We start from the raw sequence: 288358 nt of genomic DNA, 5'->3' as shown, positions 1-288358 counted from the left end.
ACACTAAGAATCTAATTTTATTATCAGGTGAATATATATGTAAGAAAACTAGCCAGGCACCAGTGGCTCATGCCTGTAATCCTAGCTACTCAGGAGGCTGAGATCTGAGGACTTCAGTTCAAAGTCAACCCAGGCAGAAAAGTCCCCTTGAGACTCTTATCTCCAATTAATTGCTCAAAAACTGATAGTGAAACTGTGGCTCAAAGCACTAACTAGCCTTGAGCAAAAGTGTGCAGGGACAGTACCCAGGCCCTGAGTTCAAGCTCCACAACCAACAAAAAGAAAAAGTAAATTAGTTAAATTCTCTTTGTTACTTGTAATATTGAATTAGCCAAAAAATTCACACTTAGGGGCAGATGTGTACATTTTATTCCAGATATGCAGTAGGACTCAGCAGCATCTCTGTGTTCCAAAACAGTTCTCTTTTGGTTTAAGCTCTAGAGGAACCAATGGAGCTACATCAGGAATTCGAGCCTGAGCTGCAGATAACAAGAGCTCAAGTTTATTGAGCACTTACCATTTCCCAGGCACTAACCTTAATGTTCTACACATATTCACTAGGACTTCATAACAACCTGACAGCATAGGTACTCTCTTTATCATGTCACAAAGGAGGAAAGGCAGGTCCAGGATAATTAATAACTTGCATAAGGTCTCCTAGCTGGTGAGTGGTCAGTTCAACCACAGCTCTAAACACATCTTGGAAAAGTCTCCCCTCTCTCAGAGCTTATCTACCAAGCCCCCACTCACCCTCCTCCTCATGTACTTTCACACTGTGGGGATTGTTAAACTGAAGCCCTGGCTGTCTTCAGTCTCCTTTGTTTCCTGAGGCCTGGATGGCCTGGCCTCTGGCTAGAGTCACAGGGCAGGCTCAACATCTGACAATGCATTGGTTACACTGCCTTCCAAAGGGGACTAATTTCATGCTGAGCTTAGTGATGCATGCAAGAGTATCTTCTCTGCCTACAAGCAGTTGTCCAAATGGTGTAAGTGACTGGTTAAACACAGGAAATTGAGGCACTCTAACAAAGCAGAAGCAACTTACTTCATTAGCTGCTTCCATTTAAAATGCGACAAAGGATAAGCCTTATTTCGACTCCTGGTTCAGCCTGATAGCTCATTTGTCATACTGTGCCTTCTCTTGGGAATTTTCTCTCCCAGAGGGTCTCCTGGGGAGCTGTGCTCACTCTGTATCCAAACCAAAGCAGACTGGCAGAGTGCTGCCAGAACACATTTCTGTTAGGAGCAGGTGGTACTCCTCCTTCCTCCTTCCCCTAAATCTGAGACAATTAGAAGTTCAGATGAATGGACCCTGACTCATCTGTCCAGCCTTGAGAATCCTGCACAATTAGTTATTCGTTCACAAAGCCTGCAGATTGACAAAGAGCCTGTCCACGAATAGCAAATCCACTGCCCTTCTTCCCACTCCAGCAAACACTTGTGTCAAGAGCAACAGGAGGTAGCAATTGTTCTGTTTAACATTTGTCCCCTTGATACCATATTGGGTCTGCTCTAGCTGTGCCAGAATCCAAATCTATGTAACAGTCCTACAACAGACTTATATTTGTCACATCCACCTTGCATAATAATAATCAAGGTTATCATCCAAAACTTAAGCTCAATCATAAAGATCCTTGTATGACCCAACTGTGGCAAAAATAATTTCCCCTCCCTCCACAATCAGCATGGACATATAGTTCCTGCCCTTAGGCTTCTGAAGCAAAAGACAAAGACTCCTGTCCTCATGAGACTCTATAATGCCTTATTCTGGTGTCCAAGAATCTCAGAACATTCAGTGGGAATTATTTTAATTTAAGAAATACCCATGACAGCTGGTTTGGGGGCAACTTTTCTAAACATGCTGCAACAAAATTGGCAATGTTAACTAAAATCACACCCTGTTCCTCAGACACGTGACTCAAATTTTTCTTTACTACAGTAAATCTGTATCCGGAACATGGAAGCTTGTAAGATTAGCAATGCCAGCCCAACCTTAAAGACAGCTTTCCAGGATGGATTACATTTTCTAAAAGAACAATATTTATATTCAAGAGGAACAGTAACAACAAACTTCAGTTGTCAACCTGAATATTTGAATAGTGTTCTTCCTTCTTTCCTTCCTTCCTTCCTATGTCCCCCTCCCCACCCCCAGCCCTCTCTCCCCATCTCTGTTTTTGGCACAAGTTTTTGCTATGTAGCTCAGCATGGTCTCAAACTTGAGAGCCTCCAGAGCACTGGGGTTATACCATCATGCTCAGTAAAGTAAAATTTTATTTTATATTTTATTTTTCAGCTGCTTAGGATCAAACCCAGGGTCTTGCACATGCTGGGAAAGCATTATATCTTAATGATGTGTTCTAACAAAAGCTAATAAAACAAATCAATTCCAAAAATACCAAAATAGATTCCAAAAAAAGCACCAAAATAAGAAGAGAAAAAAAAAGAATCCACAAGTTAACACATTAGGTATCCTATGCTTGATACTTCACATTATTCAACATATACCTATTCCATATTTACTATGTCCTAGGCAATGTCCTAAATGCTTAGCCAAAGCTAACCTTTACATTTACAATCTTCTTCGGGAAATTTTCAAACTTTTTTCTCTTTTCGTGTGTGTGTGTGTGTGTGTGTGTGTGTGTGTGTGTGTGTGTACAAGTACTAGGGCTTAAATTAAAGGCTTTGTGCTCTCACTCAACTCAACTTTTTTGCTTATGGCTAGTACTCTACAACTTGAGCCATACCTATAGTTTCTGATTTTTGCTGGTTAATTAGAGATCAAATTAGAGATCAGATCAGTCTCTCAGATTTTTTATTTTTGCCTGTGCTAGCCACCAATTGTGATTCTCAGATACTCAGCCTCCTGAGAAGCTACAAATACAGGTATAAACTACAGGAGGCCAACATACACTTTTTTTTTTTTTTTTTGAGGCAAGGACTGGTCCACATAGGCCTTCAGTGTAATACAAGCCTTGATATATAACCCAGGCTGGCCTTAAACTTGTGTGTGATCCTCCTCTCTCTGCCTTCTGTATACTGGTATTGATGATGTGTACCACCAAGGTCAGATTAAATTTTACACAGCTCTGATGGTATTATTTTTGTAGGGGACTTATAGGAGTTATACCTTTGGGAATACTTTCCTGCTACATCACTAAAATTAGTGTTACAAAATGTTTCTGTATAGCTTTTATCCCCTGAACATACTGATTTCCTATCTGGTCACTAGTCTTTTTTTTTGGCCAGCCCTGGGCCTTGGACTCAGGGCCTGAGCGCTGTCCCTGGCTTCTTCTTGCTCAAGGCTAGCACTCTGCCACTTGAGCCACTTCTGGCCATTTTCTGTATATGTGGTGCTGGGGATTCGAACCCAGGGCCTCATGTATACGAGGCAAGCACTCTTGCCACTAGGCCATATCCCCAGCCCCTGGTCACTAGTCTTATGTGGTTTAAAATTAGAATGAGTGTGTCTTTAAATGTTTGTCCTACTCTTAACTTGCCTACTTTGAGCATCTTATTATTCAGCTGTGTATTTCCCAGGTTCTGTTACATATGATTACAGTCACAATATGAGATTCGAAGAAAAGATGTTTGCCTTAAAGTTTTAAGAGTTTGCTTTTCTGGCAGCTGGGAATATGGCCTAGTGGCAAGAGTGCTTGTCTTGCATACATGAAGCCCTGGGTTCAATTCCTCAGCACCACATATATAAAAAACAGAAGTGGCACTATGGCTCAAGTGGTAGAGTGCTAGCCTCAAGCAAAAAGAAGCCAGGGACAGTGCTCAGGCCCTGAGTTCAAGGCCCAGGACTGGCCAAAAAAAAAAAAAAAGTTTGCTTTTCTGTCCGAAGTTTCACAGAAATTCAAATAAAGCAAAGCAGCCCAGGAGTGACAAAGACATTTCCTGTGAAGTCAGACAGTACCAGGATCAAATCTTCAAATCCTACCTGCTTCTTACTAGCTGTGTGGTCTTGAGTGGATTAATTAAAGTAACACAGTGAGAATTAATTTTTAAAAATCCTGTGATTTGAATATTTTTCATCCTTATCAAAATTCATGTTGAAGCTTGGTCCCCAATGGAACAGTGGTGAGGGTTGGTGGGGCCTCTGCAAAGCATTTGCAGACATGAGGGATTTGCCCTTTTGAATGGATTTTCCCCCTCAGAAATACTGAGGGTTCAACTCTCTTGTCCTCTCTTCCACACATAGCTACTGGACATTCTGCTTTTTTTTCCTCACCGTGCATGAGGTCATCCTTAGAAGCAGAGGGATACTGGTATGATGCATTTGGACTTTGTAACTATGACCCATAGTACTTCCAGGAAGGACTGAGAACAAATTGAACTCAGTACAAGCAATAAAGTTCAGAGGATCTGGGAGACCTTGAATTGTAGAGCCACATCTTTTCACTTCCATCCCTCATGGAGGTCTTATTACACGTGCCTAGGGTGAGACCAAAGGCCTTCAGTGCTAGCTTGACCAAAGAGTTCTCAGTGGCTCCATGAAGCACCATTTCCAGAATGTTCTTTAGGTATGCTACATAACGACTTCTGTTATTAAATGCAACATAATTCTGATATAGATATGTGTGTCACTTGATTCAAATACTCTCAGAATGATCAGGAGAAGAAGATAGGAGAGAAGAGAGTAGAGTTCGGGCACCCGGCAGAGTACTATCCCTTAGCTTTTTCACTCAAATTGGCTCTCTACCACTTGAGTCACACTTCTACTTTTGGCTTTTTCCTGGTTACTTGGAGAGAAGTCTCTCATGGTTTTTCCTGACTTGGCTGGCTTCAAACCATGATTCTTAGATCTCAGTTTCTAGAGTATCTAGGATTACAGGTATGAGCCACCAGCACTCAGCTTCTCTACTCCTTTGAAGAGGACAAAATGTATCCCTTAGTAATTCTGTCTGGCTATTTTGTGAGATTCAGGATGTTTTGAAGAGGAAATGCCACCCTGACTCCAAACTCAAGTTAAAGCTACAGCTAGTAAAATCAGAGAGTGTCACAGGCCACTTTAATTCTGAGCTGTCATATTTTAGTGGCTTCTCATTTGAGAGTACCTAATTACCTTCAAATTATCTTGTATCATTTCACAGTTAAATCTGATTATGAGCTAGAACTTCCAGGGAGATTGTAGTTGCACATGCAAACTATATTTGAATTCTTATTTATTTTCTTTGGATGATTTGTTTCCTAAACCCTCAGATCAGCTATTTCCCAGATAACTATCCTAGGGTACTAGGAAAATTTAAATGGAAAAGAATAGTGCTGTTTCACATTAAGAGACATAATTCACCTACATAGAAACCCAGCTAGTATTCTGTAGGGATGTGTCTTTCCAAGAACATCTGAAAATAGTTCTTTAAGAAAATGTAATTCATCTGACCTCTGACTGCTTAATTCTACCCCAATGTATGTGTGTTCATGTACATGTGGGTATGTGTGCTTTCTATACCTATTTTAATAGCAGAGAAAGAGGTTCTTAAGGGGCCTCTGTCTTGGATACTCTGAGTGAAAATGACTTGGAAACTCCCTGGATATATTGTGATCAACAGTTCTATTTTCAGTTTTGACAGCTTTAATGCTTCTAAACCAGCAAGCTCCCAACATTCTTCTTTCTAAAGAGGAGCAGTGATTTTGTTTACATGTGTAGTCAGTGTGATAACTATCTAAATTTGTTTCTACCAGATCTTTGATCTCTGTAGCATAAACTGATCAAATGCATCCCTTTCATAGAGTCAAATGCCTTGCAGATCCAGGTCAGGGGTCATTTCCTTGGAAGAAATCAGAAGACTTAAGGAGGTCGTAACGCCTGGTTTTCTTCACATACAGCAGCCATAGGGGATAATCTCACAACCTTCAGTCTCCCAATTCCCACTAGCTGCGTGATTACTTCCTTGATGTCCTTATAGTCCATATGCCTTTATTAAAGGTCTATTAAAGTAGGGCCTCGAGCATAGTTTCTCACCATCATTACACTAGTAAGTGGGGAAAACAGTCACTAACAAGGACATATGGATATAACAAACAAATATAATGCTTACATACATACTGACAGACAGATATACAGACATACATAGCTATGTGTATGTGTGGCTATTTAATCTTAACCATAAGACAAATTAAAAATTCAGTCCCTCAAGCCTAGAGCATTACAGTGAATATGCCATAGACAGACATGGGAAAAATATAATGTACCCTGAAAGTCATTATTAGTGTATGAGGAATGGGATTTGTATTAATTATTTAATTACATCAATCCATGATTTCATGATTTCATACAGTCTGAACTTTTAATTACACATTAAGCTAGCACAGTGTTTCAAAGGAATAAAATTCAGTTCAGTGAGATCTTTTTGTTTCAACAGCTAAGCTTTATTGATTTATTTGTAGTATTTTTTAAGTTGTAGTGTTCTTTTTTTATGTTTTATTTTTTGCCTGTCCTGGGGCTTGGACTCAGGGCGTGTGCATTGTCCCTGGCTTCTTTTTGCTCAAGGCTAGCACTCTACCACTTGAGTCACAGCGCCACTTTGGGCTTTTGGTTTATGTGATCCTGAGGAATCGAACCCAGGGCTTCATGCATACTAAGCAAACACTCTATCACCAAGCCATATTCCCAGTCCTGTAGTATTTTTTTTTTTGGAAACAAGATCTTCCTATGTAGTTGAAACTGGCCTCAAACTTGGAGTACTCTTGCCTTAGCCTAAATGCTAGGATTACAGGTGTATCCTATTTTTTAAATCAAGAATTTCAGTTCCAATTATTGTATTCTACAAATGACACATTTATTTTTGAGAGCAGTAACTAGTAAGTTTCCAGAGATTAGAAAAATAAAATTATAGCAATTAAATAAATGTGGTAACTTGATTTAAATTCCAAACAAGCAAAAGCTTTTTTGTTTTGTTGTTGTTTGGGGTTTTTGCAGTGTTGCAGGGCAAACCCAGGGTCTTTTACATGCTAAGCATGTGATCTACCACTGAGCTATACCCAGAGCCCTAGCAAAAGCCTCTTTAGTAATGTCTATGTTAGAAAAGGATAAGAGAATCGTGAAGATGATAGAAGAGTATGGCAGGTGTTCAGATTCAGGTACACAAATTCAGGATAAAGTGAGCAAACCAGGAAAAATTTACAAATGCAAATACCTACCAGGCTTCTTTTAGAGAAAGTGAGATCAAAGTACCATGGCTCCTGTTGGCAAACTAGACTTCATAGTCCCATCTATCTCCATATCTCAACAGAAAAAGGAAGATTCTACCCTGCAAAATTATGATTGGCTTTACAACCCATATTTTAAATCAGATATCACACATTTTTTCCAGTCTTTATCATAAAATGCTAAACCCATCTTCTGAATAAGTCATGTCATTACACTTTCTTGGTTACAGTAAGTTAATTAAAGCAATGAATAAAAATATTATTTTATTTCTTTCAGACAAAGTCTTACTGATCTCAGACTTCCTATCCTCCCACCTCAGTCTTCCAAATGAGAAGATTACAGATATGTACCACTACAGCAGGCTCAAGCATTGTTGACAAGTAACATTTTAATCGAAGTATTGTTGACAAGTAACCCTTTTTAAAAATGCCAAAACTAGCTGGGTGCTATTGCCTCATGCTAGTAATCTTAACTACTCAGGAGGCTGAGAACTGAGAAGCCAGATCTTGTGGTTTGAAACCTGTCCCAGGAAGTAAAGTCTATGAGACTCTTATCTCCAATTAACCACCAAAAAGTCAGAAATGGAGCTGAGGTTCAAGTGGTAGAGTGCTAGCCTTGAGCAAAAAAGCTCAAGGACAGTGACCAGGCCCTGAGTTTAAGCCCTAGGACTAGCACCCCCACCCCCCAAAAAAAGCCAAAACAACTTGTCAACCTAGCAAAAGCATTATCATTACTCATATTCTAATGCCTTCAGGCTTTCATACCATACCACATATGCTCCAGACTCCAGAAGATTAGATTGTTAATTCCTTTTTAAATTTTATTTTATTTTATTGTAAAGGTGATTGATGTACAGGAGGGGTTACAGTTACATAAGTAAGGTAATGAATACATTTCTTGTTGGGCAATGTTACCTCCTCCCTCATTTTCTCCCACTTTCCCTCCCCACTACTACCCTCCCCACCAAGTTGTAAAGTCCATTTCCAACAGTGTCTTGTGAGTATCGCTGGTGGATTGTTCACCCTTTGTCCTTTGTCTCATCATTTTGATGTGCCCCTTCCCTTCCCCAAATCAGATAAACATATATACAAGACACTAAAATAAAAAACAGTGACAACAGGGGATAAGCCAAAGGAAAAATAAATGAAAGAAAAAAGAACTTCACACAGTACATTATAAAAAAAACTCTGTTTTCCACATCTTGGAGTTCATTTTGATTAGTATCATTTTAGATGGTCATATGTACATTGCTATTAAGTTGTGATCCCATACGAGGACTATCCTAGACATATGCTAATTGTTACAAATGAGGGAAACCATGGAGTCTATGTTTCTTTGGGTCTGGATGTTTTCCAACTCTCTCCATTTCCAGTGGGGTGATGTCTGTCACTCTTTCTGATGGAAGCATAGAATTCCATTGTGTGTGTATATATGCCATATTTTCTTGATCCATTCATCTACTGAGGAGCATCTGGCTTGGTTCCATATCTTAGCTATGATAAATAATGCTACAATGAACACAGTTGTGCCAATAGTTTTGTCCTGGTAGTATGGCCTTGTATGTGATCATTTGGGTAGAATTGAAGAGCCAGAAATAATCCCACAGACCTATAGCCTCCTAATCTTTGATAAGGAAGCCAAAATCATCACGTGGAAGAAAGGCAGCCTCTTCAACAAACAGTGCTGGCAGAATTGGCTATACATGTGTAGAAAACTGAAGTTAGATCTTTATTTATCACCGTGCACACTGGAATCAACTCCAAATGGATCAGACCTCAAGGCAAGATCAGATAATCTGAAAATATTACAGGAAGGGATAGGGCATACACTAGGGCTCCTTGGTACAGGTTGAAACTTCCTGAATAAAGTTTCTGAAACACAATAAATCAAAGAAAGCTTGGAAAAAATGGGATCACATTAAATTGTGGGGCTTTTGCATGGCAAAGGATATAGCTTGCAAGCTAAATAGAAAGCCCACGGATTGGGAGATCTTCGCTAGTCATATGACAGACAAAGACCTCATATCAAAAATATACCTAGAGCTCAACAAATTAAATCCCCTAAACAACAAATCCTCAAAGAAACAATTGTCTCATTAATAAGTGGGCTAAACAATTAAAAAGAGACTTCTCTGGAGAGAAATTAAGAATAGCCAATGGACACATGAAGAAATGTTCAACATCTCTGGCCATAAAAGAAATGCAAATCAAAACTACGTTGAGATTCTACCTCATCTCAGTTAGAATGGCCATTATCAAGAAATCTAATAATAACAGATACTGGTGAGGATGTGGCCAAAAGGGAACACTACTATATTGTTGATGGGAATGGAATGTAAACCGGTTCAACTACTCTGGAAAACAGTATGGAGGTTCCTCAAAAGACTAAACATAGAGCTCCCCTATGACCCAGCAACCTTACTCCTGGGCATTTATTAATCCTTTTTAAATACAAATTACAGGGATTATACCAGTACCTGCTTAATTGCTCTCAGATTTACTCTTCCAGTAACCAGTCAGCTTTTTTTGTTTCATGATTTTTTTACTTATCAAATGAATGTCAAAATTGACATTGTATGGTTTACCTGCTTGGCTTTTTGAAGGTCTTGCTTCTTAGAGGATAATCTTAGAGGCAAGTTTATCCATAAAGAACTTTGAGGAATGAGATGAGAAGAATAAGAGTCAGATGAGTTAAGAACTGAAAGTTCTAAGCAGCTTTATCAAGGTGGATAATCCATGGATTACAACCATGGATTTTCTACATGGACATCCAGGACCAGCCAAGCCCTTGGCAGCCTGACACACTAATGACCACTGCTTTGTGAGGGTGGGAACTTCTTCTGTCTTCTAGATTGATGTATTTGCAATGATGTAAAGCTGAGAAAGAGATAGTAAATAAAAAAGGATAAATTGTGATAAGCCCAATTGGAAATATTATACATGTAAGCATTTTTTAAATAAGTGTTTCAAAGACTGTACATGTTGGGCTCTCGTGGCTCATGCCTTAATCCTAGCTATACAGGAAGCTGAGACTCAAGGATCATGGTTTGAACCTGGCCCAGGCAGGAAGGCCTTTTAAGACTCTTTTTTTATTGTTATTATAAAGACAATATACAGAGGGGTTACAGTTACATAAGTCAGGTAATGAGTACATTTCTTTCTGTCACCCATTCCCTTGCTCTCTTTCCATTTTTCCCTCTCACAAAAGTTGTATAGTTCATTTGTTCAACCTTAAGAGACTTATCTCCCATTAACCAGAAGAATACCAGAAATGCAGCCAAAGCTCAAGTTGTAGAGCACCAACCTTGAGCAAACAAGCTAAGTGACAGTGCCCAGGTCTTGGGTTCAAGACTAGTACTGGCACATGCGTGCATATGTGCGTGCACACACACATAGAGACACACACACACAACCATACAATTCCAACTGGTTACCATCTTTAAAGTAGCTAGTTGGAACTTCTGCTTCAGAGGACAGCTTGAACTTAGGGTAGTGACAAGGTAGCCATTGGCTAGAATAACCTCAAGAGCATTTTGTTTCAGTAAATGTCATAAGGAATCCATTAAAAAGTGGTTAGGGAGTCCTTTGGAGCACAATTTTTTCATGTTTTGGATTGTAAAATTTATTTCATTTTCAGCTAACTTGCTTGGGTTTTCTTCATCTCCCTTTCCAACTACCTCAGCGTTCTCTTGGCTTGATGAAGGCTACATTCTTGAATGTCCCATATGAAGTTCTTTCTAACTACTGGTACTATCCCAAACCACGGAGAACATTTATAATTTGCTCAAACTTTGGGTGAAACAATAGCCATCAAAAAGGGACTATGCAGTAAATCTTCTGTTGGCTCTGAAGGCACTACATCTCTGCAGATGATTTTCCTACAGGTGGTATTCCCACTCCTAATGGAAACAGTATTTAAATTGATTGGGTTTACATTACTCTAGTGCAAGCTGGTACTGTTTAAGCCCTATGTAATTTGGGCAAGTAAATAATGTCTCCACTAAGTTTCCTTATCTTTTAATGTGAATGGTGATGCTACCTAGTCAATAGGTTGTTAAAAAGCATGTACTGATACATAAAAGAATCAGTGTATGTCAACTAGAAAAGAATATATAACATCTAGTCTGTTACACTTTCCCCAATCATTTACTCCTCATTCTGAACACTGGGGATTCCACAGTCACACCACTGAGAAACTTGCTGATATTGCTAGGATAGATGAGTATAGATGAGGGGAAAAATGGATTGAAACAGAAATGACAATTGATATTTATTAGGTGTTGACCCTGTGGCAGTGTGGTAAGTGCCTGTCTTGTATGTATGAAATTTCATTTACTTCTCATATCATTGATGAACTCCCACGAACTCCATTTTGAAAATGATTCATGTGGTAATTTCTTTTTGAATCTTTCAATCTAGTTGAGCCAGACCTAAGTTCTCCAGAACCCTTTCCCTTGTATGATTCTGGGTCTGATTTGACCCACTGCTTTCAATTTGGAAGGCAGAAGTAAAGCTGCAGCCACTCTGATTAGAAACTCTGGTTAGAAACACTAATAGAGTTGCCAATAGATTCTAACCGATGGTTCCATACCATTCCATGCCCTGCCATTTTGGAGGACCCTTTGGCCCCAATGATCGAACACAGATGATACTTGACCTTAAACTTTCTGAAGCCAGAGCTCCTTTGAGATCCTCCACCAGCTTTCCACTTATAGCCCCATTTCACCAGCTGGACATGCCATTTTCTCAGACAGAATGATAGGTGGACTTCCTGATCTTCCCTTACCCACTTCAGACCTTCCTCTCCCCAGTGCCTCCCACAGTGGCTGCTCCATTTCCCCAATTAAACTTTAATTGGTACACAGTAGTGGCATCTAATAAGATTAAGTGTCTTAAGGTCACCTGGTTAGTAAAACCACACAGCAAGACTGAAATTTTAATCTGCTCTTGATAACGTTATGCAGAGAGGAGAGAGAAAGAGAGAGAAAAAGAGCAAGGGGGAGGGAGGAACAGAGAAAAAATCTAACTTGGAAGATAACGAATAGAGATAGAGGAAGGGCAAATGGAAAGAAAGGAGGAAAAGGTGGAGGGAGGGAACCATAAAAAAAAAAAAAAGTTGAACATTGGAGAGGGAACAAAGGTAAAAAGGAATAGAAGCTAAAGTTTGACAATCCTTCCCTTCCCCTCTCACTTTTTTTGCATACAGGAGGAATTCCAAGCCTGGTTGATATATGGCAGATGACTGAAGAGTTCTAATGCTCAGTCACTGAGAAGCAAATCTACTTTTAGTTTTATTCTTCCATTAGAAATTGAGCTGAAATTTTTATGTAAGTAAATTTGTTGTTGCTTTCGAAAGAGGACCTAATAATTTCTCTAATTACTCACTCTTTAGTCATTGTTAATTTGTTTTTACAGCCTTACATAAGTCAGTGATAAAATGCTCATAAAGCAGCCACCTTTACTATAGATTTTATCTATGAGTTCAGAAATCAAATACTTTATGCAACAAAACAATGACTAATAAAGTAATTACAGTACATCATGTTCAACTGGGGTGATTATCAATTTAAATATATGATATTCCACACATGGGATGTGGCAATATTTGAACATAATTCCAAAATAGAGGTGTGAAATAATCATTGTCCATGTGACAACTGGTTTACTCTTGATATTTACTATGTATTATATTACAGCTGCCAAGAAGTCATGGAAATTAAAAACAAGGTAAATTCTGTTGAGTTTTATTTTCTACTTTGAGACATCAGGATAAAGAAAGTGCTTTTCAAATGTCGTAATGTGCATGGAGGCCGGAGGACATTCTGCCTGTCAGGACAAATCATCTCACATCCAATGTCATCCCATATGACTGCCATGTACAGTTCCTGGCTTGCTCTCAAGCACTGGTCAGCAAACTTTTAGTAAGAGTGTGCCAGGAGAACAGGTTTTACCAGAAGACAGTAATAGAAGAAAGATGTGGTCTTCTTGCCTCAGATCATCCCCTCTCCTAAGACCCTTTCTCCTTGAAGCTTCAGGATGCTGCAGGCCTTGACTAAGTATCAGGTGATAAAGGGCTAAGGAGACACAAACTTGCTTTCATAATTGGTCATCCTTCACCTATCCCAAGATGGGGCTAGGAAGAGCAGGCTCAGCTCAATATATTGTTTTAAATGCAGTTATTTTGAAAAGCTACTTCTTTTCTAGATTTATTTTACCATGTTACAGGTTCAGAATGGTACCAGAAGGCAAAAATTGGATTTATTATGGTTATAAATATAATTTCAAATTATACTATAAATATGATCTTAATTTTATCATAGTACTTATTGTATCGCTATTAAATATTATATTATCTATTGTATAATTGTCATATAGTAACGCTTAATAATAATTAATAATTGGAACAATGATGTTCATTCCCTGAGACTTCTAAGGCTGGGTGTAGAAAATCACCCCCAAGTCCAGCCTTTCAATGTAAATGACTTTTGTCTTATTCCTCTTTGCGTATCTACACACTTCTTTCCCTATCTGTTTCCAGAGTATAGTCTTCTGTATATTTTCCTGTCTGAAGCCTCAGACATAACTTGGGTTACTATCTCCAGAGACCATGTCTTCCCCTACTCATTCTTCTGGGCAGATGTTTTTGATTAGTGAGGGCTAGGAGTTCTCCAGGATCATGAACTGTTTAGGTTCTTGTCTTCTAGACCAAAAAGAATGACAGCTTATGAAGTGTCACATAAATTCTAGAACCTCTAGGGACAGACAGGAGACATGACAGCCACTGTTGCTTCTATAGTACTGACTCCATACCATCAGCTGCCAATGAAGAGGAATTGAAGTTTGGATGGTGGTACAATACTGCTTACCAGAGCAATAGTACTGGTTATTTTAGCTACCTTAGATTGTTGCCTAAGAAAGAGCCTGGTTGAACCAAATTTCCAACCTTCTCATTACCAGCTGATATCTTGGTTCTTGTAAGAAACTGGGTATAAAAAGTATATCTTTAAGACAAGAGGTAGAACTGCCAGATAGTGTTGTACATACCTGTAATCCAAGTGCTTTGGGATGCAGAGATTGGGAGCATTTTGATTGGAGGCCATCTCAGACAAAAAGTCAATGGGACCCCAAGCTTAACAAACGAGATCTTCTATATACCCGTTAAAAGGTATATAGGAGACATGGTCCCACAGTCTGACGGCCAACCCTAAGCAAAAATATAAAACCTAATTTGAAAAATAAGTAAAGCAGTAAAGGACTAGGGACATAGCTCAAATGGTAGAGCAATTGTCTAGCAAGAAAAAGAAAGAGACAGAGACACAGAGCAAAAAAAAAAAAAAAAAAAAAAAAGGAAGAAGAAAAGCAGGAAGGTTTCAGTGACAAATGACCACTACCTACACTTTTTCACATGGATCATCATCAAGCCCCCTCCCTTGCCTCCTTATCAGGTGCCTGGCAGTTTTGTACTTTCCCCACAATGTGATCTTTCCTTTGCTCTGGTAGAGTCAATATTTTAGACACAAAACTAGTACAACCACTTTGGAGAACAGTATGGAGGTTCCTCAAAAAGCTCAACATAGACCTACCCTATGACCCAGCCATACCACTCCTAGGAATCTATCCTAAACAACAGGCCTCAGGATATCAAAAAGACATCTGCACCTCCATGTTTATCGCTGCACAATTCACAATAGCCAAAATATGGAAACAACCCAGATGCCCCTCCACAGATGAATGGATCCAAAAAATATGGTACGTATACACAATGGAATACTACATAGTGATTAGAAATGGGGAAATATTGGTATTCACAGGGAAATGGTGAGAACTTGAACAAATAATGTTGAGCGAGACAAGCCTAGAACACAGAAAACAAAGGGGCATGATCTCCTTGATATGACTGTTAAGGTGGGGGGAGGGGGAGACAGTAGAGACCAGGTCTACGAAACAAAAAACTTCTTGTCAAATGGTATTTCCCACAGGTTTGGGTCAGCGACCCTACATTATGTAACTAAAACCAAACAACTACTCAACATATAAAGGTCAAAAATAGACCTCTCAGAAGATCACAATAGCTTAAAAGCTATGTATATATGCTCATATAAGACAAAGAAAAGCAAACTCTATTGTTGACATTACATTTAAAGTCCTAGGTGAATTACCTTTGGCATAGGCCACGTAGTTACTGTATATGTTTTTGATACAATGTGTATTGTATGTATGTCTACCTGATCTAGGGAAGGGAAAGAAAAACAGGGTGTAAGATATCACAAGAAATGTACACACTGCCCTATTATGTAACTGTACCCCTTTTGCACAACACCTTGTCAAAAAAAATTTTAATTAATAAATAAATTGTAATAAAAGTAAAAAAAAATATTTTAGACACAGACCACAGCAATGGACTTTATCTTCAGCAGAAAATGAATGTATTAGCAGATCTGCAGTAGCTCCTAAAATGAAGGAAAAATCCAAGGAACTGGGTTCAAGAAATTAGCCAGAACCAAGAGAGACCAAGAGATTGGAACAGCCAAGCACGTATCAGTTTATACCAAGTCCTGTCATGTCATTGATACCTTCTTTACCTCACAAGAAGGAAAAGTGATGTCTGGGAAGCCTTGGATCCTAATGTAATTGGATCTCAACTGTGGTTTTTTTAATGTCTTTTCTTTGGTGCTGGGGATCAAACAAAGGACATTGCACATGCCAGGAAAGTGCTTTGCCACAGCTCTAATCTGTACTCATCCTGGTTTACAGAGTTTACTATGCTGTAGTTAGAGTGATAACACTAATAACTTTGTTCCTGTTAATAACTATTTTCCGGGCTGGGGATATAGCCTAGTGGCAAGAGTGCCTGCCTCGGATACACGAGGCCCTAGGTTCGATTCCCCAGCACCACATATACAGAAAACGGCCAGAAGTGGCGCTGTGGCTCAAGTGGCAGAGTGCTAGCCTTGAGCGGGAAGAAGCCAGGGACAGTGCTCAGGCCCTGAGTCCAAGGCCCAGGACTGGCCAAAAAAAAAAAAATAAAATAAAAAAAAAAATAACTATTTTCCTACTTAATATGACCAGGTTAAATTCTGTCCCTAATATATACTTTAGTTATAATAATTTGGTCAAGTATTTTATACAATTATACTAGGACTGACAAACCATTTTTGATTGTGTTCTTGGTGTGAATTACAATAACCTATTTTATAAAAGACTTAATATGTGTAGGCATAGGTAATTTACTATAGTCCTATAAATATTATCACACATTTCTACAAACAGGGAAGCTGAAACTCAATGTGGTTATGTAATTTGCCAACAAAACTAGTATAGCCAAAATTTAAAAATTTTTCCTGATTCCTCAGCCTATATGTTCCCCACTCTGCCACGCCACCTACTAATGTTGCCTCAGTAAGAAAACTGAGAGTTCTGTAGAGAAAGAAATCCATATGCAAAAGCACAAAACAAAAATAAGGAAAGCTAAAATGATTCCTTCCCATTTTGATTGAGATTCTAGATACTTGCTTGTTCCTGTGTGATGGTTTACTTTCTATTTAAGAGAAGATAACAGATGCCGTATGAGAGAAGAAAAGCAAGGTGTATCCTGATGCCAAAGTCAAAATGAACTCCACAAGATGGAAAAGGTAAAGAAGGGAATTCTCTTTATGAGAAAATTAATCTTAAGTCATGTCTACTTTCACAAAGCTTTACAAATTAGGGGAGCTATTGGAAATCTACCTTTTAAGAATTGTTTCTTTAATGAACAAGTTTGCAAGTTTTAAAAGAATTGTTCACTACTGATCTTCTTTCCTCTCTTACATGCCTTCTTCCTCTCTCTAATGACTGTAGTGCATCAATTCTACCATGCCTTTTTTTTTATTTCTTACCCCTAGTGCTTGACCAAACAATAGGGACTGAAAATACAATAATCTAGATAAATTATTAAGGAACCATAACAAGATATCATTAATCAAGTCAACAGTAGTGTCAGCCTGACATGGTGGTACATGCTTGTAATTCCAGTTGCTTAGAAGATGGAGGCAAGAGTATCATGAATTTGAGGCAAGCCTGGGCAAAGTTAGTGAAAGACAATATCTCAAAAACCAACAAAATCAAAAGAGCTGGGGTATAGTTCAAACTTAAGTGATAAAGCACTTGCTTAGAATGGGTAAAGCCCTGGGTTTAATCTCCAGAACCAAAAAGAACAAAAATAACAGCTTAAAGTTGGTGGAAGTTACAAGGCTGAAGCCTTTTCCAAAGAGTTTTTCTAGACCTTGGCCACCCTCTTAATAGGAGGAGAATCCCTCCCTTCAAGTCTACAGGGCGTTATAAGAAAGTAGATTATATTCAGCTCATATCCATTAAGGACATGATAGGTGGCTAGAAGCTTTCTTTCACATACAACATCTTAGTTTAAAAACTCCAACTGCTCAATGGCTATTAATTTCTTCACTTTTCAGAAATAGATACTTAGGATCAAAGAGGTTAAATTCTTTGCCTTAGGTTACCTAGTTAATAAGGGACAGGAATAGAAGTTGTTTTTGTATACTTGGTTCAGTATAACAACATGCTTGAGGCTAGATACTTTATGAAAATAGGTTTGCTTAGCTCCCAGCTTTGAAGATGAAAATCCAAGATTGAGCAACCTCTTCTGTATACCTTTTGGTGAGTGTTCCTTTGGGTGACACTGGCTCACAATCACCACATGGCAGAGAAGTAGGAAAGGAATTGGCCAATTGCAAAATGGCAAGCATATGAGGTGAACTAACTGTACAACAACCCTCTCTAGAAAGAACTAAAGCAATCCCTCCGAGACAGTGTCCTCAAATTCTTTCCCTAGGCCTCACCTCTTAAAACTGGCCAATTCCCAACGCCACCATGTTAGGGACTAAGCTCCAGTAGCCGAAGTCAACCCTGATCTCAATTAAAACTCAGTCCTCGTCCTACTTCCTCATGGCTCCTTCTCCACAATGTACCAACCCATGCACCACATGCTAGTAGAATTTATGGCACACCTTTGTTAGCTTATAACGTCCCTAAAATAAAGATACATTTTATAAATGACAGCTCAAATTACATGAACTATAGAAATCGTTTCTCAAAAAATATTAAATTTACCATCCCTATCCTACATCATCACTTCATACTAGGAACTCATGTTGGAGACTTCCATTCTGTTCGTAGTGATGAAAGGAAGTTGAAATCATATACTGTGATAAGTTAGAAAGACAACATCTCTGTTTTTTCTGTTCTTTTGTTTGGTTTGTGTATGTGTGTATGCTGGTTCTGGGGTTTGAACTCAGGGCATAGATACTGTTCCTGAGCTTCTTTTGCTCAGAGCTAGTGTTCTACCATTTGAGCCATAGCTCTACTTCTGCCTTTATTTGTCGTTTATTGGAGATCAGAGTCTCACAGATGTTCCTGCCCCAGCTGGCTTTGAACATCTATCCTTAGATCTCAGCCTACTCATTACCTAGGATTACAGACATGAGCCACCAAGGCCCCGCTACATCTCTTCTTTAAAAAAAAAAAAAAATCTGCTTTTTTTTTGACAGACAACTGGAAGTAATAGTAATCTGTAACTGAGTTTATTGTAGTTTGATTGGCTTCTTTCCTCTTAATCCCAAACCAAAATCACTTGAGATACAATGTAGGTTTTGATGCACTATTAAATGGAGAGTAATTAGGGATTTGAAGCCCTTTGAGAAAACTGTGGGATACTTTTGGGATACTCTCAGGGAAACGGTAAAAGAAGAAAGGAATGTATTATGGGTGGAGTTAAATGTGAAAATAAGTACTGGGAATTGGTATTTCAGACTTATAATCCTAGCTACTTAGGAAGCTGAGACTTGGAGGATCATGGTTTGAAGCCATTTCAGGCAGAAAAGTCTGCAAGACTCTATCTCCAACTAGCCAGCAAAATGCTAGACTGAGGGGGTAGCTCAAGTGGTAGGTAGAGCACCAGCTGTGAACAAGAACACCTAGCAAGAGCACAGGCCCTGAGTTGAAGCCCTACTTCTAGCATGTACGCGTGTGCACATGCATGTACGTGCACACACACACATCAAATACAATACAGTATATTAAAGTGGAAATAAGCATTTTAAAAGAACAAGTTATACATTAAATATAGACCATACATTATAAAGATTATTGTAAAGAGAATAAGGCCAGTAGGATGATGATGCTAACAGCAAGTGTTTGCTCATATTTCCTGATTATGAGTGTGTTTATCAAGGGCACAAGGTGAAGTGAAGTAGTCTAGAATATGTATTTTAATGTCAAAGCAATTTTAAGTTATTATTTCACTGCCCTAAAATAATAATTACCTCTGTGTGTAATATTATCCAAAGGCATTCTCAGAGTATCAAGTTCATGGTCTACAAGTATCTATCAGGCCAGAAATCTGCTTTTAACTTTGGGTCACTGGGCTCAGTTTTCTTTTCTCATTTAGGAAGACTGTTTGTTGCCAAGTACTAGTGGCTTATGCCTGTAATCCTAGCTTCTCAAGAGGCTGAGATCTGATGATTGTTGTTCAGATTGTTGGACAAAAAACTTCATGAGACTCTTAGCTCCAATTAGCCAGCAAAATATCAGAAGTGGAGGTGTGGTTCAAGTAGTAGAGAACCAGCCTTGCGCAAAAAAGCCAAGTGAGCATGAACGCCTAAGTTTAAGCCCCTTTACTTGCTCAAAAAGGAAAAATATTGTACCTACTCAGAAGCCACTGACCAATTTTTAAGTCAAGACCAAGACATGCATGTTACCCGTTCTGTATTCAGTGGGGCATAGCAACATAACAATACCCACTCTCTTACTAGCCTGGAGAGTCTCTATCTTGGTTCACTAAAGAAAACAGCCCAGTGTTTACCCATATGGGCAGCCCCTATCTCACTGGATTCCAATCTACAGGAGACAGAGGCCTATCTTGTTCTTTGGCGTGAATGGCCATGTTTTTTATTTCAGTGACCCAGCCCTATAGTTGTGGTGAATAGAACTGAGGAGTTGGTATCTTGACCCAAGGGAAGCCTGTGAAGTAGATTGATTCAAGAGCACTTCCTAATAGGACTAATTGGTTTCTATTTCTTTAAAAGGTGAAAAAATACAGTAATGCAAAGAAAAGTACCAGGCAGAACTCAGAACAGAAGTAGAAAGACATAAAATAGCAGACTCAGAGAGAAAAGGTAAGTCACGTTATTGACAGAGCAGTAGAGATTGACCACACACACACACACACACACACACACACACACACACACACACACACAAATAAACCCCCTGTTCTACCTCCTGATACAAGGAGGTAGGGTTCCTGGATTTTTTTTTCTAATTATTCTCAGCTTTCCTGAGCCCCCGGATGTCCATCAGGAAAGGCTAAAATTTAAAGTTATGATAACTAACAGAATCTAACAAAACAAAATTTATTTAATTTGAACAAAATTCATTATTATTATTTTGCAGTCTCTGTTCTGGGTCTGTGAGATGTCTAGGGTTATGTCATTCAATATTTTGGGTTTGCCTTAGCTGATAACTGATCACTGGCTCTTAGATACTTCTTCCTGCTGTGACTCAATACTTCTACTCCTAGCCAGTTTATCAAAGGTTATCACATGATCCACCCACCTGTAAAGAACAGAGCAATGTGATTTTCCAAGTCCTGAGAAGGAGAAAACTAGAAAGTCAGGTAAATCAGGTACCTCAATTTGGGATACCTTGCTTCTGTCTCTTTAACCTTCCATTGCCCTATATTAATCATTTTATCCCCTCCTCCACATCTCTGAAACCCATCATATCATGTTGTGCTGCATTTGTGTCACATACTCACCCTTGATTCACTCTCAGACACACCCAGTCACACCTCTTGCCAGTGGCAATATGATGCCTCACAAATAAATACCAAAATTTGTAGCAAGCCAGAACTTGTGTAGCTGAGTCGCTGCTTGCTGCTTTCCGTTGCCATTTATTTCCCCTCTAAAATAAGAACAGTAACAGAGAATGATGAATTTTGGGCATGTGAGGAGGAAAAAAAAGATAATGGGAGCTAACACGATCACCCAGTAGACCAAACTTACTACAATTTATTTCTTTGAAAGTTATTGTAGGAGGTAGAATTCAATCTAAAAATAAAAAGCTAAAGTTTATTGAGTGTATACTACGTACCATCACCTCACTATACCACAATGCAGTATCCACAGGCTAGGAGATAATAGTTTGCCTTTGCTTAAACTGGTCATGAAGAAGTCATAGAATTTGCCCAAAGTCACACAATTACATAGCCTTCCAAACCCATACCTCCAAATTATGAGAATGTTTTTGAAGATGGCATCTCTGGTGCATTCAGTTTCACTAGTTGGGATAAAAAGCAATTACAGATTAAAAGGCAAGGCTGGAATTCCTTTCCTTAAGTTTCTGGCTGTATTTTGGCACAGATTCATGTGTAAACAGACAATGATGATATAGTAGCTTAAGAGCTGCCATAGGGCCAGGCACAGTGGCTCTTACCTCTAATCCTAGCTGCTAAGGAGGCTGATATCTGAGGATCATGGTTCAAAGCCAGCTGGGGCAGGAATGTCTGTGAGACTCTTATCTCCAATTAACCACAAGAAAACCTTAAGTGTCACTGTGGCTCAAGTGGTAGAGCACTAGACTTGAACTGAAGAGCACAGGGACAGTGCCCAGGCCCACAGTTTAAGCCCCATGGCCAACCGAAAAAAAAAAAAAAAAGCTGCCATAGGAATAAGCAAGTGGTATTATTAAGATCTCTAGCCCAGTGTTGCTATTCTGTTTCTTGGGAAACAGATTCAGAGGGAAATTTGTATGCAGGAGTCTTGCTTTTGGGATCAGCCACTATAGAGAAAAACCCAAGAAGCTGAATAGGCAGAAAGAGAAGTTGGGTTGTGACAGTTGCTACAAAGCCTCAGCCCAGCCACTGGAGAAACATAAAGCTAGGATGGCCTGCAGAGCTGTCCCAGCTGGAGCAAAGGGACCAAGCCTTCATACTTGTGCACCAACTAGTCATCAAATATCTGCTGATTCTGAAAAGAAAAGCAATATCTTAAGCAAGCATGGCCTTAAGCCCTCTTCAGCAAAGAACAATCCTAGAAAGAAATGCAACTGAAGTCTGTCATTTACCAATACTCTCAGCAATTAAAGAATTAGTGCTCTGTCCTAAAGAGATTGAGGAATCCAAGCATTACACCACAGTATCCATTACACCCTCCTCCAAGGAAGATTTCCTGGAGAACTGGAACAGGGTGTCCAGGAGAATGGGATGTGGCCTGTGGAATGTGTATTCAGGGAAGTTGATCATGTCTGTGGAAATGAATACTACATAAGAGAAAGAGCAATAACTGAGGTTGATGTGAGCAGAGGCCAGATCAAGCAGAATATGACATTCTATGCTGAGGATTGTACTTCTTTTTTTAAAGCAATGGAAGACATTCGAAAATTGTGTTCGGAGAGTGACATGACCATGTTTTCTTTGTCAAAAGATCAGTCTGATAACAGATAAAAAAATATTTCAGATGAGGATGAAAACTGAAGAGTAACAAAGTTGTTTAAAGGGCTGTGACAGTGATACCAAAAAAGAGAATAATATTTTAATTGACAAATCGAAGTAGCAGTGAAAATAGAGAATAGAGAACATTCCAGGGCTATTAAGTGGGTGGAATGGAGAAAATTTAAGAAATCAATTAAATGTTTTGGACAAGGAAACTCAATGAATCAGGAATGTCTCCAGAGACAGTTTCCTCCATTTGTTGATAAAAAAAAATCTGGAAGAAAGACGGTTACATTTCATTTTGAACATCTTGCCTTTAGAACATTCATGAGATCTCCAGCTACAGATACTGGCTCTTTCCTGAGCTCAGCAGAGAAAATCTGGGTTGGAGATAAAGAATTAGTGTTAACACATAGGTGGAAGGTCACAGCCACAAGAATGGGCCTGATCAGAGGGGGACTATATACTATGAAGTATACTCAGGAGAACCAAAAGAAAAGCCGTTTTAAGGTGGGGAGGAGCTCACAAGGAGTCTTAGAAATGTAGGGGGAAAACGAAGAGAGAATGATATCTTGGAAGTGAAAAGTGTTAGGAAAATGGAAGAGAACAGAAAAGGAATAGACCAGACTCCATTGTCAACAGGCAGGGAATGTTTATTGCCAGCGAGGGCCACAGACCTTCCCAAGGGTTTGGAGGCTGTGTGAAGGATTTACTTTGGAGGCTGGGTTAATATGGGGCTTCATGGGGAAGCAGAAAATGTTAAAAGCTGGGCTATGGTCTCTTGGGGGGCAGTGACCTCCTCTAGGCCCAGAATGGAATGCTTCACCTCAAGTGAGTAGGCGTTCAGCTAAACCAAGGTCAGAATGGCCTGCCTATAGACAAGCATGTAAGTATGCACCTGTTGTTTTGCTTGACCTGGGGAAATAAGGCAGGAGTTAATCCTTCAAAAAGAGGTTGTATCAATCTGTACCAGGTACAGAGGCTGGAGGTGTAACACTTGCCTAACATGTGCAAGTCTCTGGGTTTAATTCCCAGGTCTCTACATACACACACACACACACACACACACACACACACACACACACACACACACACAATTGTACCAAGTAGAGTAAACTGTCACTGGAAGACCCATTTTTTCCAAGGATTGAAGAAGAGTCGCAGGTAACCTTGGCAAGGATGATGTAGAAGAAGACAGACTCAGAATAAAGAGCATCAAGGAAACTTGCATGAACTTTGAAGACACTATGCGATGTGAAGGAATCCAGTCATAAAAGGAAAAACACTGCACGATTCTACTTGTATGAGGTACCCAGGATGTCCAACTCACAGAGATAGAAAGTAAAATGGTAGTTTTCAAGTCATGGGGGAAAGGGAATAGAGTTGGTGTTTAATGGACACATTTGGAAAGGGAAGATGAAACAGTCCTGGAGATAAATGTTAGTGATGCTTGCACAAATATGTGAATGTACCTAGTGTCACAGAACCATACCCTTAAAAGTGGCTCAGATGTCAAGGTTTGTGTTATAGCTAATTTACTGTAATAAGAAGAGAGAAAGAAAACAAAAGCATGACATGAAAGATGAGAATGGAAGGACTGAATATAGTCTTCTTTCAAAAAGCTTGAAGGGGAAGAGAAGTGGCATGATTAGCAGAAAAGGGAAGGTAAAGGTGGGTGATGTAGGAAGGAAAATAGAGAGGGAGCTACCAACTTTATAGCTAAGAGACACAGTATTGTTAGTTAAGTGCAATAAAATGATGGTAAAACGCGAGCCTTGAGAACTGCTTTTAAATCTCATCCTAGTAAACAGTGAAAGGGAGTGGACCATGTAACAAGTATGAACTGTGACGTAAGGGATGGCCAAAAGTCTTGCTATGCCCAGTTGTTTCACTTTATTTGGGAAAACTTAGAAAACCATTAATGGTTTCTTTAAGTTTAAAAATTGACATCTAGTTCGCTGTGACTGTTTTAAGCAGCTGTAAGCGTGATCCACACAAGTCTCAGATTAAACTGCTCAATCACAAAATAGTCCATCATGTACGAGAAATAGATGTAATGACAATGTCTCAGCATGTAAATTTTTTCAATTAGATTTGAATGATATTTAATAAATGAGACATACTTATGAACTTTTGAATACCACTATTATATTTCAAGAGGCTATATCTAAAAGTTATACTCTTAAATATTTCTCTAATTAAATTTATTATGCTATATGTTCTTTAGTATACCTCAAAAAGTATATTCAGGTCATGGTTGCCTTGAGTCACCATGGAAATAAGAGTAATCTTTTTCTATAGGGTGGAGAAATGAGGGGAGGGTGCTCTTTTTAGAGCAGCATATGTAATTTATGTATTTTAGCTCTGTCTGGTCTTGGCACACTATGGTCATGCACAACAGAAGTAATGCTCAACCCACTGCGTTATTATTTTTTTCTGTCTAGACATAAAAGTTTATGAACTACAGATAGGAATTCTTGATACAGCTATTCATGAGCACACACACACACACACACACAGGTGCTTGAGGAAGGTCTGGTTATTAGCTATGATTGTGTGAATTTGCATCATTTCTTAGTTACATAAAGATACAAGATCAGGAAACAAGATACAAACAAGAATGTTCTCTCATTTCCAGCACTCTGGCATGACCCAACTTTGGAGTTTTCTATGGCAACCTTTAGACCCATTCTGCTCAAATATAGAGACAGTCATAAGGACTCTTCTATTTGGTATGCATTGCAGTAGCCTATCACTAAAGAAAAATAATCTTCAGGGTTACAGTAAAAGGCAAAAATGATTGCATTAATATACACATTTCTATGTAATTGTATACATTAATCTCAGAGAACAGGCAAATTTAAAACCTTGAATTGATATATGAGAACTATATCACAGGAGTCACAAAAGATATATAAATAAGTATGACATGTAAGTAATTATGTCTCAGAAGCCATCTATTTGTATCCAAAGTATATACATTAGGATATTAGAAACATAGCTTATTAAGATAAAATACTACATTATTTTCTGAGGTCTAAAACACACAAGCCTATTAAAAACTGTAAAGAGAAAAAATGAGAGGAAATTAAGTGGGCATTTCTGAGAAGATGTCAAGCAAGTGAAAACAAAGTTCCCTTTCAACATTTGTATGTCTCCTGTCTTTATACTATGATTGCCAAAATGCTTCCTTTCCTTTGACGGGGAAGAAGACAGGACATTATGTTCTTTTAATGAATCTACTGTCTGTCTCAAGGTGTGCAAATTTCTATTCTAGGCCAATTATTGGATTGTTTTGACAAGGCCTGTCCTATCAACTCAATATTGAATCATTCTAAAATTCATTCTAAAATAGAATTTATATATTTAAATATAATTAATATCTAAAATAATTCTAAAATATAATTAATGGGGAGAACAAAGGAAGAATTGACATTGACCAAGAATCATTGCACTCATCATTTAATTTATGGAATTGTAGCCCTTTTGTACAACCATGTAATAATTAATAATAAAATATCATTTAAAGAAGAAAATACAAATTATTTCCTCACATTGTAGAAACGCTATCTTTCTAATAGATAATGGACTTTTCTAACTCAAGTATTAGTCAGTATATGCGGGCTATATGAAGACTTAGGCTAGAAAATTTGCCAGAATATATTTGGCACAATAAAGCCTCTTAACTAGACCTCTTTTTGCTGTATGCCTAAGCCATATTTCATTATATTTCTGAAGCCAATTAGAGGATTTATTCAAAAACAAGTTACTCTTTATTATAAACTATTCTAAGATTCTAATGCATGGGGAAATTATCTTTAGAAATGTTCTGATAATGCTAAAATCATTTGAAATCAACGTATAAGAAATATTTTCCTAAAGATGTCAGGTTATGCCCCTCTACAGTGCCCAAACACTTCAAGACAAAAATCAAAATGAATAGTTTATAGTTTCAAATGGGCTATTAAAACTGGAACTATCTTGGAAAAACTAGAACAACCCATTGTAGCTATACATCCTTTATTTGTCATATAAAATACATTTGAAGGAGATGTTTTTCTTACTATCTTACTTTATTTGTACTCCTTTATGGAGGTTTTTTTTTAACATAATTGTCTCATTAATTAATCTTCCTTGTCTTTATTCTGGGAGCTGAACTTGGGATCTCACACTCAAACACTATACCACTTAAGCTATTCTCAGATCCTTTTCTTTGATTTTAAGTTTCTATTTTATTTTGAGACAGGATTTAAAAACAAATACTGGCCTCGAACTTGGGATCTTCCTACTGCAGCTTCCTCACCTCACCCAGCTTGATTTTCTCCTTTTCAGCAGTAGTAGTACTTGATCTGAGGACCTTATACTTGCACTCCACCGCTTGAGCCATGCCTCTAGTTCTGCCTCTTGCTGATTATATTTTGGAGATGGAGTTGCAAGGATCTCTTCAGTTCAGGCTGGCTTTGAATGATGATTCTCCAAGGATCAGCATACTCAGTAGTTAGGACTACAGGTGTGAGCCACTAGTGCTTAGTTTCAATATTCTTTAAAAACAACAACAACAACAAAAACTTCCATGGCAATTAGTAAAAGATCTTGACCAGAAGAACTAAGCCTCATGCCTTACTTTTGCCAATCACATATGGTACTTTTAAGGGCATGAATCATAGGTCCATTAGAATTAAGTAATTGAGCCTGGCACCAATGGCTCACACCTGCACTCCTAGCTACTCAAGAGGCTGAGATCTGAGGATCATGGTTTGAAGGCAGCCCAGGCAGCAAAGTCCATGAGAGTCTTACCTCTCACTCATTCACCAGAAAACCAAAAGTGGAGATGTGGCTCAAAGAGGTAGAATGCTAGCTTTGAGCAAAAAAAGCTTAGAGACTGGGCCTAGACCCTGAATTCAAGCCCCACAACCAACCAAAAAGAAACATGTGTATACATGTATATACACACATACATACACACATATGTATATTTTTTTCTCCACAAAGTCTTCCTGGAGCCCAAGTGAAATGTTAAAACTATTCAGCAACAAATGGCACTTTAAAATATTATCTGTTTATAATCACTAACAACTTGAAAGATACTATTTTTAAGTTACTAAAATTATTCATTAAAATTCAAACTTCTAAGAGAGTAGGGGATTTTGAAAGAGATGTCAGGTCCGCAAAAAGAAAACCATTATGTGGTTCAGGCAGAAAAGTTGATTGGGAGAGGGCAAACTGCTGGCCTGCATGAGATAGAGGCATGGGGTGAGAAAAGGGAAGGAAAAAGGAGAAAGAGGAGGAGGCTTGTGTTGAGCCGGATTATATAGGGAAAGGTGGACGGTGAGACCACAGTAGATGCGGAAGTGATCTCAGAGTCTGGGGAACCTCTCAGTGTCCAAGGGAGGCAAAACTGGGGCAGTTCGGGAAAATGACCTCAGCAGATGAGGAAGTGACCTCAGAGCCTGGATCCTTTGCTGACTCACAGTCAGGTGATTGACAGGTGACTACTGGTTTCAGGCAGGTGAAGAGGAAGCCACAAGGGGCTGTTCTTCCTGGCAGAACTAACAAAAACATGCAAGCCTATGAAAGTAATATCCAATGGGTAAAAACATATTTCATATAACTAGAAAGATTTTTCAAAATTCCCAGAAAGCATAAAGTTTTCTAATGAAGTACATTCACATAGATAAGCAATAGTTGACTACTTTTTAAAGCTAAAAATCAAATACATCACAGTAAGTTGCACTGGAGTAGTTTATCCTTTTGTCTTTTTATTGTTCAGAGGTCAGATCATGATTATCATCATGAGATCAGTCAGCCCTATAGCAGTAGAGATGGAAAAGGACAGGAAATACATGCCAAATACATTCTACTTTTAAGTGTTTCTTTTGTTAACATATTTCTGAATATTTGAATTTAAGTTCCAAAGCTTTTAAAAGAATACCTGAGATGGGCGCTGGTGGTTCATACTGGTCATCCTAACTACTCTGGAGGTTGAGATCTGAGAAGTGCAGTTTGAAGTGAACCTTGAGCAGGAAAATCTATAGGACTCTTATTTCCAATTAACCATCAAAAAGCCAGAAGTGAAGCTCTGGTTCTAGCTAGAGAGCTAGCCTTGAGCAAAAAGTTAAGGGACAATACACAGACCCTGAGTTCTAGAACATACACGCACAAGAATATCTGTAATCTTTTATTTTTCATAAAATTATAGTGTGGGGGAATATCCAATTCTTTTATCTTTCTCATACTTTGAATTTCTGAAAATTTTTGAATTTTTATAATCTTGAAAAATATTTTTAAAACACTGTATGATTCTATATTGGTAGTAAAGTGTAAGAACTATTTTTATTGGGCCTTGTGACACAAAATAGTTTTAGCCTTTTTTAGTGTATCTATTTGAGTTGGTTTCCAATACAGAAAACTTTATTTTAATATGGTATTATTAGAAAAGTGTTATTCTCTCTGGGAGAATTTTCTAGGTACTTTAAGCTCATTCCTCCAAATCCACAGGTTAGGTTTATTTTAACCCGATCTATTATTTTACTTCTTAATATGCTACATATATCTCTACTTTCTTAAACAGAGAGTGGTCAGCACAATGTAACTGTTTCTTGGTACTGGGGTGGGGCTTAACTACACATTCATTACTGTGTGGTTGTTTTCACTGAACAATCTCCGCATTCACCAAATCCTTCAAATTCTGGTATGCTGTGTTCAGGCCTCTTGCCTTATATATGGAGTGGAATGATTTTAAAGTTTCCTGTTTGTGGTTTCTAATGAGGAATGAGGCACAGGGGGAGAAAAGTCATCTTTAATTCCAGCTCTAGATGCTTAATTTGCTGATTGTGCAATTTAGAAAAAAACAAAACAAAACAAAACTATTGAACTTATTCATTTTTTAGCAGTTTGAGCTCTACAACTTGAACTATATCCACAGCCCCTTTTGCTTTTAGTTATTCTTTAGATAGGATCTCACTTCTCCTCTCATCCCCAGGGGCCAACCCTAGCCAGAAATCTGCCTATCAATGCTTCCCCACATAGCTGAGACCACAAATGTGAACCACCATGCCTGACATCTTAGTTGAGATGGGGTCATATTAACTTTTTTCTTTTGCCCAAACTGGCTGCTAGCCACAATTACCACCCATTGCTCTCCCAATTACCACCTCTCAAGTTACTTGGATAAACAAGCATGAGGCACTGTCCCTGGCCTTGTTCCACTTTTTAAAGCCTGTTTCTTCATCTGAAAATGGATGACACTGATTTACAAAATGGTTGTGAGCTCAATAATTGTCAAGGGTCTGGGTCTCTCTCTAGCCCTTAGTTTCTTTCCCCATGTGTGGCTGTCACCGACAGTACTTGTTCCTACTAGCTTTTGCTTCTCTTACTTTTTCCTCTAGCTTCTAACAGATTATGAAAGCAGGAACCTCCTCTGACCATCACCACTGTATCTACAGCATTCCCTTAAACTATGGGCTCCAGTAAAGCACTATCCAAATCCATACTCTGTCTCTCTCTCCCTCAGTCTCTCTGTGCCAATACCAGGACTTAAAATTAGGGCCTGGTCTTATACTCTGAACTCAGGCAACAACAAATGCTGGAGGGGGTGTGGGGGGAAAAAGGAACCCTTCTCCATTGTTGGTGGGAGTGCAAATTAGTACAACCACTTTGGAGAACAGTATGGAGGTTCCTCAAAAAGCTCAACATAGACCTACCCTATGACCCAGCCATACCACTCCTAGGCATCTATCCTGAACAACAGGTCTCAAGATATCAAAAAGACATCTGCACTTCCATGTTTATCGCTGCACAATTCACAATAGCCAAAATATGGAAACAACCCAGATGCCCCTCTACAGATGAATAGATCCAAAAAATATGGTACCTATACACAATGGAATACTACATAGCAATTAGAAATGGTGAAATATTGGTATTCACAGGGAAATGGTGAGAACTTGAACAAATAATGTTGAGCTAGACAAGCCTAGAACACAGAAAACAAAGGGGCATGATCTCCTTGATATATGACTGTTAAGGTGGGTGGGGAGGGGAAGACAGTAGAGACCAGGTCTACGAAACAAAAACTTCTTGTCAAATGGTATTTCCCACAGGTTTGGGTCAGCGACCCTACATTATGTAACTAAAACCAAACAACTACTCAACATATAAAGGTCAAAAATAGACCTCTCAGTAGATCACAATAGCTCAAAAGCTATGTATGTATGTTCATGTAAGACAAGGAAAAGCAAACTCTATTGCTGACATTACATTTAAAGTCCTAGGTGAATTTCCTTTGGCGTAGGCCACGTGGCTACTGTATATGTTTTTGGTACACTGTGTATTGTATATATGTCTACCTGATCTAGGGAATGGAAAGAAAAACAGGGTGTAAGATATCACAAGAAATGTACACACTGCCCTATTATGTAACTGTACCCCTTTTGCACAACACCTTGTCAAAATTTTTTTAATAAATTAAAAAAAAAAAAGAAATTAGGGCCTGGTGCCCTATCTCAGCTTATTTGCTCATGGCTAGCTTTCTGCTATTTGAGCCATACTTCCATTTCCTGCTTTTTGTAGGTTAACTAGAGAAAAGAGCATCTTGGATTTGTCTGCCCAGGCTGCCTTGAAATCAGGATCTTCAGATTCCAACCTCCTGAGTAGATAGCATTATAGATATGAGCCACCTGCACCCAACCTGACTACCACTTTCTATTGTGCAATTTTAGGCAAATTATTTCATCTCTGTCTGGCTCAGTATACTCAGATGAAAAGGAGGGGAATCATAACTATCTCAAATGTTTATGTCAGCTATTAAGGTAATTATTCCTCACTCAGAGTTAACACACAATGTTAGGTCCTACAAGGACTACAAAAACATTTGTATTACTTCTAGCATCTTCTGTGGCCAGAGGAAGAAAATAATCAAATTTATTTAAATGAATTTAAAATATATTTTTTCTACTAGTAAACTTTGTGAACTTTTGAATTCTTTCTCTTCCTCCTCCTCCTCCTCCTCATCTCCCTCCTCTTCCTTCTCCTCTTCTTCCTCCTCCTTTTCTTCCTTCTTTTCTAACTCTTCCCCCTCTTTTTTATTATAGGCAGTCACAAGTTTTACTTCTGAAGTAGAGGTCCTCTTTGATGGCTGGATAAATGACTGCAAGACAATTAACATTTTAACCAGATATTACAATATTATCTTTCCTTTTCTTCTTTCTTTCCTTAGGTTCTTTGACTCCATTTTCTGTTTCATATATAAAGATAGACATGAAGCTTTCTCCTAAGTCAACCAATTGCTTGTGTTATTATATACAAATATGTGCCTTTTATCCATGTGTAGCCAACCATGTTAACAGCCAAGGCTACCATTTACCATTGTATTAATAAAAATTCAATGTTTATATACATAAATCTTCACACCGAACTCATCTTGTAATTGAATAACATTGTCAAACAGTTGCATTATGTGTTCCGTTTCTTTGTCTTTAATGATCATCTGTTTGTCTTTAACTATTAGCCTGGTCTAATCCTCCAGTTGAATAGTCTGTTGGAATTTGAAAATGGAGAGTTAAGAAGTAAGGCTGCATAGTTATGGTTGAGGAGTAGTGGAAATAAAATATTTAGGATAGTAAAGTAGTCTCATAAATGGCATATATTTGTAACTCTAATCAAACAACTGAATACAGAAATCGAATAAACAAAGGTTTATCTGAACATCAAGTTGCAAAAGAGCTTAGTATCTTATTTCATATCATTGTCATTGTGTATCTGTAGAACAAGGCTCTTACTATGCTTTTATGCTTATTTATCAAGACATACTATGACTATGGATTCTAATATCAGCAGACTTCTAATGACTACTTTTCCTCTATGTTAGGAATCACATATAAAGCTGTAAATAGGTACAGGTACCACCCCTCTCTCATTCTCAAGAGAATTCTGGGCATTTGGCATTACTCAAGCAATCTGAGGGGCTGCTTGAACCACACACTTATTTATTAGCATTGGGTATCCAGGATTTAGGTGTGGCATGGAAGACACTGAAAAGTCAAAGCTTTCCCACAGAGTATATGAGAGCTTGGAGGAAGGAGGTGGGTTTCTGAGCAGAATCAGAACATCCCAGAAGGCATTTGGCATGTGTTCAGTGATTACAACATAGCAGACAATTGTCTAAGGGGGGAAGGTGAGAGGCAACAATGAATGCCAGCTAAAGACCATTCTCAAATCTCAGATCTCAGTCTAAATTAACACTCAGTCACTAATCCAGCTCTTTATTAGTGCTTGATGCTTTGTACAGGCTGTCTTCAGAGTAACTAATTTGATTTTTTTAAGTATTGCCAGATTGTCTATAACCCCTCACAGTCTAATCCTACAGTTGAATAACTTGTTGGAATTTGGAACTGTACACTAAAAGATAAAGGTGGATAACTAAGAGTGAAAGGTGAATAGTAACAAGTTGCTATGATAGCAAATAATCTTTAAAAATCATACATGAACAATGAAATTTAGAAATTGTATAAATAAAAGTTAAAGCCAAATCTATAATTATGGAAGTCTTTTCTTATTTCATATCAATCTTGCTACTTTGTATGAACAGTACAAAGTTTTTACTGAATCCTCTTTTATTCTTATCAGTAAATTTCCTGAGTGATAGCACTTTCTTAAATTTGTTTCCTGAGAGAGAAAAATCACATCTCATAATTCTTACCTGCAGAGCAAAAACAGTAAGTACAAGGAAGATATCCAATAAGAATCCCAGTATTGTCTGAGAGGGAAACTGGTCTCCAGATGGGGAGCCTGGAGTTGTGGTTAAGATTCCCAAGACAGGGCTGGGGTTACACACTCTGTGAACTTTCTTAATTTGGATATACAGGCTTAAGCTTGGATTTTTTTTTTCATTTTGTTTAGATAGAGTCTTACTATGGAACCTAGACTCCTTACGATCCTCCTGTCTCAGCCCCTAAAGGGATAGGATTATAGGTATAGGTGTGTATTACTATGCCTAGCTGAGATTGGGTATCTGATCTAGAGAACAATTTTAAGGGTGTGTGAAGCAAAAGTCTAGTGATACATTTTATCGTGTCATTATCCAAAACAATAGTAGGGCTTAATACATACATATAATAACTGGAAATAGAAATGCTAATTGCTCTGCTTTAATCACTACACATTGTATAATATACCAAATTAATGCACTATGCCTAAAATATGTACAAATATTAAGCATTTTAAAAATTGTATTTTTTAAAACTTAAAAATAGGGCTGGGGATATAGCCTAGTGGCAAGAGTGCCTGCCTCGGATACACGAGGCCCTAGGTTCGATTCCCCAGCACCACATATACAGAAAACGGCCAGAAGTGGCGCTGTGGCTCAAGTGGCAGAGTGCTAGCCTTGAGCGGGAAGAAGCCAGGGACAGTGTTCAGGCCCTGAGTCCAAGGCCCAGGACTGGCCAAAAAAAAAAAAAAAAAAAAAAAAAAAAAAAAACTTAAAAATAAGGACAACAATACGATACTAGGTGAAATGAACTCCATGTTATGGAAACGAGTGTTATATCACTGTTGAAATTATTTTCAACATGCCATGTGAAACAGTAGTTTTTTTTTTTGTTGTTGTTGTTATTGTTGTTGATGATCCTCTTGTATCCCCTTCCTATGGCTGTCCCTACACTATCACTATATCTCATCTGAGTACCCCAGATACTATATATACTTGTATTAGAAGTAGGGAAGGGAGGGCTGGGGATATAGCCTAGTGGCAAGAGTGCCTGCCTCGGATACACGAGGCCCTAGGTTCGATTCCCCAGCACCACATATACAGAAAACGGCCAGAAGCGGCGCTGTGGCTCAAGTGGCAGAGTGCTAGCCTTGAGCGGGAAGAAGCCAGGGACAGTGCTCAGGCCTTGAGTCCAAGGCACAGGACTGGCCAAAAAAAAAAAAAAAAAAAAAGAAGTAGGGAAGGGAAAGGGAATATCAAAAATGAGAGACAAAGGATAAAAAGACAAATGACTCCAAAAGCAATACTTACAAAACTATTTGTTGTAAACCAACTGAACAACTCATGGGGGGAGAGGGAAAGGGGAAGAGGGGAAAGGGAGAGTGGGGGAAATGAGGGAGGAGGTAACAAATTGTACAAGAAATGTACCCACTGCCTTAGGTATGAAACTGTAACTCCTCTGTACATCATTTTGACAATAAATAAACAATTATTCAGGAAAAAAAATTTAAAATAAGGGCAAGCAAACTATAGCCTATGGATCAAATCCATGTAGCTGATGGTTTTTGTTAATAAAGTTTTATAAGAATACAAACACCCAATAGTAGAGTAGTAAAGAGTATTAAAAGTAGAGACAGGTGATTGTTCTGCTGATAAATGAAGAATATGGCCCTTAACTATGTATCCCCTTTATTGTCACTGAAATTTTCCATAATACAAAGATGTGTGTGTGTGTGTGTGTGTGTGTGTGTGTGTGTTAGAAAGAAGGATATAAGAAATACATTAACCAATGGCATATATATTTGGATTTCAATTCAAAACAGTCTGTCTGGATATTTGAGGATATAAGAAAATAATCAGTTTTAATTTCAAATATGATAGTAGTATTGTACTTAATCTTTGAAAAAAGATATCTTCTTTTTAAGAGACCTGTGAATAGACAACCAAAATTACATGGCACCTAGAGTTTGGTTGGAAATAACCCAGTGGGTGTGTTAGAATGACCAGGAGTTAAAACTGTTTGAAGACTAGAGAATGGGATCATGAGATCTTAAGATTATACTCTCATTCTGTTTGTGTTGAAATTTTCTACAATAAAAAGGCCTTTGAATCAAGCCTTAAGAAGAAAAAAGTCTCCTACCAACTGAGAAAAGTCAAGCTAGCTAATTCTAGCAAATGAAACTGCCTCTATGTTAATATGCGATACTGATTTTATCTGAGTAGAGAAGGAGGCTGGGGGGCTGGTAACACTAGGAGGGGGCGTGTGGTGACTCAGGTCGGTGGGGAGCCTGGGAGCTTTGTACAGTGACACAGTGGGGTGGAGTTGTGAAGCAACTGATCTCTAAGAGGTAACTGCGGAGGCAGGAGGCACGGATGATTAAGGCAAGATTTGAAACTGCATGGGGGATCCATCTGAGAAAATATTAAAGCAGTGGAAGCCTGGGAATCCATCCTCAGAGAAGCAGAGCTCTAATAGGAGAATTCAAATGGCAAAATCCAGGATTTCTCTATTAGGTCTATGAGGAGATCACAAACAAATTGAATTTAGGGAACAACTTGCAATTATTTTAATTGTGAAAGTGACAGAGACTAGAAGAAACTAACAAGGAAGTACCTATTTGGCTGTAGGGATGATATAGGGATAATTAAACTGAATGTCACAAATTATATTTTTACCAAATATGTATAGTTGCTACCCCACTCTCTCAGCCTGCCCCACACCTCCCTAGTATTCCCTGAAAATGTGTTAAATTTCCAAATTAGAACTTCATAAATAGTAAAATATTTTGGATAAAGAATAAAATAAGTACTTGTAGCAAAATATCTGAAATAGTTTTCAAAAATGAATGAAAAATATGTTCCTGTGGCTAAATGGTACAATGCTTGCCTAGCATTCATAAATATCTGCGTTAATCCCAGGTCCATTCATCATGTCAACTGAGCAGATAAACTGCAACCAAGTTTCTGACATAAGTATAGAGAAATGCTGTGTAAATATAATAACAAAAATAACAGTGAAATACATAACTGAAGTTGAGAAAGAGAGAGAAAAATGACCAATGTCCTTGACAAGGGAAAACTGTAAATTGAGGAAGACTCTAAGCCAGTGACCTGAGTATAGGTGTCAGGGCTGGAGGCTGAGGCTTCCGTGTTTACATGAGGGGTAGGAGTTGCTGTGAACCTACAAGTAAGGTGCTAGAACTAAGACTTCTGCTAATGCCTGCATTCAGTGAAAAGGAGTTCTAAACGTTCCATTAGACTGAACAAGTAGCAATTTACTATCTACCCTGAACTGCAGGTAGAGAAAAATCTTTTTTCCTGGGGGAAATCTAAATGCCAAATTCCATAATAGTTGAATTCAGGAGAGAGAGAGAGAGAGAGAGAGAGAGAGAGAGAGAGAGAGAGAGAGAGAGAGAGAGAGAGAGAGAGAGAGAGAGGAGTTATTTTTTAAGTAAAACATATAAAGAAAATGAGCAACAGAAAAATGGAGTGGACGTGGTGATACATACCTGTAATCCCAAGTACACAAGAATCATACATTAGAAGGATCTCAGTTCAAGGCCAGCCCTGAACAAAACCTGAGACCCTATTGAAAAAAATAACTGAAGCAAAAAAAAAAGGATTGGGATATGATGGAAGTATCAAAGCACCTGCCTAGTAAGTGTGAGACCCTGAGTTTACACCTAAGTACTACAAAATAAAAAAGGAAAGACTGTTTAGAGACAAGATTTCCAAATGGCCAGTATTTAAGCTTTCTTACTACAGATGCCCTGCTTCCTTAATTAAAAGAGAGATGTCAATGCAAACCATAATGTGATAGTACACACACATTTAAGTAGCTAAGGTGATAGCAACAGAAAATAATAAAGGTTGTTGAGCATGTAGACACACAAATATAAAGGCTGGTTTGGTTTTCCATCATCTCTCATTTGCATTATTGCATATTCTCTTAGCTAGCCACTCTAGTCAAATACAAGTATGATTCTGTATCACACTTCACTTTGTATCACACTTTCAATGGATCCTCCTTGCCAAACTCCTTGGCATGACATGACACAGCATACAATGACTTCAGTGCTCTGCTCTTAGAAACTTCCCCACACTTCAACTTTCAGTATTTATACCACACCCAATGGGCCCACCTATGCACCCTTCGGTGCCTTTTTTTTGACATCACAGGCTGTGAGCAAACATTCCTGTTCACTTAGCTAGCACCTACTTGCTTTTTAGGATTCAGCTCAATTGTCACCACCTTCCTGCATTCTCACACAAAACTGATTATTCTTTTCTCCTGACATTCTTTATCCCAAAATGTATTTCTAAGAAAGAGTCTATAAAACTTTATTGTACTTTATCTATTCACTTGATAATAAGTGAATAATTTCCCTATCTATAGCTAAAATTGTTGGATAGGGTCAATAACTACTTGATGAAAGAATAAAATCTGAGATGCAAAACTATATGCAATTAGTCCATAAGCAAATAAACCAATTTTAAGGATGGAAATATAATCTAAATCTTGTCAGCTTTCTATTTCTCTCCTCTCACAATATATTTTTGATGTTCCAAAATAACTGTTTGCATACATATGTGCTAGGCTATTCTTTGGTGTTCAAGCATATTCCTTTAAAACATTAAAATCTTACTAGCTTGTCTTTGACATTTCCCAAATATAACTAAAATGTCAGAGCCAGCATTTGGGGCCTACAAATCTTTTGAGTGAAAGCCCAGGCCTTCAAATTATGTGCCATTCACAGGTTTAAAATAAGAACATGGTCTATGCTGACTATGAGCTATTTGGAGACCAAGGAGATTAGAAGAGAATAACTGTATTTTCAGAAGAATGTGAAAGGTACAAACTAGGAGAGATTATCTACTGAGACTCTACTGAGAATCTTAATATTAAAATGAACACACACACACACACACACACACACACACTCATCTATCTCAAATCCAAGAATCTCAGCAAGAATTCAATATGTAACCTAGGTTCTTCTGGTCATAAAAAAAGAAATCTGCCTGGAATTTTTAGTTAAACAACCAACTTTCAGTAGACAGAAACTAAAAGGATATAATCTTTTGCCAATATAAACTATGAACATTGTGGACTAAACTAGAACAGATATGTTCATTTGTAGCAGAGGAAACATTTGCCATGGAAGAAGAAAAGTGTTTGTAATAGTTTCTCCAAGTTATTATTATTTTTTTTTTTGCCAGTCCTGGGCCTTGGACTCAGGGCCTGAGCACTGTCCCTGGCTTCTTCCCGCTCAAGGCTTGCACTCTGCCACTTGAGCCACAGCGCCGCTTCTGGCCATTTTCTGTATATGTGGTGCTGGGGAATCGAACCTAGGGCCTCGTGTATCCGAGGCAGGCACTCTTGCCGCTAGGCTATATCCCCAGTCCTCTCCAAGTTATTTTTTAAAAAGTAGATTGGTATGTCCAATTCCCTCTGCATTTACCAGCAAGTTATATTTATTGAATGTTGTTCTAGAGAAAAGCACTGCACCTTCAGTGTTCATCAAAGGTCCATGTGTAAAGGCTTGCTTCCGAAGCAAGCAGAAAGTGGTGGGACGTTTAAGAGGTGAGTCCTAATTTAGGTGATTGAGAGTTAGCCTTTGAAGAGGGCAGTGGGATTCCAGACTTTCCTGTCTTGTTTCTTTGTTCCTGGCCAGGAAGTAAGTGGTTCTGCCTTCCATCTCCATATGTTCTGCTTCATGATGTGCTGCCTCTTCATAGATCCAGAGACAATGAGGATAATTGATCATGGACTGAAACCATTGAAAGCCAATAATAAAGAGAAATACTAACAGCAGCCAGAGGAACAAGATGTATTGTGTAGACAGGAGCAAAATAAGAATTCAGTAGACTTCCAATAAAAAATATCCAAGGCTGAATACAAGAAAAAGTATATTTTTATGGCTGAAAGAAAAAATACTGTCATGTAGAAGCCTATATTTAGACAAAATATTTTTAAAAACTGAAGACTAAAGAAAACAAAAGCTTAGACAATATCTCCAATAGAAATGAACTACAGGAATGTTAAATCAACTTTTCTGCATAATAAAAAAATACCGCTTAAAGGAAATTGAAATTATGCTAAAGGAAAAGACTACCATAAATGATACACATATGAGTAAATATAAAAATACCTTTCTCCCTCATTAAAAAGTTTTTGAAATATAATTTACTTTAAAGAAAAAAATTAACAGTGTACTGTAGGATCACAATGTATGTGAAAGAAAAAATGTTTGACAAATTGCTTAAAGGATGGAAGGAAGAAATGGAATTATATTGTATAAAAAGGTCTTACAGTATACATGAAGTGTTTTGCTACTGTGTGAAAATAAATTGTGATAAATTTAAATTCATATTCTAAACCTTAGAACATCTTTCAAAAATAAAGCAAACAAGGTCTGGGACCATGGCTCAAGTAGGAGAACACCTAAGAAGTATCAGGCTCTGAGTTCAAATGCCAGTACTTCTAGACAACATTAACCACAAAAATAACAGACATAGCTATTAAGGCTGCAGTGAAAATAAAATGACATTCTAAAACAAACAATACCTTGAATGGAAAAACATAAATATATTTAAGAAATTGTGTCCATACCTCCTCATCACAGTTTTGAGGACGCTGCCTCCTTTTTCCTCCAGGAGTAGGGAGATGTCATCATCTGGAGATAATTAGCTCCATTCCATTTTTAGTTTATGTGTAGACATGTGACATGGAATCTATTCACCTTTTTTTTTTGTAGAGTAACCTTTTTTTTTAAAAAAAAAAAAAAAGGTATGTTTCATTTATATTTTTTATCTCTATTTCTAAGGCCCAATAAAGTGCCTGGTACATAGCAAACACTCAATACATGTTTTGTTTTGTTTTTTTTGGCCAGTCCTGGGCCTTGGACTCAGGGCCTGAGCACTGTCCCTGGCTTCTTCCCACTCAAGGCTAGCACTCTGCCACTTGAGCCACAGCGCTGCTTCTGGCTGTTTTCTGTATATGTGGTGCTGGGGAATCGAACCTAGGGCCTCGTGTATCCGAGGCAGGCACTCTTGCCACTAGGCTATATCCCCAGCCCCAATACATGTTTTTTTAAGTAAGCAAATGATTATGTGGTCTGTAGGCATCAGAATTACTGATCCTGAGACTCTTTGGAAACCCTGACTCTCCCTTCTCTAAATGTGTTTCTGATTCCTGGGCATTAACCCTTTTCTTCCAGAGGATTGGCTTCTAGATAAACTGAGAGGGGAAATCAAAGACTTTAGGGACAGGTTATCTCCAACCCTCTGAAGAGTCAATAATGAGTCCTGGCTTTCTCTACCCTTTTCATTACTACCTATGCATACCTGAATGCCCAGAATGGGTGTAGACTTAGCTGACCAGCCCAACAACATATTCTCATACCTTGGTTCAGGTTTTACATTGCCAAATGAAAGTTGACCAATGCATATACTCATTGAGAGACTTTAAACTTTCTAGTCATCTTTTGAACTTTATGAAATTTGTGTCTCTTAAAAATGGTAGGTCTTAAGATGAACAAATCTGGGTCATTTTATACTGATCAAGTAAAATACAGTGATGTAAATCTTGAATGTTACCTTTGCTGGTGTTAGTTGGATGTGAGTAACTGAGCAAAGAAATGATGAGATTCTGTTAATGGTGATGTTCCTAACAGTTCTATAAACTAAATTACTGGAAGCAACAGGATTTCAATGTCTTGAATAAAGAAATCTTAATTAAGAAAGGATTCACTTAAGTCCAAAGAGGATTTGTGATTTAGAACTTAGGGAAGAAAATTAAGCAACAAGAAAGGATGAACTATCTGGAAGAAGTCAAATTTCCCTGAGCAGTTGTGAGAGGTGAAGCTAGTTGTTGGGAGTGGAGCAAAGTAGGAAGGACTGGCAATGGGCCGGATCCTCAACAGCTCTGAGATACAAGAACAGCCTTGTTTAGTCAACAGCAGTACTAACACACTCGCTAGGAGAGCCGGTGACCATAGCAACGGCGCCCCCACCACCACCCATGACATCCCTCCGATCATGCGCAGTGCAGAAAGAACGACCAGATCCTCAACAACAATGTATCCCTTCTCTTCCCACTCCATCGAAAGAACTACAATTCCCAAGAGGCCACGCGGTACGGCGTCGCCGCCTCCCGCTGTCATCCGGCCCAGGTCCCCATCCTCAAGCCCCGCCCTCCTGCTAGTCTCCTCCCCTCCCTCCGAGTGTGTGTCAGTGACCCAGAGGCGGTGTGAGGCGGGGAGACCGTCGGGGGGGGCGCTGCCGCCTCCGCCAACAGCAGCAACAGCTACAGCAGCAGCAACAGCGGCTACAGCAGCAGCAGTACCAGCCTCGCCGCGCGGCCGGATCTGCCGGGAGCCTCCGGGAGCGCACCACAAAGCCGGCCCCTCGCCTTTTCCTCACCAGCGGCTCTTCGGCGCCCGACTCCGCGGCCAACTTCGCCTGGCGGGGCCGGGGCAGCTGGCGGGGAAGGAAGGCGGTGACGGCGGAACGAACGCCGTGGCTGCCCGCTCGCGTGGCCCGCGCACTCACACTCAGCCCCCCGCGCGCCGGATCTCGAGGGTGGCCGCGCTGGCATTCCGGCCACCGGGAATCGTCCGGTGAGTGTGCGGGGCGCCGCGAACTGCGGGGAGGGGTCGCGGCGGGGCCGTGGGGGGGGGGCGGCGGGAGCGCAACTTCCTCGGCGGCTTTCTCCGCGGCCGACCGTTCCGTTCGCTCGGGTTCTTCGGTCTTCCCGCCCCCGCCTCGGCGACGTGGAGCCGGGGAGGCGGCGGGAGCGGAGTTTGCGGCGCCTGCATCCCGCGCCTTCGCCGGAGGAAGCGCCTTTGTCAGCGGCGGCGCGGCGCGGCGCGCCCGCCCTCCCCCGCCGCGGCGGAGCGGCGTCCGGCCCGGAGCCCCGCGCGCCTGGCTGCGGGCGGGGAGCGGGCGCGGGTGGCGGGGAGGCCCAGCCAAGTGAAAGGGAAACAAAGGGGGCCGGGAGTGGGCTTCCCTTTTGTCTGTGCGGATCTGGGAACTTCTTTCTGCATCCTTACATAACGCAGACTTCCAAGTTAGTCATTCTTTTTATTGCTAGGATTATTGTCATCATCCCTGCGCGTCTCTCTTTATTTCCTTTCATCTTTGGATCTCAGAGCATAAAACAACAAAAAAACACTAATTAATTTCACCTCCGGGGCCCTTGCCGAACGAGTGCATACATACATACCCGTTTCTGTAAGTCGGTAAACTGAGGTCCAGAAAGCTGTGTAATTGATGGATATATGCTTGATCTACCGCGCCTGGTCTGAGGCTCCCGAAGGCGTTGGTGAGTAACAACTCGCTCTCCGATGCTCCGTGGAAAAGTTAAAAGATGCTCATTTTACTCACAGGTGAACCAAAGTCTGTAAGAAGTCTGGATAATTGTTAGGTAGTTCAAACAATAGTTCTTTTTCACATAGTGTTGGAATTTGACTCTTAAAAACCTCAAAGGACTTCCTAAAAAAATGTTCTGAGTGGAGAAGATACAGAAAATCATCAACTCAGCTTGTCTTTTTTTTTTTTTAAGTTAATACGTGCTAGTCTTTTAGGAAACAAGAGAGCAGTGGTGGGGTTTAGGGGTAGTAGAGTTTTGGATCCTTTTAAAATGTAATACGTTTTAGTTACTATGCACAACAGAACGTGCATTGGTTTAAGCATTAACCCTTTTCATCCCGTGATTATCACAGTCTACCCAGAAAATATTATTAAACCCTACATAAGAGTCGTTTCTTGAACAAGAACTGAAACTTAAATATAGTAAAAGGTTACCTATTTGTTTTGATTCAAAAACTGTTTACTTTTTTCTTAATCTTCAGAATGTTACTTTGTTTTCATAGCAAGAGATCTTTTGTTTCAGATACAGCATTGTCTTCTATATTGAATATGCAGAAGAGAAATGAGTTTGTTATTTAGCTTACATAGGAGTGTGGATTTGAATCTTGGGGTGGTTCTGTTTCTGCAGTTCTATTTCAGTATATACTACGTTTTCTTCACAGAAAAATATTTTCCCAGAATAATCAGATTTATGTCTCTCAAAACGTCATGATTGTGTAAATACAGCACATGAATCATTTATTTTTTATTCAGAACTTCTAGAGTAAAATCCTGTAAAGGGCAATTTTATTTATTTTGGTACTTTTTATTCTGGGGTACCAAACTGGAAGGTACCAAGAAATTAAATCATGCCTCATCTCGGATAGATTTTTCTTGAGATGAGACTGAGAAGAGCTATAGCAAAAGTGAATACTTTTATTTACAAAATTCCCTTGAATTTAATTTTGTATTGTATAGCTGCCCCCAGATTTTACTTTCTGGTGGTTGCATCACAAAATGAAAGTGAGACATGTAATTGCTTTGTTACTTTTTTCCTCCATCTTATAACCTATGCCTTTTTGTAATTTAAGAAACCCTGGGTTTAACACAAACAATTGGAAAATAGAATGTTAAGTGTGTGGAAGGTTGTGTGTTGTAACGTGGTTGTGATTCCTCATCTTGTAAATTTAAAGGGAACTATCGCCTAGATTTTTATGAGCTTGGTTAGTAATGTTGTATTTATTGATTTGAAAAAAGTAAGCTGGAAATCTCTTGGAGTGGCAAATTTTAGGATTTTGTGCTCTGAAAATTGACATTTAAATCTTACATTTGGGTTATGTTGAACTTTCTTAGTTCTTACCAACTACATGTATCTTGAGGAAACTACTCAATGCCTTTACTCAAACCCTGGAGTCTAAAGGCAAAAGTTATTGTTGACTGTTGAAGCCTGGCTTTGTAGGTTTCCCAGTTTCTTTGGGATGCCTCAAAACAAATGATGAGGCCTAGGGGGCAAGGAAGGAGGGCAGAAAACTGAGGTGAGTACTAAAAAGTGTCCAGGGGGAAACCTAAGAATGTTTCCATTTGACTTTAAAGTTCCTGCTTCTCTGGGGTTGTCAAAGTGTCAATTGTAAGAGTTCTGTCATTTCAGAATATGCTTTATTGTGGTTTTCCAGTACCTCAGATGATACAAGGACTATAATAATACTACTTTGTGAATAACTCATGTTTTCAGATAGAACTTTTATCTGAGAAAGACTTTAGTTAAAGACTTAGAATTGAAAATCATCTTCCTATGTGCACATCCATTTTACTTTTGAATGTTAATATAGACCTATTGAATCCGTTTATAGAAATTAGCATAAATATATTTCAATTGTATATATTAAAATATCCTAATGACCAGTTTATGACAGCACTGAGGTGGTTTTAGGAATTCCTTTGGGAAAATCATATTCCAATTAGTGCTTAACTGAATAAAATAAAAGATATAAGAACCAGTAGAAAGAAGCAAGAAAGTCAACAGTGAAAGAAAATTGATGAAGATACTAATATTAATGATTCCTGGCAGCATTTATAAATAGGTAACAAAATTCTAGCAGTGAATTCCACTTAGCACTTTCTGTTTGCAGAATTTTTTTAGCCACCTTTCCCAGATTTTCTCTAAATATATTACACATGACAAGTAAATAGAAGTCATTCTTTCAAGTGATTTGTGTGTCTGGAGTTTTAGTTTTTACATTTGTGGTAGTGGGCAGTTTATTGGTTAAAGTTTGACTTATTCTAGGGAAAGATTTTCCCCAGATTAATGTTGGGAAACTCCAAACAAGAAATATTGGTCACTCAAAGATATAGATAGGATGTTCTATTAGCCTTTTTTTTTTTTTTTTGGTCTTGTTACTTGGAACTCTGGGCCTGGGCACTGTCCCTGAGCTCTGGGCTAACGCTCTACCACTTGAGCCACAACACCACTTCCCGTTTTCTGGTGGTTAATTGGAGATAACAGACTGTCCTGCCTGGGCTGGCTTTGAGCCGGGATCCTCAGATGTCAGCCTCCTGAGTAGCTAGGATTACAGGCATGAGCCATCGGCGCCCGGCTGCATTAGCTTTTTTTTTTTTAAATGTTATCTTAAGTAGATCACTTTATTTTTGCCTTCAGAGATTAAAAATAATTGCTAGACACATTATACTTCATATGTCCTAAATAATTTTTGCTATTTCTGAATGAGTTTATAATAAAGAGAAAACACAGTTGCTTATGTGAATGTCAGGGAAATTCCTTTTTTTTTTTTTAAATGGGAATAAGAATCAAAACATATGCATTTGATTGGAACTTTTTTTTTTTTTTTAAAGGTAAGCTCTTGCTCTGTAGCCCAGGCCTTCTATGAACTCCATGTCCTTACACCCCTGCCTCTCTAATGCTAGGATTACAGACAGGTATGCACTCCTCATCCCACTCCCCAACAGCATTTCTCTAATTTCAGAAAAAAAGCTTTGATTACTTATTCCTATTAAAAAAGGAAAAGAAATACCAAACAAACACTCTGATATTCACTCAAATCTTGTATTTCCTCTTTATTACAAATTTATTCTGCCATAACAAAAAATCCATCAAGTAAAGACAAGTAACTTGTAAATGATCCTAAGACTTTTTCTTTTTTTCAGAATATTGAACATCAAGTGTTTTAGCTTAGTGGGGTTTTTTTTGTTTTGTTTTGCCACTGAAAGCAGTTTCAGAGAAATAGGGTTCTACATAGTACACTTATATCACCCCATAATGCTTTTATTTCTCAAAATACCATTTACAGAAAATAGAATGTATTGCTGATGCTTACAAATAGGAAAATCCTGGCATTTGTTATCATGCCAATTACTCTTGACCATTTATGTAGTTAAAAAATTAATTCAGTTCACATGTAGTTTACTTCCTTTTCAGAGCATTTGTTGCTGATTTTTATTTTGTAATGAACCTCTTGGGATATTGCTAATTCTAAAAATATGCAGAATCCCCAGTTTCCCACCATCTTTTGCATTCTCTTTTTCTAGATGTCCTTTTTTTGGTCATCATGGGACTTGAATTCAGGTCCTGGGCACTTTGCTCAAGGCTAGTCCTCTACCACTTTGAGTCACAGCTCCACTTCCAGATCTTTGATGGTCAATTGGAGATAAGAATCTCATGGACTTTCCTGCCTGGGTTGGCTTTGAACCGAGATGCTCAGATTTCAACCTCTTGAGCCACCAGCCCCCAACTATTTTTTTTTTTTTGTTTTGTTTTCTATTGCAGTTTTCTTTCCCCCTAAACTAAGTTTCAGCTAAAATTCACCATACAAGGTTCATTCGACTCTGCTTGGCAGAAGTGTATACTTTTGTTCGTTTGTTTTTGTTTTTGTTGCCAGAGCTGGGGCTTGAACTCAGGGCCTGAGCACTGTCCCTGGCTTCTTTTTGCTCAAGGCTAGCACTCTGCCACTTGAGCCATAGCACTACTTCCAGCTTTTTCTATATATATGCGGTGCTGAGGAATCAAACCCAGGGCTTCATGTATACGAAACAAGCACTTTACCACTAGGCCATATTCCCAGCCCAAAAGTGTATACTTTTGAAGGAGGCTTAAGTAGGAATAGCAGGTAGATAACTAACTTCCTTGATTGCTTTATGGTTACTGAGAACTGTGTTTAGACAACTAGAACTTCTGTTTTTTTCACTTAGTAGGAAAGAGTGCTAGAACCAATATTTTTTGCTACTAGACTTGGGGCATAAATGCCAGATATTCATTGAGTATTTATTGGATACTTTTTAAGTGTTAGACCCTGGTTTAGATACTGACACTAAGGCTAATCTCTGTGCCTTCCTGCTGTTTACGAATCTAATCCTAAGACCTGGACAATAAAATAAGTACACTAGGGTTGTAGTTTATGGTAGAGAGCTTGTCTAGCGTATGTGAGGCCCAGCGTTTGATCCTAAGCACTGCAAATGCTTCAAGAAGAAATGACCTAGTTTCTTCAAAAAGTAACGCCAACAGATAAACGGTGAAGGAAAACTATAAGATTTAAGAGGCACTTAAGAGGCATATCCTCCAAATGTAATACCTGGAAGTTAGTTCCTACTTTGAGCAAGCTAACTATAAAAAGACATTTATGAAATTATTTTTAAGTTTGGACATGGATTATTTAATGAAAATGATTTCTCAAATTTTTAGGTGAGAAAATGAATTGCATATATATGTATGTTTTTGAGAAGTCCTTCCTCGAGATATATAGTACAGTGAATTATGAATTAAAATATGATGTGTAAATTTTTGGCTTAAAATACTTTTGAAGGGAGAAAACAGATTAAATGTGATTGGCCTTATGTTGAAAATTGTTGATGTCATTCAAATAGACACATGAGGCTTCTTAGATTTCTTCTACTTCTGTGTTAGAAATTTTCCATTAATAAATGTATATACACAACAGAAATGAAGGAATAAGAGAGGAATCTGTGAGATATGAGAATGAGGGGGGAGGAAGATGCAGTTGTAAAGGGTAGTCAAAGAAGACTTCTTGATAAGATGATGCATATTTGAGTAAAGAGCTGAAGAAGAGGAGAACGAGTCTGGCAGGTAATCTTGGGACAAGAAATTTCAGATAGAGGGACCAGCCAATACAGTGGCCCTTAGGTGAAAGCATATTAAACCACAAGAAATTACTATAAGACTTAGCAGTGCCTAGATCAGAGTAGCAGAAGATCGAAAGTCTGAGTGATAAAGTTTTGGTGGATGGGAAGAAGTGTGCGTTGTGTTAAGGATGGCTAAAAGTAAATAGTAAAGATGGTAAAAGTAAACAGGTATCTAACATAAGTCTCCTTTACTCCCTGAAAGCCTTACACTTACTCAATAAGACTGATTGATTACTCAGAATATTTTTTAGAACGTGAAAATAGCTCCCAATATTTGTACTTGCTCCCAGTACCCTTGTTTTTAAGGAAAAGGAGGTTATTAGCCCACAAGATACTTAATCTTATTTTTCAGATATGACTCAAGATTTTGACAGAAAATAGCAAATAAATTGAGGCTATTTCTAAATAACAGATGTACTCTGAAAAAGCAATTACTGTTTCTAAAAATCAGATCCTCCCATACACTGAGGTGTTTTTAATAGTGTTCTGGACATTTGTAGCATCATTTGGGACTTAGAAAGCTAAACTTTAAAACATACATGTGCATACAAGACCATGTGTATGCTTAAGTAACAGTGACTGCATGAGTTTTATTTGTTAAATATTCATTTTAAAATTAAAACCATGCAACTTAATGAATACTGTGTGGCATAGAGTTGGGGAACTGAAAGTATAACATGTTTTGTGTGAAGAGATGAATCTGGCTTTCAAATCTTGTTTTCATGCTTAATTTCTCAGATAAGTAATTGGTTCAAAATTTTAATCTTGGGGCTGGGGATATAGCCTAGTGGCAAGAGTGCCTGCCTCGGATACACGAGGCCCTAGGTTCGATTCCCCAGCACCACATATACAGAAAACGGCCAGAAGCGGCGCTGTGGCTCAAGTGGCAGAGTGCTAGCCTTGAGCGGGAAGAAGCCAGGGACAGTGCTCAGGCCCTGAGTCCAAGGCCCAGGACTGGCCAAAAAAAAAAAAAAAGGAAAAAAAAATTTTAATCTTGTATTAAATAGAAGTATAGAAAAATTAGACCTCATTCAAATGTTTAAATGCTCAGAAAGTTCTCATGTGCACTTTTAGAAAATGTGTTCGTAGGAGCAATGTGCATGTAGACATTAAGTTTTGAATAATTATTATGCCAGTTCAGTTGTAGGGTTAATATTTCAAACCTAAAAAAACTAATTTCCATGGTTTTTACTCTACTGGTAATAATGAGGAAAGATAGTTCTCCTTTTTCTACTTAATTATGTCTAATGATTGGGAAGAATGATTTTTTTTAATTTGTATAATTTTAACCAATGATATTTAGAATTTGATGGCATTAAGTAGAATTTGAGAACTTTTACTATACATTTAACTACAGGATTACAGGCTCTTGCCTGCCCAGGAGGCTGAGATGCAAGGATTGTAGTTCAAAGCCAGTCTAGGCAGGAAATTCTGTGAGATTCTGTCTCCAGTTAACAACCAAAAACACTGAATTGCTGTGGTTCAAGTCCCACAATGGCCAAAAAAAAAAAAAAGTGTCAGTATATAACTGTTTAATACTTTAACAAAGCTCCCTATTTTAAACTTTTTTCAGTAAGTTGTTAGAAATCTAGCTCTTCAGTATTTGTTTCATATATATGTATAGATAGCCAGACCTATTCACATACTGTGCATACTATACACGTTGAATTGCTAGACTGGATTATTTAATGTATTTTAAACATTAGCCTATTAACATGGAACACATAGCCCATGTTCCTATTAACTCTGAAAGTATTTTTAAAACTATGTTTGAGTCATCTATAAAATTAAAAGTGGCAGTAGTTTTTAATAAGACTTTGAAGTTCTGTGATAACTATATTCAAATGTGGCTTCTTTTAGAAATAGCCTTCAGTCTATTGATTTGGTGGTCAGATTATAAATGTTTTATTACCATTTTTGTAGTATAAAACATTTGTAATGAAAGAGAAGGGAGTAGAGATCAAGAGAGAATTTTTAAAAACCTTAATTCTCACACAGCAGTAAACATGGACATGAACAATTATGTTTATTTGGATCTATTTAAGTCTAATAAGTTAAGATTTAAATGTATAAATTCAGTAGAGAATAGAAATGATACAACTAACAGTGAAAGAAAAGTTAGTGCTTTGCAAAAGGGACATCTTACATGTTGACTTAAAAAGCATGACCATGGTAAAACCTGCACTTAATTTTGGAAATAATAATGATCAGCAATAATTAAGATTTATTTGAAAATTGAGTCTGTTACTCAAATTTTATAAATGTTTGCAGCAGTAGGTTCCAGGTTGTTATTCTGAACTTAGGCCTTGCAAGGTGTTTCTAATTCTGTCAATGTTTTTCTCGTTTCTGTCTCTTTATTACTGTACCTATTGCTGTACCTTATGTATATATGTATGTATGTACACACATAAAACATTACATATAACTTATATAGAGACATGTAAAACACATATAATTTATATATAAAACTTGTCTTTTATGTGTATGGGGAGGTGTTGAACATGGTATATTCTATTAAACACTTAAGAGATAACTATCTGACCTACAAGAAAAATTTGGTAGCAAAATTAACAACCTAGTTGAATTTCAAAGGTTATCTTCAGTTCTCATTGTCTTTCCAAAAATTTAAAATGAGAATTTTATCAGAAAAGAGGAAAAGATAAGTAATGTGGTGGTTTCCAACTTCTTTCCAAAAGAATGAAATACAAAGTGATTCTCCCTGATTTTTTTCTAGTTGTTGATTGTAGAGCTCTACATACCAGTTCATCTACTATTTAGAAGGCACAATTAAGTTCATTTTTATTTTTAACCATCAGTGAAAATATTGGAAGTTCTTGGTTGGTTCTTCAAGACCTAAATGTTGTAGTATTCCTGGTTCTTGACATATAACTGCACAGTCTTTCATGTTCCTCTGGGTTTCTGCCAGATTTAATGAACTGCCTGTACTGACTTCTTGGATTTTACACTATGGTTAACTTAATGGATTTTTCTTTGAATTGCTTCTCACCACCATCCTGTAAATTTAGCATCCAAGGACCAAAACATCCAAATTACAGATCTTTAAGTTTACCATGTATGAGAAAATGTGTAAAAAGATAAGACTTTCATAAGGTAGTGGCTCCTTCTAAATAGAAATGACAGCCGTATTTATAGGCATAAATCATGTATTTGAAAGCACTTCTTTTCTCGCTTTTTTTTTTCTTTTATGCTATACTAGGGTTTAAATGGAAGGGACCGTGCTTATAAGGTAGGTTTTCTACTGATTAGAGCCTTGCCTCCTAGCCTTATTTGTTTTCTTTCTCTGTCTCTGTCTCTGTCTCTCTCTCTCTTTTTGCATATTTGGTGCTGAGTTGGAGATAAGAATCTCCTTGACTTTTCTTTCCTGGGTAGTTTTGAACTATGAGCCTTAGATCTCAGCCTCAGCCAGGATGACAGGTATGAGCCACGACAGGTGCCCGGCTTCCTTAGGTTTTAGTGTCTTGTTTTTACTCAGTCTGGTATGGACCACATCCTACTTATACTTCCCTTATCTTCCCTTATAGCTGTGATGACAGCACAGACCACATTGTTCAACTTCTATTGACTAAGGTGGAATCTCTAAAACATTTTTTTCCAGGCTGGTCTCCAATTGTAATTCTCCCAGTCTTAGCTAGGATTACAGATGTGACCCACCATGCCCTGCTTCAAAAAGCTTTTTAAATGTACATTGCTTTTCTGTAATTTGCACTTAAAATAGTTCAGTCTCTGAAGTGGTCCTATCAGTTCACCAAAGGAGCTATGACAGTTTTTGATGTGGGCTCTTAAAGAATTGTGATTTTAGTTGATAGCAAATAATTTTCTAGTTTATCATTGACCATAACAAAAAAAATCACATTTTGCCAAAGCCTTCTCTTGGTTATTTATGTCTTTTAGAAAAGCATGCTGATTTGTTTGTATGTAGTTCACCTCTTAAAGATCAATCCTTTAAGGCTTTAGCCAGAAATACATCCTAAGCTATCATTTAAATGGCTTCCAGAAAGGATTCGCTATGTTTCATAAATGAGTAGGCTGTTAATGATTCAGTAGGCCCCCTCATTTTCCTCCTACCCTTAAGTTGAAAGCTCCTTCATAACATCTAGGTACTTTGAGTCATCATGGCTCCACTCTAAAGAAGAATTGTCATAAGGAAAAATTTACCAGAAGTAAAATTGTCAGGAAACGATCTGAGTCAGACCATTCATTGATCACAGGCATAGAACATTACAGATTGTGGGCTTCACTTAAATCTTTGAATGTACATAGATGCCCTTATTATAGGATTTTAAGTCCTATAATAACCTACTAAAGCTTTCTAAGGTGTTTGTTCTGAGTTAAGTTTTAATTGGTTTGACTTTTATTATGTTACATAAGATGAATATTTTTAATGAAAGCATGTATTGGAGATGAAAGGCAATTATGTACAGGATAAAAGTCACTCTACCTGAAGTTAGAGAACCTAGACTTAGGGTCCATTTATTTCATGTATTTCGCTTACCCTCTCTGAACCTTAGTTTCCTTATCTTCACAAGATCAGCTACTCCCTAGCACATATGGCCTTTTGGAACAACCTATGACATACAGCTAATGACTGATCCCAAATCAGCCTCAGACGTCTTGATTTTGTTTTGTTTGTGCTAGGGATTAGACTCAGAGCCTTATGAATGTTAGGCAGGCATCCTATCACTGAGCTACATTCCCAGTACTATTCTTTTGGATTTTTGTGAGAGAGCCTTACTATGTAGCCTAGGGCCTCCCTTAAAATCCCTCTTACTCAGCCTCCTGAGTATTGAGGTTGTAGGCATGTCCCACTATACCCAGCCAGACTCCTTTTTGAAACTACATAGTTGGCATTCTAGATTATCTCTGTTATCTCAATCATATAAAGTCTCTGCTAGCTCAGAGATTCCATGACTTTCAATAATTTGCCTACATAAAGTCTCTGTCTTCTTAGTCTCTGTGGTCTCTTTACATTGAAGGTTCACAGTTGAAACTTACTGTGTAAATTTAAGAATTCCTTGTTGAGGGATAGCATTTTTGTTTCTTGTGTAGTGATGTTGAAAAGAAAAATTGAAGAAAATTCACAATGACACCTAAAATTCCAAATACAATGGAAACAAATCAAAACGATTAGTGGTAATATGGTTTAAATTAATTTCAAGTCCTGAATGTTCTTTGGCACAAATGTCAGGGTAGTGAAGTTCAAAGTGATGTGTTTATCTGGAAGGTACACCATGGAGCAAAAAGAACAAACACAGATCCAGCAATAAGCCTGAATTCTAGCTCTACAAACTGGTTTTTTAACTTAGTGTCTTTATCTATTTAGTGATATCACACCAGTAACTTCTCAAGCGTTAACGTATCATATGAGGATCATATTTAAATGCATGTTCTCATTCAGTAGGTCTGGGTAGGACTTGAGGCTGGCTCTTCACTTTTATGTATTTGTCTTTTTTTTTTTTTTTTTTTTTTTTAAAGTTAAGGTCTTCTTGTGTTTCCCAGACTGGCCTTGAACTATGTAGTTCTGACTGACCTCAAACACATCAGGACCCTTCTTCCTCAGCTTTGAGAGTGCTAGGATTATGGTATGCTCCAACATGGCTACTGACCTTTTTTTTTTTTTTTTTAAACAAATCATTTATATATGCTACTACTGAGGACCATGTACTACACTTATAAAAGTAATAGGTAATTTCCAAGGCTCCTTCTACTCATATCCTACCTGTTAAGTCCACTTCTTTCTCTCAAGTTTTTGCATATCACTTAAAAGTTTTATTGAGCTATAACAATGCTTTGAATTTAATGTTAATAGGGTATAGTGATTGCCAACTACAGGTTCTTAACCAAGACTTCTCAGTCCTAGATGTCAGAAGTTATCACCTAATAACATTGTTAGGAATTAAAGAATCAATGTATAAAGCTCTGGAAAAATGCTTGGCACTTAGGATAAGGTATATACATACATATGTTATTATTATTATCTCAGGTTTACAACAGAAGAAATTGAACCTCGGTGATGTTGGTCTACGCTTCACAGCTACTAAATGTTGATGTCAACAGTCAGAAATTGTCGTATCAAGAACTCCCTTAACCACTTTATTTTACTTCTCAAGTAGTAATTCATTTTGTCCTTGTGCATATAGACTCCTTACTAATGGTCTCATTGTAATCAGAAGTGTAATTCATTAGAGCACTCACACTTGATGCTTACATGTAAAACATCTAAATTGTGCCTGTAAAATACTCATTTCAGTATGACTTAAGAAGCACAGAGGGCTGGGGATATGGCCTAGTGGCAAAAGCGCTTGCCTCGTATACTTGAAGCCCTGGGTTCAATTCCCGAGCACCACATATACAGAAAATGGCCAGAAGTGGCGCTGTGACTCAAGTGGCAGAGTGCTAGCAAAAAGAAGCCAGGGACAGTGCTCAGGCCCTGAGTCCAAGGCCCAGGACTGGCAAAAAAAAAAAAAAAAGAAGAAGCACAGAATAAACATCTAAATTCCATATGCATTCTTCACTTTTCTCCCTTTTCTTTTAGCAGTTAAATCACAATCCCTAGAAAGTGAAAGTACTAGTTTTATGTTGTCTTGCCATTAATTTAGTTGTTGTAAATGTCTTTGCATGACTTGAGTGCTCGATAGCATGCCATACCTGTGTGGTGTGCTTAAATTATTACCTCTTGAAATTGGGTAATGATTTGCATGTTTTTATTACATCTAAGGTATTTTAATTTCTAAATGAATTTCTTGTGGATTTTACTTTTTATCAGCTGCTTTTTTAATAGGAAAACTGATTTAGTATTTTGGTGCTTTTATATTCTGTATAGTTGATTTTTTTTAAATAAGCTTTAGTGTCTGACACTCATTAGGCCTCTACTAAAATAAAAAAACAAGTCTGTTTACTATTTTAAAGTTCTGTAGATAATTTGTTCTCCCCTTACCTTATCTACCCATTACTTGTTATTTTCTCTTGTCAGTTTTTTATTCCCTTGTAACAAAAATACTCATTTTTATTAAGACAATATGAGGCAGAAGATGTATTATCTGGAGCCTTTGAACTTAGGGCAGGGGAATCTAGGGGCAGAGGTCCTTGAAATTAAGACTTTGAATCTGAATATGTGAGGAGAGTATTTTGCTTTGTTTTGGAACTGCATTCTGTATATTTATACTTTGGGAAACAAACATACTTGAAATAGTTTTTATATCAATAAAACTGTTGTAAAGGAAAACTCAACTCAAAACAGGATTAAAGGGGGAAAAGGAAATGTATTGGTGTGTGTAAATTAGTCCAGGATAGGTGTGGCTTCAAGAATAGCTCCACCCAGGGTTCAAATAATGTTATCAAGACTCAGTTTCATGTACATTTCTTAGTACTGCTTCCTGAGTGGTGACTTTATAACCTAGCTGTACCAGGAAAAAATAATTACCTCCATCTTCTCATGAGGAGTTGAAAAGAGTGACCATCTTTTTCCTAGAAGTTCCAGCAAAAATTTCATTGCATCTCAGGAATTCTGGCCTACTCTCCTGCGGCCAGAGGGTTGTGAAGCTCTCCATCAGATAGGCATGAACTAGAAGTAAAATAGGTTTTTTTCTCCAGAAAGGAAATTATATCATTTCATCAGAAGGGAGCTTAGTATAGAAAGTTTTTCTTTGTTATTTAGTGCTAATTTGGATGCCATGTATAAAATAGGAGTTTTTAGGACTTGTACCTCTTGGTGCTTTGAGAATTTATTCAAATTTGAAGGTGCCTTAACAGTTATCTCATTACTAATTCTCCTGTTATCTGTAGTAATTAACTTTGTTCATAGCTATGTCTTTAGTGTCTTAAGAAGATTCAGCTTTTGGATCAAGAAATTATAAAACACATGAAAACAATGTGTTCACTCAGATTAGGGCCTTGAGAAGATCTAGAGTAGGAATGAGTGTTTATGAAAGACTAACAAGCAATACATGCTGAATTCTATAATGAATTTTCATATGAAAATGAAAACTTGATTCTTAATGAAAACAATAAGACACTCAAGTATGGTTATTTTCCCTTTTAGCACAAAATAATATAATGACGTGGAAATAATACATTATAATCTATAATATAATCATTTACATAGTTCTCATTTCTTACATTGTTTTAATATGTATAAGAATTAGAACATTAGGCTTTAACATTGTGCAGTCTTTGTTCTTGCCACTGTAGAAATATTTATACTTTATTCACTAAATTAAAGATTCCAAAAGCCAGAAGTGGTGATGCATGCTTTTATCTCAACTACTACTTGGGAAGCAAAAATTGGAAAGATTGTGGTTTGAGGCCAGCCCTGGCAAGTTAGTAGGACCCCACCAACAGGAACCTTACCCAGCAACCAATGTGTGGTGCTTGTTATGCAGAAGATATAGGTAGGAGGATTCATAGTCCAAGACCAGCCCATGGCAAAAACAGGAGACCCTGTTCAAAACATAACTAAAACAAAAAAGGCTAGAGACATAGTACAAGTGGTAGAATGTGTGCCTAGCATAAGTGCAAGGCCTGAGTTCACACACACACACACACACACACACATATACACACAGTCTGGGAGAATCCCTTTGTTAACCAACAAAATGCTGTACAGGAGGTGAGACTTGAGTGGTAGACCACAGGTCCAGAGTTAGACCCTGGTACTGTCACAAAACAAAATAATTGGTGAGCATTTATTATATTCATTTCCATTTTTGTTAAAATGTCAATATATGATGCAGAAAGGGAACAGCTGTGTTGCTTTTATATTTGGAGAATAGTTGGGAAGAATCTGAATTATGATAGATCCAAAATACATTCAATTATTTGTTGTTTTAAAGTTGTACTAGGCTTTGAATTTAAGGCTTCAAATTCACTTGGCTTGCTTGCCCAGCTGGTGCTTTACCACTTGGGTCATGCCTTTGATAGCTATTTTGGAGCCACTGTCTTAGAAACTTTTCTAACCAGGCTGTCTCCAAATTGGGATCCTCCAGATCTCAGCCTCCTGAGTAGCTGGAAACATAATAGGCATGAGCTACCAGCATTTGGTGTACATTTAAAGTTTAAAAATCAAAATTAGTGGAATGTATTGCAGCATATCAAATGAGGAGCTTTCTATTTCATCTACTACACTACTACTTTTAGTATATAATAGGATTGAGTCATTTCTAGCAAAAGTTACATTGTATCTCTTTAGAGATAATCAGCAATTTGCATGGAAACAGTACACATACAGTATTTCCTTAAAGTATGATAGTTTATTTTTTATCATTTTAGAAATTCCTGTGACTATAGACCAGCAATACTAGCAACTGTATGTCTACATTCTGCATCTTCTAGAATTGGCAGAGTATTTATCTGCTTGATGCTTATGAAGGTCTTGTGTCCCATACAATTATAGGATGATTCATATTTGAAATAGGCTTTGAGATACAGTATGACTGTGGTTTTAGAAAAACTTTAACAAATACTAACTGAACATTTTTATACTTGCAAAAAAGGGAACAGTATGTTTACTGAACAGTTAAGAGTTTAAGTCTCCAAATAAAGTCATTAGAAGTTAGTAAGAAAAGCAATTAGACAAAACCTATTTGAATTATTGTTTCAATTGTGGTTTATTGAGTTATATGAACAAAGAGCTCCATGAGCAAATAAGATCTCTAAATTTTGGTATTTGGAATCTGCTGTTTTCATTGAATGCTAGGATATATTAAAGTGACTCCATTTATGATCTTCTACAAAAGATTGTCCTGACTATAAGTCTTAAGTGATTTTTCACAATTTATTGCTGTCTAAAAATTTCCCTTGACTTCACATTTTGTTCTGAATGTCTTGATTTCTTTCCTTTGCTTCACCCACACAATATTGAAGGCAAGGGATGCAAGAGTTGCAAAGTAACACAGTGAATTTGAGAGCCCTGACTTTTTTCCAAAACAAAATAACCTTTATTATAATATTGCCTTTTATTGATAACAAAAAAAAGTGTTGGCAAGTGTTCCATAATTGATATTGCTGGAATGAATAGGAGCTTTGCTATTTGTCCTTGTAGATACTTGGCTCAGTAAACATGGTAATGGTAATATACCAAATACTCTGAAGAAAGGTTATATTTTAAAAAAAAGCCAAATTTCCAAACTTACCAATCCATGTATCAAGCCACTTTATATCCATCCATGTGTTTTTTCTTCAAAAAAAAAGGGTAGTATATTATGATCTTGTTTATATTTCTCGTTATGGCAAACAATCATGTAAACATACATAAAACCTAATGTTAATGTGAAAATATTGAGGGAAGATACTTGATGAGAATTGTAAGCTATATGAAATTCAAAGATATGAATAGAAATTTTAAGTGTACTATCATATACTCAGCAGGAAAACTTAAGTAAAGACAAGAAAGCATAGGACAAATAATTGGAAAACAATGGAAGCAAAGTAAGATTTTTTTAAGCCTCATTTTGCATGTCACATTAGTTCAACTCACTCTGGTTGAGATTCTAAAAGAAAAATGGAGATGGAGGGGAAAAAGAAATGAGAAATGTTAGTGATAACTTTTATATCATTTAAAATAAGGAATCTCAGAAAAATTCTAGAGGAAAAACTTTTTCCCTAATTTTATTAGCTGCTTTTTAGGACAGGAACACTTTACAGCATTTCACTGCTGTAGCCATTCAATAAATGATCTAACCTGAATTTTAGAAATCTCAGGTTAAGGTGGAATCATTTTCCTGGGCTTTAAATGTATCTCTTTTTCAGTCTTGATATCCATCTGTGTATCCCAGTTTTGATTGAAATAGGTTCTCAAATTTGAATGTGAAGAAAAATAGTTGATATTTTTTACCTACCAAATTTGGCCTGAGCTGAAATCACTTGAAAGGAAACTTGATTGTAAAATTTTCCAATATCTAGGTTAAAATATTGAATGAATCATGTAAACAAGATTCATGTAATACATACATGTATTAGAAAATAGATGCATTGGAGAAATGGTTTGAAAAGAAAGGAATGGGTAGATACTCCTATTCAGTGGTCAGTCCTAACAGTGTAGTTAGAGGGCAGTAAAATTCTAGCTTTCATGTGTCAACTGAGGTAAACCTAGATTTTCCAATTTCAAGAATAGTAATAACCCTTAACTATTTTAAGTTTTAATTTTATATATCACATTATTTTACCTGAAACTTTTTGCCATACATATTCTAGTTTTGGTTTCTTGATTATTTATTCATATTGTGTAGAACGTTAGAGTACATGTTAAATTCAGAGCTCTTGCTAAAATTCAGAGCTCTTGAGCATATTATTTAGCCTCATTTCCTCATGTGTTACAGGACAATTGTAAGGATAAATTTAACCTATATCTGCTGTGTGTGTGTGTGTGTGTATGTGTTTTCTTATTTTGTAACCTCACTTAAACTTTAAGGCTTTTATTAGGTGACAAGTTATCTCTATCATGATTCTTCAGGACCCACTCCATCAGGCACAAATTTACCTTGCTAGATGTATATCATGTGGTTTTAAAATAATTTTTCCATGCTTGCTCTGATAGTCACTAAGCTTTATCCAATTGGTCTTTATTGGTTTCTTAACCAAACCCTCACTATTTGGAACCTACTAACTTCTTCTCTAAGTACACAGTTTAGAACCCCCACCCCTAGCCATTTACTTAATTTATTTTATTTTTGATCCAGTCCTAAGGCTTGAATTCGTGGCCTGGGCACTGCCCTTTTTTGTTGCTGTTGTTGTTGCTCAAGGCTAGAGCTCTACAACTTGAGCCAAAGCTCCACTTCTAGCTTTTTGGCTGGCTAGTTTTAGTGACTTTCCTGCCAGGACTGGTTTTGAACGGAGATCCTCAGATCTCAGCTTCCTATATAGCTAGGATTACAGAAATGAGCCCCTAGCCCCTGGCTTATGTTTTTGTTTCTTCCACCTAAAATTCATGTCTCCATTTATCAAAGTCTGACAGATCTAGCTGATATACCTCTCCCACTATGAAGCTTCCCTGGTTCCTCTTTCACCTAGAAATTTATGTAAAATCACATAGTACTTATTAACATTAAGTAACATTCATATTGTACATATTAGGATTGGGCTTATTTGCACTTTTTTCATAATCGTAAAGTCAACAAGTATTCGTGTAGGGAGGCATACTTTTTGCATTATTTTGAATATTCCAGCATCTTCTGAATGTTCAGTAATACTTGTGGGGTTAATAATTACATTATTGGTGAGTCTCAATGCCAAAATTTAAAAGTAGGGAGAATACATCAGTTTGGGAACTGTTCCAACATATAATTTAATTGACCTATAGCCCATGCTATAGGAGAAATCACTAATAAGCATTTACTTGAAAGTACTAACCTGGAATATTAGAAGGAGAGTTTTATACTGAGGATGGAGGGATGTCAACCTCCACCATTGGGATTTCTAGTAACCTAGAAATAGTTTTTAGAGGGGTTTGACTTTAGCTATTTCGAAAAAAAAAAAAAAGACTTCAGTAGATAGACAAGCTAGGTAAATAGTAAACAAGTAATCAGGTGTTTGTATTAAACACCAGGCTTTAGATAAAACACCATTTAGTAATACCATTTTGGTATTCCCAGTTTGGTAATACCATTGTTCTAGTAGGAAATAAGTCACATTATATTTGCTGTGGGTTTATACTGAACTATTTTTTCACTGTTCAAGCTAATTTGATCTTGTTGCTATGGTATAATACAAAAATCTGTTTAGTGTTTGTGCCATGCAAGGATTCTGAATGATAAGAGAGTCTTTTGTTATTCATAATATGAAGCCCTTTCATATCATACTTAAAATTTTGCCTTTGAGGTGACTTAGAATAGGGTTCCTAGATAGCCTCAGGTCACCAAAAGGACCAAGTAACTGTTAGGTTAGAACCTTCAGCTTCACCCACTGGCCTCCAGGAAAATGCAGGGGACTGGAAGTTGAGTTTATGGATTGGTGAACACATCTAGGCACTGGGAAGGTAGCATGCCTGTAGAAGGCATGGAAGCTCCACTATCCACATCCAATTTCCAGATACCTTTTTCTGTATACCTTTTCCATTTAGTTGTTCCTAAATTATATTCTTTTGTTATTGTTTTCAGACATGATCTTGCTTCGTTGTTCAGGCTGGTCTGAAACTCCTCAAGTTATTTATTTACCTCAGCTTACCAGGTAGCTTGCAATTGTGTTCTTGAAATTGTGTTGCTTGGAATAGCTTGGAATTGTGTTCTTTGCAATAAAGAACTAGGAGACTTAAGGGAAATACGTTTTTGTGGTACCTGGATTTCAACTCAGAGCCTGGAACTTGCTAAGCAGATACTGTACCACTTAAGCCACACCTCTGGCCCTTTTTAATTTTAGTTATTTTTCATATTGGGTCTTGTGTTTTAACCAAGGGCTAGCCTTAAACTATGATCCTCTTACCTGTGCTCCTGAATAGCTGAGACTACAGGTGCATACCACCACACCTTGCTTTTTGGTTGAACTTGAGGCTGCTGGTGGGGGGTTGGGGGGCCTTACTAACTTTTTGCCCAGGGTGGCCTTGAGCAATCCTGCTGATCTCAGCCTTCTGAGTAGCTAGGGTTATAGATATTCACCACTACTCCTGTTCCATTTTTTGAGTACTGTACTAATAAGACTATGGAACCCAGGAAGGGGGTAACCTGGAACTTCTAATTGGTGTCTGAAATAGGCAGAGTTGTGGGACTGGGACCTTTACTTTGTAGGACTGACACTACTCTGTGAGTAGATAGTATCAGAATTGAACTAAATTTGTTGGATGCCCAGTTATGGCCAGAGAATTGGAGGATTGGTTGATATCAGAGAAAACACTCCTTAGTTGCTTTCATTGAAGATTACTTAAGATATCTGCAAAAATACCTTAAAAACTAAAACTTGTATCTGCCATGAAATATAGACTGAAACAATAAAATGTTTAAAATTCACAAACCAAATTGAATTTGTAAAAGAACTTGATTTTGACAGGTCCACCTCTACCTTTCTTGAAGAATATTCATATGATTAGCTTCCCTTAGCTTTTCTGACCCAAGAAGTAGGAGTTACAATACCTAGAATTTTAAAAATTTATGTAAGTTCTAAAGTTGCATAGGGTCAGTATTTGAATTCCAGACAAATGTCAACATCCAATGATCTTTGGGACAATAACAGGTATCATAATAGGCTAGTGCTTTATTTGTTGGTTTGCTTGCCTGTTTAACAGCTTTATTTGAGGTACAATTTACATGCCATCCAGTTTACCCAAATTAAACACTTCACCTTGGGGGTTTTAGTATATCACAGAATTATGCAGCCATCACAGTCAATTTTAGAATACTTAATATTTCATCACCTAAAAAATAAAACCTATACCATTTAGCCATACTTTCCCTAATCCCCTAGTCCATTCCCAGTCCCTCACTTTCACACACATACAGGCAACCACACCAATCTACTTTCTAACTCTAGATTTCATCTAAATGGAATCATACAAAAAGTATAATGGAGGGACTAAAAATGTGGCTTAGTGGTAGAGTGCTTGCCTATCATGCATGAAGCCCTGGGTTCGATTCCTCAGCACCACATAAACAGAAAAAGCAGGAAATGGTACTGTGGCTCAAGCGGTAGAGTGCTAGCCTTGAGCAGAAAGAAACCAGGACAGTGCTCGGGCCTAGTCTTAAGCCCCAGAACTGGCCAAAAAAAAGTATAGCAGTGGTTGACTTTCATTTAGTAAAAGTTTCCAGTTTACAAGATTTCATTGTGTTGTAACATGTATCAGTACTTTATTCCTTTTTATTCCAATTAATATTTCATTGTATTGGTGTTTCTCCCATTTGGTTTATCCTTCATCAGTTAATGGATGTTTGGGTTGTTTCTACTTTTTGGATGTTATGAATAATGTTGCTATGAAAATGGATACAGTTTTGTGTGGACATCGATTTTAGTTTTTGTGAATTTATGCCTGGGCATTGTTATATGACAACTTCATATTTAATCTTGAGGAGCTGACAGACTTTTTTCCAAGATGACTGTACCATTTTATTTTCCTATTAGCTGCAATGAAAAATTTCAACTTTTCTATGTCCTTTCATTACCCGCCCCCCCTTTTTTAAATTATAGCTATCCTAGTAAAACAAAGTGACATCTGATTGTGGTTATGTTTGCACTTCTTTGATAGCTAGTTATACTGAATAACTTTTCTTGTACTTATTGATTACATATAGGCTTCAGAAAACTAATTTTTTTTATTTTTTTTGCTTGGCTTATTGTTTATATATTCCAGATGAAAGTTCTTTATTAGGTAATGTAATGTGAAAATTCATTAGACAATTCTATGGGATTCTTTAGACAAATTTGATGTCAATGCTTTTGATACTTGACTTACTTGTTTCAGGAGATCTTGGGAGCAAAGCCTACCAAGTGGGAGTGTGAACAGCCAAGTTAGGGAAGCATGTTCATCTGGTATACAAAAATAAATGTCTTCATGGCATACCTGTCACCAAATTTCTAATTTTTAATTTTCTCCTTATAATACTAAATTATAATAAATAACAATAATGTAATAGGCAAACTTTCCACAATTCCATATAATAATACTAGGTGTGAATCACACTAGCTGACAGTTTTGCTCTTTAGTGTTTGGGATATTGCCTCCAAAAGTAATGAAACAAGCTCTGACTTAGAAGTTGAAAGATGTGTTCACTAGCTTAACCACTTAGCCCCATCAACTTCATCAAATAATTCCTCTCTGGATATAGATTTTTCTCAGCTATAAAATTAGAGAATTAAAAGGAAAAAGTGAACAATATATTCTTTAAGGTTCTTTTTCAGCCTTAAAATGTGATTATATGTGCAATAACAGTGATTTTTCTTATTCTTTCCCTTAACAAGAAAAAATTAAATCTTGTTGGGAAAGCTCATTTTCACAGAATACTGGAGTTAGATGGATTTGACAAACAAAAACTTACTATAGGATAGTAAATGCTATCTAAGAGAATTGCATCATGGGTTAGAGGAACATGACCCTTAGGTCACCAATAAGATGGGACTAAAGGAGGAAACAATTTACACACTTGCTGTGGGTGTGGCTAAAGGTAAAGGCACTGTAAGGAATGAGTCCTTGACTGCATCCTTGGAAGTATTGAGAGATCATTAGAGAAGAAGCAAGTTGTCAGAGGTCAGTTGTGTCCAAAGGTGAAAACAAAACTGGACTACAAAAATAAGAAAATAGGACTATAAGGAACACCTAAAAGGACCTAGAAATTGAGAGGTAAGTATACTTTATTTTGACTAATTTGGGAAGGGGAGTGTTTTGTTTTTTTTTTTGTTCTCTTTTAGGAGACTGAAAGCTTACTATTGTTTTCTTAGCACAATAGAAATAATTGCCACTGATGTATCAGAGTAAGATAAGGAAGCTTAAGAAACCTATAAGTCCATAAGCCAAGCTGATATGTAAGAGAGTTGGGTCAGTTTTGATTCACAACCATTTTCCAAAGCTTTGATAACTTTGATTCCCACAAGCCAAGAAAGCTACTTTAAAGTTACTGTTTTATTTTTTTATTTGATTGACTTCCATAATGACATTAGTCAGACATCATTGTAAATGAAAGCATATGTCAGAAAAGAAAGAAAATTAGAAATTTAGAAACGTAGAGAATTGGTTCTAACTCTTTTTTTTTTCTCAGTGAGTATGGATGGGTCTTTGTCCTGTTATAAAAATAGCTTATCATAATCACTTAGGGAATATGAAGATTTGGGTTTTAATGTCTTCCTAGAACTCTTGAAGAAAAAATATATTTACTGAGATTATTTGATAAAAATTATTTGAATTATTTGATAAAGATTATTTGAAAAAAGGGTGAACAAGAAATATACTTCCAAAGTTGAGATAGTTGGTCCAAAGAGTGGCAGGTCCTCAGGATTTGTTATGGAATCAAGTTTAAGACATAGACAGCCACAACAACATTCTATTTGGTATGAGTATTGAACCTGTCATGTCCGGCTTCTTGAGCAATTCATCAGCCTAGAATTACATAACAAAGGCCAAGGTCACCAAATAGCAAGACCTTAGAATATACTATGATAATCTTCGTAGGTAAGTTTTTTTTAGTGGATATGTTCCTACACTGGAAATAAGCAGGATGTCTGAGCAGATTATTCACACTGTAATCAAAGGGCTTGCTTTCAGCAAAAAGAACAAAAGAAATTTTACACAGATTTACTGAAGAACTGCTTCAGGACATGTGACACTGTTTTGGAATGCAAAGAACAATAGAAATAAACTTGCCAGCTATAAGAGAAGGGGGTTCATTTTAAGCTAAAACATCAATGACAAAATACTGTTATTATCATGATCACTTAAAAAATGATAGCTTGAGTGAATCAGAGCTGTTGTCCTATGGGCATTGTAAGAAGGCTTTACAGATAAACTTAGGGCCACGAAAAATACTCCTCTTGACTCTTAAAAAAAGATAATTTATATATTGATGAGATTTGATTTCACCAAGGATATGTATTGACTTCTGAGTCAGGCATTATTAGCAATAGTAGTATAATTAAGTATATTATAATTGAGAAAGTCTCAAATTGTCTAGTTAAAATCATAGACATCGATTTTAGGGTTCTGGTAGGGTATTTATTTTTACAATAGAATTGAACCACAGGCTACTAAAGAATTTTATAAGAGAATATTGAGTACCTTGACAAAAGCTGAACTTGAATTTAAGAAGTGTAGTATATAGATGATTTGCATGCATAACTTACTTCTATTAATTTTAGCATTCTTAAAAAAAAAAATCTTAGACATAGTGGCGCACTTGTGATCATATGCCCGAACAGAAAGGTTAGAGTTAAAAGCCAACCTAGGCTACATAAAAAGACCCTGTTTCCAAAAAAAAAAAAATCTCAAATGTAATTAAGTACCTTGTGTTTATAGAAGAATAGACGAGTTCAGTATACAACCATTCCTCATAAAGAATTATATTTTCCAAAAAGGACATGGGAAAATGATCTGTAAGTGGGGTAATGTGAGAATAGCAAATGCCACTAAGTAGCACACTTCCAGTGGCTATTTGATGAGGCTTGTCCAATCCCAGTGTACTTCTATGTACTAATTTTTTACTTTTTGCCAACCCTGGGGCTTGAACTCAAGGCTGGAGCACTATTCCTGGCTTCCTTTTTACTCAATGCTTGCACTCTGCCACTTGAGCCACAACGCCACCCACTTCTGGCTTTTTCTGTTTATGTGTTGCTGAGGAATCGAACCCAGGGCTTTATGCATGCAAGGCAAGCACTCTACTGCCAAGCCACATTCCCAGCCCTACTAACTTAATGTTTTGTTACTGCTGTGCTAGACAATCAAACTCAGGATCTCATAATGCTGGGCAAGCACTCTACCTGAGATATATCCCTAGTTTAAATAAATAATTAAAGATAAAGGTAGAAGTATAATTAATTGAAAATGTGATTGAATCTTCATCCGTTTTTATGCCTAGGATATTGCAATATTTTGTGACCTGACCCCCTCCCCCAATCAAGACTTCTTTAATAGTACTAAAAGGTACTCTTTCTTTACATAAAAAAATTGTTGATTTTTTAATGGAGTGCTTTGTAATAGGTATTGTACTAAATCTGTTAAAATAGCCTATAGAACTGTGATGAAACGAGTTGAATTAATTATATTTCTGACATTTATAGAGCACTTTAAGAAATAGAATACTTTTGTTTTGAAGTACTTCATATCATAACTTGATATTGAGCCCATGTCAAAAATTGTTAGGTGCTTCCTCTTCCGTTTTTCCCTTTTGGGTCACAGACTTCATCAGGGAGGAGATGAGGGAGAAGTGAATTCTCATTCAGCTATTGGATTCTAGAATTACAGAGTATTTATCTATTTTGCGTAGTACAGGTACACCTACACACATCATGAAGTACTTAAGTAAAAGAACACTAAGCAGACAGTTAGCTCTTCAGTGTGTGATGCCAGGTGGAACTGACAGATACTTTAATACTATCTGGATTTTATTCTCTGGTGAGAAGGTTGTTTTGCTTTTGACAGTGGACATGGAATAAAAAGGTAAGTGCTCTATGGCTTAAATGTTATTGTTGCTTCCTGTTAAATGTAAGCTTGCAAAAGGAAGGAATTGAAGCATAATTGTGCAAAGTATTTATATTGAATTTTTTCACTTTCATATTTAGAATTGTGTTTATGTGTTAAAATGTCCTTTCATCCTAGGGAAAGGACTGAATCAATGTCAGACTCCACAGTTAAGAGTTCCTAGGGAGGGTTTGCACTATTACTCTCATCTCCCATCAGTCATAAAGGAACCTCAAGAGATGTAAATATAGGGGTGTATTGCCTGTTGATTAGAGGTCAGCAGAAAATAGAAAGTTGTTCATTTTAGTATTTTTTGCAGTCTTAAGATATAGAACTTAGTTTTAAAATATTTTAGCCCTACTGTCATCTGCTGTTTTCTTTTCAGTTATTAAATTTGACTATTGTCTATTCTCTGGAGAAAATTGTTTGGTAGCCAGAATAATGGTATTATCATTGTACTAGTTGTATCCTTGGTTAGCTGGTGACAACTTATTCAGTCTTGCTTTATCAGTCCTAAATCTTCTCCCAGTATACTCTCAAGAGAAAGATCTGACATTATATGATAATTGTAATTTAATATTTAAGCAGGTAATAAGGTGGGGTAAAATTATTTTTAAAAACCGTTTTTCTTTATGAGGATTTCAAGTAATGTTTTGATCTGATGTAGTGGGAAGAGATTTAATAATATTAAGTATGATTATTGGCTAAGGGGACTGCCTACTAAAAACAGAACACAAATAGTCATTATTTTTAGCAGTATTTTTTCTGAAGCATTATTTTTCTTTTCACCAAAGAACAAATATAATGAAATGTTTTTGCCCCTATAGAAAATGTGTGAAAAGTTTTGTATGATTTAAAGTAGTGATATGTGTGACCTTTTTAAAATTCAGTTTTTTAATCTGTGGGGGGGGAAAGTATTTTCTTGTATATTTACAAGATGGGTGGTAAATTAAGGATCAGAAAAGTTGAAAATTAGGAAGAAAATTGATAATAATTTACCATATTGGGGTATTTGTAATGTGATAAAGTAAAAAAAGAAAAAAGTAATAGAAATATCATAGCTATGTGTTTATCATTTTCTAATAAAAAGGGTTAAGTAGGAATACCCTGCTGAGTGACTTAAATGTTCACTGTACTAAAAAAAAAAAAAAAAAAGATGTTCTTAGCCTCCCACACACAGTATCTCTAAATTACTGTTATAAAAATTTATAAGGAACACATTATGATTTGGTCAAAGAAAGATTACTGCTTTGCAGAACTTTTCATGAGCCAAAAAGACAGAACTAGTAAGATGAAACCTCAATTCTTCAGTGAGAATAATAATACCATTTTTTAAAAGTTATTTCTCTATTGATAGTGCATACAAATACATACACACATACTGGGATTTGAACTCTGGGACTTATCTTTGCTAGGAAAGCACTCCACCACTTGAGCTGCACACCTAAGCCCTTTTTTGCACTGATGATTTTTTATTTCTACTGTAGCTGGAATAACAAGTGTATACCACCACCCTCAGCTATAGCTTGAGAAAGGGGCTGTTGAGAGTTTTTCTGCCTGGTTGGGCCTCAAACCTGATCCTCTCAATCCCGGCCTCCAGAATGACGTTAAGATTTCAGGCATGACCCGCTCTTGTCTGAAAGCTGACTTTTGGAAGAAACAATATTAGAGAATTGTGTAATTTTGAATTTTCTTTTCTCATTCCTTCTTAAGCAGCTTATTACAGAAATTTTGAAACAAAATGCTTAACGTTAACTTCTCTGTAAAAGCTAGGAAAACATGTTGTAACTCATTTAATTCAGATGTACTATTTTCCTCTAGTCAAAATCAAATGTTTATGCATCACTTAACCATGAAACTAACATCTTTGATTGTTTTATGACCTATTATATAGTAAGAGTAGTAGATAGCTAGAACTTTCTACATGGTATCAAAATTATCTTGGAAGATTAGATTATAAGCATTCATTTTGGATGCTGACAAATAGGGATACATTTCTGAGAAAATGAAGTGATGGGTCAGCATTAGTTTAATGCCTAATTAAATATAGTAGGTATTTTACATTGCACTATGTTCTTGGAGATATCCAACTCTCATAGTTCAAATATATTTTGAATAGTCCTTAAAACTATAACTTTCAGTCATCAATACTTTTACTGAGGCATAAGTTTGAGTCCTGTTCTATAAGCTGGATTTCTAAGTCCAGTGTGTACAAGTGAGTGAATCAAGTACATGACCCAACAGTCAAATCTCATTACCGCTTTGTTGTTCTGTTTAGTCCTCCTGACAGTTCTGAGGTGCGGGAAGTTTGTCGTCATTTTGCAGTATATGAAAATCATATGTTACTTTGTAAATTTGAGAATTCAACAAGGATCCTGGATATAGACCCTCATTCATATCCGTCAAAGACCCAAGTTCTCCCGGTGGCCTTAGATAGTCTTGGCGTCTTGGCTTTACAAGTGTCTTTTCTAGTTTGAAGGAACTACTATGTCCCATAGCCATGGGACTTTTAGTGCAGTTAATCTTTGTCAATTTGTGCTTGTCATTGTTTGCTTGTATTTAGATTGAGGTTATGAAGTTTTGGATGGAGTATTTCAGTACATCACATCAAAGATAAATGATACCATAAAAAAGATAAATGATATCAAAATGTCTTATTACAAGCAGTGTTAAACTTGATCATTTGTCTTCTGTGTAATTAGTAGCTATTTAGGGGGAAATATTTGAGACTATTGTTGGCTTAAAAAAATAATAAAATGCGTGTAAACTTGTTCAGTTTCTTAGTTAAAGTAAAGATGACAGAATATCCAACTATTCTGTTTCTGGGAGTGATTTAACTGCCCCCAAATAATTAGAGGCTCTCTGGCTAGGCACTAATGGCTCATGCCTGTAATCCTAGCTACTCCGGAAGCTGAGATTTAAGTATTGCAGTTCAAAGCCAGCCCATGCAAGAAAGTCTGTGACACTCTAATCTCCAGTTAACCACCCAAAAGCCAGAAGTGTAGCTGTACCTCAAGGAGTAGAGCACTAGCCTTGAGTGAAAAAGCTAAGGGAGCCAGGTGTGCTGGCTCATGCCTGTGTAAAGAGAATTAGAGTTCAAAGCCAGCCTGGGTAGGAAAGTCTGTGAGACTCTTACCTCCAATAAACTACCAAAAAAACAGAAATGGCACTGTGGTTTAAGTGGTAGAGCACTAGCCCTGAGTGAAAAAGCTCAGGGACAGCACCCAGGTCCAGAGTACAAACATGCAAGCTCCAGGACTGGAATCAGGAAAAAAAAAATGCTCTTGTTAGGACAGTAGCATCAGTTTGGTTTGTTTTTTAATTTAGTTTCCCAGTATCGTTTTCCCCCACAGTCAGTGTACATTGAAACCTGTTTCCGCAATTCTAGAATGGTAGAGTTAGAGTAACATGAGAGTTAAAATGTTTGTAAGGTTGTTCTGAGACTTAAATTAGTCACATAAAATGCTTAGGACAGTATTTGGCACAGAACTAGTCCCATTGTTAGCCATTGTGAAAGGGACTACCAGTGTTGGATGCTGACTTTGGAAAATGATACAATTTCCCATGAACATACTTTTTTGTCTTGTGCTTTTGTTCCAAATAACTGATGAATCCCACCATTTTTTCTTTTTTCTGCAGAATTTTGTTACTTTAATGGTTAATACAAGAGCTAACTTCTAGACTTGCTTTCTGAGAAGTGTATTATCGCTTCAGGAGCTTAGATAATCTTAAATTGCTGAATATAGGTCTGGGAAGAGCAGTAAACATGTTTGAGTTCTAAGTTGTACTTTTACAATATACTTTTCAGTTTGGCCTGTTTGTGATCATTTGGGTAAATGCCCAAACATGGGGTTTATGGGTCAAAGGGGAGCTCTATGTTTAGCATTTTGAGGAACCTCCACACTGCTTTCCAAAGTGGTTGAACAAGTTTACACTCCCACCAACAGTACAGTAGGGTTCCTTTTTGGCCACCTCCGCACCTGCATCTATTGTTACTAGTTGTCTTGATAAGGGCCTTTCTTACTGGGGTGAGGTAGAATCTCAATGTTGTTTTGATTTGCATTTCTTTTATGGCTAGGGATGTGGAACACTCATGTGTTTCTTGGCCATTCTCATTTCCTCTTTAGGGAAGTCTCAAGTCTTTAGCCCATTTATTAATGGGGCTGTTTCTTTGAGGATTTGTTTTGGGGAAACTTAATTTTTTGAGTTCTACATATACTTTAGATATGAGGCCCTTGTCTGTTGTATGGCTAGTGAAGATCTTCTCCCAGTCTGGGCTATTTATCTTGCTCTATGTTTTCCCTCATTGATAATAATTAGTATATGTCAGGATAGTCCTAGCAGAGGATCACAATAGGTCAGCGACTATGTACGTGTGATCATATAAGATGATGCTAAGTGAAATGAACTCCAAAATGTAAGTGGTTTTTCACTGTTGTTGTTATTTTTAATGTACTATGTGAAATTATTCCTTTTTTCTTGTGTTCTCTTCCCTATGGTTTAGCCCTATTTGTCACTGTATTTGCTTTTGGTACCCTGTGTATTGTATATACATTTATCTGAATTAGGGAAGTGAAGGGGAACATCAAAATGGTGAGACAAAGGATAAAAGGTGACAATATGTTGTAAACTGTACAATGGGGGTGGGGGTAGGGGCTGGAGAAGAGGGAAGGTGAGAGAAAAATGAGGGAAGAGGTAACAAATTTGACAAGAAATGTACTCACTACCTTATGTATGTAGTTGTAATCCCTCTACGTCACCTTGACAATAAAATTAAATTTAAATATATATGTGTGTATATATACTTTTCAGGTGTGTAGACACTATAATGGATTGGTTGGTGTGGGGGGAGTATAGTGGTAAGGTCATATTAAGCAAATCTCTCCTCAACCAATCAGTAATAGTGCCCTGAAGTCTTTTTTGGCTTGTCACATTCTAGGAACACATGAAGCATTTTGTCTCTAAGCTGTCTAGATTCATTTCTAATACATCTTTGTCTTCCTGATGGTGCCAGGAATTTGTTTTAAGTATAATACTCTGCTTTTTCCTTTACATCTCCTTCTTCCATCCCTATATTTTAAGTAAGTATGTAATGTCCACTTCATGTACTGAGTTCACCACCAGGAAATGGGTTGACAGATTCAGTGAACTCTGAGGAAGTAACAAAGGGTTCAGATGATCTCACAAAGTACTCACATTGCACAGTTGTTAGTCTACACTGAAGTGTCGCTCGCTTAGGGTTTGTTTTATACATGTATGCTTTTTGGTCTCTTGAGTAAATTATCTCCCAATAGATCTTGTATTATATTAGAATTATCCTGTTCAACCCTGTGTGGGTGCAAATTGACACCTACAGGTATCTTTATTTTTATCTTAGTTCTTTTTTCTAAAATTTGTACTGGTAGTAGACAGTAAGTAAAAAAAAAAGTTGTGTGTACTGTAAATAGTTAAAGGAACATGTTATGTTGAGGGATTTAGATTGATTTCCCATTTTTTGTCTTTAGGTGAAGCTGATAGTTTCATATAATATGGGAAAACATAATACGAAAATAGTACTTCACTTTCCTTCACAGAACAAATGGTTAGTTGTATCAGTTAAATTCGTAAAACCATTCCTATTAAATAGGGAAGCCACATGCTTAATTTTCAGTAATCAAGTCTCAGAGACTCAAAGTAATATTATATCTTGTTTATCCTAGCAAGATTTTTCTCAGCATTTTTTCCAGTCTTAGAATTAATGATAGAATTAATGATAGCAATAGATCACATTGGAATAGAGCTGTATAGGGTCAGATCACCTAACTGAAGACCAAGTGAGGCCAGTAATTGAAGGACTAGGATTTTTTCCAAATTTTTTCCTAAATTGAAATTTCAGTGTCATTAATAAAATATTCCAAGATCAGACTTCCTAAGGGGTTTAGGCAGCGTAAGAATATATGATTGGGGGGCTGGGAATATGGCCTAGTGGCAAGAGTGCTTTCCTGGTATGCATGAAGCCCTGGGTTCGATTCCCCAGCACCACATATATAGAAAATGGCCAGAAGTGGCGCTGTGGCTCAAGTGGCAGAGTGCTAGTCTTGATCAAAAGGAAGCCAGGGACAGTGCTCAGGCGCTGAGTCCAAGCCCCAGGACTGGCAAAAAAAAAATATATGATTGGAAATTCTTGGCTAATTTGGCCAACAGCTCTAAAACATGTAGAATTCAGGGTATTTGCTAGTACTGAATTTTCATTTTAAGCTAAAAATTGTTCCTTTTTGCTATAACAGTAATAGAACTAAACCTATATAATACAGTGCTGTACATCTCTTATAAATTCTTCTGTCAGGACCAGATGGTCACTTACATTTTTTCCAGCTCCAAAATTTGCTTGATTTCTACTTTATTTAGTTTTTTAATTTTTAGAGATGAGGAAACAGATTGCTTTGTTCAAAGAGAGCTAGAACTAGAACAAAGCTAATATTTGCAGTCCGTGTGATAAACTAATGTCAGTTAAATATGGGCATTGGGATAACAGTTCTACATTATAATCATAACCATGGAAATACTATTTAATACTATTTGCATCCTTATTTAAATGAATGAGATTATTTTTTAAAGCAAAACTTTTTGCACCTATCCATAGAAAACCATCACTTAATAGAAGTAACTCTAGGAATCCAAATCTAAACTAAAAAATGTTACTAAACTTTAATTGCAAATTAGTTATTTAATGTTATTGAATTCTTAATTCTTGCTATTTTTGGTCAGAAATGTGTCAACACAATATTTTTAGTAAGTGGAGCATCTGTTTCTTTTTCTAAATAGTGAATTTGACTAGTATACTTCCAGTGTGTTTTGCTTTTTGTTTGTTTATTTTGAGACAGTCTTGTTATGTTACCCTGGCTGGGGTAGAACTCCCTTTGTAGCCTAAGCTGGCCTCAAACTTGTGACCCTCCTGTATCAACCTCCAAGTGTTGGGATTATAGGAATGTCCCATCATGCCTGGATAGTATACTTTATTATTATTTAACATAAAACAGCTTTGTACAACTTTAATGTCTGATAATTCTGGTGATATTGGTTTCTTTTACCTTTTAAACAACTTAATGATTTAAAATCTCAGCAGTAGCAAATTTATCTGGGAGCAGGAAAACTTCTATAAGATTATATGAATGGATGGTATGAAGATGTAACATAGGACCTTGAGCATACATACTATACAAATGTTCTGCTGCTGAGGTACACCCCTATCCCAAAACCAGGATATTAATACATTGGTTAAGGTAACAGATTGACAGCCAAACAAACCTGAATGCACCAAATCTTGTATGATCTTGGAAGCTGGTACTTGGATGGGAGAGAATTCCATCACCACAGAGGCTCATCCTATTACTCTTTTGTAGCCATAACCACTTCCTGGCTACTAATTTTAAGAAAGTTATATAAAAGGAATCATTCATGTAACCTTTGGAGTTAGCCTTTTTAACTCAGCTTGGTTCTCTTGAGATTCATGTTATTGCATTTATTGATAATTTGTTCCTTTTAACAGCTATAGTAGCATTTTATGGTGTGGATGTACTAGTTTAATCATTTGCTTAGTAAAAATGTCTGGCATTCCTTTGGGGACTGTTAGAAATAAAGCTGCTGTAATCACTGTGTTCAGGTATATTTGTCTGGACATACACCTTCATTTATTTGGGATACATGCTCAGGAACGCAATATGATTGCCTTTAAATGTTCCTTTGCCCAGCACTGGTGGCTCATGCCTGTAATTCTAGCTACTCAGGAGGCTGAGATCTAAGGATCACAATTGGAAGCCAGCCAGGGCAAGAATGTCCATGAGACTCTTACCTAGCTACTCAAGAGGCTGAGATCTAAGGATCACAATTGGAAGCCAGCCAGGGCAAGAATGTCCATGAGAGTCTTACCTCCACTAAACTACAAAAAAGCCAGAAGTGGATCTATTGCTCAAGTGGTAGAGCACTAGCCTTGAACACAAAAGCTCAGGGACAGTGCCCATGCTCAGAGTTCAAGCCTTGCGGGGGATGGGGGGTGCGGTGCAGAAGTGGGGCTGTGGCTCAAAGTGATAAGAATGCTAACCTTGAGTAAAAAAGCTCAGGAAAAACACTCAGGCCCTGAATTCAAGCCCCAAGGACTTACACACACAAAATCCTTTGTGTATATATATAAATGTATTAGGATTAGGCAGTATCATACTTGCACTTTGATCAAGAATTTTCTCTAGCCATTCTGTACTTTGTAGAAATAATAGGGAAAAGTACATCTACTCTGTCTGAATCTGATTTACAATTTGATTCAGTTGGGTCAAATATATAAGCATTGGTGGGGGAAATGTCACATAATTTGTATATCATGTGATGATTTGCATAATACTGTGCTCAAAAGGACTGGAAAAAGGTACATTTAAACTGAAATTCATTGTTCACATTACTAATGTAAACTTTTCCCCTACAGGAAATAATGCAAAAGGTGTCCCAAGTCTCTTGACCAGTGAACAAAGATTTGAGAAAGACAGCCAAGCCCATGTTTTCTCCTGATCAAGAAAATCATCCTTCCAAAGCACCAGTAAAATACGGAGAACTCATTGTGTTAGGGTAAGATTTCTATATCTGATGGGGCACTGAGAAATAGGAAGTTTTGTGGTGTTTTTTTTTAGGATTTATGTCTTACCTACTCCCTCCCCCCAATCTAGTTATAGGTTATGTTACCATTTGTGCTATTTTTATGAAGGCTTAATTACAGCATAAAGTTAATGCATAAAGGGCAAAGCTTTCTTTATCCCATCTTTTAGAAAGCTTTCCTCTACCATTCAGCCAACTTTACCAAAAGCCCCCTATCCCTTTTTCTCCTTTGGGTCATTTTATGTCACTGTCTGTGTATATGTTAACATGTTTTGCCTCTCTTAAGTAGTTGTTGATTTGTGCTTAAGGTCTAACTATGCTTTATATCTAGACAAAAGAAGGTTACATGTAAGTGTATAAAAACAGAATGACAGGGAAGTCCAGGACTTAGCTTGCACAGTATTCTCAGTCATTTAACTCCCAGGAAAAGAGTCTGAAGAATAGATGGCTCTGATATCATAAACTTGGGATAGGCATGGTGGTGTACAACTGTCAACCAAGCTACTTAGGAGGCAGAGACTGGGAAGATCACAGTTGGATGCCAGTTCTGGGAGAAAGTTAACGAGATTTGCCTCAACAAATAAACTGGGTGCGATGGCCACATGATCTGGCCTATAGTTGCAGCTAGGCAGGAGATGAGAGCAGAATGAGACAAGTAGGAGTATGGAAGTTAGAAGCTGGTCCCAAAGACCCTAACTAAGAATAGCTAAAGCAAAAGAAAGGCTTAGGAGTATGGTTCAAGTGCAAGGTTCTGAATTCAAACTCTAGTACCACCAAAAAAAATCAGTATATAGTAGCTATAGTATTATACCTTCAGGTCACATAGATTTTAATAGTATTAATGACGAACAGCTCTTTGAACTACCAGAAAAAGACTATTGAGTTAATTCTTTAGCAAAAATTTGAGCTAAGCACTGGTGACTCACTCCTATAATCTTAGCTACTTAAGAGTCTGAGACTTGGAAAATTTTTCAGTTTGAAGCCAGCCCAGGCAGAAAAGCCTACAAGAGTCTCTCTCCAAATAACCTTTAGTAAAAAGCCAGGCTGGAAATGTACTCCCAAGGAATTCAAGAATTATTGAAGAATGGGATTTTAAACTTAGTAGTTAGTTTTAAACTGTCTCTTTTAGCCTAAAAGTTTCCCAGTTAATCATTAATTATAATTAACTATATTTCTAGTATTTAATGACCTAAAATGCAAATAAATCCAAGAGTAAAGCCAGATACTGTTATCTATTTCATGCTCTTGCTTAGAAAAGAGGATTGAACTTAGAAACATAACCTGGGAACTAAAGAGCACAGATCCAGAAAAAGAATGAGTCAGAGAAATTAAGGAGACTGTAACATAGCAAGGGTCTGTAAGGAGTCCACTGCAAGACTGATGGCAACACATAGTCTAGAATAGCAAAATTAAAGCATTAGCGAAGGGCTCTACTTTGCCCTTGGAGAAAGACCAGCAAGATTAATAAGAGCTTTCTCCTAGTACAATGTTTGGTTTTATATAGGGTCAGTTTCAGTTCTATATATGGCAGTCATCAAATAAATTCTTTTCGTCTTTAAAACACGGTTCATTCATGTAAGCTACTATTTGCAGGCCATTTTTCAATTCCTTTTTCCTACATCCTCACATCCATGTCTAATCCCTGCTTCATTCCTGCCCAGATGGAGCAGCTGCATAAGAGAATCAAAGACTTTGTCAGGAACAGGGTGTAGTGAGTAATGATTATTAAATTACTCTTTGTGCCTCAATGAAAAAGTAAAGAATGAAAAAAGAAAACAAAACACTTTGAATTCATTTTCTATCTTTGCCAGTGTCATGTATGTGACATTCAGAAAATAATTCCTCTGAAAATAATTCCTTTTTCCTAACCTGTAAAAATGTGGACAGTGATGCCAGTCTGGCAGTTTTTAAAAGGCAAGATTAAGTGACATGCTGTATTAGAATGCAACTCAGTAGTGCTTGGTATGTATTACTTGTCTGGGTTTGTTTTTAACTTTCCCTAGGTTGTTTCATTCCTTGCTTTTGGGGTGTCTCTGTGTGTGTGTGTGTGTGTGTGTGTGTGTGTGTGTGTGTGTGTGTGTGTGTGTGTGTGTGTGTGTGGTCATGGGGAAATTATCATAAAACATACTTTTGTCCAACCGAAGTATAGTATGTTTTAACCACTTGAAACACCTCGGTTGGAGAGGATCTGCCAACTTGTCAATATCTAAGGTATCTATGGTACCTAGGACTAAACAGTTCTAAAGATTTCTTATTTCAGAAGCTATTAAGTGGTTTACAGTGAAAGAAAATTCTTGTATTGGGGGGAGCAGTCTTGGGGCTTGAAATCAGGGTCTAGGCACTGTCTCAGGTTTTTTTGTTCAAGGCTAGCGCTCTACCACTTGAGCCACAGTTCCACTTTCAGTTGCTGCTTCTTTTTTTGAATTTGGTAGTTAATTGGAGATAAGAGTCTCACAGACTTTCCTCTCCCTGCTGGAGTAAACATGATCCTAGATCTCAACTTCTTACAGGTGTGAGCCACTAGCACCTGGCTAGAGATCATACTTTTAAACAACACATCCACTACATTTAGAGGTTGTATTAACAGCCACAGAAATATTCACCCTTAAAAAAAGTCAGATAGGCCTTAGTCAGTTCTTCAATAAAAGGAGAAACACAAAAGGTACTTCTCCATTATAATAAGAAAGAATCTTAATTTTGTTTCACACTCAATTTGTCTAGAGGGTATCAGTTGCTAATAATTAACATGTGCTAATAGATACTTGAGACTTGATTCTATAAAGTTAAAGTTTATTTTATACTCATGTGATTCTTAAAAGAAATCAGCTAAACTTTTTTTTTTTCTTCTCAGGTATAATGGGTCTCTCCCAAATGGCGATAGAGGAAGGAGGAAAAGTAGGTTTGCTTTGTTTAAAAGACCCAAGGCAAATGGGGTGAAGCCCAGCACTGTGCATATTGCGTGTACTCCTCAGGCCGCAAAGGTAAAAAACAAATTTTTTTTTTAATTTAAGCTAAATAAGTCACAGAAATTGAAAGATTTTTATGTGTTTATATTTACTAGCATTTTCCTCGCATTTCTATTTGAGAAATTTTTTTGTTTGGGTTGCAGAAGAAACTTTGGAAACAGTATTTTTCAGACTGTAGTGTAGCAGGGGAACTGGATTTAAAAAATGACATTAGAATCAGTAGGTGGAAATTAGAAGGAACCATTCCCACTCGCTGTTAAGAAAGGTCGAGATAGGGCCAGGGCTTGCTTAGTTACAGCCATTCACCTACTTTACCACAAGGGCCTCTCCTTGACATGGTGGATTATAACATGTAACATTTCGTTATTAGAAGCAGTTCAGAGGAAGTAATTTCTTAACTAAAGGTTAAGAAGTTTCTGTGGATGTGCATTTTTATTTATTTTGTGTTTTATAACTTTGATAGTTTTTACCACTCACTACACTTAGTATGAAGCAGAGCTCATATTGGATCAAAACAATGGGAACAAATAGCTGTATCCACAGTGTAGCGCCCAAACACACATACATACCATTGGCTTATAATGCTTCTAGCCTCTTTGTTTTTCTTTGCTAAAATTTCCAGAAATTTGTCCATCATTTCAGGATACTTGTGCTTTTTCCTAGAGTGATAGACAAGTAGAGGGAATTTCAGATCTTTACCTTTCCTCTCCATTTTTTTACTTTCAGTTTTATATCTTCAACTAAATATGATACTATGTTGAAGAGATTTTTTCTTTTTACGTTCTTTGACTTCTGGAACTACCTCTATCTTTAGCTGAATAGCCCTGTGCATTAATATTGTAGTACCTAGGGTGGTATGTTCGTTAAATAAATGAGATGGTAAAGCTGGCATATGCTGCCCTGTTTTAAATAATAGCCTAGTCCTCAAAATTAATTGGATTTTCAGTCTTCTTTCATATATAGTTTGGGTTGTGCTGCCTCTGTTATTAATACGGAACCAGTGAGTATCAAAAGACACTTTCTTTGTAAGGTGTTTTTTTTTTTTTTTATCTCCTTTGCAATAAGGGGATATGCTTAGCAGGTAGTAGAAGTAAATAAATAGCTTATTCATCTGAATTCAAGGAGCTTCTTAAAAGTATTTCCCCACAAGAGTGCCCTTGGCATTTTGGGTATTTCAGTCCTTCATTGTGCCAGGCTCTTCCCCATAGTATAATACATTTAATAGTTTCCTCCCACCCACAAAATGCCAAATCATTGAGAGAGAGAAAAAAATACATCACTTTACTTTCAGATGCTCTAAAACACTGAATACTACCTCTGGTTATGAACTACTATCAGGGAGACTATGTAACCCTACTTGTAAAACATTTTTTTTCTTAACTATATATTTAGTTAGTAGGGCCAGTCCTGGGGCTTTGAACTCAGGGTCTGGGGCATTGTCCCTGAAGCTTTTTTACTCTAGCACTCCTCCTACCTGAGCTATAGCTTCACTTCCAGTTTTAGGTGTTTTTGTTTTGTTTTGTGTTTTTGGTAGCTAATTGGAGACCAAAGTCACATGGACTTTCCTACCTGGGCTGGCTTGGAATGGTGATCCTTAGATCTCAGCTTCTTACAGGTGTGAGCCACCAGCACCCAGTTCTAAAATTTCCATTTTATACCCATCTTCCCATTTTTTATACTTTCAGTCCTTCATGGTATCATTATCTCTCCTCTCTTCATCTTTACTAGACAACAAAAACCTTAGGAATCAGAGATGAACAAAAGTCTTTTTTTAAATTTTTGAATGAATATATTAGTGAGATCATGGAAAAATTGCTTGTTCTGCCAGTCACTGGTTAAGGGATTAAACCCTGCCTTATAATCCACTGAGACTCAAATTTATCTTTATATAGTTCTTATTCCCAATCTAAGAGTAAGCTTAATAACTAAGAAGTAAAGATTACAGTCTCAAAGCCCATAAGAAAAAAAGAGTATTTTTAAATTACTTTGTCATCTACCACCAATTAGCTAAAAGTTAAAACTAGACAAAAACTTTCTTAATGCCAAACTTCAAATTAGAAAACTTCTTCAGCTTCTTTGCTGTGTGTAATCACTCTGTCTTGGTGTCTATTTTCCTCTTACACAACCTGTTTCCACTTCCTTTGTACAGTGACTAGGTTTTTCCCCTCAGATATTATCTTCAACTCATTTACCTAGAAAATGCTTGAAAACAAAACTGAAAAATTCTTTTTAGAAATGTTTTTCACTTGGAATAGGTCAAAAGTGCAAATATATAATAAGCATTATATCCATTTCTATGAGTTCCATCTGTAGCCTAGCATATGGCAGGTATTTGTCATCTATATCACATAATGGTTAGAGAAACAACTATATCTTGAGTATTGTTTTAACTTGATAATATTTAGGTAACTTTTAAAATAAGATTTCAATTCTTTAAAAATAAGATTTTTATATTTCCTCCTTATCAGAGAGGGTACTGAGTATTGTTTTCATTTTCTCCATGGCATTTGGGTTTGATGACTTTATAATTAAAAATACTTGTAGGAAAACAAGCTTTTGTGGAGTTTTGGTATTTCTTTTTACATTATGTTCTTACTCTATAACTGCCTCAAAGTATTCTGTATACTCAGCCCTGAGGAAAGACCAGCCTCAACCCTAATGTTCAGGGTGTAAATACATTAATGTGTTGTATATGTGACAAATATTTTTAGGTTCTTTTGTGAAAAGATTTTCTGAAAAACATTGACTGCATACTTATTTTTGCATTCACCTTTTTACTCATAGGCAATAAGCAACAAGGACCAGCATAGTATATCATACACTTTGTCTCGAGCCCAGACAGTTGTGGTTGAATATACTCATGACAGCAACACGGATATGTTCCAGGTATTATAATAGGAATTTTTTTTCTTAAAAAATAAAGTTTATCTGTTTTCAATACTATTCCAACATCATCCTCATACTTACTGCAATTTATCATGTTTTCTTAATCTTTCAAATTTACAAGGGGAAAATTTGAAAGTTTTTCTAGTAAAGGTAGTATTTTTATTCTTTTTATGTTTTACTAAATAGACTTAGCTATGTATTTTTCTTTCAAAATGCATTTTTATCATGGGAAATTTCAAAAAACACCAAAGGAAGAGAATCTAGGATAGTACAATGTACTCTTCAATCAATTATAAGTTGGCTTTAACAATTATCAATCATGGCCGATCTTGTTCTGTTTGTTCTGTGTGTATTGTCAGCTGCTCAACTGTTCCTGACCATGATAGTCCTCATACCATTTGTATTTCACTGTGAATCTCTGAAAGATAGCTCATCTTTAAAAACAGAACAAAATAAAGCACTATAAAACCATTTCAATTAAAAAAATTGTCAGTGACTTTTGCTATGTTCAGATTAGAAATTACTGTATTATAATCTTGTTAAACTGTATTGTTTTCTAAACGTTTTATATATATATATATAAAAGTTACTGTGGCATGTTAAGATAGGGACTCTGGAATCAGAATTCCTAGAAAACATTCCTAGTAGCTACATGCCCCCGTGTCCTGTAAGTGCAGGTAACAGAATCTCCCACGGGACAGTTAGGAAGCTTAAATGAGTTTGTGTGTGTAAAAGTGCTCAGAATTGTGCCAGCTACCTATTAAAAACTCTCAGGAAGGGCTGGGGATATGGCCTAGTGGCAAGAGCGCTTGCCTTGTATACTTGAAGCCCTGGGTTCGATTCCCCAGTACCACATATACAGAAAATGGCCAGAAGTGGCGCTGTGACTCAAGTGGCAGAGTGCTAGCCTTGAGCAAAGAGAAGCCAGGGACAGTGCTCAGGCCCTGAGTCCAAGGCCCAGGACTGGCAAAAAAAAAAAAAAAAAAACTCTCAGGAAATATTAGGTGCTAATATTCAGAAAAAGAAATGAGAACTATTCTGTGTACATTTACAACTTCTTTTTTGGGGGGTGTGGGCATGGAGAACATTACCTCTCACTTTCTTCTATGGGCTACAAAAACTAAAAGCAAATTCTAGAAACTTGTTTTTCAGCACATAATTTGGTCAAAGCTGGTACAAGAAAAGTTTCTCATTTTTTATACTAAGCTAATGCTGATGTTTTTTATAAGATGATAGATTATAAAAGAATTAGGCCCAAAGATTTAAGTAAAATTGATGGTTCTTCTTCTTTAATATTAGGTCACTTAAAGAAACATAAACTAGAATATATGCCTAATAATGTTGCTCTTACAATTACTGTTCTAGCTGATTTACCATTTTCCTCTAGTTTTAATATCAAATAAAGTTGAAAGGCCTTTTTAATTAATAGCAGAATATTTCTTTGGATTTGTTTTTCTCAGCCCTTTAAATGAGAGGTAGAATTATTTTGAACAGTGTCTCCACAGCTAATATAATGAATGTGTGTTTATCTTCTTGCTTTTACCAAATCTAATTAATAATAAAGATGAAGGTTGCATCTCACCAAAAACCTAACTCAAAGAATTCTTGAATGATTTCCTACATTTTACTTTACTAACAAGCAACTAAAATAAATGTATTTAGCTTTTTTTTAAAAAAAAAAAAGCCATCTTTAAACGTCTTTTTAAAAAAATATATTTTTAGTTTCAAAGGCCTGTGGACTTTTTTTTTCCAGACATCATTATTTTTAAAAAGCCAAGTGCTGGTGGCTCCCGCCTGTAATCCTAGCTGCTCAAGAGTCTGAGATCTGAGGATCATGGTTCAAAGCAAGTCTGGGCAGGAAAGACTATGGGACTCCTATGTCCAATTAAACATCAAAGATCCAGAAGGGGAGCTGTAGCTCAAAGTGGTAGAGCACCAGCATTGAGCAAAAACGACCAAGGATGCACCCAGGCCCTGAATTCAAACCCCAGGACCAGCACCAAAAAATTAAAATAAAATAAAAATAAAGAAAAGGGATATCTAATCTTTTATATTCACTAGCCAACCAGTTTTCCCCTAAAATTATTCAGATTAAGTAAAAAGACATTATGGTTGATAATAGGGCCAAAACATTAGAGTTTTATACAAAGATGTATTGATACAAGAAACTTGAGGCTCAGATTTTTTTTATTTTATTTTTTTATTTTTTTCTGGTACAGAGGCTTGAACTCTGGGCCTCATGCTTACTCAGCTTTGCTTGCTTATCTGGCTCTCTACTGCTTGAGACACAGTTCTAGCCCAGTGTTTTACTTTTTAATTTTATTTTGGAGATGACTGACTTTTTTTTGTCCAAGATGGCTTTCTTTGAACCTCAGTCCTCTAATCTTAGCCTCTTGAGTAGGATTACAGATGTGAGCAAACCTCTGGTGCCTGAGTGCAAGCAGTTACTTTTTAAGAGTTATCTTTGGGCAAACATGGTGAATACAAGCCCCTAATCATACCACTTGGGGAGGCTAAGGTGGGAGGAACATGAATTTGAAGTCATTGATTCCCTATTTAGGAAAAAGAAAAGTCATCATCTTTGTAGTCTATATTTTTTCTCAGTACCTACATTCTTCGATGTTAAGATAGTACTTTGTAACAAATACATTAACAGATTGTGATAGTTATGTTTACTTTAAACCTCTGTGACTTTTGTCATCTCCTCCACTGTTTCCCTTTTTCAACTTCCAAAGTGAAAGAAACTTTATTATTGGCTAGTACACCTGAAGGTGTTAATTCTCTGATAACCCATCCAGACCTCTTACTTGAAACCTTTCTTTCAAAAATATGAGCTTAGAAGAAAAAAAGTTCTAAGTATTATAAAGGAAAAAAAAACTACATAAATGTCATCAGATAGCGAAGTATGATTTATGTTAAGAGTTTCTCTAGGGGCTGGGAATATGGCCTAATGGCAAGAGTGCTTGCCTCATGTACATGAAGCCCTGGGTTCGATTTCCCCAGCACCACATATATAGAAAATGGCCAGAAGTGGCGCTGTGGCTCAAGTGGCAGAGTGCTAGCCTTGAGCAAAAAGAAGCCAGAGACAGTGCTCAGGCCCTGAGTCTAAGCCCAGGACTGGCCAAAAAAAAAAAAGAGTTTCTCTAATTGCTACTATTGGCTTTAAATATGCAGATCTTTTCACATCACTCTCAACCAACCCCATGAAAATGACTCCTTAAGAGCCTGTAGAAACATTTTAGTTTATGTCTCTTAATGGTTACAAATGGTCTCAGGAAGACATCTAGGTGTATAAAATAAATGCTACAAAATCCACATATTAAAATTCTTTTTCTATGCTTCCTCAAGAATTCTTAGGCCAACAACCTTCTGAAACTGTTTTTTGAAGTTGATTGTTTAATTTCTCAACTCATACCAGAATTAGAGGCTTGTTACTAGACCCAAAGCAACAAATGGTAGCTGATAGCTTAACAGTAAAGAAATAGAGAAATATGTGCAGTGCACATAAGACTTCAATGCAACCCCTTAAGTTAGGACTTGTGTTTGTGTATACCTTTCACTGCAATTAAAGACATCATTGTATTTCATTCAGCTTTATATAAATGGCATTTCAGAGTATAACATTTACTCGCCATCAGTACTTTCTGTGGAACAATCCAGGTAGAATAACTGGTAGTTATATTTACACCTGAAAGAGTTAGTTTACAGCCATCTAGAAATCTCAACTATCCTGAATTCTTTATTCTCTAAGAGTTTCGTTAATTATGTCAGAATTTCCCAGTTAATTCTATTCACAAAGTGAATAGTACATTAGAAACTCTGATAGATTAGTTTTCAAGGGTATAGATGCCCCTAAAGTTAAGTGTGGTACATTTGAGCTTTAGAAATTTCAGAGGCTTAATTTTCTTATCTCATTATGCCTTTCTTGATTGGATTTTAGGACTGTGTTCTTTGAATAGGTTTATATATATTTCTTTTTCCTTTAGATTGGTCGGTCGACTGAAAGCCCTATTGATTTTGTAGTAACTGACACAGTTCCTGGAAGTCAAAGTAATTCTGACACACAGTCAGTTCAAAGCACTATATCAAGATTTGCCTGTAGAATCATATGTGAACGGAATCCCCCCTATACAGCACGGATTTATGCTGCAGGATTTGATTCATCAAAAAATATCTTTCTTGGGGTAAAAAACTTTTTTCCTAAACAGTATATTCTTTCATCAATTTTTGTTTCCAAATTACACATAAATGGCAGTACATTACTCTCTTGATAGGAGAAGGCTGCCAAGTGGAAAACATCTGATGGGCAGATGGATGGCTTGACCACTAATGGCGTTCTTGTGATGCATCCACGCAATGGGTTCACCGAAGACTCCAAGCCTGGAATATGGAGAGAAATATCAGTGTGTGGAAATGTATTTAGCCTGCGTGAAACCCGATCAGCTCAGCAGAGAGGGAAAATGGTAACTACTGAAGTGTAGCTTTTTTATTTAACTACCATGAACACATGAGATAAATTGGACTAAGTGAATTATCATTATGTGTATGTGTGTGATACATATGTTTTGGGGATGGGGTGGGTAAGGAGGTCTAGGGCTTGAACTCAGAGCCTGGGCACTGTCCCTGAACTTGTTTGCCCAAGGCCAGTGCTTTACCACTGGAGCCACAGCTCCATTTACAGTGCTTTCTCTGGTTAATTGGAGATAGGTCTCATGGACTTCTCTGCCTCCACTGGCTTTGAACTGCATTTCTCAGCCTCCTGAGTAGGTAGGATTACATGCATGAACCACTGGCACCCAGCATATCATTATGTATATTTTTAAAACAAAATAAACCTCTGGGGCTGGAAATATGGCCTAGTGGCAAGAGTGTTTGCCTCATATACATGAAGCACTGGGTTCGATTCCTAAGCACCACGTGTACAGAAAATGGCCAGAAGTGGCACTGTGGCTCAAGTCGCAGGGTGCTATCCAGGGACAGTACTCAGGCCCTGAGTCCAAGCCCCAGGACTGGCCAAAAAAAAAAAAAAAAAAAAACTCTTAAATAAATCACTGACAAAGGCAACTAAGCCTGAGCTTGATTATCAGATACTAAGAAATACTGTACAGAAGACAGCTTTTGTTTCTGTTTTTTTTGAAACTAGATCTAGCTTTGTAGCCCAAACTGGCTTCAGACTTAGGATCTTCCTGTCTGTCTCTCACATCTGTACTTTTTGCCTAGGCTGGCCACAAACAATAATCATCCTAATCTTTACCTCCTTAGTAGCTAGGATTACAAACATGAGCCACTACTCTGATCTCTTAATGTTTCAGTTAGGAAAATCTAATAAACATTTTTCTATCACGAACAATAATCATCCTAATCTTTACCTCCTTAGTAGCTAGGATTACAAACATGAGCCACTACTCTGATCTCTTAATGTTTCAGTTAGGAAAATCTAATAAACATTTTTCTATCACATTATGTTAATATATTATATTTTAAAGCTTAAGCTTTTTTTAACCACATTTTTTCCTTTCTGTTTCTATCTTTGTTTTTGTTCAATTTAAAATTAAAAATTTAGAAAATAGGATTATAATTGGATTAGCTCTATATTTAAGTCACCAGTTGCCTTTAGGCTAAAAGAGACGTGTAATTCATCTTTGATTTTCAAACATATTTTCTTGATGACTATTGGAGTTTATTGACTTCTGAGTAATCCTAGGAAACCTGATTTAAGGAGAAGTTACTCAAGAAACCCCTAAAACCCATGTAAAATCCAAAACATAGTGGTGAATGTGTGTTTTGATTCTCCTCTCTTCCAGGTGGAAATTGAAACCAATCAGTTACAAGATGGCTCACTAATCGACCTCTGTGGCGCAACATTGCTGTGGCGTACTGCAGAAGGCCTTTCTCATACCCCTACTGTGAAGCATTTAGAAGCTTTAAGACAGGAAATCAATGCAGCAAGACCTCAGTGCCCTGTAGGGTTCAACACACTAGCCTTTCCTAGTATGAAGAGGAAAGATGTTGTAGATGAAAAACAACCATGGGTCTATCTAAACTGCGGCCATGTACATGGCTATCATAACTGGGGAAACAAAGAAGAACGTGATGGAAAAGATCGTGAATGTCCTATGTGTAGGTCTGTTGGTCCCTATGTCCCTCTGTGGCTTGGATGTGAAGCTGGATTTTATGTGGACGCCGGCCCTCCAACCCATGCGTTTAGCCCCTGTGGGCATGTGTGTTCAGAAAAGACAACGGCCTATTGGTCCCAGATCCCGCTTCCTCATGGTACGCACACTTTTCACGCAGCCTGTCCCTTTTGTGCACATCAGTTGGCTGGTGAACAAGGCTACATCAGACTTATTTTCCAAGGACCTCTAGACTAACAGACAGTTGTCCTCCAGGACTACATTATAAATTTATAAGCTAAGTGAGTTGGGTTTTTCAACCTGTTGTCCACATCAGTTTCTCTGCTCTGGTCATTTGCATTAAAATGAAGAATTTTTTTAAACATTTATAATAAATAGTAGCAATTTCTGAGCAAAAATCTGGGAAACTCGAGCAAAGGAATTTTTGAAAGTATCAGACTTCTGAATTCTGAGTTTTGAAAATATATTTTGAGGAAAAAAAGACATAGCCTAATTCAATGCCTTCATTTTAGTGTTTTTGAATCACCCATCCTCAGTGCTGAGAAATTGTTTTGTATAACTGAGGGTACCGTTGGTTCAAACTATGTTAGTTTACAGTTTGTTGCAAACATTGTAAAATACAGCAACATGTATATTAACTTTTTTCTATTTATCTTTATGATAGAAAATATATTAGAATGTTCTTGATAGAGTAGCGTGGTAATGATGGTGTCACACTCTGAGTGTGAATTGTAGTGTAGTGAGCACACAGCTCAAGGATTTACAAAAGCTAAGAAGGACAAGAGAGCCTCTCCTCACCCCATTAAATATGGAATTTGGTGAATTAGAATACTTTGTAAAACCAAATTCATATTAATTATCATTGTCTAAGAGGTGTTTGTTTTTAACCATAATGAAGTTAATCAGGAAGATTTTTTTCCTTAATGTTTCTCTCAAGTGTAGTACTATAACAAAAACTTAATGCTAAAAAACATTTTATATACTCCTTTGAATATGCAATCTAATCTAGATTATCTATTTTTCTCCCATGACGACTAATCCGTTTTTAGTATTCGCAACATTTGGCAAGTTTATTTTTTGGATATGAACTATAGTTCTCATCTGTTCACTGTTTCTAGAAAAAAAGATAATTTCTGTGGTAAAAAGCATCAATTAACAAGAAAAGATAATGACTTTATTTGTTTTTAGAAACAGAAATGCTTAGTTAATTCTACATTGAGCTTTCTCCAGGCATTAGAAAATGTACAGCTATGAAGGGTTGGACAATAGTGCCACCCCTCCCCCCACTAAAGCAGACCAGCCTTAACTGTAGGCTTGGATCCTAAGGAGAGTTGCTGTGGTATGACTCAAGTGAGTGCTTGGTTGTCAGATGAGCATCAGTGACAGCAGAGGGAAGGAACAAACTTGCAAGGTCTGTTTTATTCTAGAACCCCAGGACATCCTTTGCTTTTGGAAGCAAGAAAACGTTTCTGTTCCCCTCCAACCATTTTTTAAATGCTCCACAAGAAGAGACAGTTGCACTACATCAAACCCTTTTTGACACTTGTAGAAATCCATACACTTTTAGATTAGACAAATCATTTTTACTTTTAGTCTCTTGTTTTCCTTTAGTTTGAAAAATTGTATCATACTGAATTGACTATAGCAAATTTTTATGGTAGCGTAACTTTATCCTATTGTCATTTTTTTTCTTTCTTTAAAAAAAAACTTGTTGCTTAGGAGCCATGAACTATTTTATTTTAGTGTCAAAATTCCTTCTTTTAAAAAATGATCATTTGGGTTCACTCAGGAAATGCATGTCAGGAAACTTGTATTATAAGTTTATTAGTTGTGATGTATCAGTAACTGCTGTTACCCCTTTTCAAAGAAATATAATTGATTTTGACTTTTTTTTAGATTGTCACATGATTTGTGACTAATGCAAGGAAATCAAGTCCTGTGTTGTGTTTGTTCTAGTCATTTCTATTCAGGCTATATATTGTAGCTTAATTTTTATTTGCAATTAATTTATTCAAACTGAGTAAATACTTTTCAAAATAGATATTTGATTTTGCCTCCGTGAGTTCCTTTTTGCATAACTGAGCATGGGAAACCAGAAGTGAAAACTACAAGTCTACCCTGCACTTTAAAATATCCACTTAAGTTACACAAAAAGTTTGTATTGTATTTAATGTCACACTTTCAGCTCTTTCGGAAATCATCTCATTAATAAAAGAAGTTGTTAGGAGCTAAATAACAGGACCTTTTTTAGAGAGTTGGTTTTTTACAAGTTGCATACAAGGCTGTTTAAGTAGTAGCTCTAAGAGCACTGTCAAGAAAGGTAATTTTATAGCTTAACTTATCAAAGCCATCTTCATATATACAAGTTCCTTAATTTGTATAGGGACCTCTATTTCCCCTCTACAATATTAGTCATAAAGCATAACATAACATTGAGACATAGGAATCTTTTACCAAGTTACCCTCTTGAAGTTGCAATTGCTTACTTCACTCAAAAAAAAAATCCTCTGGTATATGTAAAGCAGGGTAGGAATAACTCATCATAATGCAGATGTATAATCAAACCTAGCATTTGAGTATTCCACCTTATTCCTTAAGATATCTCAAGAACCTTGAGTGATGGAGGATCTGTCTGACAAAAACTGAGAACATCAATGAAAATCTGTCCTCCATTATTCCCTTCTAAGCAATTCTAACATTGTCTCGTCAATCCAATTGGTCATATTTGGCGACATAGAATCCATTCCTTTCTCTTTATGCTGTAAGCATTAACTTTGCAGTAAATCAGATCATAACACTTTTTTAGTACAATCTTAAACCTGTACTTTCAGAATTACTTGTATAAATGCCTCACCCTCAACGTCTACCTACTTATTCTTGTAGCTTGTATTTAAATTCCTGGTGTACACCAATCCTTATTCTAAACATTGGGTAATGTAGCAGTACAGAAACATTCTTCCCTTCATGGGATTTGTATTCTAATAGGGAAGAAACAAGTGAGCAAGACAAAGGAAAGTGATAGAGTGCAAGGCCTTGGGTTCAGTTCCTTGCACCAAAAGTAAAGCAAAAAGACTGCTTAGTCACTCTCAGTAACTGGAAGGGTAGAGCTGCCACTTCTTGAAGTAGACATTATGGGACGAACAGAGAAGGGTGTGCTGGTGAATCATAACTTGGATATTATACCAAGATTCCTATATCAGACAAGATTTTTGCCAAAAGCAGAATGATCTTGCTTTTTTGTTATTGTTGTTTGGGTTTTTTTGGCAATCTCTATATGTAGCCCAGGTTGTCCTTAAGCTTGTGATCCATCTGCTTCTATCTCCCAAGTGCTAGGATTAACAAGTGGGTGCCACCATGCCTGCCTTTTACTTTGTTTTTACTATAACCATCTGATCAGTGTTCTTTACATACCTCATGGGAGCTTAGAAACAAATCAAGAAAAAAGATCCCTCTGAATTAAAAAATGGTAACCTTCATTACATCAAAATATATAGAAGGGCCGGGACTATGGCCTAGTGGCAAGAGTGCTCGCCTTGAAATACATAGAAATAGACAGTTTTCAGGTTTCTCTCTGAGGAGTTCTGTTTTCAACTGCAGTTCACTAACTTTAGCCAAGGTATTCTCATAGTATTTCTTCCTCTGCCCAAGTACACCTTTTAACTTGTCTCCTTTTTTTAATTAATAATCCTCAGTTTTCTTGAATTGTTAATCATTTGCTGCTTCAAATCCTTTTTGATAGCGATAGCTCTGCTAGGTCAAGGTATAACTTTCCTTGACATTTTTAAAATCTTATACTGCTCATGGAAACAGTTCTTGTGCTTGTTTTATAAAACTAGGTTTTGAATAATTTGGTTTTTCTGCAGGAAGTATGCCTCTCTTTGATAATTATTGACAGAAAATAAGATCAAAAGAGTTTTTCTAGTAATGTCGCAAAATATCACATATGGACACATCAGACTTTCTAAGGCACAAGGTAGGTGCTCAGGTGATCAGAGAGAAAACTGAGAAGTCAGACTTTAAGCTACCAAAACCCTGAGTTTTCTAAAGAATGAAGTCAACGTAGCTAGTTGTTTTATTAGAAAATGTGCTTTCCCCTGGCTAAAAAAGGAACAAGAGTTGGGGGGGGCGGGGCGGGAGAAAGACCTATACAGTAGTCCTGACTATAGTTGTTCATCAGGGCAACAAGAGAAAACCCATGGATGGTACCAGAAAAGAACAAAAAGTACTACAGAGAAGAGGAATACCAATTGTAGCCAAAAAATATGACATCCAACCTTTCTAACTGTTGAGAAGTGATTACTGATAAAGGCTCACAAGAAAACCAGTACTGAAAGGGAAAATAAATATTACATGTCTTATTGTATAACTTGATTTTAGAAAAAAAAATTGTTTTAAATAAAGGGATCTTCAGTAGAGGTTAGATGAGCCCACCAAGTCACAAACAAGTGAGTTTACTGATTAATACCTGATTTTCAAACCTCAGTCCCCATTTCTATCCTCATACCCTTGCTTATTATAAATGAGTCACTAAGATTGTTAGTGTTTTGACTATTGAAGCTAAGATAATACACCGCATTTAATAGGTTTTAATTCAATATTGCAAATGTCTGCAGAGATAACTTGTTGCATGTAAACAAAGATTTCTAAGTATAGGGGATGGTCTTAAGTCAAATGTTGACTTAAGTTGGCTAGTTTGGAAGGAAAACAGTAATAGAGAATTGTAAGCTCTACATGGTGTGGTGGTGTGCATCTGTAGTTCCAGTTACTTAAGTCAGGACGTTCACTTGAGCCCAGAAGCTCAAGGGAAGTCTGGGTAGCATGAGACCAGCCTACCTCATCCAAAACAAAAAGAAAACCCAGTAGTTTCATTTGTAGTCCTTTTGTACTTAAATAAATCAGCAAGCATAAGTGCTTTCTCTGTGATAAGAGTCTCTTAACTTTCCTAATTTTGTGAACTTTGGACAGTTGTTTTGCATAATGCACCTCTGTGGAAATACTCTTCAGTTTGATTTATCAGATCCCTTTCAGAAAACTAAGTCAGTTGAAATGGAAATGTAATTAATGATTTAAAGTATCAATACATGGTCACGGGTTTTTTTTTAATATATAATCAGTTCACAATATAATTGTATAATAGTAATTTGAACACCAAGTGCCCATAAAGTTGTCTGAATCACAAGTGGCAAATCCGTACTTGAAGGGGCAGGAATTGAATTGGACCAGGTGTGAAGGGACAGAATAAGAGTTCATGCAGGGTGTCAGGGGTCTACAGCTAGGAGCTTCCTAAGCAAGGATGAGTTCAGCTGGCAGCTGTGGAGAGGCAATGGGAGGAATTTCCCATGGTGGGTGTGGTTAAACGTGTTAGGAACCCTGAAGTAATTACTTCTTCCCAAGATGAGTTTGCACGGAGGGTGGAGAGGGAAGAACAGGTAGTTTCTTAAGAGATTCAAACAATTCCCTATCCCCACCCCACACTCAGACCAGAGCCAGACAGTTGCTTCTAATTGGGAGGAGGGGATAAATATAACTTCTCAAAATGAGCAGTGTGAAGAGGAAAAAAAAGTTCACGTGAGTGTGCAACTCTTAAGTTTTAGGAGTAGCCTTTCTGTAATCATTATGCAATGAATGTTGATGATGTGTTTTATCACTGATTTTATTCAGAATTCAACCATAGCAGCACTCCCAAAATTGAGCATGCTGTGCAAAGTTGGTGTCTTAACTGCAGAACTAACCTGTTCTGTGTTGAGATGGAAGTAGAAGACCCCGTTGGGGTGTGGCCTTTTGCAGAGAAGCATTAAGATGGTTTTAGAGCTACAGTGTTTGTTCTAGGACTTTCCTAGGTTTGAGAGTGTACAATGGACAGTTTGTTTGAAGGAGCTTTTATGGTTTCATTATTGCTACTAACTTCAAATACAGCCATATTTATTTACCAAAGTATTTTCGTTCCTCTTTAAATACAAAAGGGCTATTGAAATGTCTGGGTGGGATTCCTCAGCTAGAAGGAATTCTTCAAACAAGGCACAAGTCCAAGCCTTAATACAGCCTCAGATACCAGTCTTTAGATGTTTCTTCTATCAGAGTAGGTAACAATGGGCAGTTATTCTTTAAAACACACACACACACACACACACACACACACACACACACACGCCTAGAGACTAAGGGAGAGAGGGAGTTAGAAAATGCCTAGATAGCCGCCCTTCAGTGAAGATGCAATCTACCAATTAAGCTAGCATTTCCTATAATCTTGCAAAACACTTATATACTTTGCCTTATCTATGAACATAAATCTCAGTACTGGCCATCCTACAGGGGAAAAAATAATAATCTAACCCTTTGATATTAATTAATGCACATGGATATGGGCTCCAGGAATGAATGCTCCTGATACCTCATCCTTAGTTCTCTGGACCTGATCTTTGTGTGGCATTCAACCCATGCTAGTGGTTGCAGACTAGTAAACTCTCAGTCTATTCATTTGGGGAGCTCTGTAGGCTCTTTGAAATACAAGCCAGTGTAGGCTAAATTTCCACTGTCTTCATTCTAAGGGCTTTTTAAGTTATTCAGTGACTTGTGGAAAGGATAATGGAAATACTTCACAGCTGAACCACTTTTGAGACAGTTTTGGGGAGAAGGCAAAGCAGAGAAGCAGTGAATCTAATACATTCCAAGGACCTGTCCTTATTACTTGTTGGCACTTGTTACATGTTAACCTATGGCTCCAGTTTGAGTCACTTTGATCTGCAAAAATGCTTAGCTATAAATCAGATTTTTAAAAATCCAACCTTTTTATGCATGCCTTCATTGGGATGGAATAAGTCTACTTAGCAATAAAATGTGTTACAAAATAGGACAGTCCTGAGCAAAAGAATTTATGTGGCATGCAAATATGTGCATTTTTTAATTAGAAAATAGCATACCTGTAGCCATAGGAGCTCGATGCATGTTTCCACTCATATGTGGAACCTATAATTAATTTATACAGATAAGTAAACACTTGGTGGTCGTATCCAAGTGTACATAGTGTATTAACCAAAATATGGTAGGTTCAGGGGAGAACCCAAAAGATCTAATTCCTTAGAAGACTAACACACACAGTCCAACACAATAAACATTAGGAAATGGGTATTAAAAGAGGAATGACCCAGGTGTCAGTAGCTCATGCCTGTAATCCTAGCTACTCAGGAGGCTGAAATGGAAGGATCTGGTTTGAAGCCAACCCTGGCTCTGGGCTACTGTGATTCCAGTGGTAGAGCACTGGCCTTGAGAAAAAAAAAAATGGCCAGAGACAGCACCTGGGTTCTGAGTTCAAGCCCAGGGGCAAAAAACAACAACAACAACAACAACAAAAAGGCAGTTGGACAGAAGGGGTAGATGAAAGAAGAGAAGAAGAGAATGCAATCATAAAACTCAATGTATATCCTACAAAATTAGGAAAATTGAGGGAAGGAGTGGGTTTAGGAAGGTTGGGGAGGATGATAAAAGGGGTGACATTGAACATAATGCATTATACTCATAAACTGCTCTGTTGAATGGCAACTCCTTTGTGTGACTACTTAAAGAGAATTTTTGTAAGTACCTAAAGAAGTCCCAAGCTCACACCTCTTAGAGTAAAAGCAGTTCCAAAATCTATTTTGTTAGTTTGTTTCTTTAAAGTTTCTCCTTATTGTCAAAGTGAAGTACAGAGGGATTACAGTTTCGTACACATGGCAGTGAGTACATTTCTTATCAAACTTATTACCTCCTCCTTCATTTGTCTCCCATCTTCCCCACTCCCCTGTCCTCCCACCCCACCCCCTTGAGTTGTATAGTTGGTTTACAGCATATTGTCTTGTAAGTATTGCTGTTTCATTGGTTCGCCTTTTACCCTTTTTCTCTCCATTTTGATGTTCCCCCTTTCCTTCCCTAGTTCCAATTAAATGTATGTACAATACCTAGGGTACCAAAATCAGTAACAGTGACATCAGGGGTAAAACCCTGGGGAATAAAGACAAAAGAAAAAGGCATAATTTCACATGGTACATTGACAATACTAACAACAAAAATAAACCACTTATTTCCATAACTTGGAGTTCATTTCACTTAGCATCATCTTATGTATTTATATGTACATAGCTATTGAGCTATTGTGATCTTCTGCTAGGACTATCCTAGCAGAAGTACTAATGATTACAAATGTACTAATGATTATAAATAAGGGAAACCATACAGTCTATGTTTCTTTGGGCCTGACTTAGTTCGCTTAATATGATTTTTTTCAAGTCTTTCCATTTCCTTCAAATGGGGCAATGTTGTCCTCTGAAGAGGAAATGAGAATGGTCAAAAAGCACAAGAAGAAGTGCTCCACTGGCCATAAAAGAATGCAAATCAAAACAACTTTGAGATTCCACCTCACCCCAGTAAGAATGGCCATTATCAAGAAAACTAATAACAGATGCAGACTGGGATGTGGCCAAAAGGGAACCCTACCACACTGTTGGTGGGAATGTAAACTTGCTCAACCACTCTGGAAAGCAGCGTGGATGTTCCTCAAAAGACCAGAACTCCCCTATTACCCAGCAACCCCACTTTTGGGCATTTGCCCAAAGGATTACAAGCAAGATCACACTAAAGCTACCAGCACAACTATATTCATTGTAGCACAATTGACCATCACTAAAATATGGAACCAACCCAGATGCCCCTCAGTAGATGAATGGATCAAGAAAATGTGGTACATATACACAATGGAACAAAGTTTCTCTCTGTAGAAAGGTGATTGAAGGCTTTACTTAGAGAACCTCTAGGTATAATTGAAGGGAATTTAGGCCTTGTCAATAACCGTCCTTCTGCCTGGAAAGAGCAAATTGACTTCTAATGTCCTCTTTCATGTGCTTCAGCTCATGTGGTTCATTTCCAGCTAACACAGCACTTCCAAAATGCCAGCATTTGTGTTTTGTTTCCTGGTGTTGTCTCTAAGCAAGCTAAACCTACCTTAGTGCCAATAAGATAATACTGCCATTTGTCTGGGATTCCAGAGCATTCATTTTCTTTCAAGTGGAGTTGAAAGTAGTATAATTTGTTTTGTAAACCTAAATTTTCACCCGGTGTAGTGGTACACTGCTGTAATCCCAGCACTTAGGAGGCAAAGGAGGGGATCACAAGTCGCAGGCTGCCTAGCAAGCTGCTGTCTCATCAAAGGCTGGAGAGGCACCTCGAGTAATAAGAGTGCCTGCCCTAACAAGGGCAAAACCCTAAGTTCAAACCCCAGTACTATCAAAGTTAATAAAAAATTTTGATTATCTTTCTCAACCAGTTATTTTCACATGAAAAAAATTTACTCTGTGGGGCTGGGAATATGGCCTAGTGGCGAGAGTGCTTGCCTCCTATACATGAAGCCCTGGGTTCGATTCCTCAGCACCATGTATATAGAAAATGGCCAGAAGTGGCGCTGTGGCTCAAGTGGCAGAGTGCTAGCCTTGAGCTGGAAGAAGCCAGGGACAGTGTTCAGGCCCTGAGTCCAAGGCCCAGGACTGGCCAAAAAAAAAAGAAAAAGGCAGAAGTGATGGTGTGGCTCAAGTGGTAGAGTGCTAGCCTTGAGCAAAAAGAAGCCAGGGACAGTGCTCAGGCCCTGAGTTCATGGCCCAGAACTGCACCCCTCCGCCCCCCTCAAAAAAATTTACTCTGTGACCAATGATCTAAATGTAGCAAGGACTACTAATATTTAAACAATGGAGAGGAGGCATGGGGCAATGGGACACAATGGGCACTTCTAACCGCCGCTCTCCCCCCCCCCCTTTTTTTTTTGTCATACTGAGGTTTAAACCTAGGACCTTGTACTTGCTAGACAAACATCCACACTCTTAGCACTTTTTGTTTTATTTTTCAGGTGGGGTCTCAGGCTTCTGTTCTAGCCAACTTAGGACCATAATTATTCCTACTTACACCCCCATTATTACAGAGATTATAGGCATGAATCACTATACCTGACTTGTTATAAAGGGGTCCCACTTTTTGCCCCTGCCCTCAACAATCTTCTGAGTAGCTGAGACTACAGGTGTGAGCCACCACACTCATTAATCCCACTTTTGAAGGAAGGTGTGTATGAGAGAATAAAACACAGGAGACAAAAGATTTGGCCTTTTTAAAGCCTGAGGGGATTATGGAAAGTAAGGAGATGTGTATCATATAATTCAGTCTGCAATTTAATATTCATTGAACATTTGAACAGAATAGAAACGGACCCTTCATCCTTCATATGTTGAAGAGCAATTTTTAATTTTTAGCAACCTTGAGATAAGAGGACAGAGGAAAAGATCTTCATTTCTGAATAGAGTTGTAAGAATCTTTATTGGCATTTATGACAAAACTTTCTCTGTCCTTGAGGCTCTGGGGAAAATCTGAAAAAAGACCTGTTAGCAACTTAAACTGCAAAGCAGGAGGTGATATTCTCTATATGAACATCACAGTTTATTTGTTAAAATTGGTGATTACAAAAAAAAAAACCAACATTAAGATGCCTAGAGAAGAAATTCTCTTTGCATTCATTCCCACAGTGAGAGTGGTTGTTACACTGAATCTCTCTTAATTGCCTGACTAGTCAGACACATTCATCCCCTAAGAAAGGAAAGTGAATATTGAATGCCAAATACCTACTTTAGATCCATTTACTCAATAAAAATGTATTGAGCTAAGTGAGAGGCACTGGAGATATGGAGATATGAAGATGATTATAATTGCCACAGCATCTGCTCTTACCGTGCTGAAGATCTAGGAAAGGTAAATAAGCCGGGACAGTCTGAACATCAGGTGAGGAGTGCTAGGGAGGAAACTCCCTTGGGTACATAGGAGGGACTAGAGGTCAGGAGAGAGGAGTGGGAAGAAACCAGGCCCTGAAGGAAGAGGAGAGTAGCCAAGGGAGAAGGGACTTGGCAAGCGGACAGAGGAAAGAGGATTCCTACCCCCTTATGCAAAACAGAGGTGCATCTATTAAGGACATAGTGAAAGGAACACAGAGAAGAAGCCAAAGGGGGGGAAGGGAGGCAGGAGCCTCCAGAGACAACACTCTTGTTAGCCATTAGCCGAGTAGAGGCTGAGTTCTAAGGGCCTGGCATGATCTGAGCTCTCACTGGCTGCAGGGAGCAATGGTGTGCGGGATGGCAGGCAGAAAGATGGAAGCTGTGGAAGGGCTCGAGAGCATGGGGAGCTGGGAATAGGGACTGAGGGATGGATCTGAAACATATAGCAGATCTTCATGGCTGATTGTGTAGGAGAGGAGCCATGGCTTTGGTTGGGGCAACCGGTGGGTGGTTTATACAAAAAGCGAGGAGCATCTATGAGGCTGTTCTCTTGTCAGTTGGATGCACAAGTCTGGAATGTCTACTGAAGAAAAAAGTCTGCCTTAGAAATGTGGATGGGAAGATAACCAGCCAAATATACCACAAGCGACATCAGCTAGGAAGCTGGTACCAAGGGTGGCAGGGGACCCAGGGTCCTTGGTAAAGTCTGAACTGCAACCAACCCCTTGCCACTGCTGAAGTTTTAGCTCCTTGAAGCAATAAATCCCTTTAATGGTTTAACCAGTTTGTCTTGAGTTTTCTATTACCTGGAAATGAAAACAATAAAAGTGGGACTGTTGAGTCAAAGGAGTGGTAGGAACCAAGGAGGATGTGAATGAGAGTCAGGGATCCAGCAGATGAATGAAGAGGTTTGTGTCTTAGGTGAGGGAAACCGGGAGAAGAGGTATGCTGAGTTGGCCTGATGGAAGATTTTATAAACGTTAGTCTCTGTTCTCTTAGGCTGGCTGCTGGGGACTGGGGATAATCAGAACAGTCCTAGCTTTGTGCTCAGATAACTCAATGAGGTTTATATTACTCCAAAGTGTAAAGGAAGAAACTTGAAACCTATCCAAGGACCTAAAGCTACTAGCTGTCAGACACAGGCCCTATTGAATTTGACTCCAGGGCCTGTGCCCTCTCTACTGCCTCTCCATTGCTCACCCAAAGGGTATGTTTGGTGTACTGAGCACAGGTGGGTTGTGAACTAGCTGAGGAGGCAAGACAGGCAGCTGACAGAACAGCATCAACACCACAGAAGGGAACAAGCAAACATACCCGAGAAGTGACTCCAATTCTGGTGAGTAAAAACATGTCATGTTCATTGTCAAGCGTGGGATGTCAGATTCTATCCATGTGCATTATTGTCATCCCCCACTAACCTTTTCCCATTTTAATTAATTTCTTCAAGAGTTAATACATGCATAAGGAACAATGCAACGTCTGTAGAAGGTGTACAGCGAAGAATGTACCTTTCTCCCTCCTCTATCTCCCAGTGACCCTTCCCACAGGCCTCATTTTTGCCAGAAACAAGAAGATGGTCTTCTTGACTCCTTCCTCCTCTCTCTCCACTGTAGGCCGAGGCACATCAAGTTGAGTTCTCTTCGTGTGGCAATCATACAGATCTCCCTAATATAGCAGTGCTGGAATTGATCCATTAAAAATCAAATAGAGAGGTAGGGGGGTATGAGGGACAAGGTAACAAACAGTACAAGAAATGTATCCAATGCCTAACATATGAAACTGTAACCTCTCTGTACATCAGTTTGATAATAAAAATTTGAAAAAAAAATCAAATAGAGGGCTGGGAATATGGCCTGTGGCAAGAGTGCTTGCCTCCTACACATGAAGCTCTCTGTTTGATTCCCCAGCACCACAAATATGGAAAACGGCCAGAAGGGGCGCTGTGGCTCAGGTGGCAGAGTGCTAACCTTGAGCGGGAAGAAGCCAGGGAAGGTGCTCAGGCCCTGAGTCCAAGGCCCAGGACTGGCCAAAAACAAAAAAATCAAATAGAAAACTTGAGCATGATCTCACACCTGTAGTCCCAGCAATCAGTGGGGGTGGGGGGCAGATGTAGGAGGATGGAGCATTCATGACTAGCCTGGATTATGAAGGGACATTCTACCTTAGGGGAAAAGAATGGAAAAAAAGATGTAATATAACAATATACCATAGATGATATATAAACATATATATGATATATGTATACAATATGATTATGTATATTAATATAGTATACATTATAATGTAGTAATGTGTGGATTATATCATATAGTTTATATAATGTATGCTATATTAATATAACAATATATAATATGTATAATATATAAAAATGATATAATAGAATATAAATGTATATTATATGGCATATATATGTAGTATATTGTGTATAGATTATATATGGTGTGTGTGTGTGTATGAATGGGCCTGGAGGGACTTGTTCATCCTATCAGACTCTACTGCTCTGCAAAATCTCTTCAGACCACACAGGACTGGTGTTTCTGCAATTCCACTTTTCTATGGTAGCTTTAGTTTCTCATGGCAAGAGTTGCCCGCAGCTCCTGTTCCCCTCTGAGGGACCCCTGTGCTCAGGCTGTGAATCTCTCATCTTCCTGCCTGTTGCCCAAACTTCCATCTTCCCTGCAGCCACTGGAATGGTGCTGCCCTGAGCCCTGCATCAGCTCTTCTGCCTGCAGCTTGGTCAGGCGCTGTCCTCCACCTCTGCCCTGCTGTGGAGACAAATACTTTTCTCTCAATAAAGTCTGGCATTTGCTCATCAAAATAACATGACTTCAAACTACTATCTTCCTTTGGATTTTTTTTTTGTCAGTCTTGGGGCTTGAACTCAGCACCTGAGCACTGTCCCTGGCTTCTTTTTGCACTCTACCACTTGAGCCACAGTGCCACTTCTGGCTTTTTCTATATATGAGGTGCTGAGGAATCAAACCCAGGGCTTCATGTATACGAGGCAAGCACTCTACCACGAGGCCCTAGTTCTAGTCCCTCCTTTGGATTTTTAAAAATCCTATTTTGAAACTAAACAAAGTGATGACTTGATCATTCTTGTCTGGGTTTTTCTCTAGGTGCTGTTGACTACAGAGTTGGAGGAGCCATGGGGACAGGGGTTCCTGAAAAGACAAATACATTGATTTGATAGGTCACAAATATTATCTCCATGACACATCTGTGTAATGTTTGAGGGATTGAAGGAAAGCCAGCATCAGTGTGGAAGACTGCTGAGTTCCCAGGTGCCGGTGTGAGTCCTTCCACCAGGGGGGGAAACCTTCCAGTCCTGGCACATGAGCGGAATAGAGCTCAGATACCTGGTCCACCACTCCCCTCCCAACTCATCACATACTGACTTGAGCCGTGCTGGATTCCTCTCTTTTTCCTCACATTCACGTGTCTCTGCCAGTCAAGATTACAGGCATGCACAACCAAGCCCGGTCCTCAACAGTAACCTTTTTGGAAACCCTAAGCCAAGCCCCTAGCATCTATCTTTTGGACTTCAGCTATATTCTCCTCCCTGGATTCCCTACTTCTTTGTTTGACCTTCTGCAATCCATTCTCTACAAAGTAGCTACAGTTATCTTTTTAAAATATAGATCTTAGGAGAAAAACACAAAGGTGCAATGCCTACATGCTTCTTTATATTTATATAAAATTATATATATAAATAAATGATCTCCAAGATATGGAAACAAGAGATCTCTCTTTGTTTATATGTACACATATAGGTATGTATACATATATACATATACATACAAATAGATCACTTGTTTCTTTTTTTATATTTTACTTTTTATGATTCTTCTTTTTTTTTTTTTTGGCCAGTCCTGGGCCTTGGACTCAGGGCCTGAGCACTGTCCCTGGCTTCTTCCCGCTCAAGGCTAGCACTCTGCCTCTTGAGCCACAGCACCGCTTCTGGCCGTTTTCTGTATATGTGGTGCTGGGGAATCGAACCTAGGGCCTCGTGTATCCGAGGCAGGCACTCTTGCCATTAGGCTATATCCCCAGCCCCTCTTCTTTTCTTTATGGTATATTCACACATACATCTTCAGGGAGGAGGGTATAGAACTCGAGGGAAAAGGATGAAAAAGTGCAGCAGTAGAGCTCACTGGACACTGAGTTATACAACTCATGGGTGGAGATGGAAGAGAGGGACTTGGAGAGTGTGAAGGAAGAGATGACACTGTATGAAAAGAAATGTACTCACTACCTGAGTCATGTAATTGCAATCCCTTTGTATATCACCATTATAATAACAATAAATTAATTTAAAAAATAAAAATGAATGAAAGGTTATTGTTTACTCATGCCTGTAATCCTTGCTACTCAAGAGGCTGAGATCTGAGGATCTGCCAGCCCCAGCAAGAAAGTCCAGGAGACTTTTATCTCCAACTAACCACCAAAAACCTGGACGTGGGGGCTGGGGATATAGCCTAGTGGCGAGAGTGCCTGCCTCGGATACACGAGGCCCTAGGTTCGATTCCCCAGCACCACATATACAGAAAACGGCCAGAAGCGGCGCTGTGGCTCAAGTGGCAGAGTGCTAGCCTTGAGCGGGAAGAAGCCAGGGACAGTGCTCAGGCCCTGAGTCCAAGGCCCAGGACTGGCCAAAAAAAAAAAAAAAAAAAAAAACCTGGACGTGGAACTGTGACTCAGATGGTAGAGTGCTAGCCTTCTACATAAAAGCTCAGGGATGGTGCCTAGGCCCTGTATACACTCTCTAAATCCAGCACACACACAAAAAAAAGGTTACTGTCTACAAAATACAGGAGAACTCTGACCTAGAAAAGATTTTGAGATTTTGCTAGCAAGATATTGCTTTCTTCTTAAGAAGTTAGTTGTACTTATACTACCGTGATGCTGGGAAGGAACAATGTAAAGTTTTAGAGGTAAAAAGTTTAAGTCTGTAAATAGGAGACAAGCTCAAAGAGTTATATCAGGTATAGCATTCAATTTAACTCAATGCATTTAATTATGTGTAAAAGTTTGAAAAGTAATGTTTAAAATTAATATTAAATCTGTAACTGAAAAACACTTAGATTAATCCAACCAAACTTCCACTGACATCATCAGGGATTAGATATTTCAGATGCATTCCTATCAAGATCATAAAAAGAATCAAATAAGGGCTGGGGATATAGCCTAGTGGCAAGAGTGCCTGCCTCGGATACACGAGGCCCTAGGTTCGATTCCCCAGCACCACATACACAGAAAAAGCCAGAAGTTCCACTGTGGCTCAAGTGGCAGAGTGCTAGCCTTGAGCAAAGGAAGCCAGGGACAGTGCTCAGGCCCTGAGTCCAAGGCCCAGGACTGGCCAAAAAAAAAAAAAAAAAAAGAATCAAATAAAATATAGACCAGATCCTATCACCTCCCAGTTTTTCTGCTTCAGAGCCTCAGACAGCTGCCCCTCTCATTCTGGCTCTTGCTCCGTCTGCTTCTTCATCTCATCTACTTGCAAGCCTGCTTCTCTGCTCCAGCTACACTGCTCATCTTTCTGTTCTCAAACATACCAGAGTCATTTCTACCACAGGTAGAGCTCAGGTTGCAACACCATTGCAACACCAGGTGTGAAGTCCTTAACTCGGATGTCACCGCAAACCCCAGGCACCATCCATCATATTGTCCAATTTTCTCTTCTTCGTAGTCCTGGGTAACTGAATTTTTTTGTTTGCATATATGTTTAATAGCTATCTCCTCCTCACTTGGAATGCAATTGCTTTGAACAGGGACTTGGTTTGTCTTCTTCAGCACTGTATTCCTTGCCTAGTACAGAGTAAACACTCAATAAATACTGGTGGGTTAAATTCAACTCATTTCAGCTAGGCGCCAGTGGCTCACACCTGCAATTCTAGCTACTCAGGAGGCTGAGATCTGAGGACTGCAGTTCAAAGCCAGCCTGGCAGTCCATGAGAAAAAGTCCTTGAGACTCTTATCTCTAATAAACTACCAAAAGCCAGAAGTGGAGCTGTGGTTCAAGTGGTAGAGTGCTACCCTTGAGCCAAAAAGCTCAGGGACAGTATCTAGGCCCTGAGTTCAAGCCTCAGGACCAGCACCATTTTTTTTTAAATCAATAAATAGGCATGGGTATGAGGGAATGCCCGTGTGTTTGTGTGTGCATGTATGCTTTGCTAGCAATTGAAGCCAGGTCTTGAGCATGCTACACAACGCTCTACCCTTGAGCTATGTTCCTAATGGGACAATCTTCTTAAACTCCACAAGCACAAGTAGATACCATTTTATTTGTATGTTAAGGCATTTTTAGGCCAGTGTGACTTTTGAGTGAAAAATTTGGTGGTAAGACAGAAATAACATCTATTACTATGTTACAAAAAAGCAGTTGTTGTTTTTAAATAATCATGTCAGATCAAAGCACACTTTGTTAGCTTATTTGCTAGGTACACAATGTGAATGATTTGCATGTGTGTTGGTGTGAGTTTAACCTGCTACAGATTGCCTACTATTTTAGGGTCCCTTGATTACTGAAAGTTGTTTACTTCGTTTCTTTCATTCTAAGTATAGAAAAGGCTGAGCTGATCACAGGCATGAGTAATGGAAGATGCAGTTAGTGAGTCTTCAGGCACATTATAAAACAATCAATGACAATTTTTAGGTATTGCTTGCACTTTTTTTTTTTTTGTCGGTCATGGGGCTTGACTCTGGGCCTAGGTGCTGTCCCTGAGCTTTCTCGCTCAAGGCTAGCACTACCACTTGAGCTACAGCCCCACTTCCAGTTTTCTGGTAGTTAATTGGAGATAAGAATCTCATGGATTTCCTGCCTGGGCTGGCTTCAAACCACAATCCTCAGATCTCAGCCTCCTGAGTAGCTAGGATTACAGGCATGAGCCACCAGCACCGGCTTGCTTTTGAGACTGAAAACTCAGCTATCCTTGCTATGTGCTTTAAAATTCTGACTGGCTGGTAGATACATTGAGAAATCCTGAGCACAAACACTGAAGCAAGGACCGCGCGCGCGCGCGTGTGTGTGTGTGTGTGTGTGTGTGTGTGTGTGTGTTGAGAAAGGTCTGGTATAACCCAGACTGGCTGGCCTTGAATTTGCAATTCTCCTGCCTCAGATTCCTGAGTGCTGGCTAGCATAACAAACATACATTACCATTCCTGATTTGAAGCAAAGACTGCTTGGGGTGCCATGTTTCTGAACAGATGCAGGAAAACAAATCCCCGCTTGTCTCAATCAAGGTAGATGAAGTCAAGCATCCTTCACCAGTCCTGGTGTTGCCATATCCACCGTGTCTACCATCACTGCTTTGGCTTTTAAGTTCTCTTTTAAAATCATACATTCCTGACAAGAGATCCATGTTCCTATGTACGGGAGAAATCACCAGTTCAAGAGCCCTGGAAGAGCAAGCAGTACACTGGGGAGGCTGAGTGCTGAGTTTTCTGAACATAGCATGGCTCCTGCAGTACCGCCCAGGATACACAGTTTGGGAAGTATAGGAAAGAAATGCAGAGACCTGTAGGATTGTTCAAAAACCAGGGAAACTGCAAGACAGGGCAGTAATTGTAGAGCTACTCTACATAATGGCCATATGAGGCAAATGGTTTTATAAGCCAATTTGTGTGTGTGTGTGTGTGTGTGTGTGTGTGTGTGTGTGTGTGTCTGTCTGTCTGTCTGTCTGTCTGTCTATCTGTCTGCCTCTCCTGGGGCTTGAACTCAGGGCCTGGGCACTGTCCCTAAGATTTTTGCTCAAAGCTAGAACTCTACAACCTGAGCCACAGCTTCACTTCCAGCATTTTTTTATAATTAGAGATGAGTCTCAGAAACGTTCCTGCCCAGGCTGGTTTCAATCCCTGATGCTTAGATCCCAGCCTCTGAATAACTACGATTACCAGCGCTCAGCAATGAGTCAACTTGACATGTGAGTTACTAACTCTGTGAAAATGGAGGTTTAAAGTTTCAAGTGTTGTTATGAAATATGAATTTTGATTGATTTTTTCCCCAGTTAGGGTCTCAAAACCAAACAGATGGCAACCTTAATTTAGACTACATTGAGAAAACGTTTATTTTCTTGTTCTTCCTTTTTTTTCTCCTTTTTCTCTTTGGCACTTCTACATGCTAAGTATGTGCTCTGTCACTAATTGGCACCCCAGCATAGGGCTTAATTTCAAGGGGACTCTTTACAAGGGAGTGACTGGCAATAATAGAAGCCCTAGGGCTGGGCTAGGTCCTTAGGGCTCAGGAGCAGCAGAGGGGCTGACAGCCTATGACCTGAAGAATGCCTATCAGAACAGTTCCTGATCAAGGACGGACTGATCATTTGGAGTGAACCATCAAGGGCACAGCCAGTCATAGGCCCCCTCACTAGGAAAAATTCGAAAGAGAGTCACAGGGAAAGAGAGCAAGTGTACATAACCACATTCACTCTGGATGGCAAAGAAGGTGGAACTGAGATGAGAAAGGCTACTACTGCTTTGACAAAAAGACTGAGGAAGAGCCATCCACACCACACGTAGCAAAGTTTCAGAGAAAAGCTGTCCAGAGTGGATAGGATGTAACCTTACAGTCAGATTTGGAGGGTTGTTATGTTTTTATTTCCCCCAGTGGTGAAAATCCATCCCTGGATCTTGGGCATGCTTGGCAGGCATTCTACTACAGAGCTACAATTCACTCCTGGATTTGGAGTTTTGATTCATATCTTCCACTAGACATTCGAATTCCTGCATTGAGACAGGGAGACTGAAAATTGACAGTCTGTTATCTTAAAGTGGCTGAAAAATGTAAGGTCTTGGCAGAATTTCCTTACTGTAGCAGAGAATGACCACACACACACACACACACACACACACACACACACACACACACACTTTTTATGTATGTAAAGAGACCACAGAGACAAAAAGAGTTACATATTTAGAAGTAGAAGTGTGGCTCAAGTGCTAGAATGCCAGCCTTTGAGAAGAAAAAGCCAAGTGAAAGTGCAAGGCCCTGAGTTCAAGCCCCAGCACTGGCCCCAAAATAATAATAGTAGGGGCTGAGAATATGGCCTACTGGTAGAGTGCTTGCCTCGCATGCAAGAAGCCCTGGGTTCAATTTTCCAGCACCACATATACAGAAAACGGCCAGAAGTGGCACAATGGCCCAAGTAGTAGAGTGCTAGCCTGAGCAAAAAGAAGCCAGGGACAGTGCTCAGGCCCTAAGTCCAAGGCCCAGGACTGGCAAAAAAATAAAATAAAATAAATAATAGTATAAGTTACATATTGATTCACTCAGAAAAATGTACTCTTCTGATGTACTAATTACTTAATATTTTCCAATGTTTTCACTGTCAAAAGAAATGGATCTCAGGCTAGGAATATGGCCTAGTGGTAAAGTACTCACCTCATATACATGAAGCCCTGGGTTCAATTCCTCAGCACTACATATATAGAAAAAGCTGGAAGTGGTGCTGTGACTCAAGTGGTAGAGTGATAGCCTTGAGCAAAAAGAAGCCAGGGACAGTGCTCAGGTCCTGAGTTCAAGACCAAGGACTGGCAAAAAAAAAAAAAAAAAGAAACAGATCTCAGAGAACTTGCTTGACATACCTTGCACAGGCAAGCCATGTCACACCTAAATCCAAACCAGAAGTGTGAATTCCATCAGCCTATAGCTTATATCACCTGTAGGCTTACACAAGAAGTTAGCACTGTGGCAGATATCAAAGGAATTTAAAGACATTAATGAGCTATCTTTGTGTTGTCCATTCAACAGTGGCCCTGCAGATATTATTCTTAGGTGGTACAGAATCTGGTGGGTGGGGACATCTTACTGGCCAGTCTTTCTTGTTACAATGACTTATGCCTCCTCAACAAGGTTTAGACCTTAGCTATGTGATTCAGAAATTCAATTTCTTCTGTTCCCAAGAATAATCAGGATATAAATCAAGAACTTATGTCCTTGCTTGCCTCACAACAGATTTACTAGTAAATCAAAACATCTACTGAACTACACTAAAAAAAAATGTTACAGTCAGAGACAGGGCTGGTTATCCCCTGGTCATCACGTGCTCTAGTTGAATGTTTGAAGAGAGAATATAGACAAATCAGACATGTTTTAATTTTCAAGGAAATAACTGAGCTGGTGGTATAGCTCAGTGGTACAGAGTTTGCCTAACATGCTCAAGGACTTGGGCTCAACCCTCAGCACCACAAAGAAAAAGGAAGAGAAAAAGGAGGTGGAGGAGAAGAACGTGTAAATTCCATTGGTAGTGAACTAAAACTGTAAGCATCACATATAAATGACAACATACAATATTTGCTTGACTGATTGAACGTGTGTGGAAAAAACTTAGATTATTCCTCCAAAAGGAATATCCTGTCTTCTTTACATATCCCTGGGTTTATTTACTTGTTTTTAAAAATTTTGTTTTGTTTTGTATTTTTTTTTGGTGTGGGGGGGGGGTGTCAGTCCTGGGACTTGAACTCATTGTGCTGTTCCTGAACTTTTTGCTCAAAGATAGTGCTTTACCACTGGAGACACAGCTCCATTTCCAACTTTTTTGGTAGTTAATTAGAGATAAAAGTCTCAAGAGCTTTACTGCCTGGGCTGAATTTGAGCCATGATCTTCAGATCTCAGCTTCTGAGTTGCTAGGATTACAGATGTGAGCCACAGACACCTGGCTTGTTTTTTTTATTTATTTTTTTTATGTTTTGTCCATCCTGGGGCTTGAACTCTGGGATTGGGTGCTGTTCTTCAGCTCAAAGCTAGCACTCTATTGCCTTAAGACTGGTTTTCTGGTAGTTAATTGGAGATAAGAATCTCATAGACTTTCCTGCCTGGGCTGGCTTTGAACTATGATCCTCAAATCTCAGCCTACTGAGTAGCTAGGATTTCAGGCATGAGCCACCCAGTGCCCAACTTGTTTTTATTTCTAAGGAGTTTTGTTGTCTCTGTTTTGGCAGTATTGGAGATTTGAACTCAGGGCTTCACACTTGCTAAGTAAGTAAACCACCACTTGAGCCACACACCCAGGCCGTCCTGGGTGTTCTGATATGTTGCATACCACAATGTGGCAAAATCTTGGAATCATAAAACTTTTATTAGCCAGTATTGAACCTGAACCCTCAATTTAAAAGAATTTCTTTTGATACTTGTTCCAGATATCAATTTATTTCCTCTCAGGTTCTAATCCACCCTCTCCCACTGTTCTGCTCTGTGATGCCGGAGGTGTAAACACTTTTATTTTGCAGTCTGCATGATGATAAGCCAGTAAAGAGTGCTGAATGGCCATTGTAGGGGGAAATTGCTTTCTTTTTTTTTTTCTTTTTAGTGGAGTAGTATTGGACATTGAATTCAGAGCCTATGTATGCTAGGCAAGAGGTCTACATTGGAGTGCAAAAGAGTTGCCCTTTTATTTGTACTTCTTTTTTGAGAAAGAGTGATCTCCAGGTGCTCCAGATGATCTCAAACTCAATATCATCCTGACTTTGCCTCTAAGTAGCAGGAATTACAGACTTATGCCACCACACCTGGCTATGGAAGTACTTCTCTGAGGTGCTGCTTTTCTTGCTTCTGGGGTCATGGTAGCCAGAGGGGTGCTAGAATCCTGATGTATTCAACTGCCCAAGTCATCTCATTGACACCCCAGAAGGTGTTTTCTTGCTTTCTGGTCTCTACTTGTAAAACCCCAGTAGATTTTACTATCTCAGAGTGACAGTCACAGCTTCTCCAGTGAAATCAGAATCTTAGCCTTATAGAAGAGGGTGTGTGTGTGTGTGTGTGTGTGTGTGTGTGTGTGTGTGTGTGTGTGTGTGGTCTTCCAGATTTCTCCTTCCTTAGATACACAGCCTTAGTCCTAGAGCAAGCATTCTGAGTGGGGCTGGAGACAGGTTGTTGGTAGGAAGCAGGTGTGACATAATCTCTGATTATTTCTCCAAAAGTCACCATACACAAGTAGATATGCAGAAAAAATAATGTCTAAAAAGTCTCTTTATGGGCTGGGGATATGGCCTCGTGGCAAGAGAGCTTGCCTCATATACATGAAGCCCTGGGTTCGATTCCCCAGCACCACATATATAGAAAATGTCCAGAAGTGGTGCTGTGGCTCAAGTGGCAGAGTAGCCTTGAACAAAAGGAAACCAGGGACAGTGCTCAGGCCCTGAGTCCAAGGCCCAGGACTGGCAAAAAAAAAAAAAAAAGTCTCTTTAGGAGACAAAAAGGAAAAGAAAGTGTTGTGGAACACTGGCCTACAATTAGTAACCATATCTCCCACTCATCTTCTTTAGAGTTCTCTTCCCATTACTGGGTAATCCCATTTCTAACTGACATATTCCATATTAAATGTCACCTATTCAAAGCCAAGTGCAGTATCATGCACCTGTTGTCTCAGCTACTCGAGATGCTGAGGTAGGGGACCACCACTGGAGCCCAAGAATCCAAGCCCCAGCCATGGTGAAAGACACTTTCAAAATTAACGAAACCTTGTCCTATTCAGATGGACTTATAGGTTTTTGTTTTCTTGGAATTGAGGATGGAACCCAAGGTTTCAGGCATGCTAGGCAAGCACTTGACCCGTTGTCTTGTGTCCTGACTGGACCTTAACTGATACCATGCACTCAAAAAATATAATCACTAAAATTATGCCAAAATCTGGGCACTGAGTTTTTGAAATTTCAGGCTATTTCATGGTCCTATGGAAATTAGCCTCCAGCTGCCCACATCTTATATACAGTGGCGCTTTATGTTCATAATGCAGATGTTGGGCCTTGGGCAAATGCAGAATGGCCAAAGACAAGTTGTCAGTTGTAAACTGAGTAAATAAAAAGATTCATTAAAAACCAGTGTTAAAACAATACAGGATTTCTAGACAGCCTTTGACTGGTACAATGCAGTATCTACAGATACTAAACACACGTTCTATTTATAAGTTTTATTAAGTGTTCATAAGTGCCAAGCTCTAATGATCATGATCATTCTAATAATAACAATCAACATCTATTGAGTACTTGTTATGCCTGTACTGTTCTAAGTGTGGTCACTCTGGCAACAGGGCTGAGAATGGAAAGACAAAAGCCAAAGAGCTCAGCGAAGAGGCCAGGGAGAAGGCTATCCAGAAGCACAGACATGAGAGGGTGCTCGCTTAGACTAGGTGATAGTAGAAAGAGCATGGCATAGACATACTAATACCATGGCAGAGGGCTCTACCACACTATCTTCCCACAGGGTTCATTCAATTCTCTACCAGAAAAATAGAGCACCAGATGGAAACAGACTTTTTAACTCATCTGTTAAGTTCCTACCGTGTGGCCATTACTATGTAACACAATATAAAATGCACCCAGAAATCACAATCACAAGTTGTTAGTATTTTTACAGCTCTTGTAAAATTAGAAAATAATAGTGTTAGTAGAGAAACTAGGAAAAAATAGTTTGGAGACTTTTTGGGTGAGGAAGAATCTAGTAAACCAAATGCAGAAAACACAGCCATAAGATTAAAAAAAAGATTTTATGTGTGTGTGCTGGTCCTGGGGCTTGAACTCAGGGCCTAAGCACTTTCCCTGAACTTTTGTGCTTAAACTAGTGTTCTAGCACCTTTAGCCACAGCTTCTCATTTCCAGGTGTTTTCTTTGATGTTGTACTTAATTGGAGACAAGAATCTCACTGAGTTAGTTTTCTGCTCAGGCTGGCTTTGAACAACTATCCACAGATCTCAGGCTCCCAAATAGCAAGGATTATGCTGTGAGCCACCAGCACTGGCCATAAGATAAAATTGGACAGATCTGACTACCTCAGATTTATGTTCAGTGTCACAATAGACAAACTTTGACAGAGGAAAGACTGAAAGGAATGGTTATACGATATCACAAATCAATAAGGAATTAAAACCTAATATATATAAGGAACTCCAGGTAAGTCAGATCAGAAATCCTGACCAAAAAATGAAAAGAAAAAAAAAAAGGAATGAATAACCAACTAGTTCTCAGAAGTAGGACACATATGCCTAAGATGAAAAGAAGTTCAATGTTAATGATAAACAGAGAAATGCAAATTTAAGCATTTGAGATATCATTACCTTATATTCAAATAAGTTTGCAAAAATTAGAAAAGTTGTGTAGTATTGGTGGTCTTAGAAAAGATATAAGAAGGGGCTAGGGATATGGCCTAGTGGCAAGAGAGCTTGCCTCTCATACATGAAGCCCTAGGTTCGATTCCCCAGCACCACGTATATGGAAAACGGCCAGAAGGGGCGCTGTGGCTCAGGTGGCAGAGTGCTAGCCTTGAGCGGGAAGAAGCCAGGGACAGTGCTCAATCCCTGAGTCCAAGGCCCAGGAAAGATATAAGAAACAAGAACACTCATGTGCAACTGGTGAGACTAGATATAGCTATTGCTATTCTAGAAAGTTCTTCACAGCATGTCTCTATATATGTGCACACAATCTGTCACTCAGGTATCTGTCTCCATAAAGGATCATGGGGAGATGTTCATAAAGTTGTCTGTCACAGACAGGGTTGTTTGTAGTACAAAAGAGTTGGGGGCCATCACTAGGGAAACAGACATTACTTTTTGCTGTTGTTGGTCATGGGGCTTGAACTCAGGAACTGGGTACTGTTCCTGAGCTCTTCTGCTCAAAGCTAATAATGTTCTGCCACTTCAGCCACAACACCACTTCCGATTTTCTGGTAGTTGATTGGAGATGAGTCTCATGGCTTTTCCTGCCCGAGCTGGCTTTGAGCCTCAATCCTCAGATCTCAGCCTCCTGAGTAGCCAGGATTACAGGTGTGAATCACCAGTGCCAAGCCAAGAAACATTTAAAAGCACCAGACATGTAATATGGAACCTTATCTAGCAGAAGACATGAGCTAGACACACATAAGGAAACATGGACGGTACTTCAAAACAGAACTGCATCGAACACTGTGGAATTTAAACATACTCATTCAAAGAACAATATTATATATGTTTAAATCTCAGAGATACACATATAACCAAGCACATATTTAAGTGCATTAGAGTATCTACCAATGCTAGCAATGAAAGAAGAAAATAATAAGGTAAAATAAGACAGGAAGAGGCCCTGTCTGGAGTATGTACCATGAACTGAGCTGAGAAATTAACTCAAGTCTTTGTACTTAAAGTCCTGGTGGGCAGGGATGCCCACACCCATCTTTCTCTCTAAAACCTTCCTCATGCCACAAATGAGACAGAATGGCTATTTTTGAGCAGCAACTTTAGGCTCGTTCATCTAGCTTGTCCATGTGAACAAAAGACAGAGTAGAGCATAGTCCTGTAAGCTGGATTCTATAAGCTCAAGTCTAAAGCAGCTTTATTTACAAAACAGAAATGCATTGTAGGAGGAGGAGGGGGGGACAGGGGAGGAGGGGGAGGGGGGAGGGAGAGGGGGAGGGGGAGGAGGAGGAGGACGAGGAGGAGGAGGACGAGGAGGACGAGGAGGAGGAGGAGAACGAGGAGGAGGAGGAGGAGGAAGAGGAGGAAGAAGAAGAGGAGGAAGAAGAGGAGGAAGAAGAGGAGGAAGAAGAGGAAGAGGAAGAAGAAGAAGAAGAAGAAGAAGAAGAAGAAGAAGAAGAAGAAGAAGAAGAAGAAGAAGAAGAAGAAGAAGAAGAAGAAGAAGAAGAAGAAGAAGCGGGAAGGAGAAGGAAGAGGAGGAAAACTGTTACAGAGTATGTCAGTGACTCTAGCTTGGTTATTTCCACCAAGCAGAAAGACAAAATATTTGGAATACCATTATGTAACTCTGAGTACAAGAGACACACAGGTAACTCCAAGTCATCTGTGACTCTGAACAAAATCTGAATTTTGTTCCTAGAGATGGATTATTTGGCATCACCAGGTAATATAAAGTGCCCATGTGTGGTGTAATAATAAAAAAAAAGTTTTGTACTGAGGCTTGAACCCAGTGCTTTGTGTTCTACAAAAAAATTTAAGAGGCTGTGTACTGGTGACTCATGCCTGTCACCCTAGCTACTCAGGAGGCTGAGATCTGACTTCACAGTTTGAAGCCAGCCCAGGTAGGAAAGTCTGTGAGACTCTTATCTAATTAACTATCAAAAGGCCAGGCATGATAACCTTGAGGTGTGTGTGGGGGGGGGGTGCTCCTCAGGGATAGTGCCCAGGCTCTGAGTTCAAGCCCCAGGACTGATTTTTACACACACACACACACACACACACACACACACACACACACACACACATTTTTTTTTAAGTGAATTGGCTTCAGGATTTTGTTTCAAATTGCTCTCGACCAAACAGGAAACAAAGGAGTCTGGTTTGCTTCCAAGACTTCCTTTCTAAGGCTGCCAGGTCTGTCCTCTTGCTGGGAGTGAGAGCCAACAAGACTGGCTATTTCTCTGCTTCTGAGAAGGCCTTTCTGCCTAGGTCTCCCAGCTGCAGACGCCACCTGTGCCATGAGTCTGTTGCCCATTCGCAGTTCATTCTTCATCTCAGACTGACTGCCTGGGCAGAAGACTGCTGGGAACTTACATCTCTTTTGTTTTCTCAACTTCAAACTAGAGCTGCCTCACTTCAATGACTCTCTAAGAAGGAACTGGTTTTTAAATAGGAGGGGAATGGAGGCGGGGAGAGTAGATTCTTCTTTGGTTTCATATTATCACTCAAGTTTTCTGCTGAGTTGCCTTTCAAATTTAAAATCCCTTTGCCCACTAACATAAATGATTATTTAACTACTCACTCAAGGAAAAACATTTTCTTGGCTACTGTTTCATCTGGCTATCATTTCATGACGGATTCACCAATAGATTTAGTTAAAAGCTTATCAAAAGATCCTTTAGCAACAGACCAAATTTAATGAAAGAAAACTTTAAAATATATGTAAGCCTCATAGCCTAAGGTATACTAGTAAACAATCACAAAAATCTTAGAATTGTGTAGGACAGAATCTTAGCAATTCCTAACCAGTGTTCTACCCTTTGCTGTTTCCATCCTCTCAGTAACTGCTGTCTACCTAATCAGGGGCTGTATTCGAAAGACTCTCCTTCAAGACTCTCCTTCCTCCAAAACAAGTTTATTAGTTTTTAGAAACCATATGGTGTTAATTGATGATAAAAGTACTACTGTGAGGCACAGATGTTCCTTGTTTTTCATCTACCAGTCTGTACTCACTTTGAAGTTTATGACCTGCTTACAGATTTGGGAGTACAAAGGACCCAAGCCTTTCAATTCATAGAGAAACACTGAGTTGCTGGCCATTGCTAGTGGTCCTTTGCAATTAAATTCCACACTCGCATGAAGAACAGTAGCCTTATAATTATAATTAAACCTTACAATTAAATTCTATGCTTTCCCCCAACTATTGAAGTATTTAGCACTCATCGGAATGTATTTACAGTGGCTGTGAATAGTAAAAAATATTTACTATATAATCAAGCACCAAGTTACAAAAGCCCTTTCACAATTTTTATGATATGTCTGGCTTTGGATTTTTAAACTTTACTATACTTACTTTACTACGTATTCATACAGAATAATGACAAAACACAGATTAATGGGAAAATGATTTTTTGTCATCTTAACTTCCTAGAGAAAAACATTTTTGCATATATACTTTTAGTCTCTATTTTTGTCTTAAGAATAGTTTGCTTTGAAATTTTAACCCAGATAGATTTGCTTTTCCAAAGATGACTTCTAAGAAATCAACTTCCCTTGCCCTGACAACAGATTCTGCTCTAGGGGGGAGGAAGTGGCTTCCATCCTAACAGGGGATTATTGTTACGGCAGAATTGGCATAAAGCCTTCTTCTGCCCAAAAGACAATTGTGTGTCCAGAGTGTAAGAGTGGAGCGGCCTTGGGGCAAACGGCTCCAAAGCAAATTTTAATCAGATACAGTGAGCTAGGCATTTTCCTTACCTCTCCAATTATTATCTCCCAGAAAGATGTAGGTTTGAACCCCAACTCCACCTTACAACCAGGTAACCCTGGTACTAAAGCTCTCTCTGCCACAGTAGCCTCAACTGTAAAATGGGGCAATTACAACCTTCCCATTTCCCTGCAAACTCCCCTACTCTGTTCCCCCCCCCCCCCATCCCTTGGGACGTTGCTAAGACCAGTGAGTTTAAAGCCCTTCTCATAGTAGAAAGGTTCCAACAAATGTGGACCACATTCTTGTGGCTGTGGGTTAGCATGAGGATTATGAGACACTTGATCTGAAATCCCGTGCCACACTTGGGAATTACTAGAACAATAATCAGTATTACAGGGTGGGTTTGGTCTAAGCCACTTACCTTTTTACTTGTCAATCCCCTGGTTTTTAACTCTAGTCCAGTGCTCTTCAGTAGAATTTTCTCATCAATCATCTGTGCTCTCTGATATGGACATGGACAGCTATAATGACAAGTACAATGAAAGAACTGAATTTTCAGTTTCAACTTAATTCTTATTTTACTACCCAGAGACAGTTTTTGGATTTCTGTCTGCTCCTCTCCTTGTCTAATCACTCCTACTTTCTTTAAGCCTAAAGTGGATCTGACTGCAGGGGCTTTCTGAAATGTCTCCTCCTTCACACCATTTCAAATAGCATAGTTTTCTATGTAGCATTTTCTTGATAAGTGATAAGGACAACCCAATCACTAAGAAAGCGCCACACTTTTAGTGTGAAGCTTCTCCAAGTCTGATTTTCCACTAAGAATTTTGCAAATTTGTACAACACTTTATTTTTTTAAATTGGCAGATAACTTTAAAAGGCTACTTTAGACATGAAAATGGATACTTCTGCTACCAAACACCATTGCTCACCATACCCAGCAGGGTAAATCGTATCTGTTCCAGTCTGTCTTTGGGGCAATCCCATAGACTCTTACTCGAGTCCCATTCTGACCTTCTAACAGAGACCTTTGTCCATCACTCCCAATTGCCTGAACGTTACCAGACTCCCTAAGCTCCACTGAGCTCCTTAAAATCAGCAGCTCTGGGTCTGGCCTTGAAGCTTAAGACCACGCCCCTCCCTTCAGGATTCAGGTCTCTGTTCCTCTTCATTCTATGATAAACCGACATCTATTTCAGGTCCTATATAAGTCACCTGACACTTATTTCAGGGAAATGATAAAACAATACAATACAAAAACAAGTCATAAATTTGAATCCCGTTTTGCATTAGCTTTTTCTTCTCTCCCAGGGAAAGGCTGCCACCTGCTGTTAACATTGAGCTTTTTCCAAGATCACTGAACAACCACTTCTTCCATACAAAATTAATGTATGCAAAACCCCACCTGCCTTCACTCCTGTGGGCCATTAGGGGAAACAAGAGGGCAAACCAGGATGCACTGAGAAGAGGAAGCTCTTTTGAATGGTCCCCAGTGGAATTGACTCCACAACTAAATATAACAGCATCCTCTCACCAGCACTCAGCAGGTTTTTCAAAGTAGTTCATAGGAGACTTCAGGAAATCTGTTGACAGGCTTTCTACTTCCCAAGTCTTTCAGTTCTGTGTTTCTGCATTTTCCACCATTTGGGAAGTACAAAGCTTTAGAGAAAACAAAAGTCAATCATCTTCAGGGAAGTATGTTTGAACCCTGATCCTGACTTCCTTCTAGCAAGGACTTCACTTTGTTCCTTGGAGACTGAACCTGTACATACAACTTTTCAGAGTACATTTTGCTCACTATCACCTTACTGAACAGGGTACTCCTCATTCCAGCCTGTTTCCCCTGAACTATATCTTTGTATCTGTTACAGGGTCCATGTCCCCCCAAGAGTCCACCAATCAGAGACAGTCTCAAGCAAAAAGATGGGTTTATTGGAGAAGCAAAAAGCAAACTGTCAGGCCAGGGATGCAGCACAGACTCGGGAGTTGAAACTACGCCCCTGAAAAGCGGGCAGACTGGCCAGGGACACAGTACAGACTCAGAAGCTGCCATCATGGCCCCGAACAGTCATCAAATTGGGGTTTATAAAGGTAAAAGTGTAGCACAGGGCTGGGGATATAGCCTAGTGGCAAGAGTGCCTGCCTCGGATACACGAGGCCCTAGGTTCGATTCCCCAGCACCACATATACAGAAAACGGCCAGAAGCGGCGCTGTGGCTCAAGTGTCAGAGTGCTAGCCTTGAGCGGGAAGAAGCCAGGGACAGTGCTCAGGCCCTGAGTCCAAGGCCCAGGACTGGCAAAAAAAAAAAAAAAAAAAAAAAGTGTAGCACAGATGTAGGGGCTTGACAAAGGAGATAGAGCAAGCAACATTAACAAGCAAGTGTGGCACAGGTGTAGGAGGCTGATGCAGGCGCTACAGCAAGCAACAAAAAAGTTAAGCAAGCCATTTACACAAGCAGAATTTTGGGGTCAAGTTGACCTAATCTACTGCCCCCAACATTTCCTACCATGTTTCCCTAATCAAGATGGAATCAGCTGTACTCCCTACAACAGTATCTGGAAACTCACCAAACTTAAAAGAATTAAACTTATGGAAACTGAGCCCCAATGACTTATGCTTTATAACCCTAGCTACTTGAAAGACTGAGAAAGGGGGAATTAAAATTTTATGCCAGGCCAGCCTAGTCATGAAAGGTTAGAAGATTCCTTCTCAATCTATAACATGCACATGCCTGCCACCCTAGCTATGGTGGAAATTGTAAAATTGGTGGATCACTGTTTAGGTATGTGTCCAGGAAGAAAAACTTATTTCAAAAAAATACACAGGGCAAAGTGGGCACCAGTAGCTCACTCCTATAATCCTAGGTATTTAGGAGGTTGAGCTCTAAGGATTGATGTTCTAAGCTAGCACAGGCAGGGCAATCCATGCCACTCTTAGTAAATTACAAAAAAAAAACCAAACAAAAAAACTAGCAATGGAGCAATGGCTCAAGGACAAGACAACACTCAGGCCCTGAGTTCAAGCCTCGGGACCAGAACAAAAAGAAAAAATAAGCAAGGCAAAAAGGGCAGGAGATAGGCTCACCCTGGCAAGTATGAGACCCTGAGTTAATCACACACACACACACACACACACACACACACACACACACACACACTGATTTCAACGTTGAATAAACTCAATATAAGTTCATATTTACAACTAAATAACCAATTTCACAAAAATGTGTGATGAAAGAATAGGGACAAATAATAAGTTCTAAACAAAACTAGGCAAAGGAAGAGTACCTTGCTACCAGGGGTGGTTGCAATTTGGCAACCTCTGGAGAAAATCTTTAGGAGCTCTAAATTGTCACCTTGATGTCTTCTACTTGTGTTAGCAGAGAAAAGAAAAAGTAAAATGACAGAAAAAGACAAAAAATGTTTTATTGGTATAAAAAGCTTTAAAAGGTTGTATTTTAATAGCCAGTGGAATAAATGAACCATTAAAGGATCTGTTCCTGCAACACTGCTCTGTGTGTGTGTGCATGTGTGCGTGTGTGTATGTTTTCAAATAAGGATTTTTGTTTATTTGATGCTTTGAGATATGAGATAGTCTTGCTATGTAGCCCAGGTTGGCCTTGAATTCAAAACTCAAAAAACCTCCTGCCTCTCTCTGCAGAGGGCTAGGATGTTAGGCATGAGCCACCACCTCCAAGGTTCAAATAAGATTTGTTATAAGGTCAAGTGTGTATTTGAGGGGGAGAAAACAAGAAGCCACAGAACTTGGCTGCTCAATGCATGGTTTCCAATCCAACCATGTCAGCTTCACTTGAAAGCTTATTAGCAATGAGAATCATTTGAAGTTTCAACCCAAATGTGGAAACTGAATCCACATTTTAACCAGAATTTTAGGTGATTCTTATGCATATTGAGTTGGAGAGACAGTGGAAAGTTGCCATTGCCGAGAAACTACTGTGAATTTTAAAACCATGAATCTAAAGATACCAAACAGCCTTGTGTAATTTTAATTTGTCTGGTTCTATCAAAAACATTCTTAGTAGTATAGCCTAGTTTTTTAAGGAGTCAAATGTATTATGAAGAGTTTTATTTCATTTATTTATTTATTTATTTATTTATTGCCAGTCCTGGGCCTTGAACTCAGGGCCTGAGCACTGTCCCTGGCTTCTCTTTGCTCAAGGCTAGCACTCTGCTACTTGAGCCACAGCACCACTTCTGGCCATTTTCTATATGTGTGGTGATGAGGAATAGAACCTAGGGCTTCATGTATACAAGGCAAGCACTCTTGCCACTAGGCCATATTCCCAGCCCCTTATGAAGAGTTTTAAATATCAACTTATTTAGTGGTTTACAATAGCTCAGATGCTCTCTTTTCCAAGTATGGATTTTATTTAAGCTATCTTAGGAGATAATGGACCATCTAATTTGTAAACCCCTCCTGAGATGATTTTAAACAATACTAATTTTTTTCCCATTAAATTGACTTGCTCTTCTATGAGCATTTCTGGAAAACAATTGTAAGGATTTAGAATATTTTTTTGTCAAAGTGGTGCTTGACATAGCAACGCCATTTTAAAGGTAGCCAAAATCTTACAAGAAGATATTTTAGTTAAGCCACATCCTGTTAAAAGAATTGTTATTTTGCCTGGCTTGGGTTCTTCATGCCTGTAATCCTAACTACTCAGGAGGCTGAGATCTGAGGACTATGGTTCAAAGCCAGCATGGTCCTTGATATTCTTATCTCTAATTAATTACTGTTGTAGGGAGTACAGCTGACGGCCATCATGATTAGGGTAACATGGCGGGAAATGTTGGGGGGAGTAGATTAGGTCAATCTGACCCCAAAACTCTGCTGGTGTAAATAAATGGCTTGCTTAACTTGTTTCTTGCTCTACCCCCTGTGTCAACCTCTTACATCTGTGAACTTGTTGCATGCCCTACCCCTTGCTACGCTACATCTGTGCTACGCTTTACCTTTATAAACCCCAAGTTGAGGACTGCTGGGGGTCACAGTGGCAGCTCCTGAGTCTGTGCTGCATCCCTGGCCTGTCAATTCACTTTTTGCTTCCCATCTTTTGGCTTGAGACTCTGAGTGGTGGACTCTTGGAGGGTTGGGGAATCCCCTCCCTGTGGGAACCCCATAACAATTACCACCACCTCTTCCCCCCAAGCCCCAAAACATTGGAAGTGGAACTGTGACTCAAGTGGTAGAATGCTAGCTTTGGGGTGGGGAGGAAGCCCACTCCAGGCCCTGAGTTCAATTTCCCCCCCCACACACACCAGTACCAAGAAAACAGAGGAGAGAGGAAAGAAAGGGAAGGGAGGGGAGGAAAGGAGAAAGTAAGGAAGGGGAAGGGAGGGGAGGGGGAGAGAAACAGGAGTGGAGAGAGAGAGAGGGAGGGGAGAGCGAATTGTTTTTCTGGGGGCTACAGGTGTGGCTCAAATGGTGGAGCATCGGCTGAGTAAGAATTGTTTTCCTGAGTTCCTGCTTTAGACAAGTGTCCTGGTTTTAGTTGATTGCTTAGGTGAACATTTACCCCCTTTCAAACTAGCCAATCATATAAGATTGTGAACTTAGTTCTGCCAAATCAGAACAAAGGGCAGTACTGTGTTAGAGACAAAATATGGGCTGACTAGCCTCTTAGTCTTCCTGCTTACTTGGCAAGTGCTTTCTGGTCAGTAGAATGCCCTTCTACAGAAGTAAATGTTGTCTTGCTGAGTTCTTTTAGACTTGGTGTCCTTCCTATGCAGCGCCTCAATATCCCAAGACATTTCCAATAATTTGGGAACTCATCCAGAATGGAGAATCCCACCTAAGAGAGCATCCTGCCTGTTGTGAACTAAATCTATGCTCCCTTGTAGCTGACACCAGACCTGAAATCTAGTCAACTCAAGGAAAGGGCCTGAGCCGGCACCTGGATAACCATGTAGCCTCATGCATGGACCAAGTTAAGAAAAATAGAGCTGTAAGTGTGCTTACAGCTTGATGGCTGGGAAGTTTCAGGGCCAAATGTGTATCGAACCAGAGAAGAATCCTGATCCATGGTTTATGCTGCTAGGAAAGAACTGGAGACAGAGGAAGCAATCCAATGGGGATGGTAGAATACAAAAGGGGTGCATAAGAAACTTTCGATGGGTGCAGTGGGGGGCGCTGAGAGTACAGGAAAACGTACCCAAACTGGAGAAAAAGAATTCTAGGCCTAGGGAAGCCAAGAAAAGTAGAGTTAAGAATCTTTTACACATTCCTCCAATAGTCTGATAGGGAGAATGGCTCAGGTTTGAGTACTTTTTTTTTTTTTTTTTTGCTAGTCCTGGGACTTGGACTCAGGGCCTGTATACTGTCCCTGGCTTCTTTTTGCTCAAGGCTACTATACCACCACTTCTGGCTTTTTCTATATATGTGGTGCTGAGGAATTGAACCCAGAGCTTCATGTATGCAAGGCAAGAACTCATATTCCCAGCCCAGGTCTGAGTACTCTAAACAGCCAATTTTCCTATTGAAGCTCGCTTTTTATGTGTGCTGTACATGTCCAAATCTTATTGTGCGTGTGTGTGTTTGTGTAAATGGTGCGTTAGGTCTTGAAATTAAAATGTATGGATCTTAACAAGTGTGTTTCATCATTATGGGATAGGAAAAGTTTTAAGATTGCTTCTCTTCCTGGATACATAGTATTTTATATTGATCTAAATGCGAAGGTTTTATAAAAGTTATTTCAAAACTCATATTTTAAAAGGCTAGATGAGTGAGTAGGAAAGATAGGGGAAGATATGAGTATATGATTTTTGTAGTTATCAATCTTGTCAAGATGGTTCCCAACAGACCATGGGGTGGGGGAGGAAGGAACAAGAGAAAGAATGACATAATATCTCAGATAACTTTTGAAACCCAGACAAATTCTTAATAGGTGGTCATTTGCCAAGTCCCATCAAGCATGACTGCCTGAGCCTGATAGAACACCAGAGCAAGGGCAGACCGGACCTACAAGAAAAACAACCCTTTAAAACAGGTAATACACTTTTGTGGATGATTCTTACCAGGGTAATTGAGAGAAAACAATGGGTATTTGGTAATAGATGGGAACCACCTAGCTGGTTAAGTCAAGCCTACTATAAAGTGGAGGGATGGTGATTCCTCAGCCTGCACTGGAGTGGATCTCTTAGCTGAAACCTGCCAACTGAGAAGCAAGGTTTGATCAGCAAAAGGAAAGATATCATCTCTGTGGAGCTTTTTAAGTTCTGGAAAATTGCCTGAATGATGAGGTCTCTCCTCTGCTTTGCTTTCTTTCAGGTTGCGAGGCCTTTTGGCTCAAACCCACCTTGAGTTTCCAGTTCATCCTCACAACCTGAAGACATGTCCTCATGAAAGCCCGGAAAGGAAGATAAACTCCCTCCCATCTGGGAAGGGCATCAAATTCTAGTAGCCAAACAAGAGATTTATCACACCTGAGTTAAAGTCCCTCTGGTTTCCTATCAGAAGTAACAATGGACTGTAGTCACACACCCTAACCTTCAAGCCTTCTGGAGGGATGGATGGCCATGGTTAAACATCACCCAGTCTCATAACACCCAGATGATAGTTGGCCTTGGTCCAAGGCTGGGACAGATTCCCCGGGTGAAAGGGAATTGAAGACTCAACTTGGGAGCCAAGGCCCTGGTAGACTCAAACCTTATGATAAGGCCTTCTACCCGAAGGGGTTTTCCTCTGAAAAAACAAAACAACAACACACATTTTTTTTTGTTAGTCCTTGGGCTTGAACTCAGGGCCTGAGCACTGTCCCTAGCTTCTTTTTGCTCAAGGCTAGCATTCTACCACTTGAGCCACAGCACCACTTCTGGCTGTTTTCTATATATGTGGTGCCGAGGAATCGAACCCAGGGCTTCATGTATACAAGGCGAGCACTTTACCACTAGGCCATATTCCCCACCAACAACACACTCTTTTTTTTAAAAATTTAATTTCAGGTAGAAATATATACAATATACAATGTATCAAGAACATATACAGTAGCCACGTGGCCGCGCCCAAGAAAATTCGCCTAGGGCTTTAAATGCAATGTCGATATTAGACAATATGTCGACAGTAGTCTTATATGAACGTACATACATAGATTTTGAGCTATTGTATTCCACTGAGAGGTCAATTTTTGACCTTTATGTGTTGAGTAATTGTTTGGTTTTAGTTACATACTAACAACACACTCTTAACTGAGGAAAAATGTGAAGGCAAAAGGCAGATACTAGGATTCTCAAATCTTTGTTCATAAATAGGCAATTGGTTGAAATTGTTATGAGATATATGTCTATCTCCTGTGACATGGTATGCTTGGAAGCAGAAGGAACTAATATATTGGTTTCTACCAGGTATTTATGCTTCATATTTGTATTCTGTCTTTCACCAGGGCCATAAACCCTGTTCCAGTAGGTATCATCTGTGTAAGCAAGAAAAATAAGGCTGAGTGGAATGAATAGCCTATTATCAACAGAGCTCAAGGCAAGGCCCCTTATCTCAACCAATAAAAGCTGTGTGTCCTAGTATATTAATAGGATCACAGATCAGGGTTCTCTATGATACATACATATATATGAGACACTCGAAAAAAGTAGAAGTCCTACAATGGCAATGGGGATAAACCAAAACCTACTTTCAGATTAAATTTATATTGTTATAAATGGATTTTAAATACTAAAGTTAGTAATAGTTTACATTGATAGATAAAATAATTTAGGACATTTTACACTAAAAAAACTTTGCTGAAACAATAATCAGTATATTTTCAGTTATATATATGTATATATACATATAGACACTCATATACATCTCATAAACTCATCTTTCGTGACTTTTCTTGGGGGTAGTACTGGGAAGTACTGGGATAGTACTGGGAATTCACACAGAGCCTTCCACAGGGTAGGTGCAATCACTCTACCACCAAACCACATCCCCAGGCCTTGCTTTTTCAGACAAGGCATTGCTATGTGGATTATACACTGGCCCTGGACTTAAGATCTTCCTGCCTCTGTCAGGATAAGGGGCATGTGCTACCATACTGGACTTTTATCCTAAGGGGTATAATAAGTTGGACAACTACAGTGTTTGTAATATGGTAGTTAAGTATTTTCTTCCTATTTGCTTCTTCTGAGGTCAATGGTAGGCTTTTCTATCAGTTTTTTAAATTTTCTGTCATCTTGATTTTAAAAGTGAACAGTAGGGCTGGGAATATGGCCTAGTGGCAAGAGTGCTTGCCTCACATACATGAAGCCCTGGGTTTGATTCCCCAGCACCACATATATAGAAAACGGCCAGAAGTGGCACTGTGGCTCAAGTGGTAGAGTGCTAGCCTTGAGCAAAAAGAAGCCAGGGACAGTGCCCAGGCCCTGAGTCCAAGGCCCAGGACTGGCCAAAAAAAAAAAAAAAAAAGTGAACACTAATATATCTATGTATATTTATAATTTAGTATTTTTTTCAAATATTGAAATGACTCAGTGATAGTAATTAAGCTGATAAGTTTGAAATTTTTTTTTGTGCTAGACCTGGAGCTTGAACTTAGGGCCTGGATGCTGTCCTTGAGCTTTTTTTGCACTCTATCATTTGAGTCACAGCTCCACTTCTGGGGTTTTGGTCCTAATTGGAGATAGTCTCACAGACTTTCCTGCCCTAACTGACTAGCTAGCCTCTGAACTAACACACCTGGGTCAAATTTATCTTTAAATTTTCTCCCACAATTGACACATTTTTGGGTTTTTGTTTTGCAAATCTGCTCCTCAACAGTTACTTTTGTTTAGTTTCCAGATAAACAAATTGTTCTGAGGTGTGGCCCAAGCACTGGGTCCCTAAAAGAACTCAATGTTTATTTTCTTCTGAAGGTGTGTTATCTACAGATGATTAATGAGGAAGCAAACCAGTTGGTACAGTTCTTGGGTCCTCTAAACACCAAGGACTTATTATCAATTAATCCTTGAGGAAAAAATGAATTGACAATAAGCTTATGGGATAAAATGTGACATATACACACATACCCATTACTTCAACGACATATTTGTTCAACATCACTTTTTATCAGTTTTGAAATACACATTGTGCAAAAGACCAGTAAAATGTATTCAATTTGTCTGAGTGAAATTGTATGTGTGGCCATTTTTCCATTCCTGGCACTCCAAACCCCAGACTGTAGTGACTGTTACGGGGTAAGAAATGTTACAGGGTTCTAGGGAGGTGATTTCCCTTTCCCCCAAGAGTCCACCACTCAGAGACAGTCTCAAGCAAAAAGATGGATTTATTGGGGAGGCAAAAGCAACTGACTGGCTAGGGAAGCAGCACAGACTCAGGAGCTGAAACTATGCTAGTGAAAAGCAAGTTGACTGGCCAGGTACACAGTACAGACTCAGGAGCTAACACAGTGACCCTGAGCAATCCTCAACTTGGGGTTTATAAAGGTAAAAGTGTAGCACAGATGTAGGGGCTTGACGCAGGGGTAGAGCAAGCAACAAACAAGTTAAGCAAGCCATTTATTTACACAAGCAGAATTTTGGGGTCAGGTTGACCTAATCTGCCCCCCCCTCCTATCATGTTTCTCTAATCAAGATGGCATCAGCTCTGATCCCTACAACAGTGACCACTATTCTCAGAGGGAATTCTTGTTTTATGTTAGAATTATTTCATACTGGGACTTTTCTCCCCCTCCTTCTTACAAAATTGTTGAGAACTGAATTCAGAAAAATATAATGTAAGAATTTCCTCTTGACTATCTTTGTCATTTCTTTTCTTTTTTATACTAACCCTCAACTTTACCTTTGTGGTGAGTGACCTGTTTCATCAAGTTATGCTTCCTGTTTTCAAAGTGACTTCTTAGAAATGAAACTTGCAGCTACCTTTTTTAAAAAAACCTCTGTGTTACATTTTCACTTTTGATTTAAAACTTGCTGTCTTGGCTGGGTATATGGCTTAGTGGCAAGAGTGCTTGCCTCCTATACGCGAAGCCCTGGGTTTGATTCCCCAGCACTACATATATAGTAAAACGGCCAGAAGTGGCGCTGTGGCTCAAGTGGCAGAGTGCTGACCTTGAGCAAAAAGAAGCCAGGGACAGTGCTCAGGCCCTGAGTCCAAGCCCCAGGACTGGCAAAACAAAAACTTGCTGTCTTGTAAGTGCTTGAAACTTTTTTTTTTTTTTAAGGCAAAGTAGTAAGGAATGGAGTAAGATCTTCCTAAAATAACTTAGTAACTTAATACTAATGACTTTTTTTTTTGTTGTTGTTGTTCTTTTTTTTTTTTTTTTGAGAGAGGGTTTTGCTCCCAGGTGTACTTAAAATGGAGTACTTAAAAAAAAAAACACACAAAAAAACTAAGCCATTCCCTACTTGTGTGGTCTTTAAGATTCCTAAACCTGGGAATGGAGACGTGTTGGCACACTCCTAGGAATCGGAATAGGAGTTATTAATAATAAGCGCACATACTTGAGTTTTCCAACCTTCAAACCCCGGTACCACATGGCGATGGGCGCTGCGGGCTGTGTGCCAGGCATCTGTGCAGAACGGCCTGGAATCAGGGAGGACACGAGAAAGGCCTCACAATTTGCAAAGTTCTCGGTGTGTGTGAGTGTGAGTGTGTGTGTGACCTTTAGCCTGTGAGGGCACTAATTTGGGAAACAGTGTATTTACTCTTGGGCGAGGGTGGAAGTTTGCTTCAGTAGTTGTGGAGGGTGATTTCGGGGTGGGAAGGGTCCAGGGGGACCCCGGGCCCAGCTGAGGGACGGTGTCCAGCCGGGGACAGGCGGAAGGCGGCACCCAGGTGTTCCTGAGAACCCCTCCGGGTCGGGGCGGTCGCGGGGCGAGGACTCCAGTTTCTGCCTGGGCGACTCTTCCAGGAGGCGCAGGGGCGCTGCGCGGGGCAATCCCCGCCCCGGGGGAGCGCGGGCTGCGCCGCGGCGGGAGCTCCGGAGCTCCGGCCTGCGCCCAGGCCCCTCTTCCGGCGTCGGCGGCGTCCGCGGCTCTCCCCGGCCCGGGCCGCGGCCCTCCCGCCCCGGCGGAGCCGCGCGGTGGATTGTGGGCTGGGGTCTGCAGCCGCCTCGCGGCAGCCTCTGGCGTGGTCTCCCCGGACCCAGCCCGGCCGGGCCGGCGGGGTGAGGAGAAGCCGGGGAGCCAGGGATCCCCAAGGGCTAGAGGCAGCGAGCGGTCGCAGCTAAGCAGCAGCAGCGGCGGCAGCGGCTCCCCTGGAGGCCGGGGATGTGGGAGAGGCGGTGGCAGCAGCGGCGGAGGCGGCGCTGCGGACCCGGGGGAAACTGCTGGCTGACAGGACACCCGGGAGAGACGTGAGGGAGCCGCCGCTGCCGCCTCTCACTTCCGAGCGGAGCCGGGCTCGAGAGGGCGGCCCTCGGTTCCCGGGGTCGACCAGCCAGCCAGCCGGCGCGGGACGGAGGCGGGAGGCCGGGCTCGGGCCTGGCCGGGCTCCGGGCGGCGGCGGCCGCGGAGCAGCAGCAGCAGCAGCCTCGGTGCGGCCGGGAGAGCTGGAGGCGGCGGCGATGCACTAGGCCTCGCTCGGGGGCGGCTGCCCAGGACCCGCAGGTAGGTGTCGGGCCGGCCCACCGCGGGTCCGGCCCACCTTCGCTCCGATCTGCGGGCGGGGGACCCAGACCCCCACCCCGCTCCTCCTCGGGCCCGAGTCTCTGAATTTTGGTCACTTGGGGCCGGCGTCGAAGCTGCCCTTCTCCCAGCCACCTCCACGTCGTCCCGGCCGCTCGTCCTCCAGGTTCCCGGCTGCCGGCCGTGCTCCCCAAGCCGGGTCTGCGGTCGCAAATGTCGCACCGGCCCCCCCTCCCCGCCCTTCCGGATCCTGGTCCTGGAACTTCCATCACCCCCGTCTGACGTTGACCACCGCCCCCCCCCCCCCCCCAAACACACAGACACACAGACACACACACACACAGAAAAAACTTTGCCTCTCTTTCCACCTACCGGCTCCGTAAGTCCCGTTGGGAGCTTACCGGAATCATCATGATCACCATCATAATACATTTTATTCGACTAGAGAAAATTAAAGAATAACTCGGTGTCTTGCGGTTTGGCGTTTTCAGTTTGCACGTTTGAGAACGAATTTCCTTTTAGCTGTGCTTTCTTCTGTCTCTGCATGGATAATAGAGGCAGGTCACCCACCCCGGCCTTCCTGTCGTTGTTTGGGAACTTTTTTTTTTTTTTTTTTTGCTTGTTCGGGATGGTATTTTTAGAATTTTGGCCGACCAGAGTTGAAAAAAAAATTAAAAAAATTCCTTTTACTCTTTTTTTTTTTTTTGGTCTTGATAAAAGCTCCTCTTTCAAAGAATTAGTTTGGAGTGTTTTTGTTTCTAATTGGCCTTGTTTCTGATTTGCTAAACCTAAGGTAGTCTTAACAGTGTTTATTGAGCAAATGATGTGAAACATTTGTGGTATGGTAACTTAAGGCGAAGATTTTGATGGAAATGACTTTTTAGAAATAGGAGACACTTCTCTTTGGAAAGGTACTTTGAGAGCCTACGTGATTTGTAAGCAGTAAAGGTATAACAGATGGGATGATAGGATTTGACTCAATTTGTTTTAGCGTGAGTCCTATTTCCTAGAAATTAATATTGATTAATAGTGATCATCATTGCTTATAATAGGTTGGTAGAAATGACTAACATGTGGTTTCAGAGATGTAATGTTTGCAGTTTTATTGTGATTTGGGTGTGCTTACATTCTATAGTGGCTTTAGAATCATTACACTGGTCTTTTACGGTAAAACTGAAGACTGCTCAAGTTGTTGATATTCATAGATTTTGTTCTTGTAGAAGTAATGTTACTGCAGTGTTTGGCTTTTTGAAGTGTTTCCATTGGTTTCAAAATTAGGACTGGTAAAATTATCCAAAGTGTGCATATGTTTGTTTTCTTTAGCATTTAAAGTTTATTTCAGAATAAGATACGCTTTTCTGTCAGAATTAATCAACTCTTATATAACCCATGAAACGGCAGACTGCAGAATTTGTTCTTGATCACTCCTTTTCTTACAAATAAAAATTGATTGAAATTCGTTTTTATGGTGTTTTTTTTTTTTTTTTTTCTTGGCCAGTCCTGGGCCTTGGACTCAGGGCCTGAGCACTGTCCCTGGCTTCCTTTTTGCTCAAGGCTAGCACTCTGCCACTTGAGCCACAGCGCCACTTCTGGCCGTTTTCTGTATATGTGGTGCTGGGGAATCGAACCCAGGGCCTCATGTATACGAGGCAAGCTCTCTTACCACTAGGCCATATCCTCAGCCCTTTATGTTGTGTTTTTTTTTTTTTAAACTTTATTGAGTTACAATTCTTTGGTTTAATCTTTTTTTATTTTTATATTTTTTACCATGCTGCAAATGGAACCAAAGGCCTCAAGCATTCATTGCTAGATCTTCAGACTGGCATTTACTAAGTTGTGTGATCATCATGGAAATCTGATTTTAGAACATTTTCATCACTCCCTCTCCCAGAAAGCTCCCTTGTGCTCTCTAGTACTTGCTCACATTTCTCCCCACCACTCTCATCTCTAGTCAACCACTTTTCTTTCTCAACTTTTACCTCATGTGGGCCTTTTATATAAATGACATGGATTCATCACACTATGAAGTTACTCATTTTTTTTTGCCAGTCCTGGGCCTTGGACTCAGGGCCTGAGCACTGTCCCTGGCTTCTTCCCGCTCAAGGCTAGCACTCTGCCACTTGAGCCACAGCGCCGCTTCTGGCCGTTTTTCTGTATATGTGGTGCTGGGGAATCGAACCTAGGGCCTCGTGTATCCGAGGCAGGCACTCTTGCCACTAGGCCATATCCCCAGCCCCGAAGTTACTCATTTTTATGCCAGTACTCTGGCATGAATTCAGAGCCTTGCACTCTTGTTTGGCTTTTATTTTTTCCTGGTTAATTAGAGTCTCTCAGACTTTTCTGCCTGGGCTGCTTCAAACTGTAATTCTCAGATCTCTGCCTCCTGAGCAGCTTAAAAGTTATTTTTTAAAATTGATTTGTGTGTTTGAAAGTTGGTCAGGCAATAAGCAACTGATTACTGATATTAAAAGAGACCTTGTAAATAACTGATACACTGTTTAGTTGTGTCAACATAAAGTTGTTTTTGTTTGTTTGTTTTTTTGGTTGGTTGGTTGTGAGGCTTGAGTTCAGGCCTGGGTACTGTTCAGGCCTGAGCATTTTTGTTCAAGGCTAGCACTTTTAGCTACAGCTCCACTTCTGGTTTTTGAGTCGTTAGTTGGAGGTAAGAGTCTCATGGAGCCTTTTTTGCTGGTTTTGAACTGTGATCTCAGATCTCAGCCTCCTGAGGAGGATTACAGGTGTGAGCCACTAGTGCCTGGCAGCATAGTTTTAAGAAGAAAAAAGTTGGCATGAATTGCTTCAATGATCTCAAGAGGAACTTTGATCAGCTAGGGGTAAGTAAGAGTTCCAAGTATTTTTGCCTTTGCATACTAGAATGTCAGATTGGAAAAGACCTTTCTTTAAAGGTCTTATTGCCTCACAAATAGTTAGCAGGAGTCATATGAGGAAATCTGAAGGATGGAAACTTGAATCTCCAAATTACTTGGCTCAAAAGCCACAATGTGAACATCTTTGGGTGGAGAATGTTGATCCTGAGGGCCTCATAAGACTTTGGCAATCACTTAGTACATGACAAAACACCTGTACACTTATTATTTGTAGTTGTCTGTTTGTATTGATAATTTCATATGGCCTGTCATAAATATCCAACTGGCCTTTGACAGAAAAAATGTTCTGGATAGATGTCAGAATTGCTTAGACTCTCTTACGTGTGTGGGTATTTGACACTATCAGAGTTGGGAAAGAATTGGGTAGTCATCCAATTTGGGGGATAAATGTCTGACTATGGTGTTTGTGCAGATGAAATCGTCAGAATATCTTGTAAAATGCTCTAAAGATTGTAAATTCGTTCCTTAGATGTTTTCTTGTACAATTAATATATTTTTAAAAAGATAAACTTTAAAATTAAAAAAATTATAATTAAGGTCAGGCGCTGGTGGCTCACACCTGTAATCCTAGTTACTCAGGAGGCTGAGATCTGAGGATCATGGTTCAAAGCCAACCTGGGAAGGAATGTCTGAGACTCCCATCTCCAGTTAACCACCAGAAAACCGGAAGTGGCACTATGGATCAAAGTGGTAGAATAATAGCCTTGAGCAAAAGAGCTCAGGGACAATGCCTAGGCTTTGAGTTCAAGCCTCTTGACTGCCAAAAAAAAAAAAAAAATCAATAGGTCTATTTGGAGGCTTCCTTTTAAAAAATATTAGATCTAAAACCATAATTCTCCAAGGGTGATTTTTGCTTTCCAAGGGACCTTTGACAGTGACTGGAGACTTTTTTTGATTGTCACAACTGAAGATGTATAAAGGAAGGTAGAAGGGATGAGCAATGCTCTTGATATCAGGCAAGTAAAAAATGTTGCTAAATATTGTACAATACATAGGAAACACTCCAACCACACAAGGAAGAAATGTCTAACTCAGATGTCAATATTACTGTTCTGTATAAGTTTGATGGATTCTATTAAGGGCCTGACCTAGTGCTATCCCTGTCTTGTCCTGGGACTTGAACTCAGGGTCCCCTCTTACTCTGCTTTCTAGTTTACAACTGATGTTCTACCACTTGAACCATGCCACCAGTTGAGCCTTTTGCTAGTTAAGTAAAGATAGTCTGATGAACTTTTGTATCAGGGCTTGCTTTGAACCTCAGTCCCCTTAAATCTTAGTCTCGTGAGTAGGTAAAATGAGCCATTGGCACTCAGCTGAGTTACTGTTCTTGACTCACTGGGTAGGAAGATACTCTCCTGTGGGCATTTTGGAGTAGAGATATACTTTAAATCATCTAGGAACTCTTCAGGGGAAGGCAGCTGAGGAAAAAGAACTCTGACCTATTGTAGATTTCTGTAATCTGTTTTAATTGCCTTCAAGTCTGAAGAAAAATGCCCTTTTTTCCCTTAAAATTGTGCAGCCTTATGTTAGTACTAATTTCAGTTAATATTATGTTTTGCATTCTTGGTTATTATTGTGTAAGTCTTTGCAGTTAGAAACAAACATATGATAGTATTTTCTTTAGCCATAAATTTTTTGTGGTGGTTTTTCCTGGCTGCTTCAACAGTTAGTTAGTTAATATATAATGTGTATGTATGCACATATGTATACTCTGTATGCCCAACACAATTCAAACATTATACGCAAATTTCATCTTTGCCCCCCCCCCCCCACTTTGTTTCTTAACTTTGTCTTCTTTTTTTAGTACTGGAGTTTGGATTTAGGGACTCATGCTTGCTAGGCAAAACCCACTCCTGGGGCTTGAACTCGGCCTGAGCCTTGTACCTGGCTTCCTTTTGCTCAAGGCTAGCACTCTGCCACTTGAGCCATAGCACCACTTCTGGCTTTTTCTGTTTATGTGGTGCCAAGGAATTGAACTCAGGGCTTCATGTGTACTAGGCAAGCATTCTAATGCTTTGCATTCCCAGCCCTTCTTACTGTTTTTAATATGTTTGGTGATGAAAGATGATCAGCAATTAAGATCAATTTTACTACTTATAATCTTAGATAAATTATTTAGTCTTTCTGAATCTATTTTCTCCATAAAATAATTACAAGGTTATTGTATTACAAGGTTATTGTAAGGTTAAATGAGTTTTTGTGTATTAAGTTACTGTATCAACTGTAACATATTATAAAAGCATTAGTTGCTTGTTTCAAAAGAATCAAATGAGAAAAGGATATGAAAGTTGCCAAGACAGTAGTATAGAGATATCAAGGTGGAGAACAATGACTGATCATAGCCACTAGCAAGAAGAAAAATACTAACTCTGTCTCTGGCTCTTTCACACGCACAAACTAGAACAAGCTTGTAAAGCACCCTAATCTGAAGATCCTTGATATAAGGCAATCTGACTTCTTTCAGTACCATCTGAAGTTATTATTGCAGCACAGTGTAACTGATTATTATAATGATTAAATTATTAGAAAAGGTTAGTTTTCAAAATACATTTTTTAAAGAAAACATGAAAATATGTAATTTATTTCAGAGTTGTTATTGGTAGGTGATTTACACAAAAAGTTTTAGACTTCATGAGTAAGCTACAGTTATCTGGATGATTCCCTTGGTGAGAATAATTTATTTTGTTCTTCATTTAATATGCATGACTTTCTTTGAAGGGGCTCTCTACCAGTGATAATTACTCTTCCACTGGGAAAATTTAAATGAAGAAAGGGGTGTGTGTGTGTGTGTGTGTGTGTGTGTGTGTGTGTGTGTTTGGCAATCAAACCTAGAGCTTTTCTTCTGCTAGGCAGTTGGTATACCACTGAGCTGCATCCTTAGCCCAAGAAATAAGAGTTTTAAGCCTGTTACGTTTAAAACTCTCAGGTCTTTCTATTTCTTTTTTTTTTTTGCCAGTCCTGGGGCTTGGTTGGACTCAGGGCCTGAGCACTGTCCCTGGCTTCTTTTTGCTCAAGGCTAGCACTCTGCCACTTGAGCCACAGCGCCACTTCTGGCCATTTTCTGTATATGTGGTGCTGGGGAATTGAACCCAGGGCCTCATGTATATGAAGCAAGCACTCTTGCCACTAGGCCATATCCCCAGCCCTCTATTTCTTTTTTTTCCCCAACATCTTTTTATGTAAAAAAGTTGTGGGATAACATTTAGAGTTCAGTTGAATAAAATACATAAACTAAATGGGAGAAAAATGTAATTTCAGTTTACTAACTGACCATCTTTCCTTAAAAACATATAGAAAAAAAGATAAAGGTAAACAGAATTCCAGTTATTCTGATTTTTCAGGAGATTGTTGGAGGGTAGAGTAGTTGGAAACATGAGAGGAAGTAGTGGTATTATATTCTTTTTAAATTTTTAAAGAAATTTTAAAGTTATTATAGAGGTAATGTACAGAGTGGTTACGGTTTCATGTCAAGTAATGATTACATTTCTATTTGGACAATGTCATTCCTTTTCTCCCAGGGTATTATTAGTACACTGGACTTAAAAATTGAATTTTAGAAAGTGGAGGGATATTTTCTTAACAAAAACTGGGGATTTGAAGAATCTTATATTCAAAAATTTGGATTTTTGACTAAGAGGAAGTTGAAGGAGTAGGCATTTGTATATGAATGATACACCATATGTCTTTCTTCTATAGTAGAATAAAATAGAATTTTGAAAATTATAATATGTCAAGAAAGATCCCCTGATTTTTTTTTTTTTTTTTTTTGCCAATACAAGAGCTTGAACTCTCCATTGGCCCTCTTTCATGTTAGCCATGCCTTTTGTTTAGCTGTTGCTGATTAATTTGAGAATGGAGTCTTGTGGATTTTTCTGCCTTGCTGGCTTTGAACTCAGATCCTCTGACTTCAGCTTTCCGAGTAGCTAAGATTACGTATGGATCCACCAGCACCCCGCTCACACTGGCCATTAATTTTAAGCCTTTGCACAATTTTGTTAAATTGATGGGAAGATTGGGATCCGGTTGTGAAGTTTTTAGACTTGATGAGAGTTAATCAGATATAAAAACAGGTTTGAAGTTGAATGAGACCTTTGTGATAGTCTCACTAATTAGTGGTGGTATACTCATGATAGTTGTATTCTTCAAATAAAGTTCATAACTATAACATTGGCAATTGAGAATGAGAAACAAGGAAAGGATTTGTGATGTGTTTGGAGGTAGGATTCATAGAAACTTCTTCCTATAGAAATTGAAGAATGTGGAAATGAGGGACTCAAATTGGCTCTAGAGTTACTAGTTTGGGAACTACATAGATGGTATTTCCATTAATTAAGGCTTAGAGAAGGAATACAATTTTGGCAAGTGGAGGAGGTAGGTGAAGATAGTGAAGAGTTAAAGTAAACCCCATTTTCAGGCAGCCCCTGTTTTGTTGTCTGTTTAAATTTTGAGTAACCCAAGCCACCAATTATCCTGGCTAGCAGGACAAGCTTATTAGGGTCCAGCCGGTCAGGAAACTCCCTGCTTAACTCTAACCACCTGGAAATGCTTAACTCTAACCTCCCCGGAATACCTCGAGCCCTAAGCCAATCAGATTTGTACCCATATCCTAATCTTGCTTGAACACCTGATTGCTGTAACTTGGTTTTTTGCCTTTATAAGCTCTGTGAAATCTCAGCTCCGGGCCTTCCTCCTAACCTCCACTGTGTTGGTGGGTAGGACAAGGCCCGACCTGTAGCTCGCCTGAATAAAGCCTTGCTTTTGCATTTCGGAACATCTGGCTCTTGGTGGTCTTCTTGGTGGTCTTCTCGCGACTTGGGCATAACAATAGGAGGTAGTAAATTTTATGTTTTGAGGATATTGAATTTTAGGTAACTGAAATATGTAGGTAAAGATGCTCTGTAGGCAGTTATAAATTGGAGGAAGATAGTACAAGAAAGATTTGGAATCTCTATTAATTTCTTTGGTGCTAGCTGTAGGGCAGAGCTTATCTTTTTTTGCTCAAAGCTGGCACTCTTTTTAACAGTTGAGCCATACCTCCATTTCTGGCTTTTTCATGGTTAGTTGGAGAAGTCTTTTGGGTTTGTCTACCTCAGCTTCAAATCTTGATCATCAGATCTAAGCCTCCTGGGTAACTAGGATTACAGGTGTGAACCACTGGTGCCGTCTCATTATCAGAGTGTTTTTTTTTTTTTTTTCCCTCTTTTTTTTTCTTTGCCAGTCCTGGGCCTTGGACTCAGGGCCTGAGCACTGTCCCTGGCTTCCTTTTGCTCAAGGCTAGCACTCTGCCACTTGAGCCACAGCGCCACTTCTGGCCGTTTTCTATATATGTGGTGCTGGGGAATCGAACCCAGGGCCTCATGTATACGAGGCAAGCTCTCTTGCCACTAGGCCATATCCCCAGCCCCAGAGTGTTTTTTATTGTTTATTTTATTTGGTGCTGGTCCTGGGACTTGAACTCAGAGACTGGGCACTATCCCTGAGCTTTTTTTGCTCACGGCTAGTGCTCTACTACTTGAGCTGCATTTCTAATTATGGCTTTTTGGTTGTTTATTGGTTTTGTTTTTTGCCAGTCCTGGGGCTTGAACTCAGGGCCTGAGCACTGTTCCTGGCTTCTTTTTGCTCAAGGCTAGCACTCTGCCACTTGAGCCACGGTGCCACTTCCTGCTTTTTCTATATATGTGGTGCTGAGGAATGGAACCCAGGGCTTCATGTATACCAGGCAACTACTAGGTCATATTCCCAGCCCTTGGTTGTTAATTGGAAGTAAGAGTCTCACAGACTTTCCTGCCATGGCTGGTTTTGAATCTTGGTCCTCAGATTTCAGCCTCTTGAGTAGCTAAGATTATAGGCATGAGCCATTGGTACCTGGCATTGTCTGACTTTTTTAGTGTTGTCTCTTTACCTAGATCATTCCAAGTTTCTTCTCATCTTTAATGTGTTCTCTGTGCTATAGTTAGTGTTCTTTCTAATGGGTACATTTGATTATTTCATTTTTTTCTGTTTGTTTTCTGACTTTAACTCCATGATAAAATCTATATTCTTATTCCTTTAACCAATTTATAAGTTCCTTATGGTTCTGTTTTCTTCTGTCCTTTTTAGTCTTTATGACTTTCCACAACTTTCCTTTCTCCAAGTGTGTGTGTGTGTGTGTGTGTGTGTGTGTGTGTATTTGTATTTGTACGTATTTGTGATTCCTGACAACAGGCTCTCTTCCTCCAAGCTTTTGCATATATTGACCCCATTCCTAGAATTTCTCCATATCATTCCCATTCTCCGTTTTGGTCTGTCACATTTCTTTCTTTTATTTAGATTTTTTTTTTTTTTTTTGGCCAGTCCTGGGCTGTGAACTCAGGGCCTGAGCACTGTCCCTGGCTTCTTTTTTGCTCAAGGCTAGCACTCTGCCATTTGAGCCACAGCGCCACTTCTGGCCATTTTCAGTATACGTGGTGCTGGGGAATCGAACTCAGGGCCTCATGTACACAAGGCAAGCACTCTTGCCACTAAGCCATATTCCCAGCCCCTTTATTTAGATTTTTTAAGCCCAAAGACAAATTGAAATAATAGTAGAGTGTATACTTACACACACACACACACACACACACACACACACACACACAGATTTCTCTTTTGCCATGCCATCAGTAATTTCCTCCTGCCAATTACCAGGACATTCCTCTATACAACTAAAATACACTATGACATCTAAGAATAACAACATTTTCTTAATAACATTACTTGACATATAGTCTATACTTAATGTTCCTAGTTATATCAAAAATCTTTACCTTGGGCCCCTCAAATTCAGTCAGGGTTCATGTAGTACGTATTTCCGGTATGTCTGAATGCATTTTTAGTAATCTGGACTAGTCCCAATACTCTTTTAAGGTTTCGCCTTTGGAAAATACAGGGGTCATTTGTCCTGGAGTATGCTCCACATTCTGAATTTGTCTTTCTTCATAATTGAGTTCTAGTTAAACATTTCTGGCAATGCCAAGACATAAGTGATGCATATCCTGACTATTGCATTATAGTATCTATGGTGTCATGCTGTCCCCTGGTTAGTAATACACACCTGGTTACTTGATACATGTGAAGACTGGCCAAGTCTCTGTACAGTTTACTTAATATATGATTGATAACTTCATGGCCATGTAGATATCCTTTTCCCCAATAACCTTTTATTAGAGGATGGACTTGTACTGGGAATTGAACTCGGGGCCACTTGAGCCAGGCTCACAGCCAGCTTTTGTTGGTTATTTTAGAGATGGAATCTCTTGGATTTTCTGCTCTTCTGGCTTTTAACTGCTATCTTCCATGTCTCAGACTCTTGAATAGTAAGGATTACAGTGATGAGCCACTAGTGCCTGGTCCTAACAATCTTTTGTTTTCTTTTGGAGGTACTGGGGTTTAAACAGGGCTAGATACTTACTAGGAAGACACTCTACTGCTGAGCCATGTCTCTAGACCCCTAACAACCATTTAATGGTTTTGGTGTTGGTTAATGATCACTTTATGAATTATAATTACCTTGGAGGACTACTGGAGGTGATTTTCTAAACTGTTTTTACCTTCTGTATTTATTGCCTTTGTTAACTTTTGAGGGTAGTGAGGTCAGGTTAGATAAAGATTGAATATAGGCTATTGGATTTAGACATGAGGTCATTCCCAAATTTTCCTGAGCCAGGTGAGTGGTAAAAATGGAAACTCCTGGAAAAGAGTACACAGTTACATTCTATCTCATTCTAATTGTTCTCTATGATAATTATGTACATTTAGTTATGAAAGAAAAAGTCATATCTGAGGAGTGTTTTTAAGTTATTTTTGACAATTGGATCAAAGGAGGTAAAATAGAGAAGAGACAAGGAGAATTATCCAGTTGTTAAGAATACTATGTAAGGATGAGAAAGAAGTATTTCAAGATCAAAGGATTGCTATACAACATTCGGCTCTGAAATTGGAGCTCATAAATTTTCTCGTTTTCTCTGGCAGTGTCTTACAGCCAGGAATAAAGACTGATTGTATTGAAAATGGATGGAGGTGACAACTGAAGATGTTCCATCTTCAGAGACTGCTGAAGTAGTTGACCATGAGATTCAGGTTAAGTTAGAGTAGTTAAATAGAACTGGGGTGAGACCTAAACAGTATGGTGAGAGGTAATCCAAACAGTAATTAATTAAAATGCTAATTTACTATTGGTTTGGTTTGAATCTTAGTTGTTTTTTTTTTTGTTTGTTTGTTTTGTTTTTGGCCAGTCCTGGGCTTGAACTCAGGGCCTGGGCACTGTCCATGAGCTGCTTTTTGCTCAAGGCTAGCTAGCATTCTACCATTTGAGCCACAGAGCCACTTCTGGCTTTTTCTGTTTATGTGGTGCTGAGGAATAGAACCCAGGGCTTCATGCATGCTAGACAAGCACTCTACTGCTAAGCTATATTCCCCGCTTGAGCCTTAGATTTATTTACCTTTTTCCTTTAATGTCTAGTATCATTGATCTTGAATAATTTACTTACATAATGCAGATCCTTCCCTTCCTTCTTTCTTTCCTTTGCCCCTCTTCTCTTTCTCTCCTCTCTCTCATTTCATTTTCTACTAAATTTAAATCCAAAAGTGTATTTTAAAGTTACCCTTGGGCTGGGAATATGGCTTAGTGGTAGAATACTTGCCTAGCATGCACAAAGCCCTGGATTCCTCAGTACCACATAAACAGAAAAAGCTGCAAGTGGTGCTGTGGCTCAAGTGGTAGAGTTTTAGCCTTGAGCGAAAGAGGCTCACAGACAGAGGCCAGCCCCTGAGTTCAAGCCCCAGGACCAGCAAAAAATAAAAAAATGAAATCAATAGTTATAAAGTTACCCTTTTCAGCTCCATTGTAAAAATATTTCCACTTCATATATTTGTGAATTACAGATAAATATATTAGAATCACTTCTTTGGAATAAATTATTTCATTCATTTGGAATTCAGAACACTTTTCCTGTTGAAAGTACTAAGATATTGGCCCACAGTAGCCCATTTATCATCCCACTTTGTGGCTGAATGTGAATCTTTTTGCTAAGAAAAGTGTAATATATGATCATTTTCCTTAAGGAATACTTTTCTAGCTTTAGTCTTATAAGATTCTTTTCACAGATGCTATTAATGCCATTTGATAGAAAATGGACACAGCCAGGTGTGGTGGCACATACCTGTAATTCCGGGACCTGGGAGAACAAGGCAGGAGTATCTCACATTTTCAGTCAGCATGGGTTACATAGACTCTGTCTCAAAAAAACTAAAAACAAGCCTGGCGCCAGTGGCTTATGCCTGTGGAATCCTGCTACTCAGGAGGCTGAGATCTCAGGATCATGGTTTGAAGCCGGTACAGGCAGGAAAAGTACAGTTAATTAGCAAAAAGCCAGAAGTGGAGCTGTGGCTCAAGTGGTAGTGCTAGCCTTGAGCCAAAAACCTCAGGGACAGCTTCTAGGTCCTGAGTTCAGGCCCAATAGATTGCTTTGAAGACAAAATAATCTGGAAACAGATGATCATAGGCTCTCTAGTATTTAGTTAAATATGAGTGATGATTAATTTATATTACTGTATATTGTTTCTTTCTTTCTGTTCTTTTTTATTAATGATATATTTCGCTATACTATTGAACTAGTGGGTTGAAGCAACCTGGTTTTGCCTGATTCAGCTGATCTTCTTCCTCATTGTTACAAAAAGGGCACTATAAGCCCAGGGATAGGATATGAGGCAACTAATTCTTTAGATCCCTTTTTCAGTTATTGCCTAAGTTCTGTCTCTGTCTCAAGATGAAGCATGAGCTAAGGGGCCTTACACTCCCTGTGTTTCAAAAACTTTCTCTGCTTTCCCTTAGCTTCAACATCAGTTTTCAATACTACACCACAGGCATGAAAATGAGAACCACTGTTCTATGTTTTGGTAACTTTTCAAATAGTAAATTAAATCTACCCATATTGGCTTGCTACTTCTTGTCTCTGCTTTTCTTCCTTACCCCTCAGTGTCTATCCCAGTAGTTTGACATAGCAAAGAAAAGGGCATTCAAAGAGAAAAGCCAGGATCTTAAAGTTTAAATTGATTGAAACATTTTGTATGATGCAGTCTGAATGCTTACAGACCCTTTTACTTTTTTCTTGGTACTGTCCCTGAGCTTTTTCACTCAAAGGTGGCACCATACCACTTGAGCCACAGTTCTCTTTTTTTTTTTCTGGTTAATTGGAGATAAGAGTCTCATGGAGTGGCTTAGAACCACAATCTTTAGATTGCTGTCTTTAAGTAGCTAGTACTATTTATTTTAAAAATAAGATAGTTAAAATAATGATAGTAGTTAAAATTATTTATTGTCTACATAGGCCAAATATTGTGCCATGAACTTGCATTACTTATCTTACACCATTCCTATGAAGTAAATACTATTGTCATTCTATTTTACAAATGAGGACACTGAGACATTAAGGTAAGAAAGTTGTCAGAGGTCATAGAACCTGTAAATGACTGAGATGTAACTCACTGTATTGCCAGTATTCCTTAGCAGTATATTATATTTAGAGACTAATAGAGATCTAAAATAAAATTTTAGAAAATTAGGTAATGTTATACAAATAAAATATATTTTGGATTTAGGTTTTTGTATTTTGAATGTATGTAAACCTATAAGATACTTTTTAGTGGCTTGTGTATCCTTACCCACCTTTACACAGTTTTTATGTCAAAAGTTTATACTATATGTTCTGTTTATAATGCCATGGTTGAATCTTTTGAAACACTGGCTGTTTTTTTTTCCCCTTGGGGCATGGTCTTGTTTTTCAGAAAACCCCAGGCTAGCTTCAAACTTTTGATCCTCCAGTCTTAACCTTAGGACTGCTGGAATTAAAGATGTGTATCACAATACTTGGCTTTGAATATTGTTTTTCCTTTTCTCACCTTCTCTTCCAACCTAGTCTCTGTAATCTGGCTTCCACTCCCACTACTGAAGTTGACACTGTTTTCTGATATGATTGTTGACTTCCTAATTGTGAAATATGAAGAAGTTTTCTTTCCTCATTACTTTATTTGTATATTGTATACTAATATTTCTCTCGTCTTTTTTTTACACCTTTTATCAATTTTTTTTTTTTTAGGTACTTAGGATTGAACTCAACTCTTTGCACATGTTAATCATGTTCTCTACCATGGAACTACACCACTAACCCACAAACTTTTATTCATTTTTTTCTTCGGAGTAGTTTTTCTTTTGTTTCATTTTTGTTTTGTTTGTGGTGGTCCTGGGGCTTGAACTCAGGGCCTGGGTTCTATCCTTGCCGACTTTCTTTTGCTTAGAGCTTGTGCTCTACCACTTGAGAAACAGCTCTACTTCTGGCTTTTTTGTTAGTTTATTGGAGATAAGAGTTTTAATATGCTTTCTTGCCCAGGCTGGCTTCAAATCGTGATCTTCAGATCTCAGCCTCCAGAATAGCTAGGATTACAGGTGTGAGAGAATGATGCCCAGTTCTTCAGACTGTTGATTAATCTTAAGTTCTGTACTTGGCTCTTTTCTCTTATTAGTGGTCTCCAAGAGTGACTTATGCAACACCGCAGTCTTGTGGATAAAATATAAAGGTCTTTGTAAGTAAGGTACTACCTAGTTTCAGAAATATTCCTTATTTAAAGGGATTAGCCTTGACTAATATTTGGATTAGTACCAACACCTCCAGTCAGTCCTTATGTCCATGTTAGATGATGATATTTTGTCTCAGTCTATTAAGTGGCAGGGTTATGCCCAGCTCAGTAATTTATTTTCGTATATGAACATTTGGAAATAAAAAGGCACAGGCAAACAAAATAAATATGTCTTATAATTTTGTTATTTGAACATGTATACCATTTTTAAATTAGTACAACAAGTTTCATTGTGATATTTCCATGTATGAATGAATATAAAGTACTTTGAGCAAATGTATCCTTTTTATTAGTCTTCTTCCCTGCCCCCTTTATAAAAAGCTTTTTATTTTGTTGGTACTTAGTTTTGAAGTCAGGGCCTTGCCTTTGCTAGGCAGGTGTTCAGTTGACCCATATTTCTAGCCCTAATGTGATTGGTTATTTATTTTCACTTGTACTGACATTTGAACTCAGGGACTTAAGCATTCTTGGCTTGCTTTCTCAGCTTGTTTGTTCAGCTGGCATCTTCCACTTGTGCCATGCCTCCCATTCAGCTTTTTATATACTAGTTATTTTGGAGATTGAGTCTCATGGACTTTTTGCCTAACGTAGCTTCAACCTCAGTTTTTTGGATCTAAGCCTCCTAAGTAGCAAAGATAACAGGCATGAGCCACAACTAGCAAACTTGACACCTGGACTGCAATCTGCCTATTTTAGGCTTCCTGCCATACTACTTCACCCAGTTATTGGTGTGTGCCTGGGTTGTCTTTGAACTGCAACCAAATGCTCTGGATCTCGGCTTCCTAAATAGCCAGTATGACAGGTATGAGCCACTGGTGCCTGGCACAAACAATGCTTTCATCATTCTATACACAAGTACGCATATATAATATATGTGTATACACATATATATGTGAAGTACTTTTGTCATATTCATCCTCCCCCTTCACTCTCTCCTGTTGCCCCACCTACTCCCTTTGAGTCTCATCCCTGAAAAATCTGCCTTTACACTCAAGTTTTTTTAGGTCTGAATTTGTATATGAGAGAACATGCAAGATGTATTTTTCTTAGTCTGGCTTATTTTGCTTAATATAATGATCAAAGTTTATTTTCCTACAAATGAAATAATTTTATTCTTTATAGCAGAGTAATAGTCTATTGTGTATATATACATATTTTCCATTGGTTGATCAGAAATCAGGTTGACTCCAATGTTTGGCATTTGTGAATAGGGCAGCTGTAAACATGGGTTTGTAGGTGTCTCATTATATGCTGATTTATTGAATCCCTTCAGTTACAGGCCAGGAGTGTTACAGAAGGATCATATGATAGTTCTGTATTTTTAAATAGGAATTGCCATACTGATTTCCATAGTGAGTGTGCTAATTTACATCACCAGCAATGTATATTACAATATTCCTGCCCTTGGTCTTCCATCTTCACCGCATTTGTTGTTGTTCTATGATGAAAAAACTATCAGTGTAGTTTCAACTTTCATTTGGCTAAAGATGTTGAGCATTTCTTCACATATTCATTGGCCATTTGTACTTCTTTTGAGATATACCTATCAAACTTGTCAATTTATTAATTGGATTGTTCTTTTGGTGATTCTTTTGGAGTTGCTTATATAGTAGTCTTTTATCCAGTGAGTAATGACAAAGATTCTCTCCCTTTCTGCAGGTTGTCCTTTGATTTTGATCATTGTTACTTTCTAATTTGATGCAAACCTATTTGTCAGTTATTATTTTCTGAGCAATTAAGAGTCCTATTTAGGGAGGCAGTTAAGTATGCCTACATACACAAGGGTTTTTCCATTGCTATTGTCAAAGTTTTAGTTCTTACATATAGATCCTTGGTTCATTTTGAATTAATTTTTCTCTAGGGTTAAGAGAGAGGGGTCTACTTTATCTTCTGCACGTGGGTTCAGTTTTCTAAAATACCATTTGTTTCACGGGCTGTATTACTACATATATTATATATTTGCTATCTTTCTTGAAAAATCAAGTGGCTGTAGCTGTGTAGTCTTTGGATTTTTCTCTTCTGGTCTTTTGGTACGTATGTCGGTTTTTATACCAGTGCCAGGCCGTTTTTGTTATTATAGCTCTGTAGAATAATTTGAATCAGGTATTTTCATAGCGCCATCATTGTTCTTTTTGCTCAAGATTATTTTAGCTATTCAGGGTTTCTTGTACTTGTTGTACTTCCACATTCTAAGATTGGTTTTTTTTCTATTTCTGTGAAAAATGGTACTGGGATTTTTTTTTAGGGATTCTGTTCAGTCTTTTCACAACATTCGTTTTTACCAATCTATGAACATGAGAGAGCTTTTCATTTTCTAATGTTTTCTTCAGTATCTTTCTGTAGTTGCTCTTATTACTGATTTCTAGTTTTATTCTATCATGGACTGTAAAATCTCACCTCTTGGTGAGTGAAAGCAGAACATGAATCCTGCTTGTGAACTTCAAAAACTTGGGCACTTAACCACTTTGCATCCTTACTGTATTCCTGTTTGCTCTATGGGGTGTTTTCATCTTTAGTATAGTGGGTACTGAACTGGTATTTATATCTTACATAACATAAAAGACTTAAGAATATTTCACTTGGAGATTTTTTCCTAACAATTACAAATTTTGTAGCAAGGTATATATTATGAACAGCTTACAATTAACAACAAATTCTTAATTTACATCTGTACACTTAGAGGGGTTTTGAAAAAACGCTTGTGGTTTTGAAAGAATATGTGACATGCATTATATATATATATATTCTCTATATATATAGAGAGAATTTTGGTTTGTATGAACTTTCTTAATTATTGTTTCTTGTTTTTAGTTGAGTGGTGATTTTATGCAATGGCTTCAAGCCACAGTTCTTCACCAGTGCCTCAAGGAAGCAGTGATGTCTTCTTTAAAAAAGAGGTAGATTCAGCAAAACATATTCGACATGTGCAGTCACTGCCAGATGTGTGTCCCAAGGAGCCCACAGGTAATAATTTTTTTACTTTGTATTGAGGCTTGAATTCAGGGCCTGGGTGCTGTCCTTAAGCTTTTTCACTCAAAGTTGGCACTCTACTACTTGAGTCACAGCTCCACTTTCATTTTTTTTTTTTTTGCTAGTTAATTGGACATAGTTTCATGGACTTTTCTGCCAGGACTGGCTTCAGATAGTTACCTTCAGATTTCAGCCTCACCCTTAAAGATAATGATTAATTATTTAGTGTTAAATACAGAAAAGCTGTGATGGGCCTTATGGAGAAAACACATGTGTAGAAAGTACTTGTGTGTAATAAGAGCTTTGGGCATGAGGTAGAGCTGTTAGCATAGGTTCAGTGTTATGAGTCATTGATACATAGTGAGACAGTGTCTTTAAACAAAAAATATACATCAAACACGTTTATGTATTTTTCTTATTGATTGATAAATCTTGTGACTTCAGGCTCACAAGAAACTTGAATTCTACTAGGAGCAGTAATTCAGTACTTGTTAATCAGGTATTTACAGTAACTTCATAGAACAAATGGTGATGATAGTATGCCACAGCAACATTATGTCTGGAAGACAAAGGGATGTGAGTCAGGAATGCCCTTTATACATTTTTAATCCCTTTGATAATTGACATTATAAGATAACTAATCAGTTGATTTCTGTTAATATATCATGGAAGTGACAGTTTGGTTGATTTATATAAAATCGAATCTGAATTTCTTATTTTTCTAGAATATGCTTGTCTACATAGAACACATTTTACAGAGTTCTCTTGTTTACTTTTTACAGGTGATTCAAATAGTTTATGTGTTGCCCCATCTCTAGTTACAGATCAACATAGATGGACTATATATCATTCCAAAGTAAATCTCCCAGCAGCATTAAATGATCCTAGATTAGCAAAAAGAGAATCTGACTTCTTCACAAAAACATGGGGATTGGACTTTGTGGACACCGAAGTCATACCTTCATTCTACCTCCCTCAGATCAGCAAGGAACATTTTACAGCATATCAACAGGAAATCTCTCAGGTAAAAATGAAGTTTGAAGTTAGTTATAGTGGGGCCAGAAATTATAGAAACATTTTAAGTTTGATTTATTAGATATTTTTGATCAGTCGGTTTTCCCCCTTTTTCTTGTTAAAGCTTTAGCATTTATTTGATTTTCTGCTAAGAGGTGGGAATAATATATGAAAGCAGAACAAGTATATTTCTCTGTTAAACAAATGATTGATGAGTGACTACACCAAACGCCGTAGGAGGTATTAATTTTCTGTCTATGGTGGTCACTATGATGTAACACCTAGATTTCCCTCTAGATTCCCCCATGCTCCCAGCATTGCTGTGAATAAGACAGCCGTCGGCCCTCAGTCATTTTTAGGTATTGCCTCAGCAAAGATTTTATTTCCTATGTTAATCAGTAATTTTTGATAAGCATATCATATTTCCTTTATATATACAAGCTCTACTTTCTTTGGCTATGATTTTCTTTAGATATATTTAAATACATTTCTGTTACTGAATTTCAGAATTACACATTGTTTATTAGTGCTGAGATTTGATAACCAAGGAAGAAGTGGTTCCATTTTGTTTATAAAGCAGATGATTCACAAGATTTAAGAAATTAGCAGTATAGAATTGTTTCTGTGTCTCTGATTTTCACAGCCTGTATAGAATATCCTAACTAGCAGATAATCGCCTTAATAGATCTGGACATAATTGTAATTCAGTATGTTGTATTAAACTGGGTCTAAAAGTAAGAATAGAGAGTTTGAGATGGTATAGTACTCATTTTTATATTGTTAGTATCTGTTATCAGTGTAGTTCTAACTACTATTTCAATCTTTTAAGAAAAAATCAAATGATACAAAATAATTATCTTTTAGTATAGAAGGGCTATCTGTATGCATATACATGTCTCTTTGTGTTGCCCAAGCTAGCCTCATACTAATGAGCTCAAGTGGTCTTCATGTCTCAGTGTTCTGATTAGGTTTTTGCTACTATGTACAGATTTGTTGGATGAGTTAGGATGTTCTTTTTGCCCAGACAAACCTCAAACTGATTCTCCCCATCTCTGCCTCTGAGTAGCTGGTAGGCATGTGTGAGCCTCCGGACCTGGATGCTTTTCTGTAAATTACTTTTCCTCTTTCTTCTACATATGGGTATTTTATTATACTTGTATAAAATGAGGTAAGTATAGGTATATAAGAGTTCAAAGATTTCATATTGGTCTTTTTTTCAGAGTGAGCCTAGATCCTTGCATATACTAGGCAAATGCTCTAACTCTGAGCTGTCACACTTTATAGTAGTATTTTTGGTTTATAAAGCACACTTGTTATTTTGATACTCTGTTGTGAAACATTCTACATAGCTTTGATCAAATTATCTTTTTATTAGAGAGAGAAGATTCATGAAAGATGCAAGAATATTTGTCCTCCTAAAGATACCTTTGACAGGACTCTTTTACATACTCACGGTATGTTTATGGGATATTTGTAGGTAATAAAGCATAGCATAAATATTTATGAACACAGTGATATTTTGGTGATATTGGGGATGGAAGCCAGGGCCTATACATACTTGGCAAGTACTTTACACTGTGCTACATCCTAATCCTTATGATTTTTATAGCCTAATACTATAATTGTTTCTAAAAGCTTTTAGGGGAAAAATCATGGATTTAATAGCAGTATAATCCTTCACTCTGACATGTACTTAATATCTTGGTGCTGGGTACTTTGTTGCTTAAAAGTAGATGAATAAGCTGGGCACCTGTGGTTCACACATGCAATCCAGCGACCCAGGAAGTTGAGATCTGTGAATTGAGATTTGAAGCTAGTCTGGTCAAGAAAGTTTTATTTTGGTGGGTCATGGGGCTTGAATTCAGGGCCTGAGCACTTTCCCTGAGCTTTTTTGCCCAAGGCTACTCTACCACTTTGAGCCACAGCATCACTTCTGCTTTTCTGGTGGTTATTTGGAGATAAGATCCTCAGATGTCAGCCTCTTGAATGGCTAGAATTCTAGGGATGAGGCTGAGACACTGGTAAGTGGCTCTTGAGACTTTTTTTTTTGGCCAGGTCTGGGGCTTGAACTCGGAGCCTGGGCACTGTCCCTGAGCTTCTTCTGCTCAAGGCCAGTACTCTATCACTTGAGCCACAGCGCCACTTCTGGCTTTTTCTGTTTATGTGCTACTGAGGAATTGAACCCAGGGCTTCATGCATGCTAGACAAGCACTCTACTGCCAAGCTGCATTCCCAGGCCCTCTTGAGACTCTTACCTCCAATAATACTAAATCCCTTTTCCCCCAAAAAAACCCTGGAAGTGAAGCTGTGGCTCAAGTGGTAGAACAACTAGCCTTGAGCATAAGAAGCCCCAGGCTGACACTTTAAAAAAAAAAAAAAAAGATGAATAAGAAACCATCTGAGTCCTCAAGGTGTTGATTGTCTTTTCTGTAAGGTTAAAAAGTTAACCCTTAATAGCAACACCCTATGTTAAGGCTTTGTAAGGTTGAAAACAGTATTCCTAGCTCACTTGAGAAAGTTTCCCAGAGCTAATGATGATTACATATATTTTAAAGTAGTGTGAAATATTTATGTATTACATATTTCTTGGGAATAACTAGAATAATAACTAATAATAGTAAAAGTAATGTATACAAAGCCATTGATCTACGTGAAAGAGTTGCAAGAACCTATTGTGTTGGCTGTACTGGAAATAAGAGATGCAACTGAAGCAGTAGGCAGGGATCAGGTCATGAAGTGTCTTGTATGCCATGCTTAGGAATTTATTGAAAAGCAGAATAAAGCTATACAGAATAATTTTAACCAGACATGATCAGATTTATAATTACATATTTTACTGTGAAAACAGTGTGGATCATGAATTTTGAGACAGTGATTAAGAAGACAGAGGCTGCTGCAATGCTGAATGAGAAATGATAGGATGCCAATAACAGTTACAGTGGAAATGGAAAGGAAATTAGAACTAAATATTTCACAGATCTGGCATAGGTTTTTTGTTTGTTTGTTTGTTTTTGTTTTGCCAGTCTTGGGGCTTGGACTCAGGGCCTGAGCATTGACCCTGGCTTCTTTTGCTCAAGGCTAGCACTCTACCACTTGAGCCACAGCGCCACTTCCGGCCTTTTCTGTTTATGTGGTGCTGAGGAATTGAACCCAGGGCTTCATATATACCAGATGAACACATTACCACTAGGCCATCTTCCCAGCCCCTGGCATAGGTTTTGATAGCTGGCAATGGAGAAAATGATTGAGGGATGAATCCCATGTTTCTTGCTTATGCAGCTGTCTAGGTAGGAGGTGCAATTCTGCTAGAGAAGCAAAATAGGAAGGGAAATGGAGGCTAGTTTTGTTGTAAATTTAGTGAATGACATTTCCAACTGGCAACCTAGAGCTCTGGAAGGAGAAGTGAAAGTAGCCTGAAATGTAGTTATGGTGGACATTATTAGAGATAATATGTTAGATAGTAGTGTAGTAATTGAATCCAAGGGTACAAGATTACCAAGGGAAGATATGAATAATAAAGAGGAAAGGATTGCTGATAGGACACTGTGAAAGCTGCCACACTCTCTCTCTCTCTCTCTCTCTCTCTCTCTCTCTCTCTCTCTGATATGAGTCCTGGGGTTTGAACTGGGGCCTGGGTATTTTCCCTGAGAGTCTTTTTCTCAATGTTAGCACTCTACCACTTGAGCCATAGCTCCACTTCTGGCTTTTTCTGAGTACTTTATTAGAGATGAGAATCTCAAGGACTTTGCTGGAACTGGCTTTCAACCATGATTCTCAGATCTTAGCCTTCTGAGTAGCTAAGATTACAGGCATAAACTACCAGTGCCCAGCTAAATTGTCACCTTTATAAGGAGCAGAAAGAAGATAAAGATGTTAGAGCCCGGCACTGGTGTCTCATGCCTGTAATCCTAGCTACTCAGGAGTCTGAGATTCAAGGATCGTGGTTTGAAGCCAGCCAGGGCAGGAAAGTCTGTGAGACTCTTTATCTCCAATTAACTACTCAAAAAAAAAAAAAAAAAAAAAAGCCAGAGTGGTGTTGTGGCTCAAGAGATAGAGTGCTTAGATTGACAAAAGAAGCTCAGAGACATCACCCAGGCCCAGAGTTAAAGCCCCAGGACTGCCAAAAAAAAAAAAAGAGAAAAAACTAGGAGAGAAAGTGACATTGTGGTTCAAAGGCATAGAGCACTAGTCTTGAGCAAATGGTCTCAGGAACAGTGCCAGGCCTCAAGTTCAAGCTCCATGACTGATAAAATAAAATTTAAATGTGGTCAGGAAAATAGGAAGTTTAACCTTTCAAAGAATGATTAATCTATAATATCAGACAAATTAAGGGGTAGATTAGTTTGCATACTGACAAGTCTAGAATTTGGCAGTTAGGAGATCTTAGAACATTTAGGCTGGAGCAGAGGTTATAAAAACCTCAGTACTACATACAAAGGAATAAGAGAAAGAAATGTAGACTACCAACAGAGATGTGACTTGAAGATTTGAGATCAAGGATGACTAGAGAGAACAGAGTATAAGAATATATTTTTGGCAAGAGAGGTGTTCATATAATTTTGGAGTGCTTCCTTACATTTTTGTACCTGAGATAGCTTCTTGTTTTTCAACCCAGTCCTGGCCTTAGCTTTTATCTTACACTTTTTGTACTTTATTTGATATGGCTTAGCGGTAGAGTGCTTGCCTAGCATGCACAAAGCTCTGGGTTCGATTCCTCAGCACCACATAAACAGAAAAAGTGCTGTGGGTCAAGTGGTAGAGTGCTAGCCTTGAGCAAAAAGAAGCCAGGGACAGTGCTCAGGCCCTGGGCTGGGAATATGGCCTAGTGGTAAAGGTGCTCGCTTCGTATACATGAAGCCCTGGGTTCAAGTCTTCAGCACCAGATATATAGAAAAAGCCGGAAGTGGCATTGTGGCTCAAGTGGTAGAGTGCTAGCCTTGAGCAAAAAGAATCCAGGGACAGTGCTCAGGCCCTGACTTCAAGCCCCAGGCCTGGCCAAAAAAAAAAAAAAAGAGAACAATTTGTTATAGCTAAAATATGTAATCAACCCAGATGCCCCTCAATAGACGAATGGATTAGGGAAATGTGGGACATATACACAATGGAATTTTATGCCTCTATCAGAAAGAATGACATTGCCCCATTTGTAAGGAAATGGAAGGACTTGGAAAAAATTATACTAAGTGAAGTGAGCCAGACCCAAAGAAACGTGGACTCTATGGTCTCCCTCCTAGGGAATAATTAGCACAGGTTTAGGCTAGTCACAGCAGAGGATCACAAGAGCCTAATAGCTATGCCCCTATGAATGCATAAGATAATGCTAAGTGAAATGAATTCCATATTATGGAAACGAGTGTTATATCACTGTTGTAATTACTTTCAACATGACATGTGAAACCATAGCTTCTATTGTTGATGATCCTCTTGTATCCCCTTCCTGTGGTTGTATCTGCACTATTACTGTATCTTATCTGAGTACATTGGAAACTATATATACTGGTATTAGAGCTAGGAAAGTGGAAGGGAATACCAAAATCGAAAGACACAGGATAAAAAGACAAATGACTACAAAAGCAATACTTGCAAAACTGTTTGGTGTAAAACAACTGAACAACTCATGGGGGGAGAGGGAAAGGGGGAGGGGTAGGGGGAATGAGAGAGGAGGTAACAAACAGTACAAGAAATGTATCCAGTGCCTAACGTATGAAACTGTAACCTCTCTGTACATCACTTTGACAATAAATAAGAAAAAAATAAAAAAAAGGTATTTTCAAATATCAAAAAAAGAGAGAGACCTGAGCATATTTATATACAGAGATAAAATAGTAAGTAGAAAGGTTTGTAATGTGAAGATTTGATATGATTGGTGAAACAGGCTCACTGAAGAGGGAGAAGTAGATGGAGGAGTATAAGTATAAAAAAGTTGATTATGAGCCAGGTGCTGATGGAGGCTGAGAACTGAGGATCACAGTTCAGAGCTAGCCTGGGCAGAAAAGTCCCTGAGACTCTTTATCTCCAGTTAACCGCCCCCAAACCAGAAGTGGAGCTGGAGCTCAAGTGGTAGAGTGCTAGCTTTGAGCACAAAAGATCAGAGACAGCACCCAAACCTTGAATTCAAGCCCCATAATGGACAAAAAACCCAACCAACTAAACAACAAAGTTGGTTTTGGAAAGGAAAGGAGTTTTCATTTGAGATTAGATTGGAAATGAAGGTAAAGAAGACTTATTTTTAAAGTAAGTTTGTAGATAACACAAACTAAGATGTCAGAAAAGAAAATTCATCACACACACACACACACACACACACACACACACACACACAGAGGGAGAGAGAGAGAGAGAGAGAGAGAGACACCTTTGGTCATAAATTCCAACAGACCTGGTTACCAGTGGTTCATGCCCATATTCCTAGCCACTGAGATTGGATTGGAAATGAAGGTAAAGAAGGTTTATTTTGTAAGTAAGATTATAGATAATACAAACTAAGACGTCAGAAAAGAAAATTCATGATAGGCACACACACACACACACACACACACACGCACACGCACACAGCTCTTTGATCATAAGAAATTCCAATGGAGCTGGTTACCAGTGGTTCATGCCTGTATTCCTAGCTACTCAGATGGCTGAGATCTAAGGCAATTGGTAGAGTGCTAGTCTTGATTGTAAAAGCTAAGGGACAACATGCAAGCCTGATTTCAAGCCCCAGTACCAACACACACGCATACAAATGAAAGGAAAAAGAGGAAGAAAAGAAGAAAAGCTTTGAATAGAGTATGGTGGGTATTTCTAATAATAAAAAGTTTCTATTCTAGAATTTAATTCACTTTTTAATACTACATAGAATCCTAAATTTAATTGAAAAACTTAATAAAAGAGCATCAAAAGACTTGAAATGTGTTTAGAAATTTCATTGCTACTAAGTAATTGAATTGATTACTGTTGTTTGAAGCTTCTTCCTTATTCAGTGCTTTCCCGTTTCTTAGGCAGATAGCATCAAGTAGGAATATTTGATGAAGGAAAAACCTAGAGTTGTTATTTGATTGTAGTCTAGTATAATATTGCATTTGTCAAAGTATGTGCATTGTGGTAAAATTAAAATAAATTTAAAAGATCATATTTTCCCTTTTCCTTTTTATCATAGATAAATCCAGGACAGATCTGGAGCAAGTACCTAAGGTAAAACAGTTGAAAAATAAGAATATTGCTTTTTAATATTTGATCTTTTATTTTGCATTTGGCTATTTTTTTGACAGGCTACTTTGCCACTTCGGGGGCTTTGGTCTTTCTTTTTTATGTGAAAAATAAATTTCAACTGGCAAATATGTATGTAAAATATTCTTCCTTTCTTGCACCATCAATCTCTGAACCTGGAAATATATTTTAAGTATATTCTAAAAAAGAATTTGTTGATCTTATCCTTTCAAATTATCAATAGTTTCTTGGCATGAAAAAATTCATAGAGCTTTGTAATAGCTGCATTCTTTTTTGGGAAGAGAATCCATTTTCTTCCATATTCTCAAAATGGTCTGTGACAGTTGCTCTTTAGGATGAGAAGGAGACTTAGTGGAGAGGGATTCTTTTAAGTTCTTTGCCCACAAAATAAAATTTAAGGCTCTTCATGATTTGCTTCCATCAGTGTCATGCCTCTCACTTCTCTCTACTGATATTTACATACTTTTTACTTCATCCAAACAGCTTTTTCCTAGTTCCATGCTTTACTTGCACTGTTATCTCGCCCTGGAATTTTTTATTTCTTCCTTTGCAATTGTTCTCAACAGAACGTACTTGGTTCATTTGCCAAATTCCCATAACATTTTATCTAGGGCCCCCCTCGTTTGTTGTTCTTTTTCTTGCAAGATATATTTATCCACTTATCCTTTTATATTAGGATTCCCCTTTCCCTAACAAGGATACCAGAGTTGGACAGAGCTCTGATTCAGTGTTATATTTTGCTTATAACTTTCTCATTTCCTCTTGTATCCTAAACTATATATCTCTAGATTACTGAAGAGCTAGTACAGTGCAAATAGTTGTTTTACTATACTACTTGGGAATAATGACAAAGAAATGCAATTTTTTTTTTGGCCAAATAAGTTCTTTAAAAAATTTTTTAGAGCTGGGAATGTGGCTTAGTGGTAGAGTGCTTGCTTAGCATCAGCACCACATAATCAGAAAAGGCTGGAAGTAGCACTGTAGCTCAAATGGTAGAGTGCTAGCCTTGAGCAAAAAGAAGCTAGGGACAGTGCTCAGGCCCTGAGTCACAGCCTCAGGACTAGGGGAAAGAAACAAACCAAAACCAAAACTTTTTTTATGAGTACATAGCGTTTGACAATGTCATTCCTTCCTTCATTTTCCACCCTCCTGTTTCCACCCATGAGTTACATAGTTTATTTTTTACACAGTGTACATTGAGTACAATGACTGCCTTTGCTTACTCTTCCTCTCTCCATTCTAGTGTTCCTTCCCAAAAAACATGTTTCCATTTCCTGGTATTTGTTTTGAGAAATAGAATTTTAGGGGGCTGGGAATATGGCCTAGTGGTAAAGTGCTCTCCTCATATACAAGAAGCCCTGGGTTCGATTCCTCAGCACCACATATATAGAAAAAAGCCGGAAGTGGTGCTGTGGCTCAAGAGGTAGAGTGCTATCCTTGAGCAAAAAGAAGCCAGGGATAGTGCTCAGGCCCTGAGTCCATGCCCCAGGACTGGCAACAAAAACAAAATAAACTAAAAATAAATAGAATTTTAGTTGTTCAGAGAAGTTACACCTTTGGATTCTTCCCCTTAGTATATCTCCTTTAGTCAGATGAATAATTGAAATCCTCAGTTGGTTCAATCTGCAGATGTGGAACCTGAGGATACAGAGGGTTGACTGTATACGTATTTTATAACATTCCATGGAATGAAAACTCCATATTAATACAATTAACATTAAAGCAGGAGCTAGAAAATGTACTTCTTCCCCTGGCTATATTTTTCCTGTCATATTCATACTAGTTTTTTGGCTATAGATGAAACGAATTAGTAAATAAAATATAGCAATTAATTGGTTAAGCCATGTTTTAGGCCTTACGCTAAGTGCTAGGGATACAGTGATTAATAACCTACAACTATAACCCTGAAGGAACATCTGGTCTGGAAAGAGAGTTATGCATATTTAAATAGTTTCTGAAGTAAATATAGTTATCTAAGTATGCATGGTATACTTGTATTCAAAGGTGTGAGTGATTAATCTTTGTATCTTATAGAAAGAACTATTTACTCCTTTGGTCAGGTCATCTTCTCTTGTAACATAGAAAGACACTGTAGGACAAAAGGTGTGTAAATACTTAACTATAAGAATGTATGGGGCTGGGAATATGGCCTAGTGGCAAGAGTGCTTGACTCATATACATGAAGCCCTGGGTTCGATTCCCCAGCACCACATATATAGGAAACGGCCAAAAGTGGCTCTGTGGCTCAAGTGGCAGAGTGTTAGCCTTGAGCAAAGAGAAGCCAGGGACAGTGCTCAGGCCCTGAGTCCAAGGCCCAGGACTGGCAAAAAAAAAATAAGTATGGAAGTGGCCATGCTTGTACTTGAAACTACTAGGAGATAGAGGTAGGAATGAGGTCCAGAGGTTTTATCTGAAAAATAACTAAAAGCATAAAGGGATGGGTTTATGGCTGAAGAAGTAGAATACTTACCTAGCAACGGTGAAGTCCTGAGTTAAAACCCCTGTACTTCCCTTCTCCCAAAAAGATGTGGAAGATAATTGAGTGATGGTAGAACATAATATGTCATTAGTGAAAGGGAATGATGAGAAACAAATGCATAAGTGGATCCAAAAGAATGAATTCTGGATGTCATTCAATATTATTTGGATGTGAGTCATGGTAATTCACAGAAAGTTTTAAGCAGAGAAGTTAATTCAGTTAGATTTGATGTTTTAGAATGGTATCTCTGACAGCAGTGACAGATAACTCCCTATGTTAGGAGGGACATCAGTAAATAGCTGTTTACTAGTCAGAGAACACAAAGAGCTGAACTGATGAATGCTGTGGAGATATAGAAAGAGAATTCAAGAAATATTTAGAAAATGTAATATAGGTCTTACTGATGAGTTTAATGTGGTATGTACGGGAGAAGAGCATCTCTTCATAAAACTAAATTAATTTTAGTTTTAAATGTTACTTTGCTGTTCTGAAAACTAAATCTGAAGGGATTTTGAGCAGGAGAAAATAGAAATGTAAGAGAAATTGATTTTTGACATTGAAAAAATTCAGTGGGAAACTGGAAATTTTATGACAAATATGATACCTCCTTTTGTTATTTGCCTAGCAAGGACTAAATTAGCAAATTTGACTAGAATAAGGGAATGACCATCTCCTCTGGTAAATGCCAAACATTTTTTTATATCTTGTGTATTTTGAACATGACTCACTAGGTTTACTTTTTTTGTTGTTGTTGTAAATTTCTGATCTAGAGTTTTGTGTAAGTCATTACTATTTGCTTTTGCTGTTCACACTCAAGATCCAAGTTAATTTTCATTTTATGGTTTTGTGATGTTGGAGGGGTATTGGATACAGAGAAAACATTGTAATCTAATTGGGGAAATATATATTCTTTTAATAGATTTTTATGAAACCAGATTTTGCCTTGGATGATTCCCTGACTTTTAATTCAGTTTTACCATGGTCTCATTTTAATACTGCTGGTGGAAAAGGAAATCGTGATGCAGCTTCCTCAAAGTTACTTCAAGAAAAGGTAATTGTTCCTTGACTTTTTTCCTATAGAATACTGAAAGTATCATTTTGGTAGAGTGATATTTAATGTGGGTTCAGATAAGCTCTACTTTAAATTTCTCTCTTTTTTAGTCTTAGGGTTTTAGTTTAGAACCTCATGCATACTAGGCAAATTCTCTGTCACTTGGCTACATCCCCAGTTCCTTAAGTTCATTTTTGTTGTTAGTAATAATTAGAAACATTCTGATCTTTTTTTTTTTTAAGCTACTAGGATGTTAAATTTAGGGCCTTGTTGCTTGCAAAGCAAGTGCTTTACCACTTGAGCCACAACCTCTAGCCTTTTCCCTTTTAAGTTATGCTTCAGATAGAGTCTTGCACTTTTTGCCTATAAATGTGATCCTCCTACCTATGTCTCCTGTATGGCTGAAATTACAGGCAAGTACTGCAACATTTGGCTTCTTTGTTGAGATGGGAATCTCACTTTTTTGACTGAGTTGGCTTTTAACTAGGATCCTTCCATAGTATGTGGGATTACAGATATGACCCATTGTACTTTGTCCAGCATTTTAATCATAACTGGTAAACCAGTAGTATTTTGGTTCAATGGAATAAAAGTTGCCCTTGTTATAAAAAGGAAAAACATTCGGAGTGCTCCTTTGTGTGTGTGTGTGTGTGTGCCAGTCCTGGGCTTGGACTCTGGGCTCTGTCTCTGACCTTTTGTGCTCAAGGCTAGTGTTCTACCACTTGAGCCACAGCTCCACTTCTGGCTTCTTTGGTGGAGGTAAGAGTCTTACAGACTTTCTTGCTGGGCTTACCTTGAACCATAGTCCTCAGATTTCAGCCTCCTGAGTAGCTAGGTTTATAGGCATGAGCCACCAGCATTGATTCTGTGTGCTTCTTATCTAAAATTGATTGAAAGGATGTATTAGATAGTACAATGAATGCTTTGTATTTGTCCCTCTATATCAGCTAATTTTATAACCATGATAATCACAGAAAACAGCTTTTCCTGGGATACTCTTTTCCCTCGGTTTTATAGTAAGAATGAATATTGAAGCAAAATTTTTTTTTACAGTATTCCTACTATATTTTTTGTTTTACAGGCCTTCATGATATTAGTCAGAAGTACTTTAGCATTTCCAGTGTTCTGTATTTTAAGTCATCATGTTGAAAGCAATTTAAAATTTAGGACTTTGAATATAACTTATTGTGATTTTTTTTTAACTTTGATAATAGGAGAAACTTTTAGTCTCTGTTTTTTCTCAAAACTTGGTTTACTTCCTAAGACTATGGTTTTTAAATGAGAAAACCCCTTTTTGTTTTAGTGGTATTGGTTGGCAGTCTGAACTCTTGTCTCGGAAAGACTTCAATAAATTAGGTCCAGTTCTCCTCAGTAACTGAAGAACAGACAAACTTAGAGAGGACAGGAGAAGAGATGTGGGGAAAGAATCATGAGTATTTGTTTTCTCACAATTCAAAATGACAATGAGTTCGCTTTTCCTTTTTTTTTTTTAACTTAAGTAAGGACAACTTCATCACTTTGATGAAAATGATAGGTCTATAGACAAGGCTTGCTCCCAGATTGTAGTTTTACATTTTTATGTACTGTAGGAAAACACCTCAGAAAAAGAAAAGCAACAAAAGCCAGTAAAAATCTCACCAATCTATGCAGATACTTTTATAAATAACTTGAAGATTATTTCTTTGATGTTATTTTAATAGGAAATATTATGAATATTGATGAATCACAAAAGCTTTGAAATTCAAAGGAATATTTTATCCCCTGTGTTTCAAGTGACAAAGTAGTGGATTTCCTTTTTATTTGTAAGTCACAGTCATGTTTTATTTGCATTCTGATTCCTTTTCTATTTTTTGTTAGAATGGGAATGCAAGAATTCTAAGACAGCACTTTCAAGCTCCTATTACAATGGATAGCAGCTAGTTTATCTTGCTAGTTTTAAAGAGAAGGGGATTCTACATCCAGAATTAGGGAAATTAACATCCTATTTTGTACTGTTCAAAGTGTTGGTCTGTCATGTGATAAGGTGTTTGCATTGTAATGTAAAATATTGAACTTGGTCTTTGTGACCAGTCTGCAATGCACATCAGGACAGTTTCTTCCCTCCCTCCCTCCCTCCCTCCCTCCCTCCCTCCCTCCCTCCCTCCCTCCCTCCCTCCCTCCCTCCCTCCCTCCCTCCCTCCCTCCCTCCCTCCCTCCTTCCCTCCCTCCCTCTCTCCCTCCCTCTCTCCCTCCCTCCTTCTTTCTTTTCTTTTCCCTCTCTCTCTCCCTCCCTCCCTCCCTCCCTCCCTCCCTCCCCCTCCCTCCCTCCCTCCCTCCCTCCCCCCCTCCCTCCCTCCCTCCCTCCCTCCCCCTCCCTCTCCCCCTCTCCCCCTCTCCCCCTCTCCCCCTCTCCCCCTCTCCCCTTCTCCCCTTCTCCCTTTCTCCCTCCTGAGCACTGTCCCTGGCTTCTTTTTGTTTGTTTGTTTTTTTTTTTTTTTTTTTTGGCCAGTCCTGGGGCTTGGACTCAGGGCCTGAGCACTGTCCCTGGCTTCTTCTTGCTCAAGGCTAGCACTCTGCCACTTGAGCCACAGCGCCACTTCTGGCCATTTTCTGTATATGTGGTGCTGGGGAATCAAACCCAGGGCCTCATGTATACGAGGCAGGCACTCTTGCCACTAGGCCATATCCCCAGCCCTCCCTGGCTTCTTTTTGCTCAAGGCTAGCACTCTACTACTTGAGCCACAGTGTCACTCCTGGATTTTTCTATATATATGTGGTGCTGAGGAATCATGCATGCTAGGCAGGCACTCTACCACCAGGCCACATTCCCAGCCCCACATCAGGACAGTTTCAAAAGATAAACTGCCTGGCTGGGGATGTAACTCAGTGATAGAGCAAGCCTAGCTTGCATGAGGTGCTGAGTTCCATACTTACCTCTGTGGGAGGGCAGGACATAAGAGGTACTTAGTGATATTATTTATTTACATTTTGACAAAGTTCCTTACTTTATCTTGGATCTGTTAAAATTGTCCAGAGATTAACAGCAGCGTATAGATTCCATTCTATCCCAAAGGAGCAATCCATTTTCCAATTACTGTTCCGAGGATTGACTCTACTTGAGTTTACAATCCACCCTAATATGGTGCTCCATAATGCTTTTTTTAGGAAAATAAATAACAGCTATACTGAAGATGAAAATAACAAGAAAATAAAGGGACATAGCATTTCCTGGCTGTAATCTTTTAAACATTGTAATAGATTATTGAAAAAATGCAACTGGAGGTATGAGTGACTCTTGTAGTTTAAGGAACACTGTAAGATATTTAGAGGTAGTATCTGAAGTCTGAGCTATTAAAGTTGAAAAACAAAATCACTAGGGACATTGAAAGATAATGTAGTCTAAAAAGTCACATAGAGTTGGAAAAGAAGAAATGACAAATTAAGTTTTGTAAGTCCAGATTTGAAACTTAGCATACTTAATACATATTGTAAGAATCTTGATTATAATAAAATACACATGAATTGTTGAAGGTATTTGTTAATCTCTTAAGAGCACAGTACATTTAAAATAAAAATTTATGAATAGCCTTGAAAGAAACATCTAAATGAATTCCAGTATTTTCTACAATTTGTGACTAAAACATCAATCTGTCTTGTATTTTGAAACAGCAAGTAAAAAGAGCTTTGGTTTTTGAGACTGACAGATGTGTATTAACATTTCAGTTTCTTTTTTTTTTTGCCACTTGCTGACAATATAACTTTATTAGTTATTTAATGTATATGGATTTTCTCATTTGTAAAATGGGAATATTATATTTAACATGCTAGTGCTGTTGAAATGAAGAAAAAAATAGATGTATGTAAAATACTCTTAGCACATAGAAGGAAGAGGTCAGCAAGTGGAGACTATAATCTACTTAAGTGAATGATAAATGTTTGATGTTGGTTCAGGCTGTAGAGGTCATTCTTTTTCAGAATTAAGACCTTTAAAACTAGAATTATAAACTGATAGTTGTAGATTTAGGAGGTAGTTGATGTTTGTACAATAGTCATGACAGGAACTGAGGAAGAAGGTAAATCATCTTTTATTAATTTGGGGGTAGCCTCTTTCATCTCCTTTCCATTTAGTAGAGCCTAATTTTGAAGATCCCATAATGAAACAATTCACATAGAATTTAAAATACATGTGGAAATCTTTTGTCATTTCTGGAAAGTATTTGCATAGTCAAGAAAGATAGACGTAAAATCCTCCATGATTTTCTTTTCCATTTTTTTAAAGCTGAGCCATTACCTGGATATTGTGGAAGTAAACATTGCTCATCAGATCTCTCTGCGTTCAGAAGCATTTTTTCATGCAATGACCTCTCAACATGAATTGCAGGACTACCTCAAGAAAACCTCCCAGGCTGTAAAAATGCTTCGTGATAAAATTGCACAGATTGATAAAGTAATGTGTGAAGGATCACTACATGTTTTAAGACTGGCGCTTGCCAGAAATAATTGTGTTAAAGTGTACAATAAACTGAAGTTAATGGCCACTGTACACCAAACTCAGCCTACAGTGCAGGTGTTATTATCTACTTCCGAATTTGTTGGAGCATTGGACTTAATAGCAACAACGCAAGAGGTTCTACAGCAGGAATTACAGGGCATTCATAGCTTCCGGTATGTCTGTTAAGTAAGCCATTAGAAATAATGTTAGCAAGGATAAATATTAATATGTAATGTTAAAAGTATACATATATTCAAAGTATTCTAGATTGATCTGCTTAATAATGTTATTCTGACATTTTAGTATTAGCAAGACAAACACTATAAGGAATGTTTATGAGACTTACAGAAACATAAAATTTCTAGGAGATAAGTATAATAACTTAGCAAATTGTAGTTTGGAAAGTTGAAATAGCTTTGGGTGAATATGGAGAAATAAATGCTAGTATATTTTAAATTAATTTTAAAAGCTTTAAAATTTTTACTTTTTGCTTTGGTAGTGTTGGGATTCAAATTCAGAGTCTTACAGGTGGCCATGTTAGTGCTTTACCACTTGACCTTTGCCTTCAGTTCTATTTTTTTTTTTTTTTTTTTTTTGGCCAGTCCTGGGGCTTGGACTCGGCCTGAGCACTGTCCCTGGCTTCTTTTTGCTCAAGGCTAGCACTCTGCCACTTGAGCCACAGCGCCACTTCTGGCCATTTTTTTATATGTGGTGCTGGGGAATTGAACCCAGGGCCTCTTGCCACTAGGCCATATCCCCAGCCCCTCAGTTCTATTTTTTATTTACCTATTTTTGAAATAATGTCTTGCTTCTTGTCTGAGGTTTGATCTACCTACTGTGGACTTGATATTGTTGTCATGATTATAGGCATGTGCTAGTGTCTCACTTCTGTCTGTGGAGAAAATCCTGTGGACTTTTCTGCCTGAGCTAGTCTGGGTACCTCTTTGAGAATTTGTTAAAAGCTATCATTGGAACTTCTTTACATAAATATATTTGTATGTAAACTTTCACAATTAAAATTTGGGGTAAATCATGGACATTTAAAGCCTACTTTGGGCTGGATTCTGCATAGGGTAAACAAAACAAACATGTGTTTCTGTATGTGATTTAAAAAAAAGACTTTAAAATGCTGTACACATCTACATTTTTTCTCATTTTTATGTTACTTTCTTTAGAACCTACATGGGTGAAGATTCTTTATTTTTCATGTAAAACATTTCAGTAAAGCTGCCTATCAAATGTCAGTTCCAGGATATAACTATTCAAGTTTGGTATCAGAACTTGAGTTTCTAATATCAGATAAACATCTCCATATGCAAGCATTTTTCAAAATTAAAAGTACTCTATAAAATATTTCTCTATTCAAGGAAGAATACTGATTTATTCTTGAAGACTAGTTTTTTGTAACTGTTTTGTTCTCATTTTAAATGTGTTAAGTCCTGTCTGGTGATTTACTTCTTGGCTTTGTCTTTCCTTTGCTATAAGGTTGTTAAGTACCAACATTACTTTCTTGAATAGCTTCACAAATATTTTTAAGGCCTTTTAACTTTGTTTGGAACATAACTCATTTTAGGTCTTTTATTTTGTCTAATGCATCAAGAAGTAGGTGTATTATAGGTTTCTTGTCTTCTGTAAGCATTAGTGGCAGAAAATGTTTCTGTTCTACCACCAGGAATTTCACCTAATTGGTTTTCCTTTCTACCCAAATTTTAGCCATTTTCCTAGGTCATATCTTAGAAAAGCATTGGATCATACTTAAAATTTGGGCAGATCTGGGGCTGGGGATATGGCCTAGTGACGAGAGAGCTTGCCTTGTATACATGAGGCCCTGGGTTCGATTCCCCAGCACCACATATACAGAAAACGGCCAGAAGTGGCACTGTGGCTCAAGTGGCAGAGTGCTAGCCTTGACCAAAAAGGAAGCCAGGGACATTGCTCAGGCCCTGAGTCCAAGGCCCAGGACTGGCAAAAAAAAAAAAAAAAAAAAAATTTGGGCAGATCAACCAAAGGACTCCATTGTTTAAGTTATTAAAGTTGTCTACCTATTAATTTGTTTTTACTGTTTTTGTATGGTTTGCTGGTACTAGGGCTTTAACTCAGAGCCTTGTGCTCTTGCTAGGATTATTCACTCAAGGCTGTTGTTCTACTACTTGAGCTAAACCTCTAGGAGACGGAATCTTGTGGACTTTGCTACTTGGGCTGTCTTTGAACAATGATTCTCAAATCTCAGCTTCTTGATCAGCTAGAATTACAGGTGCTGTTGTGGTGCCGACTTTTGCAAAACTTTTAGGCAGGAACTAAACTATTTTAAAATTAAAAAAACCAAGCTATGCAAATGTACCAGAAAGCTACCATCTCAACAGTTTATTTTGGGGACATAAATATTTTAAACTATTTCTGATGAGATTAAATTCTGCTATAAGCAGTGAAATGACTGAAATAATATATATTATTTATGCTCCATACTAATTTAACTGAAAGAATTGCTAAGGTTAATGATCTTCAAATGCTACCAGATAAAATACAGAAGTTCCAGTATGGACGGGACTAATACTCTTCAATGTTGGTTATTTGCAAGTTTTGATACAGGAAAGCTTCAGTTACTTTACAGTTTAGGACTGTGTTATTTTTTGCTTTTTTATTGTAAAGGTTTATTTAGAAACTCTTTTAAGTTTTCATATTTTTGTTAATTTTTCATGCTTCTTTAAAGTTAGAGCTGTCACCAAGCAATTGAAGACATTTATCAAATACATTAGAACTCTGAACCAGATACCATGCTAAGTATATTGCATGTATTATTTACCGCCACAAAAACTATGAGATAGGTAGTATCCCTATTTTCACAGATAATGAAAACTGAGGCTTAGAAACTCTTAGATAACTTGTTTCAAGTCATACAGCAAGTTACAAAACAGTAGATTCATTCTCCATCTTATCAGACCTGAAAAGCTATACTTCTTAATGTAGTAGGTGACCATCTTAGAGGACCTCAAATACATTACTCTGAACATTAGTGCTAATTTGATAATACTGTAGATGTTAAAATTGTGAAAAGTTATGTATGTCAATTTGCTGAGCTAGGAACTAATCATAATTATTTTTGACAAAAATTAATGGCTAGGGGCTGGGGATATGGCCTAGTGGCAAGAGTGCCTGCCTCATATACATGAGGCCCTGGGTTCGATTTCCCAGCACCACATATATAGAAAATGGCCAGAAGTGGCGCTGTGGCTCAAGTGGCAGAGTGCTAGCCTTGAGCAAAAAGAAGTCAGGGACAGTGCTCAGGCCCTGAGTCCAAGCCCCAGGACTGGCCAAAAAAATAAAAAAATAAAAGTTAATGGCTAAATGTTGGTGACTCACACCTATAGTTCTAGCTACTCAGGAGATTAAGATCCGAGGATTGAAGTTCAAGGCCAGCCCAGGCAACAAAGTCCATGAGACTCTTATCTCCAAGTAAGCACAAAAAGAAAAAAGAAAAGCTGGAAGTGACACTGTGACTCAGAGTGCTAAAGCAAAAGCCTTGAGCAGAAAAGCTCAGGGACAGTGCCCAGCCCTGAGTTCAAGCCCAAGGACTGGCACTACTTCCCCTGCTCTCCCAAATAAATACAGAAACTAGTTTGTTTTCTATTGTATCCTATAGCCATTTTTAAAATTAATTATCTTATTATATTTTGTTTCAAAGGTAAAGTCCTGGTAACTAAATCCTTTTACCTCTGCCTCCCAAATAGTTGGGATTATAGTCTGTGTTACCATGCTTCGCTCTTTTTTTTTAAAGAGAAGGTGGAAGCTGGGCCCTGGTGGCTTGTGCCTGTAATCCTAGCTACTGCTACCCAGGTGGCTGAGATATGTGGATTGTGGTGGGAAGCCAACCTGGGCAGGAAAGTCTGAGACTCTTACCTCCAATAACTACTCAGAAAAAACCAAAGTGACCCTGTGGCTAAGGTATAGAGCCTTAGTCTTGAGCAAAAGATGTTCAGGGACAGTACCCAGCCGCCCTGTGTTTAACCCCCAGGACTGGCAAAAACAATAAAAGGTTGAAAATATTAAGTGTTTATTATATTTTCTAGCTTCTTGTGGTTTTAGACCAAATACCATCTTGAGATTCTATTTCAGGGACTATTATTGATTGTATCAAAAATATTCAACATACTATCTGATTCTATAATCTTATATAATTTAGATTTCAAATATTTCAGTAAGAAGATTTTTACATTATGTGCTTTGAGAAGAAGCCAAGATATCAGTAATTTGGCTGTTTGAAAAGTTATAGTGTTGAGTTTATTGATCTCCCATTCTAGGATAAATACTATCGCATTGTGCTTACTTTTTTCCGCCTTTCTGTGATTACCCTGGATATTGTACCATGCTCTATGGCATGCCTTCTAATACAGATATCTCTTTTCCCTAAGAGGCCCCAAATGAGTTTTTGAATGGCAAAAAAGTTGGATATTTTATGGTTTTGGCATTCCAAAGAGCTTTAATGCATTGACAAATGTACAGTAGATGTGTGATATTAAAATGTCATAAATTTTTATGTGTAAAAAAGAATAAAGGTTGAGAAACATCTATTGCAATATACAGGCACTTCTTAATTCTTCTAAAAGTACTTTCTGTTTCTTTAAGCATGTATTACCTTTTATTCAACTAGTTCGTAGTGGCCAACATTTGTGATGTTTCCATTTCTTTGTTACTGTCAGTAATAGTATAGTGAATGTATGTTCTTTTTGTATCTTTGTCAGTGTTTTTGAGATAGATTTCAAGCAGTGGAATTCCTAGATCAAAGGGTAATTACCTGTGCCATTTTACTAGCTTCTGCCATATTACCATGATAGTATTTTAGTTTGTACTATTGAGTATGTTCTGAATTAGTATATTGTGCTATTTTGGTTTTTATGAGAAATTCATTAATCTTCTAATGGCTTCTAAGAAATATTTTGATATTATATTTGTAAGCTTACCTGTTATTTCAGTAGTCAGATTTGTTTCAAAATTGATCATCTTACCCCATAAGTTGTGTACAAATGGTTTTAACTGTTTCTTTAAAATTGTACCATATTCCAGATTTTTTTTCTGTAAAAGACAGATGTGGACATTAAGGGCTTTTTCAAATCAATGTATTTATTTTATATGGTTATTTTAAATTTATATTTAATATATACCAAGTTTGTTTAAAGTTATCCCAGAGCAAAATGGTGTGTGTGTATATATCATATATGCACCAGGAAGGGGGCAATTCATACTGGTCTTAAATTTACAGTCTCCTAGGGATTATAAGTATTTACTACCACAACCACCTAGAGCTTTTTAAAAAATTAAATCAGTTTTTGTGGTTCTAGGACTAGAATCTCGGGCCTTGTGTATATTAGGTAAGTGCTGTACCAATGAGTTATAGCCCCAACCCAAGATGAGGTTCCCCCCCCCCCCCAGTCCTCGGGCTTGAACTCACGGCCTGAGCACTGTCCCTGGCTTCTTTTTGCTCAAGGCTAGTAGTACTCTACCACTTGAGCCACAGTGCCACTTCTGGCTTTTTCTGTTTATGTGGTGCTCAGGAATTAAAGCCAGGGCTTCATGCACGCTAGGCAAGCACTGTACCGCTAAGCCACATTCCCAGCACCCCCCCCCCCCCCCAAGATGAGTTTTTTTTTTTGGCCAGTCCTGGGCCTTGGACTCAGGGCCTGAGCACTGTCCCTGGCTTCTTCCCGCTCAAGGCTAGCACTCTGCCACTTGAGCCACAGCGCCGCTTCTGGCCGTTTTCTGTATATGTGGTGCTGGGGAATCGAACCTAGGGCCTCGTGTATCCGAGGCTGGCACTCTTGCCACTAGGCTATATCCCCAGCCCCCCCAGATGAGTTTTTTAAAATTAAAATAAACTGATACATCGAACATAAAAGCTATAGTACTTTAAAATCATTTTCTTTAGGCATGAACAGATTTTTCTTTCTTGCATTCTTACATTTGGAAATGCTTTAGACCAACAATGTTATCTAGGCTTATTGTTTTAATGAGGATATTAGAATATATAGTGAACATCCTTTTGTAAATGACAGTACTTCTTTATTTTTACCTGTATGTTCAAATGACTTAAGCTTACATCTTAGAGCTGAAATACAGTAACTTAAAGTGATCATGACAGAGGTTAAGTTGAATCAGTGTGTTACTTGTGGTCCTTCACATGATTTATGCTCACTTGGAACAGGGTCTGGTACAGATTAGACATTTGATAGACACTTAGATTTTTTGAATAAATGAACCTGGTTAGGGATCTACCACTATTAGTCAGTAAAAATTAATGAAGGAGGGGCTGGGAATATGGCCTAGTGGCAAGAGTGCTTGCCTCGTATACATGAAGCCCTAGGTTCGATTCCTCAGCACCACGTATATAGAAAAGGCCAGAAGTGGCGCTGTGGCTCAAGTTGGCAAAAAGAAGCCAGGAACGGTGCTCAAGCCCTGAGTTCAAGTCCCAAGACTGGCAAAAAAAAGATGAAGGACTTAGAATATCTGAATATTTTGTCTGTGACATAAAATTACCCAGGTTTTCCACAGCATATTTTACTGTTTAGAGTTTAAAGATCTTTAAAAAAACAACAATAGAATTCTGGAGATGATGTAAAATTATTGCAGCTGTCTTGGCTGATGGATCTCCAGTTTACTAAAACATCACATTATTGAATAGAGTCAGCTAGAAAAGTTTTGCCTACTAGTTGCTTTGAAAGTAAATTTGTGTTTTAAGATGAATATATGTAACTTATTTTTCCTTTTGTAGGCATTTGGGATTACAACTTTGTGAATTAGAGAAATTGATAGATAAAATGATGATTGCAGAATTTTCTACTTATTCTCACAATGACTTAAATAGGCCACTGGAAGACGACTGTCAAGTTTTAGAAGAGGTATGCACTTTCAACTGTGATATGATTGTGTAATGTTACTTCCTGACATCTTTAGTTTAGAACATACTCTTCTCAGGTTATGGTGAACAAAATTAGCTTAACTATCAGATCTTATGAGACCTCTGAAGCCCTTCAATAGCCATGGGACCTTAACAAGCACCATAAATGTTGAGTATCCTATGAAATTAAAGAATAAAATAATTTTATAACTTAAGAATTAAAATTGAAATGAGGCCTTTATAGCTTACAAAGCAAGTTCAAAATAGAGATATAGGATGAATAAATGAGCTTATACTTTATGTGTGCACATATGTATTAGAATTTGTTACACAAAGTGATCATTATATGATAAATTTTTAGTTACTCAAATTCATTGAATACCACTATCATGAACATGTTTTATGTCTGTATATACATGTATGTGTATGTATATATGTATTATATATCATAAACCTGTTATATATAAAACATATACACAAAATATATATACACACAGATATAAAACATGTTCATGATAGAAATTCGCTTTATCTGGTAACTTCTCAGTGCTCATCACTTTCAGGAACTAGTAAATACATTCAAAGTCCGTGACTCATAATCAGGTGGTTATAAAGAGGTATGTGAGCAGTTGACTTCCCACTGAGAGTCCAGGTTGTCATTCCTGTCTTTTGGACTATGAATTGAAAACAAACATTGGGACTATTTATTAATGATCAGTGGTAACTAGGGCAAGATTGCCAATGTCTTATGTCCCCTAACCAGCTTTGTTGCAGTGTGATCCAAAATCTGATAAGATTGCTTGGAGAAAGATTCTTTTAGATTTCTGGAAAGACCAGGTATAAGATAGAGATTTGAGAATCAGACAGCCCTTGGTATTGAATATTTCTGCCTCTAAATGAGATTATTACAGATTTAAAATGTGCAATTACATAGTTTTCTTTTATTTTAATAGGAAAGACTAGTATCTCTTGTATTTGGACTTTTAAAACAAAGAAAACTTAATTTTTTAGAAACCTATGGTGAAGAAATGATTATTGCCGCAAAGAATATAATTAAACAGGTAATTGTACCTTTTTATTTTATGTGTGTTCTAGAATCTTAAGAAGTTTTGTTTTTATGTCACCTAAAATACATGTAATATGCAATATAATAATACTTCATTGATTTATTTAAAAATTGAAAATATGGAAAGATAGAAAAACATATACCTACTGGCCAACATGATCAATGTAAGAATATTTCTGTATGTAGATTGTTACTGATTTTTCTTATTATTGCTGTCATAATACACATACGATTTTGACCATAAATTTTAGTCAGAATCATTGTAAGCATTTTTTTTTCTTTTATTGTTCTGGTCCTGGGGCTTGACCTTGTCCTGGGCACTGAGCTGCTTCTGCTCAAAGTTAGTGCTCTGCTGCTTGAGCTAAAACTTTATTTCTGGCTTTTTCTGAGTAGTTTATTGGAGATAAGTCTCAGGAACTTTCCTGTCTGGGCTGGCATTGAACCATGATCTGCAGATCTCAGCCTCCTAAGTAGCTAGGATTGCATTGTGAGCCACCAGGCTGAGCTTATTTTCTTATTATAGAGGCCTTCAGTAACAGCTTGTTACATAAAATTTTATCAACAGTATGTTTGTTGCCTAAATCTTTTCAGCCTTTCCACTCTGGTGAATATTTAGGTTGTTTTCAATTAGACTTTATAAATAACACAGTGAAAGACATCTAGTTATTTTGTTTGTTCTTCATTGGTCATATTAACAGTATTTTCTTAGATTAATTTCCAAAGTGGAATTAACTGGTCAGAGAGTGAAATAATTTTTTAAGTTGTTTAATACATAGAACTGAATTGCTGTCTAAAAAGACTTTCCAAGTTTTATGCTCACCAACACTAGATAAATGTTCGTTTCTTTTTAACACTTAATGATAAGAAACTAGGATTTTAAATGGAAATAGATGTATTGTTTAGTTTTTCATGATTTTCATTGAAGTTCAGTTTTTCTATATGTAAAAGATAGTACAATTTTAAATGTGTTTATTAGGCTTAATTCATCATCATCCTTTTTTTTTTTCTTTTCATATTTTCTCTTGGTGCCCATATTGGGGTTTGAGTTCAGAGCCTCATGCTCTTAGCTTTTTCACTGAAGGTTGTGAGCCTTACTACACTTCCAGTTTTTTTCTCCCTTGTTAATTGAATGAAATAATCTCTTGGGTTTGTATGTCTGGGCTGGCTTTGAATTGGCATCCTCAGATCCCAGCTTTCTGAGTAGCTAGGATTACAGGTGTGAGCTACTGACATTCAGCTTTACCATTTTTATATTGAACATACATATAAGTTTTTAATGTTTATGTAAAAGTAAGCAAAAAAATTACCATCACCTTCTCCTATGTATCTGTCTCAAACACATTAAAACACTTTTTTTTAATTGGCATAAACACTTTGGAAAATTGTTGGCAACAGTTGGTAAATATACGTACATGTTACTATTCTTCATTTCAATTCCTAAGTATTCACCCAACAGAAATACTTAGATATATTCATCAAAATACAGTAGAATGTTCCTGGCAGCATTGTTATAATGAACTGGAATCATTCTAAATCCCATCATGAGTGGAAAGCATAAGTAGAACTAAATTATATTTGTATAGTGGACTATTACATAGGATGAGAATGAATGTGTTATTCAAAACTGCACACATAGATATTACAGAGCTAATGTAAAGCTAAAGAAGCCAGGCATACAAGTAAAGTTATATGCTTCCACTTCTGTAAAATTCAGATACAGGCAAAATTAATCTGTAGTTTAGAAACCAAGATAATAAAATCTTTTGCAATGAAGTAGTAACTGGGAAGGAAGAAGAGACAACATTTAATTTCATGAGCTGAATGAATTTGGGTTGAGCTGATGCATTCCATTTGTTAAAAATATTGCATTATAAACATAATGTTATAATTTTCTCTATGTATTTTTCTATAAAGTTTTAATTCTGACATTTTCCTGAAGTTTAAATACAAATCTTGTTTTAACTTTATAATTGTTGTATAGTACAAGGAAATGTGAATCTCCAATATGTGTGTATTGGAAAGACATTTTAATAGGGGCCATACTTAGTTTCTCTTAAATAATATAGTTCTACTTTCTCTAGTGCATGATTTTGAACAGCTTTTAATAAAATGACATTTTAATTGTTAGGTTTAAATGTATTATAAAATAGTTAATAGGGTAAGATAATGGTTTAGTATGTCAAACACTGAGTTAATATATAAGTCTGGAAAAATTATTGTACTGAGTGCTTTCTACCATACAAATGAAACATGGAATACTTAGGATTCTAAAAGCTATTAATTGAATTCTTTTGTTTTTCTTAAATTTTGCAGTGTGTGATTAATAAAGTTTCACAAATAGAAGATATAGACACAGATGTTGTTGTAAAGTAAGTATAAAGATATAGATTTGTTGGTTTTTGTCAGGAAAAGGATGACTCAAATTAGAATGATTTAAATAAGGAATTGTTTACTGAGTTTGGGGTAGCATGTAAAAAAAATCACATCTAACAATGAGATACTTGTAAGAGGTAAGGGAAAAGAGCAGTTAACAGAATTCAGGAGAAAGAGAGTAGAAATGAAAAACAGCTATGTCCTTGAGTAGGAGAAAAGTCATCAGCCTGAGGTTAGGTAATCCTTAGGAAGGGAACCGGAGGAATAAGTACAACAGGATAGCTCGTCCTATCTGCAGGAGTCCCGTTCCAAGACCACCATATAAAACTGAATCTTACATATGCAATGTTTTTGTTTTGTTTTACTATATATCTTGTAGCATTGCCACATAGTGACAAAATTATTCTGCCCTTAAATGTTTCTGGTGCCTCCTTTTGTATCACAACTCTTAGACTCTGGGGCCATTATTATATATAATGGAAGTTACTTGGACTAAAACATCAAGATACTGAGACAGTTGATCTGATAACAGATAGGTACTAAGCGACTAATGATCAGGTTACATATACAACAGGTCAAATTTATTTCCTGGGTGGGAAGAAGCAGGCATCGTACTATTCAGAATAGCACACAGTTTGAAAAACTCTTAAATTGTTTGTTTCTGGGCTTTTGAAATTTAATATCTTGGACCATATTGAGTGTAGGTTACTCTACAGAATATAAAATTGGATGAGGGAAGGTGATTGTATTTTCTTCTTCCAGTCTTTACGAATGTAGACTGCTCATTGGTCAAGCCCTGAAGGTTGGCCTCCCAAGACAAAGAGGATGGGTGGGAGAGAGAGAGAAGGAAGATAGGAAGCAGGGGTTGTTGAAGATTATTAATTATAGTGGGATAGGAGATAATTTAATTTATTTAGCTATAATTAAAAATGAGCTCAAATTTATTTTTGAATTGCCCGTATTTCACTTTTGAAATTCCTAATCTATTATTTTGAGTAGTATTAAGTGCTTTGTGACTCTCATGTAGATATCTAAACTTGCCTAAGATATGAATGATGATGTGGAAATTGAAATTTCTCTAGGACAAACTCACAGAATAGGAGATTGTGGAATTTTAATTTCTGTATTATTGCCTAGTGCTGGGTGGTGGCAGCTCACGCCTGTAATCCTAGCTGTTCAGGAGGTTGAGATCAGAGGATCTGTCCAAAGTCAACTGGGGCAGGAAAGTCTATGATACTCTTCATCTCCAATTAACCACCAGAAAACTGGAAGTGATGCTGTGCCACAAAGTGGTAGAATGCTAGCCTTGAGCGAGAAAGCTAAGGGATAATGTCCAGGCCTTGAGTTCAAATCTCACAATCAAAACAAACAAACAGTATACATGTATACATAGATGCACATATAGTTGCTTGGTGAAAACTTGATTTCAGAATTAAGTTGAAGCACTGTAGTAAAGGTGTTGCTGTTGGGAGTTGGAGAACATGTCATTAGCACTCTGTTAGGGCCAGTGGACATGAGTTTTAGTGACTCTTCTTGTCAATTTAATTAGAGAATTTACTATCTAATACAGAGTAATTTTTAATAGAGTAAACCCTTGGATGCCACAGTATTTATTAAAAATTTAAAGTGATAAGTCATTTTAGTACTGTAAAGTATATGGGGTTCTATTTTTAATCAGTCTGCTTCATCTTTGGAGTTGCTTATTAGTGTTGACTATCAATAATAATGGTTTATACAAAACATTAAAAATTACAATGCATTGCTCTAAGTACTTTTTATCAACCTATTCAATATTTACAACAACCACATGAGATAGATTCTATTGCTTTCCCCATGTTAAGATGAGAAAATTGGAGTGTGGAAGAGCTGTCACGACAGAGTTGTTCAGCTAGTAATCCTAATAAACATTTAGAATTTTTCTCTCACTTGTGGCAAAGTATATACTTTTTACTTTCTAGTTAGAAAAGTAGGTTATTAACTTTGTTGAGGGAGATGCTATGTTCTTATTTTTAATTACAGAAGATGTCCTTACTCTTAACCAAAACTGATAAATGTTTTTCTGTCAACATAGCACATTCACATGGGATCAAATGTATGCTTGTGTATGCTTAGACTTAAAGATATTTAAATAAGTAGGAGTTGATTAGTAATTGACCAGCTCAAAGATTCTATTAGAGTTGGATAAAATGTTATTATTATAAAACTTTAATATTTTTCTAAAAATTATAATAAAATATGTTTAAATGTTATAAAAATTTCTATTTTATTTACATTGTATAGATTTTTCTCATATAAATTTAATCATATTTAATAGTGTTTCTTCCAGTTTAAAGATACTTTGGATTGGTCCAGAGATGATCATTATTTTTGTTTAAATTATTGTTTTTTAGGCTTGCAGATCAGATGAGAATGTTGAATTTCCCTCAGTGGTTTGACTTATTAAAGGATATTTTCTCTAAGTTTACAATTTTCCTGCAGAGAGTTAAGGTAAGACTATCTTATCATTTTGTCCAAGAGGAAGGTGCCGAGGACGATAGGAACAATCTTGGAGTGTTAGTACAAAAAGAACCAGAATGTCTAGAATAGTGACTAAATAGCCGAGAGGCGGTATGAAATAAGAGCTGGGAAAGGCCTCAGCATGCTAAGGAATGTGAATTGTTATTCTTTGAGGCAGCCATATCAACTATTAGGATTCTTTAGGTAAGTTATGAATGTATAATATAGCCGATTTAAGAGGTGAGAGAAGTTATGTAATACAGTTTTGGGAGATTTTCACTTTAAAAAAAATCAGTGAAATCGCTTTAGTGATTTTTATTTTTTATTTTTTTATGTTTTGGCCAGTCCTGGGCCTTGGACTCAGGGCCTGAGCACTGTCCCTGGCTTCTTTTTGCTCAAGGCTAGCACTCTGCCACCTGAGCCACAGTGCCCCCTTCTGGCCGTTTTCCATATATGTGGTGCTGGGGAATCGAACTGAGAGCTTCATGTGTAGGAGGCAAGTGCTCTTGCCACTAGGCCATATTCTCAGCCCGCTTTAGTGATTTTTAACAGATCACTTTTACCATGAAATGAAATATTAGTAGAAATTCTGCCATATATATAACCTTGTCTCCTTTATTATCATTGATCTTTAGAATTATGTGCACAGAATTCACTTTAAAGAACTTCAAGTGCAAGCAGTTTTAAATCCTTTAAAAATGTATCCCTTTTTTTCCTTTTTCTTTTTTTGGTAGGCCACATTGAATATAATTCACAGTGTTGTTCTCTCAGTTCTTGACAAAAACCAAAGGGCTAGAGAGCTGGAGGAGATTTCCCAGCAGAAGAATGCTGCAAAAGACAATTCATTGGACACAGAGGTGGCTTATTTAACCCATGAAGGCATGTTTATAAGTGATGCATTCAGTGAGGGTGAATTAGCACCTTCAGTAGTTGACACTACCTCTCAAAGAAATGCGTCTCCAAATAGTGAGCCCTGCAGCAGTGATTCAGTATCTGAACCTGAATGTACTACTGATTCTTCATCCAGCAAAGAACAGACATCGTCATCTACTCCAGGAGGTGTGGATATTATGTGAGTATGGCAGCTGTTACAGAAAGAGAAGACAATGAATCATCTTATGCAGTTTACTCAGAACCCATCTAAACTTTTGTCTTGGAACTCTAACAAAAGTATATTAATTTTATGAAACATATATCCTTTTGAAAATGTGTGAGAAGTATACAGGCAAGCATTGAAGCTAGTGGAGAAATTATAGAATTTTAAGGATGAAAAAGATTATTTACCAAATTGTCTAATTAATTAAATACTTCATTTAATAGCTGGTGCTCAGACCACTTAGATGATTTAGTTACTAGGACAGAAGTAATTTTGCTTTGGTCATTTTTGTTTGGTTTTGCTTTTTGGTATTGGAGTATGAGCAAAGGACCTGCACTTTCCAGGAGGCCCACCCTGCCTTCATGACCACACCCCTTGTTGCTATAGTTGTATATTTTTTGTAAAGGTGATGTGCAGAGGGTATAGTTATTTTTTGAGTAGGGTCTCACATTTATACACAGGCAAGTCTGAATCTGAATCTTTATCTTTGTGTTTGTGCTTCTCTTGTAGCTGAGATAATGGCTTATTTTTTTTCAAAAAAAAAGTTTTAGAAGTTCAAGAGGAAGGTGCTGAGTGTGTCAAGGCTTAGAGTCCTATATAATTTATCATGTCCTAGTGTATTTCAAGCCTAGCTTCTGCCTATGAGAGAAAACACGCACTGCTTGTCTCTCCGAGCTTGACTTACCACACTTACCGTGATTTATTCTAGGGCCATCCATTTCTTTGCAAATGACAGAATATTATTCTAAATCCCATTGTGTATAGGAACCACATTTATTTGATCCACTCATTTATTGTAGGACATTTGGGCTGTTTCCATAACTTGGCTACTGTGAATAGTGCAGCAGTGAACATGGCTGTGCATGTGCAGGTGTCTTTATTGTATCCTGATCCTGATGTTCTGGGTAGATGCCCAGGAGTGGTATCTATGTTTAGTTTTTTGAGGAATCTCCAGGCTGCTGTTTAGAGTGATTGTACTCGTTTACATTCCCACCAACAGTGCACATCTATGGCAACACTTATGGTTGCAATTCACAATGTTGGCCAAGCTAATAGTTGAGATGAGATCTCAGAGTTGTTTTGATTGCATTTCTTTTTTTTTTTTTGTTTTGGCCAGTCCTGGGCCTTGGACTCAGGGCCTGAGCACTGTCCCTGGCTTCTTCCAGCTCAAGGCTAGCACTCTGCCACTTGAGCCACAGTGCCACTTCTGGCCGTTTTCTGTATATGTGGTGCTGGGGAATCGAACCCAGGGCCTCATGTATACGAGGCAAGCTCTCTTGCCACTAGGCCATATCCCCAGCCCCTTGATTGCATTTCTTTATGGGATGGAATGATGAACATTTTTCATCCTGTGTTTCTTTGCCATTCTTATCTCTTTGAGAAGTCTCTTCTTAGCTCCTTTGCCCACTTAGTGATTGGATTATTAGGTTTGGTGGGGTTTAGTTTCTTGAGCAAGAAGTCTTTGCATATTTTGGATATTAGGTCTTTGGATGACACCTTTTTTTTTTTAATTGGTTGAGAGGAGAACTGTGAACTTTATGCCCAAGCTGTCTTTGAATCATGATTCTCCTGATTTCTGCATCCCAAATAGCTAGAATTTCATGTAAAATCATTGTGTTCGGCTGTTTTATATTTTTTGTATTAGGGGAACTTGGTTTTCAAAAGATGTGGATTTCCGAATGGATCACAGTTTAAAAATATTATTGTCTTAAAAATCACTTTGTTTTAAAATTACTTCACATTTTTCAGAAAATTGGCCATAATACTGCAAAACATTTCTAGAATCCTTTATGTAGATTCTCCAATTGTTTCCAGTTTTCTGTTTTGCCTGTGTCTCCCTCCTTGTTTCTCTTTCCCTCCCTCTTCTCTTTCTTAGTCTCTCACCTTAAAACATTTCTGAATCATTTGGCAGTAGTGTTAGAGACCTGTTGCCAAATGACCCAAACTCTATCCCATGTTTATTTCCTTTTATTTTTGTCGAGTCCTGGGGCTTGGACTCAGGGCCTAAGCACTGTCTCTGGCTTCTTTTTGCTCAAGGCTAGCACTCTACCTTTTGAGCTACAGCGCCACTTCCAGCCTTTTCAGTTTATGTGGTGCTGAGGAATTGAACCCAGGGCTTCATGCATACTAGGCAAGCACTCTACTGCTAAGCCACGTTCCCAGCTCTATCATGCTGTCTCTGAGCTCTTTTGCTTAAGGCTAGTACTCTATTACCTTAGCCATAGCTTCTCCTCTAGTTTTTGGTAGTTAATTGAAAATGAAAGTCTCACGCACTTTGCTGCCCAGGTTGCCTTCAAACTGTGGTCCTCAGCTAGGATTACAAATTTGAGCCACCAGCACCCAGCTATTATTTGGGTTCATTTATTTTTGCTCCCCCCCCCAATAAAATGAAAGTTTGAGGCAAATAAATTTAAAAATCTTTTTAAAAGCAAAGTGACAACAAATTAAATTTACTAACGAATACTTTCCAGCTCTTTGGATAAAGTCATCTTTTTAAAAGCTTTACTTTTGTTTATTTGCTATCTTCTGTTTATTTCTCTTAAATTAATAGCATATTGCCAAGAGTTTAAATTTTAGCAGCCCTTTAGAAAATAAAACTATTTCAGTAGAAAGTTTGAACCTTGAAATTTAAGCAGATATTTTTATGGGAGCTGGTATTGAATACTACCAGACTGTTTTTATTGAAGTAAGTGATGGAGCAGAGGAAACACAGTCAATTATAGATGGACTAATTTTGGATTCTAGTCCTGCCCTCTTAACTTGTGACCATGGGTAGGGTACTTAAAAAAAGTTTTTAAGATTTAGTGTCCTCATTTGTAAATAGCCATTACCTATCCAGGCTGAATACTTTAAGAACATCATTGCTTCTATTAGTTTTAAAATATCAGTTAATAAGTTAGTGATATTATAAAGATCACAGGTAATACCTTTAGAGTGGTGACTTGCTTCAAATTTATGTTGTACAGATATATCAGAGCCTTTTGCATATTTTGAAACATCTTAGTTCAGCTGAAAGGGAGGAAAAATGACATTAAGGCACTTAGCTTATAGTAACACAGCTGGTAGCATGGAATCACTAGTCTTTTATATGCCCCTGGGGCAAATGTTTTAAACACAGCCTTCAAAATCGAAAACAGTATATTCTGTTTGGTTACAACTTCCTTGAAGGAATGAACCTAGTGTGTTCATGTCCAGTCCCAGCATATACTATCAGTAAGCTATTAAGTGATGTATGTAATGATGTATTACATGTGGTATAATATGAAGTCATTCATATTTATAAGTAAAAAGAGGACTTCTTTGTCATAAACTGACATTCCTTCTTGCTTCCTCTTCCTACTGTGTCATGCAGATGCCTTGCCATAGCTATCACTTTGTGCTGAACCTCTCAAAATTATTTTTTGCTAATATCTGCCAATTTTTCAATGAATATGATTATGTATTAAATATATTACAACAGACTTGGGTGCTGGTGGTTCACACCTGTAATTTGAGTTGCATAGAAGGTAAGATCTTAGAGGATCCCCGTTTTACAGTAGCCAAGGGAACAAAGTTCCTGAGACTTTATCTGAAAGGAAGAAGGTAGACATGGTTGCAGACACCTGTCATCTTAGCCAGGATGGAAAGTATAAAATAGGTTATAGTCCAGGCATAGATCTGGGCAAGAAAAAGAGATCTTAACCAGTACAAAAAAAGAGATGAAGATGTGGCCCCAGCGGTAAGCTATCTACCTGGCAAGTATTACTCAGAAGCAACTGCAAACACACACACACACACACACACGCACACACGCACACGATAACGAGAGAAAAAATTATAAAATTTTAGTAAAATATATATTTGAGTTATGTTTAATTGATGTTCCATCATTATAAAGTATTTGCTACATCACAGTTTTTCCTCAAATCTGTATGTTTTCATTGATACATCACCTGTGAAAAGTACTGTGTTTTCAGTTATCCCTTACTAAATCCTTTTATCATTTTTAGGACCAGTGAAGACATGAAATTAACTGACTTAGAGCTAGGAAAGCTGGCAAATAATATCCAAGAGTTATTGTACAGTGCCTCAGATACATGTCATGATCGAGCTGTCAAATTTCTTATGTCAAGAGCAAAGGTATTTTCATAAAGCTTTAGCTATTTTACTTTTATACATAGTGTAATTATTTTAGAGGTCTGCAGTCTTTGCATGTATCTCTATGTTCCCCATAGTGTGTATTATACTTTGAACACAATACAATTAATAGCATTACTGGTGTGTCTGAGGGAGCTGTTGAAATAAAAGAAATAGGATACACTGGGCATTGTAGCATGTACCTTGTAATTCCAAGCACTTGGGGGGCAAAGAACAGGAGCATCAGGGTTTGAGAACAGCCTGGCAGAAAGTTTAGCAAGACCTCTTTCTCTACCAATAGCTGGCATGGGAGGTGAGTGCACCTGTCCGGTACTCAGAAAGCATAAATAGGACGAGTGTGGTATAGGCTGGCCTAGTCAAAAGGGAGAGACTGTCCCAAAGTAAAGCAGGAAAGGCTAGAGGTATAATTCAAGTGGTAGAGAGCCTGCTTAGCAAGCGTAAGGCTCTGAATTCAAACTATAGTACCACTGAAAACAAGAAAAGAAGTAGGACAAATCACATTATTTTCAGCTAAATGAGTAAAGGAATTATTTTAATATATATTCCTTAATAATTTGAATCTAATATTCTAATTTATATGTGTATACATACATGTTTATATATAGAAATAGCCAAATTAGTTATTGTATGATAATTCATTTGAGTTACTTTTTTTTTTGGCCAGTCCTGGGCCTTGGACTCAGGGCCCGAGCACCGTCCCTGGCTTCTTCCCGCTCAAGGCTAGCACTCTGCCACTTGAGCCACAGCGCCACTTCTGGCCGTTTTCTGTATATGTGGTGCTGGGGAATCGAACCTAGGGCCTCGTGTATCCGAGGCAGGCACTCTTGCCACTAGGCTATATCCCCAGCCCTTGAGTTACTTTTTTAGTTATGAAGGTATCAGAATCAAATTTAAGTAAATTCAGCTTTTCATGTCCAACTTTTAGGGGTTTGAGGTATTGGGAAATTTAATTTAAAATAATAGTTATTCTTAATATATATAATTAATATGAAGAGAATATAGTTAATGTTAACATTTATTCAGCTTATCCATATTTAGTGTTATACTCTGTGTCATAATTTTTGTCTTATTTTTAAAACTTAGGATGGTTTTCTTGAGAAGCTAAATTCCATGGAATTCATAACTCTCTCTAGATTAATGGAAACATTCATTGCAGACACTGAACAGGTCTGTGGAAGAAAAAGCACATCATTACTTGGAGCACTTCAGAGCCAAGCTAATAAATTTGTAAATAGGTTTCATGAAGAAAGAAAAACCAAACTCAGGTATCATGCCCATTCATTCTTTGGGTTTTGCTTCCTTTATGTAGCATAGTTTTATTTTTAAAAGAAAAATTAACTCACTAGTTGAATTCCTGTTTTTGTTTTTTTAATTAAGGCAGAATGTGAAACTAAAATGATATTTCTTAACCTCCAAATGGAGTTAGAATGTATACTTCTATTACCGTACTTATCAGGAAGAACATTAATGCTTTATCACTCAAGTAAATTCATTTCCTCACTCTTCTTGGTTAGTCTAGGAGATAAAACACGTTCTAAATTGTTACTGTCCATGAATGGCTTCAATTTCATAAGGTGTGAGCATTTAAAAAATACTATTATTCACCAAAGAAAACGTTATTAAGCTGAGTTAAGTTAATGCCTGTAACCCTAGCCTAATCCTGGAACAGGAGAATCCTGAGGTCGAGACTAGTCAGGGAGACTATTCCTCAAAACACCAAAAAAACCCAAAAACAACCCTACCCCCCAGAAAAAACAACAAAAAAAAAAAACCAGAAGAGAAGAAAGTATTTTTGAAATATTATGAAAGTGTACTTTCCTTTCCTCTTACTTTTAAATAGCCTTCTCTTAGACAATGAGCGCTGGAAGCAAGCTGATGTTCCTGCAGAATTTCAAGATCTTGTTGATGCTATATCAGATGGAAAGATTTCTTTACCCGAAAAAAAAACAGGAGGTATGTGTTTCTTTTACATGCTATCTTTCAGTATTATTTATTGTACATGAATGCTAAATTTTGAAATTATATTTTATTACTCTTAAATAGTTGTACAAAGGAGTTATACCATTCAATTACTCAGTTTGTAATTCATCTTTCTGTCACTCCTTCCATCATTGTCCCTATATCCCTCAACCCAGTCCCTCCTCAATTTCCTAGTTTGGATCTGCACTAAATATTATTACTGCATTCGCCCTTCCTCTCTTCAGTCATCTATCCTCGTCCTTTTGATTCCCCTTCTCTTCAAGTGCCACATTCTTGGTATTCATTTTATTAGACTGTTTTTCTAAGGAATTGTACTATTTGAATTCTCCATTGCATATACCATATTGGGTTATACATTCATATACACTCTCATGCAACCTTGTATATGTTTACTTGTGCATTTATAAATTAATTCTCATTTCTACATGAGAGAGAAAATAATGTATCCTTTGTCTCTCTGGGCCTCACTTAACACAATTGTTTTCAATTCCATCCTTGTCTTTGCAGATGATGTAATATTCTTCCTAATTATTAATAAAATTCCATTATGTATGCCACATTTTCCTGACTCAGCCATCCATCTACGGATATCTGGCTGTTTCCATCCCTGAGCTATGGTGAACAGTATATCAGTGAACATAGTTTTTCAAGTGGCTTTACTGTATCCTGATTTCTAATCTTTTGAATAAATGTCCAAGAGTGATATTGCAGGATCTTAGGATAATTCTGTTTTTAGCTTTTTGAGGGATCTCCAAACTGCTTTCCAGAGTGATTGAACATTTCTATCAATGTGTTAGGGTTCCTTCCCCCATATCGATCTGTTATTGTTTGTAGTCTTGTTGAAGGCCATTCTAACTGGGGTGAGATGGAATCTCAGTGTTTTTATTTCTATTTCCTTTGTGGTGGGAGGTGTTGAACATGTCTTCATTTGTCTCTGTCATTTTTACTTCTTCTGGGAAGTTTATTTAGCTCATTTTATTTGCCCATTTGTTAATTAAACTTAGTTCTTTGAGCTTTTTGTTTATTGCAGCTGTTAGGTTTGTTGTATAGCTGGAAAATATGTTCTCCCATTCTGTAGGCTGTCTTTTTAGCTTAATATTTCCTTTGCCATGCAGAAACTTCTGAGTTCTATGTAATCCCGCTTGTCAATTCTTTGATTTACTGAGCCCCAAAACTTTACTCAGAAAAATCCATAGTTCCAGTTCTTACATTGAGGCCCTTGATCCATTTTGAATTGATGTTGGTACAGGTGACAGCTAGGGAACCAATTTCAGTTTTCTACTTATGCATATCCAATCCTCCAATCACCATTTATGTTCTCTTTTTAATCATCTTATTTTTTGGTTCCTTTACCAAATAGTAGATGGCTGTAGGTCTTTGGGCTTACGTCTTGAGTTTTCAATTCTGTACCATTGGTCATTGGGTCTGTTTTTGTGCCAGGACCACACACTAAGATTACAAATTGTTTTCTTCATGTTAAATAAATGGTCACTATTTGAATTTTTTCTCTTGTATCATAGTTGCATTTTTTGCAAATGTATACAATTTAAAATTGTTTCTGTGGAAAAATGTTACACTTTCATTAGCTACAAAACTTTGAAGTAATGCAACTTCCTTCTCTCAAAAATATTTCAGAACTTCACAATGCTAAAATGTACTGCAAAAAAACTGCACTTATCCCCAAACCAGACTCAACTGAAAAGAATTATAGACCAATTTCTTTGAACACTGATGCAAAGCTCCTTAATAATTCAACTAATTTAAAAAATCATGCAAAACAACCAAGTAGGATTCATCCTAGAGACAAAAGTCTTGCTCAATAAATGAATAAATTACTGTAATACAACACATCAACAGAACCAAAGAGGGGAATCACATGATCATCTCAATATATGTAGAAAATGCCTTTGACAAAATCCAGTATCTTTTTATGGTAAAAGCTCTGGAGAAACTAGGAATACTTGGACTGTTCCTCAAAATAACAAAGGCTGTTTACAACAAACCTACAGTCAACATCATACTAAATGATGAAAAACTAAAACCGTCTCTTAAATGAGAAACAAGAAAAGGATTTCTACTTTCTCCACTCCTTTTCAATATAGTACTGAAATTCCTAGACAAAACAATAAAGCAAAAGAAAGACATAAGGGAGATCCAAATAGGGAATAAAGAAGTCAAACTATTCCTATTTGCAGATGACATGACCCTAACTCTAAAAGACTCTAGAGACTCTACTCCCAAGCTCCTAAAGCTTACAAATAACTTCAGCAAAGTAGCGAGGTATAAAATCACTCCACAAAAATAAGAAACCTACTCACTGCCTTATGTATGAAACTTTAACCCCTCTACACATCATTTTGGCAATCAATCAATCAATATTTTTAAAAATCAATAGCTTTTCTGTACTCCAACAATGGGAAGATCTAGAGTGAAATCAGGAAAGCAAATCTATTTGCAATAATCTAAAAAGAAAAAAAAAAGCCTAGGAAGCAACTTAACCAAGGAAGTGAAGGACCTCTACAATAAAAACTATAAAATTTTGAAGAAAGCAAGTCAAGAAGACATTAGGAAGTAGAAAGACCTGGATTGCCAGAACATGGTGAAAATGACAATACTGACTAAGGCAATCTACAAAGGAATACCAATCAAAACACCAATGTCATTCTCCAACAGAAAACAATTCAAAAATTTCAATGGAACCACAAAGCCCTCAAATCACAAAAGCAATCCTGGGCAAAAAACTCACAACAACAACAAAACAAACAAACAAAAACCAGCAATGAAAGTATACCAATTCTAGACCAAGAAACTCAACTACTACTGTTTAACATATCTAAGAGGATTCCAATTCAAGCAAACTATTTTCTTATGCACTGTGCTATATTGTTTTTCGGTAATGTACAGAATGTTAAATACTTGACCCAAGATCATGCATCTAGTGATTGGCAATTCTGGGACTCAAATCTAAACCTAATTTCAAACCCAATATGCTTTATTTACTATGTTACATTACTTTTCACAAAGTAGATATTTAATTTCTGAAGTGAAATTATTCCAGGCTCTAAATTAAAACGGTTATATTTAGTTTTTTCTCCATTATTTTGTTTGATCATGTTTACCCATTTCTTTCTTATTTATTTGCTTTATTCTCTAGCTACAGAAGAAAGGAAGCCAGCTGAAGTTCTCATTGTAGAGGGACAACAGTATGCTGTTGTTGGGTGAGTCACATTTTTTTTTAATTAGTTGAGTCCATTATAAAGTCTTCCCTCTTGAAGTGAATTGGAAATTTTGATTAGCCATTTTAAGTCTTATGAAGTATTTAAAGGAAATTTAATAGAGTCCCTTTTATTATGTAGTGGGGCTTTTTTTTATTACGAACTACACTGATTTTAACAAAGAGCATGATTTTTCTTATACTATAAGAAATGCAGATAGTCCCAAAGTGACATAGTGGCTGCATGATTTTGTTACCATCCTAAACTCTTATTGTGAGTGTGGTTTTTGTTTTTGTTTTTCCCCAGCAATATTAAGGTTTGAACTTAAGGCCTGTGCTTGCTAAGCATGTGCTCTACCACTTGGGCTGTCGTACCTCACGTATGTTTGTTTGTTTACACCTTTCTTAATATGAAGTATATAACTTAGTAATTTTAAGTTTTGGGCCCCAGAGCCCATAATATATATAATAGTTGGATATGTAGAATCATTTTGAAAATTAAACAAGTATTGCTGTAAGGCATTTAACGTAATTCTAGCACACAGTACTGGTGGTTATTTTTATTATTACCTTTTTAGTCATTGATCTTTTATTCTCCCAAGAATAAACATACCTTAAACAAGTTAATTGCAAACCATAATAATTCTAGTAACCCTAGCTACTCAAGAGGCTGGGATCTGAAGATGATTGTGGTTTGAAGCCAGCCACCTGGGCAGGAAAGTCAGTGAGACTATCTTTGCCAAGTAACCACCAGAAAAACAGAAGTGGGAGAGCACTAGTCTTGAGTCTTGAGTGAAAGATAAGTTCATGGACAGTGCCCAGGCCCAGAGTTCAAGCCCCACACCTGACAAAGAAAAAAAGTATCTTCATATTCTTTTCAAGACTTTTTTGAAGAAAAAATTCTTTAAGACAGGCTCTCGGGGCTGGGGATATAGCCTAGTGGCAAGAGTGCCTGCCTCGGATACACGAGGCCCTAGGTTCAATTCCCCAGCACCACATATACAGAAAACGGCCAGAAGCGGCGCTGTGGCTCAAGTGGCGGAGTGCTAGCCTTGAGTGGGAAGAAGCCAGGGACAGTGCTCAGGCCCTGAGTCCAAGGCCCAGGACTGGCCAAAAAAAAAAAAAAAGACAGGCTCTCATAGCCAGGCTGGCCTTGGAATTTATTACATAATCTAGGTATACTTCAATCTCATATCTTCCTGCCTTAACATCCTAAGTGCTATAATTGTAGATGTGCACACCCAGTTTTAATAGCACTGTATAGTTTAAGTACTTTCATGTGTATGATCTCATTTGATCCTTACCACCAGTTTATGAAATACACATTTAGGGATTATTGTTTCCTTTTGACAGTTAAGTGATTTGAAGCTTAGAAGGTTAAATGGTTAACACAAAGTAATCCAAATGGAGTCAGGATTGGAGTCCTTGGTCTCATTATCAATACATACATCAGCTTTAATTTCATTTTTATTTTTTGCTTCTTGTCATTGAAGTAGCCACCACTCCAGGAAGAAAGTAACTCCATGTGCCTCTTATCCTGGCACTAACCAACAATATTATAGAATTATTTTTATAATTGTTTTTATCAAGGTGATGTACAGAGGGGTTACAATTACATAAGTCAGGTAAAGAGTACAATTCTTTTTGGACATTTCACACCTTCTCTTTCTTCTCTCAGTTTTTCCCTCCCATCCCACAATGGGTGGCCATTGTATAGTTCATTTTCCATATAGTGCCCAGTGAGTACATTTGTTCACTCTTTGTTCTTCCATTTCTGTGCCTCCCGAGCTTATACTCCCAAAGACATAAACAAAACAACAACAACAAAAAACAGAACAAAAGGGAAAGAAAACGAAAATTGAAAAAGCATCTCATTTTCATTTCCTGGCATTCCTTTTGATGTCCTTTTATATGATCAGATGCACATAGGCATTGTGCCTTTGTGTTTCTCTCCAAAGAATATCCTCTTTTGGACTGAAGGTGTATAATTTTAGGTGTTGTGTTTAGGTCTATCTATTTTGAATTAAGTTTTTCATGTGGTTACCTAGCTCAATTAAATACCAAATGACATTTTGTAAGTGGAAAGAGATTTAGTTTTAGAAGTTCAAGAGGAAGGTGCTGAGTGTGTGAAGGCCTAGAGTCCTATATAATTTATCATGTTCTAGTGTATTTCAAGCCTAGCTTCCGCATGTGAGAGAAAATACGCACTGCTTGTCTCTCCAAGCTTGGCTTACCGCACTTAACATGATTTATTCTAGGGCCATCCATTTCTTTGCAAATGACAGAATATTCTTTCTAACAGCTGTGTATAATCCCATTGTGTATATGAACCACATTTATTGGACCCACTCATCTATTGTAGGACATGTGGGCTCTTTCCGTAACTTGGCTATTGTGAATAGTGCAGCAGTGAACATGGCTGTGCATGTGCCAGGTGTTTTTATGGTATCCTGATCCTGATGTTCTGGGTAGATGCCCAGGGGTGGTATCTATGTTTAGTTTTTTGAGGAACATCCAGGCTGCTGTTTAGAGTGATTGTACTTGTTTACATTCTCACCAACAGTGCACATCCCTACCGGCATTTGAAATCCCTACCATACATCCCTACCAACATTGAAATTCACAATGTTGGCCATTCTAACTGGGTTGAGATGAGATCGCAGAGTTGTTTTGATTTGTATTTCTTAATGGGCAAGAATGATGAACATTTCATCATGTATTTCTTTACCATTCTTATCTTAGAAGTCTCTTCTTATTAGCTCCTTTGCCCACTTTGTGATTGGTTTATTAGCTTTGGTAGGAGTTCGGTTGAGCTCCTTGTGTATTTCGGATATTAGGCCTTTGTCTAATGTTGGTGAAAATCTCCTTGTCTTATTTCTTTATGTATCTTTTTTCTTGGTTAGATTCTGAGTTTTCCATAGGTAGAGAATCATGTCTTACCATTTTTATTTTCTAACCACATAATAAACACCTAAAAAGTGTGTGTACAATTGAATCTTTTTTCCTCAATCTGTATTCAGCTGTCAAAAGTATATACAGAACTACAGCTGCCTATCTTTTCTCTTCTATAGTTGTTCATTTGTTTCTGTTAGGGCAAAGCTCTTCTCAGCCTCCTTATAATCTTACCCCTGCAATATACTCATGATTTCCTTCCTTAACTGTTAACTATCCATTAATGGGTTCTGCTTCATGTGCTTAAATGGAAGTGGTTCTCTTTGGCCATTTGGTTTTCTGACTTCAGGCTAATTGAACAATATTCTGAACTCGTTGAATTAAGGGGAACTGTTCTATCATCCAAGGGAAGAATATAAAATCCATGCAGTGCGCTTATGTCAATTAGAGCGGGCTCTAGAAGTGTGTGTGTGGAGTAATACATGGCCTCTCCATGGCATAATATATGGCCTGCCAAGTAAGCTGTTACAAAGGCTAGGTACTATCTGCAGGATATCTCTGCTTCCTGATATCCTGCAGACATTTGTAAAGCATTTACATGGTTTTCTCAGTTCTGAGCACTTAAATAAACTCAGCTATCCTATAATAGTTTCTTCTCCTTTAAATAAATTTTTCTTAATCTTCCAGTAGTGTGTCTTTTCAACTTGTGATGTTATTGAGCTAATAACTTACCATCTTTGGAGAATCTTTTGTGATTTCCCAAGATTAGTACTTAGGAGATCGTACTTCTTAGAAACCAATATAGCTTCTCTTCTATCTCACTAGGAAAATCTGGACTAGATTTCCTTCATTAATTTTACAGATACATTTGAGGACCAATTACATAATTATGCAGAAGTATTGGCTAGTCTTTTTGTCAGTTTTTCTGAATTGGCAAAAAAATGGAATACTTACCTTAATGAAGAGACTTCCTTAGGAAGGCCATACTGAGCTCGCCATGTTTATAGCATAAAATTTGATGAGCCTTTCATTAATGTCACATAAGTGCTGACTCTGCAGTTGTACAATGTCAGGGGTAAGTACCTCCTTAAACATCCTAGGCACTGCACTTGCCTTAATTAGAGTGAGACCTGTTGCACTTAACATTTACCAAGAACAGCATATCCTCAGAGATACATTGAAATGGTAACTACTGACATTTATATGCCCTTTCAGTTTAAGTGTTCCTGCTTTGTTTGCCTTATAGATTATATTTCCTTTTTTTATAGAACTGTATTGCTGTTAATAAGAATTATCCTTGAATATTGCCAATGTGTGGATAACATCCCATCTGTTACTACTGACATGCTTACTCGTCTGTCAGATTTGTTAAAGGTGTGTATGACTTCACCCATTTATGGAAAAAATAGTTGGAGGATTCAACTCTAATACACTTTAAAGTTATCTTTAAGACATCAAGTTTGTGATGGTGTTTGTGGTTGCATCACAACGTGTTACTGGACAAAGAGCTGCTTCCTTTCCCCTCCATGTTTATAAGAGATTCCCCATTACACCCATAGAGTTGTTAATGACATTGGAGACAGGAGATGATTTGTTCGTTAGGTGCTGAACATGACTGAGGCCACTTAGGTCAAAAAACCTGGACTGTTTTCAAATGTGCATGGGAGGAATTCACTGAACTTTAGAAAATTCATCTCGCTAAGGTTAGAGATTTTCCTTACATCATTCTTTCAGAACCATCGATAGACAATGAGAATGTGGTGATAATTTTATCAGCCAACTCATATTAGCAGGTACTTTAAGTAACTAGTTTACAAGAAAGGCCTTAGTCTTTTCAAATCTCTGATCTGTTAATTGATATTGTTCTGAGTTTGACTTAGTCAAGAAAGTTTTTTATTCTTTTGAAAATAGGTTTTTTACAGTAAAAATGACAGAAACCTGAATTTTGTGAATACCAATTAAAGGTTACTTTCTAAGAATTGATTTTTAGAATTTCTTATTTTTTTTCCTACCTGATATAAATGTTAACATTGAGAGTACTCTTCCCTTTTTATTATTGTATAAAAAGATTCTAACCGTTTCCACTAGAAAACTAGGAGTAACAAGAAAGAGAAATTTATTATTAGGATAGTTATGACATTGTCATCATAGAAAAGATGATCTTTAATGAATTGTTGGGTTTTGTTTTTTCTTCTTCTTTTGTTAGTACTTCAACTCAAGAAGTTGCCAGTTAGTTCTTGGAGCTGGTGCACTGCAAGTTGTTGGACTAAAAACCATAACTACAAAAAATTTGGGTATGGATTCTTGCATTTGATGCACATGTGGAGGTATTAAAATGATGAACTATTTTGGGGTGAACAGTATTGGTATGTTGGAACATCCTCGTACTGATAATGCTTACAACTCAAGTCCATTGGGAAAGCAACAAGTTCATTACATTGTTTAGTATCAGAGTATTGTCTTGCAAGAAATGAAATATGTTGCCTTCTACCATGGTGCTTCATTTATGAACTTGAGCCTGTATAAAATTGACATCTTTTTACTTAATTTAATATGTAATTAAAATCAAAGAACAACTTTTTTTGTTTTTCCATTATATATCCACATCCTGAATCTTCAGCTCTTTCTTCGAGGTGTTTGCAGTTAATTGTGCACTACATTCCTGTGATCCGGGCTCATTTTGAAGCTCGCCTACCACCTAAGCAATATAACATGCTTAGGCATTTTGATCACATCACTAAGGTACTTTGTCACATATTTTCTATGGACATTCATACATTTAATATTGTTGAATTTTTTTGGATGTGTCTCAAAGACTTTAAAATTCTGCATTATTTCTCATTACAGGATTACCATGACCACATAGCTGAAATATCAGCCAAGCTAGTAGCGATAATGGATAGTTTATTTGACAAGCTGTTATCAAAGGTAATTGTGGAAGTCCTTAAGCTTTGCTTAAAGACATTATGACTTCATATTAGACAGATTCATATATATACATATATATGCTGTGATAAGAGAATCTAAATTTTCTATAAATATTTACTCATTGATAAAATTTTTAACAATTTTTTTTCAGGGAATTGTGGCCATCTGCTGTGACAAAGACCACCCATAGTGATCTTACCCGTAGTTGCCTAAAAAGTGCAATTCCTAGCGTTCAGGTTCCCCAAATAGTTGATCAACATTCTAGAAGGCTTGAAGTGAGAGGAGAGATGATTCCAAAGAAAATAGAAACTATACACAGAAATATTTTATGTTGACTGCATTCACAGATGTATACCTTCTTTAGAAACCAGCTTCAGTTTGAAAGCCCTCTGGTGGCAGAATTATAAGACAAAAATAGGGGAAAAATCAATATTTAAGACTGAGGTGTGCTACTTTGCCTTCTGGAATGATAATACAATTCGAGGTGCTCTTGTTATTTCCCTCCTTGATCCTTTTTTTTTTTTTGCCAGTCCTGAGGTTTGAACTCGGGGCCTACGTGCTATCCCTAAGCTTCTTTTGCTAAAGGATAGTGCTGTACCGCTTGAACCACAACTCTGCTTTTGGCTTTTTGTGTAGTTTATTGGAGATAAGAATCCCATGTCCTCTCCTATCTCACTGACTTTGGACATCAAGATTATAGCACCAGCTCCTGGCTAGATAATCATTTCTAGTTTGTCTCTTTGCTTTTCATTCCCAATAGGTCATTAAGTAAACTATTGTGCTTCCCTCCAAAAATTTAAGTATAATAGGAGGGTATCTTCAGAAAAATGTCACTTAATCAGTCACAAATCTTTTTGTCTTATCCCTCACTTTTTCCTTTTCCTGAGTTTTCCAATCTATGTCTTAAAGAGAAACTTGAATATTTAAAGGCTAAGTGTATACTTTTTGCCCAAGATCATATTTAGAACAACCTTACTAAGCAAGAGCTTTGGTGTACTTTTTTTTTCCTACTTGTATCCTTCAGATTCTGAAATAGCAGAAGAGCATACACTTGGGAATCATACAGGAACAAGAAGAACAGACACAGGAATCATACAGGAACAAGAAAAACAGACACTGGAATCATACAGAAAAACAAGAGCAGACACTGGAATCATACAGAAAAACAAGAGCAGACACAGGAATCATACAGGAGCAAGATAAAGTTGTGGCCATTCACACACATAGACATGTGCCCAATCCTGCAAAAATGACATAATACTGCATTTGTTTAATAGTTCTTAAGCTTTAGTCACAGGAGCCTATTACATTCTTAAAAATAATTGAGGACCAAAGAGCTTTTAATGCAGTTTGTAACCTACCCATAAACATGCTAAAAATTAAAACTAAGGGATTTAAAAAGACAAAAATGGACAAGCACACTTTCTGTTAGCGTTCAGAATGACAATACCATTGTCACATTTCATCCTGAAAATCATTCATGAGAAAATCAGAGTAAAAACTAATAAATATTCAGGCACTAGTGGTTCACACCAGTAATCCTAGGAGGGTGAGATTGAGGATCTTGGTTTGAAATCAGTCTGGGCCGGAAAGTCTATGAGACTCTTAACTCCAGTCAACCACCAAAAAAGCAGGAAGTAGAACTGTGTGTCATGTGATAAAACACTACTTACTACCCTTGAGCAAAAAAATCTCAGGGGGGCTGGGGATATAGCCTAGTGGCAAGAGTGCCTGCCTCGGATACAGGAGGCCCTAGGTTTGATTCCCCAGCACCACATATACAGAAAACGGCCAGAAGCGGCGCTGTGGCTCAAGTGGCGGAGTGCTAGCCTTGAGCGGGAAGAAGCCAGGGACAGTGCTCAGGCCCGGAGTCCAAGGCCCAGGACTGGCCAAAAAAAAAAAAAAAAAAAAAAATCTCAGGGACAGTATCCAGGTCCCAGGACCAATACAAGATATTCTAAAAAAAGATAAATAACATCTTAGTATTATTATGTAAATTGTTTTTACTTTCTGGCTTCTTTGAAAGGCTCTGTGGCTCCCACAAATCCCCAGGTCACAATTTGAGAACCAGTGCTATTGTTGATAACAGATAATAGTGTGTGTCACAGATACATGCAAACATACTTTACTACTTTAGTAGTTACTACTTCCTTGTGGAGGAAAATTACAACTTGTCTTTCTTCATGGGTGTTAAGTATAAGTTAAACTTAAAAAACAATTCTATTCTTCTAGTTTTCTTCTTAAAAATAAGGTATTCCTTTATAGAATAAAAAGTCATTAATGCATATCTGCCTTCAAGAAGTTCACTATCTAACAAGGCAGAGGGCTGTAGACTATCAAAATAAAATAAAGTAAATGCTAAGCAACGGAATTAGTAATGTTTCCAGATCAGTGACCAGTGTTGTTTTAGGGGAGAAGGTGTCTGCCTGGCCCTTGAGTCTTTAGTTTATGATGTCACAAAAATGAGTTTGAGGACAGATTATGAGAGAGACCTAGAAGGTTTTTTAGTATAGCAAAGCCAAAGGTAAGGTAGAAAGATAGTATACAACCCAGACATGGGTATAGGCACATTTGATACCAGGTACAAGGAAGGAGTGCTGTAACATTCCAGGCATTTATGATGAAAAAGTAGCTTAGGATCTTGGCTCAAATTTACCTTAGGATGACTCTTATCTGGTACATTTAATCACCATTTTTTAAAATTAATTGGGGCCAGAGATTTCAAGGTTCATCTGCTTATTAAATTTGAGTTGTTGATGTTTCAGCATCTCTTTAAGCAAAAGGTGGATATTGCCACACACTCCCTTTAAGACTGGTATCCATTCTTAAGATAAGCTTTCTCCTCCTCCTCCTCGTCCTCCTCCTCCTTTTCTTCCTCCTTCTCCTCCCCTTCTTTCTTCATTTTTTTTTCTTGCTTGTCCTGGAGCTTGAACTCAAGGCCTGGGCACTGTCCCAGAGCTGCTTTTTACTCAAGGCTAGTTAGTGCTCTACCAATTGAACCACAGCACGACTTCCAGCATTTTCTGAGTCGTTTTTTGAAGATAAGAGTCTCACAGAATTTTCTGCCTGAGTTGGCTTTGAACCATGTTCTTCAAATCTCAGCCTCCTGATTAGCTAGGGTTATAGGCATAAGCCACCAGCACCTGGCAAGATAAGTTTTTTTCTTTTAAACATGTTTTGTGCTGAGAGGAGTCACTTTTCCAAATGTCTTCTGTTCCCCATCCCTAGTATAAGGTTTTTCTTAAGATCTCTTTGCTTACTCCCCAGATCACACTAATTATTTTGGATAAGCACTCAATGTCAGAGAGAGAGAACTGTTCTTTTTTCTTAATAATAAACATTGCAGCTTATGAAGGCGTGTAAGGCTTACAGCAAACAAAATAGTTCTTACATGTTTTTGATCAAACTATTCATTAACATAATCTTTGCTTTGAATGCCTGGCTACTGTTTTGTATCCTTCATTTTCTTACTAATATCTAGATTAGTCAAAATATAAGGCAGGTATTTGTTAAGGTAATAAAATTATTAAAGACCTTACATAAATATTTCTCTACTGAGGCCATTTAGCGCCCACCTTCCCCTCCCCACAGTCCAGATAAATTCAGTTTCAAGTGGAATGCCTAGTAAATGTAGGTCTTAAATACAAAAAAGCAAGTCCAGGACAGGAGATTAAAAAAGCATGAGGCTGAATAAAAATGTTCAAAGAAAAGAGGATAATAAGCAAGATGTGATGAAGAAATCTTGCTTGCACTTAGGTAACTGGAGGCTGAAGACAAAGTCAAGAGGGAAAGAGCTAGGAAAATGTGTGCGTGAGATGCTTGAAAGGGAGGGCATGGAAGTGCTAAGCCACAGTGAGGGAATGGAGCTGGGAAAGTTTTACTGAATACAGAAGTTACAATGTCTTTACTGATTTTTTCTCAGAGAGAAATTATTTCAAAGGAGTTTGGGTGGTGGCAGGAACCAAAATTTAAGGGTCAGGGTTTCTTTTTTTTTTTTTTTTTTGGAGGGGGGGATAATTAGTCCTTTAGTACTGCCAAAACAATGACTAGGTGACATAAAACAATGTTATTTCATAGTTCCAGATACTAATAATTCCTAAATCAGGTGCCAGCCAGGGTATTCTGTCTCTGAAGGTTCTAGGGAAGAGCCAAGAGCTCTTCTGTCTTTGCCCTTTATAACTTCTAGTTGCTGTCACTCCTTGGCATTCCTTGGCTTGAAGCTATATCACACCAGTATTCGCCTGTCTTCATATGATTGTCTTCCCTGTGTCTCTGTTTCTGAATTTCCCTCTTCCTTTCATGAATTTAGTGTATGACCTCATAAAGTACCAGCTAGACATGAGTTTTTGGAGAGGCATTATTTAACCCAGTTTAGAGGAGTACTTAAGAATAGTTACCATTGCAATGATATTTCATACCTAGTAGGATGACTTAGAAAAGACAATAAAAAGTTTTGATGAGAAGATGGAGAAATTGGAGCTTTCATACTTTGCTAGTGATAATGTAAAACTAGAGAATAGTTTGATGTTTTTTCACAAAGTTAAAAGACTGACGTATGATACAATTACCCATTAGATACATTCCTAAGAGAGGTGAAAATATTTTTTCACCTAAATCTCTACACAAATGTTCAAAGCAACATTATCCATAATAGCAACCTACAAAAAAAACCAAAACCAAACCCAGATGCATATCAGTTGATCAATGAATGGACAAAATTGGTCCATACTATCTAGTCACAAAAAATATTACAACAATGAGTATAAACTGTGAGCTAAGACACAACATTCAACTTATTGTAATTCCATCTATATGAAATAACTTAAAATTTAAAAAGGTAGAATTAGAGGCCAGCACTCAGTTTTAATATTGGAAGCAGCCTTTGTTCTCAGCCACAATCTACTTCCGCAGAGTAAATTAAGTTATTGTTCTTCGGATTTGTGATTAGCACAGATCGCAGTTAATATAAGCTTAGCCCCTATGCCAGAGTTGGATACGTTTAGGGGCAGAAAATATGCTTTAGGAAATACTGAATTCAGTGTACAGTGCAGAGGACTAAACATAATTTTCATTATTTTTCCTTGTCAGTATGAGGTGAAAGCTCCTGTTCCTTCTGCCTGCTTCAGGAATATTTGTAAGCAAATGGCAAAAATGCATGAAGCTATATTTGATCTTCTTCCAGAAGAACAAACACAGGTATTCCCAAAATGACTTTTGTACATATGACATGTTATATCCATGAAAATTGGGATTTTTTTTAACATGTGTTCAGCATAATTAAGCTTAATTCAAATTCTAATATGATTGTTACCATTTCAAAATGCCTTTGTTGTGCAGTAATTGTAAAAGTAAAAGATAAGTTACTGTGATTATCTAAAATGAATATGGAAGAAATTGGTAGAGTTAATAAGATTAATACACATAATTAAGGCAATCTGTTTTTATCATATTTGCTAGGTCACTGTAATTATTTAGAAAGATTTTAAACTTTGGGATTTTTGCTATCCAGACAAGTTTTCATTGGTTTGTTTCTAAAATTGGTTGAGTGAATAGAAATGGTATTTGGGGGGCAGTAACTCTCTTAGTATCTCTTGCCGACCCTTACTCCTCTGGTCTCCTTTCTTATGCCACTTCACGCTTCCATTCGATTCTAGATATTAAAATTTTTCTTCATTTAATCATATTAACTTTATGATTAAATATCATCTAGCTCCCTGAGGTTTGCTTGCTGAGGCCTGAAGGAAATGGTAAAATAGAGAGGACCTCCAAAGATCTCTTTATCCTTCTTATTTCCTCCTAGCCTACCCATCCTTTTCATTGTACATGTAAGATCCCTCACCTTTGACATTATGACTTAGATTTGCCATGTGAGTTCTAATTTGAATGATAGCTAGCTCATGGAACTGGACATATAGGTACTCTGCTTTTATCTGTAGCATATAAAGAATACTCTCACCAAAGCTGTGAAAGTTATGGGCCTTTTTCATTATTGCTACTTGAATACCAGTAATTATTAAAACATGATACACAATTATACACACATACTTTTTTCCCATAGAAAATGTGAGCCAAATCATTTCCATAGATTAACTGCATACAATTTTAGGCTAGATAGTTCTCAAATAATTATTAGGCTATTGATTAAAATATGCTCGAAGGGACAGTTAAGATACTTTGAAATGATTTCACTAGTTCAAAGTATAAGAGCAACTTTTCCTTTATTACTATCTTTATTTTCCTCCATCAAATTCCTAGTTACTGTAAACTTTCCACTACTTTGTGTTCTTTTTATCATCATGGTTGATCCCACTTAACATATCCACAGGGATTCCTCCAGTGTATAAAGAGGCAGTCTTACTACCCAAAGCACTGCTGAGAGGGAGGAAAGCTTTTGTCAACTAAGGAAAAAAAATGAAATAGTGAAATAACATTTAAATGCTTTCAGAAGAACATTTTCTTTTAAATATGTCAGAGGAAGGAAGAGTTAAAACATACCTTGTTGATATAATACTGTAACTCATATAATTGTCTTTTATTTCAGGAGAGCATTAAGAAACTTAGTTTTCTTTCTTTTCCAGATGTTATTTTTAAGAATTAACGCAAGTTACAAACTCCACTTGAAAAAGCAATTATCTCACTTAAATGTGATAAATGATGGAGGACCTCAAAATGGGTATGATTTTTAACATATACTTTTTACCACATACATATTGAATTGTTCTTATTGGCTTTTATTCTTTATGTTCTTTTTTGCTGTAGTCATACTGGGAACAAAAATTCTAAAATCAATAACCTTTTGCTTTCTTTTCTCTTGTGGAAATTTCTATCTTTCCCTCTGAATTACTGTTTACATTAAAGTGCTTTGTGAGTGGCCAGTTCCTTGCCTGACGTATCTACTTACTTGAGGCAATGTGGGTCAGTACTATCTCCTTAGTTATCTAGTCAGCTTCCCATAGCCAAGCAGAACTCAGAGTTGTACTTAGTAGCTCTATGAATATATTAAAGTTACTTCTGTGCCTCATTTATAAAATGACAAGAAAATCTGTCATACTTATTTCATATGGTTATGAAAAATTGTGTAATAAACTATTGTTGTGTGCCATAATAAAGAAAAAAATAGAATCATAAAGCACGGGCCAACCCCTAGTTCCAACCACTACATATAATTGTATTTATATTATAATGTGTAAATTATATGTAAAGTTGGAAAATCACTTATGTTCTCTAAACCTTAATATTTGTATAGTTTTAAAAATAAGGCCAGGTATAGTGGCACATGCTTGTAATCCCAGTACTTGAGAATTTGGGGCAGGAGGATACATAGTGATACCATCTCCAAGAAGGGGGCTGATAAACTTCTCTCACAGTATTTTTATAAAGAGAAGTATAGATAAAAAAATATGGAGCTGTGAATATAGCTGTGGTAGAGTGCTTACTTAGCATGCGTAAGACCTTCAGTTCAGTCCCTTAGCAATAGCAAAAAATAGGAAAAATAGGGAGAAGACACAGAACACCTATAATTTATTCTTTAGTATGACTTCCTTGATGTGTTTTCTGTCTCATAGAATTTTTTTTTTTTTTGCCAGTTCTGGCTTGAATTCAGGGCCTGGGCACTGTCCCTGAGCTTTTGCTTAAGGCTAGCACTCTAGTACTTGAGCCACATTGCAACTTCCAGCTTTTTCTGTATATGTGGCACTGAGGAATTGAACCCAGGGCTTCATGCATGCTAGGCAAGCGCTCTACCACTAAGCCACATTCCCAACCCGTGTCTTGTAGATTTTTTTTGATTACTTATTTATTGTTATAGTGATGTACAGAGGGGTTACAGTTTCATATGTAAGGCAGGCAGTGGGTACATTTCTTGTACAATTTGTTATCTCCTTCCCCCTCCACCTCCCCCTATTTTAAGAATAACATTTTGTCACCTTAATTGTTAAAGGAATTTTAAGCTTACATTTCAAAATTATAGGAACAAATAAAAGATGTATTTCAAGGTGAGAAGTTGGTTCTGTCATTTAAAAAGAAGTTTACTAAATTACTTTGTAAAAGTGTTTGGAAGCTCAGCCTGTTTGCGAAACTAAATGTAGGAGTTTTAGGCAAGAGTATGATGCTCTCCCTTGGCTATTGCCTCATTCTTCATTTTTCTTTTAAAGAATTGTTTGCAAAATTTTCATGAGCCACAGAAAAGTTAAGAGTATAACAAGTGCTTGATTACTTGTCACCTGTATTTGGAAATTGTTAAACTGGTACTACATTCTCTTCATTCTTTCATTTCTCCACAAGCACAATCCTTTTGTCAACCATTAAAAAACAAACAAACAAACTGGGTACCCACGGCTTATGCCTATAAATCTCCCAACTCGGGAGTTATGAGACTCAAGGTTTGAAGCCAGTCAGCACACATAAGTGAGCTCTTCAATAAAAAGCTGAAAAAAACCTCTTCTTTCCAGCAAAAGGCTGGAAGTGGAGATGTGGCAGAGTGGAGGCATGGTAGAGCGCCAGCCAGAAATGAAACAGCCAAGCAAGAGCAGGACCAGATTTAAGCCTCAATACCAGCATGTGCGGGTGCGTGCACACACCCACACATGCGTGCACACACGCACACGACTTAACAACTACTTTGCACACATCTCTAAATAGTAAGTAAATAATTAAATAACTGTAAGACTTTGTAAGATAATCAGTGTTAATTTATTAGCCAGATATTTTCTGTTTTCACTCCTGGACACAGAATTCAGGGCTTTCCTAGTTTGGAGTAGGTGAGTGTTCTACAGTTAAACTCAGATATTTTTAAAAAGAACACCAGACTGTATTTCCCACTTGATGTTAAGAGATATAAGTGGTATATATTTTAGCTGCTTTTGTACCTTCTTTTGAAAAGAAATACCATAGTAAGAATTTAGAGTTTCTTGATGCTATGACCTAAAGAGGCAATGCTTAAAAAGCTAATATTTTTAAGCCCTCCCCCCAATTTTTATGGATAGGTTGGTCCATTGTTCTCAGGCCAGTAGTTTGATGCATCTAAAGGAAATTTTGTTTCTGAAATCACTATTAAAATGTGCTTTTTCTTCTTGTGCACTTTCAGTTCTGGGGCTTGAACTCGGGGCCTGGGCGATCCTGAATTTTGATCATGACTAGCTCTCTACCACTTAAGCCACAGCTCCACTTGTGGCTTTTTTTGTTGTTGGTTAGTTGGCAATGAGTCTCAAAGTCTTTTTCATCCAGGCTGGCTTCATGATCCTCAGATCTTAGTCTCCTGAGTAGCTGGATTTATAGGCATTTGAAACCAGCTCCCAGCAAATGATCCATTTTAGCATGAACAATCAGTGGTATAACTAGGGCATTTACAGTACCACACCTCTAATTCCAAAGTGTTTCCACTCCAAAGAAAATTCCCCCTCCCCATTGGGCACTTCCCCCTCCTCTTCCTCTTCTCCTGCTATGTACTTTTTGATGTAATTTTCTTTTTCCCTACGATATTTTTCAAATACAAACAGACACTTATAGAAAAGATAGAACATTTGTGTTCCTGTACCTAGAATTGGTCATTATCACCATTTGCTATGTTTACTTAAAATATCTGTCATTATTAAAATTAATATTATACTTGAGGCTGAATACATCTTGGTCCCCCATTTCTAGTCTTCATTCCTAGTGCTTAGGTAGCATTTCTACTAAGTTTGACCTATATACTTTCAGTTATCCTCATTTATTGTCTCTTATGAAAACTATGTAGATCTGTTTAGTAAATTAGCTGTACAGCAAGTATACTGAACAGATATTTTATTTTAAAGAAATTCAGCATTGTTGCTGATTTCTGTTGGTATGGAAATACAATCAGCCGTATAGAGGGCTGATTCCATGTCTACAGATTTAATCCATCAGAGATGGAAAGTAAGAAAAGAAAGATGTCGATACTGAAAATGTACTGATTCTGTAGTCATCACTCCTAAACAGTGTGCATTACAACTGGTTCTGTAAGTAGCATTTACAGTGTATAAGGTATAATAAATCATCTAGAAGATTTTAAATAAATATCAAGTATGCATAGGTTACAGATACACCATTTTATAAGAGACTTTAGCAACCATGAATTTTAGTATCCGAGGAAGGTTCTAGAACAAGGACACCAAAGGATGATTATAGTCCATTCTTTATTGCTATAGAGTCAACCATATTTAAATATTTTATTTCCCCAAGTGATTTCTGGGTCATTCTTTTGCATTGCAACCGTGCCATAACTTGTTACACATATCCAATTGTGCGTCTGTTTCTTTAGTGTATACCCACAAATGGATCAGAGCACATACACATTTCACTGTGAGAATTTGTTTCCCCCATTCTTACCAACGTTTGCTGTTAGATCATCTTATTTCGTTTTTCTAATGTTTATCATCCCTTCAGTGTCTGGTCATTCAGCTATGCTCATCTGTGACTTTCTAGATCTTTCCCATTTCTCCCCCTCCCCCTTTTTTTCATCATCTTGAGTTTGGGTTATGCCATATGCTCTCCTTTGTTTTATCAGCTATTAATCTGTTTCTGTCTGCTTGTATGTTCTGATATAGAAGATTCAACTTTGATATAAAATTCCTATAATTGTATTTGTGCTTATTAACATAGTTTCAAGGCATTTTTGGTTTTTGGCCTCAAATTCACAATCCTTCCTTTAGCATATGTGTTGAGACTGTAGGTGTGTGTACCACCACACTAGCAGTGTGCTTTTTTAAAAAAGTCTCTAACAAGCCTTTACTTTTCAAAATGTTTTTTGAACCATAGAATATACCTTCATTGGAAAAAAGTGAGACTAGGTGAACAAAGTAGTATCAATAAGTCAGCATTTATGACATTTTAAAAATAAGGCTTCATTTTCTTGTTTTAAGGAGTCAAAGGAAAGGCTAAACTGTTCCTGCTGAAATCGTTGAATGTCCAAAAGAAGTTTCTTTCAGGCTTAGGCAGTAGTTTGGAGATGCAGAAAATTAAGCAGAGGTATAGTCCTTTTTCGTTAGTACCAGAATCAAGAGTTTTGGTATTTTTTGTATTTGTGGTTTCTATTTTTTTTGGTAGTGCTAGCACTTGAATCCAAGCCCTCTCAAGTAGGCAAGTGCTCTGCCTCTAAACTACAGCCTAGCCCTTACTCTCTGCACGTCAAGTAGAACTTAAACTATACGACTCAGCTTTCACTTAACTCCATAGATGGTGTTCATGAAACTTTGGCCTTCCTTTTCCTTGAGTTTATTTACTACGTTAGTCACACACCTATACTCTATGCACAACCAATCAAAAATATTTTGTTCTCTGTACTTTAGTACATTCAATTTTAAGAGAAATCTGATTTTATTGGGTGGAATTTGTCATGGATCTGCCTGTAACATGCATTGGTATTCTATTCTTGAACATTTATTGCTGAAGTAGAACATTAAGCAGTTAAATGCATGATAGCAGGAATCCACAGAGAGAAATATTAGAGAGAAATATATCGGCATTAGTCCCTAGGAATTTTGAAATTTAAATAACATTCTAGGAACTAGAATAGGAATTTGACTGTGAGCATTACTCCTTTAATTATCCAAATAAAAAGTATGAGATTTAAAAATAACTTCTTCTCCAATGTTTAGGTTGGTCACAGCAGATGTAGCTTTTTACACTGGAAATCTTCAAGCCTTAAAAGGCCTTAAAGATTTGGACCTAAATATGGCTGAGATCTGGGAACAGAAGAGATGATGATATACTACAAAACTGGGCAGCTCATCTGACCATGGGATGTGTGTTTCTGAAGAAAATCTGGATTCCTGTGTTTCAAGAATGGAACCTGGAACCCAAGTGAACTGAGGTGTGGGAAAGGGAAAAGGAAAGTATCAGTGTTGGGAAACTGGATTCCGTGGGATCTACAAAGAATGCCATTTGTACATCCTTCAGTGAGGAGTAACTGATCAGGTGTCTATAACATTTTTCATTCTCTCTGGAAACAGACTCAGGTTTCTTTGGACCAAATCCAAAAGAACACATAGCTGTAACACAGCTGTAGTTGACTAGAATGCTCTGTATACTTTATATTAAAAAAATGCTTTGCATTTCTTCCAGTGCAATGAAATTCATATGGTGTCCCACCTTATTTAATGATGGTACAATTTAAAATATTAAAATCTTAGTCAACTTCTGTTGAAAGTTTTCTCTATAAAAAGCTGTTTGAAAAATTATTTTTTTACGGATCTTTCTATAAAAATAAACATCTTTTGATTGCTTGGATTTAGGAATTCAATTTTTGTTTTAGTGACCAATGTCAGGTTCCAGGCTTTCTGTGTTGAATATTTAATCTTTCTACTACCACTATATGTCAATCTGGGTAGAGCCTCAAACAGTTTAAATACATTAAGGCTGATTTTAAGTAATAATTAAAAATACAATATTTGCATTTATTTATGCAACTACTAATTTAAATACTTTTCAGAAGTGGTATACAAAGGATTACAATTTAATAGCTGTATTTTTATAAAAGTACATATGAAGGGTTTGGGATTTTTGGTTTGCTTTTTCTTGCCGAGGTAAGAATATGTTTTCATCTAATATACTTGCTTAAGAGTTCTCATTCATACATTTAGCTAACACATGAAATATGGCCCTCTAGATTCGTATTTATAAGTTATTTTCAATGTGTATATGAACAAAGACCAGGGAGAAATACAACTTTTGAAATATAGGCTGCTGTGTTGGGGCCAGAAATCTAAAGTGATAAGTTCTTTAAAGATCTTTATAATACCTGACCTTCAAAATTAGAATCAACAATATTCTACAAATGGAAGTGCCTGCGCCTCACCTTACACCAAGACTCCTGCCTAATCCTGTCAGAGTGCCTAATCTTGTGATTATATACAATGAAATAGTCTTACTTTGTGCTCTTTGGTTTCTCAAAAGGAAAGCTTGTTTTCTTTCCTTTATCATTACTGAGGTATGTCGTTGGTTCTTAAACTGTCTAATAAAGCTGTAAAAATTACCAAACTTTAAAAGACAACTTTTTTTAATGGTTTAGTATACAGTGAATTTTAAACAAGCAATCTACTCAAAGCACATGTGGAAGAACTAGGAAGTCCAGCTTCATTCTTAGAGAAAAGGCATTCAGTGAACTACCAAAAGGTCTGATTCAGAATGTTACTACAGCACACATTTCAGTGGTAACAAGCTTCAAGAAGTAGAGCCTTTAAAGAGCACTTCCAGTGAAGTTATACTCTTACCACAGTATATAGAGCACAAGGCTGGGAAAGAAATGCCCTACCTTTCTCTGCCCGCCTCAACCCTTCAGCCAGAAAAGAAACACCACTTGTTTTTAATCAATAGTCTGTGGAAAGTATGGTGGGCACCCCAGCTTTAGAACTCAGTGAAAAGTACTAATAAGTACCTTCAAATGCAACTGCTATGGAAATAATGTTGGGTTTGAAATTCTTAGAAATGCAAAAAAGAAAAAGCCTTGCTGAATACCAGTCAGCTACTGAGTACCTAAATACAGTAACAGTTAACCTATACATAACTGCCTCGCAAGAGTAAGCCATTTTATTTTGCCATTTCATAAAATTAGCATTAAAAAGTACAAGTATACACGTGTATTGCTTCACTGCTTTATTTTTTAAATCACTGGCAATTCAAAGTGAGCATCAGTGAGACTTCCACTAAAAGATATTTCAGTAGAGCTGATCAGTTTTAGGATTAAATAATATTGCACTTTAAGATGAACTATCAGCAAGTTTCTTGTCAAAGTATTGCTCCGTTTGTGTTTTCCTTAGACTAGAAGCATACTGCAGAAAACTACTTTAAAAACCAACCCTGCAGGATGCAATGAGGAGGTAAAGTACCTGCCTATTTAGAATCATAGAGGACATACATACATATCATTGTAAGAAACTAGCCCATAATAAAGTATAAAGTGTACACACAGAATTTTTTCATTTTAGTGGTCCAAAATACGAAGATTTCCAGACACAATCTTGTTCTCTAATACTGCTCCAGGTGGGATGTCAATTCTGTCACCATGATTTGCAATGATGATAACTGTTCCCTAAGTAACAGGGAAGACAAAAAATCAAAAGTGTACTTGCAACTGCAACTAAAATGCAATTATGATTTTGTGCAATTCCTTTAATAGATGCACATAAAGTATAAACAAAATTAAATATGAAAAGCAAATATATTAAGGCAAATATGGTAATATGTCCTGTCAGTCCTGGCAGTACCTTGTCTCCTTATCAGAGGTATAACAAGAATGAGAAGTAGACCTAGGGCCATTTGCAGGCCTGTCCTTTTTTGTAAGACCTCCAAGATCACCCAATCTTAAGTGTGCTTGGTTTAGTTTAAACATACAGGGTTCTGTCGATTTTTTTTTTTTTTAGAGACAGTTTAGTGGTAATTTTTCATGTTTTGATTAGGCTGATAAGCATTAAAATTGAATAAATCCCTCCCCCATCTTTGTATAAGCAAGTGAATACATTTCCCCGAGATCTTTGCTTAAGCAAATAACTTCAAGAAGAAATAAAAATGAATATAAATGAATATATTCCTACTTTCAAATAGCTAAATCTATTTTAAAAACTGTCACATTTCAATAGCATAGTAGTTTGAATATTAGTTTGCTTTTCAGTATGAATGCTATTTTCCACAAAAATTCCTAAATAATTGTTTACATTTAGGTTATACATCTTGATATTACTATTACATATTGTGGTAACTTATTTCATGTATGTATCCACTCATTTAAAAATGTATCTCAAACACCTGGCTCACACTGAGGACTATTCTTTATCATTTTAGGACTAGAAAGTGAAACATGTTTTATAAAAATGTGATTTACATCTTAACATTATACCTTTAGTGAAACATTTTTGCCAAATGTCACATCTCCTGAAACTGTGAGATGATCCAATTCAAGCATATCTGGTATGCTTTCAAATCTTCTTAGATAATCTTGAACCTTTAAGAAGAAACATAATTGTTTAAAAAATGCATCCATAGAAAAATATTAAGATAGTTTAGCTCGTGTAAAAAACATTTATGGCCAAGCTCAGGTTTTCTATGGGAAGAGCCTATTTATTAAGCACTCAGTATATTCAAAATCCATGCCAATGAGGAAAGGTGATTTGGACAATATCTTTACAATCAAGCAATTTGCAATGCAGTTGCAGATCAGATGTTTTGTTAAAACACACAGCTATCATGCTACAAACCAGGTCAGTGGTTCATATAGTTGGAAAAAGAGGGAGAAACCTCATCATGGTTTGAATCTGGTTAGACTAGTTTTAAAGGATGGGTAGTCAGAAGTACGGTATATTTCAGGAAAAGTATTATTACCCGGAATAAATTTACTACTTTGCCTTTTGCTTAGATTTATAAAGCACAAGAGTTGTCATTAATGACCTTGATTATTTTGTTGAGAAACTAGAAAAAATCAAACTTCAATTGGCTTTGACTTTTACTATACATTCCATTGGAGCTGGACTGTTTTCTACTCCAATTTACAGCCAACCTCTGTACTCCACTGTTTGCTAGATTTCTTCTTATGGCCTCTTCAAGTATATTGTTCCTGGGAATCTCTCTCTTGAATGTTTTTCCCCTCTCATAACTTTATCAGTTCCTATCAACATATACAAAGTTTCTCCCATATTTAAAACCAAAGAAAGCCCTTAAGTCTTAGATCACTTTCTACCTATGGCCTAATTTCAAGGCAGAACTCTTGACTAAGTTGTCTACTCTCCTATCTCTAACTCATCTTCTCCCATTCTCAACTTCAATCTAGTTGTATTCCCACACCTCCATGTGGATGAACCCAATGGTGAATTCTCATCTTTCTTGAATCAGCAGCAGCATTTGATGCATGATCCTTTTCTTTTTCTTTTTTAATTTTTTAATTCTTTTTTTTTTAGCTATGTAGCCCAAGCTGACCTTGAAGTCAAAATCCTCCTGCCTGCACCTCCCTAGTACTGGGATTACAGGGGTGATGCATGATCTTTTATCGCTCCCTCCCTCCTCCCCTCCCCCAGTACTGGGGCTTGAACTCAGGCCTCATGCTCTTGCTCAGCTTTTATTTCTCCTCACAGATGGCACCCTACCACTTGAGTCTAATTTTTTGCTGATTAACTGAAGTTTTGCACATTTTTCTGCCTGAGCTGGTGTCAAACCACAATCTTTAGACCTCACTGTCCTGAGTGGCTAAATTTGTAGGAATGAGCCACCAGTGCCTGAATTTTTTATTCTTGGAATAAGTGTTTCATCGAGATACACATTCATAGTTTTGCTCTTCAATTTGTCATCCGCAGTCCATACTAACCCATATCTGGCACTCCAATAGATTGGGAGGGCATAGTAGGATCTTGTAGGACAACCACTAATACTCATGTCACACCATTCTTGCAATATTTTATGTGATGAAGTTTTGGGGATTCTACCAATTATACTGGTTATGACTCCTGCCTGGGAGGTTTTGTACTGTAGGTATCTGCAACGCACACTCCCTCCACTCACACATGTACTGTCTTTCCTTGCTTTTCTCCAGAGATTTTTTTTTACTTCTTATGTTGTATGTTTGATGTATTTTGCTTAGATTATTATCTTCTCTCAGTTTCATAAAGACATGTTGCCAGGTGCTGGTGGCTCATATCTGTAATCCTAACTGCTCAGAAAATTGAGATTAGAGAATCGTGGTTTGAAGCCATCTGGAGCAGAAAAGCCTGGGAGACTTATTTGCAATTAGCCAGCAAAAAGCCAGAAGTGGAGGTGTGTCTAAAGTGGTAGAGCTCCTGCTAATTAAGCAGCCTGAGTAACAGGCTCTAAATTCAAACTCTAGTACTGGCATAGAAAAGAAAATAAGGTCTATCTTTATCTTCTATAGTTAATTCCTTTAAATGATACCAAAAGATGGAGAAATCCATCAGGTCAGTAGTGGGGACTAAATCCCTCATCCACAAGCACATGTTACAATTAACCTTTATAGCTACGTACCTTTGTAAAAGAACTGCCTAATTTAACCAAGGGCACTGTAGGAAATTCCCGCTTTTCACTCATCGTCAGAGATCCTGCATTAAGGCTGTAGAGGTTTGACATCACAAGCAAGAGATCTGAAGTGGTCTTGACGGGCAGAAAACGGCTCCTGGGGACATTAATACCTAAAGAATTCTCAAAACTTTTAATTGCAGCTCCAACTGCAGTTTCTAACTGAATGACATTTAGGCCTCCATCCAAAGTCTGTAGAAGAAAAAGGAACAGCAAAATCAGGCAAAACACAGGTTTTAGGTACCTACAACTCATAGCTTAATGTGTGCTAATTAATATTTGGTTAGTTGTTTCAGGGAACCATTGAAGGAAGTACACTAATAATGAGTAAGAGCTAAGTTCTTCATCATATGTGATCTTTTTTCAGCCTCTTTGGTTCAGTATTATTTTTACAATAAAGAACTGAAGGTTAGAAGAGTAACTATGAGGTAGGAGACCCTCTGCTTTTAGCTCAGGGCTGTCATCATTACCACAGCCTAGAGACAGACAAGGTGCACATTACGGGGATGAGTAGGGCAGGAACTAGAGAGTGACTGATGGGACAGATAGGCCAGAGTGGGTGGGCAGTATTATGATCTTCGGGAAACCAGCTGGATGCAACCTTGCCTTACCTTTGGATTCACAATGATTTCCATGTCAATGGCATTCTGTTCTTGCAGTCTTTTAACTGCTGCAAGAGAAATCCATAGGTTGTTTGTGTTAAATATTTTAAATTTTGATACTGACTTGAACTCATCAACATGTGCTTTTGGCACTTGAGCAATTTCCACCAGTCTCAGTTTGCCTTCATACTGAGTAAGTGTTCCACCCTAAAAAGGAAGAAGAGAGTGAATGCTTCTACAACTTTGTAAATCACAACCATACCACACTGCTTGTAAATTTCATACAATTTTTTTTTGCCAGTCCTGGGCCTTGGACTCAGGGCCTGAGCACTGTCCCCTGGCTTCTTTTTTTTTTTTTTTTTTGCTCAAGGCTAGCACTCTGCCACTTGAGCCACAGCGCCCCTTCTGGCCATTTTCTATATACGTGGTGCTATGGAACCGAACCTAGGACTTCATGTATGGGAGGCAAGCTCTCTTGCCACTAGGCCATATCCCCAGCCCCAATTTCATAGAATTTTACAGACAATTCCCCCTCACGCCCCACACACACACCCAGTCCCAGGGCTTGAACTCAGGGCCTGAGCACTGTCCCTGTCTTTTTGCTCAAGGCTAACACTCTACCTCTTGAGCCACAGCGCCACTTCTGGCTTTTTCTGTATATGTGGTACTGAGGAATCGAACCCAGGGCTTCATGTATGCTAGGCAAGCACTCTACCACTAGGCCACATTCCCAGCCCCAATAATATAGCCTTTTTTTTTTTTTTTTTGGTACTGGGATCGAACCCAGGACGTTGCACTTGCGAGGCAAGCACTTTGCCACTGAGCTACATCCCAGCCCAATATAGTCTTATAGTATACTAAGCATCACATTTGAAAGTACAAAGAAAATTCCTCCAGTGGTCATTTTATAATACACATCCACTGTCTTAGTCCATAATCAAAGCCCTAAAAGCACATCAGAGGCTTCAGTTTCCTAGGGTCTGCTATAGGAACAGCTAGGCCTCTTATTCCTAAATCACTGCTCATCACCAAACATCTAGTCCTGCCACCTCAGGCCCTGTCTTAACTGGTTCTAGGGTGAGAAGAAAGAGAGACAAATGCAATAGTGGCTAAGAAGTGGCCTCTGTTCTTGCAGTCACTAGGCCACGCCAGTATGGATAGAGAGGAACATTAATAAACACACTGCTCAATTCCCTTACTTGTTTGGGTAAGAAGTAACATTTTACATGTTATTTCATCAAAGGTCAAATGTCACCAATAAAGTCAGGTTATACAAATTTGTCCTTTGCACCACAATTACTTTCGCAAGTACTACAAAGCTATTAGAGAGACAAGACAAACCCACAGTCTTAGAAAATTCTGCTTTCATTAAAAGAACAATTAAAAAACCTAAGTACCAAACTTTGAAGAATATTAAAGGTCTGAACAATGAAAGTGTTTTCACATTTAAGTATATATGAAACTGGTCTCAATTAAAATTACTGAATTAGATTATCCAAAAACTAAAGATGATTTTAATTCTATTCACCCTGGATTTATGACTCACACTGTTAGAAATGAAGTTACTCCACAAAATACCATCTCACTGTCTTACAGTGGTAATAGGTATCTATTAAGATAAATGCTATCATGCTTAAAATGGTAACTATTGAATTAGAGGGAAAAAAGGCTTTAACTATATAATCTATAAAATGTAAGTACATAAATCTCCAAATTGCTTCCTCTCAGTATTTACCTTTACATCCGCACGTGTTTTATTTGTGACTTCCATGACAAATTCACAGCGTTTCCCATTAGGTGGGTTCATAAGGTGATTAAGAATGTAAAGATCCACCGTGGCACCCAGATTATCTATGTTAGACACGAAAATATACTCTTTGCCTTCTCCTATGAAGGTGTCAAGCAAACCAGAGTTGTAGAAACTGGCATAGATATCACCATGGCCTGGAGGGTACCAAGCTTCTGTATTTTCCCCTGAGTAGGACACATCCTTTGCTACAGGAAGTAGTGATTCTTTATTAATCCTCGGGTACCTTAAAAAAAAGAAAAGTTATTTTGTAATATCAACTAGAGCACTACAGATCTTCATGTAAAAACAACACATTGAAGTTAAATAAAATATCCTTTTTCAGTGTTTAGTACTGTGAACGGTAGTTTACTTATAAGTGAATTTATTTAAGAACATCTCTTATAACTGTTCCAATTCTGTGTTCTAGGTAACATTGGCTGCAAATAAAGTTTTCCATAATCATACTAATGGAAGATATTTTGTGACTTTCCAAAAGAAAGGGTATAGTGACTAATTTTTCTTGAATGTGATTGGTTGTGGATAATTCTTGGGAACCTATCTGGGGAAAGCTGCCTTTTCCTTTTTCTGCAGAAAAAGCAGCAGGTGAACGCCCTGATGGCTGCTTCCTCACCAGTGAGCACACAGGTGAGGACTGGCGGTGGGAGAGGAACGCAGGACACAGCACAGCAACAGGCTGAAGGTCAACTGGAAGTTGGAGGCAAAGTATGGTGGAGAAAAGGTGTTCCTGGGCAAAGAGTCTAAGAAAACACAACCAAACAAACTAATGGTACAGCTTTAGACATAGGCACAACTTGATGTAGGCTTGTTATTCATACTTAAAGCCATATTCCCCCTGCAGTCTGGTCTTCCATTCACTCTACCTTCTCCACTACATGATTTTCTCCAGCATTTATTAAATTACTCAGGCTGAAGAAAATCAGACACATCTAGTAACAACTGTTCGGCTTTTAAAGGCATCAAGCACTTGTAAGCATTAATCTTTGGCACATGTACATCCGGAAGCTACTCTGCTAAATGATGTTTCTAGAAGTAGCATCCACTATAGTGAATTTTGTCTTTATTCCTTGTACCTGCTTTGATTGAAAGTGTAGATTTTCACACGACAATGATTGTACTTCTGTAGTATTTTTTTTGTATCTTCATCCGTGTTAAAAGAATTCATCAAAACAAGAGGAACATCAGTATTATAGGTTTTGTTCAAATGCTAGGAAGGAAAAATAACAATCAGACCACCCAGATTTACATTTCCTTTGCCTAAAAATGTAAAGTTATCCCTTCCTTGTTAATTCTAAAATGCCTAAACCGAGAGTGCAGTGTGTGCTCCTGAGCAGCCCGGCTCTGCAGCCTCCTGTATCAGTGCTTGAGGCTCTACAGCTGGACAAGTGCTTCAAACCGTGAGGATGAAAATGCAGATGTTACAAAGCCCTGGGTCCTTGTGATCAGGACTGATGTTCAAAAACTACGTCCCACTTCAACTGAAATCTTTTTCAATCTCTCAGAAGAACTAATAGGCCAGGCAGAGTAGAGAAAAAAATAGACTCTTAGAAGTCAAACTGATCGGATTTATTAAATAGAAAACCTTGGCCCAATAAGTCAACTTCTTTATGTCCTGGTTTCCTCATCTGTAAAATGAGGATAACAGTACTTACTGGGTTGTTAAAAGGAACAAATGAATCAATTCTTGAAAGAGCTTAGAATGCTTGGTATTATAAGTGCTGGATAAACATTAGCTGCTGTTATGTCTGCATTGCCTGCCCCATACTAGACAATAAGGACACAGAAGTGGAAAAAACAGGACCATTGCCCTGACAAGTTTAATTCCTGCATTGTAAGAAAAAAATCAAGACCATTCTTAGCATCCATGGCCTCCAACCAGATATGAGACATCCTCTCCAGCTTCCAGAAAGTTCATGAAGCCAGGTCATCCCGTATCATGAAGCCTATCGCTAGAAAGAAAGGAACTAGAGGGAGGCAGATCAAAGGAGACCCAGAGATTTCAGCAATCACAAAGGCTATTTAAGATGAGGCTTTATGTCACCCATCTGACATGCCGTTAAGCCTTTTTCCCCACACTAATACAGGCACTAAATATAGCCAGCTCTTTGACTAGCTCAAATTCACATCTGCTACATTTAATAATATAACATTTATGATAACCTAAAAACTATGTTAGTTCACTAGTTTAGTAAAACTTGTAGTGTTACTCACTTCAATTTGCTGAACAGTTAGATCCAAAAAGGTGTTCTCATTCCTCACACCAATCAGACTTTTAGGGCCTTTGCAGCCCATGCTGGTTCCCAAACCACCATTGAGTTTCACCACCACCAGCTTATTCAAAACAGAAGAGATATTATCAGGCAATCCTCTTGCCTTTATTTTTTCATAGGGTTGAATCTAAAAGGAAAAAATAAAATTACATGAGTAATTCAAATAGCTTGATGATTAAAAGCAAACCAACCCCAGAATTATATCCACACTTCCTCAAAGAGTTTTGGTTTTGTGGACTGGGAATGTGGCTTAGTGGTAGAGTGCTTGTCTTGCATGCATGAAACCCTGGGTTCAATTCCTCAGTACACATAAACAGAAAAAGCCAGAAGTGGCACTGTGGCTCAAGAGGTAGAGTGCTAGCCTTGAGCAAAAGAAGCTCAGGTACAGTGCCCAGACCCTGAATTCAAGCCCCAGGATGGGGGGGGGGGGGAGTTTTGGTTTCTCGGGGTAAAATATAAACTTCAATGTTACAGGCTTTTCCGGTCCAAAACCAAATGCTTATAGGCAATTTCTCTTGCACACAGATTTGGCTCAGTGGTCTATTTACATTGCAGTGGACTTTAAGAAAAGGGAAAAGTTGAAGTCTTCAAACTTTTGTCTGGTTAGTGGGAACACCCAAATCTTCTTAGATTATCTCCAAACACTCAAAATTTCCAGTTTGGGGGCTGGGAATATGGCCTAGTAGCAAGAGTGATTGCCTCCTATACATGAAGTCCTGGGTTTGATTCCTCAGCACCACATATACAGAAAATGGCCAGAAGTGGCGCTGTGGCTCAAGTGGCAGAGTGCTAGCCTTGAGCAAAAAAGAAGCCAGGGACAGTGCTCAGGCCCTGAGTTCATGGCCTAGGACTGGCAAAAAAAAAAATAAAAAAATTCCAGTTTGAACCAATATAGTGAATGGGATACAGAAAATTCATCAAGTCTGAACAGTTCTGGTGCAGTATAAACTACTTTTAATTCTGAAGCCTAGATCATATATCCTGTCATGGAGGTGAAACCTAAATGACACTAGTTCTATGCTATTCTCCTCCAGTCTGTGACTGCCCTTTAGGAGAAAGTGGCAGAGGCTCTCTGTCACACTTCTAGGTGTACAAGGGAAAATTCCTTCCTAAAGAATGTAACTTTCCAAAAAAGAAAAAGGAATTCTCTGGCTGGGCACTTAATGGTGGGCTCACACCTGTAATCCTAAGATACTCAGGAGGCTGAAATCCGAGGATCAAAGTTCAAAGACATTCCAGGGAAGGGAAGTCCATAGGATGCCTGTCTCCAATTAACCACCAAAAAAGCCAGAAGTGAAGCTATGGTTCAAGTAACTAGCCTTGAATAAAAAAAGCCAAGGAGCCGGGTACAGGTGGCTCACACTGAAATTCTAGCTACTCAGGAGGCTGAGATCTGAGGATCAAGGTTCAAAGTTCAAAGCCAGCCCCAGCAAGAAAGTCTGAGACTTACCTACATTTAATCACATTGAAAAAGCTAGAAGCGGTGCTGTGGCTCAAGTGGTAGAGCAAAAGGAGCTCAGGGACAGTGCCCAGGCCCTGAGTTCTAGCCCCAGGACCAGCAAAAAAAAAAAAAAAAAAAAAAACCAAAACAGAGCTAAGGGACAGTGCCTAGGCTCTCACTACTAGCACACTACACACATACACAAACCTCTCATGTGTCACTATTGGAAAGTTAAATATCCTCATTATTCTAAGAAATTCCCTGGGAAGGAAGGAGAGACCAAGATTGGAAGCTGAAGACAATTGCAACACATCTTCCTCTCCAGTAGTCTAGCTGTTTCGGTGAGCAGAGAACTTTAACTTGTCCCTTATAGAAAATAACATTTACAATATAGAGACCCCAATTTTTTGTTGTCACAGATATTTCCACAAAATACTAGTCTGTAATTCATTTCTTCTACCCTCTAGTACACTATAGTAACTACCAAGTGTGGACTAACATACTTTCTTACTTGATGCAGATCCTACAGAACAATATTACCAATGTTTTCTGTTTGTTTGTTTTTTTCATTTTTTTGCCAGTCCTGGGCCTTGGACTCAGGGCCTGAGCACTGTCCCTGGCTTCTTTTTGTTCAAGGCTAGCACTCTGCCACTTGAGCCACAGCGCCACTTCTGGCCGTTTTCTATATATGTGGTACTGAGGAATCAAACCCAGGGCTTCATGTATACAAAGCAAGCACTCTTACCACTAGGCCATATTCCCAGCCCATTACCAATGTTTTCTACTCATTATCCCCAACCCCTCATTATCACCCATTCTAAATTATTTCCTAATGTATTAAGAGTGTCAGTCATCTTGGTATATGTAGTTAAGTAGGTCTCAACATCCATTCCCCACCATGAACCAAAAGAAGGGCTGGTGGCAGATGATTAGAAGATACAACAAGCCTTTGGGTACTTGAAGGAATGCTACCGAAATACTGGGATGCTGACTGCCGAGGGGGAGGCCCAAGTGCTGCCAGAGAAGCATTTTCCCAAGACAGACCACACTGGTCACTTCCTGAACAGCACATGGACTAGATGAGGCAGCAGCCTGGGTCCCTGACACACATCACACACACAGTGCCACCACCCAAAGTACCAACATTCCTTGAAGGATGTTTTGATTGGATGCAAATGCCATCAACATCAGTTTGTTCAGCATTTCAAAGAAACTGATAGAAGAGGAAGTCCCAAATTCAGTATATGATAGAGCTGATGTCATATAACAAGGGTAGTTTATATTATTTTTTAAGCCCAGTTGTTGAAAAACAACAGGTCAATAAAGGGAATGCCGCTGTAATACAATGGTTTTGGATAGTCTAAAACAAAGTTAGGAAAATCTCTTAGGCCCATTATATTTACTCAGAAGAGTCAGAAAATGGGACAGAGCCAATTATTTCTCAGTTACTTCATAAATACCAATTATTTCCACTTAGTAGTTAGTTTTCACTTCCCAGAATCTAATATTACAAAGGTCTCACAAGGGTACGAAAATCAATTTAAACAAAAAGTCATGATTCTGGAATGCATCTTAGGTAAAATTGTTAGTTCAGAAATAGCCTTAACTATGTAATAGTTTGAATAGTTGGGGTTTTTTAGTACAATATGTAGAATTTTTTTCATAGTGAGAGAAGCCTGTTTTCCAATTCAACCTTTAAGATTTTAATATGAAAGATCATACATATAAACATACATATATATAGTATAAATACACACATACATATAGTTGGAAGAATAACATTTATAAAAGTACACTTGTTTCAATTAGCATTCCTTTTCAATCTTTCATGGTAGATACTATCTGAAAATCAAGTCTCAGCTTCACACTGATTTTTAGCATTAGCTAGCCTTTAGCCAAAAGATATATTTGAGGTATTCCTGGTTTTAGTTAAAATTTTCCAAAAGAATCTGAAGAATCTCAGGTTAAATTGAAAATGTACCTCTGGACAGGTATGGTGGTTCATACCTGTAATCCCAACACTCAATAGGCTAAAGCAGAAGCTCTAAGAATTCTAAGACAGTCTGGGTTACCGAGCAAGACTCCCTCAAATGAAAATAAAGTAAATGAGTAAGATTCAATTCTTTTTTTTTTTTTTTTTTGCCCAGTCCTGGGGCTTGGATTCAGGGCCTGAGCACTGTCCTTGGCACTTCTGGCCGTTTTCTGTATATGTGGTGCTGGGGAATTGAACCCAGGGCCTCACATATAAGAGGCAAGCACTCTTGCCACTAGGCCATATCCCCAGCCCAAGATTCAATTCTAATAGTGTTCAAATATTTGGTGTGAAATAAATGTAATAAGCTCCCATGTAACATTAAAATTCTAAAACTGAGTGAATATAGACTCTTGGGCATGTGCCCTGGCAACTAACAGAAAAACTTGGCTCCCTTCTGCCTAATTACTCTGTGTGGAAATTCTGGAATTCTCCGCTAATGCTTTAAATGTAGAGGGCATGGAGTCACACCTCCCTGGCAAATGTCAAGGAAATACATTTCTGTATGTGCTACATTCAGTTATACCTGCTTATCTTGCTATACCTAACCCTTAGAGCAGTCAGATCCAGCTAAGGAATCTGAGAACTGTGGAAAGAAAAGGAAGAAGGTAAATAACGAGGCATGAAGTAGGGAGAGATGTTCAGAATGGTAAGGTTATGCTGCTCTGGAAATCTCCAGCGGATATTCAACTTGTGTTTATGACATATGCCTACTTCAACCTGTCTGTCTCTCCCCTGTGTGTATGTGTGTGCAAAGAAAACTCACAACCAGTAGATGACTCCAACAACTGTTTGATTCCAGGAAGCCAGGACATTTGTGTCTAAAGCTTATCAGAGGTCCCATTACATGGCTCAGCATAGTTTGTGTCACATAAATCACTCTGTGTATTAACAAAAGTCCTCTCTGTTGGTGACACTGCCACACCCTTCACCAGGAGCCTGACAGAGTAGCCCACAGAGCCAAAGAGGTCAGTTTAGAAAATTGCTTAGCAACAACAGCTTGTTACACTGGACATATCCAGTCTTAGAGACATTTTAGACGTGTCTGCCATGTTCCTTCTCTGCTCTCCCAGGAGAATACACAAAGAAGGTAACTCAGGCAGAAATGAATGGTGTTTGGAGAGGAGAGGGAATACCACACACTGCTGGACACAGCTTCAACGTGATGCTGGCTGAATCACTTTAGTCAGGCACTAAGTGCGATTTTTGTGCTTTCAATCCTAATTATCCTGTTTTTATTTTTCTCCAGACATGAACAAAACTTAGTGTTGTAGAAAGCCATCTACTGCAGCTGAGCAGATGGTAAGGCAACTTCCATAGGTGATGTGGGACAAACCTCACAAGGCTCCTGGCAAAATGTCCAGGCTACTCACGTTTTCTTACTGGCAGAAAAGAATTGGTCAAATACCTAACTTCCTCCAGGGAATGAGCAAAAGAAAGCAATTGGCAATCTGTTAAAGACCAGGATTGAAACACCATCCTGCCCTCTAGGATGTCAATCTAGTTTTTCTGCAGAAATAGGAAGGAGGTCTTTTAAAAGATTAAAACACACACACACACACACAGGACTGTCTGCCATGATCTGCATCTTGCCAAGTCTGTTCACAACTTAGTTTCAACTTAGAAGAAAAGCCAAATTCATCACACAGCCCTGGACACACTGTTCCCATTAGCAATAGTAAAACCCAGTTCTGGGTAGCATATTTGTGCTATTCCTGGAGACAGTGCCAAATACCCAAAGCAAGTGAACAGTACCTGCTCTGTTACGGTTCACAAGGGTGTGATTATTGCAATCTGAAAGAACTTTTTTTCAACGGTAAGTTTGCCTAAAAGAAAATGAGCTATGTAAACAGTCAAACAAATTAGGAATGACGCTCCATATGTACAGAGAGTGTTCTAAGAGCACTGACTTACTCACTAAACCCTGTGCAGAGTGTGTATGCACGCACCAAGTCCTGTGCTAGGCATGTTCACACACTGTCTCTTAATTTCACATGGCTGACTATAATGACCAGAATCTGGATCATCTGTAAATTCCTTTATATCAATTTCATCAAAGAAAGCTACCCAGACCATAGATTATTTTGTCATTAAAGAAAAGCTGGACAACTGTAATATGTGCAACATCATCATGTAGCTCAATAATCAGAGTTCATTCTGATAACATGTTAAGAATGACAGAACTCAAGACAGACATGCCCAAGTTCCTGATGACCACTAAGCTGAGATGCTAACACTGTATTGCCTCTCCCCTGATGTGTGTATGTATGTGTGTATGTATGTATGTATGTATGTATGTATGTATGCATGTATGTATGTATTTGTATTTGTTGTCAGGCCAGGCCACTGTCCCTGAGCTTCTTTTACTAAAAGCTAGCACTCTACCACTTGGGCCACAGGTCCATTTTTTGCTTTTTGGTGGTTAATTGAAGAATCAATGAACTTTCCTGCCCAAGCTGGTTTTGAACCATCATTCTCTGAAAATCAGGCTCTTGTGTAGCTAGGGTAACAGGAATGAGCCACTGGCACCCAGCTTAATTTTTTGTTTTAGATTTCCATGTCTATATAATTGAATATGATCCTAACTAGAAAACATGGTTTGCAAAGTCCTTGATGGTTTGGCCCTTATTATCTTGTCCTCTTTCCTTTCCCACGCCACTAACATATTCTTAGGAATACAGAACCCTGCATTCTCTAGCATGTCACATCATCTCTTGCTTGTAGACTTCTGTACTTTATCCATCTTACAACTACAATTACCTTGACTTCAACCCCTACATCTCAGTTCAGAACAGTTATTTGTGGCTTTAAGAGCCACTAGGTACTTACAAGCATCTGATATTTGTATTCTCTTTCAGAAACTTAAAAAAAAACCCAAAACCTTTTTACATTTGACCTAATTTACTACATTGAAAAATTTCATCATAGAATAAAAAATAATCTTTGTAAGAGAAAATTAATGTGCAAATAAATAAAAAATAAACTTGAACTCTCTCCAAACTAAATTTCAGTGAGGAAGTTTTGGTTTAGGCCTCAACAAGCTGACATGGTGATGTGGTCTGAGATGGTCACAGGCACGCCACCTTCCATTGCCACTCCTTTATTGTTATTTCTGTACTGAGTATTGAATCCAGGGCTTTTCCCACACTAGACAAGAGCTCTACCACTTAAGCCACACCTTTGTCCTTTTGTTTCGATATATTCTTCCTGAGATAAGAGACTCACCTACTTTGTTTGGGACTAGCCTTAAACTAGAGGTCCTCCTGCCTCTGCCTCCTAGGATTTTAGGCACCTACCACTATGCTCCATTTCCAATTTTTTAATAGTCCTGAATCCTAAAACTCTATCAAAAACTTTGACAGAAGTTGGGAGCTGGTGGCTCATGCTATAATCCTAGCTATTCAGGAGACTGGGATCTGATGGCCGTGCTTTGAAGCTCCAGCTCAGGCAGGAAAGTCCATGAGAGTCTTATCTTCAGTGAAATACTCAGAATAAGCTGAAAGTGACACTGTGGCTCAAGTGGTAGAGCACTCAGGCTCTGAGTTCAAGTCCCAGGACTGACACCAAAGAAAAAAAAGCTGTGACACCTGTTTGACCTCTATAAGGACACTAGAAATCCCCAAGACTGGGAGTGGGGTGCACTTCCTGTGTCTTCCAATCAACAAGGTCATCTTTGCAAATATCTCTATCACTCAAGTAGGACTTAACCCTTAACACAGATGCAAAAGAGACAAATCACAGTCATGTGGAACTTGCTCTTCCCACCCACAGGAAGAACAGACCAGCAATGCAATGACACAGAGCACCAATGGTTCCATTCCCAATTTATCATTTTAAAAACATTTTCAGGCCAGGTTCACAAGTAATAATTCCTTTCTGAGGGAACCAGCATGCAATAATAGCTGAAAAGTAGTAGCTGGCTGCATAGAGAAATAGCTGAAATTGTAAGGACATGCTAAAGGGAAACTACATAGCTGCTATTTGTTCCATTTGTTCAACGAATCACATCAATTCTAACATGAATGGTATCATTTGACAAAAAGAATGCTCTCAAACTGTACAGTGTGGTTGCTGAGAGAGAACACTGGCTTTGATGCCAGATTGCTTCCACCATATAGGATACCAAATTATTTATTGCTCTAAGCCCTTTTCATTTACTTTGTTGCTTTGTTATGAAGATAAATGAAATAATGCCTACAAAATGTCTGGTCCAAGCACTTGAATGTTGGCTAGTATTATTCCTCTGCTACCACTTCACATTTTAACATTTTTAAACCAGGATATATCACACTCACAACCAATCAATGGTTCTTATAATTAACTGGCTATATACTTTTTCTTTGTTAGTATTATATAAAATGGGTAACTTATAATCAATGGCCAAGATTTGAGGAAACATGACACTGGATTTCTCTTTCTTCTCCAAGTCACAAGGCAACTAACTGGTCTCTGAAACATGGATTTCACTTCAGTCTTCTGTTAAATAGAGCTTGATAATATGAAGGCACGGGTTAACAAATTATGGTCTGTGAAACAATTAGCACTAGTTTTCACAACGTTTTATTGGAACACAGCTAAACTCATTAGTTTATACATAGACTATAGTTGTTTCATGCTATCTGGCTGAATTTGGTAATTGAAGCAGTGATAGTATAAATATACTAGGCTTTATAGGCCATATAATATGGCCTTTTTTATAGAAAAAGTTTGTCAGCCTCTAGTGTAAGACAGTCTTCTCAGAAAAACACAAGTTCTGATTATATTTCTGCCTTTTCAAGTAATTCTTCCTCTGAAATGGCTTCATGCAGCTGAGATTTCTCAGAACAGCCAGAGAAGACAGAACCTTCTTTGGACTACATGCTGGCTTCACATTTCTACTGGAATGACCACTTCCATATCACAGTCCCCTAAGGATATGTCAAGTAATTTTGAAAACAAAAGAATCTAATATGAAAAAGAAATCCACTTATGAGTTATCTAGTGAAGCCAAATTCACAGAGAATGCAGAGTATGACAGCTGTCTAAGGAGTTTGTGGAAGGGTTAGGAAGGAGTCCTTGTTTAGCAAGGTAAAATGTTCTTGGACTGCAATGGATATAATATGAGCATATGAAACACTACTGAAGTATATATACACTTAGTAATGGTTAAGATGGAAAAGTTTATATTTTGTGTATTTACCACAGTTAATGTTTTGGTCATTTTAAATCTTCTGTAAGTGTGCTCATGCAGGCACACATACCCATCAAGGATCCCAAGGACCACACAGCAAGACCATCCTTTAGAAGCCATTTGCAACCCTCAGGCCTATGAGTGAATGTGGTACAGCCTACGGTTTCAGGTACTATTCCCTCTTATCACAACCATTATTGCACCGTTTCTAAACTGCCTGTACAGTGCTACATATCTGTTATATGACTGGAAACTCTATGGGGCAGTAACTATCACATGACATTCGCTACTACATGTAGTCCACCAAATGTACAAATAAGTGAATGGAACTAAAGAACTGTTAATAAATGGAATCTATGCACTGAAAATTCTTGTTTTTTCTAATTTAAGATTTGGTGCAAAGCCAAGGATGGTGGCTTGTGCCTCTAATTGCAGTTACTGGAGATCCAGATCTGAAGGATCATGATTTGAAGTCAGCTAGAGCAAAAAGTTTGCAAGACTCCATCTCAACCTACAGCTGGTCAGTGGCAAGTGCCTGTTACCCTAGCTAGCTATGGTAGAAATCATAGAACGGGACTGCAGTCCACATAAACGTACAATTCTATAAATAACCAGAGCAAAAAGAACTGAAGGTATGGCTCAAGCAGTAAAGCACTTGCCTGGCAAACAGGAAGTCCTCAGTTCAAGTCCCAGTACAACAACAAAAGATTTATTGCAGCAATACAATAGAGGTCTAAAAAAAAATGTTCCTATCACTCAATCTGATTATGAAGTCACAGAACAAAGGGAACTTATCAAAGTGCTGTTCTTTTGACATGATACTGAATGCTCTTTTCTAAGGTGTGACCAAATCCTTACACAAATCATCCTTTTTTTTTTTTTTTTTTGCCAGTTCTGGCCCTTGGACTCAGGGCCTGAGCACTGTCCCTGGCTTCTGTTTGCTCAAGGCTAGCACTCTGCCACTTGAGCCACAGCGCCACTTCTGGCCATTTTCTGTATATGTGGTGCTGAGGAATCGAACCCAGGGCTTCATGTATACAAGGCAAGCACTCTTGCCACTAGGCCATATTCCCAGCCCTATATATATTTTTTTTTTAGCTTGAGACAAGATCTTGATATGTAGTCCAAGCTTGCTTGGAACTTGTAGTTCTCAGCCTCAGCCTCCCAAGTGTTGGGATAGTAGGTGTAAACCAGTTTGCCTGGCTTATTTTTTTTTATCCTATTTTTAAGTTCTAAGTTTAAACCCAAAGTAGTTTATGCACTCCAAATGACCAGCAAAATGCTAGAAGTAGAGGCATGGTTCAAGTGCTAGCCATGAGTGAAAAAGCAGACTAAGTAAAAAAAAGAATAAGAGGTCCTATGTTCAAGTAAAAAAATAACAAAAACACACACACACAAAACAAAAAACCCTAAAAATAAAATAATAACTTTTAAATCTGTATCTCAGTGCCTAGGATAAATGTCTAACACAAATAGCTATTTAATAAGCATTTGCTAACTATGTTTTTGGAATAACTTCAAAGAAATATTTTAGGCTCCAAGGGAGTAGTGCCTGTTCAAGGACAGAAAAATGATGGGAAAGCATTAATGGCAACTGGTGATTATTCTACAACTCCAATCTTATTAATACTGTGGTTGAGATTCTGAGCTCAGGTAGATCTGGGCCTAAAGGCTAAAGAAAATTTGAAGTCTCTTATTATGAAACAGGATAAATAGAAAATTCTTAAGAGTTGTTTGAGGCTAAGAAAATACATGTATGTAAGAAGGTAAAAATAATGCATGGCACATCTATGCTGCATAAATGTTTACTACTATTGTAATTATTACTATAGTTGTACAGCATATAAAGTATATATGACATTGTGTACAAGAGTGACAAAGAGCTTTTTTATTACTAAAAGATACATACAAAAAAAGAATTAGCCTGACAATCTACCTAATTTGTAACTGAATTTTACTTCTTAAGCAAGTTACTCTGAACTTCACTTTTCTCCTTTGTAAAATGAGCATAATTCTAAGGTTTATTTTCTAGGTCTATTGTAAATACTAAATAAGATCAAGGGAATAAGTTATATGTCACACACACACACACGTGTGTGACAAACAAGCACTCAAAGTTTGGGTGCATTTACCTATAAAAAGATAAAGCTTTGTATACACAGGTCTTTGCAATTTACTTTTTCATTTCTGTCAGTACTTTTAGTAATGATCTGCTCTTTTGACTCAGCAAGAGGTTTAAAAAATGGATATAGAGGACAGAAGTCAGATGGAATAGCTTGAAAAAATTTCTAATTTGCAGCTTTCTGTAAATGAAACAAGTTTAAAATTAAGTTAATTAAAAAATATGTACTGCAAATTATTTCTTATTCAGTGATCTATAGTGATTTGTTTCTTACTATCCTTAATTTTGCTTCTCAAAAATACCATACATACTCCCACTAAAAAGTGTAGCATTTTCCAAAATGCTAAAAAGCTGTACAATTGTATGTAATATTCCCAGCTATGTAGTTTAAACCTGATAAAACAGAGAAGGGACAACAATAAAAGAACTGGCAGAGGACTAGGAATGTGGCTTAGTGGTAGAGGGCTTGCTTTGCATGCATGAAGCCCTGGGTTCAATTCCTCAATACCACATAAACAGAAAAAGGCAGAAGTGGTGCTGTGGCTCAAGTGGTAGAGTGCTAGCCTTGAGCAAAAGAAACTCAGGTACAGTGCCCAGACCCTGAGTTGGAGCCCCAAGACTGGCAAAAAAAAATTGGCAGAAAAACCAAACCAAACAAACAAATACAGATAAAAATGACCCCACAAATTGAAGGTAAATATGAAGAGGAAGTTGCCAACTTCCTAGCCTTACTGTACTCTAGCAGTTTTTATAGGAATTCTAGGAAGTTCAAAGTTATCTGAGTATTTTTTTAACTGCAAAAGGCAAAAGCTAGGTGCTGGTAGTTTGTGATTGTAATCCTTGCTGCTCAGGAGGCTGAACTCTGAGGATAAAGTTTAAAGCCAGCTCTGGCAGGAAAGTCTATGAGATTCTATCTTCAATTAATCACCAAAAACCTGCAAGTAGAACTGTGGCTCAAGGGGTAGAGCAGTAGCCTTGAGCAAAAATCCTCAGCATCAGTACCTAGGCCCTGAGTCCAAGCCCCAGGACCAGCACGCGCGTGCACACACGCACGCATGCATGCGCACACACACACAGTTAAAGAAATGTATACTGATACTTAACAAAACAAAACTACAAAAAAACCCCACTACAAACAGATATATTCATCTTTACCCTTTTATTTATTTATTTATTTATTCATTCATTCATTCATTCATTCATTCATTCATTCATTTATTTTTTGGCCAGTCCCAAGGCTTGATTGAACTCAGGGCTTGGGCTCTGTCCCTGAGCCCCTCTGTCTTCAAGGCTAGTGCTCTACCACTTGAGCCACAGTGCCACTTCCTGCTTTTTCTGAGTAGTTTACTCGAGATCAGAGTCTCACAACTTTTCTGCCCAGGCCAGCTTTGAACTGTGATCCTCATATCTCAGCCTCCTCAGTAGCTAGGATTACAGGCGTGAGCCACCAGTGCCCAGCCATCTGTCTTCACCCTTTGGGGGAATATGGATTACAAAGGACAAAGATAGATGACCAAGGAAGCTGGAAAGAATACTAGACTAAATGAGAGGTCCAAATGACTACTTTTTGGGGTCATGATCCACTGGTTCTTTACTAAAATGACCTTGTATCTCTCCTATAAGTCAACCCTTCCCTCAGAATACTGATAATAAACTGAATGCTATAGAAAATAGAAGTGAAACCACTGACACTATCCTGTTTATGTTGCATACTAGCTTTAAACTGTGAGATATCAAACAACTGATTAAAACAGTGTAAAGTACATTGTGAGTTTAATTATATAACTCACTTTGTAGAAGCAGTCCTGGAGAAATTAAAGTGAGGAAGAAGAGCAGAATCTGTGAAAATAAAGTTCTGTGGAAGACTGAGGCATATGTTTGACAAGAGGCCAAATGTCATGAAACTGTCAAAGCTAGGCTGACCTCTTCCTTCAGAGAAGTCTAAGAATGAATGTCGTGTTATGACAATGTTTGTGCACAGGCCTTTGATGAAAACCAGCATAGGCATAAAGCACACGATCATATTTGTAAAATAATTAAAAAGCAAGATGGGCTGGAGGCAATGCTCAAGTGGCATAACAGTTGCCCTAGCAGGCACCAAAGCCCTGAGTTCCGATCCCAGTACCGCCAAAAATTTTTTTAAATAAATATCTCTACATTTATTTATTTACCTATTTGTCAGTCCTGGGGCTTGAACTCTGGGCCTGGGAGCTGTCCCGGAGCTTTTCAGCTCAAGGTTAGTGATCTACCACTTGAGCTACAGTGCCACTTCTGGTTTTTTGGTGGTTAACTGGAGATAAAAGTCTCATGGATTTTCCTACTGTGATCCTCAGATCTCAGCCTCCTGAGTAGCTAGGATTACAGGCTTGAGCCACTGGCACGAGGAAATATATCTACTTTTATAGAAACAAAAGACCATAATACAAAGTCACAGATGATTTTGTAGAATATATTTCCTATTTCTAGTCTTTGCTGTAGCAATTCTGCACTCATCAGTAATTAGAGCCTATTACATGGAAATTACCTCCTGAAAATGATTTGTCAGAACTTTGAAGTATAGTGGGAAGTAGTGAATTAATAAAATTCCAAGGTGTCTAATCTCTGCACCCCTCCTTTCTCTACCCTCCAATCTCGTCTTGGAGAGCTTCCATTTCATATCATGATCTTTTTAAAATACACAAAGACAGATTAACACACTTGCAAAGCAGACAGTGAACCTTAAAATATACTCAAAGTGACAAATTGTGATCTCCTCTAGCATAGCTTATATCTTCAAAAGGTTAAGTTTGTCTAGAAAAAAAATGCCAGGCTTGTAAGAATTAAGAAGTGTGAGAGCCACACCTTTAGGGTCCATCATTAGATAAGTGAGATCACCTCAATTAGGAATGCTTCCTGAGGAAATGTTACAAGTATTGAAAGTGCCTAAATTTATTATAACTTTAGGCCTGTTCCTAAACATTTGTTAAAAACTGGAGTGAATCTACAATTAGCTCCTTTTTGAAACAATAATACCTATCCAGAAGAATTACCTCATTACTTTTTTGGGAGAAAATATGATCAATTCTACTATTTAAAAGCAGAAAGATAAATCATCGTTTATTAAGGCTAAAGAAATCAAAGTCTCAAAAAGAGCCTCAAATCCACACTAACTGCTGGACACATTGGCTGATGCCTAGTATCCTAGTTACTGGGAGGCTGAAATCAGGACTGTCACAGTTCAAGGCCAGCCCGGAAAAAAATTTACAAGACCCCAGCTCAACTAATAAAAAGGTAAGTGCAATAACATGCACCTGTCATCCCCATTACACAGGAAGCATAAATGGGAGGACAGTGGTCCATGTTGGCCTGTGCATAAATTTGAGACCCTAGAGGAAAAATAATGGACAGAAAAGCTAGAAGACATGGAAAAGAGTCAGAGAGCCTGCCTCGCAAGCACAAGGCCCTGAATTCAAACTCCTCTCCCCTCAAAAACACATGCTGACTATAATGATCATACTTTGTAGGAAAGATAAATTTAACTTCAGTACTAAAAATGAAATTCTTCCAGGTGAATAATGAGAAGCAGTAACAATAAGTATGTAATTTATCCATCTCAAAAGCATTAGAGATAAAATATATTTTCCACATATGAGAGTTTCTCATTAAGAAAAAAAAAAAGTAAGAGGGACTTCATTAATTTAAGCCACCTTACATATGTGGGTTTAGATGGTCTATATGCCAGAAAATCTGGCAAACACAGGCAGTAGAGCAGACTTTTTTTGTAATAAAGTTAGTTCATGTCAGATTACAGACACATAAGAAATAAGCTATAAATGATTATTCCACCTCATCAAGTCTTTTTCTATCTGTGGTAAAAAAAAAAAAAAAAAAAAAAGTGCTACAGAGAACAGAGGTCAAAAGAACTGACCGGAGGGCTGGGGATATGGCCTAGTGGCAAGAGTGCCTGCCTCATATACATGAGGCCCTGGGTTCGATTCCCCAGCACCACATATACAGAAAATGGCCAGAAGTGGTGCTGTGGCTCAAGTGGCAGAGTGCTAGCCTTGAGCAAAAAGAAGCCAGGGACAGTGCTCAGGCCCTGAGTCCAAGCCCCAGGACTGGCCAAAAAAAAAAAAAAAAAGAACTGACTGGAAAAGGAAAAATGGTCAGTATGTTAATGAGCCCTATTTCTTAATTACTTCATTTAGGTGACCACTGAACAAACATCTTCTCTGCAATCTAATACAAAAGACAACACACAAATACTACAAATAATTAAGACTGCCTAAGTGCTACATAATGGTAAAAATTATTACTGACTCTATGAAATGCTTTATGGCTTAATATATTTCCACAAATATTCACTTAATAAATTCTGGTAACAACCTTGTGAAGTACTTATAGATAAAACATTTCATATTATTCTCATTTTATACAAAAGTGAAAAAGTAGCAGAGCAGGATTGAAACCTCCAGTATTTACTAGTAGCTCTACACTTCCTCTGTGACACTTCCTGCTAGGGGCCAAATAAGAGGTGCAGATATTTGGATGGCATCTCCAAGAAAAAGCAGAATTTTGATAGGTAAAGATTTGCATTCCAAGAAAAACAACATAACCAAGTTCAGACACAGTGGAATACAATGTATATGAAAGGAATTCTCAGTTGGTTCACTGAGGCACACAGTGCTACAGAGATAGGTTTAAAACATGGGGAAAAATCGTTTAAAATCTGACTTGGTGCCTAAGTGACCCTTTAGGCAATGAAAAATCAAATAGTTTGGGAGAGAGAAGTTTTGTCTGTTTTGGAGTAAGTACACATTAGAAAAGAATGACCTCACTTGCAGGGAAATTACATTGTAAGACAGTGCTAGAGGGGGATTAAACTTCCAAAAGTCTTCATCAGGACTCTAAAATGCCTAAAAGGGGAAGTATTGGAAAGTTATCTTCATAGTTTCAGTATAGGGGTTCAGAGATTTGCAGAGCAAATCTGATGTGATGGCTCTTAGAAGTCCTCTGCAATATTAAAAAAAAATTAATAGAGAAAGAAAGGAAGAAAGGAGAGAAGTAAGGAGGAGGATGGGGACAAAACAGAGAAGTAGTCCTCTACACTATACCACCTAAGGTTAAATAATCTTACATTTTGTTATATTTCCTATAAAACTTACCGAGTCTTCCGGAGGTCTCTGGATTTTCCCCCAATCGACAGAGGGTCCCTTTTCTTGCAAAAATCTATGAAATAACTTCCGAAATCCATCAAGATCTTTCTTAGTGTGCTATAAAAACAGATGTTGTTACAACTATTAGGATGTTTAATATTTACTGTAAAAGATACAAAATTACATTTAAAACACTTTACATAAAATTCTTAACACTATTAGAATATAGAGTAGAGCAGACTTTTCCACACCTTAAAATTAACCAGGTAAAAAAGCTAATGGGAACTACATTTAAAAGAATACAAGCCACCCACTGCCTTACGTATGAAACTGAAACCCCTCTGTACATCACTTTGACAATAAATAAGTGATTATTAAAAAAAAAAAAAGAATACAAGCCACCAAGAATCTTCCCTAACAAGCAAACTCTATTGTTGACATTATATTTAAAGTTCTAGGTGAAGGGCTGGGAATATGGCCTAGTGGCAAGAGTGCTTGCCTCATATACATGAACCTGGGTTCGATTCCCCAACACCACATATATAGAAAACGGCCAGAAGTGGCGCTGTGGCTCAAGTGGCAGAGTGCTAGCCTTGAACAAAAAGAAGCCAGGGACAGTGCTCAGGCCCTGAGTCCAAGCCCAAGACTGGCAAAAAAAAAAAAAAAGAAAAAAAATGTTAAAAAAAAAAAAAAAAGGGGTTGGGAATATGGCCTAGTGGCAAGAGTGCTTGCCTCCTATACATGAAGCTCTCGGTTCAATTCCCCAGCACCACATATATGGAAAACAGCCAGAAGGGGCGCTGTGGCTCAGGTGGCAGAGTGCTAGCCTTGAGCAGGAAGAAGCCAGGGACAGTGCTCAGGCCCTGAGTCCAAGGCCCAGGACTGGCCCCCACCCCCAAAAAAAAGTTCTAGGTGAATTTCCTTTGGCATACACCACGTGGTTACTGTATATGATTTTGGTACACTGGGTACTGTATATATGCCTACCAGATCTAAGGAAGGGAAAGAAAAACAAGGGTGTAAGATATCACAAGATATGTACTCACTGCCCTATTATGTAACTGTACCCCTTTTGCACAACACCTTGTCAACAAAATTTAATTAATAAAAAAAAATTACCTAGTCTAAAAAAAAAAAAAACAATCTTCCCTACCTTCATGGGAATTTCACCAGTTCTCTTAATCACTCACCAATATGTTTTCCTCTTCTAAGTGGAAATTTATCTTTGTCAAACAGAACAAAAAGGAAAAAAAAAAACCAAACCATAGCTAATCTGAAAAGCATTCAGAGAAATAGGGACAGAAATTAGAATTAGCTTTTGTAACTAGCCAGTTCTATTAGATTCATTTTTTAAATTAGGTTTATTATTATTTTGGAAAAGGCAATGTAAATATATGATTGATAGACTAATGTCTCACATTTCTCACTAAACACTAGTAACCATTTCTCTTTTGAATGACATCAAAACACAGAATAGAGTATAATTTTCTCCAGATTCTTTTTTTGACTTTTGAAATTCCTAGACTTTGGAGAAAAAACACCTAGTGATTTACTATGGGAAAATGTTGAAAAGCCTTAATTGTTCAACAATACTACTTTTTAAATGGATATTATCATGTATCCTATACTTCCTTGAGACTAGACAATCATCACTAGTAGCAACTTGGTATGTTGACTGATAAAGCAAAAACCACTGTAGAATCCTTACCTCAAACTCGTGTGAAGGGGCTGTGGTAAGTATTTTTTCTAATTCCTTCTTCACAGATAATTCCAGCTCTTGTCGAATGACTTCTTGGAACTGAGAAGCACCATCTTGAGACATTGCTTTGCTAAGATCTTAAAACAAAAACATAAACTCGTGACTTGAAATTTCAGCCATTTAAAAAGCTTGTAAGTTAAAATGGATCTCTTTCTGGTGTTCTGTCAAATTAAAAGGTCTGATCATATGGTTCTATGATTGTCCAGCAGGATCACCCAATTAGTACTTTTAATAATATGGATTCAAATTTAGTTGTTTACTAGATATTCTTTAAGAGTATATATGGTACACTAATTAAACACTTTGGGGTAAGTGAAGCAAGCAGGTGAAAACAAAAGAATTAAACTGCATTTAGGCATATAGTTCCATTTCTGCCATTTCCCCACCACTCATCAGAACTAGAGGAAAAAAATTGTTTTAATTTAAAAACAGCTAGGTGCTAGTGGCTCACATCTGCAATCTTAACTAGTCAGGAGGCTCAGATCTGGGGATCATGACTGAAAGCCTGTCTGGACAAAAAAGCCCATGAGACTCTCATCTCCAATTAACTACCAAAAAGCTGAAAATTCAGCTTTTTGGAAATTTGGAAATTCAGTGGTAGAGTGCTAGACTTGAGCAAAGATGGTCAGGCCCAAGTTCAAGCCCAAGGACCACCTGATTCCCCCTCCCCCCAAAAAAACAAAAACTGAAAGATATTAATATGGACATGTTTTGAACATACCCTTTATCGAACTGTTGCTTTTAATAAGACACCTGAATGGGTCTGAAATTTCTCCTCTCTAGGCCATGTTAGAAGGAGAATCATTTCAAATCCCCCTGAAAAGAACCCTTTGGGAGACACTGGAATTCAAGTGCCTCTACTTCCATGAGTCCAGACTGTATTTTGAAAGAAGGATGCAAGGCTACCTGCCTTCTCTGGTCCCCAATTTCAGCCTACCTTTCAGTAATTTTTTTTTAAATCAGAATAGACTATCAGGGCTTTTGATATATCTGTACACCTCTGTGAGAGATGGACTTCACTAAAGGTGACATCAATGCCTAGTAAATGAAAACAAACAAAAACTTAAAAATACAGAAAATAACAATATTCCCCCGGGGCCCAAATACTTTTAGGAAAAAAGGTACTAACACAGGTCATTATACATACTTTACTATCTTAAGAGTCATCTTTTCTCATAAAATCAGATTATTTGTCCTTCCCTTTTATCCTCAGTTAACTAATTTAATCTCATTTATAAAAAGCATTTAAGCATATTCAATTATCTCATATGCTATCTAGTTATTTCTTTAAATACTCTAGAAAGTCCACATATTTGTAAGACTAAAACTTTTGTCTACCTATGTACTACCATATACTATAAATTCATTATCTGTAAAGAAGAAAATACTTACATAGACAGAATTAAAGTGAACAAAATATTTTAAAGAAACTTTTGAGAACAGACATTAGTAAGCTACATAACTTCCAGGGCAATTTATTCAAGTTAGATAACCTCTCTTATTCCAAATATGTAAAATTTAAAAAACTATTACAAAATTGAGATGTGCAACATGACACTCTTTAAATCTCTTTTTACAGGCTGAGTGCTGGTGGCTCACACCCGTAATCCTAGCTACTCAGGAGGCTCATGGTTCCAAGCCAACCCACGCAGGAAAGTCCATGAAACTCTTATCTCCAATTAACCACAGAAAACCGGAAGTGATGCTGTGGCTCAATTGGCAGAACATCAGCCTTGAACTGAAGAGCTGAGGGACAGTGCCCAGACTCAGAGTTCAAACCCCACAACCACCACCACCACCAAAAAAAATCTGTTTACATCCATTTTTCCATTATACTAACCCTAAGGGGGCAAGGGAACAAGGAAAATTGGTGACAGTACATTAATTCAACCCCCAAATAGCCAATTTCTAGTGACCCAAGACTGTGGCTAATAAGTTCTCTGTGAGCAAACAATCACCATACATCATGTATATGCCATGAATAGTTTAATGCTATGTTATGAAAAGTAAGTAGCTTTGATAATAATCTGCAAAAATCTACGACAATGGATAAGCATATTTGCATAAGGTATGACAAGGAATTAAAAGCTCCTGAAACACGGTTTAAACTAGAATTAGTACTACATCATCTGTGCTTGTTTATCTCTTGGCAGACTTAGTTGTAATTCAAAATTTGTCACAGGTTAAATCTTCCTTCCAGATGCCTCATGTATTCCTAGGATTACTATTCCTCACTTGTGCTTTGTTTGTGACAGTGTTTCTTTCTGCAAACAAGGACTCCTTACATAGCTAGCCAAGGCTGGTCTTAAGCTGGCGATCCTTCTACTTCAACCTCCCTATATGCTTGGATTATAGACATATGCCACCATCCCTGGCTTCATCGATATTAAATTCAATTCTGATATTAATGTTTGGAACATAATTTGGAAGAAAAATCTATTAAATACACTGGAAGAAAAATCTCTGTATAAAGAATTGGTTCTGGATCATACCATTTTATAAAACAGATTCAGAAACAGTTTCAACAATCTCTTTTTTTTTCTTTTGTGGACACAAGATCTTACTATTGTAGCCTTAGGGTTATCTTGAAATTCTTATTTGGCCTCAAATTCATAATTCTATGCCTCTGTCTCCTAAGTGCTAAGATTATAGGTATTTCCTACCACACCCTTTTTAGAGTAGGGTTAGCTTTTTGTTGTTAAATTCAAAGAAAACTACACACATGCTGATTTGTTGCTAGAGTTAGATATGAAGGCCAACATTCCTAAAAAAGTGATGTAAACATTTACTTACACTCTGGGAAAATGCCAACAGGATATAAAACTAAATATAAGTGCAAAATTTTTAAATAACTAAAGTAGCTATTTGAGATTTGTCTAGACGTGAACAAGTATAAACAACTATAGAAGCCCTTTGTGCTAAACAAAAGCCTATCTACATGGTTTAGGTAAAAATCACACAGAACCTATTATGTCACCACCCTTGATAGGGATATCAAGCCAAGGTAGGACATGTGCCTGAAAGATCTCGTTATCTGTGATCTTTGCCAACTTCAGACAGATTCCAAAAATCCCAAATACAAGTTCAAACTTGAGTTGCAAAACATCCCTAACTTTCATTTGTTTGACAAGCACAAAATACACAGAAAGAACAATTTGTATTCTTTCTACCCTGTTTACAAATATAATCAGCTTATACCACAAAAGAGCATTGTTTAACAGGCCTGTTAACTCTTCTACCACATTCTGCTGCTGTTGTTTCACTCCCCCTCCTCTAGGCAAAATTCTGAGTTAGTGACTATAAGAAGGATGGGCTTTAAAGAAATAAAGAATAAAGGAAAGTGCTTATGCAAAAATAGCTACTTTAGGGGCTAGGAATATGGCTTAGTGGCAAGAGCGCTTGCCTCGTATACTTGAAGCCCTGGGTTTGATTCCTCAGCACCATATATATAGAAAAGGGCAGAAGTGGCACTGTGGCTCAAGTGGCAGGGTGCTAGCCTTAAGCAGAAAGAAGGCAGGAACAGTGCTCAGGCCCTGAGTCCAAGCCCCAGGACTGGCAAAAAAAAAAGTTATTTTAAACACTTGGGTCCAGTCTAGAAGGTCTGGGGGCTAGAACTCTATTGTTGTTGTTCTTGTTGTCCAGTGACCTCCTATCCATCCTGGATTTTAAAAGAAAAAGCCTAGAATTTTTGGTAGGAAAAAAAACATCGTTTTTTTTTTATTTTGACAGTCTCAGATTACACAGCTGGCAATGACAGTTGTTTTTGAAGAGAAGGTCAATTAAATTCCTGAATAATACAAGATTTCTAACCTCATAAAATGTCACTGTCACTCCCTACTTCCTAGAAAAGTATAAATGATCCTCCACAACTTTAGATAGAAAGTAGATAAGAGTCATATATTTTGTTACCATATATTATACCATCTATTATTATACCATATTATATTATACCATCTATTATATTATACCATATTATATTATACCATATATTAATACCATGTATTAATCAAAACATGTTTAGAAATGAAGGCACAATCTACCCTCATTTTATAGGTGCTGAAACTAGAAAACAGATGACTTATCCAAGGTCACAGAACAGGCAAGTCCTGGGGTCCAGAAGGAAGGATTCCCGCCCCTCCCCCCCCAAGCCCCATCAAGCTAGAGCAAATAGAAATATCTTGGGTTTTTCCCCCCTAATTTGGCTCTCTATAACTTTTTCCCCTAGTCTGGCTCTCTTTAACTTTTGGCATAAATCCCTAAACACAAACTCCTCCAAAAGCATTCATATTATAACGTCTCCCTACAGCCAATCAAAAGATATAACACAGACACGCCTCTGAGTTTACTAGAATTACTTTAGGTGATTTCATTACACTTAATTTTATACAGAACAGGCAGTAATTATTTTTACCATCCCCCACTTCACCACCACTACACACAATTTCCTAATTCTTCCTTGTTTACAGGAACTAAAGTTTCAACATCATAGACTTTACACTGGGGAAGGAAAAGAGAGCAAGAAAGAAGGTACACATGGAAAGAAAAAACAAGCCGAGATAAGAGACATTCAATCTGGTGATTTGTTTAGTTTCTTTATTTCAAGTATTTCATTCCATGCATTTCAGTAACTATGAAGTATACATAATACCCTTCACTAACACATTAAACCATGGGATAAACAAATGAACTTCACATTCTGAAGGGCTATGACGAGAACACGGAAAACACCAAGAGCAACAAAAGGTGGAAAAGCCAACTCCAAACCATCTCTCACTACTCATTCCTTATGATCAGTCTCACCCTTTCTAAGAAGCCCACATTGCGAGGTACCTAAAAGTCAGAAGATTAAAGCTCCCACTTAGTCTTAAACTAGGAAATTACTGGTGACTCAAATAAACGTTAAAATGCCCAGAATACATTGGCAACTGGAGACAATAAATAAAAATTGAAGAATAGATTTATGACCAATTATGAATAGATTTATGACCAATTCAAAGCTCACTACAGTCCTTCAAACTCAAGTATTTGTAATTATGCGTCCTAGAAAAGCTCTTCTTTGTGTTCCATTATCCAATATTATCTTACATCATCTCTTACCTCTCCATGTCTCAGTTTCCACCGCTGGCTCCACTGTCTTCTCTGGCTCCCTGGATTTCCTGAGATACTATCTCCAAGCCATTGTGCGCTTCAACTGTTTTCCTTCACTTCTATCTGTTGATTTTCATATCCTATCTATGAATGGGAATCCTTTTCCAGGAAAATGGTATTTGGAGATTTATGCCAAACACTTTATAAAGGCTAGGAGTTAACTTGTAAATATGTACCTCACTCATCCTGACCTTTTTTCCTATAGCTCCAGGATCATACTACCTACCACCTTTTGCAGCTGGAAACTCAACTAGTTATCTCAAATACTGTCTTCATCCAAAACAAAACTCATCATCCAAACTGAATTATTCTTCTTGCCCTCCATGGCACTAACATTTTCATAGTCACCAGGTAGAAACCACAGTAAGGCAGCTGTGGCACCAATTGGAGGTGAGGTTTAGTGATTGAGTCTTTGAATTCCTGGCAGCAATTTACCATGCCTCATTTTGCCTAGGCTATCTTGCCTCATTTGGGCTCTTCCATTCCTTTCTCCTCACAGGACATTCAACTCAACACCAAAACTTAATTAAATCACTACAACTCACTGTCTTCTATTTCTATCATTACTATCTTTATTTCCGTAGCATTTTCACTCCAGTTGTCATGAAAACAATAGATTTCTAGTGTGCCTGTGACTTTAATCTAAGGAAGCCATTTGAATGGGCTGATCCTCCTCATTACGCCACTTTTATCCATTTGAAGGAATTTTCATGGCTTGCTGAAATACAATTCTTCATCCAGATACCCAATGTAAGACTGAAGTATCTTCTTCAGTAGCCAAAGCTATTGAGAGAGATGTAGAATGCCTGAGACCTACAATTTCCTATTCCAGTGTGACTTGCAGAAGTTATTCTAAAACTTTAATTTGCATACAAATCACCTGGAGGACTTTTTAAAGATACGCTGACACGTAGGTTTGGGTTGGAGAGAATAAGTATTTCTGATGTGGAGAACACTGCCAGTACTTCAGTAGCTCTGACAAAGATTATACTCTTTCAAGGTTGGTAGCAGTCAAGTTTCTCCTCCTTCTTCCTGCCCCAAAACCCTTTGGTCACCTATTCCATACCCCAAAGCCATCTATCTGTCTGAGCCAGCATCAGGCCCAGATTGGTCTTAAAGTTTTCGTAGATATTGGTTTAAGCATGAAACATACATGATTCTAGCCAGTAACCTGAACGGTATAGGTTACCAAAGGAGTTTAAAGAAATGTGTTCCTCTTTGAAAAAAGAGACATGAGAAAAAAAGAGAGAAAAAAGTACATATAATGCTTAAATGCTTTTTGATAATGTAAATAAAATTGGTGCAGTACTGAACAATTAAAGCTGTTCACCAATTAAGATTTTTTTTTTTTTTTGGCTGGGCTGGTATACCCCACAACCTGGAGTAGTTCTTAAAAATCTCAAAGAAAATGTCACATCTGGGAAAGAGAACATTTAAAAAGATATATTAAATAATGTCAGTTTGGTTTTAAGTTGAATGGATGACAAGAAAATCATGCCAAGGGGCCTTTCACACTTGTTTGTTGGAATGAAGGGGGGAGGAGTATGACATAAAATCACTATCAGGGACAAAAAATAATCTAGTAGTCCTGCCCTATAACTTTAAGTATGTACACTTAGGTTCTTTTTTTAAAAGTTTAACCTTGGAAAGGCTTTAAGATCAGTGAATTCAATTTCTTAGCTTCAAGATGAAGAAACAGAGCCCCAGAGAGGCTGACTTGTCTAAGGACACAGTAGCAGTGCCAAACTGGAACCCAAGTCCTCTGGTGACCTTGCATATTCCTTCTTACTAGAGGAAGGTCTCCCCTTTCAGTTACAGTGCATTTATATAGTCTACCACCTCCAAATGCATGCCAGCAAATACAAGTGAGAACTATCAACTCAACTATGTCTATTATGTGAGGTTATTTTGTAGTATTAAAACTATGAACTAGAGAGCTGGGAATGTGGCTTAGCGGTACAGTGCTTGCCTTACATGCATGAAGCATGGGTTCAATTCCTCAGCACCACAAAAACAGAAAAGGCTGGAAGTGGCACTGTGACTCAAATGGTAGAGTGCTAGCCTTAAGCAAAAATAGCCAGGGGCAGTGCCCAGGCCCTGAGTCCAAGCCCCAGGACTGGCAAAAAGCAAAAAACAAAACTATGAATTAGAGCAGCTCTGTTCCAAGCCAGTCCAGGCAGGAAAGTCCATGAGACTCTTGTCTCCAATTAATCACAGAAAAAGCTGGTAGAGCACTAGCCCTGAGCAACTTTTGCTCAGTCCCAGTCCCAGAGTTCAAGACCTAGGACTGGCAAAACAAAAAGCTATAAATTAGAATTATTTCCTTTTGGCATATTATGCTTTTAACTTTCCCTAAAATATTGCTTGTTTTCTGGACAATTAAAAATTTGAACTTTTAGGCATACCATATTTTATTATCAATGCTATTCGTCTTACCATTTGCACAAATGATCCCAAAAGAAAACATGTATCTGTTACTCTATTTTTATGCACACAATTCTTAAGTTTTACAATTCTAAGTACGAGTATAATACAGTACGAGTATAATACAAATGAATTATTACATTTGTCTTTGCTAGTGCAGCAACTATAGGAAAATACCAACTCCATTCACTTTGAAGGTTGGTCATCATGGTGTTTTATAGAGCAAGTGGACCAATTCTTGAAAAGTGTGTTCCTTAATGGAGTATTTTTATCATTTGGTAACTAGCAAGTAAAAATTAGGTTAAGGATAATAGGTTTGGTTTTTACTTTCTGGTTTTTTATTTTTAAAAGGAAAAGGGAGGGCTGGGGATATAGCCTAGTGGCAAGAGTGCCTGCCTCGGATACACGAGGCCCTAGGTTCGATTCCCCAGCACCACATATACAGAAAACGGCCAGAAGCGGCGCTGTGGCTCAAGTGGCAGAGTGCTAGCCTTGAGCGGGAAGAAGCCAGGGACAGTGCTCAGGCCCTGAGTCCAAGGCCCAGGACTGGCCAAAAAAAAAAAAAAAAAAAGGAAAAGGGAAATCAGACACCCCCCCCCCAAAAAAGAAAGAATTAGTAAACTCTTGACTTACGTAAGAAAAGTTAAGAAAATACCTAGAAATGTTTGAGGAAAAGGAAACAGTTTGTTGTTTATGAAAGCTAGCTCAGATAACATAGCTAATTTCTCTGTGGTTCTCAAAAACAATCCTTACCTGTCAAAATGGTTAAGGGGTAAAAATCAATTTCTTTTGGCAATGACTGAGGTAAATAAAAAATGGAACTATTGGCAAAAGCAGAATTTGAGTCCTACATAATCATTTTACAACAAAATAAAAAAAGATGCCTGCATAACCAATCAAGAGGGGATGGAGATATGGCCTAGTGGCAAGAGTGCTTGGCTTGCATGCATGAAGCCCTGGGTTCAATTCCCCAGCACCACATATACAGAAAACGGCCAGAAGTGGCTCTGTGGTTCAAGTGGCAGAGTGCTAGCCTTGAGCAAGAAGAAGCCAGGGGCAGTGCTCAGGCTCTGAGTCCAAGCCTCAGGACTGGGGGAAAAAAAAAGAGTTGCATAACCAATCAAGAGAACCAGGGAAACAGTACTGAAATTGAGTATTATTTTAGTTCTTACACAAAAGTTGCTAAATCAAAGCACACACAATTAATTTTCTTTGGATAGCTTAACAAACCAACTTCCAAAGAGCAAGTTATTAATAGAAACATACATGTCTGGAAGAATTTTAGAGATCTAAGAAATAGCTTCAGAAAACAGTCCATTCTCTAAAGAAATTGAAGCAATAAAAAACAGTTAAACTAGGCTTCACTCATTTGAAATCTCAAACTCACACAGTACCTCCTCTATAGATTCATTTATGATATTGTTGAAATTTACTCCAACAGCATAAATGCAGTGGTGTAAATACTATTTCTTTCAATAGTTCAGATGCCAGGATAAATAATTTACAGGAATTTAGTACATCCATGTTCACAGATAATCAGGAATTAATTTAACTTTCAAATCTTTGTTCCTATTAATTTTTTTTTTTTTTTTGGCCAGTCCTGGGCCTTGGACTCCGGGCCTGAGCACTGTCCCTGGCTTCTTCCCGCTCAAGGCTAGCACTCCGCCACTTGAGCCACAGTGCCGCTTCTGGCCGTTTTCTGTATATGTGGTGCTGGGGAATCGAACCTAGGGCCTCGTGTATCTGAGGCAGGCACTCTTGCCACTAGGCTATATCCCCAGCCCTGTTCCTATTAATTTTTCAGTGATGACTATATCTGGCTTTCTGAGAACTCATAATACCTGCACTTCTGCAAAAAGTACCAAATACAAGTTAACAGAAAGTGGAAAACTACAATATGTTGTTCCCTTATCTAGAACACTTTTTATTATTTAGGCTAATATGCTTAACACAGACTGTCCATTATTTTAATTAAATGTGCTAGAATTCTTTGGGGAAATACCACAAACAGCTCTCCATCCCCAAGCACATACAGAATTGTTTCTATGAAGTGTTATTTGGTCTCTATGAAGTGCTATTGTAAGACAATACATACTGTCCAAATTTTTCAATGCATCTTCAAAATACTAAAGTGGCATATCCCAGGAAGTACATCAATTAATAGTTACTTATCTTTTTCTTCCTTTCACAAATAAAAGGCTGAGTTAATATGAAAATAACTACAGGGATGACTACCCCTAGTGAAAAACAGTCCCTAAAGATTTCATCAACTCAACTTTGAATGTGAATTTACTTTAACACTTAAACTATGACTGAATTTAAATCCCTCTCTACCAACATAATAATTCCTAAACATTGTCCTGACTCAAATCCATGCCACAATCCCCCTGGTTAAAAGTATCCTGGTCATCTAAACAATCAACAGGTTTTAGAATTTGAGAAGAACCAGGCCAAGCCTATCCTCAACAACCAGGCCCCTGAATACTTCTCATCCCTATGTTCATCAGAGACCCTTCCAGTTATAATTAGCTCAGTAATCTTTGCTGGCTTCTATGCCTTCTATCAGACAGGAATCACCAAGAATCACAAAAGGAATTCCAACAAATGGAAAACTTGGCAGGTAAGTGACACAGACATACTTAAAATAGGCTTCTCTGAAATATAAGAAAGTATCTCAATACAGAATTAGACATTTTTACATACCTTAGATTGACAGTGCCATATTAAAAGTTAAAAAAAAAAGTGGAGCTGTGGCTCAAGTGTTAAAGCACCAGCCTTGAGCAAAAGAGCTCAGGGACAGCACCCAGGCCCTGAGTTCAAGTCCAACGACAACAACAACAACAAAATCTCTGAGATTAAAAGTTAAAAAAATAGGGCTGGGGATATAGCCTAGTGGCAAGAGTGCCTGCCTCGGATACACGAGGCCCTAGGTTCGATTCCCCAGCACCACATATGCAGAAAACGGCCAGAAGCGGCGCTGTGGCTCAAGTGGCAGAGTGCTAGCCTTGAGCGGGAAGAAGCCAGGGACAGTGCTCAGGCCCTGAGTCCAAGGCCCAGGACTGGCCAAAAAAAAAAAAAAAAAAAAAAAGTTAAAAAAAATACAGCAATACTTCTAAAATTACAGTTTAAGGACACAATATGGCCTTAGCTAGCTAGACAATGTTAGTTTCTTATCCATTTCTAAGTTTCAAAACATTTACAGAAATAAGTTTCATTACTATTAAAAGCAAAATTCTAAATTATACCCAATGACAAATCTGGCAACAAACAAAACCCACATTTGCTGATGACCTCTGCATCCTCCAAGAATAATTGGAAGTCCTGTAACCATCGCTAAGGTAGAAAAAAAAGGAGTTCAAGAACTTTCACAGGCAAGCAAAAGGTACTTAAAGGCAGAATACACCAGTTAGAAATTATGCTGGAGATCATAAAGAAGACTCTTCTTAGAGTCTAAGGAACACAGACTTGGAGAGATGACAGGAAACAAAAACAAAAACAAAAAAACCCAACCCTGTTGGAGGCATGGCTTACATGAAAGAGGCTTGCCTTACAAGTTCAAGGCCCTACTTGACAATGTGTTTCTGGTAGCAATGCTATCTGAAGGGCCACTACCATATTTTTAGGCGATGGAAAAAATGTTTGTTAGCTTCAGCTGGACACCAGTGGCTCATGCCTGTAATCCTAGCTACTCAGGAAGCTGATTTCTTAGGATACTAGTTCAAAGCCAAATGGATAGGAAAGTCTGTGAGCCTCTATCTCCAATTAACAAACACACCCCCAAAAAGCTGACAGTAGATTATGACCCAAGTGGTAGAGTGCCAGTCTTGAGAGAAAAAGGTTAGGGACAGTGCCCATGCTCTGCAAAATATAAAAGCTATCTACCCATATTTAGGTACTTTGCCACCAAATTTATATAGGTAGAGAATTAAGTTTATAAAAGTTGTGAGTCCATCTGTAATAGTAGCTACTCTAGAGGCTGATCTTTGAGGATCTCATTTCAAAGTCAGGTGAGGCAGACAAACCTAAGAGACTTATCTCTGCAAAAAAGGTAGAAGATGTGATCAAGTGGTAGAGTAACAGCCTCAAGCAAATAACCAAGTAAGAACACTAGGCAAAGAGAGAGAAAGGGGAAGGGGGAGAGAAAGAGGGAGGAACAGGGACGGAGGGAGGGAGGGAGAGAGGGGGAGAGAGAGAGAGAGAGAGAGAGAGAGAGAGAGAGAGAGAGAGAGCAGCGTTCTTGATGGCTCTTAAAAGTTTAAATGAAACAAGATATGTAAAAGGAACTTAACATTTGTTAACTCTTTCCCCTACAAAGTAGGTAGCATGAGCTAAATGCTAGTGAGTGGAAATATCAGTAAGTTATCCAAGAAGAAAAAAAGGCAACGACTGTAATTGGCTTTAAAAAACAACAACAACAAAAATCCATCAAAACCAAATATTCCACCCAGGTGCTAGGGGCTCACAGTTTGCCTTAACTTACTTAGAAGGATGAGATGAGAATTACAGTACAAAGCCAGGTGAAGCAGACAAACCAGAGACTCTTATCTCCATTTAACCTAGCCAAAAGCCAGAAATGCCGTGTAACCCAGGTGGCTATCCAAAAAAATGTGTAAAAGTGTTAAGCCCACAGTTCACGCCCTTGTTAAAAAAAATTGCTATCCTTCAAAAAAATTCCAGTCCTTACACTTGAAAATTACAGCAGAGGTAAAACACAGAGGCCTAACATAGAGGCCTCGTATTTGTAACACGAAATTTAAACTAATAAGAAGACATTCATGTTAAAAATGTTTTCAGGCCAGGCGACAATGACTCACACCTGTAATACTAGCTACTCAGGATGCTGTGGTCTTGAGGATCACAGTTCAAAGCCAGTTTGGGCAGCAAAGTCTTTGAGACTTATCTCCAATTCATCACCAGAAAACTAGAAGTGGCTCAAAGTGGCAGAGTGCTAGGTTTGAGCAGAAAAAGCTCAGGGACAGGGCCTAGGCCCTTAGTTCAAGTCCATGTCCAAAAAAAATGTTTTCAGGACTGTTATCTTTCCATGCACAACTGACAGTTTAAATGCAAAACAAGTATTTAAAGTAGATGACAACTAAATGCAATGTGATTGAATCATGAGAATAACCTAAATAAGGTTTATAGGTCTGTTAATAGTAAAGGAATTATGTTAATATCTTAGTTTTGACAAATGTGCAACATTCATCATACAACCATTTTAAGTTGCTACTTTTTTTAGAAGCACACTGATGTCAGCTAGCATCAACAGCAAAAGTTTTTAATGGGGAACAAGATTTAAGCTATTCTAAAACATAGACTACCTGGAGTTTACTAAGTATTCCTATTTTGAGAAGTGACTCCTCTCCTCTCTCTAGCACATGCTTGCAAAATACTGGTTTTATGGTACTGAATATTGTTACTAAATCTGGCAAGTATCTAAATAAGAGTTTATCTGTCTTTACATTTATTCAATCAGAACTTAAGCATCTCTAACCACACATAAGGCATATATGAACTTGAAAGTCTAATGACAAGTTATATTTGTGAGCTTAGTGATAAAGACAATCCCATCTATATCTACAATGATGTAGTCGATCGGTCTCTCTTAATGTATTCTCCAAAACTTAGGAATTAATGAAGTGATGTACAACTCACTAGGCCATTTTTATTCCCGGGGTCAAATGATGGACATCACTAACAACTTTTTCAAAGAAAAGTTCATGTACATATTGAGAACATGAAGTGGTTGTGAACTTTGCTTTGTGTTCAGCAAGATGGCTGAAGCTTTCTCAGGCTGGGGTCTGCAAGGGAAGGGTGGTTGACTTGCATACCAGAAAGCAAATTCTATGCTACAAATTGGTGACAGAGGCTTTTAAGGTAGCACCAGTTTCAACATGTACCCCACAGACACACATTGGCACATACAAGCACTGTTACCGCTTAGCTTAGTTCCTAGGCATTCTCTCTCTTTTGGTAACGTGGAATTTAGAGGGCAATTTTCAAATTTCAAAGAAACTTTCATCTTTTCATATGTGTCAAAGAAGGAAAAAAAATAAACACAGCAATGCAGCAAAGTCATTTCGGCTGAAATGACCTCCAGCTACAGCGGGCTATTCCCGGTTTCGCAATAAATGAATCTGAGACTCAAACCACGTACACACAGCGAGAAGCTGAGAACAGTAAAGCTTCCTCAATAGTCCTGGCAAACATAACTGCTTCCCACCTCCCCTCCAGCCCAGCCTGCTGCGTCCCGTTTCTGTCCAAGCCCACAGAGTACCTGAACAACGACGGCGATAAGACAACAGGGGTTAATCAGTAGCCCCAAATCCTGTTTCAACCATCATTTACAGCCACTATCGGGAAGCCAGAGTACTACTAACCTGATTTCAGGGAGGCAGAACTAAACCCAGCCGGGCACAGGGGTATATATTACACGAATCTGAAATGCCAACCCAGCAAGAAGCTCAAAGCGGCGCGGGCGTCAACATAACGAAAAGACTCTCGCAAATGATATCTCACAAGAACATTTCCACTTCCAAGCAATCCACCCATCCACCTTCTCCGACTGCCAGTTGCCAAATTCTGCTGAAGCAACCCGAGAGATAAGAAGCATGTCTTACCTTGGACAAATCTCGACATTTTGGGGTTTTATTAAATCACTCTGGCTTATGATCTATTAATTTGCAGAAGTTCAAACTACCAGGGCAGGTCTGTCTTCTTTCCCCTTTCAAAACCGACTTGTTCTTTCTCCTGTGTTTTGCTACTTAAGGTGGTACTCATGCAAAGTGACTAAAACTGGCCTCCAAAAAGGGAGAAAGGGGAGAGAAAGAGAGAGAGAGAGAGAGACAGAGAGAGAGACAGAGACAGAGAGACAGAGACAGAGGAGCGAAAGAGACAGAGACAGAGGAGCGAAAGAAACTACTTCTCGAGAAAACCTCCCTCAATTCCAAAAGAAACTTGGTGCGATCGAGCCGCTCGGGACCTCCTGGCTACACCCCGCTCCTGACACGAACGATGGGCCAGCTGTGGAGACTGCCGGAAAAGGTGAAATCGCCCGAACTTAAATTTCATCAATGGAGAGGCGGACCTACAGCGGTTATTTCACCGCCCCTCGGTCTCCACGCCCTCTGGGGCTGGATTGCCGCCGGCGCCCCCGGCGGCCCCCTCTCCAGCGCGGCCGCCCGGCCTCCCGCAAGTTCCTGGGAAACCCCGCCAAGCACGGATCCCGTCCCGGCCGGGGTCAGGGAGGCGGGGGAGGCCGGCGCGGGGCGGGGCAGGGGGGAGGCATGGAACCATTCCCACCAGCCCAGAAATATCCCGGAGCTGGGAGGCACTGAATTCCGCACTCGCGCTGACCAGACACCCGGCCTCCCTGGGAGAGGCCGCGGTCCGCCGGCCCTCCCCCCACGCGGACACCCTGAGGCCACCGCAGGGGCGAACCCGCGCCTCCGCCGCCCCCGGGAGGCCCCGACCCTTTCCACGCACATCTTCGCGCCGCCTGCCCGGCGCTGTCCTCATCCCAAATGGGGTCTCCGGGGCCGCACAGTGCGTGGCGGGGGGGAAGAGGCAGTGCGCCTTTCCAGAGGGAAACATCCCCCCCCACAGGGGTCGCCCGAAACCCGACCCCGCCCCTCCGCCAGCCGCCGTGAAACCCACCTTCCTCTCTTCCCTTAGCAGCTGGGAAATTGGGGGCGTTTATGGCGCCCCAGGAAGAAGGCTCGGAGGCTGAGAGGCTGTCACCTCTGAGGCACCCTTCTCTCTCCCCCTCTTCCCTCACACGTGCACACCTGGGACCTCTCGCCTGCAGTCGCCGCCCAGCTACCGAGCCCCTGGGCCCACCTTCGGCTGGCACCTGACACCCCAAATCCCCACTTTCTCCCAAACATCTCCCCTCCCCCTCCATTCCGAGCAGTTCCCCCCCCTCAATGCGGAAATGCCTACGCCGCAGACCGACAAGCGCAGCCGCCAGTCAGGAGCCGCGATGAACGTAGGTCTCGGCCTATGAGCTGTGGGGAGGTGGCAGAGGGCGGGGCATGCGCCGCACGAGGATGCCCCGGCGGAGGCGGGCGCTGAAGCGGACGCGGGAATCCCAGGCGTGGGCGCCACACCTGCGGCGCTGTCTTCGCGGATTCACTGCCAGCCCTCCAACAGATACCTCAGCAGCCGGGACCGCCTAAGCAGCAGCCGGGACTTTTACACAGTCGGAAAAAAAAAAATGCCTCTGCTTTCCAGAGCCTGAAGAAACCTCCAGGGCCCATGAAGCCACTGCTCCCCACAGTGGCTTCCCCAGAGCTACAGGCCCACCTCAGTGGGCCCTACCCTGCCCGCCAGTCCTGGAAGATGTCAGCGGGGGGGACCTGTGGCCTGTTAACAAGAGAAGGGATTTGGGGCCTCAAAGAAAGGAAAACATGAAGGCTTCCTCACCAGAACCACTACCATCTGCCCTGCTTTGGGTTGAGTCTTACTGAGATTTGTACCATGATTGTTACAGTAAATTAGACTTTGCCAGAAAACCACACTGACATCCAGGTACAAAGAACAGAGAAAAGGTTTATTGCCAGCAAAGGGACTGGCAAGACCCCTTCTCATAAGAGGGAAGAAGTGCCAGCTTTTGTGTCTGGTGACTTTTATAACCTACTGGGGCTAGGAGATGGAAACCTTGGTGTGGACGTGGGGCTCCATCATGGCTGGTTAGGATTATTTATGGCTGCTGCCCAATTAGTAGATAAGGGGTCTTGCAGCTTGCCAGACTTTAAAGTCACTCTAAGGGGATCTTGTTGCCTTATATGATTGTAGCTCCCCCAAAGGAGTGCCATCTCATGGTAAAGCGGGGGTGGCGGAGGGAGGGTGTCTGATTATTCACTGCCCTTACTAAATGGGCCTATTGTTGTCTAGGAATGGAACATGCAAAGCTATGAGAGAGGAAGCTGCCTGGCCAACAGTTATAGATGTTTACTTTCTGATCCAGTTTCAAGGAACTCCAAAGATAAGACACAGTTTGGGGATTGCAAGGTACATCACACCTAGTTTGCCAGCCCCACCTACTTCTTAAGACAGTGTGCCTGTCAATGGGCTGTCTCATACTTAACATTTACACTTCACAACCCAAACAGCCCACACTAAAACTTGAATTGTGAGCACCCTATCTTAAGCATCTCCAGGTATTTACAGAAGAGTTAAGCTTTGACAACTTTATTCAACCAAGGTAAAGTGAAAAATACTTACGTGACTTTTTTTTTTTGGTCCCATGTATTTCTGTGGAAATGTTAGTAAAACAACACTGAAAAAGCCAATGATCAGTTGTCATGGTAGACAATGAGTCATTGATATCTTATGTGAAATCAAAAAAGATTTGCCTCACATCTCTCAGCTAAAAAACTAGTTTCCAGCTGGATGCTGGTGGTTCATGTATGGAATTCTAGATACTCAGGTGGCTGAGATCTTAGGGCCCTAGTTCAAAGCCAGCTCTGGTAGGATAGTCTAGGAGACTCTTATCTCCAATTGACCACCAAAAAGCCAGAGAGGGGCTGGGGATATAGCCTAGTGGCAAGAGTGCCTGCCTCGGATACACGAGGCCCTAGGTTCGATTCCCCAGCACCACATATATAGAAAACGGCCAGAAGTGGCGCTGTGGCTCAAGTGGCAGAGTGCTAGCCTTGAGCGGGAAGAAGCCAGGGACAGTGCTTAGGCCCTGATTCCAAGGCCCAGGACTGGCCAAAAAAAAAAAAAAAAAAAAAGCCAGAGAGCTTGGCACAAGTGGTAGAGTGCTAGCCTTGAGCAGAACAAGCTCAGAGAAACATACACAATTCCAAACAACAACAACTAAGAAACAATTTCCTCCAAATAAGACCAAAAAAAATCTAAAATCCAGATGTGTGAAGATTGGAGATCTTACTCAGAATTAGTTCATCCTTTGAACAGAGAAGTTGTTCCAGCACAGAATGGGCTGTATTTGTCAGCCAGAATTAGCACCAAAATAACACCATGGATTTGATGTTGCTTCACCAGAAAATTAAAAAGCTAAAGGGCAATTAAGAATCTTTAATTAGGGCGGCGGGGATAGCAGCGCGCTCAGTCTCCACCCAGACTCCGCCATGTTGAGTTTTGTGGGTCAGGTGGCCGCTGCGTCAGCCTCCGGGGCCTTTCGGGGACTCAGCCCCAGCAGCGGTCCATCCCACCAGAGACTATGCAGCACAAACTTCTCCATCGCCTAAGACCAGGACAGCTACAGGACAAATTGTGGCAGTCATTGGTGCAGTGGTGGACGTCCAGTTTGATGAGGGATTACCACCCTTGCCCTGGAAGTGCAAGGCAGGGATACCAGGCTAGTTTTGGAGGTGGCCCAGCATTTGGGGGAAAGCACAGTAAAAACCATTGCGATGGATGGTACAGAAGGCTTGGTTAGAGGCCAGAAAGTTCTGGATTCTGGTGCACCAATCAAAATTCCTGTTGGTCCTGAAACCTTGGGCATAATCATGAATGTCATTGGTGAGCCTATTGATGAGAGAGGTACTATCAAAACCAAACAGTTTGCTGCTATTCATGCTGAGGCTCCTGAGTTTGTGGAGATGAGTGTTGAGCAGGAAGTCCTGGTGACTGGTATCAAGGTTGTGGATCTGTTGGCTCCCTATGCCAAGGGTGGCAAATTTGGGCTCTTTGGTGGTGCTAGAGTTGGCAAGACAGTACTGATCATGGAATTAATCAACAATGTTGCCAAAGCCCATGGTGGTTATTCTGTGTTTGCTGGTATTGGTGAGAGAACCCGTGAGAGCAATGACTTATGCCATGAAATGATTGAATCTGGTGTTATCAACTTAAAAGAAGCTACCTCCAAGGTAGCATTGATGTATGGTCAGATGAATGAACCACCTGGTGCTCATGCCCGTGTAGCTCTGACTGGACTGACAGTGGCTAAATACTTCAGAGACCAAGAAGGTCAAGATATACTGCTTTTTATGGACAACATCTTTCGCTTCACCCAGGCTGGCTCAGAGATGTCTGCCTTATTGGGCAGAATCCCTTCAGCTGTAGGCTATCAGCCTGCCCTAGTCACTGACATGGGTACTATGCAGGAAAGAATTACCACCACCAAGAAAGGATCAGTCACTTCTGTACAGGCTATCTAATGTGCCTGCTGGTGACTTGACTGATCCTGCCCCTGCTACTACCTTTGCCCATTTGGATGCTACCACTGTACTGTCCCGTGCTATGGCTGAGCTGGGGATCTATCCAGTTGTGGATCCTTTCGACTCGACTTTCCGTATCATGGATCCCAACATTGTTGGCAGTGAGCATTATGATGTTGCTCATGGAGTGCAAAAGATCCTGCAGGACTACTAATCCCTCCAGAATATCAACACTATCCTGGGTATGGATAAAGTTTCTGAGGAAGATAAGTCGACTGTTTCTTGTGCAAGGAAAATACAGTGTTTCTTGTCTCAGCCATTCCAGGTTGCTGAGGTCTTCACAGGACACTTGGGAAAGCTGGTACCCTTGAAGGGGACAATCAATGGATTCCAGCAAATTTTGGCAGGCGAATATGACCATCTTCCAGAATAGGCCTTCTATATGGTGTGACCCATTGAAGAAGCTGTGGCAAAAGCTGATAAGCTGGTTGAAGAGCATGCATTGTGAGGGGTTCTCTTGACTAAGCACTCATTCTCATCCTGTCCCTCTCCTTGTCCTCCTGTTCTAAAATTTACAGTTTTCTGTGAAAGCCAGACAAGACCCTTGATTAAGACATGTTTAAAATATACACCCCTCAAAAAGAAAAGAATCTTTAATTATATTAGCTTTATTGAAAAGATGGTAATTTGTTTTCTACCTTCACAGAATATTAAGGGAAAGGAAGTGGGCTTCCATTGTGCCATAAGCATCTGGTAATTCCTAAGAATGACACGATATATGAGTGATTAAATACTGATACATAGTACCTGTACTGCCTCAAGAAATCTCTACAATGGTGACTATCTGTCTTCAGTGGCTAAATCTGTAAATACTCAGGTTGGTTTTAGAAAAGTAGTACTCTAGGAGTGGTACTCCCAAATATTTTCATACAGTGCCCTGCAGTTGTCTTAAATTGTGATTTAAATTCTGTATCCTCAAACACTTTGAAGAGAACTCTCTCATTCCCTCAGAGCCACTAGGAAAGCTCTCACTTGATAGCTTATGAAAGGATGGGGGGAGAGGGGAGATGACTTTCTTCAGGACCATGGAACCACAGTCTACTAGGAAAACAATTGCCTATTTCTCTTTTTACTTTTGGAAAAATTGCTCTCTGTCTCTCTATTTTTGATCCCTTTTTTATACTATACTATCTGTAACATCCCTTCAGGATATAGAAAGTTGGTGTCTATATCACTAGAAATCTGTAATGTGGATAGTTTTACAAATTAAGCATTTGCAGAAAGTTGGGGAGGTGAATCTCATGGGGGATGAATATGGGGTAGGGCTAAGGATGAGTGAGCAGGGATGAGTTATAATGAGATAGACTGCAAACAAAATAGAAGTATGGAAGCCAGATTTTCTCTAGTTCCATATGCTACCATCCAATGATGATACAAATTATGCCTGTAGATTTCTTCAATCCTTTCTACTTCCCCATTAATACATGGGAATATTCATGTGTAACTAGTTCTGTTTTCTGGGATGTATAACAATTTTGCCGTATCTTTTTCCTTTTGCCTAGATAGCAACAACAAAATTGTATCTGTTGTTCTATTTCTAAATATCAACATCTTATTTGGTACCTTCTACATTTATTTAGTGCTTAGAACAGTATCTGGTACATAACAAGTATTCCTTAGTATATGTGGAATAACCAATTTATATTATTGCATCTTTTTTAACTCAAAGTAGTGGTTCCTACTCAGTAGTCTCTGAAAAGCATAATTGAGATAAGAAATTTAATTGATATTCAGAGCTAAAGTGTGTGAGTGTGTGTGTGTGTGTGTGTGTGTGTGTGTGTGTGTGTGTGTGTACCAGTCCTGGGGCTTGAACTCAGGACCTACACACTGTCCTTGAGCAATTTTGCTCAAGGCTAGCACTTGAGCCATAGCTCCACTTCTGGAGATAATTGGAGGTAAGAGTCTTGCAAACTGTCCTGTCCTGGTTTTGGACCATAATCTTCAGATCTCAGCCTCCTAGGATTACAGGTGTGAGCCATTGGCGCCTAGCTAGAGGTAAAGAATTTTAAGTTTTAGTTATTTCAGCCTAGAAGATGAAACTGAGCCAAAGTATAAGAGTAATAGAAGCAAATATAATATTCTGGCGACTTTCTAATTACTTATCGTGAGCATCATCTAATAAGGTAGTTTAGAAATTGCAAACATAGGGGCTGGGGATATGGCCTAGTGGCAAGAGTGCTTGCCTCATATACATGAAGCCCTAGGTTCAATTCCTCAGTACCACATATATAGAAAAGGCCAGGAGTGGCGCTGTGGCTCAAGTGGCAGAGTGCTAACCTTGAGCAAAAGGAAGCCAGGGACAGTGCTCAGACCCTGAGTTCAAGGCCCAGGACTGGCAAAAAAAGAAATTGCAAACATATGAAATAAGAATAGAGATCAGCAATGTGTGTGGTCTTTTTATTTATTTTCATCCTTCATCATCCTCTATACCAAAGAAAATAAAACAGTACAGTGTAATGAAATATGTCATAGGCCAAAAAAATGTCTGTGTCAGGCCCAAAATGTTGAGCCAAGAGACTAGACAACAATTATCTCCACTGGATTGCTGCACAGATTCATATTGGCTCCCCACCGGTATTCATCTAGGCCACCCACAGCAAAGAAGAGTAAAGGAGCTACTGTCAGCAGTTGCTGGTTCCTGACTAGATTTAAAAATAAAATATTGCTCAAATCCAAAGGTAGCCAAGCAGTGCTAATTGAAAAATATATATATCAAATTATATCTATGAGATAGACTACTAATGAATGAGTAGTCTAAAAATGAATAAGGTCTCCAAGTACTTAAGGATGAGAAAGGCTTCATTCTTTTTCCCTACCAACACTGAATCAGGAAGTTTGTTGAAAGAAGTTGTGAATTTCGATTGTAACATATCCTATTTGTTCACAGTGTGATTTCTAAATTATATATGAAAGCTGCCTAATGTGTGTGTGTGTGTGTTTGCGTGCGCATGTGTATGCATGTGTGTGCTGGTCCTGGGGTTTGAACTCAGGGGCTGGGTACTGTCCCTGAGCTTTTGTGTTCAAGGCTAGTGCTTTACTACTTGAGCCACGGCTCTACTTCTGGCTTTTTTGTTTGTTTGAGGTGGTTAATTGGTGATAAGAATCTCACAGACTTTCCTGCCCATGCTGGCTTTGAACGATGATCCTCAGATCTCAGCCTCCTTTAGTAGCTAGGGTTATATACATGAACCACTAGTGCCTGGCTTGAAAGTTATATAACTGTTATAGCAGGACATTTGTAGTCATTTAAAATAACTGAAATGCTTTCAAAAGTAAAGTTAACAGCTGGGCACTGGTGGCTCACACCTATAATCCTAGCTACTCAGGAGGCTGAGATCTGCACATTGCAGTTCAAAACCAGCCTGACCAGGAGAATCCCTGAGATTCTTACCTCTAATTAACCACCAGTGTGATGTGGCTCAAGTGGTAGAGCGCTAGCCTTAAGCTGAAGTGCTCAGGGACAGCACGCAGGCCCAGAGTTCAAACACCACAACTAACAACAACAAAAACAAAGTAAAATTAACAGTAGAAGAGTGCTTGCCTGGCAAGTGCAAGGCACTGGGTTGGTCCTTAGCACAAACAAACAAGCAAATAAATACTTAACAGCTAGGTACTGGTGGCTCATGCCCATAATTCTTGCTACTCAGGGGGGCTGAGGTCTAAGAAATGAAATTCAAAGCCAGCCCAGGCAGGACAGTCCACAAGACTGTATTTTCAAACTATGATCACCTAACAACCTATTCTTATAAAAAACCTGAGGCCATATACAATGTTTTGTCATATTACTCCTAGCCTACTCAGTAAAGCAAACTACTTCTCTGCTTCTAAAATCAAAAGGGTCCGGAGATAGTTATGGCATATGATTGACACACAATTTCCTGGGTATCATCATGGCTCACCAAATATAAAAGAAAACAATTCACTAATAAATAGCATATTTCTTACTAAACTCTTAAGCCAAATACTGTTTTCTTTTATCATAGTGATATATGTATGAATGACAAGGTTATTACTTCTTACTGACTTTGAAATCCTCAAAGAGCTATTGAATAGAAAAGCATTCAATCATATTTTTCCTTTTTCCACTGTATTAAAAATTCCATATTATGCATTCTATCAGTAACTTTTGATAGTTTTCCAAACATTTCTGCCTCTGATTACACTTAATAAATTTCCTGTGAGTGCCACACAGGGGAAGTATAAAGAACTTCTGTTTCCTGATTTAGTTTCAGGGAAATTATTTTTAGCATTTCACACCTGCCATCTTAACTAAATACCGCAGAGAAGATATGCAGGACTACTCTTGGATGAGTCTTAAATAATGCTGTAATTATGTTATTAAGTGACTAATACAATTAGGAAATAAAAAGTTAACTGTCTCCACTGTCTAAAATGTAAGGGGAATGTCATATCTAGAAGACCATTGCAGAAATAGGAAATAATGTCCTGGTGTAACTTTAAAATTAAATTTTAATTTTTTTAAGTTTCAGTAAGGGTGAGCATCCTCTTGAAACCATCCAAACAGTAATATCAAAATTCCCATAATGAATAGCAAAACTCTCCTTACTTCTCTTTACTCCAGCCCTGCAATGTAGATGCACTTTTCTTCTGATAATTATATCCATATTTCTAATCTATAAGCTCTTTGAGGGAAAGAGCAAGTCTATCTTTATATCCCATAAACATTTCATAGTGCTTGGCACACATTAGGCACTGAAAAGAAATTTTCTGAATGAACTATCATGTGAGATATTTATATATGAACTTTAATAAACTGTAGAGTGCTATACAGTTGTATGATATGACAGCTTTCCTACTATTTCTATGGATAATGTGTTTGGGATGGCAGATAATCAACCTATAAGTTTGTTTTTATAACAGCCATATTGCTTGGAATTCTGTCCTGTAACTACAGCATTGAAGAAGACCATTCTAACCTACTGGAAAAATGACAGGTTACATGAAGTAAAAGTGAGTTTTTCTAGTTCATGCTAGTTAGGACAAACTGTCAGATATGTGTTGATCTCATCTTAGGCTATCTAGCTCTAATTAAACTGTTTAAAAAGTCAAACTGGCCTGTGAGGAACCCAGGTAAGACTGGTAGATTTGCTCACCTGAGATATATTCAGTACTGTGTGTTGTTACACTGTTGAAGATAACTAATATACAATATTTGAAGCCTCAAAGAAAAAGCAAACCACACTACTTGCATTTTGCCTAGTCCTACACTTGCATTTAATCTTTTCACACTGGGAATATATTTTCAGCTCACACACTTATCACCTCTAAACCCTATTCTTAAAACCCTTTGAGGAAGAGATTTCCTTTTAGCACTTTTTCTTATCAAGTTGTCCCTAAGCTTAAAGATCTACTTTTCACCTAGAATTTTTGAAAATCTCTACATGGAATAATGTACATTTTGATTTTAAAATGTGTTTATATGTAGTTTAAAATAGTTTGCTTTAAATATGTGCTACATGTACACAAGACTATTCTATGTAGTGTTGTCATTGTAAAAATGAAGATACAACTCAAATGCCACTAAGGGAGTAATGAAACAATAATAAATACATTTCTAATCAGTATAAAAGGATCCTACTAGGGGGCTGGGGATGTGGCTTAGTGGCATAATTCTTGCCTGGCATGTATGAAGCCCTAGGTTCAATTCCTCAGTATCACATGAACAGAAAAAGCCAGAAGTGGTGTTGTGGCTCAGGTGGAAGAGTGCTAGTCTTGAGCAAAAGAAGCTCAGGGACAGTGCTCAGGTCCAGAGTTCAAGCCCCAGGACTGGGGAAAACAAAAACACAAAAAAATGATGCTATCAGTCATTAAAATATCTAGTGGCAATATACATATTAGTATGGATGATACTCTTTGTATTATTAGAGAGGAAGAATCAAGCATATGTTCTATTAACACAAATACACAGCTACACAAAGACTGTATTATACACACAAAAAGAAAATATGCTTGTTTTCCATTGCCACTTAGAACCTGAATAACCTTGAACAATTTATCTACCTCAGCATGTACAAAAAGAAATTATCCCACAAACACTTGCTACTGGAGTCCTTTTACACAAACACTGCTCTATTAGGTAGAACATTAGCAAAATGGCTTAATCTCACAGCCTTTCAAGAAATTATTTGTTAATGAGAAATTCCTACTTACTTGCTATATCAAATGGTCTAAGAAAACATTATTTCTATGCTCCCCACTCTCTTCTCTGCCATCTGTTTTCCCTATCTAAGGTAATGCAGGGAAATCAATAATGAATCTCCTCTTCTTTTTCTCCTGGTATCTGTCTTTGAACTCTGCACCTTAAATTTGTTCAGCTTGCTTTCACTGTTAGTACTCTACCACTTGAACCACACCTTTAGCCCTTCTTTTTGTTAGCTATTTCACAGACTTTTCTGCTTTGACTGACTTCAAACTGTAATCCTGTGGATATCAGCTTCCTGAGTGGCTTAAATTACAGGCATAAGATGCCAATACTCAGCTTAACCTTTTTCTTATAAGGAGTAATTTTCAGTGTTCATATCTTATCTAGCTTGTGGGTAGGGAATACATGAAAAAGATGCTGTATTGTGGTCTACAGTGCTGAGAATTTTTTTAAAGCTATCTTTTCTCATTTTCTGTTCAGAGAAACTGGAAGTAAATAGCGAGAGGTATCAGAATAATGGTTAAGGGAAGTAAAGCTCCATTTGAGTCTGTCCTTAAATCTAGAAATGCTTAACATCTATTTGTACTTACCTTGGTTTATCACCAATTCTGGAGCAGTGTAAGTTCTTCTCAAATCTTATGATCTGAACATAGAGGTTACAGGAGGTGAAGAAGGGAAAAATTCATGAAATGAAAATAAATAGTAAAAGAAACAGAGTAAAAAAAGACAAACGACTACAAAAGCAATACTTGCAAAACTGGTGTAAATGAACTGAACAACTCATGGGGGGGAGGGAAGGGAAAGGGGGAGGGGGAGGGGGAATGAGGGAGGAGGTAACAAACAGTACAAGAAATGTATCCAATGCCTAATGTATGAAACTGTAACCTCTTTGTACATCAGTATGACAATAAAAATTTTTTTTAAAAAGAAAATATTAAGAAAAACAAATTTTCAGGTAAGTTGGGCCAATGAAAATGTAAACTAGACAATTGAAAATATTCTCTGTTTTACATTCTTATGACGTTTCAGAGCATTTCTTTTCCAAGAAGTATTTTGAATACTTGTATCAAAAAGTATTTTTAATGTACCATGTGCCAGGTACTATGTCAAGACAAGTTTATAATAGTGAATTGGAGTGATAACCATCATAACAGCGAACTTGAAACTTATTGCTCTAAATAGGGTTGAAACACTAAACAAGTAGATAAAAATAATTTTAGTAGTTCAGTAAGTAACTGAAGATTGAAAATCTGTGGAGACATAGAATGCCATGATCTGAAAAAAAATAGGGAGCATAATATGGTAAGGTGGTTACAGTAGTCTCTCTGAAGGGAAGAGAAGTTCAGGGGTAGAATTCAATCCTTAGCATCACACACACACACACACACACACACACACACACACACACACACACACACACACACACACACAAAACATGAGACAGAGATGGTGAGAGATTGAGTTGGGAGAGCACCTTTCTGAGAAGTAGCAACCTTGCTCCCTGTTTGGCACTATAATCTAGACTGCACAATATTCCTCTTGAGGGTAACTTTTTCTCATTCACATACAAAATCTGTATAAGTTAACATAGAAGACTTGAACATGTAAGGTAAAACCTAAAAGATAACAAGAAAGATTCAGTCATATTAAGACCTGAGGAGAAGGTATGCCAGATAGACTAGCAAGTACAGAGGCCTGAGATAGAAAGAACACTATGTATGAAATTGGAGTAAGGATATTTGTGGGTAGAGAATGGCATAAGTAAGAAATGAATTTGGATTGGTAGGAAGAAATCAAAGAGGGAGTTGTGTTGCTTTGGGATTTTATCCAAAATGTAATAGACAGAAAGCTAATCATTTAAAATAGGGAACTGACATGTTCTGGTTTACATTTCTTTAAAAAAAAACTCCACCAGATTTTAAAGGTAGAAATAACAGGAACTATTTGTTGATGGATTGGATAACAAGTAATTAGGAATCAATGAAAGGAAAGAATCAAAGAGGATAATAACAAGGCTTTTTATTGAGATTGTAGAGATTGAAGGAGATTCAGTTTAGAGAGATGCCCATTTCAGTTATTTTAAGTTTTAAATGCCTAGGAGACAAATATGAAAGCTATGTCAAGAGATATTTAAAGATGTTTGTTTGGAACTCAGAAAGGGAGTTTAGCCTATTGGTATAAATTGAGGAATCAATGGATGTTTTCTAAAGCATGAGGATGGACAAGATCATATACAGAGAAGACAATAAAAAGAGAATAAGGAAACCCTAGCATTTTCTAAATGCTGGTCACATAGAAAAAGGAGAGACAGCTAGGTGTAGTGGCTCAGACCTGTAATTCTAGCTCCTTGGGAAGTAGAATTTGGAGGATAATGGTTCAAGGATAGCCAGGCATAACAATTCAAGAGACCATCCCACTAAATGGTTGGGCATGGTGGTGCGTGCCTGTTATTCCAAGTACAGAGGAAGCAAAGGGGCTGGGTACAGTGGTATGTGCCTGCCATCCCCTATGACATAGAGAAGCTCAAGGAAGATTGAAGCCTAGGCCAGGTGGGCATAAATTGAGACTCTACCTAACAAATAACCGAGAAAAAAAAGGGCTGGAGGCAGGGCCCAAATGGCAGAACAGCTGCCTTGGCAGTGTGAGGCCCTACATTTCATCTCCAATACTCCCAAAGAGAAAAAGAAAAAGTAGAAATGTGAAGGAAAATGAGAAAGCCCATTATATAGGAAATAATGTAATATGTGATACTCAGCCCAGAGATAAGAGTTTCAGATATGGCTAATTATGAGAGCTCAACTAAACTGAAGACAAAAAAAGAGTCAGCTAAACAGAAGTTGTCAGTTACCTTTTCAAGGGCAGAAGGATGAAAGGAGATAGAAATAGAGACGGTTTAGTGTGTTATTTATTGATTTTGAAGACCACTAGTAGTAAAAGTTTTCTCCTGGTAAACTTCAGAATCTAGAATTCTATCTATAAAACACTCAAGAATGAGGACAAATTAGGAATTTTTAAAATTTGACTTTGACCCCGTATACACATTTGCAGGAATTAATTCATTGCTTAAAGGAGATCAAAGAGAGCACAAAGTAAAAATGGAATAGCCCGTAATGAGATTCTGTAAGTATTTTCTCTAAGAGTACAAATAAAGGACATTTCAGAAGCACAAATATTTAGGCCTTCAAAGTAATCAATAACAAAACAGGAAGTTATAGGGTTTCAGAAGAATACTGATAAGTGGTAGATTCAGTTTATTAAATTACATGCTTTGAAAAAAACAATATGATCATCAAGAACAAGGAAAGAAAAAACTCTGATAAACCAAGGTCTCTCTCTTTCTCTCTCTCTCTCTCTCTCTCTCTCTCACACACACACACACACACACACACACACACACACACACACACACACACACAGAGTAATCCTGGCTATCTGGATCATCACCCAAGAGGCCAGCCCTGGGCAAGAAACAGACTATTAGACTCTACGTAAAAAATAACTAGAGCTAAAGGTTGGGATGAGCCTCAGTAGTAGAGTATAGAGTGCCTTGCTAGCAAGTAGGGGCACTGAATTCAAATCCGAGTACCAGGAATAAAGGTGTTTAGTACAGGCAAAATTTTGTATGAGCATGGACCAAAAGTGATACAAAGTAAAACATGGCATTAGCATGAGTAATGAATAAACATAGAAGAGATTGTTTGACATTAACACCCAGGACATTCTCATTTGATATGTGTATTTAAAGGCATTATTTGTATTTCCCTTTCCACAAATCTTTTCATACTACTTGATTCTTCTGTGCTTAAGGTTTACAGAATTATGATACTGAACTAAATCTTCAATTTGAGTGTGTGTGTGTGTGTGTGTGTGTGTGTGTGTGTGTGCTGGTAACAGGGCTTGAACTCAGGGGCTCACTCATGCTCTTGCTCAGTTTTCTTGCTTATGGCTGGTACTGCATCCCCAGTGTGGCATTTTACTGGTTAACTGGGGGTGGACTTTCCTGCCTGGGCTGGCTTCAAACCTCCATCCTCCAGATCTCAGCCATTTGACTAACTAGGATTAGTGTGTGAGCCACTGCCACCTGACTCAAACATTCAAATTTTAAAACAAATTTAAAGATAAAATGAAGATTTATTATTCTAATAGCATATTATTCTAATAGCAAATATTATAAATATTGACTATAAAAGTAGTAGTATTACTAATGATAGTTCAGGAAATGGAGGGAAATAAAAATATGAAGATGTGTTCATCATATGAAATGGAAAAGTCAAGAGACAAAAAAGTATCAGTTTAACTATGGTCTTTAAAACAATAAAGAATCAAACTTAATAAAAATTGCAAAAAGGAAACTTGAGGGGAAATGTAGAACAATGTTATTAAGCTAAATTATTGTTCATTTTTAAATTGTGGGGTCAAAAAAGCAGTTGAGGGGCTGGGGATATAGCCTAGTGGCAAGAGTGCCTGCCTCGGATACACGAGGCCCTAGGTTCGATTCCCCAGCACCACATATACAGAAAACGGCCAGAAGCGGCGCTGTGGCTCAAGTGGCAGAGTGCTAGCCTTGGGCGGGAAGAAGCCAGGGATAGTGCTCATGCCCTGAGTCCAAGGCCCACGACTGGCCAAAAAAAAAAAAAAAAGCAGTTGAGCCAAAAAGTGGCATTGTATATATATTTTTCTAAATTATGGCAGTACCTATCTGAACACTAAATTTAGTTCTCTATATCTATCTTTAGAACAAAGTTTTTAAAGCTGTGGTAGTGAAATTAATTAATGGGATTTCAACCTACATTAGAAGGAGAAAAAAAGGGAAAAAGAGGTATCAGGTTGTATTCCATGTCTAAGGAAAGAAAAAATTGTAAGTCATTTTCCAGATTTACATTTATATGTAAAATTTATTTGCTATTTAAGTCTTGGTAAACAAAGTGGAAGAATGGTTGGGTTATAACATAGGTCAGGCTACATTTTTATCTTTTATTTTCTACTCATCTGTACTTGATTTTTTTTTTTTTTTTTTTGGCCAGTCCTGGGCCTTGGACTCAGGGCCTGAGCACTGTCCCTGGCTTCTTCCCGCTCAAGGCTAGCACTCTGCCACCTGAGCCACAGCGCCCCTTCTGGCCGTTTTCCATATATGTGGTGCTGGGGAATCGAACCAAGAGCTTCACGTGCAGGAGGCAAGCACTCTTGCCTCTAGGCCATATTCCCAGCCCTGTACTTGAATTTTTAAAGCTTGTGCATACATTAATATTAATTTAAAATAATTATTTGTTTTAAAAACATAAATTCAAAACTTCTATAATGCAAGTGTTATTTTCCTAATAAAAGTAAATATTGAGGAATTTTCTTGAGAAACAAAGTGGCAGGTAATTGTACCATTACTTAACAAAAAATGAAAAGTTAATTCTTTTTAAAGATTATTTAGGGAGGGTGCATGAGACAGAGGAAGGAATTTAAGGCATTAGGAGTCCAAGGATACACAAAATGCATAGAAGAAAAATCAAGTTTAATAAGAAAATTTAAAGATTTTCACAAAGAAAACCAATATAACCTTGAATTAATCCATCATTTGCCTTACTGAATCAATATAATAGCATTTCATCTGGCAGTCAACATAATTGGCCTATTTGCATAGATACAGAGAAAAAAAACTCACTTGTTCAAAAGAGCGAATAAAACAGAGGAGATGCTATTCACTCATTAAGAAATAAAGCAGAATCTCGACACTTAGAAAAAGGAGAAAGATGATGAACAAATATTTAACATAACGTCAACCTGAAGTTTGACCCAGCTAAACCATAATTTTATAAACCCAAATTTGAGACTCTTTCTAGGATGTACTTCTTAATTAAATAAATTGTACCAATGAAGAAGAGTTTGAGGGGCTGGGTGCTGGTGGCTTACACCTATAATCCTCGCTACTCAGGTGGCTGAGATCTGAGGATGGAGGTTCAAAGCCAGCCCAGGCAAGAAAGTCTGTTAGACTCTTATCTACAATTAACCACCAGAAAACTGGAAGTGGAGCTGTGGCTCAAAGTGGTAGAAGACTAGCCTTGAGCAAAACAGCTCAAGGATGGCCCCCAGGCCCTCAGCTCAAGTCTCTGGACTGACCGCCCCCCCCCTCCCCAAAAAAGGTGAAGGGTTGAGGTAAAAAAAAAACAAAAAACAAAAAACAAAAAACAAAACCCCCAAAAAAACAACAACCAAGGATGGGAGAAGTAAACAGAAATATGGACTGATAGAAAAAGAATAGTGAAAAAACTGATCCACACATACATGGTAAGTTGAGTTATGCCAGATGGTTATTACAGATCACTGAAAAAAGAGGTGTCAATATATTGCACTAGCCAGTAAATGGATTGCCTACAGTCTTATTCGTGATATCATAAATTTCTACATTATTTGAACTAGCAATTAGTTAAGTTTTTCTGTTACACAGGCCACACAGGTCCTAGTATCTTTCAGCCAAGAATGTGAGATTTAAATGGTCCGACTGAAAAGAAAGAACTACTCTTCTATTAACTTCAAACTTGAGGTATGTCTGAAGCTTTTGAGATGAACTACCATTATGATAGTTTTCAAGACAAGGCAAATATAGTAGAGAGAAGAGCAAAGGGTGAAGATAAACTAACTGAGTCTTGATGACAAGGTGTGAATTCTTTAAGACCCACATTCTGATGTCTATGGTCTTTTCAATTTTTTAAGCCAAAAAAGTTCTTTGTTTGCTTAAACCATTTTAAGTTGGATTATCTCTCTATAGTTGGACTATAGATATAGTTTCATTTATGCAACTGAAATGACCTTGTTAGAAATAGTAAACAGGGGCTGGGACTGTGGCTTAGTGGTAGAGTGCTTGCCTAGCATGCATGAAGCCCTGGGTTCGATTCCTTAGCACATACACAGAAAGAAACGGAAATGGCGCTGTGACTCAAGAGGTAGAGTGCTGGCCTTGAGCAAAAAGAAGCTCAGGGACAGTGCCCAGGCCCTGAGTTCAAGCCCCAGGACTGGCAAAAAAAAAAAAAAGAGATAGTAAACAATGCACGTTCATAGGGAGACTGTTAACAAATAAACCATGATATATTTCTTAATATTCTGTCATGTCAATAATAGACTGAATGTCAAAAATAGACTCAGTGTGCAATCAACAAGCTACCAGAAATCAGTTTACTGCTTTGACTGAAATATTTGAGTAATATTTATAAATTGTGGGGAATTTTAAGGAAAAAAGAGACTTCTACTATGTTTTGTACAATAAAAACAAAGCTGAAAACAGGCTGAAAAAAAAGATAACAATGTTAGGTCAGGAGCGTTCAATTTTATTAGCTAAATAACCAAGAGTTCAGAGGATTTTAGTAAATAAACTCTTGCCTCAGACTCTAGGTTTATGGGAGTGTTTTAGACAAATACGCAGTGTAAACTGTTTAAAATTCTGTTACTTATTCACTAGAGAGTCTTGCTAGATTATCTTATAAAAATTATACTTGAAAAGTCCGAAAGTCAGGAGACATAAAAGATTATACTTGTAGTTTTACAAGATTTTTTCCAAAACAAAAGAGATCTTAAAGTCAAATAAATACCAAATGAAATTGTGACAATAAATAAGCCCGCATAGCTCTCAAAATCAATTTTAACGCTGGAAGTTTTATCCAAATGATATTTTAGAGAGAACTAGAATATATAAATTAGGCAAATGATATATTTGTCAGCATATATAGGGATATTTGTTTTTAAATTTAACTGTATGACATTTATTACAGAATTAGATGAGAGGGCTGGGGATATAGCCTAGTGGCAAGAGTGCCTGCCTCGGATACACAAGGCCCTAGGTTCGATTCCCCAGCACCACATATACAGAAAACGGCCAGAAGCAGCGCTGTGGCTCAAGTGGCAGAGTGCTAGCCTTGAGCGGGAAGAAGCCAGGGATGGTGCTCGGGCCCTGAGTCCAAGGCCCAGGACTGGCCAAAAATAAAAAAATAAAAAAAATAATTAGATGAGAGTAGCTATTTTAATGAATACAAAAATATATAGGAGTTATAGATGACAGTTCCACTTTTATTATCATTATTAGTTATTTATCTATTTTTATTATGTAGGAGTAAGATAAATATTTGCAGATAATAATTTCAAGACAGTTTCCAAAAACTTGACTGAGAAGCCTGAGAAAGGAAATACTTTACTTCAAGACTGAACCACTAGGATGTCTATTAGTAGAATTCACTGTTATAAATACAAAGCTTAGAAAAGAGGGAACTAAACTTACAAGAATTACTTAAAATACCCTTAGTAGGACATAGTATTATTGCACCTATTTTTTTCATATAAGTGGTTGTTTTACCTTAACAGAGAATTTTCCAGATTAATGCAACTGAACTTTTAAAGGGCATCTGTTTGAGCATGCTGCATATGTATTGTGGATTTGTGCTCATTTGTGTAATTTTATATCAGTAAATATTTGCTGATATATCTTCATTTAAAAATGACAAACATAAAAATGTAAATGATGGAATCATAGTAACCCAGATCACTTTCTGACTTGTGATGAAATCTGCCCTTCCATGCCAACTCTGGAGTTAGTTGTGCCCATGTACCTTGCTTTGGCTATTGAAACAGAGCTACAGTAGCATGAATCACTCTGAGGGAGATATTTTAAAAGCAAGTGTTAGTGCATAGTTCTGTCTCCTTCCTTCTGCCACAGTAATCACAGAGGCAATTGCATCAACCTAGATTTCTGAGTAATGAACAACAGAACCCCCTATAAACAGTCAGGGAGAATGTGGAAAATTAGAAACTATGTATAAGTGGAAGAAGGTACTTACTAGAGAAAGGAGACTGGAGCACTCTGGCAGAGAGAACCAGGGACACATGAGAGAAAGATAAGAGGATTTTTGGTTTCCAGGGTTTCCCTAGTCCCATGGGTTATGATACTAAGCCTCCCATTCCCTTAGGCAGCTTGAGTAGGACTCTCAGTTCTACAACAAGAAGTCTAAATAAAGCATCATTTCCACACAGCACAATGTCCTCAAACTTAATCCTGAACAATTTCCTGACTCAAGAGAAAATGAGGATTTTAATATATATTGCCAAATATCACCCACTAGAATGGCAGAGAATAAATAACCCTTTCACAGTATTTTTATAATTTAATTTATTCTGTGCAGTATCCTTCTTTTCTTCCCTTCCTTCCTTCCTTCCTTCCTTCCTTCCTTCCTTCCTTCCTTCCTTCCTTCCTTCCTTCCTTCCTTCCTTCCTTCCTTCCTTTTCTTTCTTTTGCCCATCCTGGGGCTTGAACTCAGAGCCTGGGTGCTGTCCCTGAGCCTCTTTGTCCTCAAGGCTAGTACTCTACCATTTGAGCCACAGCACCACTTTTGGCTTTTTTCTGAGTAGTTTATTGGAGATAAGAGTCTCATGGACTTTCCTGCCTTTCCTAGAAGTAGATTTAGCCTCCAAGGATACTTAAGGAAGTTATAGCTTGCATATATGTTTGGAAAGAAATACTCAGAAGATAGGCATGGTAACACTCACCTGTAATCCCAGCACTGGGGTGAGGGGGGCAGTGGCAAGAGAACATCAAGTTCTAGGCTAGCTTGGGCTACATAGCAAGATCCTATCTCAAAAGAAAACACAGAGGAGGGAGGGAGGGAGAGAGAGGGGGGGGATCTTAAAAAAACTTCACAAGGTAGTTGCTGAAACTTTACAAATAAATATAGTCCTATGGATCCCCAGATATTGCTCATTTTTTAAAACTCTGTGGTTGGGTCTGTGTAGTTGATAGAACCTATTTAAGTGCCTTCGGGTAATCTGAAAGTATATAGCAGAAATAATATTTTCATGAATAGCTGAAATGCACATATTAAATAATAATGTTTTGTTGTGTTAAAATGCATTTGTCTGAAAGAAACATTTTTGTTTTTATTATATATATATATATATATAGAGAGAGAGAGAGAGAGAGAGAGGAAAGCAAAAACATGAAATAGTTAATGAGGCATTGCAAAATAAGCTCTTCCCCCCTCCCCCAAGGGAAGCAGTCAGTGGTCGGGATGAACTTTGTTTAGACACTCTTTGGAATCATGTGTCTAAAGAATGAGTGAGGTTTGTCACGATCTACTGCCAAAGGACATCACATGCTTAACGTGTGCTTACTGCCTGCTCTCAGAACCTAGTCTCCATGAGCTAGCCAGCTGTTAGCATGTGTGATACCCTCTGGTTGTATCTCAAAAGGGATTACAACTCCATTTTCCCAAAGAAGCTCTGAAAACTTCTTGCTGTTTTCTTTCTCTCAGATTGCCATTTTATAAAATCCTTTGATATTAAACCAGGGAATCATGATTGTTGAAATTGATAAATATGAGGATAAACATAACATTTTTTCTAAGTTTAAATGTCCCTTCCGTACTAAGCTGCTCCCCTTCTGAGAAATGTGCTCCTCTCCTGTACTATGGTGATATAATTACCTTTGCAAACATGTACCTCAAGAAAGCTGAAGTTATAACAATAACAGTGAACATGTTAAATGCTATGAATGCCCCAGGCACTTAAAAAAAATTTCCCTTAACTATCACAGGCATTTCTGGGAAGAAAAATGGCTTGAATGCACTTTTCTAATCTCTCCCTTCTCTCACCTCAGTTGCTTACTAGAGCAATTCAGGATCATCTGTGCTTCTGAGGATAGCCATGAGTTTTTCCCCAGGAGAATATAGCTATGGGGTACATGAGGCCTGTAGCTTAGGAAACTGGCTTACATCTGACAGGAGATACAGTCACTCTTTATACAAGGACATAATAAAAGAGGGCTTCTCTCTCTTGTAATGGGAAAGGCTGAGAGCAAAGAAGCTTGTCCTTTCTTTCAGCAAAGGAGACTCAATTTGTCAACTGATTTTGGACTAGAATAGTAGTTCTTGAAAAGTTTCAGGAACAGAAACAATGACATAGCTTGTTAAACAATGACATAGCTTGGAACTTGTTAAAAATGCAATTTTGAAGCCTTAACTGAAAACCTGTTAATCAGAAAGTTTGAAAGTAAGGTCCAGCAAATAGTATTTTAATAAATCTACGACATTGCAGAAAACAACCCACTGAGGATTGAAAAACACTGGGCTATGAGAGAAACAGATTAATATCCTCCACTTGTGCAGTTTATCAGTGTTAGAGAAACCAGTCCACCTGGCCTGCAAAGACACTGAGGAACTCACAGTCAACTAATCAATCAGAAAGGGTAGCCAAGCACTGGTGGCTCATACCTGTAATCCTAACTACTGCAAATTCTCAGGAGGTGAATGAAGGTAGGACTATTACAGTCTGAGACCAGCTTTTTGCCTGGGCAAAAAGAACAAGACATATGAAAAATAAAGCAATAGATGTGTGTGGCTTAAGAGGTAGATTACCTGCAGGAGACATGGAGTTCAAAACCTAGACTGCCAAAAATCATGATATAACATTATAGAGAATATGCAAAAGAACATGTGTCGATTATAGATGTATATATATGCTTATATAGAGAGTGTATATTTTAATATAGACAACATTCAAATAAATACTATTGCCCAGAGCAGCCATTAACATGCCTTCCTTTCATATGAACTTAACTATGATGACAATTGTTTCCTTGATTTTTCCATACTAAATTACCTTTATAATTATTCTTAAACAACATTGATATTTTGCTTCTCTGTTTTGAGCTTGCCACGTAGGAATATGTTTTTTTGGGCCCTGATTCATTTGCTCAACATCATGACATTGATGTTATATATACCATCCCATTGATGTTGTATAAACCATAGTTTGTTTCATTACTAGATAGTGTTCTAGTAAGCAAATAGTCAACATTTATTTATCATGGGATCATTTCTTTATTCACATTGTATGGTTCTTAATTCAGACGTTTGTTAAATGATTCCTCATTACATGAATTATCTTAATGGTCCTGAACTATTCTATCTCTAGGCTCTCCAAGAGAAATTTTTGTAAAGTCAACAACAATAAAAAGGAATGAGCTGCTGATAACCTCAACACATGGATGGATTTCACAAGTAAGTTGAGTAAAAGAAATATTCCAATAGTATAAAGTTCAAGAATAGGCAAATGATCTATAGGCATGGAAAGCAGAACATAGATTAAGTTCACAGGGGTAGAGGTGAGGATGGGTTGGAAAGGGTCATGAAGGCACTTCCTAAGCAATGAATATGTGCTAACACTTGAGTAGGATGCTAATCACATTGAGGAATAATTTGTCAAAACACCATCAAATAACAGTTCTTAATGATGCTATATTTTATTGAATATAAGTTAGATCTTTGCAAAAGTAAAATAACAAATAGCAATGAAACCAAAATTACACATTAAGGCTGGATGAGCAAACTACAGCTGTGGGCCAAATCTTGCTTGCTACCAATAAAATTTATTCATGCACAGGCTGCCCCATTTGTTTACACTGTATGAATGAAATGTAAACAACTAATAGTCCACATAAAAGCAGAACTGAGTAACTGTGACAGTCACTGTGTCTGCAAAGCTAAAAAGTATTTACTATCTTGGTTTTTTTTATAGATAAAATTTGGCGGCTTCTACAATAAAATGCTAGTCTGTAGTTTAACTCTATACAATTCTTGTTTCATTATTCATTATACTTCCTAGTATGAATCAGAAGTGTTGACTGTTTGAAAGATCTTTACCCTAGGACTTTAGGTCAGATTTTTCAGCTAAATCTTACCATTTTCAGTTGATGTTTTTCTTTCACTTGACATTTTTGACAATTATAATTGTTCATTGCTGCACTATCAAAAGTTGTTGAATTTTATCCAAAAATGTATCAACTTACAGGCCTCTTCTTTGAGATATGCATAGCACTTTAACAGTTGATTACAGAAAAATGAGAGAATTGGCAGCCAGTGGGCCAGGACCCACTGAGAGAAATTAACCAGTAGCTGAAATGATCCAGGTAGCTACTAGGCAAGGACATTTAAGGGCAAGAGAACCAGGCTATTTCTTTTTAAATGACAGTTAACATATGGTCACATTGTTTTGTTTCACATAAGGTCCTTTAGAAGAAAACAGAAGGAATAAGCCCGAGTCATTAGGTCACTCTGACTCATACTTTTCCAGGTGACCTATAGGAAGCTCCAATGATTATAATGTCATATATTGCTAAATTCTCCATCCTAGGGCTGTTCCCATATGCCATATTTCAACATGTCCTGTATGAAGAAGCAGGACTTCAAACTAAGCATGTTCAGGAAAGGGCTCACCTATATCTGTAATGGAAAGTCTTTCCAAAAAATATGCATGAATGTCCCCCAATAAAATTAGTGGTTGTCTTTAGGGAAACATTGCTTTGGGAGTTTTCCTCCACGCTCTCTTTACTTGAAGTTAGAAAGTCCAAACCATCAGCCAGGAAAGATTTTAGGATAAAACTCACAATCCTTAAAATAGTCCCCACTTCCCTGAATAATGTGGTCACCCCTTACCTTTCAGCCTTGCTTCTTCCTCTCCTACAGTTTCTTCTCACAGGAGGATGTTGTCAATAGGTAGTATTTTATTGCATAACTATGCCACAATTTTATGAATATTTCTATATCAGTTTCCAAAAGCTACCTTAATAAGTTATTCCAAATTGTTGGTTTATGACCCAGAAGGTTATTCTCTCATAGTTCTAGAGGCCAGATGTATGAAATCAAGGTATTAGCAGGATTGTGCTCCCTCTGAAGATTCTAAGGGATAACCTTTCTTTGCCTCTTCCAGCTCCTGTGGCTTTGGCAGCACAACTCCAGCCTCTGTCTTCCCATACTTCCTGCATCTGTTCTGCTTCTCTTATATGGATAATGACAGTGGCCACCCTAATCAAGAATGCTCTCATTTCAAGATCCTTAATTATATCTACAAAGATCTTATTTCCAAATAAGGTCAAATTCACAGGTTCTAGGGAGACACATCTTTTAGGAGCCACTGGTCAGCCAACTACAGAAACATGTTTATAGTCACTTAATGATAGATATTGGCGCTATTATAAATAAATCTTAACTATTCACATACAAGGCTTTTCATAGATCTATTTTTACAGTCTTTGAATTCCCCAGCTGTAATTTTCATAATATTAAATATGACTAATTTTATTTTAGTAATAACTAGACATAACAACATTTTTAGTTTTGGCAGGAATGTCTGTATTAGGTAATCAATGTACATGTACTGTTTTAAATAGTTTGTATAGGTGAAAAGATAATGATGCTAAGAGACAGGATTTGAAATTCTACCAGGTCTCTTCATTTTTGTTTCTCAAAGCAATATCTAAATATCTGGAGATACTGTTTAGTAGTAGAGAATTGGGTCCCCAGAACCACAATGGGTAGATAGATAGATAAGCTCCATTCTGTCATTTTCTTTTGTTTGTTTTTTTCAAATATTTATTGGTGCTTGTAGCCTTCTAATATGCTGTTTGATGTATTTGTCTCAAATGGGAATAACTAATACTGACCATTTCATTGGCTTGGAATTCAAGTGTAGTTCCTCAATAAAAAGCAAAGTCAGTGTGCACATTTCTTATCCAACTTGTTACCGTCTCCTCCATCTTCCCCCCACCTTCTGCTCTCCCTATTTCCCTCCCCTCCATGAGTTGTACAGTTGGTTTATACCATATAGTTTTGTAAGTATTGCTGTTGCATTGATTTGTCTTTTATCCATTGTCTCTCCATTTTGATATTCCCCTTCCCTTCCCTAGTTCCAATAAACATATATACAATATCCAGGGTACCAAAATTAGTTACAGTGACATCAAGGGTAAAACCATGGGAAACAAAGACAAAAGAAAAAGGCATAATTTCACATGGTATGTTGAAAATAACAAGAATGATTAGAAATGTACTTACTGCCTTATGTATGAAACTGTAACCCCTCTGTACATCACTTTGACAATAAAGAAATAAATAAAAATTTTAAAAAACCTAATAAGCTCTATGATTTTAAAACTCCGAGTATTCAAAACTAAGGAGTTCTTTATTGACACCCATACTGAGCAATTCTTACTGTTTGATCTTTTTGTTATTTGGCTCTTCTTTTTTCTAAGAATACTGTGCAGTTTATCTGGAAGAGCAGTTCAGTTTATTTTTTTACAAAAAACATGGAAATGCTGCAATAAACCTCCTTGTATAACACATATGTGCTAATAGCAAACCTCTTTTTAATAAAAAAGATACTTAAAAAAAAGCAAAGTCATTGGATTTCCATTTACTCCTCTAGTCCAATAAGTACAACGTCTAGGCCAGGGAGGGAAATATTTTTTCTGCAAGGGTGATTTGACCTGTGATATTAGCTAGTATTGACTTACTGAATTTCGAATTCAATCTGCAGTTGCTGTGGCAGAGCCAGTTCACATGATTCACAGGCCTTACATAGTTTCAGACAAGGCCTTCTGGCTATATTTAAGTGCGTGTGCCTAGCTGCCACTTCACAGCTCTGCAAGGAAAGCTCTGTAGAGGTCAAGGACTTTGTCATCTGTATATCTTCTAACTCCAGGCAGGTCTCAGGGCTTTCTTACCCCTACAAGTGTTTCCTGACTGAATAGTGCCTGTGAATTAAAAAATAATAAGAAGGAAGAGAATATCCTTCTTTGTAGTAAAGTAATTCCATTAATGTTGAACAGTTCCAGTTAATGAAATTTCTTAGAAATGGTTTTAATAAAAGATTTCTTTTTTAATCTACTAGAAAGCCTGCAGAATGATTACTTATGGCATTGGTAGTTTCTCACTGAAAATTCACTTCCTTTATTTAAAAATTCTAGAAATTGATTATTGAGTACATTATTCATTTAGGAAAGCGAGTTGAAACACTTCTCAGGCCCTTTGACACTTGCAAGCGTAAAAGGTAATGGAAGCGCAGATTTCTTCTTTTAAGACAGCTTTAAGAAATGGTCATGTGAATGATTTGTAGCAAGCGCAGAATTATGCAATTTGTTTTGTCATTACTGTGTTACTCTTTTGCAGGGTTATAAACCAAAAATATTTTTAACTCTTTTGAAAACCTCATTATTGGGATAGAGTAACTTTGAAAGATTTAGCTAAATGCACTTACATTTTGACTCATGCTAATATCCATTTTTACTCGATTTTTGTTCCTTTCATTTTCATTTTAACTTCAGTTGCCCTATCACTGAAATCAGAGTTGACAAATACTGTTTTGAAACTCACCTAATTTCTTCATTTTTGGTACAATTATCCACAGGAAGAGGTTTAACTGAAGAAAAACTCACACCATAGTCACAAATGAGATAGGGTAACTTATGTTATAAATACTTAAGGACATATAAAATTTAATCCTTAAAAGCATAATTAAAAATCAAAAAGGCTTCTTCAAGTTATTTTATATATACTGTTATTTACGTTAGTATTATTAGATTTTTTTAGCCTCCTTTATTACTCTGGGAATTTTTAGCTACAAGTAACAGAATAACAGACTAACTTCAGTGTAAAAATCACAGATCGTGTATACTAAGCACTTATCAACATATATCAAGTGATCCGTATTCTTAAACAAAGCTAAACTTCAGGTATACCTCTACCCTTCTATTACATTCCTTATTAAATTTACATTTTCTTTTCTTCCTTTGTTCAGAATCAGAAGTTCTTAGTTGTCTTGCTTATCAATGAACATTTAATCATCTATGCTTAGAAATACATTAGTATTTACTCTGTGGCTGGGAAGAGAATTAGAAATAGCTTCACATATGACACATGTCCGTTCATTCAAGAAAAATTTATTGAGTGCATACTGTGTATCAGACACTATTCTAAGGTTTTGTTGACCCTAAATAAAATTAGGTAAATGCATTCACTGATCATATAATTTCCCAACAGAGCAACCTATCTGTCAAAATAGATCTGCTTCCTGATTTAAATTGTTGTCCCTGGTACTACTTTCTTTAAAAAGAGAAATATACTTGCATAGAGTTGACACAACACAGATATATTTTGTTTTACTTTTATCTCCAGGCATTTTCTTGTTCCTATTCTTAGTGTAGACTCTTTTTATGAGAAATCTTTGTTGGTGCCAGGTCATAGATAAGCCTGAGGAAGGCAGGCATTTCACTGTAACTTGACAAATTCTCCTAGGACAGTCTAGCCTCTCGCCACCATTATTTTGCAAGGATAGAATCCAACCACCTTGCAGCTCGAAGGAAAAGGGCATGAGCATAGAGGTAGCTTATGAGCATCTGGCTTGTTTTCCACTACGTTTTTATGTTCCAGAGCTTGAGGAAAAGTGCTTTCCCTTAATGTGCTTGGAAAAATATGGTACAAGTTCTGCTCTGGATCTAAAGTGAGAATTAAGCCTGATGAAAGTTCCTAGTTACTCAAGATTATATTACCAAGAGGAGTATCATCCACGATAAACCTGTGTTTGAGTGAAAACTTCCCCTAAGAGTAACTATTTTAATTCAGTGTCATTTTTTCTCACTCTATAACATGTACTTTTCAGGTGATAGAAGAGATAAGAAGATAGAAAATTAGAGGAACTTGTGAAATTAAAGATTGAAGCTTGACATTTAATTGTCACTAATGTTTTATACATATATGTATATACGCATATATACAAAACACTAAAATTATATGTATCTGTTTTCAGTAATTTAATTTTCCAAATCATATCTGAAAACACCTTAGTGTGTATGTACACACTTAATTTCATAAACGGTGAGCAAGATTGAGAAGGGCTCAGGCCCAGGCTTGACTTCCTCAGTAATATTTCCTAATACTTTACTAACAAATGTTTTTTTCTCTGTTTGTAAAAGTAATGAACCATAAATTTAACATTTTAATAATAACTTCTGCATTAAAGAGCTGTTAAAAAGGTAGGAAAACAAAGATGTAGGAATTAGAGCAGATGGTAAGTGCTGCTCAATTTCATAACTTACTATACAAAGTTATTTAGGCACAGAGCCAAAGTTTTCAATATTTGGAATGTGTTCTATATTTATCTACAGTATGAGAAAATGATTATTTCTCTGGTTTGCAGTATACAAATACTGCAAAAAGAAAAACCATACCATTTAATCATGCATTTGTTGCTTGCAAATAAAATAGATATTATAAATTTATAAATTTAGGGCAAGCAATATGTCTGTGTAGGACTAGAGATGTAGATTAGTTATAGAGTACTTATCTAACATGTATAAGATCTTGTTGATTTAAAAATTATTATACGGGCTGGGGATATAGCCTAGTGGCAAGAGTGCCTGCCTCGGATACACGAGGCCCTAGGTTCGATTCCCCAGCACCACATATACAGAAAACGGCCAGAAGCTGCGCTGTGGCTCAAGTGGCAGAGTGCTAGCTTTGAGCGGGAAGAAGCCAGGGACAGTGCTCAGGCCCTGAGTCCAAGGCCCAGGACTGGCCAAAAAAAAAAAAAAAAAATTATTATACAATATTCACTACATCTCACTTAAGAATTTTGTTTCATTGTGCCTGGTATAGAATATGTATATCAGAAAAAATGTATATATTATTGCTAGCCTGTATGGCTGTTAAAAAATGGAAAATAACAAGAAGAATAGAGCAAGTGTGGAAGCTCATGTTTATCATCTAAGTATCTTAGGTGTTAAGTAGGAGGTTTGTAATCCAGGCCTGCCTGGGCCAGAAAAGCAAGGCCCTACATTACAAGTAACACAATACGTGTTGGGGTTATAGATCAAATAGTAGACCACTAGCCTCGCAAACATGAGCACAAAGCCATTACTTCAAACTCTGGTAGGACCTGAAATGAAAACAAAATAATGTGGAGATGTACTTTGTTTCTCCTATTTAAGAAAGAAAAAGTCCCAACTTGTAATCTCAGCACTGGAGGAGCTGAAGCAGGAGATCACAAGTTTGAGAAAGAAAGAAACAGAGACAGAGACACAGGGAGAAGAGCAGGCAAAGGAAGGAAGAAAAGGAGAAAGGGAGAGAAGAGAGTAGAGAAGGAGAGGAGGGGGGAGGAGAAAGGGAGGAAGAGAGGAAAGGAACAAAGGAAAGTTTTACAAAATTCTAAATTCTTTTTTTTTTTTTTTTACCACTTTTGTGTGTTGTGTGCCTGTCCTGGGGCTTGATCTGCATCACTGTGTACTGTTCCTGGTTTATTTGTTCAAGCTTTAGCACATTCTTAAGGGATTATTGAAAGTGATGTAGGGTATTACTGTAAGGATGGAATATTCTACCAAAACTGTTCCTACCTGAAACACTAATTTTTATAACTACTTGTTCAGGAAATGAATCCTTTTCATAGTAATAAAACAGAAAAGCCAAGCTTTTCACTTTGTAGTTAATCCTTTCATAGAATTTCTAGAGACTCAATGCCACACAAAAAATGGAAACTATTAGTTTTCTCGTGTTTAAAGTTCATAGTTCAGGGATCGGAAGATGGTGCCTCCACAGTAGGGAGGCACCCCGACTCACTCCAACTGAATAGCGAGCTGGGAACTCCAGCACCCAACACCCCATCAAGAACCCAGCAAAACCAGCAGCCAGAAGCAGTGGAAAAACGTAGGGGAAAAAAAAGGAGCAAAAAAGAAGAGCTGAAAACCTACATGGAGCCGGAGAATCTCTGGGGCACCCTCCCCCCACCAGCCGACCCTGGCCCAAACAGGGCCAGGCTGGGAAAGGGGACCCGGCGATTGGCAGACCGACTGCCGGGAGTGCAGAGTCCAGACAGCAGGACTCCACAGACACCAGGGAGAGTGCGGACCAAGACACACGGCGACGGCAGTGACGGGAAGTTCGGGTCCACACCGGGAACGGACGTAAGCGGTGGGGAACCCAGCGGTGCAGAACAGGAGAGCCAGGGATGCCACCACGACCTTTCGCCACACCCAAAGGACCAACGGTGGCGCGGGACACACACACAATCCAGGACCAGCGAGTCCCCCGCTACCCCCTCCCCCAACAGGAGACCAGCTATCAGAGACCCAAGCCCTACAAAGAAGCTAGATCTCCCTCCCTCCCCCTCCCCACCCCGAGGGAACAAAGAACCCCCAAATCAGGTGGGAAGCTCCCATCAGGCGCTGGGAAGTCACAGGAGTTTAGCAGGGGAAGGGTGGAGCAGCCCCAAGGCCGCCCAGGAGCCTGAACTGGCCGAACCGGCCCTGCCCCCCTCCCAACAGGGGCCGGGGGACGGCCTGCAGTGCAAGCCCCACCCAAGGCGCCTGGACCTCACGGACCTTTACAACTAAAATCACAGGCACTGGTGGGCAATACCAGCACAGCAGGGACACCTGGGCCTGATCACGTGCCCCCCTTGCAGCGGAGTCGCAGTCTGAGGGCGCTAACCCATGCCTGGACAGTTGATCCCACTGTGCCCCACACATACCACCCCCCACAGCGGACTTGCGGGAGGACGCAAGCACAACCCAACAACCCGGGGCTCGCTCTGGTAGGTGTACCCCGCTCAGGTGGACGGGGCCACAGCGGCAGCGCCCGCTCTGGTAGGCACGCCTACACAGGAGGGCAGAGCTCTCCATCGGCCCATGCCCACTCAGTTTAGTGCATTTTGCACAAGTGGGTGGGCCGCACCTCAACAACACCAGCCCTGGAGTGGTCCACACAGGAAGGCGAACTGCCTGAGAGGTGAGCTCCTCTGACCAAGATACAGAGTGGAAAAAAGAACCAAAGAAGAGATAAGCCTCCATGCCACGCTGAATCAGCGACCAGCAAATCCCCAACAGGGGCATGCTAGGGTCAGCACAGCACAGCAGCAGGACACTGTCCCACAGAGAAAGACACAGAACCTACCGGCCCCCACGTGCACTGAGGGTGACCACCTCAGCAGCAACCGAGAAGGTCACGCTCACCCATTGGGAAGCAAGGTTCAACAGCCAAACCCAAACCCAGAGCTAGGACACCAGGGCACAAGGCTCCCACTGACGGACCAGCAGGAACCAGCACAAAACCAAACCAGGGAAGCCACCCACAGATCTCCAGATGTGCAAATCACAAAGAAATATAACACAGTTCATCAAAGGGCAAGCCAACTCGCCAGCTCCAAAAAGCAGCACGACTGAAGAGGAGATGGAGAATAAAAAAGCAAATGAGGCCATGTTAACAGAAATGATGGAAAGCGTCAGAAATGAAATCAGAAAACAATTCCAGGAGTTTAGAGTGGAAGTCTTGAAGGACATCCAGAAAGCCAAGAAAGAAATGGAAGCAAAAATGGATACAATGCAAACCTCCGTTAAAGAAGACCTTAACATCCTGAGAAGTGAAATGCATGAAAAAATAGATTTAAAATACAACTCTTTAAAGGAAGAAATTTCCACCATCAGAGCTGATCTGACAACCATAAATAGCTCTCTGAAATCCATAAACTCTGCAATTGAATCAACAGCACAAAGAATTGACCATATGGAATCCCGAATCTCTCTCTTGGACGATGAAGCAGCCAACGACAACCAGAAAATGACCACACTCCAAGAAACGGTGAAGCTTCAGGGCAGACTAATCCAGGAACTAATGGACAAAGACAAGAGATATAATCTGTGCATAATTGGAATAGAAGAAGGAGCCGAGTACCAGAGCAGAGGGCTTCATCATATTTTCAATAAAGTTATTGCAGAAAACTTCCCCAATCTCACAAGGGACCCCATCCAGGTAACCGAAGCCTATAGGACACCTGGCAGGCCAGACCCCAGAAAAGCCACCCCAAGACACATAATATTCAAGACTTCAGATCTCAAGAATAAAGAGCAAATCCTGAATTCAGCCAAAGTGAAGAAAGAAACTTTCTACAATGGAAAGAAGATCCGAATAACAGCAGACCTCTCCACACAAACCTACCGAGCACGAAGTGAGTGGAAGAACACCATCCAAGTTCTACAGGTCAACAATATGCAACCTAGAATTAAATATCCAGCGAAATTGGAGTTCACATTTGAGGGGAAAACCAGATCTTTCCATAGCAAAGAGGATCTAAAGGAGTATGTGAATAAAAAACCAGCCCTACAGCGAATTCTAAGAGGGGAATCCCACCCAACAGAGATCGTACAGGACACACAGACAGAAACAGAAAGAAACTACAATAGCCAGAGCCTAACAGAAACAGCAGCTCACTAAAGACAAGAAAAAGAGAGAGAGAGAGAGAGAGAGAGAGAGAGAGAGAGAGAGGAAAAAACAGCCCAACAAGAAAATGGAAGGAGAAAAAACACTCTTATCCTTGATCTCTTTGAATATAAATGGTATAAACTCTCCGATAAAGAGGAGCAGACAGGCAGAATGGATCCGCAAACAAAAAGTTGGCATCTGTTGTCTACAAGAGACCCACCTTACAGCAAGGGACAAAAACAGACTCCGAATGAAAGGATGGAGCAAGATCTTCCAAGCAAACCCACCTACCAAAACGGCAGGTGTAGCCATTCTGATCTCAGACAAGCTGGACTTTTCATTAAAATCAACTCAAAAAGACAAAGAAGGACACTACATTTTAATACAAGGAAAAATCCAGAATCAAGACATCACGGTGATAAATGTATACTCACCGAACAAAAGAGGCCCTACATATGTCAAGCAAATTCTCACAGAATTACAGAACAAGATAGATGCAAACACAATCATAGTGGGAGACTTCAATACCCACTCTCTCCAAGAGACAGATCCAACACCCAGAGGATCAGCAAGGGAGCTGAGGACCTCAGTAACACCATATCCCAAATGGATCTGACAGATCTATACAGAATCTTCCACCCTACAGAGACCCAATACACCTTCTTCTCAGCAGCCCATGGATCATACTCCAAAATAGACCATATCATAGCCCACACAAAGAACCTCAGCAAATACAAAAGTATTGACGTCATCCCATGTATTATATCTGATCACAGTGGATTAAAGGTAACCCTCAATAACAACGGTTACCACAGAGGCTATACACATTCTTGGAGGCTAAACCCCACACTGTTATCCAACACTTGGGCCACAGACCAAATTAAAGATAAAATCAACGAATGACAAAGAATGACAAAGAATGACAAAGAAAACACATCACAAAGAAACCTATGGGACACAGCTAAGGCAGTACTGAGGGGCAAGATCATTGTCCTCAGCACTCACATTAAAAGAATGGAAGCAGAGCAGGTGAATAACCTCACAATGAAACGAAAACAACTGGAGAAACAAGAAATTACTGAATCTAAAATGACTAGGAGGTGAGAGATCACAAAGATTAAAGAAGAGATAAATCTGATTGAAAATTGAAAGACCATTCAACAAACAAATAAGACTAAAAGCTGGTTCTTTGAGAAAATAAATAAAATTGACAGACCCCTCCCAAGACTTACAAAAAAAAAAGAAGAGAAGAGACTCATATACGTAAAATCAGGGACTCCACCGGAAAAATTACAACAAATACACACGATATTCAAACAATCATAAGGAGCTATTTCCAGAACCTCTACTCAGTAAAAAACAATAATTTTACAGAAATGGATCAATTCTTAGAGAAGTATAAACTGCCCACACTGAACCAAGAAGAAATAAATCAACTAAATAAACCAATAACTTACAGTGAGATACAGGAGGTAATCAAGAACCTCCCAACAAAGAAAAGCCCAGGCCCAGATGGATTCACCAACGAATTCTACAAAACCTTTAGTGAGGAGCTAATACCAATACTCCTCAAACTCTTCCGCGAAATAGAAACAGAGGGAGAAATCCCAAACTCATTCTATGAAGCTAATATCATACTCATTCCCAAACCAAGCAAAGACCCAACGAAAAAAGAGAACTACAGACCAATATCACTAATGAACACAGACGCAAATCTCCTCAATAAAATATTAGCTAACAGGTTCCAGAAATTGATCAAGAAAATTATACATCATGACCAAGTAGGCTTCATCCCACAGTCACAAGGATGGTTCAACATCCGTAAATCAATCAACGTAATTCACCACCAAAACAGAACTAAAATCAAGAATCACATTGTTATCTCAGTCGATGCCTAAAAAGCCTTTGACAAAATACAACATCCATACTTATTAAAAGCTTTGGAGAGAACAGGAATAGATGGAACATTCCTCAAAACAATAAAAGCCATATACAACAGACCAACTGCTAACATCATATTAAATGGAGAGAAACTTAAATCATTCCCCCTAAACTCAGGAACAAGTCAAGGATGCCCACTCTCCCCACTTCTCTTCAACATAGTGCTGGAATCCCTAGCCATAACAATAAGGCAAGAGGAGGACATCAAAGGGATCCACATCGGCAAGGAAGAAATCAAGTTATCCCTATTCGCAGACGACATGATCTTATATCTGAAGGTCCCAAAAAACTCAGTCCCCAAACTCCTACACCTAATAAACCATTTTGGCAAAGTAGCAGGATACAAAATCAATCCAAAAAAGTCAGCAGCTTTTCTGTACACCAGCAATATACAAACAGAAAAGGAAATTATGGAAACAATTCCATTTACAGTAGCCAAAAAAAGAATAAAGTACCTAGGGATCAACTTAACCAAGGACGTGACGGACCTATTTAATGAAAACTATAAAAATCTAAAAAGGGAAATCAAAGAAGAAACAAGGAGATGGAAAGACCTCCCATGCTCATGGGTAGGCAGAATCAATATAGTGAAAATGGCCATCTAGCCCAAATTGTTATACAAATTCAATGCAATCCCTATCAAAATCCCAGTTACATTCTTCACTGAAATAGAGAAAGCAATCCATAAATTCATATGGAATAGCAAAAGACCTAGAATAGCCAAAGCAATTCTAGGCAAAAAAAAGCAGTGCAGGAGGTATCACAATACCAGACTTCAAGATCTACTACAAAGCCATCATAACAAAAACAGCATGGTATTGGTATAAAAACAGATCAGAAGACCAATGGATTAGAATTGAAGACCCAGAAATAAAACCGCACTCTTTCAGTCAGCTGATATTCGACAAAGGAGCTAAAGACATACAATGGAATAAACATAGCCTCTTCCAACTACTGGTGCTGGGAGAACTGGGCAGCCATATGCAGAAAACTCAAAGTAGACCCAAGCCTATCGCCATGCACCAAGATCAACTCAAAATGGATCAAGGACCTCAATATCAGACCTGAATCCTTGAAACTACTGAAGGACAGAGTAGGAAAGACGCTAGAACTTATAGGCACAGGAAGGAACTTCCTGAATAGAGTCCCAGGGGCACAACAAATAGGGGAGAGACTCGACAAATGGGACTACTACAAATTAAAAAGTTTCTGCACAGCTAAGGACATAGCCACCAAAATAGAAAGACAACCAACCATATGGGAAAGGATCTTTACCAGCACAGCAACAGACAAAGGCCTGATATTTGTCATCTACAGAGAACTCAAAAAACTAAGCCCCTCCAAGCCCAATAAACCAATTAGGAAATGGGCAAAGGAGCTAAAGAGAGATTTCACAAGAGAAGAAATAAAAATGGCAAAGAAACTTATGAGAAAATGTTCAACATCCCTGGTAGTAAAGGAAATGCAAATAAAAACAACCCTGATATACCACCTCACCCCAGTTAGAATGGCCTATACTCTGAACTCAGGCAACAACAAATGCTGGAGGGGGTGCAGGGAAAGAGGAACCCTTCTCCATTGTTGGTGGGAGTGCAAATTAGTACAACCACTTTGGAGAACAGTATGGAGGTTTCTCAAAAAGCTCAATATAGACCTACCCTATGACCCAGCCATACCACTCCTAGGCATCTATCCTAAACAGCAAACCCCAAGATATCAAAAAGACATTTGTACTTCCATGTTTATCGCGGCACAATTCACAATAGCCAAAATATGGAATCAACCCAGATGCCCCTCCACAGATGAATGGATCCAAAAAATATGGTACCTATACACAATGGAATACTACCTAGCGATTAGGAATGGTGAAATATTGTTATTCACAGGGAAATGGTCAGAACTCGAACAAATAATGTTGAGCGAGACAAGCCTAGAACATAGAAAAGAAAGGGGCATGCTCTCCCTCATATATGACTGTTAAGATGGGGTGATGGGGAGACAGTAGAGACCAGGTCTGTGAAACAAAAAACTTCTTGTCAAATGGTATTTCCCATAGGATTGGGGCAGTGACCCAACAGTATGTAACTAAAACCAAACAACTACTCAACATATAAAGGTCAAAAATTCACCTCTCAGTGGAATACAATAGCTCAAAATCTATGTATGTACATTCATATAAGACTACTGTCGACATATTGTCTAATATCGACATTATATTTAAAGCCCTAGGTGAATTTTCTTGGGCTTGGCCACGTGGCTACTGTATATGTTCTTGATACATTGTATATTGTATATATGTCTACCTGACCTAGAGAAGGGAAAGAAAAACAGGGCGTAAAATATCACAAGAAATGTACACACTGCCCTACTATGTAACTGTACCCTTTTTGCACAACACCTTGTCAAAAAATTTTGTGTTCAATTAATAAATAAATTAAATTTAAAAAAAAGTTCATAGTTCACACTGGGCACTGGTGGCTCATGTCTGTAATCCTAGCTACTCAGGAGGCTGAGATCTGAGGATTGTGGTTTAAAGCCAGCCCAGAAAATCCTGTGGGACTCTTAACTCCAATTAACTAACAGAAAGCCAGAAGTGGCACTGTGGCTCAAAGTGGTAGAGTGCTAGCCTTGAGCAAAAGAGCTCAAGGACCTCACTCAAGCCCTGAGTTCAAGCCCCAAACTGTTTGGAATCTCATAAGCTTAATGATAAATTATGATAATTAATGGTAAATATTTCTCATTTGAAAATAAATTCTGATGGACAGGCACAGCCTCTCTTTACCCCTTTGAAGTGTCTGAGTTGCTTCATAGACACCTTTCAAATTTTAGATCCTTGAAATGTCAAGATCTGTAGAAATCACATAAAGAAACTACCAAGTAAAATCCTTGAACTTTTTTATTTTAGTTTTTAGTTTTGAGACAGGGCATTGATATGTAGCCCAGGCTGGCTTGACTATAAAGAGAAAACCTTGACCTTTTTTGTTGTTATTTATATATTTACTTTGTTATCTAGAAATGGGGTTTCATTATTCTATTTATTTATTCATTTATTTATTTGAGGCATGTTTTAATATATAGCCCTGGTGATCCTCCAGGGTGAGGAACTAAATTCTCCTCTGGAGCATTCTTGCACGTGTATCTTCTAGGCCCGGTCAAGCCTTTATATAACATTGTAATTGTAAAGGCATGAGAGGCCAGAGCTAGAACAACTGACTGAAGCTGTTTGTCAATACTTACCTGTAGGAACTGCTAGATCGTAAATGTTTCATGTTTGAAGCTGCTAAGTTTGGGGGGTAATTTATTTTGTAGTAATCAGTAACTAAAATACTCTCCCAGGCTAGGATTATGGCCTAGTGGTAGAGTGCTTGCCTTGTATACATGAAGCCCTGGGTTCAATTTCTCAGCACCACATATATGGAAAAAGCCAGAAGTGGCACTGTGGCTCAAGTGGTAGAGTGCTAGCTAGCCTTGAGCAAAAAGAAGCCAGGCACGGTGCTCAGGCCCTGAGTTGAAGCCCCAGGACTGGCAAAAAGAAAAAAAAAGAAAAGAAAGAAAGAATGAAAGACATTTAAAATACTCTCCCTCCATAAAATATTTAACTGATTAAGAAGTAACAAATTGGGGCTGGGGATATAGCCTAGTGGCAAGAGTGCCTGCCTCAGATACATGAGGCCCTAGGTTCGATTCCCCAGCACTATATATACAGAAAACGGCCAGAAGCGGCGGTGTGGCTCGGTGCTCGGGCCCTGAGTCCAAGGCCCAGAACTGGCCAAAAAAAAAAAAAAAAAAAAGAAGTAACAAATTACCTATTAATTAAGAAGTAAGACTTTTACTTTTAATGTCAAACATTTGCCTTTTACGCTATTACTTTGAAAATATGCCAGATTATTAGTCTTCTTGGGGAACTCACATTTCATCCTGAACCATCCCCACAAATTCCTCCAGATTCATAATCCTTCCCACATACATCCAAAGTTATGATTGTTTTAGTTTATTTATTTGCTTATTTATCAATTAAATCAGAACAAATATAGTTCTTGTCACTGTGTTTGATGCTGTGGAAAGAATAAAGCGTGGACAAAATATGGTCCTTGCCCTTAAGAAACTTATGATCTTTTTTTTTGTTTTGTTTTGTGTGTGTACCAGTTCTGTGTTTTGAACTTGGGGCCTGAAAAATGTCCCTGAGCTTTTATGTTAGTGCTCTACCACTTCAGTTACATCTCTGCTTCCAGCCTTTTGTTGGTTAATTGGAGGTAAGAATCTCATGCACTTTCCTGCCTGGGCTTGCTTTGAACAGAAATATTCAGATCTCAGCCTCCTGAGTATTTAGGATTACAGGCATGAGCCACCAGTGCCCAGCTTTGGTTTGTTTTGTAATGTACTCAGTAGACTCAGGGTCTCATACTTGCTAGGCAAGTGCTCTTCTATGGGAGCTATGTAACAAGGCTTTTTTGCTTTTAACTTATTTTTCAGATAAGGCCTCACTTTCATGCCTGGCAACCTCAGATCATGATCCTCCTACCACAGCCTCCTAAGAGGCTAATCCTACAGGTATGAATCATCACACTTGGCTTGTTTTTGAGGTAGTCTTGTTAACTTTTGTCCAAGCTGGCCTTGAACTTCTATTTTCTATCTCTTCTTCCTCCTCAACTATCTTTTCTTCCTTCTTCTTTTTCCCTTCCCTCCTTCTTCATCCTTTTTCTTTTGACTGTCTCAATTTTTTTTAGTTTAGTTTTACTTTTCTAAACAGCAGTCTTTGCATGATAATTTATGGTGAAACAGCTAAGAAGTCAGTTCTACAACATGTATTTTAAAAAGTAAATACTTGGTTACTACGTGGGCCCTTTATCACTAAGTCAACTTTTCTACCATCATGAACTCTTCTTGTATGTGACACCACTAACAAGGTAAATAGGTCTTAGGAAAGACTATTTCTGTTACACAAAAGCATGAAATGCAACTGTACTGAACTTTGTACCTCATTGTGCAAAGTAATATTCTGTTTTTCACATAAAGAGAACACCAGCTTATCAAATAGCTCTGGAATAATTGCTAGACTTCAGGTTATGTGTTGTATTCAGTTGTAAATGCTATTTGTAAAAAACTAAAATGCTTCTTTGAGAGCAGTGGTTTTAAACCTTATAATTTCAGGAATCAATAAAATACATATTTTTAAACCAGAGACATGGCTACTTTTTTTACTTTTTAACCAAGAAAGAACATGAAAGCAGAATAAACAAAAGCTTTTCATGTATATTATTGTTATTACATAAAAGGGAGACTATTTTAATGACTTTTTGTCCTCCAAAATGGGAGAAAGACCAAATGCTTTATATTAAATGAATGTAAACCAGCGTACTACATTGGCTCATCTGCCACAATTTAGATCTGCAGTGTCCCCCACTGATGGTTCGGTCCTCAGCCTTGTGCTATTATGTAGTGATAGAATCTCTGCTATTTCAGAGGTGGAGGTTTTTAAGTCATTGGAGCAATTATCCTCAAGGGAGATAGTAGGCCTTGGTTCACATCTGGCTATGAAGGCAGTTGTTTCGCTCCTCCACACACTCCTACTATGATGTGCTACCATAAACTTAAAAACAATAGGACAATTAAATATCAACTGGAGCCACCAAACTGTGGGACAAAATAAATGTTTTATTTTTGTAAGTTGATTATCTCAAATACTTGCTACAGTAATAGAAAACGGACTACCCCAGAAACATTAACTAGCATACTCTGACTTATAATAGGAATTGACAAACTTAGTCCATAGTGACCAAATCTGGCCATCAGACTGTATTTCCATGGAGCTCAAGATAAGAATGGTTTTGTACATTTTGAAAGAGTTATAGATAAAGTAGAACTACAAATAAAAGATAATTTGTGGCATTTGAGTGCTGAAATATATAGGAAAACACTTGCAAATCTCTTGCCCATATCACTATAGAATTAGAACTCTTTAGAAAGGACTTTGATGCTGGCACAAACTATTATGGTTACTGTTGAGTGGTGGTCACTATTGTTAAGGAAAGACTGGGGTCGGAGCTACTTTGACATATTCCTGGAAGTCTGACTCAGACTTCAGGCAAATAACTGAATCTCAGTAAGCCTCAGTTATCTCATTTGTGACTCGATAATGGTTGAGATCACTTCCAAACCTAAGAATCCGTTTCAAGGATACTACCAGTTTTCTATCGCTTACTCTCTTTCGAATTTAGTTTCTTCTGTTGTGTTTAACAATAGGTATTTGTGAGCCCTCTTAAATTCCTCATCAGCTACATTTCTTTAACTCCTCTCTTCATTTTTACTAAAATGGCTTTTCTGAAATACAATTACATATTATTTACAGGACATGTTATTGGGGGGAATTCCAGAAACAGAACTGCTAGTTTTATTTGGCAGACTCCAAAGTGTGAAGCCTTATTAAATAGGGAAATAAGGCTCACTTTTAAATAATGAAATCATGGCTAGATCTTACGTCTAAGAACTGACAACCTACCAAAATTCAATATAAGTAGTGTTAAGATGGACATTTCAACTCAGAAATGTGATTTTTAAAAAATATAATGTTATTAGTATTAAGATACTGTACACAAAGGTTACCATTTCATAAGTCAGTTAATGAGTACATTTCTTTTTTTTTGGATAATGTCACCCCTTCCTTCACTTTCCCCTAATTTTTCCCTCCTGTCCCTGCCCACAAGTTACATAGTTTATTTTCCACATGGTGTATACTGCATACATGATGGTATTTGTTTACCTTTCTTCCCTCCTTCCTAAAATCCCAAAGTTAAAAGAAACACCACCACCATCAGCAACAACAATAATAACAAAAACCCATGTTTCTAATTTCTGAAATTCATTTCAATAAACAGTATTTTAAATGTTTCAGAGAAGTTACAACTTTGAGTTCCTCTCCTAAAGGTAACTTCCTTTAGCCTTGAAGGACTGACCCGCATCCTACTGTCTCAGGCCCCTACAGACACCAGGTGGAACCTCAGCATGGGAACCTGCCTTGATATGCAGGCTCCATCTCACCTAGCCCCAGCTGTAAACAGCCATTTGTGGGCCAAAGGAAAAGCCCCAACGTCCTAGACCTAGTGGTGCTTTCAATAACCTGCCTCCTTACTCAGACCCCATATAAGCCTGGTCCCAGATTCACCCTCTGGCACAACCTCCAAACCCATGGGAAGGTCTGTGTGCTTTGCTGTTCCTCAATAAACAGGCCTGTTGATGATCGAGTCTGGCCTTTTCCTTTCTCCTCCATTCTCCTAACAAGTCTGACTGTTTTGTTACAGGGTTAGAGGGAGGGGATTCCACGTCCCTACAAGAATTCACCACTCAGAGACAGTCTCAAGCAAAAAGATGGATTTATTGCAGAAGCAAAAAGCGGGCTGACCGGCCAGGTACATAGTGCACTCAGGAGCTGACACTGTGACCACGAGGCCACTCAAGCAGGGGTTTAAAAAGGAAAAAACCACATAGTCATGCCAGGCCACATGTAGGTGGCCAATGGAGTTACAACTTGCCTCGTAGTATCTGTTTGAACTAACCTATCATGTGGTCCAAATTGGCGTGCATCTCTGGGTTTGGTAAACAACTGTTTTCCAGGTCCCCTCACAAAGCAAACAGATGTGATTGTTAAGCTGTGGCTATTGTCCTTATTCTTGGGGGGTGTGGGGGGATTAGGCCACTCTTTCCTGGAAGGGCACAGGTTTACTATTGTTCCACAAAGCAGGTGGTCAAGCAGTTTACACAATCTTATCACAGCAAAGGGGACCTTCCCTGGATTCTGAGGTGGGGGGCGGGGGGAGTGCTGGCCTACATCTCCCAACCCTGAAGCTCAGGGGCGGGGGAGATCTTAGTGAAGATGGAGTCAGCTTCTGCTCTCTTTAACTAAATTGAGATGGAGTCAGTCTGACTCCCCTCAATAATTTGTGTGTGAATGCCTAGAGTTTTGTATAAGTCATTATGTCCAGTTATATTTTAGATCTAGTTTCTACATATGAGAGAAAACATGCACCAATTTGTCTTTCTGAGCTTGGCTTACCTCACTTAGCATGATTTGTTATAGGTCTATTCAAGAATTATAATATTTTAAAGGTATTAAATACAATATTGTCACCCCACTTTTTTTTTCAAAATTTTATTATCAAACTGATGTACAGAGAGGTTAGTTTCATACGTTAGGCATTGGATACATTACTTGTACTGTTTGTTACCTCATCCCTCATACCCCTCTCCCTCCTCCCCCTTTCCCTGTCCCCCCATGAGGTGTTCAGTTCACTTAGACCAAACAGTTTTGCAAGTATTGTTTTTGTAGTTTTTTTTTTTTACCCTGTCTCTCAATTTTGGTATTCCCTTTCAATTTCCTAGTTCTAATACCATTATACGTGGTTTCCAATATACTCAGATAAGATTACAGAGATAGTGTAGGTACAACCACAGGAAGTGTCACCCCACTTTTTCAGGAAATATATCAATATCTTTAAATCCATGAAGCAACATGATAAACATGATAAATGCAGTCTAATTATAAGCCAAAATA

The 288358-nt window shown here is 38.2% G+C and overlaps 3 protein-coding genes and 1 pseudogene across 8 annotated transcripts; 3 read left to right on the top strand and 1 right to left on the bottom strand.

Annotated features, from left to right (window-relative positions):
* The first annotated feature begins 41596 nt into the window (after nucleotides 1-41596).
* On the top strand, nucleotides 41597-89591 carry Peli1 (pellino E3 ubiquitin protein ligase 1). The gene is made up of 7 exons (XM_048352611.1): nucleotides 41597-41962; nucleotides 75398-75537; nucleotides 78416-78545; nucleotides 81315-81416; nucleotides 85403-85600; nucleotides 85691-85879; nucleotides 87221-89591. Exons 2-7 carry the CDS (start codon nucleotides 75467-75469, stop codon nucleotides 87785-87787), a joined length of 1257 nt encoding a protein of 418 aa, XP_048208568.1. The 5' UTR covers nucleotides 41597-41962; nucleotides 75398-75466; the 3' UTR covers nucleotides 87788-89591.
* Nucleotides 89592-127459: 37868 nt separating this feature from the next.
* Vps54 (VPS54 subunit of GARP complex) lies at nucleotides 127460-204517 on the top strand. 4 transcript variants are annotated; one of them, XM_048352608.1, is made up of 23 exons: nucleotides 127460-128701; nucleotides 146071-146223; nucleotides 147012-147253; nucleotides 148619-148697; nucleotides 154391-154425; nucleotides 157860-157991; nucleotides 162250-162635; nucleotides 169226-169352; nucleotides 170305-170412; nucleotides 172731-172786; nucleotides 175181-175277; nucleotides 176021-176358; nucleotides 180372-180501; nucleotides 181603-181784; nucleotides 182360-182472; nucleotides 185654-185717; nucleotides 189874-189979; nucleotides 190812-190899; nucleotides 191226-191347; nucleotides 191453-191545; nucleotides 193578-193628; nucleotides 194690-194697; nucleotides 202252-202267. In XM_048352608.1, exons 2-21 carry the CDS (start codon nucleotides 146091-146093, stop codon nucleotides 193614-193616), a joined length of 2670 nt encoding a protein of 889 aa, XP_048208565.1. In that variant the 5' UTR covers nucleotides 127460-128701; nucleotides 146071-146090; the 3' UTR covers nucleotides 193617-193628; nucleotides 194690-194697; nucleotides 202252-202267. The 4 variants fall into 4 exon arrangements, 3 of the variants coding, with proteins under 3 accessions (XP_048208565.1, XP_048208564.1, XP_048208563.1); XM_048352607.1 differs by lacking the exons at nucleotides 193578-193628; nucleotides 194690-194697; nucleotides 202252-202267 and adding exons at nucleotides 196622-196729; nucleotides 198112-198206; nucleotides 203149-204517 and having other exon boundaries at nucleotides 127467-128701; nucleotides 147048-147253; nucleotides 191453-191533; XM_048352606.1 differs by lacking the exons at nucleotides 193578-193628; nucleotides 194690-194697; nucleotides 202252-202267 and adding exons at nucleotides 196622-196729; nucleotides 198112-198206; nucleotides 203149-204517 and having other exon boundaries at nucleotides 127467-128701; nucleotides 191453-191533.
* Nucleotides 204518-205129: 612 nt separating this feature from the next.
* On the bottom strand, nucleotides 205130-246389 carry Ugp2 (UDP-glucose pyrophosphorylase 2). Of its 2 annotated transcripts, none has more exons than XM_048352609.1 (10): nucleotides 246128-246389; nucleotides 230852-230979; nucleotides 229153-229260; nucleotides 213185-213370; nucleotides 212047-212180; nucleotides 210902-211199; nucleotides 209176-209373; nucleotides 208514-208756; nucleotides 206385-206489; nucleotides 205130-205580 (listed from the first exon to the last, which is right to left on the bottom strand). In XM_048352609.1, the coding sequence occupies exons 1-10, from the start codon at nucleotides 246372-246374 to the stop codon at nucleotides 205473-205475; spliced, it is 1755 nt and encodes a 584-aa protein (XP_048208566.1). In that variant the 5' UTR covers nucleotides 246375-246389; the 3' UTR covers nucleotides 205130-205472. The 2 variants fall into 2 exon arrangements, with proteins under 2 accessions (XP_048208566.1, XP_048208567.1); XM_048352610.1 differs by lacking the exon at nucleotides 246128-246389 and adding an exon at nucleotides 245092-245398.
* A 2176-nt stretch (nucleotides 246390-248565) lies between these two features.
* Nucleotides 248566-250211, top strand: LOC125356254 (annotated as a pseudogene). Its single transcript, XR_007211843.1, has one exon. The product of XR_007211843.1 is annotated as an ATP synthase subunit beta, mitochondrial-like (transcript).
* The last annotated feature ends 38147 nt before the right edge of the window (nucleotides 250212-288358 follow it).

This window comes from Perognathus longimembris, chromosome 8 (assembly GCF_023159225.1).
Source record: "Perognathus longimembris pacificus isolate PPM17 chromosome 8, ASM2315922v1, whole genome shotgun sequence".
NCBI lineage: Eukaryota > Metazoa > Chordata > Mammalia > Rodentia > Heteromyidae > Perognathus > Perognathus longimembris.
This window is presented reverse-complemented; position numbering and strand designations above follow the sequence as displayed.

Bases quoted from the DNA above. Each gene is read 5' to 3' on its own strand.
- Peli1 (XM_048352611.1), top strand. From the start codon at position 75,467: ATGTTTTCTCCTGATCAAGAAAATCATCCTTCCAAAGCACCAGTAAAA. The intron at 78,546-81,314 runs GTAAAAAACAAA...TTTTACTCATAG, and splicing joins GTACTCCTCAGGCCGCAAAG to GCAATAAGCAACAAGGACCA. The intron at 85,601-85,690 runs GTAAAAAACTTT...CTCTCTTGATAG, and splicing joins CAAAAAATATCTTTCTTGGG to GAGAAGGCTGCCAAGTGGAA.
- Vps54 (XM_048352606.1), top strand. From the start codon at position 146,091: ATGGCTTCAAGCCACAGTTCTTCACCAGTGCCTCAAGGAAGCAGTGAT. The intron at 180,502-181,602 runs GTATTTTCATAA...TTTAAAACTTAG, and splicing joins TTCTTATGTCAAGAGCAAAG to GATGGTTTTCTTGAGAAGCT. The intron at 196,730-198,111 runs GTATTCCCAAAA...TTTCTTTTCCAG, and splicing joins TTCCAGAAGAACAAACACAG to ATGTTATTTTTAAGAATTAA.
- Ugp2 (XM_048352609.1), bottom strand. From the start codon at position 246,374: ATGGAGGGGGAGGGGAGATGTTTGGGAGAAAGTGGGGATTTGGGGTGT. The intron at 208,757-209,175 runs GTAAGGCAAGGT...TTTCTTCTACAG, and splicing joins AAATCATTGTGAATCCAAAG to ACTTTGGATGGAGGCCTAAA. The intron at 206,490-208,513 runs GTACGTAGCTAT...TTCTTCTTAAAG, and splicing joins TAGGCAGTTCTTTTACAAAG to GTTCAAGATTATCTAAGAAG.